General features: G+C 44.8%; 2 protein-coding genes and 3 non-coding genes across 5 annotated transcripts; 3 read left to right on the top strand and 2 right to left on the bottom strand.

Annotated features, from left to right (window-relative positions):
- Positions 1-20,650: 20,650 nt before the first annotated feature.
- GXYLT2 (glucoside xylosyltransferase 2) lies at positions 20,651-94,641 on the bottom strand. The gene is made up of 7 exons (XM_038740340.1): positions 94,433-94,641; positions 68,484-68,673; positions 63,347-63,478; positions 36,608-36,859; positions 30,621-30,744; positions 23,157-23,329; positions 20,651-20,833 (listed from the first exon to the last, which is right to left on the bottom strand). Exons 1-7 carry the CDS (start codon positions 94,639-94,641, stop codon positions 20,651-20,653), a joined length of 1,263 nt encoding a protein of 420 aa, XP_038596268.1.
- LOC119920253 lies at positions 33,148-33,309 on the top strand. The gene has a single exon (XR_005448011.1). It is a non-coding gene; the product is annotated as a U1 spliceosomal RNA (small nuclear RNA).
- A 12,971-nt stretch (positions 94,642-107,612) lies between the features above and the next one.
- SHQ1 (SHQ1, H/ACA ribonucleoprotein assembly factor) lies at positions 107,613-270,256 on the top strand. Its single transcript, XM_038772974.1, is given in 13 exon segments — positions 107,613-107,635; positions 110,011-110,195; positions 112,720-112,784; positions 117,445-117,567; positions 118,203-118,357; positions 119,436-119,548; positions 125,161-125,288; positions 150,485-150,639; positions 154,897-154,950; positions 158,535-158,658; positions 210,349-210,469; positions 269,855-270,000; positions 270,003-270,256. Coding segments are annotated over 12 exon segments (1,383 nt in total). The 5' UTR covers positions 107,613-107,635; positions 110,011-110,052; the 3' UTR covers positions 270,059-270,256.
- Positions 135,754-135,891, bottom strand: LOC119920246. Its single transcript, XR_005448004.1, has one exon. It is a non-coding gene; the product is annotated as a small nucleolar RNA SNORA7 (small nucleolar RNA).
- Positions 270,257-272,017: 1,761 nt separating the features above from the next.
- LOC119920528 lies at positions 272,018-272,155 on the top strand. The gene has a single exon (XR_005448268.1). It is a non-coding gene; the product is annotated as a small nucleolar RNA SNORA7 (small nucleolar RNA).
- The last annotated feature ends 16,203 nt before the right edge of the window (positions 272,156-288,358 follow it).

Genomic DNA, 288,358 nt, shown 5'->3' with positions numbered 1-288,358 from the left:
TTGAGAAAATTGAAACCACCAGGCACATTCCTCTCCAATTTCTCCCTCCTCCTGCCCCTTCTTTGATTCTCCCATCTTTCCCAGCAGTATCTCAAGAGGAAAGCTCCCTCCTCCTCTCAAAATCGACCCCCTCCGCCTACACCTCTGACACCATCCATTCGAACCTTATCAAAATACTTGCCCCTCCCTTCCTGCCTCCCTGACTGCCACTTTCAACTGCTTACTTTCTATGGATTCTTCCCCACTGCTTTTCAAACCCTCCCTTGACCCCATGACTCCCTCCAGTTATTGCCCCATATTCCTCTTTATAACAAATGGTATTTGTTAAACTCTTACTATGTGCCAGGAACTGGTCTAAGCACTGAGGTCGATACAAACCAATCAGGTTCGACACAGTCCACATCTCGCATGGGACTCAGTCTTAATCCCAGAGAAGCACAGAGAAGTGAAGTGACTTGCCCAAGGTCACACAGCAGGCAAGTGGCAGAGCCGGGATTAGAATCCAGGTCCTCTGACTCCCAAGCCCAGGCTCTTTTCCACTAGGCCACAATGCATCCCTGATTGAGGGAAGAAGGGGTGCTCTGTGCTTCAGTTTATCTCCTGTCGTTGCTGCTATTAATGGAAAGATCGTCTGGGTGAGCCTGTGTATCAATCAATCAATCGTATCTATTGACTATGTACTATGTGCAGAGCACTGTACTAAGCACTTGTGAGAGTACAATATAACAGAGTTGGTAGACACATTCCCTGCCCACAACGAGCTTACAGGCTAGAAGTTGAGACAGACGTAATAATAATAACAATAATAACTATGTTATTTGTCAAGCACTTACTATGTGCCAGGCACGGTACTAAGTGCTGGGGTGGATACAAGCAAATCGGGTTGGACACAGTCCCTGTCCCACGTGGGGCTCACAGTCTCAATCCCGATTTTACAGATGAGGAAGTGAAGCCCAGAGAAGTAAAGTGACTTGCCCAAGGTCACACAGCAGACAAGTGGCAGAGCTGGGATTAGAACACTTGACTGTTAATATGCATAATATAGATAAATAAATTACAGATATGTACATAAGTGCTGTGGGGCTAAGGGATGAATAGAGGGTGCAAATCCAAGTACAAGGGCAAATGTCTGTGTGTGAATGATACGCGAGTCTATCTCTCTTTTTTGTGTCCCTGTTTCATTCTTTCTCTGACCATCTCACTCCACTTCCTGTTTTTTTTTCCTCTGCCTTAACCATAGACTATCATTCCCCACCCACTAACGATGCAGTCAGTTCTGCCACAATGCATGTTTTCACTACAAGTTTTTGCACAGAACGCAATGACAGAATTAGGGAACATTCTTCCAACAATATGCATCTGTCTAGATAGAACGTGAGGTTCCGTCAGAACGCAGGGCATCAAACTCAGGGTGAGTGAGCAATAAAACGCAAAAGTGACTCTGCCACATTATAGAACTGATTGTGTCTGCTGGAAAAAGAGATTGTCTCTTCTCCGATTTCATTTCCTTTTGTTGTCTTTAACAATAGTATAGTAGGTTGGTAATAATGGATTAGTGCTTTACAGCACTTTGAAAGGCCAGTCCACCCACAAATGTATACCTGTCTAAGTAGTCTATCCCCAGTTCTGAGTTTGACATGTTTGTCCTAGGGTCAGCTGCTGAAAGGAGTGGACATGCTTCCATTTCAAAGTGGAACTAGCCCTGATCCAAATCCAAATCCAGCAGGTCTAGGTGGAACCAGAAAGACTTTAAGACTGTGGGGAATCCAGAAGCCAGCCCACAGCCCGTTGGCTTCCCTGCTTCCAGTTCCCAATTATGCAGCCACAGGGGATAAGGTTCTGAGAAAACCATCTCTTTTCTCTAACTCTGAAAGAGCTTTTCTAGTAAAAAAATGGAAAAAAACAGTGATTATGGTTCTTTTCATAGAAAAATGATACATTACAGTCATTTTGTTACAAATGTCAGGGAAACCTTTTCTCTTTCTATTTGGAAATGGGCTAACATCATAATTCTCAGTGTGACACTCAAACAACATTTTTTTGAAAGTGGAGTGGTTAGCTGTTGTAATTGCATGAAGATGTCACGACTGGCTTGGTAGGTGGATAGAGAGAGCTTTTCTAAAAAAAAGACAGTGGAAACAGGATAGTCTAGTGCTAATAACTGATATTTGTTAGGAGTTTCCTATGTATCAAGCACTGCACTAAGCGCTTGGGTGTATACAAGATTATCAGGTACCACAGTCTATGGGAGAACAGACATTCAATCCCCACTTTGCAGTTGAGGCAACTGAGGCATGGAGAAATTATTATTATTACCAATAATAATTGTGGTATTTGTTAAGCACTTACTATGTGTCAGGTGCTGTACTAAGCACTGGGATGGATACTAACAAATCGGTTTGGACACAGTCCCTGTCTCACGGGGCTCAGAGTCTCAATCCCCATTTTACAGTTGAGGTAACTGAGGCACAGAGAAGGGAAATGACGTGCCCAAGGGCATACAGCAGACAAGTGGCAGAGCTGGGATTAGAACCCATGACCTTCTGACTCCCGGGCCCCTGCTCTATCAACTATGCCATGCTGCTTCTGACTTGTCCAAAGTCACCTAACAAGTAAGGGGCAGAGCTGGAATTAGCACCCAGGTCCTTCTGACTCCTAGGCCCGTGCTCTATCCACTAGGCCATGTCGCTTCTCTGTGGAGAGTATGCAGATCTGGAAGTGAGGGACCATGTCGCTTCTCTGTGGAGAGTATGCAGATCTGGAAGTGAGGGACCCTGCTCTGCCTGGCTGAGGAGAGCTGTAAAATCAGAAGAATAAAACCTGCTGTCCTCCTACCTCACAGGGATGTTACAGGACAAAATGAAATGGATGCCGTGCAAGTGGTTGGGAAATTTGTAAACGTGTTCTACAAATTCAAGGCATCATTCGAGGTATTATAAGCCCAGAGGGCCCAAATCCCTGGGGGAAGAACTATCACTGGAGCAGCCAGGAGCTCTGACTCTATCAGACTCTGCCTCGGGTCTAATTGGCCCCATTCTGGCCCCACTAAAGCCACCCCTGGCTTCCCTTCATCCCCTGCCAAAAATGCCCAGGAGTGCAGGGCCAAGAGAAGAGGGGTCCATAGACTGTAAACTCATTACGGGCAGGGAACGTGGCTGCTAATTCTGTTGTATTGTACTCTCCCAACTGCTTAGTACAGTGCTCTGAACATAGTAAGTGCTCAATAAATAAGAGAAGCGGTGTGGCCTAGTGGATAGAGCATAGGCCTGGGAGTCAGAAGGATCTGGATTCTGATCCCGGCTCTGCCACTTGACTGCTGTGTGACCTTGGGCCAGTCATTTCCTTTCCTCTGTGCCTCAGTTAACTCATCTGTAAAATGGGGGATTAAAACTGTGAACCCCATGTGGGGCATGGATTGTGTCCAACCTGATTAGCTTGCATCTAGCCCAGTGCTTAGAACAGTGCCTGGCACATAGTAAGCACTTAATAAGTACCATTAAAATAAATAAATGCCACTGATTGACTGATAAAGGAGCGGGAGCTGGGGGAAAATCTACAGTCCAGCTTATGCTGTGGGTTCCTTGCTGTACTTGCCTGGAAGGATTTAAATTAGCACTTATGGTTTGAAGAAGGAAGCTCAACCATTATGTCACTGGAGTCCAACAACATTATGACAATTTTTAACAAGGCTCCTTTCAGCAAGAAAAATTCCAAAATCTAGCAAGTGCTTTTGAAGCCTTAAAGACTAGAATTTACCAAAGAGGATACACTGAAGTCTACTCCTGAGGCTTCCATTTCTTCTGAATGGAATGACAGGACATGAGTTCAAATATTTCACTCCCCTAGGAAGACAGGAAGGTCTGGTTGTTCATTTTTATAAAAGATCCAAAAGGTGAATAGTAGAAGTAGCAATAAGCACCAACTTGGTGTGGTGCACTGTATTAGGTGCTTGGGAAGTACAGAATAATGAAATAATAATAATAATAATGATGGTATTTCTTAAATGCTTACTATGTGCCAGGCACTGTACTAAGCACTGGGGTGGATACAAGCAAATCGGGTTGGACATAGTCCCTGCCTGCATAGGGCTCACAGTCTTAATCCTTGGTGTCATCCTCTACTTCGCTCTCGTTCACCCCTCACATCCAATCTGTCACCAAAACCTGCTGGTCTCACCTCCACAACATCGCCAAGATCCACCCTTTCCTCTCCATCCAAACCGCTACCTTGCTGGTTCAATCTCTCATCCTATCCTGACTGGATGACTGCATCAGCCTCCTCTCTGACCTTCCATCCTCCTGTCTGTCTGCACTTCAGTCTATACTTCACTCTGCTGCCCGGATCATCTTTGTGCAGAAACGCTCGGGGCATGTTACTCCCCCCTCCTCAAAAATCTCCAGTGGCTGCATGTCAACCTACACATCAAGTAAAAACTCCTCATTTTCGGCTTCAAGGCTCTCCATCCCCTTGCCCCCTCCTACCTCATCTCCCTTCTCTCCTTCTACAGCCCAGCCCACACCTTCCGCTCCTCTGCCGCTCACCTCCCCACTGTACCTCACTCTCACCCGCCTGCCATCGACCCCCGGCCCACGTCCTCCCCCTGGCCTGGAATGCCCTCCCTCTACACATCCGCCAAGCTAGCTCTCTTCCTCCCTTCAAAGCCCTACTGAGAGCTCACCTCCTCCAAGAGGCCTTCCCAGACTGAGCCCCCTTCTTCTTCTCCTCCTCCCCACCCCCCCACCCTACCTCCTTCCCCTCCCCACAGCATTTGTATATATATTTGTACAGATTTATTACTCTATTTTACTTGTACATATTTACTATTCTATTTATTTTGTTAATAATGTGCATATAGCTTTGATTCTATTTGTTCTGACTATTTTGACACCTGTCTACATGTTTTGTTTTGTTGTCTGTCTCCCCCTTCTAGACTGTGAGCCCGTTGTTGGGTAGGGACTGTTTCTATATGTTGCCGACTTGTACTTCCCAAGTGTTTAGTACAGTGCTCTACAGACAGTAAGCGCTCAATAAATATGATTGAATGAATGAATTATTAATCCCCATTTTACAGATGAGGGAACTGAGGTACAGAGAAGTAAAGTGACTTGCCCAAGGCCACACAGCAGACACGTGGCAGAGCCGGTATTAGAACCCATGACTTTCTGACTCCCAGGCCCATGCTCCATCCACTACACCATGGACATATTTCCTGCCCACAGGATCTTACACATTAAGCGGGGGAGATAAACAGAAACCTCTGCAACTGGAGGAGTCAAAATATATGAGTACACCTATACATAAGTGCTAAGGATAGTGTAAATAGCTTCATAAATGCAGTAGTTGGCCAAAGAGATGGTATGATTCAGAGTGTTGGGAAATCAATTCAGGAAAGCTTGTTGGAGGATGTGGAATTCTCGGGAAAACTTTGAATGTGAGGAGAGCTGGGGTCTGTCTGATGTGGGAAGGAGAGAGTTTCTTTCAAGCGGGAGTGAGAGGATGGAGGTGGGAGAGTAATAATGATTAACCATTATTAATCATTATTAATTATACTATCACATGATTATATATTGTAATTTATAATATAATATAAATAATAATATAATAAATAATTCTATTTATTCTGACGGTTTTGACACCTGTCTACTTGTTTTGTTTTGTTGTCTGTCTCCCCCTTCCAGACTGTGAGCCCGTTTTTGGGTAGGGACCATCTCTATATGTTGCCGACTTGTACTTCCCAAGCGCTTAGTGTACACACAGTAAGCTCTCAATAAATACGATTGAATGAATGAATGAATGAATGAATAATAATAATAATAATAACTGTGTCATTTGTTAAGCGCTTACTGTGTGCCAAGCACTGTACTAAGCACTGGGGTGGATACAAGTAAATTGGGTTGGACAGAGTCCCCCATCGGGCTCACAGACTCAATCCCCATTTTACAGATGAGGTAACTGAGATGCAGATAAGTGAAGTGACTTGCCCAAGGTCACGCAGCAGACAAGTGGCAGGGCTGGGAGTGGAACCCATGACCTTCTGACACCCAGGCCCATACTCTACCCACTACACCATGCTGCTTGAGGTACATTCAGAAGGTTGGCATGGGAGTAGTGAAAACAGTGAGTTGGGAATAGCAGGTAAAGACAGCAGATAGGTAAGGAGGGGTTAAGATGGTGGAGACTGTAAACTTGTTATGGGCAGGAAATATGTCTGCTAATTCTGTTGTACTCTCCCAAGCACACAGCACAGTGCTCTGCACGCAGTAAGCTCTCAGTAAATACCACTGATTGATTGAGAGCCTAGAGGTTAATTGTGAGGAAGAGTCCTGGGACTTTGAGTTTGATTTATGGAGTAGTTTGGTGCCAGTCTCATACTTTACCTACTTTCCACTTTAACCGACCACTAGAAAACACTTAATAGCAGAAAAATTTTAGGTTGAAAAAATGCAGCTTTTAGAATATTTTCACTTTAGACCTTTTTTTAGAACGCCAAGCACAAGGTTCTAAAAGATTAAGAATTTACAAGACCGATATGGGGCAGTTCAGCGATAGAACTGTCTTCACCGTTGCCACCATGTGAGCCGGTTTGAAATGCAGCCCAGCTATTCTTTACCTAAAACCCTAAAGGTCTCCCTCGCATTGTGCCAAGGCTTGTTACTGCCTGCCGCGGCCAGGAATTTTCTCAATACAAACTGTCAGTCTGTAGTAATTTCTACATTCCCAGCTTTCCACACTACTGCAGGAATGTGCCTGTGCTCAATCACCTCGCCTGGTCCTACCTAGCTGCTCTCCTCCTACAACCCAGCCCGCACACTGAGCTCCACTAATGCCAACCTACTCACTGTACCTCGCTCTTGTCTATCTCGCTGCCCAACTCTCGCCCACGGCCTGCCTCTGGCCTGAAACGCCCTCCCTTTTCATATGTGACAATTAGTTCAAAGCCGTGTTGAAGGTACATCTCCTTCAAGAGGCCTTCCCTGACTAATCCCTCATATCCTCCTCTCCCACTCCCTTCTGTGTCACCCTGATTTGCTCCTTTTTATTCACCCCTCCATCAGTCCCACAGCACTTATATACATACCTGTAACTTATCTATTTATATTAATGCCTGTCTCCCCATCTAGGCTGTGAGCCCATTGTAGGCAGGGAATGTGTCTACCAACTGTGCTATATTGTAATCTCCCAAGTGGTTAGTACAGAGCTCTGCATGCAGTAAACGCTCAATAAATACGATTCCTCTGTTCTCATCTCTTTCTTCTTGTGTAACCTCTTGCTCACACCCTCCTTTCTACCCAGAGCACCCTCCTCCTTCACATCTGGCAAGCCACTGCTCTCTTCATGGCCGAAGCATGGTCGAAGATACAATCATATCTTCTCCAGGATGGCTTCCTTGATCACTCAGCTTCCCACCCAATTAATACACATAAATAAATAAATACATTCATAAATAAATAAATAAATAAATAAATAAATAAATAAATGATGATGGCGTCACCCATCAGGAATGAGGGTCCTGAAACTTCCAGACTGAGAATCTGTGTTTAGGGCACTGGGAATCGCAATAGTGGTTTGCATTGCATGGCTAGCACTTTCTCATCTCTGTCAGCCATGTTCCTGCCAGGGGACAGAATTCAACAGCGAGCGGGCTGAGAGGGTTGCAGCACAATAATAATAGCGATAATGGTCTTCATTAAGTGCTTACTAGGTGCCATGCACTGTAGTAAGCACTGGGGTGGATACAAACAAATCAGTTTGTACACAGTCCCTGTCCCACGTGGGGCTCACAGTCTCGAGCCCCATTTTACAAATGAGGTAATTGAGGCACAGAGAAGTGAAGTGACTTGCCCAAGGTCACAGCAGATAAGTGTCAGAGATGGGATTAGAACCCATGATCTTCTGACTCCCAGGCCCGTGCTCTATCCACTACACCACGCTGCTTCTCAATATTATTAATAATAATATTACTAACCATGATAATGATAACGATTGTGGTATTTGTTAAGCATTTACTATTTGCCAAGCACTGTACTAAGGGCTGGGGATCATACAAAATAATTAGGTCCCACCTGGGGCTCAAAGTCTAAGTAGGAGGGAGAACAGGTATTGAATCCCCATTTTGCCGATAAGGGAACTGAGGCACAAGAGAAGTGAAATGACTGGCCCAAGGTCACACAGCAGGTAAATGGCGGAGCCAGAATTAGAACCCAGGTCCTCTGACTCCCAGGCCCGGGCTCTTTCCACTAGGCCACGCCGCTTCCCCGTAGGCAAGGTCTTAGCCGTGCAGGCCCTATTTCTGGCCGAAGCTAGCATGGCTTTGGGGAATGGCAGCAGTGCATCGATGGGGGACGAAGAGCAGGTGTTCAGGGAGGGACAGGGGTGGGTGGTGGTTGCAGTGGTAAGTGAGACGGCTGGGGGGCCAGAATTCCACTGCCACTTCCGATAGGGCCGGAGCTGCCCATCACTGTAGAAATGAAAAATAAACCACGAGCGGCAAAACGTGAGAAGAAGAACCACAGCTTCCCCACTCCCCCCCCCAGCCCCACCCCCGCCCACTTCGTAAATCATTGTGCCACAGTTGCCTTGGTAACCTCTGTCACCCACGTTAGCTATTTTCAGGATTCCTGCTGGGCCTGTCCACAGAGTGTCCCGGCTGGTTCTTTGACCAGGGACCTCTACTATGGAGAGTATAGTGCTTAATACAGTGCTCTGCCCACACTAAGTGCTCAATAAGTATAATTAATTGACTGGCTGATTGATAGATCTCATCATCTCTGGTCACTCTCCAATTTCTACCCTCGCCAACTCTGAAATCCCTCTAAAAAAGTAATAATAATCATCATCATGTTATTTGTCAAGCGCTTATTCTGTGCCAGGCACTGTACTAAGCACTGGGGTGGATACCAGAAAATTCGGTTGGACGCAGTCTCTTGTCCCACGTGTGGCTCACAATCTCAATCCCCATTTTACAGATGAGATAACTGAGGCACAGAGAAGTTAAGTGACTTACCCAAGGTCACATAGCAAACTCTATCTGCCTAAAACCTCCTCACCTGCTTTCTCTCCCACACATCTCCTCCCCACTAATCTGTCCTGTTCCCCTCTCAGAGGCCTCCAACCTTTGACCCCTTCCAATTTTCTAAAGTCATCACGCCCCATTCGGTCTCCACAACCCAAACTACCTTAATTTGGCGCACAAATTGACGCCCTCAACATCGTCCTCTCATCTGAACTCAACTCCCTCGCTCACCTGTTCCAATGATAGTAATAATAACAATAAAAATGATGATGATGATGGTGGAACTTATTAAGTGCTTGCTATGTGTCAAGCACTGTTCTAAGGCTGGAGTGGATACAAGTTAATCAGGTTGATCAGGTTGACAAGGACACAGTCCTTGTCCTACACGGGGGCTCGCAGCCAAAGTAGGCGGCAGAACAGGTATTTATTGAACCCCCATTTTACAGATGAGGAAATTGAAGCACAGAGAAATCGAATGGCTTGCTCAAGCACACGCAGCAAGCAATCGGCAGAGCTGGGATTAGCCTCATCCCTCCGCTAACCTCCTGTGATTGACCTGCGGCCCGTTGCTGGTAGAAATCCAGACACCGGGCCAACCTCGTCTATCTCTAATTCATCCTTTCCTCTTTAATTCATTCAATCGTATTTATTGAACACTCGCTGGGTGCAGAGCACTGTACTAAGCCCTTGGGAGAGTACAGTGTGACAATAAACAGACACGTTCCCTGCCCACAACGAGCTTAGTCTCGATCTGCCTCTCCTCCACCCAACAACACTTCTCCATCTTACTGACTCCCATATCCGTTGTCCGCGATTGCTGTTCCAGACATTTAAGTCCCCCTTCAAATTCCTTGCCCCCCTCCCATTCCTTGCCCCTGACCTGACTGCATACTTTATTGATAAAATTGAAACCATTAAGCATGATCTTCCAAAAATCTCCCTTGCTTGTCTTCACTCCATCCCCCCTTCAAAGCCCTATTGAAAGCTCACCTCCTCCAGGAGGCCTTCCCAGGCTGAGCCCCCCTTTTCTTCTGCTCCTCCTCCCCTCCCCACTGCTCCGACTCCCTCCCTCTGCCCTACCCTTTTCCCTGCCCCACAGCACTTGTGTATATATGTACATATTTATTATTCTATTAATTTTATTAATGATGTGTATATATCTATAATTATATTTACTTTGATGCTACTGATGCCTGTCTACTTGTTTTGTTTTGTTGTCTGTCTTCCCCTTTCTAGACTGTGAGCCCATTGTTGGGTAGGGATTGTCTCTGTTGCCGAATTGTACTTTTCAAGCGCTTAGTACAGTGCTCTGCACCCGATAAGAGCTCAGTAAATATGATTGAATGAATGAATCCCTCCTCCTGCCCCTTTTTTGACTCTCCCATCTTTCCCAGCAGTATCTTGAGAAGATCTGCCACCTCCTTTCAAAATCCACCCCCTCCACCTGTGCCTCCAACCCCACCCCTTCACACCTTATCAAAACACTTGTCCACGACCTTCTTCCCTCCCAAACCACCATTTTCAACCATTCACTTTCCAGCGGCTTCTTCCTTACTGCTTTCAAACATACTCGGGTGTCTCCTATCCTAAAAAAAAAAAAACCCTCTCTTGACCCCACAGCTTCCTCCAGGTATCACCCTCACCTCCCTCTTACCATTCCTCTCCAAACTACTATGCCCCGGGTTAGAATACAATAAGGCTACAGGATCGAGTCCCTGGTCTAGTGTGGCCTATTGGATAGAGCCCAGGTCTGGAGTCAGAAGGAAGTGGGTTCTAATCCTGCCTCCACCACTTGTCTGCTGTGTGACCTCAGGCAAGTCACTTCACTTCTCTGTGCCTCAGCTCATCTGTAAAATGGGGATTAAGACTGTGAGCCCCATGTGGGACAGGGACTCTGCTTAACAAACATCACAATTGTTATTGTTATCTTTCTACCCTGGATACAATGGGTGGCCCCATTTTCCTCTTTCTCCCCTCAGTATTACAGACATAGTGAATCACCACATAGATAAAGCAACTTGTTTTCCTCCATGCGAGAGGAAAATTGAGCTTATTATATACATTTTCATCGAGGAGGAAGATTAATGGTAAATTATATGATTAGCCCAAATTGATCTGGCCTAACATCCTGAGCACATAATTTGACCAAGTCATAATTCAGACAGAAACTGAAACAGATAGTCTTCGTTTTGTCGAAAGTCACACAGGAGCTTCGTAAAATCAGAAAGTCGTGTAATAAATCAATCAATAGTATTTATTGGGTGCTTACTAATGATGATGGTATTTTGTAAGTGTTTACTGTGTGCAGAGCACTGTACTAAGCGCTTGGGAGAAAGTACAGTATAAGAGTTGGCAGACACATTTCCTGCCCACAACAAGTTTACAGTCTAGAGTGTACTATATTACCTGTATTCCAGGATCGGTTAACGATTCCTTACGTCATAACCAATGTGTTCTAGGAAAATACAAAACATCACAATGAAAGGTATGTTTCTTCCTCCCATTTTCAGTTGAGAGGCACTGTGATTGGCCACAGGGCAACATCACACCATGCTTTCAAAACAGTAGTCTTATTTGATGTACATATTGAAACAAGAAACAATTTATTCAATCTTTTACTAGAGAAAATTTCCTCCAGTGGAAATCTTGTGAGATAACAGCAATTTTTGCCTCATTTGATATTTGGCATAAATTCTAGTGACACAGAATCCATTTTTTAGAACTACTAGCCTGGCTTTTTTTCCCCAATAAGTTCCCTGGGAAAAACCAGTATCGCTTAATGGCTATAAAACAGACTTAGAAACAAAGTGGCCATATATTCTAATTTTGGGTGTCCTATCCACATTTCCTCTGTTGCTGGATGAATCACAACCTCCCTAGGACTCAACTTCCACCTAGACAAAATGAGAATAATACATTTGCAATGGGTTATTTTGGATTGTTTATAAAAAAATATTTTGCATTACAGACATGGCTAGCTGACTGCCTCAACTCTGCTGACAAAGCATATAGTTCCCTCAAATTCATTTTTTTCAAGACTTTCTTTACTCATTTTGTTTCTCGTATCACTCTGAGTTTAAATTCTGCAAGATCCGATGCTAGAGAGTTTACAGAGTGTTTTTTCAATCCTCGAAGATATTTCTTTTATTCACATTTGCAAGTACAGTTTTCTTTTTTAGCTCTCAAAGGGATTCCCTTTTATCCAGTAAATGTTTATTCATTTCATTTTCTATCATCAATAGTCTCTGCTTACATTCTTAATGACTAACTTAATCCCTCCTCTTCCGGTTAAAATTATTTTAATATTCATGATCTTGCCAATGGAAAGAAACCAGCTTCCTCCCTTTCTTCATGGCACCATAGGGGGAAAAAAAAAGCAGATATGAGATCACCCTGAACAGTTTTGATAACAAATCTGGTATCTGAGGCTTTAGTTTAAATACCCTGCTGTTTCTGTCTCCTTCATTGCCTTCTCGTTATTTTAGTCATTTGAAGCCCGGGTTGAAAGGAAAATTCCTGAGTATCGATATTTTTAGAAGGCCACAGGTCTCACCCCAACAGGCAGGTACTGTAGACTAATATCCAGTGGTCATTGCCTGGAGCAAGCAAAACTAATTTTCATTGCATTTTAGTTAGGATTGGATACCTTGCCTGGAATTAAACAGATGACTTGACCTCAGCTCTTTCAAAACAGCTAGACTTATTAGCGAGCACTGGCTCAAAGCCACCAAAGGGGTTTCTAGAACTCTGGAGTCCCTGCTTTTTGGAAGCTGGGATCCTCCTAGACTGAATTCTGTCTGTGCACAGCTGGCCTTAAATGATTTAAAATGGATTCCTGCAGGAAACGGCTAGCTCCCTTCCAGCTCCTTCATAAAGGTTCTGTGTCTTTCTTGCCAAGCAGGGGAACTGAAATGTTAAACTCTACTCTATTGTCCTCTCCCAAGCACTTAGTACAGTGCTGTGCACGCAGTAAACACCCAATAAACACGGTTGATCGATTGATTATGCTACAGAGAGGAGGGGAGAAAACTCCTTTACCTTTCTCCTATCCACCGCCACCCAATCAATACATTAAAGGTAGGGAAAACAACAGTTTAAAGATATGTGCATAAGGGCTAAGAGGCGGGGAAGGGAGAGAGTGAAAATGAGCACCCAAGTGCTTAGAGGATGTGGAAGTGCGGAAGGGGCGGTGGAGCGGAAACGTGGTTGGGAGATGAGAGATTAATCAGGGAAGGCCTCCTGGGGAAGAGGTGATTTCAGAAGGGCTTTGAACATGGGAAGAGCAGTGGTCTGCCAATGTCAAGGGGGAAAGAGTTTCAGGCAGGAGGAAGGGTGTAAACAAGAGGTCAATGGCAAGAGGGAGGAGAGTGAGACACAGAAAGCAGTTTGACATTAATCAATCAATTGGTATTTATTGAGCTCTTACTGCATGTGGAGCACTGTACTGAGTGCTTGGGAGAGTGCAGTACCACAAGGGGCAGAGGAGTGAAGGGCACGGGCTGGGTCGTAGTGGGAGGAGAGCTGGGATAAGTGAGGCGGGAGGAGCTGATTCATTCATTCATTCCAGCGTATTTATTGAGTGCTATGTACTCAGCTCTCAGGAAAGTACAAAACAACAATAAACAGTGACATTCCCTGCCCACAACGAGCTCACAATCTACAGACCAGACATCTATGCAAATAAATAAAATTACAGATATGATTGAGTGCCTTAAACAGGCATGATAATTACAAAAGGGTTACAGGTTTGGATTTTGTGGGTGCTATTATGAAAATTGATCACTGCAGAGGGTGGGTGGCACCTATGTATTCCTAGCTCAAATTGCACCGTGGAAATGGCGCTGATTGTTTTCCCAAGGCAGGAATTTCAACCATCACTGTGTCGAGACTACTGCTATTTTAAAATGGGAACATTAAATAAAATCAGTGATGGTAGCAAACACTAGAAATGAGCGAACACAGAAAGAGGACAGTAAAAGATACTTAGAGCAATGTTATGAAAAAGCCAGGGAGAAGTCCTGAATACATGCACAAAGCTTGCTGGTGATAGATAAATGAGTAATTTTAAAAAGGAGCAAATCTAACACAGTCTGTCATGCTGAAGTGGATAATTTATATTTGTTCCGTGAAAGAGAAATTTTACTTAATAAGACACTCTTAGGCTTGGCCCAAATTTTACTTCTTTAATTCAATTAGGTAATGTGAGGAACACAAGCCAAACCCCGGCCCAGATGATCTGCTCAAAAACTGGCATTAAAACTAAAAGTATAATCAATCAGTCAATCATATTTATTGAGCGCTTACTGTGTGCAGAGCACTGTACTAAGCGCTTGGGAAGTACAAGTTGGCAACATATAAAGACAGTCCCTACCCAACAGTGGGCTCACAGTCTAGAAGGGGGAGACAGAGAACAAAACCAAACATATTAACAAAATAAAATAAATAGAATAGATATGTACAAGTAAAATAAATAAATAAATAAATAAATAGAGTAATAAATATGTACAAACATATATACATATACACAGGTGCTGTGGGGAAGGGAAGGAGGTAAGACAGGGGGGATGAAGAGGGAGACGAGGGGGAGAGGAAGGAGGGGGCTCAGTCTGGGAAGGCCTCCTGGAGGAGGTGAGTTCTCAGTAGGGCCTTGAAGGGTATTTTGGTATAACCAAAATATATTGTGTCTATCAAACAGAGCATCCTGTCATGGTGTAGGTTATCCCAATTTTCAACTTGATGACAGCTACTGAATAAAAAGACAGAATTATTACATAACTTGCTTTCTTTAAAAAAAATGGTATTTGTTAAACACTTACTATGTTACAAGCAATGTACTAAGTGCTGGGGTAGATACAAGATAATCAGGTTGGACACAGTCCAGACAATTAGGACTCACTGTCTTAATTGCAATTATACAGATGAGGTAACTGAAGCACAGAGAAATTAAGTGATTTGCTCAAAGTCACACAGCAGACAAGTGGCAGAGCTGGGATAAGAACCCGAGTCTTCTGACTCCCAGGCCTGGGCTCTTTCCACTAGGCCTCACTGCTTTTATTGCTTTTGCTGTAAAGTAATGCATCCACCTCTGAATCTTAAGAGGTTATGATGGGAAACGCATCCTTATTTCTCATAATAATGCCCCCCAAATTCATAGCTTATAAAATATTTTATCTAAAGGCAAATGAGAGAATCACAAAATAACTATTTTATATTATTTCATAATAACTCTATTCCTTACATTTTGCTGTGACAACAAAACCCCAAGAACTTGAGTGCTTTTTTTTAAAAGTACATTTATTCAAAGAGAAGCCAAAAGGAAATTCTTAAACAAAAAATGCACAGTTATGGTCTCCTTAGGAGCTATAAACAATTGGTGCATTTGCCAAATGAAAATATTCAAAACATTTAAAAATAATGATCCCAAAATTGCTCAGAATTTCTTAACACGCATATGCTCATGCAGACACCACTCCCACACACACTTGCTGACATAAAAAGCAATTTCCAGTTTCCTCCTGTGAAGACCAGAATCTTAGCAAAGTTCTCAATCTTTATGCTAAATTTAACCCAACTTCAAAGAATTGTTATACTATGAAATAATGAAATCAAATGCATCGCTCTATTCAACACTTTGGCTTTACATGGGGTCTTCAGCTGCTAATGCTCCCTTAAATGGTATGATTTTAACCTCAAGCCAAGTTAAATTATAGACAGAGTACTACTCTTATATAAGAAATACCAGTCTTCACCTCATACGACACAGTGAAGTTCTGAATGTGAAAAAAGTATTATATTTCCAGTTGATTTAATCAAAAATTCACAATGTTGCACATAATTGTTAATACAAGGCAGTACGTAAGGTATTCAGGCTTTTGTGGGGGTGGGGATTATTCCATTGCCATACCACTGTTTAGTGAGCATGTGAATGATAATGTTCCAATTACAGTATTTAATTTTGTTGAAATTCAAAGGGGGTGAAAAAAGAAAACCCAATCCAGGATGGAGAAAGGCTGGCTAGGAGAAGTTCAACAGACATAGAAATGGGAATCATAGTCGACTCCAGCTAAATGTGGTGCTGTTATTTTAAAAAGCCAACATAACACTGTATCATCCTAATGGGAATTGGATGCCTGTGAGTCAGAAAGTAAACCTCTACCATATTCTGCCCTAGTTGGGCTCCGCTACTACTGTGTCCCATTTTGATCACTGTACTGTAAAAAGTATGTAGAGAAACTGGAGACGGGTCCAGAGAACTAAACTAAAATATATAACTGAATATAACTAAGAGGATGGAAAACAGATCTGGGGAAAATGTAAAGGAATTGGCATTGTTTAAAAAATGGTATTTAAATGCTTACTACATGTCAGGCATTGTATGAAGCGCTGGGGCTTACAGTCTCAATCCCCAAATCCCCATTTTACTGATGAGGCACAGAGAAGTTAAGCAGACAAATAATAATAATGATGGTATTTGTTAAATGCTTACTATGCACCAAGCACTGTTCTAAACACTGGGGTAGATACAAGGTAATCTGGTTGTGCCATGTGGGGCTCACAAACTTAATCCCCATTTTACAGATGAGGGAACTGAGGCACAGAGAAGTTAAGTGACTTGCCCAGAGTCACACAGCTAAGTGGCGGAGCCGGGTTTAGAACCCAGGTCCTCTGACTCCCAGGCCTGGGCTCTTTCTGCTAGACCACACTGCTTCTCCCTTGGCTAGATAGAAAGCTCCTTGTGGGCAGGGATCATGTCCACCTCAAGACTGTAAGCTCATTGTGGGCAGGGAATGTGTTTACCAGTTCTGTTATATTGTAGTCTCCCAAGCGCTTAGTACAGTGCTCTGCATACAGTAAGCACTCAATAAATACAATTGATTGATTACCAGGCCTATTGTACTCTCCCAAGCACTTAGTACACCAAAAGAGCTCAATGAATACCTTTGATTGACTGTGCTCTTTCCACTAAGCCACGCTGCTTCTCTAATTTTGTTGCTCTCTGATTTTGCTGGGGACAGCCACCTTTTAAGTAAGGAGAAAAGACACTATCTTTTTAAACCCACCCCCAGCTATACAGTTTCACTCAAGCTTGGGTACTTTGAAAATTGCCACTTTCAGCCTCCAGATCAGAAGTACTGAGACCGACAAGGTACTTGGGCATGGCATAATGGATAGAGCCTGGGCCTGGGAGTCAGAAGGTCATGGGTTCTAATCCTGGCTCCTCCACTTGTCTGCTGTGTGACCTTGGACAAGTCACGTCACTTCTCTGGGCCTCAGTTACGTCATCTGTAAAATGAGGATTGTGAGCCCCATGTGGGACAGGGACTGTGTCCGACCTGATTAGCTACCACAGCACTTAGAACCGTGCCTGGCACATAGTAAGCGCTTAACAAATACCATCATCATCATTATTATTATTACAAAACATACACTGGATCAAGAAATATATATATGTTGGGCAGTTTTCTTCTTGATTCTGTGGAATATAAAATAGGGTGAAGCTTTGTCCCTTGATTACTGTAACTCCCTTTTGGGTCACTGTATAATGACAATTATTAACACTGTGCTAAGGTCAGTAGAACATTCTGATATCTTCATTTTTTCTTTCAGACTATCTGATGACTATCAACCCTACTCTGTTAGTACATTCGTTCACAGAAGGCCCTGATATTTTACATGCTTTCACACTTCATGAAATCTCAGTGAGTTTTCCCCAGGCACTTTACTAATGTGTTCAGCAGCCTCTCCTGGCAACAAACTGTAGATTTCTTTTCCTTGTGATTCAGGTTTCTATTGAGTTTTGAAATATATGTGGAAAGTTCTTTTCCAAAAACACTGTACTCCTAACATATGAAACTCATTGGCAGGGTTATCTAAATACCCTTGAAAACCACTCTCTCACTTAGAGAATGATTAATCCTATCACTAGATTATAAACTTGAGGGCAAGAATCATGTATCTCGCTTTCAAATCCACATTTTATGCTCAGTAAGCACTTAATAAGTTCCACTTATTGACAGAGTGATAGAGAAGGTCTCTAGTATGGACGCTGAGGTAGAAGCAGCATGACCTAGTGGATAGAGCATGGGCCAAGGAATCAGAAGGACCCGAGTTCTAATCCCAACTTTGTCGCTTTTCTGCTGTGTGACTCTGGGCAAGTCACCCAGAGAAGCAGCGTGGCTCAGTGGAAAGAATGCAGGCTTGGGAGTCTGAGGTCATGGGTTCTAAACCCAGCTCCGCCACTTATCAGCTGTGTGACTTTGGGCAAGTCACTTAACTTCTCTGTGCCTCAGTTTCCTCATCTGTAAAATGGGGATGAAGACTGTGAGCCCTACATGGGACAACCTGATTACCTTGTATCTACCCCGGTGCTTAGAAGAGTGCTTCGCACATAGTAAGCACTTTACAAATACCAAAATTATTATTATTATTACCTAACTTCTCTGTGCCTCAGTAACATCATCAGTAAAATGAGGATTAAGGCTTTGAGCCCCACGTGGGACAACCTGATTACCTTGTATCTACCTCAGCGCTTAGAACAGTGCTTGGCACATTGTAAGCGCTTAACAAATACCATCAATATTATTATGAACTGTGTCCACCCTGATTAGCTGGTCTCTACTCCAGTACTTAGTACAGTGCCTAGCACATAGTAAGTGCTTAAAAAATGCCATCTAAAAAAACAACAACAAAAAACTGAGGTGAATGCTTAGAATGCCCTCTATTGTGTTAGGGGATAAGATGTTGAAGTTCTTTTAGCTAACAGATAGATTTAAAAATTGTAAATGAGAAACCTATATAGCCAACAGAAAGTTCATAACTGAATAAAATGAACTTTTTGAAACACACTGAGATGGAGTTTCCCTTCAGTTTTCCTTCCAGGCATAAAGTATATTTCTACTATAAAATAAGCATGCTTTTCCCCAGCTTAGCCTCTGGGTAATTTAATGATTCCTCATGGTCTATATTTAGGGTATGGATTTTTAGGGTGTTACCCAACTTTATAACCTGATTTCTTCCCTCCCAAGTCACTTTTCAAAATTCAAAGTTAAATCTCGTTGTGGAGGTGGAGGGGGAGGAGAAGGGGGAAGAATTCAACTAAAACCTTTTTTATTAAGTTCTTAATGTTTCCAGTGCCAAAATGAATTCAAATCAATTTGCAAATTCACCCAAATTCTGTCACAGTTGACTTAAATCGATTTAGCAAATTTTTGGGATGGATTATCAACATTTCCACTGTCAAGACAATAGACATATACTATGGAATGTGATTTCTGGAACGTTTGGTCATTTTAAAATGACTTATAAATTTTTTTTCAAGAGATTTCCTCTATCTCCACTCTGTAAAAAGATCTGGGTTTCCTAAAAATCACTGGCACCAATTTACTTACATTATTAGGTGTCTTGGGTACTACAATCCACTAAATCGTATGCTCCTTGACAGATCACGTCTACTTATTCTAGTGTATTGTATTCTCCCAAGTGCTTAGTAGAGTGCAAAAAGTGCTTAATAAATACCACTGAATGACTGATTGGTTGATTGATTCTTTGTCATCATCATTCTTCTTGCTCTAATAGCGATCCTTCATTTTGCTGAACTTGGAATTTGGAATCAGTGTTGCCATCCCATATTCTAAATTAAAGAAGATTAACTTAAAATTGCTCTGTAGGACCACACAGTTACCTCCAATGTCGAGTGTCCAATTAGCCTTTTACATCATTTGCATAATGATGGCATTTGCATATTCCTGAAAGGAGTAGTTTCAGAAAGAAACATAGCACATATACGTTGTCTACAAATGATAAAAATACAGGCTAAAATAAAACCCATTTTTTTGACATTTTGGAAATTACTGCCAATTTCTATAAAAAATAATAAAACCCAAGAATTACCACCAAATTATATATGCATTTGAACCCCAAAGATCCATACCCTATTTACAGCCTTCAACAATATGAAATCTCTCTTGATCACTTGCTAAAGAAAACCTCATTTTTTCCGGGCTGCCTAAAATCCTTACAAGCACAGCTGAGTGAATCATATGGATACTTCTGAATTCTGTTTAGATAATTAAATAAGGTGTTGTAAACATAAAATCCATCATGAATCTTATTTTTCTAGGCCTTACCTAAAATCCTGGTATACATACCAGCTTTTACCCAGACGGATGGATACACATACTAATGGAAAATGCGACTAGAAATAATAAGCCTCCAAGGAATTCTGAGGAACAGTAACATTCCAAATAGCATTATGAAAGTCTTGTGCAATTAGTCGGGGTTAAGCAGGCTCATAAATTAATCCTTTTCATAGCTTGCTTCTACCGCTGTAATGATGTTTAAGTTTACTGGTATCGTCATCTGCACCACCCTTAATTGAGCACCCCAAATGATAATGAAGCATAAATATTTCTTCCAAAAAAATACAAAAAAGCTTATTTTCTTGAGGAAGATGAACGGTGGTGGCGAATTTCAACACTATTTGGTAACTGACCAATGCATACAATACTGACATTCAGAGAGCATCAGAAATATGTAGCATGAAAGAATTTCCAGCCTGCTTCAAATTTTATATTTCCTTACTGAGATAAAGCATAGCTGAGAACGTAAATCAATGCAAGATTAAAAGAGACAATATATTCAATTAATGTTATTGGACCTGACATGTACAATTACATGTTTTTCATAAACTCTTTTCATTGTTTTTTCAATCTGCTGCAGAAAAACTTGTGGAATTCTTCCACATAACGTGTGCACATTTTCCAAAAACTTCTCCTGGAGAGGGTAATACATGGATTGAAAGAGATTGTCTCCAAAGGGAAACTGAAAGATACAAAAACCAAAATAGGTTAATTTCATAGATGGAAAAGGCTATTTTTTTTTAAAAAAAAGCAAGCTACTTTACTGGACTCAAACAGTCGGGAGTCACAGCAGAAGAGGAATCACCGTTCTTAGCTTTGTTCTTAATGCACCAGAGAATCCAAATCGTATCTCCATAGGTGCAGCCAGACGAGATGAGATAAACCTTGTTTCTTTTGCAAGGTGAAAGCAAGACTCAATTTCTGTCTGTTTTGGTTCACGTTTGTTATGAATCTCACAAGATTTAGGGGGTGACGTTCTTCGGTTCATTTTCCACTTCCCCACCCTGTCCCTATTTGCAACCAACACCTTCCGCTACTGAACCCCTTTTGATTGCCAATTTTTCGTACATCGGTAGTCAACCACAGAGTACGGATGGATCCAGGCAATAGGAGGGAAGTATGTAGAGTGTGTGATTTCTTTTTTTTTTAATTTTTTAATGGGTCCTTCCAATGGCCCAGCCTAAAAAGGGGGGAACTCTGGAAAATCATGATTTCCCCCACTCAGATCTTCCTGACTGTAAAATCAGGGTGGGGATTTTCAACCTTTTCCATCCTCCTCCACAAGCATCCCTTCTGGGCTGTACCCCTTCTGACCGGGGCGCTTCAGGATGGCAAGGTGTTATCGCTCAGAAAGTAGGACCCCACTTATAGCACACGAACCAGCTGGGTGAAGAGTCGCTATCACAGCAATAGGTGAGGCAGGACCCGTCTGACGATGGATGGCTCATGGAGACAGAATTCAGATGCACCTCGTTTTCTGAGAGGTCTTTTCTCACTGAAGTAGGAGCTGAAGGGGTGGGGTGGTGACTGGGCGGAATAATAGAATGCAAAGCATTTTTGCGAAAATGAATTCCTCCGTGCAAGTTCTTGGTCCTAAAGTCTCTATGACTGGACCAATGCTCATCTTAGTACAGTGCTTAAGTGCTTAGTGCAGTGCTTAAGTGCTTAGTGCAGTGCTTTGCACACAATAAGCGCTCAACTAATATGTTTGAATGGATCTGTCGTTTACGATGGGAGACTATGACCTTCGCCAAATGGGTGAGGATACAGTGGAGTCTGCTGCTCTTGCAGTGTGTGCCACGAGGTAGGTGGGGGCCTTGGCAAGAGAGTGTGGATGGCTCTGTGGAAACCATCACCGCAATTGCAAAAACAACTCGAGCACATGATCTACTGGCGGTAGGGCGTACCTTTAACTCAGTCACTGGAGCCTGAGCAATGCTCACCCAAATGGCAAAGGGCCAGAGAAGGCACATTCCTGTGTTTCCACAGGCCCAGTGGGTGAGTGAGCAAGAGATTCTCTTTCAAAGACCCACTCAGGGATGCAGTCTCACCTTCGGCAGTGCCATCTTCAAACCAAACGATGACTCCTCTCACTTGAAAGAAATTCTAAGATGGTTTTCCCATGGACAATGACAAAGGGAGGATTAAAGATTGGAACTTGTACACCAGAGGTTTGCAATCTGGGGATGGATGATGAGGGCTCAGGGGTTGCTCTCTCGTCACTTGCTCTGGCAGCTTCTGTTCTCTCTTCCAGAAGGACTCCTATTTCTTTGGGAGTGAGTACAGGAGTACAGTGGGCTGGGTGTGAACGCAGGAGATACATGACAGGGAGGTATGGGATAGGGAGGGCTTCTGGTGAAAGCTTGAGACTGCAGGATTAGTTTCGAAAACAGACTGAAAACAATGCTCTCTCCTCCTTGATAGTACGGTATTGGGGGTTTTAGCCACCTCCACTCTCCGCATCTCTTTTGAGGACAGCCCATTAAGTGTCATGAGTATTCTGTCCTGGTCCGGTTCAGGGGCGTAAGGGTACAGAAGTAAACTCTTTAGCATCCAGAATGGAAATAAAATACTGGACTTTGCTCAGTTTCAAACCAAGACACTTGGGAAAAGAAACTGAAAAATCGCATGTACAACTACTCACAGAAAGCCCTTACACTTAAGTACCTCTTTCATTCGCACTATGATGCCTTCCGGCTGGGGCATTATCTGGCCTAAATATCTGTGCGGCTAGTACAAGCTGGAGCGATTTCTCCCCCATTCACACCTTTGACAACTAAAGATATAAAAATGAGGAGGAAGGATGGGGGAAAGAGGTGTCCACATTCAAATTTGGTTAAGATCAAACTAACTTAGCATTCTGAATTTTCACCTGCAAATTTGTCTCGTTGGTTTTCAAAAGGGCTGTGCTAATGACACAATGTAGGTGCTAACTGATGGTCTACAAATAGTCCATTGAGCCACGCTGAGAAATGAGGGAATTTATATCTACATCAAGTACTTACATCACGCATCACTTCATAGAGTGCTTTGAACGTAGGCTGTTTAGAATCATGATAGACACCTCGGTTGCCGTGAAGAACAGATATCCCTTCTTCTTCTGCTCCTTTACAGTTGCTTCCATACATGCAATGGTCAGGTCTGTAGTTCCACTGGCAGGGAAACACATAGAGACACTCTGGTAACAAAAAAAATAAACACAGGCTTTTGAATTTTAAGTTCCTAATTGAGTTCCTAGGAATTTAAATGATTACTTTTAAGTACTTCTGGTGACTCACATAATTTCTTAGTCCTGCTATATTGATGCTCAGTTTACTTTGAACTAAGAATTAATTGAATGGAACATAAGAGGGGGGAAAAAGGGGATACTTCTAATTTTTTTAAAAAGATAAAGAAAATACATATGGGGGGGGCGGTGGGGAGTCTCATTTCCTGTGGTCATTCGTTGTCTAATTTCATTGTGTTATTCCCTCCCAGAATGCATAGCAATTTCCATAGCAGGTATTTAATAGTCTAGATTTTGTTCACGTCTCAAATATGGAGCTGCTTAATCAAATATATATACCTTCAGTGTAGGGTTCAACAAGGAAATACAATTATTCACATATCCATAATTGATTTATTTACATTAATGCCTGTCTCTCCCTCTAGACCGTCAACTCGTTAATTATTATTACTATTATAATGGCATTTGTTAAACACTTTCTATATGTGAAGCACTGTTCTAAGCACTGGGGTGGATACAAGATGATCAGGTTGTCCCACGTGGGGCTCACAGTCTTAATCCCCATTTTACAGATGAGGTAACTGAGGCACAGAGAAGTTAAGTGACTTGCCCAAAGTCACACAGCTGACAAGCGGCGGAGTCAGGATTAGAACCCATGAGTCCAAGCCCGTGCTCGTTGTGGGCAGGGAATGTGTCTCCAAACTCTGTTATACCGTACTCTCCCAAGCGCTTAGTACAGTGCTCTGCACACAGTAAGCACTCAATAAATATAATTGATTGGTTGATTGATTGAAGCAGGGAAGGATTAGGCTGCTGTTAGCATAACATGCATATGATTTGTTTATCCAGTGGTGGTGATAGGTTGTGCTGAACCATCCACATTTTTTTCACCCCTTCTCCACACGGCCAATTACACGCACGTTAAATAACTGGAAAGTATTCTCAGATGCTGACATGAAAAATGCTAGAGTATTACAAATCATCTGCCTTATTACTATAATTCTATTTTCTAGGGGAGACCTGGACAGATCCATTTAGGATTCAGAAAGAAAACCTCCATAAATCTGCAAAGAAATGGGCCTAGGATCCTTATTTCATTTCAAATGATCAATACCAGTCTGGGAAGCAATCTTATTTTACAAAAGATAGTACTAGGGCTTCCACTACTAGGGTGTCCAAACTTTTAATCCTAAAAATGATGGCAGAGTGAAATTTCAGACGATCTTTGCTGCTGCAGTTCAAACTCCTTGAGGATAATCGATCAAGCAATCAATTGATGGCACTTATTGACTGCTTACTGTATGCAGAGCAATCAATGGTATTTATTGAATGGCTACTAGGTGCAGAGCACTGAACCAGGCACTTAGGAGAGTCCGCTACTATGGAATTAGCAGACAGGTTCCTTGCTCATAACAAAAAACTGTAGTATGATTATGAATCTTTACAGGAGGTTGCAGAAGTAGAACTTTTCTATTCTGACTGGTAGAGGATTTTTAACTTTAGTGAAAAATTCCTTCAATTTAGAGTTAGCCACAGCCTCCTTCTTGTCTTCATAAAGTACCTTGCGGCAGGCCAACTTCTCCTGAACACCTTGGTGTACCTTCGAACTCCTCCCTCCATAAGGATCGTCAATCACTTTAATAAATTCAATTGTTTTCTTTAAAATTGATGCAAGACATCTGAATCCCCCAAATTTAGCTGGTGGTGGAGTGATCATAAATTCTTCAACTGCTCTGGCATCTTTCAATGATGCCTTGGGTTGTTGAGATGTCAGCTAATAATGGCTGTATTCCTGGGTTGTAATGATAATAATGATGGTATTTGTTAAGCACTTACTATGTGCCAAGCACTGTTCTAAGCACTGGGGGGGATACAAGGTAATCAGGTTGTCCCACATGGGGCTCACAGTCTTAATCCCCATTTTACAGATGAGGGAACTGAGGCACAGAGAAATTAAGTGACTTGCCCAGAGTCACACAGCTGACAAATGGCAGAGCCGGAAGTAGAACTCATGACCTCTGTCTCCCAAGCCCGTGCTGTTTCCATTGAGCCATGCTGCTTCTCTATAATCTCTCTCTTTCTCTCTCTCTCTCACTCTCTCTCTGTAATACAGAAGCAGCGTGGCCTAGTGGAAAGAGTACGGACCTGGGGGTTAGAAGGATCTGGGTTCTAATCCTGGCTCTTATCCACTGTGTGGCCTTGGGCAAGTCACTTAACTTATCTGGGCCTGTTACCTCATCTGTGAAATGGGAATTAAGACTGTGAGCCCCACGTGGGACAGGGACTGTGTCCAACCCAATTTACTGGTATCCACCCCAGCACTCAGTTCGGTGCCTGGCATATAAGTGCTTAACAAATGCCACAATTATTATTATTATTAATAGTATTTGGCTGGGACCTGGACTATGCCTATATATGTTTCTAACATTCCAGGCCATATCGGTGCAATTTGTCATTTAATGATTTCCAGTCTAAACTTTCAAAAGGGACATTTACCCCAATTGCTCCCGGAAGTATTTAAAGTTGACTTTAAAGTACATATCCTTGCTGTCTTACATAGCTAGAAAAGTTTTCTATTGGCTCAAAATCATTAGTAATCACTGTAAAATTTCCAAAGCACCCTGGTTATTAACATTTGCACTCTGAATTGATCCTTTCCCATATTTCCAATCAGTCATATTGTTTGAGTACTTACTGTGTGCAGAGGACTGTACTAATCACTTGAGTATAGTGTAATAGAGTTGGTAGACACATTCCCTGCCGTCAGAAAGTTTACAGTTTAATCCACTCATATTCTCAGGAACCTACCGGTTTTGTAATATACTTCAGACCACACCATTTCAAATCCTCAGCTATCACTTTCCTAATCCCAGAACAGTAAACGATAGCAAAAAATCATCCTACCACACTCTTGGTCATTTTTAAATCCTACTTGCTTGGAAATTACTCTTTTCTTGATTTCTCTCTTAAAAAGAGGCAAAACCCCAGCCTGGGGTTATTTTTCAAATTACAGCACCTTGTGATGCTCTAGATTAAAACAAATGTCACACTCAGAAGTGCTTCGCTCAGGCACTGTTCATACCCTGACTAGACTGTTACATTAACTTCCTCTCTGATCTCACTGCCTCCAGTTTTCTCCCCTTACTAGTCCATTACCTCACTCTGCAACAGGCAGATGGCCAATCAATAGCATTTATTGAGTGCTCACTCTAGGAAGAGCACTATATTAAGCAATTGGGAGGCGACAATAAAATTAGTAGACATGATCCTCACCCTCCAGGAGTTTACGAGTCTTGAGGTTCTTTTTTTTTTTCAAGGCAGCCTTAAGTATGTTTTCTCCCTCAGTCCCAGGCTTGAGGAGGGGGAAATAATCAGGCCATCTCTTTTTCCTCCTTCCCATCCACCATGTTAGTAGAAATGATCCCTGACCTTACAGATCTTACAGTGTAGCAGGGGAAGCAGACTCTAAGACCCCTGGCTGTAATGCACTCCGTCATCTTGCTCCCTCTTATCCATGCTCTCTGTACTTTTTATGTTCCCTCAAGGGAAACTACCCACTGCACCTCACTCTTGTTTCTCCTAAAGCCGATCTCTTGCTTAAGCCCCCTCCCCTTCCTGGGACTCCCTCCCACTTCAAACCCACCATACCACAGCCTTCCACATTTCAAAGACTTCCTGCAATCTCTTCTCTCCAGGAGATGTTTTCCAGTCGATTTTTCTTCTCCCCAGGTTATACATTCCCAACTACCACCTCCACCCTACGGTCTCACAACCACCTGTAGCACTTCTGTACTTATTGACTTACCCACCCTCCTATTTAAGCACTTACTAATCCATTTATCCATCTTTCCATTCTCTTTCTCTGACAGTCAATCGATCGATCGTATCTATCAAGCGCTTACTGTGGGAAGAACACTGGACTAAGCACCTGGGAGAGTTTGACCTAACAATCAATCAATCGTATTTATTGAGCACTTACTGTGTGCAGAGCACTGTACTAAGCACTTGGGAAGTACAAGTTGGCAACATATAGAGACAGTCCCTACCCAACAGTGGGCTCACAGTCTAGAAGGGGGAGACAGAGAACAAAACAAAACATATTAACAAAATAAAATATATAGAATAGATATGTACAAGTAAAATAAATAGAGTAATAAATACGTACAAACATATATACATATATACAGGTGCTGTGGGGAAGGGAAGGAGGTAAGGCGGGGGGATAGAAAAGGGCAGGAGGGGGAGAGGAAGGAGGGGGTTCAGTTTGGGAAGGCCTCCTGGAGGAGGTGAGCTCTCAGTAGGGCCTTGAAGGGAGGAAGAGAGCTAGCTTGGCGGACGTGGGGAGGGAGGGCATTCCAGGCCAGGGGGAGGACATGGGCTGGGGGTCGACGGCGGGACAGGCGAGAACGAGGCATGGTGAGGAGATAAGCGGCAGAGGAGCGGAGGGTGCGGGCTGGGCTATAGAAGGAGAGAAGGGAGGTGAGGTAGTGGGGGCGAGGTGATGGAGAGCCTTGAAGCCAAGAGTGAGGAGTTTCTGCCTGATGCGCAGATTGATTGGTAGCCACTGGAGATTTTTGAGGAGGGGAGTAACATGCCCAGAGCGTTTCTGGACAAAGACAATCCGGGCAGCGGCGTGAAGTATGGATTGAAGTGGGGAGAGACAAGCGGATGGGAGATCGGAGAGGAGGCTGATACAGTAGTCCAGACAGGATAGGATGAGAGCTTGAACGAGCAGGGTAGCGGTTTGGATGGAGAGGAAAGGGCAGATCTTGGCAATGTTGCGGAGCTGAGACTGGCAGGTTTTGGTGACGGCTTGGATGTGAGGGGTGAACGAGAGAGCGGAGTTGAGGATGACACCAAGGTTGCGGGCTTGTGAGATGGGAAGGATGGTAGTGCTGTCAACAGTGATGGGAAAGACAGGGAGAGGGCAGGGTTTGGGAGGGAAGACAAGGAGTTCAGTCTTGGACATGTTGAGTTTTAGGTGGCGGGCAGACATCCAGATGGAGATGTCCTGAAGGCAGGAGGAGATGCGAGCCTGGAGGGAGGGGGAGAAAGCAGGGGCAGAGATGTAGATTTGGGTGTCATCAGCGTAGAGATGATAGTTGAAGCTGTGGGAGCGAATGAGGTCACCAAGGGAGTGAGTGTAGGTCGAGAACAGAAGGGGGCCAAGAACTGAACCTTGAGGAACCCCCACAGTAAGGGGATGGGAGGGGGAGGAGGAGCCTGCAAAAGAGACTGAGAATGAACGACCGGAGGGATAAGAGGAAAACCAGGAGAGGACGGAGTCTGTGAAGCCAAGGTTGGATAGCGTGTTGAGGAGAAGGGGGTGGTCCACAGTGTCGAAGGCAGCTGAGAGGTCGAGGAGGATTAGGACTGAGTATGAGCCATTGGATTTGGCAAGCAGGAGGTCACTGGTGACCTTTGAGAGGGCAGTTTCCGTGGAATGTAGGGGACGGAAGCCAGACTGGAGGGGGTCGAGGAGAGAGTTGGTGTTGAGGAATTCGAGGCAGCGTGTGTAGACGACTCGTTCAAGGAGTTTATGTGAGTCAGTACACACATTCCCTGTAAATTATTTTGTTCCTGGCTCCTCCAGCTATACTGTGAACTCCTCGAAGGCAGGGATGTCATCAAGCTCCTGAATGCTTACAGTGCTCTGCAATGGTGTAGTGGCTAGAGCATGGGCCTGGGAGTCAGAAGGTCATAGATTCTAATCCCGGCTCTGCCACCTATCTGCTGTGTGACCTTGAGCAAGTCACTTCACTTCTCTGGACCTCAGTTCCCTCATCTGTCAAATGGGGATTGAGACTGTGAGCCCCACATGGGACAGGGACTGTGTCCAACCCAATTTGCTTATATCCATCCCAGCACTTAGTACAGTGCCTGGCACATAGAAAACGCTTAAATGCCATCATTACTATTATTATTACATTAGATACTCAGTACATACTATTGAATCAATCAATCAATCAATCGTATTTATTGAGCGCTTACTGTGTGCTGAGCACTGTACTAAGTGCTTGGGAAGTACAAATTGGCAACATATAGAGACAGTCCCTACCCAACAGTGGGCTCACAGTCTAAAAGGGGGAGACAGAGAACAAAACCAAACATACTAACAAAATAAAATAAATAGAATAGATATGTACAAGTAAAATAAATAAATACATAAATAGAGCAATAAATATGTACAAACATATATACATATATACAGGTGCTGTGGGGAAGGGAAGGAGGTAAGACGGGGGGATGGAGAGGGGGATGAGGGGGAGAGGAAGGAGGGAGCTCAGTCTGGGAAGGCCTCCTGGAGGAGGTGAGCTCTCAGTAGGGCCTTGAAGGGAGGAAGAGAGCTAGCTTGGCGGATGTGCGGAGGGAGGGCATTCCAGGCCAGGGGGATGATGTGGGCCAGGGGTCGACGGCGAGACAGGCGAGAACGAGGCACGGTGAGGAGATTAGCGGCAGAGGAGCGGAGGGTGCGGGCTGGGCTGTAGAAGGAGAAGCAGCGTGGCTCAGTGGAAAGAGCACGGGCTTTGGAGTCAGAGGTCATGGGTTCAAATGCCAGCTCAGCCACTTGTCAGCTGTGTGACTTTGGGCAAGTCACTTAACTTCTCTGGGCCTCAGTTCCCTCATCTGTAAAATGAGGATTAAGACTGTTAGCCCCCTGTGGAACAACCTGATCACCTTGTAATCTCCCCAGCGCTTAGAACAGTGCTTTGCATGTAGTAAGCGCTTAATAAATACCATTATAAAAAAAAAAGGAGAGAAGGGAGGTGAGGTAGGAGGGGGCGAGGTGATGGAGAGCCTTGAAGCCAAGGATGAGGAGTTTCTGCCTGATGCACAGATTGATTGGTAGCCACTGGAGATTTTTGAGGAGGGGAGTAACATGCCCAGAGGACTGAAGTGGGGAGAGACACGAGGATGGGAGATCAGAGAGGAGGCTGATGCAGTAGTCCAGACGGGATAGGATGAGAGCTTGAACGAGCAGGGTAGCGGTTTGGATGGAGGGAGAATCAGGCTAAGAGCACACCCAACACCCCCAAACTTAAATACCGTGACTGATCTTCTTTGATAAGGAAATCTTTAGTCTAGGAATGGAGTTTTCCAATATCTGGCCATTTTGGCCAATATCAGCTTTTACGGTAAGGCCATCAAAATGCATAACTGATGCTGTGGACAGTTAAAGCACTTTAATTCTAAATTAATGTAAGCAAGCAAATAACATTCTAAAAAGAAAAATCTACATAACCTGGGTTAAAGTAAAAAATAATATTTAATAAATCCTGGTCTCCCCATGTGATGAAATTCTTGTATTTCTGGTACAGAGGAAACAGCATATTCTCCCACGTCAAGCCCGTTGCTATCATGCTATTCTGTAAAAAAAGAAAAGTCAGAACACTACCTTAGATACATGCAGGTACATTAAAGAGAATCACGTCTATATCCAATACCCCTGAGGGCTGACCCAAGAGTAAGGCTATCCTTGACCTAAAGATCTAGGAAAAATAAGAACAGGACAGACATTAAAATAAATTACGGATACATACATAATAATAATAAATGTAGTATCTGTTAAGCACTTGCTACATGCCAGGCACTGAACTAAGCGCTGGGGTGGATATGAGCAAATTGGGTTGGACACGATCCCTGTCCCATAGGGGGCTCACAGTCTCAATCCCCATTTCGCAGATGAGGTAATGGAGGCCCAGAGAAGTGAAGTTACTTGCCCGAGGTCACACAGCAGACAAGTGGCAGAGCGAGGATTGAGACCCATGACTCTCTGACTCCCAGGCCTGGGCTCCATCCACTCTGCCAATGCTGCTTCCCTTAAGTGCTGTGCGCTGTGGGCCTGAGGGTGGGGTGAATAAAGGGTACAAAAAGTGTATGGAAGAGGGGGGAGAGGAAATGAGGGCTTAGTTGGGGAAACCCTCTAATGTCTCCCTCCCTCCCTAAACTGTAGGCTCGTTGTAGGCAGGGAATATATTCATTCATTTGATCCTACTTATTGAGCACTTACTGTTTGCAGAGCACTGTACAAGACCTGGGGAAGAGTACAATATGACAATAAGCAGACACATTCCCTGCCCACAACGAGCTGACAGTCTAGAGGGGGAGACAGGCATGAATACAAATAAATAAATTCCAGATGAGCAGCCGGAGCTAGAGAGACAGATTTCAGGGTCATCTGCATAAAGGTGGTAACTGAGATGCCCAGAAAGTGGGCGTGAAGCAGGAGGAGTAGAAGACCCAAAGCAAAACCTTGGGAATGTTCACAGTCAGAAGGTAAGAGACAGAGGAAGAACAGAGAAGCAGTGTGGCTTAGCGGATAGAGCCTGGGCCTGGGAGTCAGAAGGACCTGGGATCTAATCCCGGCTCTGCCATTTGTCGGGTGTGTGACCTTGGGCGAGTCACTTCACTTCTCTGGGCCTCAGTTACCTCATCTGTAAAATGGAGATTAAGACTGCGAGGCCTATGTCGGACATGCATGTACTGTGACCAACCTACCCCAGCACTTCCTTCATTCATTCAATCGTATTTCTTGAGCACTTACTGTGTGCAGAGCACTTTTACCATGTGCAGAGCACTGTACTAAGCACCTGGGAGAGTACAATACAACAATAGACAGAGACACATTCCCTGCCTACAACGAGCTCAGTACAGTGCCTGGCATATAATAAGTGCTTAACAAATACCATAAAAAAAGTAGCTCTAAGCAAAAGGACTTAAAAGGACCCCACTGTGACAGCCCCCTCTCAAAATAGCCACCAGGCCCAGAAAGAAACCAAGCACTCCACGAGCCTTAACACACAACATTTGCATTTATCCAGTATGGCCCTTTGTCATACAAAATCTGGCATTAGCACCTTGAATCTTTACCCAGCTTCCCTTCTGGAGCTGCGTCCTGATGAATCCCTGACATTCATACCTTGATGCTTCCTGTGAAAACCACAAGCTTCTACCTTTCACACCCTGAATTTCCAGTCAGGGTGGGGTTCTTTTCCTCTCTGCAGGATCTATCGGAGAAGACTGAGATCACCTTCTTGGCTCCCTAAATCCTTCTGTGAGCTCTGGGCTGGTCTCTGAGGGCCCAGGGGTTAACAGGGGTTTTTCTGGAGGTGTAACTCACCAACAGCCCATTTTCTCCTCCACTTGGATGACAGAGGGCACATTGTGTTCACACCCACATATCCCCACACACTCACAAGCCTACAAAGCACTATTCAGTCTGAAATCAGTGGGATTTCTAAACCCCGGGCTCTGGGGAGTCAGTGTGCCTAATGGAAAGCCTCCCACCCCACCCCCTGCCCCGAGTCTGGGAGTCAGAGATAATAATAATAATAATAATAATAATAATAATAATAATAGTATTTGTTAAGCGCTTACTATGTGCGAAGCACTGTTCTAAGCACTGGGGGGATACAAGGTGATCAGGTTGTCCCATGTGGGGCTCACAGTCTTAATCCCCATTTTACAGATGACGTAAATGAGGCACAGAGAAGTTAAGTGGCTTGCCCAAGGTCAAACAGCTGACAAGTGGCAGAGCTGGGATTCGAGCCCATGACCATGGGCTCTAGAAGATCTGGGTTCTAGTCCCAATTCTGCCACTGGCTGCTGTGTGACTTTGGGCAAGTCACAGATTCTAGACTGTAAGCTCATTGTGGGCAGGGAATGTGTCTGTTTATTATTGTACTGTACTCTCATTCATTCATTCATTCATTCAGTTGTATTTATTGAGTGCTTACTGTGTGCAGAGCACTGTACTAAGCGTTTGAAAAGCGCTCATCTGGCAGAGGCGATGCCATGATCACGTAGGTGGGTTTCCCAGGGGAAGGCTTATCCATTGTACTCCAGGTGTGCTGACCTCTGCCATTTCCCCAAATGCGGAAAACTCGACTGCATAATTTGTGGTAGTGGGGGACTGCGCTCATTATTTTCTAGACTGTGAGCCCGTTGTTGGGTAGGGACCATCTCTATATGTTGCCCATTTGTATTTCCCAAGTACTTAGTACAGTGCTCTGCACACAGAAAGTGCTCAATAAATATGATTGAATGAATGAATGGAAGCACAATTTAGCAACAAAGAGAGACAATCCCTGCCCACAGTGGGCTCACGGTCTAGAAGTGGGGAGACATACATCAAACAAGTAAACCGGAATCTTAGTACAGTATTCTGCACACAGTAAGTGCTCAACAGATACGATTGAATTGAATGAACAAAACTCTTCTGGACCTCAGTTTCCTCATCTGAAACACGGGGATAAGCACTTATGGGATGGGGCTGTGTCCTATTTAATAATAATGATGGTATTTGTTAAGCACTTACTATGTGCCAAGCACTGTTTCCAAGCACTGGGGGAGATACAAGGTAATCGGGTTGTCCCACGTGGTGCTCACAGTCTTAATCCCCATTTTCCAGATGAGGCAACTGAGGTTTAAAGAAGTTAAGTGACTCGTCCAAGGTCACACAGCTGACAAGTGGTGGAGCTGGGATTAGAACCCACATCCTCTGACTCCCAAGCCTGGGCTCTTTTCACTAAGCCACGCTGCCATTTGATAACCTTGTATCTATCCCAGCTGTAGTAAATGCTTAGTGGATGCCATTATTATCTGTGCCTTACAGCATACAGAGTACCAGGTAAAACCATGTTTCTCAATCTATGGTATCTACTGAGCGCTTACTGTGTGCAGAGCGCTGCATTATGCACTTGGAAGAGTACATTAAAACAGAGCTGTGGGGATGGGGTGAGCATCGAAGCACTTAGAGGGTAGGGGCCCAAATGCATAGGCAAGGCAAAAAAGAGGGAAAATAGGGTAGGGAGATAAGAGATTAGTCAGGGAAGGCTTGTGGAGGAGATATGATTTTAGTAGGACTTTGCTCTGCCATTTGTTTGCTGCGTGACCTCGGGCAAGTCACTTCACTTCTCTGGCCCTCAGTTATCTCATCTGTAAAATGAGGATTAAGACTGTCAGCCCCATGTGGGGCAGGGGCTATGTCTACTCATTCATTCATTCATTCATTCAATCATATTTATTGAGTGCTTACTGTGTGCAGAGCACTGTACTAAGTGCTTGGGAAGTACAAGTCGGCGACATATAGAGACAGTCCCCTCAATTTACTTGCATCTACCCCATGGTTTAGTGGATAGAGCATGGGTCTGGGAGTCAGAAGGATCTGGGTTTTAATGCCGGCTCTGCCACTTGTCTGCTGTGTGACCTTGGGTAAGTCACTTCACTTCTCTGTGCCTCAGTTACCTCATCTGTAAAATGGGGATTAAGAGTGTGAGCCCCATATGGGACTGGGACTGTGTCCAACCTGATTAACTTCATTCATTCATTCCTTCAATCGTATTCATTGAGTGCTTACTGTGTGCAGAGCACTGTACTAAGCACTTGGAGAAGTACAATTAAGCAATAAAGAGAGACAATCCCTGCCCACGCCGGGTTTACAGTCCAGAATTTGTATCTACACCAGCACTTAAAACAGTGCTTGGCACATAGTAAGCACTTAATAAGTTCCATAATTATGATTACAGCACCTGGCACACAGTAAGCACTTAACTAATACCACAGGTTTGGTTAAGATGGGGAGAGATGATCTGTCAGATTTGAAGGTGGAAGGACTTCTGGGCAGGCGGGAGGGCATGAGCAAGGGGTTGATGGCAAGAGAGATGAGATCTAGGCACAGTAAGTAGGTTGGCTTTAGAGGAGCCAAATGTGTGGGCTGAGTTGTATTGGGAGAGGAGCCAGGATAGGCAGGAGGAAGAGTTGATTGAGTGTCTCATAGCCGATAGTTTATGCAGAGATAGATGGGCAACCACTGGAGGTTTTCAAGGAGCGGGGAGCAATGCAGAAAATGATATTTTTGAAAAATGATACATGCAGCAGGGTAATAATTATGGTACTCGTTAAGCACTTATTATGTCGCATGCACTGCACTAAGCACTGGGGTGGATACAAGCAAATCCAGTTGGACACAGTCCCTGTCTCATGTGGGGCTCACAATCTCGATCTCCATTTTACAGACGAGGCCTAGAGAAGTGAAGTGACTTGCCCAAGGTCACAAAGCAGACGAGTGGCAGAGTTGGGACTAGAACCCGTGACCTTCCGTTGCCCAGGCCCGGGCTCTATCTAGTATGCCACATGAGGCTATAGGGGGAGAGGCCGGAGTCAGGGAAGTCAGCGAAGAGGCTGATGCGGTAGGTGAGATGGGATAGGACAAGTGCTTGGATCAACATGGAAGAAACTTGGACAGAGAGGAAGAGGCAGATTCTGGAGTTGTTGGGAAGGAAGAAATGATGGGATTTGATGACAGACTGAATGTGTGGCTGAAGGAGAAAGATGAGTCAAGGATAACGCCAAGATTGTAGACTTGTAAGGCAGGGAGGATGGTGGTGTTGTTAATAATCAGTCAGTCAATCATATTTATTGAGCGCTTACTGTGCGCAGAGTACAGAACACAGAGCGCTTGGGAGAGTACAATATAACAGACACATTCCCTGCCCACAATGAGCTTACAGTCTACAGAGATGGGAAAATCAATGGGGAAGAGAGGGTTTGAATGGAAAGATGAAAATTATTCTTATAATGGATGATTGAGATCCGATATTTTAACTCTTTATATTCCTAACGCCGAACAATAAATACAATATTTCCAGGGAACTATCCCTCAGTTGGACTTTTTTTACTGTATCTGTTAAGTACTTACTATGTACCAAGCATTGTTCTAAGCATTGGGGTAGATAGAAGTTAATCATGGCTCACATGGGCTCACAGTCTAAGTAGGATGGAGAACAGTTATTGAATCCCATTTTACAATTGAAGAAACTGAGGCACAGAAAAGTAAAGTGGCTTGCCCAAGGTGACACACTAGGCAAGTAGCAGAGCTGGGATTAGGTCCCAGGTCCACTAGGCCACATTGCTTCACTTTTTAATTAAGGTCCAGTCCCTGGAATTATCATCTTGGTTGTATTTGGATGTTTGAATGAATGTAAAAAAAAAGCAATTTGCTAGTCCTAGATAAAGGAAATCTATGAGTCAAAAATAAAAACTGACTACAAAATATGCTGACATCTTTGACAAGAAAAAGATAATCACATGTCTAATTAGAACAAGTATGCACTTCACAACCTTTAAAAGACAATCAGCTCACTCCACTGTTGGAAAGGGTTATTTTGTAAAAGTGAAATTTGGTAATCAATAACTTTTGGATTCTGGAGTAATTGTCTATTTTCTTACCTTAAACTGGGTATTCCTTATGCGTGTTAAATTCATTAACATGACACCTGAATTCACTCCAGTACTTCCATAGTAAGGGTGACGAGCAAAGCGGCTATACCAACCAATCTTCGGAATTTCATGCTCTGGTGCCATGGCAGCAAGTTGGGTGGAATTGAACTTCTTCAGGAATCTCCAGATATCATCTAAGGGCCTCAGAAAAAGAACATCGGTATCTACGTAGAGAAGAGAGTCCACATCCTTTAAAATCACCTTTAAGAAAAAAATGTTAAAAAGGTGAAATTGGAATTTGACACTGGACCGTAAAACTTCACTGTAAAAGTTGCCTTTTAAATAAAGCCATGAATCACAACGGTACGACAGACAAGGCTAGCTGACTCCAGGACCCTACGTGTGGTTCTTATTCCAGTGCGGCAGGGTGAAGAAGCAGCAACAGAATGAAGGCTGGCTGCCCCAATAGCTTCAGAATGCAAGGCCCATAGACCCCTCACTAACCAGAACTTACATCTTGCCTTGTTCCATAACTGCAGGAGAAAGAGGCAGCGGCAGCATGAGGCCCAGATGCTCCCTCGGCCTTGGAGTGGGCGCCCCAGTGTCTGGAAGGCAAGCTGCAGCCGTCCTCCCCTTCACCTGCCCTTCCTGCCTTGTGTTTTTTTTTTTTTTTAATTGTATTTGTTAAGCACTTACTATGTGCCAGGCACTGTAATGATGATGGTATTTAGTAAGCGCTTACAATGCACCAAGCACTGTTCTAAGCTCTGGGGTAGATACAGGGTTATCAGGTTGTCCCATGTGGGGCTCACAGTCTTACTCCCCATTTTACAGATGAGGTAACTGAGGCACAGAGAAGTGAAGTGACTTACCCAAAGTCACATAGTTGAAGAGTGGCGGAGCTGGATTCAAACCCACGACCTCTGACTCCCAAGCCCGGCCTCTTTCCACTATGCCATGCTGAAGTGCTACGGTAGATTCGATGTGGCCCAGTGGGTACAGCACGGGCCTGGGAGTCGAAAGGACCTGGGTTCTAATCCCGGCTGCCCAACTTGTCTGCTGTGTCACCTTGGGCAAGTCACTTCACTTCCTCTGTTATCCCATCTGTAAAACGGGGATTAAGATGGTGAGCCCTATCTGGGACGTGAACTGTGTCCAACCAGATTACCTTGTATCTGTCCAGCACTTAGTACCGTGCCTGGCACATAGTAAGTGCTTAACAAATAAAATTAAAGAAAAAAAAAAGCTAATCAGTCCATGTCCCACATGGGGCTCACAGTCTTAATCCCCATTTTACAGATGAAGGAACTGAGGCACAGAGAAGTGAAGTGACTTGTTCCAGCAACACGAGGCCTTCTCAACTTGTAGAATGTTAGACTGTAAGTCCCCCATGAGCTGCAGGGACTGTGTCTGATCTGATTACCTTGTATTTACTCCAACGCCTAGCAGTGTTTTTAAGATCCTCATGGGTGGGGATTGTGTCCATTAAGTCTATTGTTGTTAATGGTATCTGTTGTTAATGGTATTTGTTAAACGCTTACTATGTACCAGGAACTGTACTAAGCGCTGGGGTAGTTACAAGTTTAATCAGGTTGGACACAGTCCACATCCCGCGTGGGGCTCACATCCTAATCCCCATTTTATAGATGAGGTAACTGAGGCACAGAGAAGTGAAGTGGCTTGCCAAAGGTCACACAGCAGACAAGCGACGGAGCCAGGATTAGAACTCACATCTTTCTGACTTCCAGGCCCAGGCTCTATCCAGTAGACCATGCTGCTTCTTTATTGTATTGTACTTTCCTAAGCACTTTAGTACTGTGCTCTGCATACAGAAAGTGCTCAATAAACACCATTGATTGATTGGGTAGCATGTAGTTAGCACTTAACAAATGTTATTATTATTATCATTATTATTAATAAAGCTGTGAAGGGTATGGCTGTTGTGACTGTTGGATTGGGAAAAGCCCTGCATGAGTGGTGGTGAGCTTGAAACCCTGCTCCTTGAGTTCTGCAACAATCGATCGATGGCATTTATTGAGCACTTACAAGCACTGTACTAAGAGCTTGGGAGAATATAATACAACAGCAGACACATTCCCTGCCCATGGGAACACGGGCCTGGGAGTCAGAGGTCATGGGTTCTAATCCTGTCTCTGCCACTTGTCAGCTGTGTAACTTTGGACAAGTCACTTAACTTCTCTGGGCCTCAGTTACCTCATCTGTAAAATGGGCATTAAGACTGTGAGCCCCACATGGGACAACTTGATTACCTGGTATCTATCCCAGCGCTTAAAACAGTGCTTGCCACATAGTAAGTGCTTAACAAATACCATCATTATTATTATTTTAGATACAGTCTCTGTCCCTCAGGGGGTACTCTCTAAGGAGAAGCAGTGTGGCCTAGTGGAAAGAGCTCAGGCCTGGGAATCAGAAGACCTGGGTTCTAATCCCAGCTCCACCATGTGTCTGCTGTGTGACCTCAGGCAAGTTACTTCACTTCTCTCTGCTTCAGTTGCCTCATCTGGAAAATGGGGAGTAAGACTATCAGCCCCATGTGGGATTCATTCAGTCGTATTTATTGAGCACTTAGTGCAGAGCAATGTACTAAGCCCTTGGGAGAGTACAATATAACAATAAACAGACACATTCCCTGCCCGCAATGAGCTAACAGTCTAGAGGGGGAGACAGATATTAATAGAAATAAATAAATTACAGATATAGTAATAATAATAATTATGGTATTGGTTCGGCGCTTACTATGTGCCAAGCACTGTCCTAAGCACTGGGGTAGATACAAGGTAATCAGGTTGTCCCACGTGGGGCTCACAGATTTAATCCCGATTTTACAGAAGAGGTCACTGAGACATAGAGAAGTTAAGTGGCTTGCCCAAAGTCACACAGCAGACAAATGGTGGAGCCAGTATTAGAACCCACGTCCTCTGACTCCCATGCCCATGCTCTTTCCACTAAGCCAAGCTGCTTAGTGCTGTGGGGCTGAGAGGGGGGGATGAATAAAGGGAGTGGGAGAAGAGAAAAGGACAGGGACTGTGAATAACCTGATTGCCTCATAACTACCCCAGTGCTTAGTACAGTGCCTGGCACACGGTAAGGGCTTAACAAATACCATTAAAAACATTTTAAAAAATCAAGTGACCCATTATGGACCTCTTGTCTGTAAACTCATCCAAACCCGTTTGGAAGAGAGATAGAGCTTCAGCAGGTGGGAAATGCGAGAGGAATGAAATGAGGCATATACAGCAGGGAAGGCAACAAAGCCAGTTCCTACACAGCGCATACTTTCACAATGTGTTTTGTCCAGGATTCTGTTCAGGAATTAGGCAACATTCGTCTGACACTGCAAGTCTACTTGGATACAGCCAGCTGCGATGTCTTGTATGGTGAGTGCTACAGTGTGAGTTTTCCTTAATGTGGGGTTTGTCAAGAATGCTATCCCTACAATTATGGGAGAATTGGGTGTATAAACACTTCAAGACCCAAGAGTATAAAACAATGTGGTATTTGTTAAGCGCTTACTATATGTCAGGTATTGTACAAAGCGCTAGGGTAGATACAAGATAATCAGGCTGGCCACAGTCCCTGTCCCACATAGGGCTCAGAGTCTTCATCCCTATTTTACAGATGAGGTAACTGAGGCCCAGAGAAGTGATGTGCCCAAGGTCACACTGCAGACAACTGGTGGAGCCTGGATTAGAACCCAGGTCCTTCTTACTCCTAGGCCCGTGCTCTATCTAATAGGCCATGCTTCTTCTCTATACTAAAACAATGTAGTACAGCGGGAAGTAACAGCAGCAGACAGACCTCTGTGATAAGCACTTAGTACAGTGCTATGCACACAGTAAGCACTCAATAAATATGATTGAATGAATGAATCTGTGACAATCAGGAAAGGGATCACTCAAGGTAAAGCTTTTGGAAAGATTAGGATACCGAGAAAGAGTTTCAAAAATAGAAACAAACCCTGAGGCGTGCAAAAGTATCAGCACGGCATAGATGACACACAACGGGTTGTTTGGTAGGTGTAAGTCTTTTAAGCCACACGGGCATGTGTGGATAGGATCTCACTCACCCCCTTCCCCACCAAACCCTCCAGCATTCTCTTCAAAAACAAAGGAAAGTTGTGAAGTGTGCATGTGTGTGTTTTTGTTTTTAAAAGATTGCCTGGTGCCCACACACGAAATCAATTCTTCATTATGTTACTATCATCATCAATCGTATTTATTGAGCACTTACTATGTGCAGAGCACTGTACTAAGCACTTGGGAAGTACAAATTGGCAACATATAGAGACAGTCCCTACCCAACAGTGGGCTCACAGTCTAAAAGGGGGAGACAGAGAACAAAACCAAACATACTAACAAAATAAAATAAATAGAATAGATATGTACAAGTAAAATAAATAAATAAATAGAGTAATAAATATGTACAAACATATATACATATATACAGGTGCTGTGGGGAAGGGAAGGAGGTAAGATGGGGGGATGGAGAGGGGGACGAGGGGGAGAGGAAGGACGGGGCTCAGTCTGGGAAGGCCTCCTGGAGGAGGTGAGCTCTCAGTAGGGCCTTGAAGGGAGAAAGAGAGCTAGCTTGGGGGATGGGCAGAGGGAGGGCATTCCAGGTCCGGGGGATGACGTCGGCCGGGGGTCGATGGCGGGACAGGCGAGAACGAGGTACGGTGAGGAGATTAGTGGCGGAGGAGCGGAGGGTGCGGGGTGGGCTGTAGAAGGAGAGAAGGGGGGTGAGGTAGGAGGGGGCGAGGTGATGGAGAGCCTTGAAGCCCAGGGTGAGGAGTTTCTGCCTGATGCGCAGATTGATTGGTAGCCACTGGAGATTTTTGAGGAGGGGAGCAATATGCCCAGAGCGTTTCTGGACAAAGATAATCCGGGCAGCGCCATGAAGTATGGATTGAAGTGGGGAGAGACACGAGGATGGGAGATCAGAGAGAAGGCTGATGCAGTAGTCCAGACGGGATAGGATGAGAGCTTGAATGAGCAGGGTAGCGGTGATGGAGAAGAAAGGGCGGATCTTGGCAATGTTGCGGAGCTGAGACCGGCAGGTTTTGGTGACGGCTTGGATGTGAGGGGTGAATGACAGAACGGAGTCGAGGATGACACCAAGGTTGCGGGCTTGTGAAGGGAAGGATGGTAGTGCCGTCAACAGAGATGGGAAAGTCAGGGAGAGGCAGGGTTTGGGAGGGAAGACAAGGAGTTCAGTCTTCGACATGTTGAGCTTTAGGTGGCGGGCAGACATCCAGATGGAGATGTCCTGAAGGCAGGAGGAGATGCGAGCCTGGAGATAGGGGGAGAGAGCAGGGGCAGAGATGTAGATTTGGGTGTCATCAGCGTAGAGATGATAGTTGAAGCCGTGGGAGCGAATGAGGTCACCAAGGGAGTGCGTGTAGATCGAGAACAGAGGGGACCAAGCACTGAACCTTGGGGAACCCCCACAGTAAGAGGATGGGAGGGGGAGGAGGAGCCTGAAAAAGAGACTGAGAATGAACGACCGGAGAGGTAAGAGGAGAACCAGGAGAGGACGGAGTCTGTGAAGCCAAGGTCAGACAGCGTGTTGAGGAGAAGGGGGTGGTCCACAGTGTCGAAGGCAGCTGAGAGGTCGAGGAGGATTAGGACAGAGTATGTGCCGCAACCAGGGATGAAAATGATGCTACAGAAAACATGAAATCATATTTGAACTCCATCTTTTATTCTGGTTACCCCAGAAAGCTTGAATATAGTGATCTGAAAATAAATGTTTGAGCATTCGCAGACTGAAATTACATGCTGCAGTTTAAAAAGATTGACCTGTGGCTCACTGGCTGTAGCCTTTTCTTAATCTCTGGCGTAAATGTTATTTTCTTTCCCTACTTACTAGTTCCACTTTTCTCTGATTTGTATCTCTAACCCATTGAAGCCCGAATCTTGCCTCAGTTGCTTGCACAATCACTTAGCAATCTGGCACCTGGGTTTAGGTGCAATGCATAAGGTTCAGGAGTGAGGCAAATAGCCAAGGAAGAGAATAGAAAGCCAGAACCCCCACGTATTAACTCTTTCCAGGCAGCTGAAAAATGGCTTCTCAAAAACAGAGCCACAAAAAAGGAGGTTCCCTGAATCTCCAAAACTGCACCAAAAACACGGTTCTAGAGCTGGACTCTCCAGTTGGTAGGAAGATGTTCCTGGGAAGTTGGCAACTACTAACTCCATGGGTGTTAGAGATCACAATAATATTAATAATTGTGGTATTTGGTAGGCATTTACTATTGCACCCACACACTTTGCTCCTTCAATGTCAATCTATTCACTGAACCTTAATCTCAAATATCTCATGGCCTACCACTTGTCTATGTCCTTCCTCTGGCCCAGAACTCCCTCCCCCTTCATATAGGACAAACCATCACTCTCGCCACCTTAAAGCCTTATTAAAATCACACCTCCTCCAAGAGGCCTTCCCCGACTAAGCCCTCATTTCTCCTCCTCCCTCTCCCTCAGCAGCACATGGGCAGGGATTGTCTCTATTGCTGAATTGTACTTTCCAAGTGCTTAGTACAATGCTCAGCACACAGTAAGCGCTCAATAAATACGATTGAATGAATGAATCCATAATTTATTTTAATGGCTATCTCCTCCTCTAGACTAATCTTGTGGGCAGGGAACGTGTCAACCAACTGTGTTGCAGTGTAGTTTCCCGAGCACTTAGAACAGTGCTGTGCACACAGTAAGCGCTCAATAAATACCCATGATTGATCAATTGCCAAGCACTGTGCTATGCACCGGGTGTAGCTATGATAACAATAATAAGCATAATTATATTTGTTAAGTACTTACTAGGTGCAGGCACCGTACTAAGCACTGGGGTGGATACAAAACAGAAGACACAGTCCCTGTTTCACACAGGATTCTTGGTCTTAATCCTCATTTTCCAAAAGAGGTAACTGAGGCCCAGAGAAGTTGAATGAGTTGCCTAAGGTCTCACAGCAGACAAGCGGCCGAGCCGGGATGAGAACCCAGGTTTTCTGACTTCCAGGCCTGTGCTCTTTCCATTAGAGAAGCAGCATGGCGTAGTGGCTAGAACACAGGCCTGCGAGTCAGAAAACCTGGGTTCTCATCCCGGTTTGGCTGCTTGTCTGCTGTGAGACCTTAGGCAACTCATTCAACTTCTCTGGGCCTCAGTTACCTCATCTGGAAAATGGGGATTAAAAGTGTGAGTCCAATGTGGGACAACCTAACTTGTATCTACCCCAGTGCTTAGAACAGTGCCTGGCACATAGTAAGTGCTTAACAAATGCCCTAATTATTATTATTATTAGACCATGCCACTTCTCAGATTAGACACAATCACTGTCCCACATGAAGCTCACAGGGAGAACAGGCATTTCATCATCCATTTTACAGAGGAGGAAACTGAGATCCAGAGAAGTGAAGTGACTTGCCCAAAGTCAAACAGATGGCAAGTGGCAGAGCTGGGATCAGAACCCAGGTTTCCTGTCTCTCAATCCCGTGCTCTTTCTACCAGGCTACACTGTTTCTCAAAATGATCACTAGAACAGAAAAGGTGCTAGGAGCTCAACCTGATCTGTGGCACTCACATTTCCAAGTAGGACCCTGTGCTTTTCATAGTGGATCTATGCCTTTCTAAGTATTTACATTGCTGATAGGCAAAAATAACTTCCCATAATTAGAAACTCATTGGAAATATTGCAAATGTGGTATTTCAACACATGTTAAAACCCCTCACAGGGGAAATAAAGAGTTTAGTGGGCAAACCAATATGCTTTATTCTTCCCGCACCTGTAATCTGCTGAACTGTTTTATTCTGAAATCTACCTCTTAAAGCCTTTTTTGTACTCGTTTTCATAACAAAACTCCTTCATACTGCAGTAGGTTAACATTGATGTGTCTTTGGGACTAATAAATTGTAAAAAAAAATGGTGAACTTGCTGTTTCGGATTATATCATTACCAATAGTACCTCATGTCATAACACCACCAGTAATTGTAAACTACTGAAAATCCTTAGGAAGAAATTACCAAAAGCATGTAAAATTAGCCGTTCAATGAACTCATATTTAGTGATGTTAAGACTGAAGGAAAATCTTTGTTCTCTTAAAATGGAAAATGTTTGGGGGAAAGACCAGCTCACAAATGTGGCAGTGAGGACTGAACTACTTATTTTCTGAAGGGCAGTAAACAAAATTTCTGCAGTAGTAGTAGTACTAATAATAATAATGGCATTTGTTAAGTGTTTACTATGTGCGAAGCACTGTTCTAAGCGGGGGGGGGGGGGCGGGGGGATACAAGGTGCTCAGGTTGTCCCACGTGGGGCTCACAGTCTTAATCCCAAATTTACAGATGAGGGAACTGAGGCTCAGAGAAGTTAAGTGACTTGTCCCAGGTCACACAGAAGACATGTGGTGGAGTCAGGATTAGAGCCCATGACCTCTGACTCCCAAGCCCGGGCTCTTTCCACTGAGCCACGCTGCTTCTAGTAGTAGTAGTAGCAGCAGCAATAACATTTGTTGAGGGACCTCCGACCTCTCCCCCCGGATGCAATCCACTATACCTCTGCTTGTGAAATACCAAACAAACAAGTGACACATTCCCTACCCATAAGGACCTTACACTCTGAAAAAGCAAAAACCCAAAAAACTTAGGTTCCTGAAAGGAAAAGTACAAGGCATCATTTCCTAAAGCTGCTTTGCATGAGGAGGTGCTGAAAGATCTTGAGAAGGAAATAATGACACGTATCCAATGCTGGACTGATTTCTTTGTCATGTAGCCCAAACTGGGGAGATAATGTTAGTTTCCAACTTTTTTTTTTTCATTGATTAAGGCCTATACAGTATCAACTCCAGAATTTAAGGTTAGAAAGAAAAAATGATTCTTGATTTTTAAAGTTAAAATCTTCAATTAGTCCCCATTAATCACAAATTTTTAGGGGTTTAACTGCCACCATTCTTGCCACAGAGAACCAGGGGAAGGCAGTTAGCATGATCTCGGATTCACAAGAGACACGTTATCCGAAGAACGTTTCCTCATCCCCAGCGTGCCCCGCGTGGATATAAGCCTCCGCAGGTCGTGACCCGGCCCTTTCTACCCGCCACATGGGGAACGTAATTCATCGTGGCTCAGTGGAAAGAGCACAGGCTTTGGAGTCAGAGGTCATGGGTTCAAGTCCCGACTCTGCCACTTAGCTGTGTGACTTTGGGCAGGTCGCTTCACTTCTCTGGGCCTCAGTTCCCTCATCTGTAAAATGGGGATTAAGACTGTGAGCCTCCCTTGGGGCAACCTGATCTCCGTGTAACCTCCCCAGCGCTTAGAACAGTGCTCTGCACATAGTAAGCGCTTAATAAATGCCATCATTATTATTATTATTATTTTAATTTGCTCTACTAATACCTAGCATCAGTTTCTACGTATCTCTTAATCTGATTATTTTTGAGACTCGTGATTTGCTTTCTTTACCTTCATTGTCTTAAAATGTCGCATTTATCCCAGTCCTTACCCAGAGGAGCCTATTTATTCTAGATGCACTTTATCTGATAGGCATTTTGATGTGCTTTGAATAGTGGATCTGGTTATAGGCAACCTAATTCTCAGAATTACGTGGCTTTCTGTTTCATTGGGTAGCATTACCCAATTGATTGTTTGTATTGTATGGTTTGTATTTTTGTTTATAATGATTGTTTATATTTTCTTTTTATTGTGATTGTATGTTTTCTTCTCTCTAGTATTGGGAGAGTTATCCTGTAACTTTCAGACCCTGATTTTGATTAAATGTAATCTTCTGGGATGGCTCATTTCGAATATTGGTAATTTTAGGGGGTCTATTGCAGACAGCTTCTCCTATTGTGGGCTGAGGAAGGCTTTGTAAGGCGCATTCCACTCTAATGGGTGTTTTGTGTTTGGAATTGTTTAATTATCTACCTGGCCTTATCTATGTGTGGAAAGCTTCTACATTGGTAACTTCCCTGGTATGATTTTTTTGGCTAGTAGGGAAAACTGAATTGGATGCAGTGTTAACAAATAGGCATCCACTATACAGCCTCTTGTTTTTCAGGCCTAATGTAGGAATACAGGCTTTAGCAAACTTAAAATAATTTCATTAGCAACCGCTGAAAATAGTTTTTCCTTGTTTAATCATCACAGTGTATGGGGAAAAAAAACCATTTAAGTTGGTGGATGTTCAAAAAGGTTGAAACTAGTACACTAAAATAGTTCTACTCAGAAATGTATTTTCAGAATTGGATTTTATGCTCTTAAACGTGACATTCATTACAAATACGCTTCAATATCACTGTCACTGGATTTATTTTTTCTTCTGTAATTCAACATGTCATTTGATAACGGAAGGAAACAAAACACCTAGTTACCTGTTAAACAGTTTAGCTTAAAATGAACTAAGAAGGAGTGTTTACTCCAATACTTCATTTTAAATTACCATGTTCTTGGCTTCGGTCCATAACATGAATGTATTCAGAGGAAGTTTTTAATGATTCAGTAGGCAGAATTAATCTCTAATGCACGTGCATGAAAAAGATGAGACTGCAGCAACTGAATGTAAATATGGTAAAAAAAAAAACCCAGCAGTTGGTTCAAATCATGCCACTGAATTGTCAAATTTACCTTCAAGTTACCAAATGACCATTTATACAAGCTTATTTATCTGCCACTTATTTTTAGCCCTGATGTGGCAGTCAGGTAAGTTCACTACATGTGATATGTATTTGAATCATCTGAAACATTTGCATGTCTAAAACAGGAAAATGCTTCTATCTTGAGGTAGGACAGAAATGTAGGGTGTTTTTTTTCGTGTGAATTTTTTTTAACCAGGACCATTGTCCTCTATAACCTCTTGAATTCTGAGAAGGGTGCTGGATTCTGAGGACCCTTGCCACCCAGCAGGTTTTAGACTTCATCGGGTCATTTTAAATGCTACTAAGTGTTGAGAAGTGTCGAGCAAAAACTTCCTACTTTTAAACCAAAAGATTCCTACCTAAGATGTCCGATGTAATTTTAGGGTTTTTTTAACCAAATATTTACATGTTTGATGTTAGCCTAGAGTTAAAAGTAGAAAATTGCAGGTTTAAAAAAAGCTAACTTTTTACTTTGGAATTTGGATTACTACATAACCAAGAAATGGTTCTCTATTCAGCTTGATTTATTTTGGGTACTTTAATTTTTGGTAATTGGCGGCGGTGAGGGGAGTAAATTCTCCAGTCAAGTCATAACTGCTAAATCTTGCTTTGTTCAGTGAATAATTCTGAAGTGTAAGCTAAAAGAGTAAAAATCCAAAGAATCTTAAATCTTTTGTATTATTGTTGTTTAAGGGTTATTTGACATAAAAGTTTCATAGTGGCCTTCCCTGTTAAATAGCACTAGGGCTTCAGGTAAACAAGACCTGAAAATACTTTTTGTTTGAAAAAAATTCAAATTTACATTATGCCTCTTGCCTTGGCTGTTTAATTCATTTGATCAGAGTAAACAAAAAAAGTAAAACCTCCTCTAGTAGCTGTGTGCTTAGCTAACTGCCCTGTCTTGTCAATGGGAAGTTGTGGTTAAGTTCTGTTCTCAGACTTGAAATAAACCTCTTTTTTTAACTCAAACTTAACAATAGTGTATAGAGTATTGTATGAATCTCCCTAGCCTTATTTTACAGATCTTGTCTCCCTGCATATATGTAAGGACAGGATGGGCAGGTGTCTCTCTGGGTATGTGAGGTTAAAGTGTTCCTTGCGGGGAATGAGTTGACTTTCCTTACATGTCTGTTTGTCTTTGACCTCTTGAATTCTGAGAAGGGTGCTGGATTCTGAGGACCCTTGCCACCCAGCAGGTTTGTAGACTTCATTGGGTCATTTTAAATGCTACTAAGTGTTGAGAAGTGTAGAGCAAAAACTTCCTACCTTTAAACCAAAACCTGCCTTCCTTTGGCTGCAGTTGAATAGTGGAAGGGGAAAACACTCTGGAGAAGTCTGCCTGAGCCAGGCCCTTTCCTTTTTCAGGGTATCTCGTGGGGTGTTACTGGTTCCTCAGAGGCAACCCGTGGGTTTGTTCATGGGGGCCCAGAGCTCGGGGACTTTGGCCAGACCGTTGTACTCCTAAACTATGCAGTCTGAGTCAACCGCAGCAAAGCCATGCAGAATGCTTCCAGCTGCCTGTGGCCTCTCTGATGGAAGGCAGCATTCATGCCTAACTGCTTACCCCAAATCTCTACTAAGGAAATCCATTTGACAACGAGTCAAAGAGCAACATTTAATGAATATTCCATTATTAATCAGACAGCCACAGCCTTCCTCAGAAGAATGCAGCTCAGCATTTGAATACATCGAAAAGGTACAAGCCAATCAATCGTGCCAGATAAAGAATTCACCCATAACGAAAGGTTTGCCTCACATAATCAATCAACCAATCATAATCAATCAGTCGTATTTATTTACTGTGGTAGACACGTTCCCTGCCCCAGCAAGCTTACAGTCCTGAAGGAGACAGTACTTGCCAATTTGTACTTCCCAAGCGCTTAGTACAGTGCTCTGCACATAGTAAGCGCTCAATAAATACGATTGATGATGATGAGAGGTGGACCTTAATCTAAATGAATAAATTCATTTACGGATATCTACGTGAGTGCTAGGGGTGGAGGGAGAGGTGAAAAAAGGGTGCAGGTCCAAATGCAAGGGCGAAACAGAAGAGAATGGGAGAAGAGAAAATGAGGGCTCAGTCCAGAAAGGCCTCTTGGAGGAAATGTGTTTTTAATAAAGCTTTGGATGTGAGGAGGTAAGGTGTTCCAGGCCAGAGGCAGGATGTGGACGAGGGATCGGCAGCGAGAGAGATGAGATCGAGGTACAGTAAGTGGGTTGGCGTTAGAGGAGCAAAGTGTGCAGGCTGGGTTGGAGTAAGAAATCACGGAGGTGAGGTAAGAGGGGGTAAGGTGATTGATGGCTTTAATGCCTAAGGTAAGGAATTTCTGTTTGGTGTGGAGGTGGATGGGCAACCACTAGAGGTTCTTGAGGAATGGGGAAACATGGACTGAATGATTTCATAGAAAAATGATTCAGGCAGCAGAGTGAAGTCTGGATTCAAGTAAGGAAGAGGCTCCTGCAGGGAGGTCAGCAAGGAGGCTGATGAAGTAATCAAGGTGGGATAGGATTAGTGCTTGGATTAACATTATAGCTGTTTTGATGGAGAGGAAAGGGTGGATTTTAGCCATGTCGGGAAGGTGCAACCAACAGGATTTGGGGACAGACTGAAGATGTGGGTCGAATGAGAGAAATGAGTCAAGGATAACGCCAAGGTTATGGACTTGTGACACAGGGAGGATGGTGATGCTGTTTACAGTGGTAGGAATATGAGGAGTTCTGTTTTGGACATTCATTCATTCAATCATATTTATTGAGCACTTACTGTATGCAGAGCACTGTACTAAACGCTTGGGAAGTACAAGTTGGCAACATATAGAGATGGTCCCTACCCAACAGCGGGCTCACAGTCTAGAAGGGGGAGACAGACAACAAAACAAAACATATTAACAAAATAAAATAAATAGAATAAATATGTACAAGTAAAATAGAGTAATAAATATGTACAAACATATATACAGATATACAGGTGCTGTGGGGAGGGGAAGGAGGTAAGGCGGGGAAGATGGAGAGGGAGAGGAGGGGGAGAGGAAGGAGGGGGCTCAGTCTGGGAAGGCCTCCTGGAGGAGGTGAGCTCTCAGTAGGACTTTGAAGGGAGGAAGAGAGCTAGCCTGGAGGATGTGCAGAGGGAAGGCATTCCAGGCCAGGGGGAGGATGTGGACCGGGGCCGACAGTGGGACAGGCGAGAACGAGGCACAGTGAGGAGGTTAGCGGCACAGGAGCGGAGGGTGTGGGCTGGGCTGGAGAAGGAGAGAAGGGAGGTGAGGTAGGAGGGGGCGAGGGGATGGAGAGCCTTGAAGCCCAGGGTGAGGAGTTTCTGCCTGATGCGCAGATTGATTGCAAATCTCGGGGATATGATATCTCAGTTTTCCTGCAAGATTTTTTCCACTAAAATCAGAAAATCAGTGTTGACGCACATTAAAGTTCTTTTCAAACCCTTTCCTTAATCCCCATTGGTCTTTACATTTTCTTTCCTAATCTTCATCCAAGCAATTTGGCTCATGGATTTTTAAATCACCATGCATCTAGTTTTCCTATTTGCTGTTGTCAGAAAATTGGAATTGTTAAAGGAAAACTCTCTACCCTCAATTCCTTTTATACAATGTCCCCATGAATGGGCTATATGATTTTCCACTGGAGAATTTAATTGGATTTGCAGTCACCTTGGAATGTGGCCGCTTCAAAAGATACCCAATAGAAATAGATTTACAGGGCTTCACTTTCTCCACCTACTTACGTGCATAAATGGCTGAATAAGTCTTTCCTTTTTACCCAATACCCTTTGAACTATTTCAGCATCACAAGTCAAGTTTAACCTACTAGACATAAATTGTGCTAACCATTTAGTTAAGATTCGTTGAGCTCTGTAAAGGTCTAAATTAATTTGGAGAATTTCCTTTTCATTCTAGCTTTGAACTTCCAGTACCAAACTGAAAAAGAAAGAGAGAAAACCTGGAAAACATCAGTTATAGAATCCCCTTTTTCAAGAGAAAACTGTTTTTTTTTTCAAGAAAAAGAAAGTTTAGATCTTTCGTAAGAATTAACTATTGATTTGGGAAATTAAATCGTTTTACTTTTTAACCAAAAAGAAACCTTTGCCAATAGAAATGCCTAGAAGACTATGTACATTTTCATTCATGCTTAGAGTCTGCCCCCATGTGGAAATGAATTTCCCTCACACAAAAATTGCAGTACTTGATTGATAGAATCCTTTTGAAGGAAAGCACATCCTTTCCCTTCAGCGATATGTGCAGAATGCAAATCCCCCTATCCCAGCTCCCCATGGTGCAAGGCTGAGGTGCGTTCAATGGGCCCTTATGAAAATGTAACCTATTTTACAAATTAGCTAGACCTGCCCAGATCTCCATGTCATAAGCGCTTAACAAAATACCAACATTATTATAACAAATGCATCATTATCCTAACATGATAATGCCAACCCCAATTCAATGATTAATTAACATGAAATGATGTATTAAGTGCACAAAGAAGCAGCGTGGCCTAGTGGATAGGGCACGGGCCTGTGAGTCAGAAGGACCTGGGTTGTAATCCTAGCTCCGCCACTTCTCTGCTGTGTGACCTTGGCCAAGTCACTTCACTTCTCTAGTCCCTGTCCCACATGGGGCTCACAGTCTTAATCCCCACTGTACAGATGAGGTAACTGATAAGTGAAGTGACTTGCCCAAGTCACTTGCTTTGTCACACAGCAGACAAAGGGCAGAGCTGGGATTAGAACCCAGGTCCTCTGACTCCCAGGCCCGGGCTCTATCCACGAGGCCATGCTGCTCTCTAGCCCTGTGAGGATGATGGGGACCCCTCTGGTGCCCGAGCTCTATCCTGAGGCAGCAGGCAAGGAGTGGTGATGCCCCCTTGGGTGGAGCAACAGGAGCAGCGGGCTCCCTTACAGGAGCAGAGGATGCTGCAACCCGGCCCCTCCGCACTGGCCTCGGATGGTGGGGGGGTGGTCGACGCCCCATGAGGGGCGAATCCACTCCTCTGCATGCTCACCTGCGAGAGTCCCATAACCAGTGAGAAGCAGCCCAACCCCTGCACTGCCGCAGAATCTCTGGGACTCCTGGGTCTGATGTGCTAGCCCCGCTCCTGAACCATGGTAAAGAGGGACTCAGAACCCAAGGCCAAAAATAAAACCCAACAGTGACCTGCTTTGAAATCAGTCAGAGCAGAACCACCACACCGTCCCTTACAATTTGACTGGGGCGGTGTTCCAGTTCACTTTCACCTCTGCTCCTTTTCCTCAGGGAACTGGATTTCAGGCCTCAACTTCCATGGCCCGGGAGCTCAGATGCTGGAGAGATCTTGGACAACATGGCTGGCTCCTCTACTGCTCTCCAGTTGGTTGCTGATAATGGTGATGGTATTTGTTAAGTGCTTACTATGTGCCAGGCACTGTACAAAGCGCTGGGGTGGATACTAGCAAATCTAGCTGGACATAGTCCTTGTCCCAAGTGGGACTCACAGTCTCAATCCCCATACCCCAGATGAGGTAACTGAGGCCCAGAGAAGTGACACGACTTGCCCAACGTCACACAGCAGGCAAGAGGAGGACCCAGGATCAGAACCCATGACCTTCTGACTCCCAGGCTCTATCCACTTCGCCATGCTATGTCTCATGAGCACTCTGTACTCTACATTTGTTGAGCACTCTACACTGTACTAGCTGCTCAGGAGAGTACAGTAGAGTAAGTAGACATGATCCCTGCCCTCAGGGAATCTTATAATTTAGTGAGGGAGACCCATTTAAATCAATTACAGATAGGGGAAACAGCACAGTATAAGGCTATGTACATGCATGCGGTGAGGGTGGGTAGAGTAACAGAGCATTTAAGAGGCACAGACCCAAGTGCATAGGTGACACAGAAGGGAAGGTGAATAAAGTGGGGAAGCTTGCTGTGGGCAAGGAAATGTGTCTACCAACTCTGTTATCTTGTACTCTCCCAAGCACTTAGTACAGTTCCCTGCACACAGTAAGTGCTCAATAAATATGATCGATTGATTCAGGGTGATTATCGGTCAAGTACAGTAAAACGAACAACATTATCAATCAATCAATCAATCAATCGTATTTATTGAGCGCTTACTATGTGCAGAGCACTGTACTAAGCGCTTGGGAAGTACAAATTGGCATCACATAGAGACAGTCCCTGCCCAACAGTGGGCTCACAGTCTAAAAGGGGAGACAGAGAACAGAACCAAACATACCAACAAAATAAAATAAGTAGGATAGAAATGTACAAGTAAAATAAATAAATAAATAAATAAATAAATAAATAGAGTAATAAATATGTACAACCATATATACATATATACAGGTGCTGTGGGGAAGGGAAGGAGGTAAGATGGGGGGATGGAGAGGGGGACGAGGGGGAGAGGAAAGAAGGGGCTCAGTCTGGGAAGGCCTCCTGGAGGAGGTGAGCTCTCAGCAGGGCCTTGAAGGGAGGAAGAGAGCTAGCTTGGCGGATGGGCAGAGGGAGGGCATTCCAGGCCCGGGGGATGACGTGGGCCGGGGGCCGATGGCGGGACAGGCGAGAGCGAGGTACAGTGAGGAGATTAGTGGTGGAGGAGCGGAGGGTGCGGGCTGGGCAGTAGAAGGAGAGAAGGGAGGTGAGGTAGGAGGGGGCGAGGTGATGGAGAGCCTTGAAGCCCAGGGTGAGGAGTTTCTGCCTGATGCGCAGATTGATCGGTAGCCATTGGAGGTTTTTGAGGAGGGGAGTAATATGTCCAGAGCGTTTCTGGACAAAGATAATCCGGGCAGCAGCATGAAGTATGGATTGAAGTGGAGAGAGACACGAGGATGGGAGATCAGAGAGAAGGCTAGTGCAGTAGTCCAGACGGGATAGGATGAGAGCTTGAATTAGCAGGGTAGCGGTTTGGATGGAGAGGAAAGGGCGGATCTTGGCAATGTTGCGGAGCTGAGACCGGCAGGTTTTGGTGACGGCTTGGATGTGAGGGGTGAATGAGAGAGCGGAGTCGAGGATGACACCAAGGTTGCGGGCTTGTGAGACGGGAAGGATGGTAGTGCCATCAACAGAGATGGGAAAGTCAGGGAGAGGACAAGGTTACTGTTTCAAGGTTACACAACATTACTGTTGTGTCCTTGAAAAAACACGTTAGGTGAATCACTGAATCAGTGGGAATTAAGGGGTTAGGTTCTCGAGCGCTCACATTTTGCAAAATTAAAATATACAGATTGTCAAGCATTTAAGGACCATACACGCAAAGTCCAAAAGACCGGTAAGTGTTCAATAAATTCTATTGTTTGACTGATGGAATACAGTGAGGGTCCATTCTTCGAGTAGTTCTGCAGAAGTAAAAGCCTGTTCTGCCCTTTCAACTTTTGTGGAAAACTGGTCCATGTTCAGCTGTTTCTGAATACTTCAGTGCACTTTTGAACCCCTCTCTCCATCAGTCTTCTTCAATCATTTTTAAAAAATTTCATTTGCTCTCTTGAAAATTGATGCAAGACTTCTTAGTGGGGGAGAGTTCATAACTACTGTTTCGGTATCTTGCAATCATGCATCGGGTAGTCGAAATTTGATTAGGACCTCATTGGAAAACAATTTCTCTGAATGAGATACAATTAACTCATTGACATGTGCATCATCCATTTCTAAATTAGGTTGCCTCCCCAGTTCAACAACTTCTTTGGTTATCTGCTCAAGAGTCTCTTCTATGCCTGGAAAATCTGACATCTATTTATTGTTGATTGCTTAATCTCAGCCCAAGAGGGAAGAAGGCCGGGGAGGGGTGGGGGTGGGAGGATGTATTCATGTGCAGTGATTGGCTGGAACCTCATGGAGGTTGGGGTTTTATGAGGAGTAAGACACCAAACAATATAGGGGCGTAAGTAACTTGGCATAAGGTATCATTCAATACCGGCAGTATCCCCAGATGGTATGTATTGTGGGGGTGGGCTGTAATCTGGGATATGTCTGTACATGCTAAACATGACTGAAATGATCTTCGCTACCAATGTTCCAACAACAAGCACAGATTTCAAACCCAAATTGAAAACAGTATAAAAATGAGAAACTTCATTATTTACTTTAAGGAAGTTCATGTTCAATTATTCGCATGTGAACCCTACTTAAGGATTATTATTACACAGTACTGCACGCAATACAGAAAAGGGCATTTGGAGCAGGGCAGCTTTGAAATCCTGCACTGTACTGTATGACTTGGTTTAATTTTAGTTAATATGGTATAGTACTGTAATTTGCTGAAAAGGCACCTTTATTCACAGGCAGCAGTCTGGCTCTCCAGTACCTTCTAATTTGCTGCTCCTGAGCCAGGATTCTACTATATTTTTGGCATCAAAAGAAGGCAGTATGTGATGGTCACAGGCTGGTACGGTTCTACAGAAGGAAAGCCAGTTTTACTGGAACTTGCCTGTAATTCTGGTTTTCCAGGACTACTTTTATAATCAGAGCTAGTGCTAAGAAAGGAACCCCATACTCTTCAACACCCCCACCCCAAAAATAGGTCTCATGGTCCAACCTGCCCTCCTCTACCATGTCGATTCTTTATTTAAAGCCTGCATCTTCTCCGCTTCCGGCTTTTCAGGGAGTATCTGGTCTTATAGCGATGGATTACAGAATGCCTATCATCCAGAGACGTATGTGCCCACAAGCCTGCCCCTAAATTTCACCTCTCCGGGATGAGTGAGGAGTGGAGCTTTCCATTGTAGCCATAAACATAGCTAGAATAGAAAGCAAAAAACCCCTTGGTGATAGGGGTGATTTCCAGAACCTGTATATCTGTCTCCCGCTGCAAAACCAGGCAGAAGGGAAAATACATTTGAGACCTTTTTCAAATAAAGGGGCTCTGGGATTTCTCTCCTAATAAGAACCATAGGGCAAAGGCAAAGGACATCTCTGGAGAGCTCAGGGGTAGAGACAATGGATAGTATCAGAGCCTTGTCATACTTTGCTGAATCTCATTTCTCTTCCCTCAATTACTGAGAAAAGAGGATGGTAATAACATCCAGAGATCTGGAGCTAGCTGGAAAGCCTAGCCCAGAGAAGAAAGAGCAGGTTATGGGGTCTTCTTTGGTGAAAGACAGGGCTACTCCTACTGGCCACCCCTCTTCCCACAAAACTGTTCTCTCCCAGGAAAGCGGCCACCAGTCTTTAGACCCCTCCTCCACTTATCCCATGCCACCATGCCCCACTTAGACTCCCTGCTCCATCTCCCCGCTTGATGGGCAAATCCACACCCTCAACTCTACCCTCTCTGCCAAATTCAACTCCCCCTGCCATAATTGTAATAATAATAATGATAATAGTATTTGTTAAGCCCTTACTATGGGCCAAGCATTGTACTAAAAGTTGGGGTAGATACAAAATGATCAGGTCCCATATGGGGCTCACAGTCCACAAATAGGAGGAAGAGCACGTATTAATAATGATGGTATTTGTTAAGCACTTACTATGTGCCAAGCACTGTCCTAAGTACTGAATTGATTTGTACTGAATCCCCATTTTGGCAGGTGAGAGAACTGAGGCCCAGAGAAGTGAAGTACCCAAGGTCACGCAGCAGACAAGCGGAAGAGCTGGGATTAGAATACAGGTCCCCTGACGCCCAGGCCCGGGCTCTTTCCACTAGGCCACATTACTTCTCGGTCGGTTTCTCACCACCAATCCCCAGTCCTGGATCACCTTCCCAGTCTGCTCTTTCCACTCCTTGTGCTGGTGCTGCAGAAGTCCAACTACTTCAAATTTACCCATATTTGTTACGGTTCTATCTTCTCATTAGCTCAATATCCTTAATTCTAGTCAGTCTTAACGTGGTTTGACTTACTTTTCCTCTCAATAAAGAGTTCTTAGTCCTCCTTTTCCAACCATTGCCTTGAGAGTAAAGAGCCCACTTTTCCTCATCTCCCACTCCCTTCTACATCACTCTAACTTGCTGCCTTTGCTCTCCCTGCCCTTCAGTGCTGATGTATGTATCTGTAATTTTATTTATTTGTATTGATGTCTGTCTCCCCTCTCTAGACTGTGAGCTTGTTGTGGGCAAGGAATGTCAATGTTTACCGTTGTATTGTTCTTTCCCAAGTGCTTAGTACAGTGCTCTGCACACAGTAAGCATTTAATAAATACAATTGAATGAATGAATACATCGCCTTGTCTAGCACCTCAGTGAAGTTTGGAGAGGAATGGGAGGAGGGAGAAGGGGAGATAACTGGAGGGAGGCCCTGACTTGCTCCCTTTGTTCTTCCCCGCTTCCAGCCCCACAGCACTTATGTACAGATCTGTAATTTATTTATTTATATTAATGTCTGTCTCTATGCAGATGGAGGTGGGGTGTTCTGGGAGAGATGTATCCATGGCGACGCTATGGGTCAGAGAAGACACGACGGCATAAGACAAGACCCACTCAAGACTATAAACTCCTTGTGGGCAGGGAACATGTCTACCAACTTTATTACATTGCACTTTCCCAAGAACTTAGCACAGTGCTCTGCACACAGGAAGCACACAATAAATACCACTGATTGCTATCCATAGCAAAAGGGTAGAAAGCAAATTAATGGGTGTGCCTGAGAGCCAGGTCTATATGCAATCCAGGTGAGGCCTGGAGTCTGCCAAAAAAACCTAAAACCAAAAAAAACCCCATACACATTCTCCTGTGTATTCAAACAGTCAATCAATAGTATTTATTGAGCGCTTACTATGTGCAGAGCACTGCACCATTCATTCGTTCATTCAGTCGTATTTATTGAGTACTTACTGTGTGCAGAGCACAGTACTAAGTGCTTGGGAGAGTACAATACAACAATCAGCAGACACATTCCCTGCCCACAACGAGTTTACCATCTAGAGGATGGGTTTTACAGTCCAGAGGGCACTTAGGAGAATACAATAGAATTAGTGGACACGTTCCCTGTCCGTAACAAGCTTACAGTTTATAGGGAGCTTGCAATCTAGTGAGATTATTATTATTATTATATTTGTCAAGCACCATTCTAAGCACTGGGATAGATAGAGTTAATCATGTCAGACATGGTCGCTGTCCCACATGGGGCTTGCAGTCTAAGTAGGAAGAACAAGTATTGAATTCCCACAGACTAACCCCCCGCCAACCCCGTTTTCCCAGACTAAGGCCCCCTTTTCCTCAGCTCCCCTTCCCCACTGCCCCAACTTGCTCCCTTTGCTCTACCCCCTTTGCCCGCCCCATAGCACTTGTATATATATATGTACATAGCTATAATTTTATTTATTTATATTAATGCCTGTTTACTTGTTTTGAGAAACGGCATGGCTCAGTGGAAAGAGCGTGGGCTTGGGCTTGGGAGTCAGATGTCATGGGTTCTAATCCTGGCTCTGCCACTTGTCTGCTGTGTGACTTTGGGTAAGTCACTTCACTTCTCTGGGCCTCAGTTACCTCATCTGTAAAATGGGGATGAAGACTGTGAGCCCCACGTGGGACAACCTGATTACCTTGTACCCCCCCCAGTGCTTAGAACAGTGCTTGGCACATAGTAAGCACTTATCAAATGCCATTATTATTATTATTATTTTGATGTGTATATATCTATAATTCTATATATTTATATTGATGCTATTGATGCCTGTTTACTTGTTTTGATGTCTGTCTCCCCCCTTTTAGACTGTAAGCCCATTGTGGGAAGGTATTGTCTCTCTTTATTGATGAATTGTACTTTCCAAGCTCTTAGTACAGTGCTCTGCACACAGTAAGCGCTCAATAAATATGATTGAATGAATGAATGAATTTTACAATTGAGGAAACCGAGGCACAGCAAACAATTGGCAGTCAGTATTAGAACTCAGGTCCTTATGGCATTATCATCTTATATCGCCCCTGAGTGCAGTTTGGCAGAAGGGGAGGCATTACTTTCACAAAATTGCTAAAATCCACCCTTTCCTCTCCCTCTGAACTGTTTCCTCATTAATCCAAACACTTATCCTATCCCGCCTTGAACACTGCATCGGCCTCTTTCCTGACCTCCCTGCATCCTGTCTCCATTCCAGTCCATACTTTACACTGCTGCCCAGATCATTTTTCTACAAAAACATTCAGTCTGTGTTTCCCCACTCCTCAAAAACCTCCTTACCTGCCACGCTTATTTACCTAAAAAAATTAGCTTATACTTGAACTCTAACAACATGCTTCAAACCTCAGAGATTGCTCAGAATTGCAACAGGAAGTGTGATATTAAAAGGAGCAGAATTTTCCTTATCACTTCTTTTGACTGTATACAGGATTGTGGAGAGATTAGGTCTGGATCGTTGAGTGGAAATTGGGGAACAGTTCCATGGCCTTTTTTTATGGTATTTGTTTAGCACTTACTATGTACCTGGCACTGTACTAATTGCTAGGGCAGATACATGCTAATCAAGTTGGACAAAATCTATGTCCCACATGGGACTCACAGTCTTAATCCCCATTTCACTGACGAGGCCCAGAGAATTGAAGTGATTTACCCAAGGTCACAAAGCAGACAAGTTGCGGAGCTGGCATTTAAAATCAATCAATCAATCAATCGTATTTATTGAGCGCTTACTGTGTGCAGAGCACTGTACTAAACGCTTGGGAAGTACAAGTTGGCAACATATAGAGACAGTCCCTACCCAACAGTGGGCTCACAGTCTAGAAGGGGGAGACAGAGAATAAAACCAAACATACTAACAAAATAAAATAAATAGAATAGATATGTACAAGTAAAATAAATAAATACATAAATAGAGTAATAAATATGTACAAACATATATACATCTATACAGGTGCTGTGGGGAAGGGAAGGAGGTAAGACAGGGGGATGGAGAGGGGGAGGAGGGGGAGAGGAAGGAGGGGGCTCAGTCTGGGAAGGCCTCCTGGAGGAGGTGAGCTCTCAGTAGGGCCTTGAAGGGAGGAAGAGAGCTAGCTTGGCGGACGTGGGGAGGGAGGGCATTCCAGGCCAGGGGGAGGACATGGGCTGGGGGTCGACGGCGGGACAGGCGAGAACGAGGCACAGTGAGGAGATTAGCGGCAGAGGAGCGGAGGGTGCGGGCTGGGCTGGAGAAGGGGAGAAGGGAGGTGAGGGAGGAGGGGGCGAAGCGATGGAGAGCCTTGAAGCCAAGAGTGAGGAGTTTCTGCCTGATGCGCAGATTGATTGGTAGCCACTGGAGATTTTTGAGGAGGGGAGTAACATGCCCAGAGCGTTTCTGGACAAAGACAATCCGGACAGTGGCATGAAGTATGGATTGAAGTGGGGAGAGACACGAGGATGGGAGATCAGAGAGAAGGCTGATGCAGTAGTCCAGACAGGATAGGATGAGAGCTTGAACGAGCAGGGTAGCAGTTTGGATGGAGAGGAAAGGGCGGATCTTGGCAATGTTGCGGAGCTGAGACCGGCAGGTTTTGGTGACGGCTTGGATGTGAGGGGTGAACGAGAGAGCGGAGTTGAGGATGACACCAAGGTTGCGGGCTTGTGAGACGGGAAGGATGGTAGTGCCGTCAACAGTGATGGGAAAGTCAGGGACAGGGCAGGGTTTGGGAGGGAAGACAAGGAGTTCAGTCTTGGACATGTTGAGTTTTAGGTGGCGGGAAGGCATCCAGATGGAGATGTCCTGAAGGCAGGAGGAGATGCGAGCCTGGAGGAAGGGGGAGAGAGCAGGGGCAGAGATGTAGATTTGGGTGTCATCAGCATAGAGATGATAGTTGAAGCCGTGGCTCCCAGGCCCACGCTCTATCCACTGGGTCATGCTGCTTCTCCATACTTCATATTTCATATTCCATATTTCAATACTTCAGAAAGACTGAAAAGTTAATGTGGAATAAACTAGAGCTATGGGAAAAAAATCGATAGTCTGCTTCGTAAAAAAGTTACTTTGGAACCCAATTGGGTAAGCAGTTTCTTTTGCTGAAGTTAAGCTTTCAGGTCATGGGCTCTATAAAATGGCAGCCACATGAACTACCTCAAGACATAGTTGTATTTCAAAATATTCAGTAGCTGGATTTATTATGGTTCAGGGATTTTATAGACCATATCTGTATATTTGCTTATGGAAATTCTCAAATATTTGTCGATTGAAAAACATTACTTCAGTATAATATTAAAATTCTGTTTCCAAAGGTAATGTTTATGTTGGCAGAGTCTAGTCAAGGAAAAATGTTCACACTCGTATTGGAAGCAGGATTGAAGTCAAAGGGGATTGAAAGAAGACTAGAAAACTTGTTCAGAAGCTCTGTCACAGAATCTTCATTTTCCAGGGTCTAGATGGGCTACATTTCCCAGAATCCTCTGGGAGATACAAGTGTTTTAGGAAGGTTCCATTAGGTTGTGGGCTCCTCAAGGGCAGGATCCATGTTTTTTACTTGTACAGTGGCTTCCCTGACAAAAACTTATTCGCCTAAGGTGCTACTGGAATGCACTGGCACTCCACTGCGGTCACTTTGGTTATTAATAATTGTGGTATTTGTTAAGCATTTACTATGTGCCAGGCACTGTACTAAGCACTGGGGTGGATACAAGCAAATTGGGTTGGACACAGGGTTCTAATTCCACCTCTGCCGCTTATCTGCCATGTGACCTTGGGTAAGGCACTTCACTTCTCTGACTCACCGCTCTCATTTGCAAAATGGGGCTTCAATACCCATTCTCCTCCTATTTGAACTGTGGCCCCATGTGGGACCTGATTATCTTGTATGAACCTCAGCCCTTAGTACAGTGCTTAGCACATAGTACCTGCGTAATAAACACCACAGTTATGATGATCAGAGACACCATTATCATTTCATTGTATCACCTCTCTATTGTACTCTAGTGCTGTACCTGGGGAAGCAGCATGGTGTAGTGGATAGAGCTTGGGCTTGGGAGTCAGAAGGTCATGGGTTCTAATCCCGGCTCTGCCACATCTGCTTTGTGGCCTTGGACAAGTCACTTCACTTCTCTGTGCCTCAGTTATCTCATCTGTAAAATGGGGATTAAGACTGTGAGCCCCGTATGGGACAGAGACTGTGTCCAACCCAATTTGCTTGTATCTACCCCAAAGCTTAGTATAGTGTCTGGCACAAAGTAAGCGCTTAACAAATACCACAATTATTATTATTACCTAGCAAGGGCAGAGACAGGTTTACTGCGCGGAAGGAGGCAATGGTAAACCACTTCCGTAGTTTTACCAAGAAAACTCTATGGATACACTACCAGAATGACTGCAGATGGAGGTGGGTCGTTCTGGGAGAGATGTGTCCATGGCGTCGCTATGGGTCAGACACGACTCGACAGCATAAGACAACAACAACAACAAGCATCTAGTACAGTGCTCTACACACAATAGTTCGGTAATAAAATACTAATGAATGAAGAGGATGACATCCGTCAACAAGCTAGGCTGAGCTTTGAAATTCAGACAAGAAGAGGGATATACATTTGCTGCTGCATTTTTTTCATCTCACTCCACTTACTGATCTTTCTGAAGTTATTAAGCGAAAAGCCAATTTTTAAATCTTAAGGAAGGAGCAAAAGAGTAATAACTTCAGACACACTGGCACTGGCATGTAAAGAGCAAAGGAACTGGGATTTTCCATTTAAAATCTGGAGAGGAATTACACTGTTCTCTAAGTTTGAGATTTCTAATTTTGGTGGAAGAGTTACACTGTCACTTTTCAGATGCTGTACTGACCTTATATTTCCGCTATTTAAGTTGGTGCGGCAATGATGATAAGTATTTTAGGAAATGGTAGCCTTCTGAAGCTGAACTTTTTGAAAGATGGGTTAATGATATTTTCTGATCTCGATTCTTGGGAGGAAAGGGCGCTTAAAAGAATTAAGGAAAATTCCTGGCCCAGAAATTAACTACATTTGATTAGAAATGTCCAACACCTAGTGAAGTTAATTGAAGGCGTAACATGGAGCAAAACTAGGTCCTTTACTGTGATATTAAGAAAACACGATATCTAAAAGGCCATTGCCTTTCTAAAAGGGCAAAGCACCAAACATTCTTTTCCAGTAATGTACGAAAAATCAAAGCACATCAAAGAACAGAAGACTAGCATTTTCAGCCCTGAATAAATGTTGACAAACTTTGCCATAGAATACGATTCTTTCCAAAACTACATTTTATGAAAATTGAGTATCCTTACCGGTAGAAAGAGTCGTTGTGCAGCACAGGGTTTGAATAATTTCTTCCATTCCTGAGCATTTCCCACTGAAAAAGTGATGGGATAGATATTGTGTTCAAACTTTTTTGTGTATGAAGAAGGCCACTGCCGTAACTGAAAAATATGGGGAGGAATGAGAGGAAATTAAGAAATACTGAACATTCCAGTGATACCCCCCTTCTAGACTGTGAGCCCGTTGTTGAGTAGGGATTGTCTCTGTTGCCGAATTGTACTTTCCAAGCGCTTAGCACAGTGCTCTGCACACAGTAAGGGCTCAATAAATACGACTGAATGAATGAATGAAATGAACTCAATGATCTCTGTCTATGGTCAACCTTCATCATCATCAACTACTGTACTGCTCTGAAACCGAGACAACTATAGATTAAAATGACAAAACTTTGATGCTTGCAAAGGGAAAACAGACATTTGCATAGCAAAAAAATGCTCAAAATTTGTCAATCCTGACATTCTGTAGACTCCAAGCTCATTTTTTAATGGTGTTTGTTACGCGCTGGCTATGTGCCAGGCACTGTACTAAGTGCTCGGGTAGATACAAGGTGATCAGGTTAGACACAGTCCATGTCCCACATGGGGTTCACAGTCTTAATTCCCATTTTACAGATGAGATAACTGAGGCACGGAGAAGTCAAGTGACTTGCCCAAGGTCACAACTGTTAAGTGGCAGAACCCGGATCAGAACCCAGGTCCTTTTGACTCCCAGGCCTGTTTTCTTTCCACTAGACCACTCTGCTTCTTACTGTTAGACAGGCAACTTGTCTACCAACTCTGTTGTATTGTACTACCCCACGTACATGTTTCTGTACACTGTAAGTGCTCAACAGATACCAATGATTGATCATTTTATTCATTCATTCAATCGTATTTATTGAGTGCTTACTGTGTGCAAAGTACTGTACTAAGCGCTTCGCAGAGTACAGTGCAACAACAGGCAGACACATCCCCTGCACACAACGAGCTCACAGGCTAGAGGGGGAGGCAGAAATTAATATAAATAAATAAATAACCAATATATACATATATGCCGTGGGGATGGGAGGAAGGATGAATGAAGAGAGTGAGTCAGGGCAATGCAGAAGGGAGTGGGAGAATATTTTATGAATGCTATAAATCATTATGAATACAATATGCTAAATCGAATCCAGTCAATCACTTGCAGAGCCTTCTCACTTTCACCAAACCCTACACTAGTTCTTAAATGTTGCCATCATACTGAGGGTGGGAAAGATGGGAGGTAAAGGGACACATACGTCCTCAAATGCTACCACACCCAAAGTTGCTCTCTGATTTAAACATCAGGTAAGCTTGTCTCCTAGAAATAAAAAATTGTGAAATCATCCCAGAGTTAAACTTAAACTTAGAGTCACTTGGACACCACCAACAACAAAAAAAACTGATCCTGGAAATCTACACTACTCTTCGCAGATGAATCAGGAATCCTAAAAAAATCAGCAAAGGACACAGCTCCACATTTAAAGAACCAGTTTTCCTCGGAGAGAGATGGGTGCCACCTTATATTTTCAATTATCTGCACAATAGCATCAATCCATCAATCAATGTTTCTTCTTAATAATAATAACAATAATGTTGGTATTTATTAAGCACTTACTATGTGCCAAGCACTGTTCTAAGCTCTCGGGTAGATACAAGGTAATCAGGTTGTCCCACATGGGGCTCATAGTCTACACCCCCATTTTATAGATGAGGTAACAGGCACAGAGAAGTTAATTGACTTACCCAAGGTCACACAGCTGACAAGTGGGGGAGCCGGGATTAGAGCCCATAACCTCTGACTCCCAAGCCTGTGCTCTTTCCACTAATCCGCCCTGTTTCTTGAGCACTTACTGTGTGCAGAGCACTGTACTAAGGGCTTGGGAGAGTACAGTGCAACAGAGTTGGTAAACACGTTCCCTGCCCACAACAAAGAGCTTACAGTTTAGAGGGGGAGATAGGCATTAATATAGATAAATTGGGGTTATGTGCATAAGTCACTCCTATGAATCAACACCTTATCATGACAGGAGAGTCTGCATATGCCAATGAAGTTTAGAACTGTGCCACTGAGAGATATTCTCTTGCCAGGTTTACCCATAATGGAAAGGTCTAAGCCGAAGCGGTAGACAAAGTCGACGCACCTGTGCTGGGCAGCAGTGGCATGGGAAAGAGTCAAAGTGATGATCAAGCGATCGAAATGTTGATCAAAGACAACAGCAGAGACTTAAGTTTTTACTGAGTGGAAGAAGGTAATGGTAAACCACTTCTGTATTCTTTTCCAAGAAAACTTTATGGATACACATACCAGAACGACTGTAGAAGAGCAAAGATAGGACGTTCTGGAAAAAAATGCACCCATTGAGTCGCTATGGATCGGAAATGACTTGATGGCATTTGATGATGATGATGATAATGATTTGCTTAAGTGTTCTGGGGCTGAAGGTGGGGTGAATATCAAGTGCTTAAAGGGTTACACAACCAAGTGCATAGGTGACGCAGAAGGGAGAGGGAGTAGGGGAAATGAGGGCTTAATTAGGGAAGGCCTCTTGGAGGAGGAGGGATTTTAGTAAGGCTCTGAACTCATTCATTCATTCAATCGTATTTATTCAGCACTTACTGTGTGCAAAGCACTGCACTAAGCGCTTGGGAGAGCACAATACAATAATAAACAGAAACATTCCCTGAAGGTGGCAAGAGTGGTGGACTGTCAGATATGAAGGGGAAGGGAATCCCTGAAAGTGTGCTGAAATTTCTTCAGGTGATGATTTTAAGGTGACTGTGAGCTCATCCTCTAGTCAGTAGATGGCAAAACTAGTAAGGGATCTGAAACTCAGTTTTGAGGTACCTCTAGACTTTAAGCTTGTTGTGGACAGGGACTGTGTCTACTGACTCCATTGTGTTGTATTCTCCCGAGGGCTTAGTACAGTGCTCTGAACATGGTATGCACTCAATAAATACCAGTGATTGACTACAGAGTTGAAAGTGGCTGGGGTCGGGGGGAGGGGATGATAAATTTCATCTTGCTTACAGAGCAATACAATATTCATGCTTTCTTGGTGCCTTCTGGATCTATACTTCTATTTATTTATATTGATGCCTGTTTACTTGTTTTGATGTGTGTATATATATATATGTAAATATATATATATATACATCTATAATTCTATTTATTTATATTGATGCCTGTTGACTCGTTTTGATGTCTGTCTCCTCCCTTCTAGACTGTAAGCCCATTGTGGGCAGGGATTGTCTCTTTATTGCTCCACTGTACTTTCCAAGTGCTTAGTACAGTGCTCTGCACACAGTAAGCACTCAATAAATATGATTGGATGAATGAATATGCATTGTTCTATGCATCTTTCAGAACTTTACATAGCATAGAGACAACTTAAAACTCACAATCTAAAAGGGTAATGCTACCTGGTGTTGAGCTCTCTAGCAGTTACCAAGATAGAGAATTTACAATCTAATGGAGAGGTAATTAACACATCTATTAACCCACACATTCGATCTGCACTAAATCCTGTCAGATGAATCTTCACAACGTTGCTAAAATCTGCCTTTTCCTCTCCATCCAAACAGCTACCACGTTAATTCAAGCACTTTTCCTACTGCGCCTTGATTACTGTATCAGCCTCCTTGCTGACCTCCTTTGCCTCCTGTCTCTCCCCACTCCAGCCCATACTTCACTCTGCTGCCTGGATCATTCTTCTACAGAAACATTCAGTCCATGTTTTCCCACTCCTCAAGAACCTCCAGTGGTTGCCCACTGGCTTTAAGCACTCAATCACTTTGCCCCCTCCTACCTTACCTTGCTGCTCTCCTCTTACAATCCAGACCACACACTTCGCTTCTCTAATGCCACCCTATTCAGTGTACCACAATCTCGTCTATCTCGCAGCTGACCCCTCGCCCATGTCTCGCCTCTGGCCTGGAACGCTCACCCCCTTCAAATATGACAGAACACCCTCTCCCCACCTTTGGTGCTTAGAACAGTGCTTTGCATGTAGTAAGTGCTTAATAAATGTCATCATTATTATTATTATTAAAATTCCATCTCCTCCAAGAGGCCTTCCCGAACTAAGCCCTCATTTCCTCTACTCCCTCTCCCTTCTGTGTCACTTTGGATTATGTTGTCAGCCCCACAGCACTCATGTACATCTCAAAAATTTATTTATTTACATTAATATCCATCTCCCCCTCCAGATTGTAAGCTCATTATGGGCAAGGAACGTTCTACCAACTGTTATATTGTATTCTCCCAAATGCTTAGTACAGTGCTCTGCACAGTTAAGCACTCAATAAATACGATTGATTGATTGATCTACCCAAAAAGATATAACTCCCATTTCATGTCTGTATGTGGGTGGAGGTTTATATGTGTGCCTCTGTGTATAGGTGGTTGTGCTTCAGTGTGGGTGTGTGTAAAGTCAGTATGTGAATCGGTAGGTGTCTGCACCTGAATGTTAGTAGTTGTGTCTTTGTGTGGATAGGTGAGTGTGTTGTCTGTTTGTCGGTGCAGTTGCTCTTCTCCACATCTTCCTAACTCTGGTGCGGCAGGTCAATTCTGCTAACACACACATAGTTTACGGAGATATTCACAAATGAAGGTAGGCACTGATAAGAATAATAATAATTGTGGTATTCGTTAAGCGCCTATGTGCCAAGTACTGTACTAAGCTCTGGTGCAGATACAAGGGAATCAGGTCAGGTTTCTACAGGAGCAACATTGCCTAGTGAATGGAGTATGGGTCTGGGAGTAAGAGGACTTGGGTTCTAACCCTGGCTCTGCCACTTGCCTTCTATGTGACTTTGGACAAGTCACTTCACTTCTCTGTCTCAGTTTTCTCAACTGCAAAATGGGGATGAGCCCCAGGTGGAACAGGGACAGTGTCTGACCAATTACCTTGCATCTACCCCAGCGTTTTGAACAGTGCTTGACACATAGTAAGCACTAACCAATACAACACTACTATTACTACTCATAAGAAAAATAATAAATAACCAGACACATTTTTTCCTTAGTAAATTCTAATTCCTCCCAGACTGCTTTTTTTTCCCCAAATCTGAGCTTTTCAGATAGATACTATTTTCAGAAATTCACCTTGTTATCAAACTCGGGCATTAGAGAATCCTCGGCAAAGATGTGAAATCGAACCTTCCCATAGCTGAAAAGCACAACGGATTTTAGCATATTAAGTGTCTCCTCCAGGCGACCTCCACATGCCACAACAGCCAGATGCATCCACTGCTCAGCTGGCGCTGCTCTGAAATGTTGTTGCTTCCCGGGTTTCCTGCAAATAAAATACAACCAGCAGAGACCCATGAAACAGTCACATGATTTTTGCATCCACTGTTTCTCCCACTTTTGCCTTGGAGTTTTCCCCCTCCTCCTTCCTTCCCGCTTTCCTGTTTATGAGTCTCATTTCCCCCAAATCTCCTAATCTTGTTCCCTTCCCTTGCTGCTTCCATCTCTCATCGTCCCCTCTCGCTTCCTGTCTCCCATTTTCTCCAGTACTGTTTTCTTCTCCTATTATCTCCCCGCACCATCCTTTCCCTTCCCTTTGCTCTCCTCCCCGTCCTTCCCTTTTCCCTTTATCTTCCTGTTTCCCTTCTTTCCCTTGATCTTTCCCTCTTAGTCCCATTTGAGCTTTCTTCCTTCCTTCTCTGCCTGGATTCCTGTCTTCTCTCAGTCCCTCTAGACTGTCAGCTCGTTGTGGGCAGGGAATGTGTCAGTTTACTGTTCTATTGTACTCTCCCAAGCGTTTAATACCATGCTTTTCACACGAGCGCTCAATAAATACGACTGATTGAATTAATTCCCCTTTTTCTCTCTCCTCTTTCCCTCACCTTTCAAACTCACTCATCTCTGCCCGCCTACTTCTTTTTCTTTCCGATTCTACAATGGCAACCCAAAAACGAAACATAAGGAAGAAGCAAGAGAATAAAAATCTTCTCTGTGTTGCTCAGAGCGTGAGCAAATTTTAGTAGGTTTTTCCCTTTCTAGGGCTCATGGCCCTGATCCCAGATGGGGAACTAATGCCCCTCACATACCAAGATCACGCAGGGACTGCTGTCACCGTGGTACATAGTGGATTTTAAAGTTAATCGTGCCACAAGGGGTCACATCATACCCCTTGGAAAACAAATACCTACTAAGGACTTTTCCGGCTTCCTTATAGCACCCATTAGTAGCGCATGACCAAACAAAAGTCAACAAAATGTACTTATCTAAAGATGAGTGCTTTTCCAATTTTTGTTCCTTACAAATCTTCCCTGTTGCCTCTGCCTCTTCTTCTCTCTTCTCAGCCTTCCCCGATTAATTCCCAACACCCAAGTCACGTCAAACCAATATTCACTCTCAGCACTTGTGTATTTATGCTCATCCTCAGTCCTTATGCAAAACTGCTGAGTCATTTGTGCAATTAACTATTTATTCAGCTACTTCATCCTGATATAGTCCGACTACTATCTGCTGTTATAGCCGTGTTCCCCCTCCTGCTTCCTCTTTTAGCAAATTATTTATGTCTGCTTGTCTTCCCCAATTACATTATAGGTCCCCTGATGGACTGGAGCCATGCTGCCTCACTGACCTCGCAGCCTCCTGTCTCTCCCCACTCTAATCCACACTTCACTCTGCTGCAAGAATCATTTATCGGCAAAGTCATTCAGTTCAGGTCTCCTTACTCCTCGAGAACCTCCAGTGGCTGCCCATCCACCTCCGTGTCAAATAAACTCCTTAACCTTGGCTTTAAAGCGCTCAATTCAGCTCGCCTCATCCTACCTCCTCTCATGAATCTCCTTCCTAGCCTAGGCCGCACACTCCGCTCCTCTAGCGCCAGCTTACTCGCTGTGCCCACAATCTTGTCTATCTCGCTGCCGACCCCTTTTCTGCATCCTCCTCCTAGCCTGGAACTCACCTACCCTTCCATATATGCCAGACCACCACTCTCTCCACCTTCAAAGCATTACTATGGTCCCACCACCTCCAAGAGGCCTTCCCCGATTAAGCCCTCTTTTCCCTGGCTCATTCTTTCTTCTTCGTTGCCTATGCACTTCAATCTGTGACCTTTCGACAGTTGATATCTGCCCACCCTCATTCCCAAAGCACGTATGTGCGTATCTTTAAATTATATAGTAGAAATTATCTATTTATTCACATTAATGTCTCTCTCTCCATCTAGACTGTTATGAACAAGCAACATGTCTGCTAATTCTGTTGTATTGCACTCTCCCAAGCGCTTAGTACAGTGCTCTGCACATGGTAAGCGCTCAATAAATACCATTGATTGATCGATTGATGTCTTTTTGCTTCTTAGGTACTCTCCCAAGCGCTTAGTACAGCACTTTTCATGCTACAGACGTTCAATAAATACCATCGAATTGGTTGCTATTTTCCTGCTCTGCATCACCCTTGGTGGCCACATTTAGCCATTTACAACTATCCAGAGCTGAAGACCTAGATCACTATGGGTATTAATTCATTCATTCATTCAATCGTATTTATTGAGTGCTTACTGTGTGCACAGCACTGTACTAAGCGCTTGGGAAGTACAAGTTGGCAACATATAGAGATGGTCCCTACCCAACACGGGCTCACAGTCTAGAAGGGGGATCTGAATTAATGATACAGATGGTGATATTGCTAAGCTCGTGAAAGTCAACAAAAATATTAAGCCATTTAAAACATAACAGATCTTCCTGTTTACATCAAAGTACAATTTTAGACTCACAGTTAAACTCTGGTAATAGCAGGATGAGTCACTGTTTGGATCACTAATGGTGATCCAGACTTGTGTGTCTGCAGTAAGGGAGGGGTACCTAATGACTCCTGGCTGTAAATTCAATATATTTGGAAACCTAACAGCTAATCTTGAACAAATGGTTGTTATCTGCACTACATTTTTATGAGTTCCATATCTATCATTGCCAAGAAAATTAGATTTATGCATAGCTAGACAAGAAGACAATGGATCACAATTCTTCCTTTCAATACACTTCCACTTAAAATAGGTGAAATTCATGTTAACCCATTCAGATTAAAAAAAAAATAGAGAGGACTGCATGACCACTATGCAAACAAGAAATACTTAAGACAGAGAGAACATGGAGGAGGAATAATAATGTTATGAGCTGGCTTCTAAAGATGGCAAAATTCTTAGTGAACACAAATTCTATAACAATCAAATCTCACTGCATCTCTGTGAGGAGCCATCACATTCATTTCAGAGGGGAACACAGGAAGCACGGAGAGGTGAGATGATGATAATAATAATAATGGTATTTGTTAAGCACTTACTATGTACAAGGCACTGTACTGAACACTGGGGTAGATGTAAGATAATTGCATTGGAGACTGTCTCTGTCCCACACAGGGCTCACAGTCTTAATCCCCATTTTACAGTTGAGGGAACTGAGGCACAGAGAAGTGAAGTGACTTTCCCAAGGTCACACAGCAGAAAAGTGGCAGTATTAGAACCCAGGTCCTCTGACTCCCAGGCCTGGGCTTTTATATGCAGAAATTAGCAACACAATCCAAGAGTCCTGCTTCCTAAAACCCTGGATTCATCATCCTCTCCTTTTAAAACAACATATATTCCAATCAAAGAACTAGAGCCTTGCCACAAATGCACACATAATCATATTTTCCAGAGACTCGGACAACTGTAACTGAAACTATCACAAAAAATTGGAAGAAGAAGAATACTTTATCTGGACTCTAGCGTCTTTCTAAAAAATGTTTTAGTATAGTGTCAGCACACTGGTGCTATATACTTATCTCCCCTTAGAAGGAGTTGAAACAACCTGCACAGATTGGAAAATTTTGCAATCTGTTCATCTCCCACCAAATTTTGGTATATGGGTGATAGGTATGCATACCTTGCTGGAAAACTCAGGCAACTTGTTGAGCTCAGAAGAAGAAATTTACCTTAATCCTGTTTCCTTTGTAACTCCATGAAAATTGTGTTTAGAGTGTAGCAGAGCATCACATGCATAGAAGTAGCGAATACATAATATTGGCAACGGCCATTTGTCACGTTTCTCAGGATTCAGTCACAGTCCTCTCCATTTTTCACTGTCACTCCTACTTTCAGTTCCTTTTCCTACTAAATCGATCTATCGATCAATGGTACTTATTGAGTGCTTACCATGGGCAGAGCCCTGTACTAAGCATTTGGGAGAGTACAACACAACACAGGTAGCAGACCCAATCCCTGTCCACATGAGATTACAGTCTAAAAGCTTATTAAAGACTCCCCCTAGCCACAACCAAAAATCAAAACAAATTTGTGTGTGTGTGTGTGGAGAGAGAGAGATAGAGAGAGACCAGAATTTAGCCTTGATGGGTTTCTGCTTCCTTGCTATGATTTGGGTTGCTTCAGCAGCATGAGAAGCAGCATGGCCTAGCGGCAAGAGCCCAGGCTCAGGAGTCAGAGGTCGTGGATTCTAATCCCTGTTCCTCCACTTATCAGCTGTGTGACTTTGGGCAAGTCACTTAACTTCTCTGTGCCTCAGTTACCTCATCTGTAAAATCTGTAAAGTCTGTGATCCCCACGTGGGACAACCTGATTACCTTGTATCTACCCCATGCTTAGAACAGTGCTTGGCACATAGTAAGTGCTTAACAAATACCATTATTATTATTATTATTATTCAGCTAATAGGATAATACCTAGATCCACTCCCCCAAGGCCAATCAATCAATTAATCCAATCATATTTATTGAGTCCTTACCTTACCATACTAAGCGCTTGGGAGAATACACTACATAAAAGAGTTGGTAGACAAGTTCCCTGCCCACAGTAAGCTTATGAGTCTAGAGGGGGAGACAGGCATTAATATAAATAAATAAAGCATTTAGAAATACCATAAAAAAATACCTGACATCAGTACTTTCCTGGCTGCCTGAAATGTTAATGGCTTAAAATTCTTGGGCTTTAGACTTAATTAAACCTCAATTTCCAGAGTGTATAAATAATGAAATACAGCATTTATGTGAAGTGGTATTTACTTTCAGGCCTATTAGTGCAAAAACACTGAATTATTAAAGTGAATAAATTGGCTGCTCACAGGCAAACCCTCTTTCCTCTGTCTTCTGCTACCTCTCTGTACAATGCTTCTTCTTGAGTCACTAAATCAATTCAAAAGAATCCCATTGTTGTGATCCTGGCTTAGGGCTGACAGATAAGCTTTAGGAAGTCCCATTGCTCCACCACGATGCTGGAGATATTGCCTTCTCCTACCGGGGGAAAACCAAGACAGCAACCTTGAACTGGAAGATGTAAGCCAGAGAAATTATTTTCTGGTGAAATGAACCTCGAGAACTCACTTCTCGAGAAACACCCGATCACACTCACCACTCAGAGAGAGAAACACCCAATCAACAGCCGGGTTGACTCTGGCACACAAATCACAGTTATGATAACATCCAGGACATGTATTCAATTAAGCCTACAATTGGATGAAACGGCCTAGCTAACTGATCCAGCTAAAACTGTCCCCCTCATCATCATGAATGGCCTTTCGGAGTTCCTATTGTGAGCAAAATGCTGTATCAGGTGATTGGAAAAACCATCCTGCTTAATGGGGGAGACGAGTGGACACAGATTGCCATATATAATAATAATAATTGATAATAATAATTACTATTATGGTATTTAAGCGCTTACTGCGTGCCAGGCACAATAGGTAAAGATGGAGGGGATACAATTATAAACACCTGTGAACTAGCAAATGCCCAATAAGTAGCTATGGACATGGGATGCTAATGGTGGCATAACCAGGAAGGAGCAGGGGAGAGGAGGAGTGGTTAGGGCGTGCCCCTGTGAGGTGGCTCATTCATTCATTCGCTCATATTTATTGAGCGCTTACCGTGTGCAGAGCACTGTACTAAGTGAAGTACCTCCAATGATAACAATAATAATAATTGTGATATTTGTTAAGGGCTTAATATGTGCCAAGCACCGTACTAAGTGCCGGGGTGGAGACAAGCAAATCAGGTTAGACACAGTCCCTGTCCCATGTGGGGCTCACAGTCTCAATCCCCATTTTACAGATGAGGTAACTGAGGCCAGGAGAAGTGATGAAGCAACTTGCCCAAGGTCACACAGCAGTCAACTGGCTGAGCCGAGATTAGAACCCAGGACCTTCTGATGCCTAGGCCCATGCTCTATCCACTGTGTCATGCTGCTTCCCAATGGTTTGAGAGCCACCAGTTGAAAAGCACTGCTTTAGCGATCCTCAATCGAGAGTGAGGCTATAAAACAGGTTATGCCATTACTAAGTTAGATCAACAGTCCAGCCCAGCACTGCTTCCAAAATGGCCAGGATGTTTAGAAGAACCAGGTAATGGCTACCCTCTTTTCCATCCTTCCTAATGATTGGGAATTTCCTCTCCAACATCCCAAACATCCCATCTACATCCCTACCTTTCCCCCTACTCAGCCATCACAGACATCTTGCCGACAAATTTAACTTAGCCCTTCTCGAATCTCCTGATGCTTTCTGCCCATACGACTTCCTGTGATTACAAACTATATTTACCACTGGCTGGGTAGAGATGTACTTCCTCTTCCTTATTTTGAACCTTGATGAAGGTAACTAGGTCTACGTTTAGGATAAGGACCAGGGCTTCCAACCATCTGTAAATTCGCGGCTGGTCCGTAAAAATGAGCTTAATTGACAGTGTCCGTGAACCCCATAAAAATATTTCAAACATCCATTAAATACTGATGCAGACTTGAGCGTGCTATTGCTCCAGTTCTTACGGCAGCAGCTGTGATGGGCACAGATGTATGAATTTAAGGATGGTTGGCAACCATGATAAGGACACCCCAGTTAGAGCTCTTAATTAGTTCCATGAAAATAGAGTGTTCAGCAAAAGAGTGCTAAGCGAAGTACAGTTTCCCATAGGAAATAATGTAAAGTGTGTTGATACATTCCCAAGACGCAAAAAATTGGCTCAAAATAATAAATATATTTAAAAAGAGATAAACACATTATGAAGTTACATGATCAAATAGCAATGTACCAAAGGAGGCAGTGCGGCCTAGTGAGTAGAGCACGGGCCTGGGAAACAGAAGGACCTGGGTTCTGATCCCAGTTCTGCCACTTGTCGGCTGTGTGATCTTGGGCAACTCATTTCAATTCTCTGGGCCTCAGCTACCTCATCTGTAAAATGGGGACTGTTTCTGTGAGCCCTACGTGGGACAGGGACTGCGTCTGGCCCAATTAGCTTGTACCTAATTAGCTTGTACCAGTGCTTAGTACAGTGCCTGGTACATAGTAAATGCTTAAATACCACAATTATAATTATTATTATTGGAAAGAGCATGTGGACTGGGAGTCAGGAGAACTGGGTTCTAGTTCCAGGGTGACCTTGGGTAAGTCATTTCACCTTTCGGGGCTTCAGTTTCCTCGTCTGCAAAGTGGGGATGAAATAGACTGGTGGGGCCTGTGTGGTACATAGATTGTGTCCATTATGACTGTGTCACATCAACCTCAACATTTAGCACGTGGTAAGTGCTTCATTCCATAGCGATTAAATGTGTACCCATAAGATTTTGAATTATGCACACGTATGTAAATATTTAATTTAATCTTCACATCCTATTCAGCAAGGACACCATGTGTTAATGTACTAAAGAGCTATCATTAATCTAATGCCAGACAACAAACAGCTGTTGGCATGGGTTTATAATCGCTCTACTCGAGTTGGTTAAAGTACCTTTGTGGTTGAGGAGGTAGAAAAGAAGACAAAAGGTTGGAAGGAGACAGGTGTTTGAGCTGAGCTAAACTTTGCACTAAGTCACAAAAGCGGGACCTTATGGTGAAGTAAGGGAAAACTCCAAGAAAAACCAGCACTGAAATTCAATACGGTCATTGCAAAAGAGCACAAAGGAAGAAATTTTAATCGAGAAATAGCTATACCTGTCGGCTAAGACCAGATATGACTTGGTTAGGAAGGAATTCTTTAGATTTTCCTGACAGAGCCTTTGTTTTTAGATCTTGAAGATTATGGTTGGAGCTGCATACTGAACTATGCAGGACATCCCGATTCTAGACACCTAATAAAGTACTTTGCTAACTGGTTAAGTCTGTTTTAGAGACAAGCCACAATTTAAATCTTTTCAGTTGCATAAGGCTTAAGTGGTCAGATGAGGCACATGAAAAAGTCCTGACATTTGGATTTTGCTCTATAGATCAATAGGAGTGCTGAGAGGAATTATACAGACAAAAAATCAATCAAGGAGAAATGTTTTAATCGAAGTGCATATTTCATGAATATGATAGCAGTCAGTGAACTCTGAAGCAATAATAATAATTATAATGGTATTTATTAAGCACTTACTATGTGCCAGGGACTATATTAAGCGCTGGGGTGAATACAAGCAAAGTATCTGTGAAGCTCTCCTCCCTCCCAAATTCACACTTTTATATGTGAATTCAAGTCCATAAAACATTTTTGTAATCCATCTGTTTTTTTTCTTGGATTTTTGCCAACATGTTTATTCATTTGAAATATGATTTACTTGCCCCTGGAGTAATGGCCATTTCTTTTTGCCACATGATTGGCTACTGCTATACAGGGAGTTATACCTTCCCTCTTGTTTTTGAATTTACCAAATTTTAAAATATGACCATGGTGTAAAGTCTAAGAATGAGACGATAAGACAATTCCATGTCCTCTGATAATAATAATAATAATAAGTGGCATTTGTTAAGCGCTTACTGTATGCCAGGCACTATATTAAGCGCTGGGGTGGATACGAGCAAATCAGGTTGGATGTAGTCCCTGTCCCACAAGGGTCTCATAGTCTCAATCCCCATTTGACAGAGGAGGGAACTGAGGCACAGAGATGTGAAGTGACTTGTCCAAGGTCAAGGTCACTCAGCAGATAAGTGGCGGAGCCAGGATTAGAACCCACATCCTTCCGATTCCCAGGCCCATGCTCTATCCACTACACCATGCTGTTCTGACCCCTCATGGGGACCTCCGATTCTTTTTGCAAAGGGAGCAATCCCTTTTTTTTTTGAGAAGAGTGGAGGGAGCTGGAGAAATCCACACATTAGCCAAATGATAGAGATTGCATCTAGTTGAGGATTACAGGCAGGAGGCTCTTTTAAAGAAATTCCAATAGAGGATCAACCGCACGGATTACGTTACATAAGAGTCCAACTATACACTGATTTAATCATAAAACCCGAGAACTTGAATCAAGTGTTACATAAAGCCTTTAGCGTAACCACCAGTATGCCTCTACTTGACTATGCAGACAACCTAGTATAGGCCACCTAAAGCTGAGAGACTCAAGTCCAGAGACCTTAATAAAGGTTTCAACACCATTTCCCAAGAGTATAACATCAGCTTCTTTTTCATCGAGGACAAAAACATTACAAACTTAATACTTGTGTGTAAATGGCCAGAAGACTGGAGTTACATTTAGCTCTCTCATACTGCTACATAATGGGAACAGAAAACCATACTGCCTAGCAAATGCCAAGCTTCTTTGCATGACATAACCAGGAATTCAGGCCAAAAAAGTGAACAGAGCCCCTGAAAAAAATTCTGCATTTGATTTCTCAGAAACGCTCTAAGATTACCCTGGGCATTTCCACGCCAAGTGAAAAGACACATAATCCTAGCACTCTGCTGATGGGCAGAAAAAAAAGCTACAGATTAGTTCAAGGCAGGGCTATCTTACAGACCCATGGGCACAGAGTTAATGGATTTCACCGGGGCCCCCAATGACGCATGCCATCATTATGTCAACACAGCATAGGATGACATTGGAGCCGCTTCCCTGGCTTCACTGATGAACACCTGGTGAGGACTCTCTCCCATCCCCACACTGGCTACTCAACTTCCAACCCAGAGGGGACTAATAGGCTCCAACAGCCACGGTCTGGGACTTGTGGCGTCCACCATTAATATTCTTTAATCTGTCCTCACTCCACTGCCCAAGTTATGAACTAATTCACGTTAATAGCTGAGACTCTTATCTACCTCACGGATGGGGCTATTATGCCCTCATCTTCTAGACCAGGCTTTCTTAGTGTCACAGATAGTGTGGCTCAGCCCAGGCGAGTTATCTTGCAGTCCAGGGTTTTGGGGGTGAACTGGCAGGAGGGGGAGCGGGGGAGGAGAAGGTAAGTGAGGGGGTTGATTCTCTCTGTCCCAGATTCTCTCCCTGCAGATCTGGGGGCTCTCTCTTCACTTTCCAACTGACTGAAATGATAATTCAAGAAGAAGCAGCAGCATGGTGTAGTGGAAACAGGACGGGCCCAGGAGTCAGGAGGTCATGGTTTCTAATCCCGGCTTGGCCACTTGTCTGCTGTGTGACCTTGGGCAAGTCATTTTGGGAGAAGCAGAGTGGCTCAGCGGAAAGAGCACAGGCTTTGGAGCCAGAACTTATGGGTTCAAATCCCAGCTCTGCCAATTGTCAGCTGTGTGGCTTTGGGCAAGTCACTTAACTTCTCTGGGCCTCAGTTTCCTCATCTGTAAAATGGGGATTAATGTGAGCCCCCCGTGGGACAACCTGATCACCTGGTAACCTCCCCAGCACTTAGAACAGTGCCTGGCACATAGTTAGCGCTTAATAAATGCCATTATTATTATTATTATTATTATTATTATTTTCACTTCTCTGGGCCTCAGTTACCTTGTCTGTAAAATGAGGATTGAGACTGTGAGCCCCACGTGGAACAGGAACTGTGTCCAACCCGATTTGCTCGTATCAACCCCAGCACTTAGTACAGTGCCGGGCACATAGTTAAGCGCTTAACAAACACCATTATTATTATTATTATTATTATTATTATTATTATTGTTGTTGTTGTATTTGTTAGGTGTTTACTATGTGCCAGGCACCATACTAAGTGCTGGGGTAATCGGGTTGGACACAGTCCCTGTCCCACACAGGGCTTACAGTCTTAATCTCCACTTCACAGATGAGGGAACTGAGGCATAGAGGAGTTAGGCGACTTGCCCAAGGTCACACAGCCGACAAGTGGCACAGCCAAGATTAGAACCCAGCCGGGGCTATCTAAGCCAAGTTGGCTAGTGCCTCGGGGCTGCTGGACAGATAGAGGGGGGCGCAATTGTGAGGGAAAAGCACACTGCACCAAACAGCGCTTGAGGAAGGTGGCAATAGCTTAAATGGCTGGTGGCCTCATTCTGGGGAGCTTGGGGGGGGGGGTCAATCAATCAATCATGCAATCAACCGATCGTATTTATTGAGTGCTTACTGTGTGCAGAGCACTGTATTAAGCACTTGGGAGAGCACAATACAACAATGTAACAGAGCTGGTAGACACATTCCCTGCCCGTGATGAGCTTACAGTCTAAAGGGGAAGGTGGACATTAATAGAAATAAATAAATTATGGCTATGTACATAAGTGCTCTGGGGCTGAGCAGGGTGGTGAATAAAGGGAGCAAATCAGGGCGACACAGAAGGGAATGGGAAAAGAGGATATGAGGGAAGGTCTCGGAGAAGATGTACCTTCGATAAGGCTCTGAAGGTGGGGAGAGCAATTCTCTGTCAGGTACGAAAAGGGAGGGCATTCCAGGCCAGAGGCAGGATGTAGGCAAGGGGTCAGCAGTGAGACGGACGAGATAGAGATACGGTGAGTAGGTTGGCATTAGAAGAGTGAAGTGTGTGGGCTGGGTTGCAATAGGAGAGTAATGAGGTGAGGTAGGAGGGGGCAAGGTGATCAAGTGCTTTTAAAACCTATGGTAAGGAATTTCTGTTTGATGCAAAGGTGGATGGACAATTGCTGGAGGTTCCTGAGGAGTGGGGAAACACGGAGTGAGCATTTTTATAGAAGAATGATCCGGGCAGCAGAGTGAAGTATGGACTGGAGAGGGGAGAGATGGGATGCTGGGAGGTCAGCGAGGAGGCTGATGCAGTAATCAAGGTGGGATAGGATATATACTTGGATTAACGCAGTGACCATTTGGATGGAGAGGAAATGACGGATTTTAGCAATGTCGTGAAGGTGGAACCCACAGGGCTGAATAATAAGTTGAATATGTGGGTTGAATGAGATAATGCCCAAATTACGGGCTTGTGAGACAGGAAGGATGGAGGTGCTGTCTAGAGTGATGGAAAAGTCGGGGGAGGACAGGGTTTGGGTGGGAAGATAAGGAGTTCTGTTTTGGACATGTTAAGTCTGAGGTGACGAAGGACATTCAAGTAGAGATGTCTTGAAGGCAGGAGGAAATGCGAGACTGCAGAGGGGGAGAGAGACCAGGGTGAAGATATAGATTTGGGAATCATCTGCAGAGAGGTGGTAGTTGAAGCCACGGGATCGAATGAGTTCTCCAAGAGAATGGGTGCAGATGGAGACTAGAAGGGGACCCAGAACTGAACCTTGAGAGACAACCCCAGTTAGGGGGGGGGGAGGAAGAGGAGGAGCCCATGAAAGAGAATGAGCAGCCAAAGAGATAGGAGGAGAACCAGGAGAGGATAGTGTCAGTAAAGCCATGCTTGGATAATGTTTCCAGGAGAAGGGAATGGTCAACAGTGTCAAAGGCAGCCGAGAGGTCGAGTGGGGTCAGGATGGAGTACAGGCTGTTGGATTTGGCAAGAAGGAGATCATCTGTCACCTTTGAGAAGGTGGTTTCTGTGGAGTATTCATTCATTCAATCATATTTATTGAGTGCTTACTGTGTGCAGAGCACTGTACTAAGCGCTTGGGAAGTACAAGTTGGCAACATATAGAGACGGACAGCACCACCATCCTTCCTGTCCCACGAGCCCGTACCCTTGGCGTTATCCCCAGCTCATCTTTCTCATTCACCTCACGTAGTCAATCTGTCACCAAATCCAGTCGGTTCAACCTTCACAACATCGCTAAAATCCGTCCTCTCCTCTCCAAACTGCTACCACATGGATCCAAGCATTTATCCTACCCTGCCTTGATTTCTTCATCCGCCCTCTCTGACCTCCATGCCTCCTGTCTCCTCCAACTCCAATCCATACTTCACTCTGCTGTCTGGATCATTTTTCTTAAAAACCACTCAGTCCATGTTTCCCCACTCCTCAAGAACCTCCAGTGGTTGTCCATCCACCGCCACATCAAAGAGAAACTCCTTACCATAAGCTCTAAAGCACTCAATCGCCTTGTCCCCTTCTACCTTACCTCATAGCTTTCCTCCTACAACCCAGACCGCATCACTCCTCTACTGCCAACCTACTCGCTGTACCTCGATCTCGTCTACCCCGCCACTGACCTCTCACCCACATCCTGCCTGTGGTCTTGAATGTCCTCCCTCTTCACATCAGATGGACAATCACTCTCCCCAGCTTCCACATCTCCTCCAAGGTGCTTTCCCCTACGAAGCCCTCATTTCCTCTTACCCCACTCCCTTCTGCAGCTCCCTTGCATTTGGATTTGCACCTTTTTTCACCTCTTCCTCAACCCCACAGCACTTATGTACAATATCCATCATTTATTTATTTATTTATATTAATTTCTGTCTCTCTCTCAAGACTGTAAACTAACTGTGGGCAGGGAACGTGCCTACCAACTCTATTATATTGTACTCTCCCAAGCATTTAGTACAGTGCTCTGCACACAGTAGGCACTCAATAAATCTGATTGATAGTAAGGCCTTAACAAATACCACAATTATTATTAGCAGGATTAACACAGCCTTGTGGAAAGAGCATGTACCTGGGAGTCAGAGGACTTAATCGTAATCTAAACCTGGCTCTGCCGCTTGCTTGTCGTGTGACTTCGGAAGTGGCGTTTAACATCTCTGTTCCTCAGTTTCCTCATCAGTAAAATTCTTAGATGGTGTTTCATTTGATTATTCTATATTTACCCTGGTGCTTGGCACATCGTAAGAGCTTAACGAATACCACAACTATCATTACCAGTATTAATATAAGACAAATGTTTTGGGAAGGAATTAACCACTGCATTCAAATTTGGGGCTTTCATTTCTCAAAGCTAGCTTAATCTTCTTTTTCTTTCTAAATGCAGTGTTCTGTCAATATCAAGGATAATTTTTCCTACAAAAGCCTCAGGACTGGTGCCGATATGCCACAAACACTTAGGTACCCACCCAACTTTTCTTTTCATTAACTCCCTCCCTAACTCCATGCAAACAACACAGAGGAAGAAGATATCTGGGACTCCCAAATACTTTGAAACCGAACTTTTAGCACCTTCTCACCCCAATTGATGGATTAGTTTTTCTGAAGAAATACCAGTGTATATCTGATCTTTATTGTCTGCCAACAAGTTGGAAGTGCTCAGTAGATTCCCTAAATCCATAGAATTCACCATTTGCTGGCCCAGGCGGAAAGTCTCTTTGCCAAGAAATACCAACCACCAAGGGAGTTAGAATTCTCTTCTCTGTGCAATGTGAATCACAAGTCAAATGCACTAACTTCGAGGAAGGAGATAAACGAATTCTCTTTTTACCTGAAGTTTACCAATTAGAATTTATAAATTTTGGAAGGCCCAAACTCCTGTTTCCCGTGACTCTCCTAAGGCTACTGCTATCTGTTTTAGGAGCGTTAGTCTAATAACTATCACAGAACGAGTTTGAAACAGTATGCGGGTAAGTGCTGCATGGAAATAGTTGAAGAATATACTTTCTCTGCTTAACCTCAGTTTATATACTAAAATACACTGACAAATAAACAAGAGCATACAACATTCAGCTGCAGAGCCAAGTTGTCTGAGGTTGTACTTTCTTATGTTAAGCTGAAACGAATTATATTCCCCTCCCTGAATCCCCTGAAATATGAGAAAAATATTCCACCAAGTTTTACATTGCCAGTATTATACAAACAATCTGTTGGCTGGCTAGTCTAGGGGAAAACACATGAAGCTGAGAGTCCAGGAGACCTGAGATCTATTCTGGGTTCTACCCCAGGCCATCTGGATAATCTCGGGCAAGTCATTTAACTTGCTCATTTGGGACTCATCTGTAAAATGGGAATACTAATATTTGTCTCTCCCTACCTGGAAGGGATGGGAAGATAAAGTGAGATAACTGATGCAAAAGCACTTTGGAAATATGAAAGCACAATATAAAAAACAAGGTATTCGTCTGCTGCTTTTTATTACTGTCACTTTGCCTTGTGGGCTAACTGATGGCTTTGCACACAGTTAAGCCATCCCATCTCTCTTTGCTACACACCATTTTGATTTGTCTGCTAGCTCATTGTGGACGGGGAATGTGTCTGTTTATACTGGACTCTCCCAAGCGCTGGATACAGTGCTTTGCACACGGTAAGCTCTCAATACAGTTGAATGAACGAATGAATGAATAAACTTTTCCTCCAACATCAATACTGCTCTCCTTGAAGTTCTTGAGCATTTCCTCTGCTCTCCCTGCCTGTGGCAACCCTAATGTAATTCATTATCCAAGACCTATTGGGCTATCTACTACCACACATCCTCCACACAAGTCTGGTCCAGAGAGATGTTATGCTATAGTCTTCATATTGTCAATGTGGGTGAACTAGCTACCTTTGGGAACTTTCCTGTGGCTATCTGGTTTGGTCAGTTGATGTTCAGGATTTAAGCCCTGCCACATGGCAAAAGCAGAGTGACCAAGAATGCCTCACTTTGCATGCTTGCATGGTAGAGGCATGGCGTGGCCTAGTGGAAAGAGCATGGGCCTGGGAGGATCTGGGTTCTAATCCCGGCTCCGCCACTTGTCTGCTGTGTGACCTTGGACAAGTCACTGCACTTCCTCTGCGCTTCAGTTTCCTCATCTATAAAATGAGGATTCACTGCCTGTTCTCCCTCCTACTTGGACTGTGTGCCCCATGTGGGTCAGGGGCTGTGTCTGACCTGATTGGCTTGAATCTACCCTAGCGTTTAGAACCATGCTCAACCCATAATGAGTGCTTAACACAGTAAGAGTAATAATAATGCCGATAACAATAATGTTTGGAAAAGGACTGCTGCAATCGATGAGCCATCTGATTTAGTCTAGGTCAACAGATTGATATCAGGGACAACATGACAACCCCCACACACCCAAATGCTGCGACTTGACAGGCAAAAACAAAAAAAAAGTAATCAGAACCAGGTCAATTACAAGATGAAGGACAAGAAAAACACTCATTTGGTGCCTCGACAATAAGCAAAAGCAACATTCGCCCTGGCTCATCTACCAGATCCTGAGATCCAAGTTAAAAATAATCACTGCTTAAGAACCCTCAATTAAAAGAACTCAAAATTCAACACTAAAGTATCGGTTAAGTGAAGAAGTGTTTGTTGATGAATTGAATGCATCTAGAACCTGGGAAACAGGTAATGAATGGTTTATGATGTACTCCTTCCATATATAACTTCATCGGCAAATAAAGCAAAAGGAAATGGCAAAGGGCCAGGGAGATGCTAAAAAGGATGGTAAGAGGGTCATGCATAAAAACCTAAGAGGAATACAGGATGTTTTATGACATCTGAAAGATAATTTTAAAAGGCTGAAGGATTCAGAAAAAAAGAATTTGAGAGCAGCAACACAAATAAGGAGGAGTTGGAAGAGAATCGTAAGACAGGCTGAAACAAAATAACCTGATGGTACTGAAAGATGGAAATGGAGGGACCAATAAAGAGGAATAAATTGAACAAAATTGGTATAAAACATTATTCATCTAAATCTCAATTAGTTGCATCTAGCCAAGAATCAACCAAGGAAAAAGGCCCGAACTTCATCTTGGAAGAAGTTGACTATTCTGTTTGGAATAAGAAACTTGGGAAATCCCCAGGTAGGGATTACACGTAATAATGATGGCAGTATTTGTTCAATCATGTACCACACACTGTACAAAGTACCAGGGCAGATACAAGACAACCAGGTTTAACACTGTACCAGTCCCACGTGGGGCTCACAATCTAAGGGGCAGGAGAACAGGCTATTTTAAAGCAGAAGGTCAATTTCTACTTAAAACCCCAGAACAATGAAATAACATTCATATAGTAAACACTCCACCTGGTGGAAAAGAAGAAAAGATGATACAGTAGCGTTGATGAATTAAAAGAAATGCTGAAGACTCTTTCAAACTATCAAATAGTTGGTAAGTGCCTTTCATTCACTTATTCATTCATTCATTCGATTGTGTTTACTGAGTGCTTGTGGGGAGGGATCGCATCATGTAAATAGTGCAACTTTATGGTATTGTACTCTCCCAAGTGCTGTTCGGTGCTCAGTAAGCACTCAGTAAGTACTACTGATCGATCCAATCGCTAATAGCAGCATGGCTTAGTGGAAAGAGCATGGGTTTGGGAGTCAGAGGTTGTGGGTTCTAATCCCAGCTCTGCCACTTGTCTGCTGTGTGACCTTGAATAAGTCACTTAACTTCTCTATGCCTAAGTTACCTCACCTGTAAAATGGGGATTAAGTCTGTGAGCCCCATATGGGACAACCTGATTACCTTGTATCTACTCTAGTGCTTAGAACAGTGCTTGGCCCATAGTAAGCACTTAACAAATGCCATCATTATTAATAAATACCTTTACGTAAGTCATATTAGAATGTTTGTTAATAATGACCTTAAATTGCATTCCAACAGAAAACAAGTTGAATTCTATTTGGAATACTCAACGATTGACTGCAATCACTCCCTCCCACTAACAGGAAAATGTCAAATATATAAAATCCCAGCTTGCTTCACTTTGGATTGCAAGAAAGTGAGGGATTCAATGGTGTTAGACATTGTTTCGCTGCATTTATTGAAACTGGGTTCAACTCAATATGCACGTCAATTAGGCACCACAGAAATGATAATGTTCAACAACCCGTGTGGTATAGGGGTTTCAAACAGGGTCACACGAGCTTGCCAGAACAGTTTCAAGCCATTCTAGAATGGCTTTTCAACAAACTCACCTCAGGAACTATTATCGCTGGCGACAGACTGACGACCGGATTATATTTCTCCATGATGCGGCAGAGTTGCAAAGGAAATCCAAGATTTTCAGATATTCGTCACATGACTAGGCTAGAGATGAATATCCTGAAGCCAAATGATGCACAATAAATATAGCCTGGAAGTAGTGGTGGTCTCTGGGGTAATAATTCAAATTCCTCAACACCAACTTTCTCCTTGACCCCCTCCAATCTGGCTTCCATCCCCTACACTCCACCGAAACTACCCTCTCAAAGGTCACCAATGACCTCCTGCTTGCCAAATCCAATGGCGTCTACTCTATCCTAATCCTCCTCGACCGCTCAGCTGCCTTTGACACTGTGGATCACCCCCTTCTGCTCAATATTCATTCAATTATTCAATCGTATTTATTGAGTGCTTACGGTGTGCAGAGCACTGTACTAAGCACTTGGGAAGTACAAGTTGGCAACATATAGAGACGGTCCCTACTGAACAACGGGCTCACAGTCTAGAAGGGGGAGACACGCTATCCAACCTTGGCTTCACAGACTCTGTCCTCTCCTGGTTCTCCTCTTATCTTTCTGGCCGTTCATTCTCAGTCTCCTTTGCAGGCTCCTCCTCCCCTCCCATGCCCTTACTGTAGGGGTTCCTCAAGGGTCAGTTCTTTGTCCCCTTCTGTTTTCTATCTACACTCACTCCCTTGGTGAACTCATTCGCTCCCACGGCTTCAACTATCATCTCTATGCTGATGCTGAGGCCCGCCATCACACCGCGTGGCCCCTGCTGCTCCTGGAAGGATCCTCTCCTCAGAGCGCCAGAGAGGCCCGCCATAGACGCCCGGGACTCCGTTCCCAAGAGGCCCGCCCGCCATCACACCTCGTGGCCCCCGCTGCTCCTGGAAGGATCCTCTTCTCAGAGCGCCGCCACAGACGCCCGGGACTCCGTTCCCTAGAGGCCCGGCCGCCCGCCATCACACTGCGCGGCCTTACTGCTCCTGGAGTGATCCTCTCCTCAGAGCGCCCCCATAGACGCCCGGGACTCCATTCCCGATAGGCCCGCCCGCCATCACACCGCATGGACCCCGCTGCTCCCAGAAGGATCCTCTCCTCAGAGCGCCAGAGAGGCCCGCCATAGACGCCGGGGACTCCGTTCCCAAAAGGCCCGCCTGCCATCACACCGCATGGACCCCACTGCTCCCGGAAGGATCCTCTCTTCAGAGCGCCAGAGAGGCCCGCCATAGACGCCGGGGACTCCGTTCCCGAAAGGCCCGCCTGCCATCACACCGCGCGGCCTTGCTGCTCCCAGAAGGATCCTCTCCTCAGAGCGCCGCCATAGACGCCCGGGACTCCGTTCCCGAGAAGCCCGCCCGGCATCACACTGCGCGGCCTTGCTGCTCCCGGAAGGATCCTCTCCTCAGAGCTCCGCCACAGACGCCCGGGACTCCGTTCCCGAGAGGCCCGCCCGCTCGCCCGCCATCACACCGCGCGGCCTTGCTGCTCCCGGAACGATCCTCTCCTCAGAGCGCGCAGCCATGGACGCCCAGGACTCCGTTCCCGAGAGGCTCGCCCGTCCGCCATCACACCGCATGGCCTTGCTGCTCCGGGAAGGATCCTCTCCTCAGAGCGTGCTGCCATAGACGCCCGGGACTCCATTCCCGAGAGGCCCGCCCGCCATCACACCACGTGGCCCCCGCTGCTCCCGGAAGGCTCCTCTCCTCCGAGCGCCGCCATAGACGCTCCCTGCTTCCACCCCCGCCCCCCCCCAACTTAAGCGACCTTCCTTCTAGTGCCCCCCAACCCCCCTTCCCAGTCCGGTCCTGACTGACTCCCCCCCCCCGCCCCCCCCCCCCACCCCGGGAAAAAGGCCCTTGTTATCACCAAGTTACATTAATGACAACCTCATTCGCACCTACTCAGCCTTCCTGTCCCGCCATCGACCTCCGGCCCACGTCCTCCCCGGGGCCTGGAATACCCTCCCTCTGCCCATCCGCCAAGCTACCTCTCTTCCTCCCTTCAAGGCCCTACTGAGAGCTCATCTCCTCTAGGAGGCCTTCCCAGACTGAGCCCCTTCCTTCCTCTCCCCCTCGTCCCCCTCTCCATCCCCCGCATCTTACCTCCTTCCCTTCCCCGCAGCACCTGTATATATGTATATGTTTGTACATATTTATTACTTTATTTATTTATTTATTTTACTTGTACCTATCTATTCTATTTATTTTATTTTGTTAGTATGTTTGGTTTTGTTCTCTGTCTCCCCCTTCTAGACTGTGAGCCCACTGTTGGGTAGGGACTGTCTCTGTATGTTGCCAACTTGTACTTCCCAAGCGCTTAGTACAGTGCTCTGCACACAGTAAGCGCTCAATAAATACGATTGATTGATTGATTGATTGACACCCAAATCTGCATCTCCGCCCCTGCTCTCTCTCCCTCCCTCCAGACTCATATCTCCTCCTGCCTTCAGGTCATCTCCATCTGGATGTCTGCCCACTATCTAAAACTCAATATGTCCAAAACTGAGCTTGTTATCTTCCCTCCCAAACCCTGCCCTCTCCCTGACTTTCCCATCACTGTAGGTGGCACTACCATCCTTCCTGTCTCACAAGCCAGCAACCTTGTTGTCATCCTCGACTCTGCTCTCTCGTTCATCCCACACATCCAATCCATCACCAAAACCTGCCAGTCTCACCTCCACAACATCACCAAGATCCACCCTTTCCTCTCCATCCAAACTGCTATCTTGCTGGTTCAATCCCTCAACCTATCACAACTGGATTACTGCATCAGCCTCCTCTCTGATCTCCCATCCTCCTGTCTCTCCCCACTTCAGTCTATACTTCACTCTGCTGCCCAGATTATCTTTGTGCAGAAACACTCTAGGCATGTCACTCCCCTGCTCAAAAAGCAAAAACTCCTCACTCTCGGCTTCAAGGCTGTCCATCCCCTCGCCCCCTCCTACCTCACCTCCCTTCTCTCCTTCTACAGCCCAGCCTGCATCCTCCGCTCCTCTGCCGCTCACCTCCTCACTGTACCTTGTTCTCGCCTGTCCCGCCATTGACCCCTGGCCCATGTCCTTCCCCTGGCCTGGAATGCCCTCCCTCCACACATCCGCCAAACTACCTCTCTTCCTCCCTTCAAAGCCCTAATAAGAGTTCATCTCCTCCAGGAGGCCTTCCCAGACTGAGCCCCCTTTTCCTCTCCTCCTCTCCATCCTCTCCCACCCTACCTCTTTCCCCGCCCCACAGCACTTGTATATATTTGTACTGATTTATTACTCTATGTATTTTACTTGTACATATGTACTATTCTATTCATTTTGTTAATGATGTGCATATAGCCTTAATTCTATTTGTTCTGACCATTCTGACACCTGTCTACATGTTGTGTTTTGTTGTCTGTCTCCCCTTCTAGACTGTGAGCCCGTTGTTGGGTAGGGACTGTATATGTTTCCTACTTGTACTTCCCAAGTGCTTAGTACAGTGCTCTGCACACAGTAAGTGCTCAGTAAATATGATTGATTGAATGAATGAATGAATAATAATTGTGGTATTTATTAAGCACTTACTGTGTGCCAGGCACTGTACTAAGCACTGGGGTGGATACAAGCAAAACCGGTTGGGCACAGTCCCTGTCCCACATGGGGCTCACAGTTTCAATCCCTATTTTACAGATGAGGGAACTGAGGCACAGAGACGTGAAGTGACTTGCCCAAGGTCACACAGGATGTTAGCAGCCCGGGCAAAAGAGTTGTTTGGGGCTCCGTGTAAGCTTACTTTTGCTTGGATATTTTTTATCTCAAGTTCACTGTGCCCTCCATCCTTTTTAAATCAATCGTATTTATTGAGCATTTACTGCATGCAGGGCACTGTACCAAGCGCTTGGAAGAGTATTCATTCATTCATTCAATCTCATTTACTGAGCGCTTACTGTGTGCAGAGCACTGTACTAAGCGCTTGGGTGAGTTCAACAACAAGCAGAAACATTCCCTGTCCACAATGAGCTCACAGTCTAGAGGACGAGCTTACAGTCTGAGGACGAGGAAAAAGGGAACCCCTTTTTATGGTAACTCGGTGATAGAGGTTTTACAGTGGAGCTGTACTCTAGGCTTGTTGCCATTGTGTCAATGGTGAAGAAACAGAAGAAGCAGAAAGCTGCATCTACAGCCGAAGAACACAGCATAGTGGATAGAGGACAGGCCAGGGAGTCAGAAGGTCATGGGTTCTAATCCTAGCTTCACCATTTGTCTTCTGTGTGACCTAGGGAGAGTCATTTTACTTCTCTGTGCCTCAGTTTTCTCATCTGTAAAATGGGGGTTGAGACTGCGAGCCCCACAAGGGATGGGGAATGTGTTTAACTTGATTTGCTTGTATCCACCCCAGCGCTTAGTACAGTGCCTGGCACATAATACACACTTAACAGATACCATCATTATCATTAACAAAGGCAGCATGGATTGGTTTCCATAAAATCAGAATGTCGCTCAATCAGTCAATCAGTGGTATTTATTGAGCACCTAGGAGAGTATGACACAACAGAATTGGCAGACATGCTACCTGAGTTTGAAGAAGAAGGAATTTTTTGACTTCACTGTTTTGCCATCAATGACACATGGATCAAAATAAGTGCTTCCACTTGCCCACTGAGGTGTTGGGGGCTTTCATTTCTGCGGCTAACCTCCCTAGCATGTGCCAAGCCTCACCTGCTCCGGGAATCAGGCCAAGTAGGATGTTTGACTGGAGCCATGAAGAACCCAGAGAAAAAGTATTGGTTGGTTGAGACAGACTACAGAACAATAATAATAACAGTGGTATTTGTTAAGCGTTTACTATGCACCAAGCACTGTTCTAAGCACTGAGGTAGATACAAGGTAATCAGGGTGGACACAGTGCAACCCCACACAACCCCCTAAGGAGTGTGCAGCAAGTCTCCTGAAAGCGGATGATGATGCCGGGCCACTGGGCCCGTACTCTGCCGTCACCAGCAGTGGAGAGCTGAGGTGATGAGGGGGAGGGAAAGGAGGCACCGAGGTGTGCTTTAGAGCCCGGGGGATGTCAATCAATGGCACCTGTGGAGGAAGCAAAAATGACAAACCCAAAAGATCCACGGAGAGACCTGGGTACAGAAATCTCACTTCGGGAAACGTACAGGAGTCGGAGGAATGGCGTAAGACCTGTATGGAGCACAATGGAAATGGGAAAGCCATGTAGCTCACAGACGTTACAACTGCAGGGCTTCCCGCTTAATTGGCTGGACCCCAATAAGCAGAAAAGGCCCACGAGGAAGACTGAGAATGCGCTGGGTTGGTCCGATGGCAAAATTACTAAGCAGAGATGGCCGTGATGTGCTCAAGAGTGAATGAAATGGTGGGCCATCGATTCGTGTTCACAGAGGAATGAACAAGGTCGGATCAGAGGCAAGAGTAGAGTAAAAGATGAGATGGAGAAAACTGAGCAGAAAGAGGTAAGTTAGGATGATTAAACTAATCAATTCATCTTCTACTAATGAGAACTTGGGTAGTAAAAAAATCAGGATCAGGGAACTTCAGAAGATGCGGAACTTTGGATGAACTACTGTAGAGGTAGGCTGCAAGCTGAAACACTAGAACCTGGGTCTTCAAAAATCATCTGTGAGGCTTCTGTCTCACTGACCTTGTATTACATTCCCATTTTATCATCAGCGGGAGGTGGAATGAATCCTTTCATCAATTCGTAAGTAACACTGGGACTCTGTAACGCCATCTCATTAAAAAGGCCCCACTGGTACCAGTGAGGCTCAAATTTACCTTTCCTTTCCATACAGCGGGACAAGTTCCAGTGAAAACAGGATGCATTGAAAGCAACATTGCATTAAAATAAATAGCTGCAAATTGCAGAATCTGTATCCTAAATGAGTCCCTGGAAACTTTGCTGAAATTAAAACAAGATGTTGGAATAAGAGCTTTGTTTTTTATGGTGACGTGGCAGCACTCCACCTTCTGCACTATCCTCAAGGGCCAGAACAGCATTACTCGGTGGATGGTCAGCAGGTGGGGATTTGTGGTGGATCCAGTTTGCCTGCTGCTTTCCTGAGAAGGCTGAGCAGTTTGCCACAGCTAACGCACCTGACCTCTGAGGAGCCAGAAAAGGATGTGGGGTTCCAACCATTAGGGAGTTTGAAGAAAACGCTTTCAAAAAATGATTCGGCTTCTGACCTCGACAAATGCAATTCTCTTTTAAAATTTCACCAGAAGGTCAGTGAGAACCCCCCCCCCCGCCAACAAAATGAATGTTTTCCAGCGCAGTGGTCCCTTATTATGCTCTGTTTGGACTGCAGTGTCTCCTGATACCACCCCTGTCATGGTATCTGAAGAGTCATAAATTAAAAATAAAAAAAACCTCCAGAAAATGTCAACTCTTCCCAAGAATATTAGATGGCTTTCAACTTTATTCATTGAAGTGTAAGATTTCCTGGGGCTTACCAAATTGTCAAAGCTTTCTAATTTTGTTCTTTATTCTTCCAGTGTTGCCCGAGATTTCCACAATAATCTAAGAGATACGTTCAAAAAGAAAAATGACTTCAGAAGGTACTGTTGCTCACGGAAATAGTCCTGCTTTAAACGCCTATTTGAATTCTGCTCATGACTCCCTCACCAGCACGGCCAACTTGTTCTGGTGGACAATAAGATATTACCCAGCTGTTTTAATACATTTAGGAGTAAAACATTACAAAACCTGGCACATCTCTGTGAAATCATGAATCACTGCTTTCAAAACACAGAGTTGGATGGAGGTCATATGGAGCAGAGCACAACTGAAACTTTTCAACCCCCAAAAATGCAATCCGCTTTTTAAACTTTCTAAATCGAATTAGTGGAATGCTTGAACAGAAAGTTTCGGTAATGAATCTGCATTAGAGTTAATAAGAAATGTTAATTAAGGTTTAGAATGGCTAGGAGCTGCATCTAGGAGGAAAACTCCCGGAGTGCTGTTCTTCAAAGAACTAATACGATTTCTTCAAACGTATCTTCTAACTGGAATTTAAACAGTTCGGTATCACAGGGAGATGAATCTCTGAAGTCAAAAATATAGCATTCACAATTGAAAGGAAGTTCTTCAATTAGCGACTACAAGAAACATGATGGTTTAAGACTGGCTGGTCAAACACACCTCAAGGTTAACCAGAGGTTTCCCGAGTGACCTGCGGCTGTAAAACAAACACCTTTCACAACTAATGGGGTGAGCAGAAATAGCTAACTTGCAGGAGGACTGAGGTCGACAACGAGAATTCACATTTTTAGGTTTTTCTGCAGTCAGTCAATCATTTCGATTGTGCACAGATTACTGTACTAGGTGCTTGGGAGATTACAATAAAACAATAAACAGGCACATGGCTACCCACAAAAAGTGTATCTCTCAAAAAGGGAAACAGATTCACATATTCGGACCTCCTGGCTTATGATGTTCATAAAAGGGCAGCAGCCTGGCGTAGTGGACAGAGCACGGGACTGGAAGTCAGAAGTCATGGGTTCTAATCCCGGCTCCACCACTTGTCTGCTGTGTGACCTTAGGCAAGTCACTTCCCTTCTCTGTGCTGCTTACCCTCATCTGTAAAATGGGGAATAAGACCGTGAGCCCTGTGTGGGACAAGGACTGTGTCCAGCCCGATTTGCTTGTATCCACCCCAGCACTTAGTACAGCGCCTGGCCCATAGTAAGCGCTTAACAAATACCATAATTATTATTATTATAAAATAAAACATGCATACGCCTGCTCCAAACGCAAAAGAAAGCCTCCAAAATCGGAGACTGTGAGCCCTTTGTGGGACAAGGACTGTGTCCAACCCGCTGTGCTCGTATCCGCCCCAGCGCTTAGTACAGTGCCTGGCACACAGTAAGCACTTACCAAATATTAGAATTCTTATTATTATAATAAAAGAAAACACGCATACACCCGCTCCCACCGCAGATGAAAGCCTCCAAAATCAGAGATGGGGCAACGCATTCCTATTTGTTGCTGAAGTGGAGTTCTCCAGCGCTTAGGGGAGCGCTGTGCACACAGCAAGCGCTCAATGAATACGAATGAATGGATGCATCCCTCGTGAGCTAAGGGTTGGGATCTGCTGGGGATTGAAATCTGGAACGCCCCCCCGCCCCCTCCAGAGGTCAGGGGTCCGAAGGGGGTTCGGTGTCTCCCCCAACACACACTCACGCCCGATTTACCGAAGGTTTGCAAACTTCCCCGCTCTGGCCGGGCTCCGCTGGCCGCTTTTTTTCGGGAGACGTGGCTCCTGCTGCGTCTTGGAAACCTGACCGGAGGGGGAATGGGCCAGATGAGCCGGCCCGCTTTCTTTGGCAACTTGCAACAGATAGAGGAGCAAGAGGCTGCCCAGGCAGAGCAGGCCGGCCCCGACTTTATGGTAGAGTTTCATGGTGCTCAGCACAGTGCTCGGCACATAGTGAACGCTGCATAAATACCATAATTCTTAGGGTGCGCAATGGGGAGCCTGAGCTGACTTTCCCGAGCTGCCTCCGGCTCCTTTGGCTTCTCGGCGGCAGGACGAGGGGGCGGGGGGAGGGAAGGAAGGGAGGGAGGCGGGAATGCTACTCCAGGGAGGGAAGGAAGGGAGGGAGGCGGGAATGCTACTCCGGGAGGAATACCGTACAGTATGGAATACCGGCTCTCCGCTCCGATCGCCCACCGACGGAGATAGGGGCAACGGCTGGGAGCTCCTTGGGGGCAGGGAACCCGTCCTCTTGCTACCATGCTGGGCTTTCCCAAGCGCTTAGCACAGGGCTTGGCACACAGTAACTGCTCAGTAAAGACGATTCGACTCCCGCTCGCCCCTTCCCGCCATCGGCTTGATAAGGCAACAGAGGGGGACGGTCCAGTGATCCGTACTCGTCTGCAGCCTTTCATGCATTCAATCGTGTTGAGTGTACTAAGCGCTTGGAAAGTACAATTCAGCAACAAAGACAATCCCTGCCCAAGACGGGCTCACAGTCTAGAAGTGGGGAGACGGGCATCAAAACAAGTAAACAGGCATCAATATCAATAGAATTACAGATATATGCATTTCATTAATATCAATAAATAGAATTATAGATATGTACATATATACACAAGTGCTGGGGGTGGGGGGGTAGAGCAAAGGGAGCGAGTCGGGGAGATGGGGAGGGGAAAGGGGGGCTCAGTCTGGGCTTAGCCTTTCTGGCCCAATCTCAAAATTAGCCCTGCCATCTGGAAGGCCCTAAAGAGACAGGGGTGAGACCATTCATGTATATAATCTGAAGGTTTGTTTATTTTTATTGATATCTGCTTTCCCTCCTCTAGACTGTGAGCTCCTTGTGGGGCAGGGAATGGCACTGTTTATTGTCATATTGTTCTTTCCCAAGGGCTTAGTACAGTGCTCTGCACACAGTAATTGCTTAATACATACAATTGAACAAATGAACGAATTCATTCGACGTGGCCTGGGAGTCAGAAGGTCAGGGGTTCGAATCCTGGCTCCGCTGCTTGTCTGCTGGGTGACCTTAGGCGAGTCACTTTGCTTCTCTGGGCCTCGGTTCCCACATCTGTAAAATGGGGATTGAGACTGTGTGGGACAGGGACTGTGTCCAACCCTATTATCTCGTATCTACCTCAGCATTTAGAACAGAGCCTGGCACATAGTAAGCACTTAGTAAATACCATAATTATTACCCCAGAGGCCACCACTTCACAAACTGAGCTCTTCGCGGACACCATAATTATTATTATTCATTCAGTCATCTTTATTGAGCCCTTACTATGTGCCAAGCACCGTAATAAGCGCTTGGGGGAGTACGCTATAACAACAAATAGACACATTCCCTGCCCACAACGAGCTCACCGTTTAGATACCCATGCCCAAATCCCACTTGGTTTCGAGAGAGTCCAGCTCCTGAGAAGGAAAAATTTAAAAAAAGCTTTAGTCTGTTGGTGTTTATAAATTTACCCCTGCTGGAGTCACCAAAGTGATTGATTTCTGGACTGGGAACAGATAGGCAGGACTCCTGGATAATAATTATGGCATTTGTTAAGCACTTACTATGTGCCAGGCACTGTACTAAGCACCTGGGTGGATCTCACCTGCCCAGTGTTTCTGATGCTGACTTGGGTTAAAATTTCCCTGGTCCCAAGGCAGCCTCCCTTCCAGCCCATCTGAGGGTCAGAAACTGGCACCTCCCAGCTGCCGAGGTGCCTGGGATCAATCAATCAATCAATCAATCGTATTTATTGAGCGCTTACTGTGTGCAGAGCACTGTACTAAGCACTTGGGAAGTACAAGTTGGCAACATATAGAGACAGTCCCTAGCCAACAGTGGGCTCATAGTCTAAAAGGGGGAGACAGAGAACAAAACCAAACATACTAACAAAATAAAATAAATAGAATAGATATGTACAAGTAAAATAAATAAATAAATAGAGTAATAAATATGTACAAATATATATACATATATACAGGTGCTGTGGGGAAGGGAAGGAGGTAAGATGAGGGGGATGGAGAGGGAGACGAGGGGGAGAGGAAGGAAGGGGCTTAGTCTGGGAAGGCCTCCTGGAGGAGGTGAGCTCTCAGTAGGGCCTTGAAGGGAGGAAGAGAGCTAGCTTGGGGGATGGGCAGAGGGAGGGCATTCCAGGCCCGGGGGATGACGTGGGCCGGGGGTTGATGGTGGGACAGGCGAGAACGAGGCACGGTGAGGAGATTAGCGGCAGAGGATACGGGGTGGGCTGTAGAAGGAGACAAGGGAGGTGAAGTAGGAGGGGGCAAGGTGATGGAGAGCCTTGAAGCCCAGGGTGAGGAGTTTCTGGCTGATGTGCAGGTTGATTGGTAGCCACTGGAGATTTTTGAGGAGTGGAGTAACATGCCCAGAGCGTTTCTGGACAAAGACAATCCGGGCAGCCACATGAAGTATGGATTGAAGTGGGGAGAGACACGAGGATGGGAGATCAGAGAGAAGGCTGGTGCAGTAGTCCAGACAGGATAGGATGAGTGCTTGAATGAGCAGGGTAGCGGTTTGGATGGAGAGGAAAGGGCGGATCTTGGCAATGTTGCGGAGCTGAGACCGGCAGATTTTGGTGACGGCTTGGATGGGAGGGGTGAATGAGAGAGCGGAGTCGAGGATGACATCAAGGTTGCGGGCTTGTGAGACGGGAAGGATGGTAGTGCCGTCAACAGAGATGGCAGGGAGAGGGCAGGGTTTGGGAGGGAAGACAAGGAGTTCAGTCTTGGACATGTCTCCTGGAGTCCACCTCCAGGTCAGTTATGGAACCCAGGAGTCCCTTGCCTTCCCTGCAGCCTCCCACTCCCTACAGGAATTTAGTTATTTCTAGACTGTGGCAGCAAGCGTCAATCAATGGTATTTATTGAGCACCTACTACTATGTGCAGAGCCCCTGGGAGAGTCCAAAAGAACAGAATTAGTGGGCGTGTTCCCAGTTCATAACAATCTTACAGTTTAGTGGAAAGATCACGGGGCTGGGAGTCTGGGAACCTGGGTTCTAATCCCAGCTCCACCGCTTGCCCGTGGGACCTTAGGCAGGTCACTTAACTCCTCTGGGCCACCGTTTCCTCATCTGTAAAATGGGGATGAAATGTCAGTTCTCCCTCCCCCTTAGACTATGAGCCCCATGTGGGACAGAGACTGACACCCTTGATCTACCTCAGGGCTTAGTACACACTGCTTGGCATATAGTAAATATCCAATGGATCCCACAGTGATTACTGTTGTTATTATCAACTGGAGTTTAAGGTTGTGGAGAAAGCTGGACACCTCTGAATTCTGTTTCCAATCCTGAGAAGGGCTTTGGGGAGGTTCTCCTCAAGCCCTTTCCTATCCTGACCTTTGGAAAGTGGACACAGAAATCCCCTGACTTCCTTGCAGGCAAGTTAAACCCCGGGATGAGTTCCTGGCAGCATGGGAGACGAGAGCTCTTTGGGGTCCTATTACTAATCAATCCTGGGTGGCTTCCAGCGTTCAGAACAGTACTTAGCGCATAGTAAGCGTCTTAACAAGTACCGTAATTATTATTCAAAGTGGAGGAGCCCTTGGAACCCAAGTCAGGGTAGGCAGTGGAACCCAGGAGTTACCTAACTCTCCTGTAGTTACGAATGACCTGATTCTAGTTCTTCAAGAAACCAGCCAGGACACTGGAGCAGCCCCCAGATTTGAGATTCTCCACATGTGTGGTGCCCGACATCAATCAATCAATCAATCAATCGTATTTATTGAGCACTTACTGTGTGCAGAGCACTGTACTAAGCGCTTGGGAAGTACAATCAATCAATCGTATTTATTGAGCGCTTACTGTGTGCAGAGCACTGTACTAAGCGCTTGGGAAGTACGAGTTGGCAACATATAGAGACAGTCCCTACCCAACAGTGGGCTCACAGTCTAGCAGGGGGAGACAGAGAACAAAACCAAACATATTAACAAAATAAAATAAATAGAATAGATATGTACAAGTAAAATAAATAAATAAATAGAGTAATAAATATGTACAAACATATATACATATCTGGGTCCGATTGCACCTTCACTTGGCATCTCCCCCAGTTTTTAATTCTTAAACACACAAGATGTTCCCATCATTTGGCAGAGGTTTTTGGATACAGTGCTGAATTCTAGGTCAGATGATATGGACTACATTCCGTATTTCACCTGTCACAGCCCTAAAATATTGGGGAACTTCTTGAAGAATTTCCAAAAAGTGACTTGAGTTCCTTACACACAGGCATTTTACATGCATGACAACTATAGATAAATCTGTCATGCATGATGACTAGGAATAAATCTGTAGTTGATGATGATGAAGATGGTGAATTCAGCTTTCCCAAAGTTCCTTTTCTCCCTACTCCGACCCTAAGAGTTAGGAATCATTTTCTTACATCGGAGTCACAGACATTTAAAAATAACTTGACCAAAGTGAGATTGACAGTATGGAATTAATGAGCCTTCCCAATCAAGAGTGGCCCGCTTTAATGTTCTTATTTGATTGCGTTGTGGCACTTTCTAATCTTTTCAAAACTCAGCTATCTCTTTAATGGCATTAAGGAGTAATTGGTGGATCTAGGACATTTTCTCGGGAACATGTGAGAATCAGTTTAAGAAGTGATAAAACATGTCTGCTATCAGAGAATTCTTTGGGGAACTCCGCAAGTTATGTAAGTGATTGTGACCACTGTTTTCTTGGTCACGTATGTCATAACTGAACTCTCTTGCATACTCTAATAATTCCATTTATTTTTCTCCTCTGGCACATGCATCCTAATGTTTCCCCAAAAAGGGATTTAAAAACATACTTAGGAACTGATTTTCCTGGTACAAATAAGAAGTGTAATTTTCAAAAGTAAAAATGAAATGCTTAAAGATCAGAGAGTGATCATTTAAAGGGATTCATTAGGTTTTCTTTGCCTTTTTTTTAAAAAAAAATGGCCTTTGTGAAGTGCTTACTATATGCCATGCACAGTCCTAAGCCCTGGGATAGATACAAGCAAATCAGGTTGGAGACACTCCCTGTCCCACATGGGGCTCACAGTCTTAATCTCCATTTTACAGATGAGGTCATTGAGGCCCAGAGAAGTGCAGTGACTTGTCCGAGGTCACACAGCAGACAAGCGGCGGAGCTGGGATTAGGTTCTCTGACTCCCAGGCCCGTGCTTTTACTGGATGTGATTTGATTAGCTCAACTTCAAAGACATTTTCAACATCCATACTAAGTGAAATACCCCACGTTATGTGGGATTCTAGCATTACCTGGACCTCCCTCAGTGATGTCTCAAAGACTCCTTATTTCTGTTCCCAGACATCAGCACTAATCAGATGGGTAGGATTTGTTATGTATATATGAGAACAGTGCCGTTCCTGAGTCACATCTACTACATCCTTAGCACTCTTGGGTCTCTAAGCAAAGTGGATTTAGCAAACTGAGGAGGTTAAGCTGCTGGTGGAACGGCCACAAGTTACAGGTGTTCAGGGAAGGTGGTGCTGCTTGCTCTCTGTTATCCATTCAGGGTGGCTGAATGGATTAGTCAGGGTTTAGAAATATACAATGTTTTCTTAATTTGGGTAAAGTAAGTTTTACATTTTTTTAAATGTGCAATTTTTAGCCTCAAGTTTCATAATTCACATGTAACAAGAAATACGTGGCAAGACTTTGGTAATGTTATTCCTCTGCGGTGGTTGCAAATGAGGTAGACAGTTAAATGAACACTCAACCTTACAGTTATACTTAGCCTTTACCTCAAGTTCAGGCAACATTGCATAATTTAGGCCCTTGGACTCCAGTATTTAATTCCCAAATCAACAATACCTAAATTTTGGTTTTGAGGTGAGAGCTCTCTGTTGGTGCCCAAAGAATGATGACATACAAAAGATCAGCAAAAACTGACCATGGGTATCAATTATCCAGTGGAAAAAAAAATTGAAAATGATTAAGCCTTCCAGATAGCGCATTCCAAAATACAGATTCATTTTTATTGGCATCAGTGGAGATGCTGACAACTCATAAAATAATGATGGTATTTGTTAAGTGCTTACTATGTGCTAAGCACTGTTCTAAGCACTGAGGTAGGTACAAGGTAATCAGGTTGTCCCATGTGAGGCTCAGTCTTAATCCCTATTTTACAGATGAGGTAACTGAGGCACAGAGAAATGAAGTGATTTGCCCAAAGTCACACAGCTTTTAAGCAGCGGAGCTGGGATTAGAACCCACAACCTCTGACTCCCAAGTCCATGCTCTTTCCACTAAGCTTCTCAGCCGCAGATAACATTGACATAACCTGACAAAAGTAGATTTAGAATGGTTTCATCATATCTATTTTAGCAGTGAAAAACAGATTTTAAGAAGTACAATTTTTAAAAGATGGGATAGGTTTTGAGTGAAATTGGGGAAAATGAGTAGCAGTTCCCACCTCAATGTTTATTCATTCATTCATTCAATCGTATTAATTGAGCACTTACTGTGTGCAGAGCACTGTACTAAGCGCTTGGGAAGTACAAGTTGGCAAAATATAGAGCCGGTCCCTACCCAACAGTGGGCTCACAGTCTAGAAGGGGGAGACAGAGAACAAAACAAAACATATTAACAAAATAAAATAAATAGAATAAATATGCACAAAATAAATAGAGTAATAAATGCATACAAACATATATACAGGTGCTGTGGGGAGGGGAAGGAGGTAAGGCGGGGGGGATGGGGAGGAGGGGGAGAGGAAGGAGGGGGCTCAGTCTGGGAAGGCCTCCTGGAGGAGATGAGCTCTCAGTAGGGCCTTGAAGGGAGGAAGAGAGCTAGCTTGGCGGATGTGCGGAGGGAGGGCATTCCAGGCCAGGGGGATGACGTGGGCCGGGGGTCAACTGCGGGACAGGCGAGAACGAGGCACGGTGAGGAGATTAGCAGCAGAGGAGCGGAGGGTACGGGCTGGGCTGCAGAAGGAGAGAAGGGAGGTGAGGTAGGAGGGGGCGAGGTGATGGAGAGCCTTGAAGCCGAGGGTGAGGAGTTTCTGCCTGATGCGTAGGTTGATTGGTAGCCACTGGGTTTAGTAATGGGGCTTCAAAAACATACCTCCTCCTCTTCCTTTCCTGTAAACTGTGTTAGCTCCTTTGGGCAATGATCACCTCTCCCAACTCTATTGTACTTTCCCAAGCACTTAAGTATAATAATAATGATGGCATTTGTTAAGTGCTTACTATGTGCAAAGCACTTTTCTAAGTGCTGGGGAGGATACAAGGTGATCAAGCTGTCCCACATGGGGCTCACAGTCTTAATCCCCATTTTACAACTCTCTCCTCGACCCCCTCCAGTCTGGCTTCTGTCTGTCCCCTACATTCCACGGAAACTGCCCTCTCAAAGGTCACCAATGACCTCCTGCTTGCCAAATCCAACGGCTCATACTCTGTCCTAATCCTGCTCGACCTCTCAGCTGCCTTCGACACTGTGGACCACCCCCTTCTCCTCAACACGCTATCTGACCTTGGCTTCACAGACTCTGTCCTCTCCTGGTTCTCCTCTTACCTCTCCGGTCGTTCATTCTCAGTCTCTTTTGCAGTCTCCTCCTTCCCCTCCCATCCTCTTACTGTGGGGGTTCCCCAAGGTTCAGTTCTTGGTCCCCTTCTGTTCTCGATCTACACTCTTGGTGTACACCCTTGGTGACCTTCATTCCACGGAAACTGCCCTCTCAAAGGTCACCAATGACCTCCTGCTTGCCAAATCCAACGGCTCATACTCTGTCCTAATCCTGCTCGACCTCTCAGCTGCCTTCGACACTGTGGACCACCCCCTTCTCCTCAACACGCTATCTGACCTTGGCTTCACAGACTCCGTCCTCTCCTGGTTCTCCTCTTATCTCTCCAGTCATTCTTTCTCAGTCTCTTTTGCAGGCTCCTCCTCCCCCTCCCATCCTCTTACTGTGGGGGTTCCCCAAGGTTCAGTGCTTGGTCCCCTTCTGTTCTTAATCTACACGCACTCCCTTGGTGACCTCATTCACTCCCACGGCTTCAACTATCATCTCTACGCTGATGACACCCAGATCTACATCTCTGCCCCTGCTCTCTCCCCCTCTCTCCAGGCTCGCATCTCCTCCTGCCTTCAGGACATCTCCATCTGGATGTCTGCCCGCCACCTAAGGCTCAACATGTCGAAGACTGAACTCCTTGTCTTCCCTCCCAAACCTTGTCCTCTCCCTGACTTTCCCATCTCTGTTGACGGCACTACCATCCTTCCCGTCTCACAAGCCCGCAACCTTGGTGTCATCCTCGACTCCGCTCTCTCATTCACCCCTCACATCCAAGCCGTCACCAAAACCTGCCGGTCTCAGCTCCGCAACATTGCCAAGATCCGCCCTTTCCTCTCCATCCAAACTGCTACCCTGCTCATTCAAGCTCTCATCCTATCCCATCTGGACTACTGCACCAGCCTTCTCTCTGATCTCCCATCCTCGTGTCTCTCTCCACTTCAATCCATACTTCATGCTGCTGCCCGGATTATCTTTGTCCAGAAACGCTCTGGGCATATTACTCCCCTCCTCAAAAATCTCCAGTGGCTACCAATCAATCTGCGCATCAGGCAGAAACTCCTCACCCTGGGCTTCAAGGCTCTCCATCACCTCGCCCCCTCCTACCTCACCTCCCTTCTCTCCTTCTACAGCCCAGCCCGCACCCTCTGCTCCTCCACCGCTAATCTCCTCACCGTACCTCGTTCTCGCCTGTCCCGCCATTGACCCCCGGCCCACGTCATCCCCCTGGCCTGGAATGCCCTCCCTCTGCCCATCCGCCAAGCTAGCTCTCTTCCTCCCTTCAAGGCCCTACTGAGAGCTCACCTCCTCCAGGAGGCCTTCCCAGACTGAGCCCCTTCCTTCCTCTCCCCCTCGTCCCCCTCTCCATCCCCCCATCTTACCTCCTTCCCTTCCCCACAGCACCTGTATATATGTATATATGTTTGTACATATTTATTACTCTATTTATTTATTTATTTTACTTGTACATATCTATCCTATTTATTTTATTTTGTTAGTATGTTTGGTTTTATTCTCTGTCTCCCCCTTTTCAACTGTGAGCCCACTGTTGGGTAGGGACTGTCTCTATATGTTGCCAATTTGTACTTCCCAAGCGCTTAGTACAGTGCTCTGCACATAGTAAGCGCTCAATAAATACGATTGATGATGATGATGATGACCTCATTCGCTCCCATGGCTTCAACTATCATCTCTACGCTGATGACACCCAGATCTACATCTCTGCCCCTGCTCTCTCCCCCTCTCTCCAGGCTCGCATCTCCTCCTGCCTTCAGGACATCTCCATCTGGATGTCTGCCCGCCACCTAAAGCTCAACATGTCGAAGACTGAACTCCTTGTGTTCCCTCCCAAACCTTGCCCTCTCCCTGACTTTCCCATCTCTGTTGACGGCACTACCATCCTTCCCGTCTCACAAGCCCGCAACCTTGGTGTCATCCTCGACTCCGCTCTCTCATTCACCCCTCACATCCAAGCCGTCACCAAAACCTGCTGGTGTCAGCTCCGCAACATTGCCAAGATCCGCCCTTTCCTCTCCATCCATACCACTACCCTGCTCATTCAAGCTCTCATCCTATCCCGTCTGGACTACTGCATCAGCCTTCTCTCTGATCTCCCATCCTCGTGTCTCTCTCCACTTCAATCCATACTTCATGCTGCTGCCCGGATTATCTTTGTCCAGAACTCCCCTCCTCAAAAATCTCCAGTGGCTACCAATCAATCTGCGCATCAGGCAGAAACTCCTCACCCTGGGCTTCAAGGCTGTCCATCACCTTGCCCCCTCCTACCTCACCCCACTTCTCTCCTTCTACAGCCCACCCCGCACCCTCCGCTCCTCCGCCGCTAATCTCCTCACCATACCTCGTTCTCGCCTGTCCCGCCATCGACCCCTGGCCCACGTCATCCCCCGGGCCTGGAATGCCCTCCCTCTGCCCATCCGCCAAGCTAGCTCTCTTCCTCCCTTCAAGGCCCTACTGAGAGCTCACCTCCTCCAGGAGGCCTTCCCAGACTGAGCCCCTTCCTTCCTCTCCCCCTCGTCCCCCTCTCCATCCCCCCATCTTACCTCCTTCCCTTCCCCACAGCACCTGTATATATGTGTATATGTTTGTACATATTTATTACTCTATTTATTTATTTATTTATTTTACTTGTACATATCTATTCTATTTATTTTATTTTGTTAGTATGTTTGGTTTGTTCTCTGTCTCCCCCTTTTAGACTGTGAGCCCACCGTTGGGTAGGGACTGTCTCTATATGTTGCCAATTTGTACTTCCCAAGCGCTTAGTACAGTGCTCTGCACATAGTAAGCGCTCAATAAATAGGATTGATGATGATGATGAGGGAACTGAGGCACAGAGAAGTAACTTGCCGAAAGTCACACAGCTAAGTGGCAGAGTTGGGATTTGAACTCATGACCCCTGACTCCCAAGCCCATGCTCTTTCCACTGAGCCACGCTGCTTCTCTATTGTGCTGCATGCAATAATTGCTAAAGAAATACTGTTAATTGATTAATTGATTTCCCAGCTGCTCTAGCACATAAGTGGCAGTATGGATCTGTTAGTCCCTCAATAACAGGGCAGGAGAGATGAGGTGGGTTAGAGACCTCCCCACTTTCTAACCAGTGTAAGCAGATTCCCTAGACCACTTCACAACATTAAACTGCTAAACTTGGAGATGCTACCACATGAGTTAGGGAGAGGAGCTGGGGCTTGTGCAGTCACCTGGGATTTTACAGGGCCAATGTGTAGACCCCCCACAAAACTGGGAAGGAGATTGGCCTAGTGGATAAAGAAGGACCTGGGAACCAGAGAACGTGGATTCTATTCCTGGCTCTACCACTAACCTGCTGTGTGACCTCAGGCAAGCCACTTAACTTCTCTGAGCCTCGGCTTCCTCAAGTAAGCAATGGGGATGCAATGCCCATTCTCCCTCCTGCTTAGACTGTGAGCCCCATGGAGGACAGGGACCGTGTCTGACCTGATTAATTTGTATCTACCCCAGCACTTAGAATGGTGTTGACCCAAAAACATGTGCCAAGCTGAAAGCATGTGCTGCTTGTTGTCAAATAAAGTCAATTTAATCAAGGAATCTGTCAGTAGCATTTGAGAGGCTAGTGTGTGCAGAGCACTGTAATACGTTTGGGAGACAACAATAGAGTTAGGAGACATGGATCTTCCGATCTAGTCAGGGAGACAGCTGAATTACTAAAATAGAGTATAAAGATGTGAATAAATGGTTTTGATGTGTGTGGCCAAGTGCTTAGATGGTCTGGAAGTTCTTAGTGGTAATAAGAGAAATATAAAGTGGGTTAATTAGAAGTTAATCAGGGAAGGCCTCCTGGAGGAGTTTATGGTTTCAGAAAGGTTTTGAAAATAGAGGCGTTTCATTCAATTGTATTTAACACTTACTGTGTGCAGAGCACTGTACTAAGCGCTTGGGAAGTACAATTCAGCAACAATCCCTGCCCACAATGGGCTTACAAGAGTCTTTGGGTGTACAGGGAACCTGTGCTGTAGATGTTTAGGAATGTTTTTATTAAAGCATTTGTTTTTAAGAGAAAGTGTAGGTATTGGGGTTTTAGATATCTTGTCTAAAAACTCAGAAATCATTATGTAAAACCATAAGACCTTTAGGCTACTAGGGAGAAAGTTAAGGATGTAGAGTCGGGGAAGACCAGGGATGTTAGTAATACCGTGTACCCATAACTATTAGGAGGATGGATGGGTGTAAGTGAGCAACAATCAAGCATCCTGTTGTCACTGTCAGAGGCAGATAACTCAGCTGAATGAACCCTGGGTTTTAGTAATATAAAGTTTCTTTTATGGTATTTGGGAGAAGCTTACTACATGTTGGGCACAATACTTCTAATACGTGATTCCCTACCTTGAGTTGGATGGGCTGGGAGTCAGAGGACCTGGGTTCTAATTCTGACCCCACCACCTGTCCCCGCGAGGGACTCACAGTCTTCATCCCCATTTTACAGATGAGTTCACTGAGACCCAGAAAAATGAAATGACTTGCCCAAGGTCACACAGCAGACAGGTGGTGGGGTCAGAATTAGAACCCAGGTCCTCTAACTCCCAGCCCATCCAACTCGAGGTAGGGAATCACATATTAGAAGCAGCGTGGCACAGTGGAAAGAGCCTGGGCTTGGGAGTCAGAGGTCGTGGGTTCTAATCCCGACTCTGCCACTTTCATTCAATCGTATTTATTGAGCGCTTACTGTGTGCAGAGCACTGTACTAATCACCTAAGCACTTGTCTGCTGTATGACCTTGGGCAAGCCACTTAACTTCTCTGTGCCTCACATACCTCAGCTGTAAAATGGGGATGAAGACTGTGAGCCCCACGCGGCCCAACCTGATCACCTTGTATCGCCCCCAGCGCTTAGAACAGTGCTTGGCACATAGTAAGCGCTTAACAAATACCAACATTATCATTATGTAAAGAAGGGAGGAGGGAGAGGAAAAGGTGACCACATCTGCAAGTTCCGGGTCCGCGGCAACAAGTGAATGCTTCATCGAGCCCCCCAACATCTTCCCCTCTTGTCCACCCCCCCGCCCCCTTTTTAACCTTATCCCCTTCTTTTCTGCCCCTCTCTGGGCTCACTCCCCTTCTAAGGTAACTTGGTGCCCGATCACTTGACAATAACGCCCTGTTCGCACTGTCTTCCAGTCGGTTCTAGTTTCCCTGATTCGTTTTTGCTTTCTTTCGGGGGGTCAAGGGCGCACCTAGGCCAGTCACCTTAACCTCTTTGGGGGGAGAGGGCAGCCCTTCCTGCTCAGTACTACGAGAGGAAAAGAGGCGCAAGCCAGGGCGCATGCGCAGTTGTATTTTCCCAGCTCCCTTGGCGGCCCCGGAAGTCTGCTCGCCGCTCCATACGGACAGCACAGCAAGGTAGGAGCTGCTGAGCGGAGCGTTGTGTTAATACAGCGGTGGGCTTAGTGGGGAGGGGCAGGAGAACCTCTTGTGCCGTAGCTCTGACAACGGCGATCCCCACGTGGGCCAGGGACTGTGCCCAACCTGACCGTTTTCTAATAACGCCAATAATTGTGGCATATATTAAGTCCTTGCTCTGTGCCAGGCACTGTACCAAGCGCTGGGGAGGATCCAAGCAAATCGAGTTGGACACAGTCTCTGTCCCTATTTTAGCACTTAGTGCAGTGCCCTGTATATAGTAAGCGTTCCATAAATGCGATGGATTGAATTTTACAGATGGGGTAACAGGTGAGTCCCAGTGAAGTGACTTGCCTAAGGTCACAGCAGACAAGTGGCGGAGCTGGGATTAGAACCGGGCCCGGGCTCTGTCTTTTCTCTCTTCTATCCACCCTAGAGTTTAGAACAATGCCTGGCACATAGTAAGCGTTTAATAAATATCACTGTTGCTGGTAACTCGGATCGCCGTCTGTCTCAACGCTTCTTCCCACTATCACCGGTTTCTAATAATAATGATTTGTTAAGCGCTTATTATGTGCCAAGCATTGTTCTAAGAGCTGGAGTGAGGGGGTCGGGGGTGCGGGCGAATCTGCAGAGCAAGGAGGAAGTAGAAGGTAGTGAATTGATCTGCCACGTTTGTTCACTTATTCAATCGTATTGAGCGCTTATTGTGCGCAGAACACTGTATTAAGCGATGGGGAAAGTTTTGGACCCCTACTGGGTGCAGAGCAATGTGCTAAGCGCCGGGGCAGGTGATGGACGCGTCCCGTGCCCTCCAAGAGCTTCCAGTTGAAAGGGATAGGCAGACATAAGTTACAGGTGGGAGGAAGTAATAGGTCTAGAAGATATTCATTCAGTCGTATTTGTGGAGCACTTACTGTGTGCAGAGCACTGTACTAAGCACTTGGAAAGTACAATTCAACAACAGACAATCCCTGCCCACAACGGGCTCACAGTCTAGAAGGAGACAGACATCAAAACAAGTAAACAAGCATCAATAGTATCAAGATAAATAGAATTATAGATATATACACATCTTTAGTAAAATAAACAGAATTATAAATACGTACATATAAACACACAAGTGCTGTGGCGGGGGTAGAGCAAGAGGGAGTGAGTGGCAGTGATGGGGAAGGGAGCGATGGGGAAGGGAGCGGGAGCAGAGGAAGATACATACCTAAGTGCTGCATTGGCGCTGTGAGTGATGCAGAAGGTGTGAAATGGCATTTGGGAAGTAAAAGGGGGAGATGAGCAATCATCCTGAAGGAGATGTGATTTCAGAAAGTTAAGGAGAGCAGGGGTCTTGCATTTGCAAAGGGGAAAGCAGTGGGACAAAGGACAGGGTGTTTGAGCAAGGGATGAACAGGTGGGGAGGGAGAAAATTAAACACAGTGATTGACCTAGAGAGGAAGAAGCTGGGATTTAGTGGGAGGGGAGAGTGCTGATGTTTAGGAGTTTGATGTGGAGAGGAATGGGTAGCATTTTAATATTATTGGTTGCCTATGTCGGTCTTGTTTTTCCTGCTAAATTGAGTACAAGGATTCTCATATCCTCACTATTCCCCCCCTCCCCCATAGCCCCCAGGAGTTATCTTCCCCAGTGCATGCTCAAAAAAATGTTGCTGATCTTAAATTTCATCCCCTAATTAAACTTTGTGGGTTTTTTTCAAATATATCACAAGGCTTCAGCCTCCTTGCTGAGCTCCCTCCTTCCAATCTTAATAATAATAATAATAATAATAATAATGTATTTGGTAAGCATGTGCCAGACACTGTTCTAAGTTCTGGAGTAGATAGAAGATAATTGGGTTGGACACGGTCCCAGTCCCACATAGGGCTCACAGTCTTAATCCCCATTTTACAGATGAGGGAACTGAGGTCCAGAGAAATGACTTGCCCAAAGTCACACAGCAGACAAGTGGTGGAGCTGGGATTAATACCCAGATCCTTCTGTCTCCCAGGCTCATGCTTTATCCACTAGGCTATGCTGCTTCTTTACTAAGTACTGACTCATGCACATACCTTTTTTTTTTCTTTGTCAGAAAACTTATTTTAGTGTCAACCTCCCCTGGTAGAATGTCAATTTTTTGAGGGCCTATTATAGTTTACTGAGCGCTTAGTACAGTGCCCTGCAAATGGACACTCAGCAAATGCTATTAGTTGATAAATTGAATTAAGGTATTGGTGGAAAGTTACTCATATTTTAAAATTTGGTAAATGTGGCTACACCTAAAACTAAATATTCTTAATAAAATATTGTTCTATAAATTAAGAACACTGATTAACTTTGTAGAAAAATGCTAGTCTTTATGTTGTAATCAACTATTTTTCTTTCAGAATTTAATAATCCCTCTGATTAAGTCCGTGGTGTGGTTCATCATGATAACTCCAGCATTTGAATTGAGCCAAGATCCAGATTTCCTCACTATAACCATCAGTGTGCCTTATGCAAGAGTTTCTGAATTTGATGTGTACTTTGAAGGGTCAGATTTCAAATTTTATGCTAAACCTTATTTTCTCAGGTAAGTTATTACCGGATGATTTCTCATACAGGGTGTAGATTGTTCTGGTTTAAAAATGTAATTTGGGGGATAATCTGGTTTTTTTAAGAAATTCACATACAAATCAAGGTTAAATGTCATAAGTCTGAAAAATTTACCAATTTCAAGATCTGCATGGTAAGTATTTATATGGTAAAACTGTTACCATCCTGTGCTTAGCAAGTGAACCACTTGGCTAGAACCCCTTGGACAGTTACAGCTATCTATTGGCCTGTATAACAATGTTAAGGCAGTTTTGCTATACTTAGGTTATGATATGTATCCAACTCCAGCATCAGTAAAACTTAGCAAAATCTAAATCTTGGTTTGTGAGGTGAAGATACTATATTTGGGAGAGAAGAATGCTGTCTCAAGGCATGAGCAAGGACTCACAACGTATTCCAGTTAACCAAATTAACTCCAGATTCTACGAGTGGCAAGAGAAATCCCCTGGGGGAAAGGGATGGCCATACTCCATATGCGTGGCTTCTATTGACCACTGTGGACATACCCTCTAGACTTCAAGCTCATTGTGGGCAGGGAATATGTCTGTTACATTGTTATATTGTACTCTCCCAACTGCTTACCACAGTGCTCTGCACACAGTAAGTGGTCCGTGAATGGTTGGTACATTAAATCAACTGAAATCAGCCAGGGCATAATTAAGATGGATTCCTAGATTGATTTAAGTCCATTTTGGGAGGGATGGGGAAAAAAAGATGTGGGGAATGGGTGTAGAAATTAAAGAAGCATGGCCCTGGGAGTGGACCTGGATTTTAATCCCGGCTCTGCTACTCGTCTGCTGTGTGACCGTGGGCAAGTCGCTTAAATTCTGTGCCTGTTACCTTATCGGTAAAATGAGAATTGACTGAGCCCTATGTGGGACAGGGATTGTGTCCAACCTGATTAGCTTGTATCTACCCCAGTGCTTCGTATAGTGCCCGGCCCATAACAGATACCATAACAAATTGGATTAAATGATGATGATCTGAATAATCCAAAAATTTTATCAGAGTACAGATGTTTATGGTTTCACCTCATTTAAGCAGCTCGTCAAGAGAAGCAGCATGGCTCAGTGGAAAGAGCCCGGGCTTTGGAGTCAGAGGTCATGGGTTCGAATTCCAGCTCCACCACATGTCTGCTGTGTGATCTTGGGCAAGTCACTTAACTTCTCTGACCCTCAGTTACCTCATCTGTAAAATGGGAATGATTACTGTGAGCCCCACGTGGGTCAACCTGATCATCTTGTATCCCCCAGGCGCTTAAACAGTGCTTTACACATAGTAAGCGCTTAACAAATGCCATCATTATTATTATGATGATGATGGCATTTATTAAGCGCTTACTATGTGCAAAGCACTGTTCTGAGCGCTGCAGAGGTTTCAAGGTGATCAGGTTGTCCCACGGGGGACTCACAGTCTTAATCCCCATTTTACAGATGAGGGAACTGAGGCACAGAGAAGTTGTGACTTGCCCAAAGTCACACAGCTGACAATTGGCGGAGCTGGGATTTGAACTCATGACCTCTGACTCCAAAGCCTGGGCTCTTTCCACTGAGCCACGCTGCTTCTCTTGATGAACTGCTTAAATGAGGTGAAACCATAAACATCTGTACTCTGCTACAATTTTTGGATTATTCAGATCTACTCTCGTTTCTCCTTTTCCTTATTGCTCACTAGCAATACCAGAGAGGGGAGAGGAAACTCAAATCAATGTTTATAATTGGTACGATTCGATGGGGGAAAAAGTTTGAAACTGCAGTGAGGTTTTTGGATTATTCATTTGTCTTGTGTGTTCTTGCTGGGCAGTCAAGGTTTAGCTGTGTGTGTGTGTGTGTGTGTGTGTGTGTGTGTGTGTGTGTGCGCGCTGCCAAATCTTTTGACCTATGATGAGGTTAAAAATAAAATGCCAGGATGTATATTAGTCCTTTGAAATTAGCCTGTATTGTGCTCCTCCTTCCTGTTGCTCAACTGGCCTGAGTTACTTTTTAAGTTTTCCACTGTGCACCCATGTGTGCCCCATTCACACTCCATTCCATCCCCGCCCTCATAGTTGTATGGTGGTATTGAGCAGGGGGATCAGTAAATCATAAATCAAGCATTTATTGAATGTTTCCTGTGTGCAGAGCACTGTACTAAGCACTTGGGAGAGTACAATACAACAATAAACGGTGACATTTCCTGCCCACAATGACCTTATAGTCTAGAGAGAGACAGACGTGTTTATAAATAACGTACAGTTACGGTCATAAGTGTGGTTGGCAGGGGGAAGGGATGAATTAAAAGAACAAGTCAAGGGGACAGAAGGGAGGGGGAGAAGAGGAAAGGAGGGCTTATTCAGGGAAGACCGCTTGAAGGAGATGTGCCTTCAACAAGGCTTTGAAGGTGGGGAGAGCAATTGTAAGCTGTTCTTCGGCTCCCCCGTATAGTCATGATTTTACTCATTTTCAAATGTGTTTCCATGCTAGTAATGTAGGCACCTGACAGTTTTTTTTTTCAATCCACAGGCTAACTCTTCCTGGAAGGATTGTGGAAAATGGAAGAGAAGCAGCATCCTATGATGCAGATAAAGGTACTGCTGTTGAATTTTTCATGTTAATTGCATGAATATTCTTGTAGAAGTAGCTCTCCTACAACACAGTGGTTTCACCTCGGCAAATCAGTGCTGAAAGTAATCGAGAATGGACTGAACCTCGGCTCCAGTTAAGGAAGATGGCCTGGAACGGTCATTGCCGTGTGAATATTCATCACAGTAGCAGCGGCTGTTGGTCAGCAGAGAACCATGGCCTGGTGGAGAGAACATGGACTTTGGAGTCAGAGGACCTGGGTTCTAATTCTGGCTCTGCCTGCTGTGACTTCAGGCAAATCACTTCTCTATGCTTCAGTTAACTGTAAAATGGGGTTTCAAAACCAGTTCTTCCTCCTACTTAAACTGCGAGCTCCCGTGTGGGTCAAGGGACTGCATCCAATCTCATTAACTTGTATCTTCCCAAGCGCTTAAATCAGTGCTTGACACAAAGTAGGCACTTAAATACTATTAAAAAAAACCCCCATCTCTCCCATCTCTGTCCCACCAGAAGCTAGAAGGGGCAGGAGTAGGAGCTAAGGGGGTGTTTCCTCTCGATGCCTTGCTGTTAGGACATGATGCTGAACCCTGGCCTGGGAATTTGCCAGGGAATGATCCTGTCTCTTTGCTTGGTGGCAGACTGTCTCTGTACTCTTTTACTTCCCTTCCTTCCTCTCCTCATACAGTGCCCTTTTCCCTCCAAAGCGGGTACGTCTGGTGAGAAGTTTTTGCTTTCAGCACACCCCTGTAGGTATCTAAATATTGTGCCACCAACAATGGCGTCATTGGGAATTAAGGGAGGGAGATGGTCCAAAAGCAATCAAAATAGTATGGGGCTTCTGTCGCATTGGGTGAAACTCAAGGTTGTTGAGGATGAAAAAGCCATGTAAATCCAAGATTAAGGCTAAAGTGTACTGTTGTACTTCATTTGTTTTTCAGACACTTATTGGTAGTCATTAACACTTCAGAGGAACCAATTTGCACTGCTTTAAAAGTAGTTTCTGGTAAACAATTTTCAATAGGTGCAATGCTAATGAACTACTGATTGCGGTCACCTTGTTTAAAAAAAACTCTCCTGGCAAAGCCACATCTTGTTATAACCAACCATTTTACAGCCATGCTGTGGTAACTGTTTCCTTGTTCCATCGTGCTCTATCCAAACTGTGCTTTAAAAAAAAAAGTTACAGTGCAGGGCCATTTTCTATTTATGTTGCAATATCTCAGTTGTATTTGAGTGCTTACTATGTGAAGAGCACTTCAAAGCACTTGAGAGAGTACAATATAACAGCATTGGTGGACACATTCCCTGCCCATGATTTTACAGTCTAGAGGGGGAGACAGATGTTAATATGAAAAGAACCCCAATATTTACACAAGTGCTGTGGGGCTGAGGGAGTTTTGACTAAAGGGTGCAAATCCAAGTACGAGGGCCACGCAGTAGGGAATGGGAGAAGAAGAAATGAGAGGGCTTAGTCAGGGAAGGCCTCTTGGTTATTGTGCCTTCAATAAGGTGGGTCGAGTGATTGCCAAATATGAAGAGGGAGGGCGTTCCAGGTCAGAGGCAGGACACGGGCAAGAGGTTGGCAGTGAATACTTCACTCTGCTGCCTGGATTATCTTTCTACAGAAATGTTCTGGGCATGTCGCCCCGCTCCTCAAAAATCTCCAGTGGTTGCCTGTCAACCTCTGTATCAAGCAAAAACTCCTCACTATTGGCTTCAAAGCTCTCCATCACTTTGCCCCCTCCTACTTCACCTCCCTTCTCTCCTTCTACAGCCCAGCCTGCATACTCTGCTCCTCTGGTGCTGACCACTTCCCTGTGCCTCGTTCTTGCCTGTCCCGCTGTCGACCCCGGCCCATGTCCTACCCCTGGCCTGGAATGCCCTCCCTCCTCAAATCTGCCAAACAATCACAGTTCCTCCCTTCAAAGTCCTACTGAAGGCTCACCTCCTCCAGGAGGCCTTCCCAGACTAAGCCCCCCCTTTCCTCAGCTCCCCCTCTCCATTGCCCCTACTCGCTCCCTTTGCTCTATCCCTTCCCTGCCCCACAGCACTTCTGTGTATATGTATGTACGTATTTATAATTCTATTTACATTAATGCCTGTTTACTTGTTTTGATGTGTATATATATATATCTGTAATTCTATTTATATTGATACTATTGATGCCTATTTGCTTGTTTTGATGTCTCTCCCCCCTTCTAGACTGTGAGCCCATTGAGGGCAGGGATTGCCTCTCTGTTACTGAATTGTACTTTCTGCTTACAGTGCTCAATTAATACAGTTGAATGAATGAATGTATGAAATTGCGGTACAGTGAGTAGGTTGGCATCAGAGGAGTGAAGTATGTGGGCTGGATTGTAGTAGGAAATCAGGGGGTGGTTGCTACAGATTTTGATCTATTGGAAAAAGCAACAGGCTTGGAATTGGGAGATCAGGATTCTGATCTTGGTTCTGCCAGTAACCATGGGCCATAGGGAAGTCAGTTAACACTTCTGGGCATCTGCTTCTCCATCTATAATACAGGAGTGTAATGCCCATCCCTCAGCCTTCAGTGTTATGAGGAAATCTAAAATTCTCCCCTCTAGCCATTATTGCTCCAGTCATCAATATAAATAAATAGAATTATAGATATGTACATATATACACAAGTGCTGTGGGTTGGGGAGAGTGGGGTAGAACAAAGGGAGTGAGTTGGGGCAACGTGGAGGGGAGGGGGAGCTGAGGAAAAGGGGGGCATAGTCTGGGAAGGCCTCTTGGAGGAGGTGAGCCTTCAGTAGGGCTTTGAAGGGGGGAAGTGTGATTGGTGGATTTGAGGAGGGAGGGCGTTCCAGGCTAGAGGTAGGATGTGGGCCAGGGGCCTATGGTGGGGCAGATGAGAATGTTAGCACCAGAGGAGCGGAGTGTGCAGGCTGGGCTGTAGAAGGAGAGAAAGGGAGGGTAGGTAAGAAGGGGCAAGGTGATGGAGAGCTTTTAAGCCAATAGTGAGGAGTTTTTGCTTCATGCAAAGGTTGATAGGCAACCACTGGAGATTTTTGAGGAGGGGGATGACATGCCCAGAACATTTCTGTGGAAAGATAAATTTGGGCAGCAGAGTGAAGTATGGGCTGAAGTGGGGAGAGACAGGAAGTTGGGAGGTAAGAAAGGAGGCTGATGCAGTAATCCAGTCGGGATAGGATGAGTGATTGTACCAATGTGGTAGCAGTTTGGATGGAGAGGAAAGGGTGGATCTTGGCGATGTAAAGGTGAGACCAGCAGGCTTTGGAGATGGATTGGATATGTGGGGTGAATGAGAGAGCAGAGTCGAGGATGACACCAAGGTTGTGGGCTTGTAAGACGGGAAGGCTGGTAGTGCCATCCACAGTGATGGGAAAGTCAGGGAGAGGACAGGGTTTGGGAGGGAAGATAAGGAGCTCAGTCTTGAACATGTTGAGTTTTAGGTGGTGGGTGGACATCCAGGTGGAGATGTCCTGAAGGCAGGAGGAGATGGGAGCTGGGAGGGAGAGAACAGTTGTAGCAACCCAACCCAATAAATTTATCTGTTTATTTATACCCATCCTCAGCACTTGTGTATATCGGTATTTTCAACTGTAGAGGCAACTATTCAAATTTCTCTGTTTACAAACATCTATCTTCCCTGATTGAGTGGGCAGGGGAGTATTTTGTGTTCCTGATACATATTAAAGCAGGAACATCACACACACTCACATCTATTAAGCACTTACTATATGTCAAACACTGTTTAAGCACTGGGGTAGATACAAGTTAATCAGGTTGGACACAGTCTCTGTCCCACATGGGACTCACAGTCTTTAGGAGGAAGGGCAGATATAGAATCCCCATTTACAGTTGAGGAAATTGAGGTACAGAGAAGTTGCAGTGACCTGTGACAGGCAGGTGGCAGAGCCAGCATCAGAAACCAGGTCCTCTGCCTCCCAGACATGTGCTCTTTCCATTTGGCTGTTCTGGTTCTGTTCTTTTCTAAGCGCTAGTATGATGTACTGCATCTGGTGGGTGCTCAGATAGCAGTACCACCCCCTCAAAAAGAACCTATGAACTAGAGACTAAACCTAAGAAACAAGAAAGATGAGACTGTCCAACAGGAACATTTTTCTGCCTTAAAGATTTGGGGATTTTTCTCTTACAGTAGAAACTTGTTAAGCTTATATGGGCTTATTCAAATTACTTTGTATTTTGATGCAACCACTGTTTTCTGCCCGATTAGATGCCACCTTGTTCTGTAATAAAAATATTGGCATGAACCAATCCTGGTTAATACTGTCTATTCACTCCTTTGTGATATGAATGAATCTTTGTTGTAGCCCTGATTTAAAAAAAGAAGTTTTTAGACCCTATCAATCCATAGGAAAATATTCTTTAAATTCGGTAAGGTTTTCCTTTGTAGGCTTTTTCTGAAGGTGTGCAGCATATAAAGTGGGTTGTCTAATTATGAGTGAAAAATAGTTGGAAAATCCTGAAGCTTTTTTCCTTCATTTTCTGACACCAAATATAGTCCTATGTCAGTGCCAGGCATCTTCAGGAAGATGTTACTTGAGCTCTACAAACTGGGCAGATAATGCGGAAGAACACATGATTCTTAAAAAATGACCTAATTAGGGAATAGTTGAACTCAGTATATTAAGTGCAAACTTATAACTTATTTTCAAGGAGTTTTTACAGTTCGAATGCCCAAAGAGACTCCTGCCCAGCATTTTGAAGGACTCAATATGCTGACAGCACTTCTGGCACCAAAGAAATCAAGGTCTGCAAAACCTCTTGTGGAGGAGATAGGTATGTTCACTGTGGTTAGAAATCAATAATGAAAAATAAAAGCTTCTCAGTATATGTACAGATCGTTTAATATGTGTAATTTTGTCCGTGATGCCTGGCAAACTCCAGCCCTGAATACATTATAAGAAAATCATGGTCAAATTATCTTGTTTTCCGGAATCTGTCTATGAACTATGTATTCCGTGTTCTTAACCAGAATGAGGGGTTTTTGCAACTGTTTTGACATATTCTTTAAAATACACCATAAATTAGACTATGGTCTGTGTAATTTAAAAGTCCAGTATTGAACAAATGGTTTAACAGAAATATTTGAAGGGGCTGTATTAACTTTCTGGGCACAGTGATGATCAAGTCATAAGAATCTCCATACTGGACCATTCAGCCCCAAATTCTCTCTCCAGCAGCAGTGCCAAAGTTTGCTATGTTCATGGTTAGAGCTTCTCTCAAACATCCCCAACTTTTCTCTCTAAGAAAGAACAGTGTTCAGGGCTCAATATTGAACATTCTGAACTTCTGAAGGTGCAGTCTTCTCCCCCTCCATTGCTTTGTGAATTGAGGGGTCGCAAAAAGTTACTTCAGAAATAAAATAATAACAATGGTAATCCTGTTTGCTTCATGGTATCCAACATATTTAGGCACTTCTGAGCTTTCTGAGCAAGAGCAGGAAGAAGAAGAATTTGATTGGGAAATTGAGCAGGTTCCCTATGAAGCACCTACAGAAAACGCTTTAAATATACAGTGTCAGTATGGATTTGGAAATTTACGATCAGGAGTGTTTCAACGACTTCAGGTACTAATAACTACAAATATATTGGGGCTTCTCTGGCCAGTATTTGTATTTCAGGGATGCCAAAATGTAGAATCCTTCTTTACACTGTAGAACTACTTTCTTTCCTTTTAACTCTTATGTATTCATGAGCAGTACATTAACAACCTGCTATTCATACAGCCAGGTTCCAGATTCCACCTCTACAAAAGCCCTGGTAACTATAGCTGAAATGGACAGAATAATGGCCAGATTCAATGGTGAATATTATAGTTTGTGGGGACAAATATGAACAGGGTCAAACGGAGATTCAGAGACTGAGATTTGCAGCTATAGATTCAGGGATGACAGAGGTGCTTAAGTTAAGGCAAAAAGAGCACATATGCACAGGCCTTTATTTGGAAAAGGCATGGGATCATAAATCCTTATGTTCCTCGTGTGTGTTTAGTTGTCAAGAAGAAGGAGGAAAAACTTCACCACATGGAAATTCATCTGGCAGTGTTCAGAGCTGGTAGGAACAGATCAGAAAGCTTGTTTTGTTGTCCGTCTCCCCCTTCTAGACTGCGAGCCCATTGTTGGGTAGGGATTGTCTCTGTTGCCGAATTGTACTTTCCCAGCGCTTAGTACAGTGCTCTGCACACAGTAAGCGCTCAATAAATATAATTGAATGAATAAAAGCAAGAGGGACAGCGAGCCATAACACTAACTTTAATGGTTTAGGTTTTTAAACACTGACTTGGGTTAAGCATTGAATATTTGTTTTTATGGATTAGTCATTTTCTTTTATTAAGAGATGAGCACAAACAAAATAGCTATTTGGGCATATGAATATTTTATTAAGGCACTATTTGTAAACAGTTTTTTTTAAATGTTGGGATAGGGAACCACAAGTGATTACTAGCTCTCAGAGTTGGTGTCTTGAAAATATTAATGTTCCATCGAAAAGGGATCAGTTTGTAGTTCATTCATCGATAATTCAGGTAGTCTGTCTTCTAAAAGTAAATCCTGCTCTTTTGGGTATATTGCTCAAGTGTAATTTCTCTGCTAAAATGAGTGATTTTTTTCAGATGGTGTAACACATTATTTCTGATTATTTCCATAGGATGAATTGAATGATGTTGTTGACGTTAAAAACCCTGACTTAACTCCTGTCATTGAACGCAGACAGAAACGCTTGGCTGCTGAAGAGGCCAAATTTGATCCCGATCATTACTTGTAAGTATAACATTTAATTTTCTGACTTATTGAAGCTGTAGGAGGTGAAAAGTTCATTTTACTAAATGAATGTATTTTAAAATGCTTTGAGAAAATTTGCTCTTATTGGCTAATATTGTGCTCTAATTGTAAAACCTAAGTAAGTTTATTTAGCTTCCAGTGGCTGGAATCATTTTAAAATACTTTGAGAAAATGTGCTCTTATTGGCTAATACTATCCTGTAATTGTAAAGCATAACTAAGTTTATTTAGCTACCAGTGGCTGGAATCACTGATGATCCATTACAAGCTTACTTGATTGCCGAATTACTTTTTTAGAGCCACCCTGGCATTGCCCCTTTTAACAGTGAGACCGTTACTCTCCCCACCTTCAAAGCCTTATTTAAATCCCATCTCCTCCAGGAGGCCTTCCCCAACTAAGCCCTTATTTCCTCTACTCCCTCTCCATTCAGTGTCACCCTTGCACTTGGATTTTATTCGCCCTCCCCCCATATGCATATCTGTAACTTATTTATTAATGTCTGTCTCCCCCTCTAGACTGTAAGCTCCTTGTGGGCAGGAAGTATGTCTACCAGCTCTGTTGTAATAATAATAATGATGGTATTTGTTAAGTGCTTACTATGTGCCAAGCACTGTTCTAAGCAATGGGGTAGATACAAGATGATCAGGTTGTTCCACGTGGGGCTCACACTTTTAATCCCCATTTTACAGATGAGGTAACTGAGGCACAGAGAAGTTAAGTGACTTGCCCAAGGTCACACAGCAGTCAAGTGTCGGAACAGGGATAAGAACCCACATCCTCTGACTTCCAAGCCCAGGCTCTTTCCACTAACCCACACTGCTTGTACTCTCCCAGGTGCTTAGCACAGTGCTCCATACACATTTAGCGCTCAAATAGGATTGATTAATTGAGTGCCTTTTTATAGCCTTGAGTTATAATTATTCCAGTCCCTTTTCTTTCTTTCTATTTTTTTTTGTTAGCAATTGATGGATATCCAGGTAAATATTCCCTTAGTGCAGGATTGGGTATTTCCGCCCTCATCAGACATGAGTTTTTAGGATCCAGCCCTTATCCATACCAACAGATGTGTGTGCATTTCTCCACTATACAGTATTATTTGGTGCCACAGCTTACCCTTTGGAATGTTCTACACAAATGTAACTGGAATTTGTGATATGCTTAATACAGTTGTTTAATAAAGAACTCCTTTGGGGAAAATCTGTGCATTTACTTGGAGTTTGCAAAAGAGGTTTGGCTTTTTAATTAAATCTGAAAATCAAGAAAGCACCGGTTCTTTCCTCGAAAATTTATAATGCCGTAATTTCAGTTTTAAGTTTTAATAGACAAATTTAAATGTATAACTTTAGTGTTTCTGATTAACTCTATCCTGAGTATGTTTGAACTGCTTCTCAAGAAAAACATTTGCCCCTTTGAAAAATATAATTTTTGAGTGGCGAGACCCTGGAAATGGATAAAGGAAATATATTTTTTTTCTTTTTCATCTTCCTGTTTATGAGTGTGACTGCTGTTCATTCTTGGGTTGTTGCTTCTCTTTCCTTGTAGGATATCAGCAATGGTAAATACAGAAGTTTAGTATGGAAATTAAAGTTAATTTTAACATGACTCCCCCACCCCCCCAAAAAAATAGGGAGGGTGTCAGTAAGTAGGACAGAATGGCCAAGTACATTCCAAGTCGTCTACACCCGCTGCCTCAAATTCCTCAGTGCTAGCTCTCTCCTCGACCCCCTCCAATCTGGCTTCCGTCCCCTACATTCCACCGAAACTGCCCTCACAAAGGTAACCAATGACCTCCTGCTTGCCAAATGCAATGGCTCCTACTCTATCCTAATCCTCCTCGACCTCTCAGCTGCCTTCGACACTGTGGACCACCCGCTTCTCCTCAACACGTTATCCAACCTTGGCTTCACAGACTCCGTCCTCTCCTGGTTCTCCTCATCTCTCCGGCCGTTCATTCTCAGTCTCTTTTGCGGGCTCCTCCTCCCCCTCCCGTCCCCTTAACGTAGGGGTTCCTCAAGTGTCAGTTCTTGGTCCCCTTCTGTTCTCTATCTACACTCACTCCCTTGGTGAACTCATTCGCTCCCACGGCTCCAACTATCATCTCTACGCTGATGACACCCAAGTCTACATCTCTGCCCCTGCTCTCTCTCCCTCCCTTCAGGCTTGTGTCTCCTCCTGCCTTCAAGACATCTCCATCTGGATGTCTGCCCGCCATCTAAAACTCAGTATGTCCAAGACTGAACTCCTTATCTTCCCTCCCGAACCCTGCCCTCTTCCTGACTTTCCCATCACTGTTGATGGCACTACCATCCTTCCCGTCTCACAAGCCTGCAACCTTGGTGTCATCCTCGACTCTGCTCTCTCGTTCACCCCTCACATCCATTCCATCACCAAAAACTGCCGGTCTCACCTTCGCAACGTAGCCAAGTTCCACCCTTTCCTCTCCATCCAAACCGCTACCCTGCTGGTTCAGTCTCTCATCCTGTCCCGACTGGATGACTGTATCAGCCTCCTCTCTGATCTCCCATCCTCCTGTCTCTCCCCACTTCAATCTATACTTCACTGTGCTGCCAGGATCATCTTTGTGCAGAAACGCTCTGGGCATGTTACTCCCCTCCTCAAAAATCTCCAGTGGCTACCAGTCAACCTACGCATCAGGCAAAAACTCCTCACTCTCAGCTTCAAGGCTGTCCATCCCCTCGCCCCCTCCTACCTCACTTCCCTTCTTTCCTTCTACAGCCCAGCCCGCACCCTCCGCTCCTCTGCCACTAACCTCCTCACTGTGTCTCATTCTCGCCTGTCCCGCCGTTGACCCCTGGCCCACGTCCTCCTCATGGCCCGGAATGCCCTTCCTCTGCACATCCGCCTCTCTTCCTCCCTTCAAAGCCCTACTAAGAGCTCGCCTCCTCCAGGAGGCCTTCCCAGACTGAGCCCCCTCCTTCCTCTCCCCCTCCCCATCCCCCCGCCCTACCTCCTTCCCCTCCCCACAGCACCTGTATATATGTTTGTACAGATTTATTACTCTATTTTACTTGTACATATTTACTATTCTATTTTATTTTGTTAATATATTTTGTTTTGTTGTCTGTCTCCCCTTTTTAGACTGTGAGCCGGTTGTTGGGTAGGGACCGTATCTATATGTTGCTAACTTGTACTTCCCAAGTGCTTAGTACAGTGCTCTGCACACAGTAAGTGCTCAATAAATACGATTGATTGAATGAATGAATTCATGAATTCAGTCGTATTTATTGAGTGCTTACTGTGTGCAAAGCACTGTACTAAGCACTTGGAAAGTACAATTCAGCAATCGAGAGACAATCCCTGCCCACACTGGGCTTACAGTCTAAGCGGGGTGGCGGGGAGATAGACATCTAAACAACTAAACAGGCATCAATATAAATAAATAGAATTATAGATATTTACATACATAAGTGCTGTGGGGCGGGGAGCGGGGGAAGAGCAAAGGGAGCGAGTTGAGGTGATGTGGAAGGGAGGGGTAGCTGAGGAAGGGGGGGGCTTAGTCTGGGAGGCCTCTTGGAGGAGGTGGACCTTCAGTACGGGAAGAGTGATTGGCGTATTTGAGGAGGTAGGGCATTCCAGGCCAGACGTAGGACAGGGGCCAGGGGTCCGCGGCGAGACAGGTGAGATTGAGGCAGGTCATTGTGGCCTCAGAAAGAGATCAGAGTGCTTTACCAAAGCCAACAAGTACCTGTGGAAGCCGAACCTGGATATGTGGTCAGATGCAGTTGAACCAGTCTCAGAGCATGCCCCGCGGCTGGCTCGACCTCAGAATCTGCCTGGAGAGTTGCCTCCCAGTGTCACCCCTGGCAAATGTCCACCCTCCTGGAGGTTAACATTGTTGAAATGATGCTTGACTAGGGAAGAAAGTGTGGGAAAGGGACTCTGGGGTTTTTTGGTTTGGTGGAACATGAGTAGCAAGCTTAGGGCATTCACCACTGAACATTAAGGAACTAATTGGAAGGAAAGAACCCTAAAAAGATATTAAATACCTGTGATTTAAGGTTATGATAAGCAGGTGATTCAGACATCACAGGGGAAGCATACTGGAAACAAGATGTCTTTCATTTTCTAAAGATCTGAGAGGTTATGCCCCATTTGTATTGCAGTTTCTAATTACATTTATCTTAGCAATTGGCGTCTTTAAAGGACTATTGAAGAACAATTTGAAGATACTAATATAAATTTCATGTTAAGTATTTGAAGCAGAAATTTAATCATCTTCAGTGTCTTTAGGCAAGCACAAAAGCCAAAGACATTTCGAGGCTGACATTTGAAGGGGAAGGGAGCTTAATTGGGAGAACCACCTGGCTCTCCTGCTTGGATTAAAAGTGGAGGAGGAGCTGCTTGGGTTCTTGGAGATGTACTTTTGTTACAAGAAACTTCAGAGACAGGCTTATTTTTCTCCTTGCATCCATTTTCTTTCCAGGAAGAAGCCCATTGTCTTGTAGGGAAGAAACTTGTATTTTCTATTCAGTTCCATCATTTCCCCCCAAAAAGTATTTCTAAGATGCTATTTCTAATATTTCTAATTAAGACCACTGCCATTGTGGGAATGGGAGCTAGGAAGTTTCCAAACCTAAGCTACCCAGAATGAGTCTGAGCTGGGTTTATTTTAGCTATTTTAACCATTTGGCACTATCGCAGAATTTAAATGAATTAACAATGAAATCTTTTGTAAACTTTTCTCCATTAGATAGTAAGTTCCTTGAGGGTAGGAATCCTGTTGTTTACTCATGTTTCCTAGGTATCCAGGGCTGGGTACACAGGCTCTTAAATACTGCCTTTAAAAAAAATCACAAGTATGATTTTTTTGGACCAAATGTTCATTTTTGGCAACATTAATAAGTTCACGGATGAGATGTAGGGGGGAAAAGGTGTTTGTCCCTCTTAGATCTAATCTGCTTTGTAAAATGTTTCAATACTCATTGTTTTGAAATGTATTTTGATTTCTTTTTTTTTTTTGAGCAGGAGCTCTTCCAGATACTCTTGCTAGAAACTTGTGCTAAAGTTGTTTTCAGTCAATATTCTCTCCCTCAAAACCAGTTGCCAAACCCACTATTTTAAAAGCAAAGAAAAACCCTTTCAAAAACACACACCCTTTTTCTGAAAGATGACTGTGACCCACCGTCGCCTCTCAACAACAGGAAAAGGTTTTAAATAGCTATGTCAGTCTTTTCTCTCTGCTGTTAATTTTGAAAAGGAGTGACCGTCTGCAGAAATGGATAGATCACCTCTTTGAAGATCCTTAGAGTTTTTTGGGTGATGCCCAAGACAGAGAGGGAGGAGGGTTTATATCCGTCTATACCCACCAGATGTCACTAAACTATAGAGTTCACTGCACTTATCGAGTGAACGGCAAGAACCAAAGCCTGGAAAAGCTGCCTGGGGATACCATGGCCAAGCAGCGAAGAGCACCGCCTAAAGAACCACCCTGAAGATATCAGCTGAAACCTGAATAAAAGCATGGACCGAAGCAGCGTATCGAAAAGCAACTCAGTTGCAGCACAGGCTAAAAAATATGCATAAAGAGAATGAAAAATGTGTTTTAATCAAAATACCCCTTTAACTTTCAGAGCTGATTTTTTTGAAGATGAGGCAATTCAGGGTTTGTTGAAGTATAACGCCTGGTGGACCAATCTTTACACAAAAAGGATGGCTTCCGTGGAAGAGAGTCAGGAGCCCGGTAATCAAACTGAATTAGGTGAGAAATTGGAAATTAAATTCATTTGTAATTGGTTTTAGTCCCATTTACCATGTTAGCTCTCTTTGCCTTTGGTTTCTGTTCCATTGAATATGAAGTCATGTCCCTGTGATTCAGAGGAATGACTTTAATATTTATGGGGTTGGAATATTTTCCTCCATTCTGGTTAGTCCCTACTCAGTCTTTATTCTTGTCAATCAATCGTGTATTTATTGAGCGCTTAGTGTGTGCAGAGCACTGTACTAAGCACTTGGGAGAGCACACTATAGCAGGGTTGGTAGACCTGTTCCCTGTCCACGCTGAGCTTACTCACTAGAAACTAGATTTCTAAAGATACTTTTCTCTTTGGGGTCACTGAAGTGCAGGTTTGGTTAAGAATAGAGACACTTGTACCCTACAGTAACTCAAGTTATTTTCTGATGCGGTCTGGGTGTTTGCCACAAATGGCAGTGCAGTGCTAATAGCAGTGGAAACAAATTGGTTCTTATTCTTAGGCATTTTGAATGGATCGTCCAAAGCAGTTCACAGGTGGATTCAAAGGGATATGTCTTGACTGCAGAGGTCATGGGTGCAGCTTCTGTCACAGAAACAGGCTAGTAGGACGTCTTTATTTCAATCAAAGTAAGCCCGGATATATCTGCTCTTGGATTTTAGGATACCAGCTCACCCATGTAGAGGAAAATTTCAACTCTGAAATTCTAATTGCTCCCTTCCCCTACCTCATTTTGCTCTTGCATCAATATGAACTGGTCCAGTATTGGCATTAAATTTAATAATTATGGCACCTGAAGTGTTTACTGTGTGTCAAGTGCTGGGGTAAAGTTAATCAAGTGGGACATAGTTGCTGTCTTTCATTAGACTCAAGGTCTAGGTAGTGGGGAGAACAGATATTGAATTCCTACTTTTGCAAATGAGGAAACTGAGGCACGGAGAAGTTAAGTTACTTGTTCAAGATAACACAGCAGGCAAATAGCAGAGCCCATGCCTTTTCCTCTAGACCATGCTGGTTCTCAAGCTTGTGTTGTGCCAGTGTTTCAAACTAGCACATATTTTTAGGGCAAGTCCATATGACAAGCCACTCAGTTATATAATTCAGTAAGGGCATTTTCTTCTTGCTCGTTTGAAATTGGTCAGTAGATTTTGTCTTGTCTTATGCCATTGAGTCGTCTCCGACCCATAGTGACACCACGGACACATCTCTCCCAGAACGCCCCGTGCTCCATCTGCAGTCATTCTGGTAGTGTATCCATAGAGTTTTCTTGGTTAGGAGACAGAAGTGGATGGCCATTGCCTCCTTCTGCTCAGTAAACTTGAGTCTTCGCCCTTGACTCTCTCCCACGCTGCTGCTGCCCAACAGAGATGAGTTTTGACTTGTACCAGATGGCCTTCCACTTGCTAGCCACTGCCCAAGCCAGGAATGGAATGGGTATGCCTCTTTTTGCCTCTCCCTCCCGTAGCTGAGACCGGTAGAATACTGGAAACTCTCCAGGTGTGACCCCGAGAGGGGGTTCAATGGATTGGAAGCTTTGAAAAAGTTATACTTTTCCCAGTCTTGTTCCTGTTGGGATCTGACAGTGCTCTGCACACAGTAAGCACTCAATAAATACGATTGAATGAGTGAATTAATTACCGTGAGATGGCGGCAGGGATTGCGGGCAGTGCAAGCAAGGACAGGGGCCAGTAGAGCAGGAGAAGCTGTGGTCAGGGTGGCTCCGAAGGGCTATCACCAGCCTTTCTTTTGTCCCCCTGTGCTTTCAATTGCTATCCTGTCCCTATTCCTTCCCTCTCCTACTCCTTCCCCTGCTATGGCTTGGGTTTTGCTCCTCTGCCTGTTGCACTCCCTGTTGGTGAGGTCACATTGTAGAAGCAGCACGGCATAGAGGAAAGAGCACAGGCCCGAGAGTCAGAAGGTCATGGGTTCTAATCACGGCTCTGCCACTTGTCTGCTATGTGACCTTGGGCAAGTTACTTCACTTCTCTGGGCCTCAGTTCCCTCATCTGTAGAATGGGGATTGAGACTGAGCCCCATGTGGGACAGGGACTGTGTCCAACCCAATCTGCTTGTATCCACCCCAGTGCTTAGTTCAGTGGCTGGCATATAGTTAAGCACTTAACAAATACCTTAATTATTAATTATAATAATAATTATTAAGGTCCCATTGCCAAGAGGCCTTCCTAATTTTAATAATGATTGTGGTATCTAAGTGCTTAATATGTGCTGAGCACTGTTCTAAGCACTGGGGTAGATACAAGGTAATCAGATGGGACACAGTCCCTGTGGAGGATGGGACAGAAGCAAAATGACTTGTCCAAGGTCACACAGCAGACAAGTGGCAGAGCTAGGATTAGAACCCAAGACTTTCTGGATCCCAGGCCCACTCTCTGTCCACTACACCATGCTGCTTCCCTAACACCAGAAAACCCGAGTGCTTCTCTGGTGTCCTGTTTCATACAGGTGCCCACTTGGCTTAATCATTTGTCCTCCCCGACACAATTGAAGGTAATGTGAGTTCCTGCTAAAAAATGTCATGTTTTATTGTTAGGAAGGGAGGTGATTGCAGTTCAGGTTCAATGGTAATTTTGGAAAAACCAACCTGCAGCTTGTTCAGACCCGTTTCAGGTGAGCTGTTCACCGGGCACCTTTCACATGATCTGAGAATTGAAGGACAGCACAGGTGGAAGGGAGAAGGTAGGATTTCATGAAAACTTTTGGGGAGTGGATAAATGCCAGGAACCAGAAGAATGACCTTTTGATAAAGAGGAGTAGTAGCAAGAGCTATTCACGGTAACCAAGCAATAATATTTACTAAGTGCCTACTGTGTGCAGAACACAGCACATGAGAGAGCAAGCTCATTGTGGACAGGGAACGTGTCTACCAACTCTGTTGTATTGTACTTTCCCAAGTGCTTAGTACAGTTTATTTATTTATTTATTTATTTAATGGCATTTATTAAGTGCTTACTATGTGCAAAGCACTGTTCTAAGCGCTGGGAAGGTTACAAGGTGATCAGGTTGTCCCACGAGGGGCTCACAGTCAATCCCCATTTTACAGATGTGGGAACTGAGGCACAGAGAAGTTAAGTGACTTGCCCAAAGTCACACAGCTGACAAGCGATGGAGCCGGGATTTGAACCCATGACCTCTGACTCCAAAGCCCAGGCTCTTTCCATTGAGCCACGCCAAACTGCTGCCACGTTAATCCAACCACTCATCCTATCTTACCTTGATGACTGTATCAGCCTCCTTGCTGAATTCCCTGCCTCCTGTGTCTACCCACTCCAGTCCATACTTCACTCCATTGCCTGGATCATTTTCCTATGGAAACATTCAGGCCATGTTTCCCCACTTCTCAAGGAACTCCAGTGGTTGCCCATCCACCTCTGCATCAAACAAAAACTCCTCACCATTGGCTTTAAAGCACTCAATCACCTTTCCCCCTTCTACCTCACCTTGCTACTCTCCTTCTATAAGCCAGCCTCCCCTTTGCTCCTCTAATGCTAACCTTCTTACTGTACCTCCATCTCATCCATCTTGCCACTGACCCCTCACCCACGTCCTGCCTGGTCTGGAATGCCTTCCCTCCTCAAATCTGACAGACAATTCCTCTTTCCCCATCTTCAAAGCTTTATTGAAGGCATATCTCCTCTGAGAGGCCTTCTCTGACTAATCCCTCCTTTCTTCTTCCCCCCCACTCCCTTCTGTGGTGTCCTGACTTGCGCCCTTTATTCATCCCCCCTCCCAGCCCCACAGCACGGACTTACATGTGTGTAATTTATTTGTATTAATGTCTGTCTCCAGTTCTAGCTGTAAGCTCATTGTGAGCAGGGAATGTCTCTTCATTGTTATATTGTACTTTCTCAAGTGCTTAGTACAGTGCTCTGCACACAGTAAGCGCTCCAGTATGATTAAACGACTTCTCTGCATACAGTAAGTGCTCAGTAAATTACATTTGTTGAGCAGGTACATTAGGTAGATACGATCCCTTGCCCATGACTTTATAATCTGTGGGAGGAGACAGACACTGAAAGAATTTCCTGGTAGGAGGACAAAAGAAAGTGGATATGTGAGTAAGTGCTTTAGAAAGAGGGTATGTACCAAAGTGCAACGGGTGCTGTAAGTATGCTTTCTGATTACAGTGGACTGAAATGACCTACAGCCTAGATTTTTATAAAGCAGATAATAATAATAATGATGGTCAAGCATTGTTCTAAGCACTGCGGCGGTTACAAGGTGATCAGGTTGTCCCATGGGGGCCTCACAGTCTTAATCCTTATTTTACAGATGAGGTAACTGAGGCACAGAGAAGTTAAGTGACTTGCCCAAAGTCACGTAGCTGACAAGTGGCGGAGCCGGGATTTGAACTCATGACCTCTGACTCCAAAGCCCAGCCTCTTTCCACTTAACCACGCTGCTTCTCTAAGTTAAGACTTAGTTAAGTCTTAGTTAACTTAGTTAAGCCTTCTCTTAGTTAAGACTAAGCTTTTGTACTTACAAGAATGCCACCGGGGCCCATCATATTGTATTCTCCCAAGTGCTTAGTAGAGTGCTTTGCACACAGTAAGCGCATAATACATACGAATGAATGAATGAATATCCCAGGAAAGGGACCCTTCTAGACTGTAAGCTCGTTGTGGGCAGGGAAAGTGTCTACCAACTCTGTTGTACTGGCCTCTCCCAAGCGCTTAGTACAGTGCTCTGCACAGAGTGAGTGCTCAAATACCATTGATGATGATGAATAATAATAATTGTGTTATTTGTTAAGCTCTTGCTGTGTGCCAAGCACTGCACTGAAAAGTGGGGTAGATACAGGATAATCAGGTCCCACACAGAGCTCTCAGTCTAAGAGGAAGGAAGAATGGATATTGAATCCCCATTTTGCAGGTGAGGGAACTGAGCCCCAATGAAGTGACTTGTCCAAGGTCTCAGCAGATAGTGGCGGAGCCGAGATTAGAACCCAGGTCCTCTGACTCGCAGGCCTGTGCTGTTTCGACTAAGCCACCCTGGTATCTTATTTAACTCATTCAAATGTAAATTTCTCATCAACAGGGATCTCTCAGGCATATCTGGTATTTGACCAATACTTAATACGGTGCATTGTTTGCCAGTGGGCCCTCAGAAAATACTTTTTACTACTAGTTGACATTTTCTGACCCCTTGGCCATTTGAAAAAATTGAGAGGGGAAAACCTTGCCCCTCTGCTAGCAGGGTTTACGTGCTTATTATTATGATAGTATTTGTTAAGCTTTCAATATGTGCCAAGCACTGTTCTAAGCGCTGGGATAGATACAAGGTTATCAGGTTGTCCCACGTGGGGCTCACAGTCTCATTCCCCATTTTACAGATGAGGTAACTGAGGCCCAGAGAAGTGAAGCAACTTGCCCAAAGTCACACAGCTGACAAGTGGTGGAGCCAGGATTAGGACTCACGACCTCTGACTCCCAAACCCATGCTTTTGCCATAGGCAGGCTGCATGTGCTTGAATCCCTGTCCCACTTGGGACTCACAGCTCTGTAGGAGGGAATAGGATCTAATCTCCATTTTACAGATGAGGTAGCAAACAGAAGAGCGACATGACTTGTCCAAGGTCACAAGGCAGATGATCGGCAGAGTCACGATTAGAACCCGAGTCTTCTGACTCCCAGGCCCGTGCTGTTTCCACTGGGCCATCCTACTAATTTAAGGGATGCCGCCTTTTTTTTTATCTTCAAGAAGAAAGGGGAGAGGGTTAAATGTGGACCAGAGCGTGAGTTCTCACTGCTCTCTATTCAAGAGCATGAGTGCTCACTGCTGTCCATTGTTGGCAAGATCTTAAGTCATAGTCCTCTTGGACAATATCAGTAACCACGCCTTCCTAAAATCGTAATATAGAGTCCTCCCATCACAGCATGGCAGAGCAGGTGCGATCTCTGCTGACAGTTCATTCATTCATTCAATCGTATTTGAGCGCTTACTGTGTGCAGAGCACTGTACCAAGCACTTGGAAAGTACAATTCAGCAACAAATAGAGACAATCCCTGCCCACAACGGGCTCACAGTCTACAAGGGGGGAGGAAACATTTTAAGACAGTGAAGGTAAAGGGGCAAATCATGGGCTTCGGAAATGATCAGGTTGAGACGCATAGAAACTGGTGCCAGGTGTTGGTAGAGCAAATCCAGATTTGTAATTAATCGATGATTTTGCCTTTCCAAATGAAGAGTCATTTTTTCTAACCTTAAATTCTGGAGTTAGTACTGTATAGGCCTTAATGAAAAGAAAAAAAAAAACGGCAACTTGCGAGCCCGTTGTTGATTGTCTCTATCCGTTGCCGAATTGTACTTTCCGAGCGCTTAGTGTAGTGCTCTGCACACAGTAAGCGCTCAATAAATACGATTGAATGAATGAATTGTCTCCCCAGTTTTGGCTATGTGATGAAGAAATTGATCCAGCACTGGACACATGTCCTTTTTTCCTTCTCAAAATCTTTGAGTTGAGGGAGCATCAAGACCTAGATAGTGTTCATTGATAACATCTTAAAAAAACATTTGATGCCAGTAGTAGACTTAGGCTACTACTAAATGTTTGGCTTCTCTGAGAAGAACCTAGATTGCTCCTCAACAGAATTGGCTGCGTGCGCACGGTATGTGCCTAATAAATACCAACATTATTAAATACAACTGATCGATCAGAAGTGGAGGGCATTCATTCAGTTGTGTTTATTGAGCGCTTACTGTGTGCAAAAGCTCTGTACTAAGTGCTTGGGAGAGTACAGTATTACAGCAGACATGTTCCTGCCCACAATGAGTCACAGTCTAGAGGGGAAAACAGACATTAATATAAATAAATAGATAAATTACAACTACACAGATATATGTATGTGCTGTGGGGATGGGAGGGAGGATGAATGAAGGAGCAAATAAGAGCAGAGCTGAAGGGAGTGGGAGAAGAGGAAAGGAGGGCTTACGGAAGGCTTCGTGGAGGAGATGTGACTTCAATAAGGTTTTGAAGTGGGGGAGGGCAATTATCTATCTCATGAAGAGGGAGGGCATTCTGGACGAGAGGTAGGATGTGGACAAGAGGTTGGCGGCGAGATTGACGAGATGGAGGTACAGTGAGAAGGGTAGCATTAGAGGAGCTAAGTGTGAGAGCTGGGTTATAGTAAGAGAGTAGCGAGGTGAGGTAGGAAGGGACAAGGTGATGAAGTACTTTAAAGCCAATGGTGAGGAGTTTTTGCTGGATGTGGAGGTGGATGGGCAACCACTGGAGTTTCTTGAGGAGTGGGGAAACGTGGTCTGAACGTTTTTGAAGGAAAATGACCTGGGCAGCTGGATGGAGTATGGATTGGAGTGGGGAGAGACAGGAGGCAGTGAGGTCAGCAAGGAGGCTGATTCACTAATCAAGGCGGGATAGGATATGTGCTTGCAAGAATGTGGTAGCAGTTTGGATGGAGAGGAAGGGGTGGATTTTGGTGATGTTGTGAAGGTAGAACTCGTCTGATCCTTTCCCCTTCACCAATTGAGCAAAGCAGGGCTCTGGTTTCATTCAACCTCTTCTGCTCACCCACGTTTGAGGATGCAAAAGGGAATCTAAGAAGCTTGTGCCACAGTATCAATCAGTGGTATTTATTGAGTGCTTACTGTAGGCAGAGCACTGTACGAGACATTTGGCAAAGCACAACAGAGTTGGTAGCTGCGGGTCTAATAATAATAGTAATATTGGTAATAATGGCATTTGCTAGGCATTTCCTTTGAGCCAGGCACTGTACTAAGCGATGGGCTAGATACATAATAATCGGGTCAGACACAGCCCCTATCCCACATAGGGCTCAAAGTTTTACAAATGAGGGAACTGAGGCACAGAGAAATTAAGTGACTTGCCCAAGGTCACTCAGCAGACAAGTGGCGGAGCCGGAATTAGAACCCAGGTCTTCTGGCTCCCAGGCCAGTCCTCTTCCCATTAGACCATACTGCTTCTCTAGAGAGGGAGAGATGGACATTAAAATAGATTATGGATAGGTGAAATAGTAGAATATAACACAATCCTCTGGGAAACAACAAACTGGGAACATCATCAAAAATTCCTGAATCACTCAGAAAGGAGCTCCTATATACTGCTGATAAAGAAGACACATTCCCTGCCCCCAAAGCTTACACTCTAAAGGGGAGGCAGACATAAAAATATTTACAAATAGGGCAGTCAGAATAAATAGACCATGGATTTGATTATACATATATTCACAAGTGCCAGAGGAGGGTATAAACAAACAGGTAGGTGCTAGAGGTGACATGATTGGGTTTATGTGACTTGAGCTTTGGGAGTTAATTAACAGAAGCTTGTTGGTGGAGGTGGAATTTTAAGGGGGCTTTGAAAATGGGGCGAGCAAGGAGTCTGAGGCAGGCAAGGTGGGAGTAGGATTCAGCCTGAACACTTCTTGTGTGCAGAGCAATGTACTAAGCACTTGGGAGAGTCCCTTATAACAAGCAGACATATTCTTGCTTACAGTCTAGGGGGGAGGCAGACATTAATATAAATAAATACAGCTATAGACATATGTGCTGTAGGGAGGAGCATGGAGTGCAGGCAGGGTGAGTAGAAGGTTTGAGTTGTTAAGGGGCAGGGTAGTGGTGGAAAGCCTTAGAGCCAATGGAAAGGAGTCTGCTTGATATGGAGGGAGTTGGAGAATCATTGAACTTGGCTACTAGGTCATAGGTGACCTTAGGGAATGCAGTTTTGGTGATGATGAGAGAGGACAGGTTTAAAACCTGATGCTGGTCAGTCAAGAGAGCTGGTGGAAAAGAAGCTAAGGAATTAAGGAATTAGAACAGTGCTTCACACGTAGTAAGCACTTAACAAATACCATCATTATTATTATTATTAAAGAACACAGGCCTGGGAGTCAGAGGACCTGGGTTTAATCTTGACTCTGATACTTGCCTGCTGAGTGACCTTGGGTAAGTCACTTCACTTCTCTGTGCATCGGTTTCCTCAACTGTAAAATGGGGATTCAGTACCAGTTCTCCCTCCTACTTAGACTGGTCTCATGTGAGACAAGGACTGTGACCAACTTAATTAACTTGTATCTACCCCAGTGCTTAGAACAGTATTTAACAAGTAACATTTTTTTTTTTTAAAGATAGAGGGCCTATCTAGTCCATTCCAGGAATTGGGATAGGGATTGGAGCAGGGAGATGGAGTCATAGCCAGAGCAAGCTGTGGGATCGAGAGAGGGTTTTTTTCAGAACGGGAAGACTTCAGCCTGTTTGAAGGCAGGAGGGAAGGAAACAGCAAAACTCTTCATCTCTCTCCTCCACCTCACTTTCCTTTCACATTTCATCATCATCATCTGCTGTTCTCAAGTCTGTAACCTTGGCATTATTTTTGACTCTTCCATCACTTATAATGCCCATATTCTATCAGTAAATCCTATCCATTTTTCCTTCCTTCCTTCCACGCTGAGAAGCAGCGTGGCTTAGTGGATAATACACGGGCCTGGGAGTCAGAAGGACCTGAGTTCTAATCCCAGCTCCTCCACATAATAATAACTAATAATAATTATGGTATTTGTTAAGCACTTACTATGTGCCTAGCACTGTTATACGTGCTGGGGTAGATACAAAGTAATCAGGTTGCCCACGTGAAGCTCACAGTCTTAATCCCCATTGTACAGATGAGGTAATTTAGGCACAGAGAAGTGAAGTGACTTGCCCAAGGTCACACAGCAGACAAGTGGAGGAGCTAGGATTAGAAACCATGTCCTTGGACTCCCAAGCACATGCTCTTTCCACTAAACCGTGATGTCAGTTGTGTGACCTTGGGCAAGTCACTTCATTTCTCTGTGCTTTAGTTCCCTCATCTGTAAAATGGGGATTAAGAGTGTGAGCCCCCATGTGGGACAGGGACTGTATCCAACCTGATTAACTCATATGTACCCCACCACTTAGAACAGTGCTTGGCAAATAGTAAGCACGTAACAAGTGCCATAATTATTATTATGATTGTTTCCAGAATCCACCCCTTCTTCCTAAGCCACAAGGCCACCACACTGGTCCAGGCACTTGTCATGCATATTCCAGCTTGTCTACTTGTCGGCCTCCTTGTTGATTATCCTCCATTATCTCCCCTCTCCAGTCCAGACTCTGCTCTGCTGCCGGGATCATCTTTCTAAAACCTTGATCTGCACATCTCTCTTGATGCCTTATAACCCCATTCCTCTCAGAACTTCCTGAATGTTGACTTTAAGGCATTCGGTCAGCTCTGTCTTGTCTTGTATTATGCTGTCAAGTCGTCTCCAATGCATAGTGAGTCCATGGACACATCTTCCCCAGAATGCTCCACCTCCATCTGCAGTTGTTCTGGGAGTGTTTCCATAGAGTTTCCTTGGTAAAGACACGGAAATGGTTTACCAGTGCCTCCTTCCGTCCAGTCAACTTGAGTCTCTACCCTCGACAATCTCCCATGCCGCTGCTGCCCAGCACAGGTGACTTTTGACTTGTAGCAGATTGCCTTCCACTCGCTAGCCACTGGCCAAGCTAGGAATGGAATGGGTATGCCTCTGCTTGACTCTCCCTCCCATAGCAGAGACCAGTAGAGTACTGTTAACTCTCCAGCTGCAACCCTGGGAGGGGAAATCAGCTCTGTACCTCCTACTTATCCACTCTCTTCTCCCACTTCACCATAGTTCACACTCTTGATTCTGCTCCAGATTAACCTATTCACTCTGCCTACCTCTTGCCCTTCCTTCCCTCTTCAAATCTAACCAACCACACACATCTCTCCATGTTCAAAAGCTTTCTGAAAGCCTGTCTCTTTCAGGACATCTTTCCTAACTGTCACTTGGGCTCTTTGGGGAGTTTACGCCCAAGGGTTTCAGTTTTAATGTGGAGTAGTTGGCAAGAACATCAGGAATTAGGGAAAGAGGTGGTGGGAGCGCTGGAGGTTGCAGGGGAGAGTTGTGGGGTTGCGGGCATAGGACTCCATCAGTGGTATTTATTGAGCGCGTACTATTCATTCAGTCGTATTTGAGTGCTTACTATGTGCAGAGCACTGTACTAAGTGCTTGGGAAGTACAAGTCGGCAGCATATAGAGATGGGATGGGGACTGTGTCCAGCCTGATTAATTAATGTCTATCCCAGTGCTTAGAACAGTGCTTAACACATAGTAAATGCTTCAAAAATGCCATCATTACTGTTCTTTTGCATGCCAAATAGTAAAGACTAAGCACACATCTGGTCATGAGTCCAAGATGTACTTATTCTGAACACAATGTCAAGTTCAGCCCTTTTTTTATCATTCTGCAAATGATAAATGAAGTCCAGTATAAATGATAGTCCAGTATTTAGCTCAATTTGTTTGTAGGTGATTTTCTTCCAGTAATTTTACTCTTAAATGACATTTTGGCATGCTTATTCAAGGCTAGCTCTGTTGAGCCAGAGTTGATGAACCACTTGATGGGCTATGTCCTATTTTATGCAGATTCATGTGGGTCACTTGTTCCTTCATTTATGATGTCTGCCTTCTTGGGGTCTTGAGAAAGCAGCATGGCATAGTGGATAGAGCACGGGCCTGAGAGTCTGAAGGTCATGGGTTCTAATCCTGGCTCCACCACTCAGTTACCGTATGACCTTGAGCAAGTAACTTAACTTCTCCAGGCCTCGGTTACCTCATCTAGAAAATGGGGATTGAGGCTGTGAGCCCCACAGGGCAGGGACTGGATTAGCTTGTATCTGCCTCAGCGCTTAGTACAGTGCCTGGCACATGGTAAGTGCTTAACAAATGCCATTATTATTATTGCTGGTTAGTCCAATATTCCGGAATATTATGTTGTTATGTTATAATATATGTTGCGTAATATTTCGTAGTAATAGTGTTAAGCGCTTACCATGTGCAGAGCACTGTACTAAGTCTGGGGAAAGAATACACAAATGGGAATTAGATGCAGTCCCTCTAATAATAGTAATAATGTTGAATGAGTACTTACTGCGTGAAGAGCGCTGGGATGGAATACACAGGTGGGATTAGAGATGCTTAGAACGGTGCTTGACACATGGTAAGCGCTTAGCAAATACCTTAAAAGAAACTTAGACATGGTCCTTGCCACCTGGAGTGTTCACGATCTAAAAGTAAGGAACCCTTCTACACTGTGAGCCCGTTGTTGGGTAGGGATCATCTCTATGTGTTGCCCATTTGTACTTCCCAAGCACTTAGTACAGTGCTCTGCACACAGTAAGCGCTCCAGTGGCTCCTACTCTATCCTAATCCTCCTCAACCTCTCAGCTGCCTTCGACACTGTGGACCACCCCCTTCTCCTCAACATGCTATCCAACGTTGGCTTCACAGACTCCGTCGTCTCCTGGTTCTCCTCTTATTTCTCTAGCTGTTCGTTCTCAGTCTCCTTTGTGGGCTCCCCCCCCCCCCATCCCCTTAATGTAGGGGTTCCCCAAGGTTCAGTTCTTGGTCCCCTTCTGTTCTCTATCTACACTGACTCCCTTGGTGAACTCATTCGCTTCCACGACTTCAACTATCATCTCTACGCTCATGACACCCAAATCTACATCTCCGCCCCTCCTCTCTCTCTCTCTCCCTTCCTTCAGGCTCGCATCTCCTCCTGCCTTCAGAGCATCTCCATCTGGATGTCTGCCTGCCATCTAAAACTCAGTATGTCCAAGACTGTGAGCTCCTTATCTTCCCTCCCAAACCCTGTCCTCTCCCTGACATTCCTGTCACTGTAGATGGCACTACCATCCTTCCCATCTCACAAGCCCGCAACCTTGGCGTCATCCTCGACCCCGCTCTCTCATTAACCCCACATATCCAATCCATCCCCCAATCCTGCCAGTCTCACCTCCACAACATTGCCAAGATCTGCCCTTTCCTCTCCATCCAAACCGCTACCTTGCTGGTTCAATCTCTTATCCTATCCCGACTGGATGACTGCATCAGCCTCCTCTCTTATCTCCCATCCTCCTGTCTCTCCCCGCTTCTGTCTATAGTTCATTCTGCTGCCCGGATTATCTTTGTACAGAAACACTTTGGGCATGTCACTCTCCTCCTCAAAAATCTCCAGTGATTGCCCGTCAGCTTACGAATCAAGCGAAAACTCCTCACTTTCGGCTTCAAGGCTCTCCATCCCCACTCCCCCTCCTCTTCACCTCCCTTCTCTCCTTCTACAGCCCAGCCCGCACCCTCTGCTCCTCTGCTGCTCACCTCCTCACTGTGCCTCGTTCTCACCTGTCCCACCATCGACCCCCGGCCCACGTCCTTCCCCTGGCTGGAATTCCCTCTCTCCACACATCCACCAAACTAGCTCTCTTCCTCCCTTCAAAGCCCTACTGAGAGCTCACCTACTCCAGGAGGCTTTCTCAGACTGAGCCCCCTTTTCCTCTCCTCCTCCCCATTGCCCCCCCCCCCCACCCTACTTCCTTCCTCTCCCCACAGCACTTGTATATATTTGTACATATTTATTACTCTATTTATTTTACTTGTACATATTTACTACTCTATTAATGATGTGCATATAGGTATAATTCTATTTTTCTAATGGTTTTGACACCTATCTACATGTTTTGTTTTGTTGTCTGTCTCCCCCTTCTAGACTGTGAGCCTGTTGTTGGGTAGGGACTGTCTCTACATATTGCCGACTTGTACTTCCCTAGCGCTTAGTACAGTGCTCTGCACACAGTAAGTGCTCAATAATACGATCGAATGAATGAAAGGGAAGGAAGGAGTGGGAGAAGAAATGAGGGCTTAGTCAGGGAAGACTTCTTGGAGGAGATGTGATTTTAATCAGGTTATGAGGGTGGGGAGGGTGGCTGTGTGTCTGATGTGAAAAGGGAGGGCGTTCCAAGCCAGAGAAACGATGTGGGTGAGGGGCTGGTGGCGAGATAGATGAGAAATTGGTACCGTGAGTAGGTTGGCATTAGAGGAGCCAAGTGTGTGGGCTGGGCTGTGGTAGGAGAGTAGCGAGGTGAGGTAGGAGGTGGCAAAGTGATTGAGTGCTTTTAAAGCCTATGGTGAGGAATTTCTGTTTGAGGGGGTAGATGGGCAACTACTGGAGGTTCTTGAGGAGTGGGGAAATATGAACTGAATGTTTCTGTAGGAAAATGATCCAGGCATCAGAGTGAAGTTTAGACTGGAGTGGGGAGAGGCAGAGGGAGGGAGATCTGCAAGGAGGCTGATGCAGTAATCAAGGTGGGATAGGATGAGTGATTGGATTATTGTGGTAGCGGTTTGGAAAGGAAAGGGCAGATTTTAGCAATGTCGTGAAGGTTGAACTGACAGGATTTGGTGACGTTGAATGATAGCACTTACATATCTGTAATTATTCATTTATAATAATGTTTGTCACCCCCTTTAGACTATGAGCTCGTTGTGGGCAGAAAATGTATCTGTTATATTGTACTCTCCCAAGTACAGTGCTTTGCAAACAGTAAGCCCTCAATAAATGCGAATGAATGAATGAAAGAAACAAATCAATCAATCAATCAATCAATCGTATTTATTGAGCGCTTACTATGTGCAGAGCACTGTACTAAGCGCTTGGGAAGTACAAATTGGCATCACATAGAGACAGTCCCTACCCGATAGTGGGCTCACAGTCTAAAAGGGGGAGACAGAGAACAGAACCAAACATACCAACAAAATAAAATAAGTAGGATAGAAATGTACAAGTAAAATAAATAAATAAATAAATAAACAGAGTAATAAATATGTACAACCATATATACATATATACAGGTGCTGTGGGGAGGGGAAGGCGGTAAGGCGGGGGGATGGAGAGGGGGACGAGGGGGAGAGGAAAGAAGGGGCTCAGTCTGGGAAGGCCTCCTGGAGGAGGTGAGCTCTCAGCAGGGCCTTGAAGGAAGGAAGAGAGCTAGCTTGGCGGATGGGCAGAGGGAGGGCATTCCAGGCCCGGGGGATGACGTGGGCCGGGGGTCGATGGCGGGACAGGCGAGAGCGAGGTACAGTGAGGAGATTAGTGGTGGAGGAGCGGAGGGTGCGGGCTGGGCAGTAGAAGGAGAGAAGGGAGGTGAGGTAGGAGGGGGCGAGGTGATGGAGAGCCTTGAAGCCCAGGGTGAGGAGTTTCTGCCTGATGCGCAGATTGATTGGTAGCCATTGGAGGTTTTTGAGGAGGGGAGTGATATGTCCAGAGCGTTTCTGGACAAAGATAATCCGGGCAGCAGCATGAAGTATGGATTGAAGTGGAGAGAGACACGAGGATGGGAGATCAGAGAGAAGGCTAGTGCAGTAGTCCAGACGGGATAGGATGAGAGCTTGAATTAGCAGGGTAGCGGTTTGGATGGAGAGGAAAGGGCGGATCTTGGCAATGTTGCGGAGCTGAGACCGGCAGGTTTTGGTGATGGCTTGGATGTGAGGGGTGAATGAGAGAGCGGAGTCGAGGATGACACCAAGGTTGCGGGCTTGTGAGACGGGAAGGATGGTAGTGCCGTCAACAGAGATGGGAAAGTCAGGGAGAGGACAAGGTTTGGGAGGGAAGACAAGGAGCAAATCAAAGATATCAAGGCAATTGGCTTGTGAGACATGAAGGATGGTGGTGCTGTCTTCAGTTATGGGAAATTCATGAGGAGGGCAGAGTTTGGGTGGGAAGGTGAGGGGTCCTGTTTTGGGCATGTTAAGTTTGAGGTGTCAGCAGGACATCCAAGAAGAGATGTCCTGAAGGCAAGAGGAAATGGGAGACTACAAAGGAGAGAGGTCAGGGCTGGAGAGGTAGATTTGGGGATCATCTGTGTAAAGATGGTAGTTGAAGCCATGGGAGCGAATGAGTTCTCCAAGGGAGTGGGTGTAGATGGAGAATAGAAGGGGACCCAGAACTGAGCTTTGAGAGGCTCCTGCAGTTACGAGGTGGAAGGCAGAGGAGCCCACAGAAGGAATGCTTTAGAGAAGCAGCATGGTTTAGTGGAAAAGAGCCTGGGCTTTGGAGTCAGAGGTCATGGGTTCAAATCCCGGCTCCGCCACTTGTCAGCTGTGTGACTTGGGCAAGTCACTTAACTTCTCTGGGCCTCAGTTTCCTCATCTGTAAAATGGGGATTAAGACTGTGAGCCCACCGTGGGACAACCTGATCACCTTGTAACCTCCCCAGTGCTTAGAACAGTGCTTTGCACATAGTAAGTGCTTAATAAATGCCATTAAAAAAAAAAGGAATTGAGAAGGTAAGAGACGAGACAGTGAAACAGCATAAAAACAAAAGCCCAGATCAGTAGGGTGCAGAGGCTAGAGGAGCAGACTTTCAGGCTCCTCGGAGATCAAAGGCCACAGTGACCGCTGTGGCGGCAGACATCTCATTCTTTCCGAGATCTCCTGGAGATGGCATTGTGCTGCGACTGCTTTTCCCGCCGAGGTTGAGGAAGGCAGGTGGGGATGGAGGACCCTGGCATCATCAACAGCAGTCCAAGTTGATTCATTCATTCAGTCATATTCATTGAGCGCATACTGTATGCAAAGTACTGTACCGAGCGCTTGGTAGAGTACAGTATAACAATAGACACATTCCCTGCCCACCACAAGCTCACAGTCCACACAGTCAATCAATCAATCAATCGTATTTATTGAGCACTTACTGTGTGCAGAGCACTGTACTAAGCACTTGGGAAGTACAAGTTGGCAACATATAGAGATAGTCCCTACCCAACAGTGGGCTCACAGTCTAAAAGTCACACAGTCACACAGCCCTAAAGAAGCCTCTTTTGGAATATCGGTTGAGATTTTTGGTGTGTTCTGTTTAACAGCATAGTGTAGGAGTAAATCCTGACACATTCATTTCAGCCATCTTTGTGGAGGAATTCCATAGGAGTCCTGAAGATAGTGCGCCATTATTTTATTATAGATCTAACCACTTTGCTTATGAAGGTCTGTAGCGAACCCTCTCCAGTTCGCCTTGCTCAAAATTGAAGCTTCTTCACACTGCTACTAAATTGAGGTGGTAATTGCTGGCACGGGAATTGCCCCTTACGCAGGAAAGAGAAGGGGACTAGATTCTTATGTCAGCTTTACTAATAGCATCTATTTACTGTCAGCACAGGCTAGAAGGATTATAGCCTCTTCTCCATTCTGAACTGTTAATTCCGAGGTGGATTTAAGAAGTAGCCCAGGCTATGACCAAATTTTCAATCTGATTATTTTTGTTATACTTCAGGTGACATTGTTGGTATTAATGTAGTCCATGGAGCCAGCATGCGCTCTTGATCTAGATTCTCTGAATGTATAAAAGCAAAATTTCCTCCCGGAGTGCTTGTATGCTTTTGGATTTTTTTTTGTTGTCATTTTTCATTTTTGGGGGCGGTTTTGGTGGTTTTCCTCTCCCCTGTTTTTTGCAAGGAAATGGAAAAGACATTCCCAACCCTGAATAAGTCAGTCTAAGCATCATACTCAATTATGGTTTACTATAAGCGTTGAGATCTCAGAGATATCCCATTCTTTAATCACAGATACTTCCTTCCAGCCAAGTTGCAATGTGTGCTGTTGGGTACCGTTGAAAGGCAGAAGTGAAGTATATTTGGTTCAGTGGAAACCTCACTGCCACTCCAAAGACAACCCAAATACATATCCTCACCTGCTGGGACCCAACTTTCCCATCAGCCATTGGTGTCTGAGCAGTGCCCACCCCAAATGGTGAAGGGCCAAAAAAGGTGGATGAATTGTCCAAGAGGTCCTCAGTGTGATACCCGTGGGTACAATCTTCCTGTCAGAGGTGTCTTCTTTGCAGTGCTGTAGCGTACAGTTCTTAGGGTTTTGGCAAGTTGATGGTACTGAATACAGCACAATAACAATGACTGGCAAGTGTTGAAAGTGTTTTGCTGGTCCCCATATAAATGCCATCTTAGGGCTGTGCTCCTGGCTTGCCTCACCTTATCATGGCAGGTAAGGACTTAAGAAATAGCAGCAGCAGCACTTGGGCTGTTGGCGTAGTAGCCATTGAACTCTGGACAGCCCTCACTGTATGATAAGGGGGCTGTAAGTGGCTCCTTCAACCAAATGTTCTTGAAGTTTTATTGTGTTCATCAGTATTCTTATGGGGGGAAGTAGCATGGCCTAGTGGATAGAGCATGGGCCTGGAAGTCAGAAGGACCTGGGTTCTAATCTCGGCTCCTCCACTTGTTCATTCATTCGATTGAATTTATTTTATTGAGTGCTTTTTTTTGTGCAGAACACTGTACTAAGCGCTCGGGAGAGTACAGTACAACAATAAACGGACACATTCCCTGCCCACAACGCGCTTACAGTCTAGAGGTGTGAAGACAGACATTAAAATAAACTACACGTATGTACATAAGTGCTGTGGGGCCAAAAGGAGGGGAGATGAACAAAGGGAGCAAGTCAGGGCGACGCAGAAGGGAGTGGGAGAAGAGGAAAGGAGGGCTGAGTCAGGGAAGGCCTCTTGGAGGAGATGTGCCTTCAGTGAGGCTCTGAAGGTGGGGGAGAGTAATTGTCAGATTTGAGGAGCGAGGGTGAGGGGTCGGCGGCAAGATAAATGAGATCCAGGCACAGTGAGAAGGTTAGCATTAGAGGACTTAAGTGTTCATTCATTCATTCATTCAATCGTATTTATTGAGTGCTTACTGTGTGCAGAGCACTGTACTAAGCGCTTGGAAAGTACAAGTTGGCAACATATAGAGATGGTCCCTACCCAACAGCGGGCTCACAGTCTAGAAGAGGGAGACAGACAACGAAACGAGACATAATAACAAAATAAAATAAATAGAATAAATATGTTGCTTGATCCAGTTCTGAAGCTCTGATCCTTTCAGCACAGTGATCCTTGGCATTATCATGTTTTCACCTAGATCATGCCATTAAATAATAATAACAATAATAATAATGGTATTTGTTAAGGACTTACTATGTGCCAAGCACTGTTCTAAGCGCTGGTGTAGATATGAGGTTAGCAGGTTGCCCCACGTGGGGCTCACAGTCTTAATCCCCATCAGGCAAAAACTCCTCACCCTCGGCTTCAAGGCTCTCCATCACCTCGTCCCCTCCTACCACACCTCCCTTCTCTCCTTCTACAGCCCAGCCCGCACCCTCCGCTCCTCTGCCGCTAATCTCCTCACCGTGCCTCGTTCTCGCCTGTCCCGCCATTGACCCCCGGCCCACGTCATCCCCCTGGCCTGGAATGCCCTCCCTCCCAACATCCGCCAAGCTAGCTCTCTTCCTCCCTTCAAGGCCCTACTGAGAGCTCACCTCCTCCAGGAGGCCTTCCCAGACTGAGCCCCCTCCTTCCTCTCCCCCTTGCCCCCCTCTCCATCCCCCTGCCTTACCTCCTTCCCCTCCCCACAGCACCTGTATATATGTATATATGTTTGTATGTATTTATTACTCTACTTATTTATTTTATTTGTACATGTTTATTCTATTTTATTTTGTAGAGACCGTCTCTATATGTTGCCAACTTGTACTTCCCAAGCTCTTAGTAGTGCTCTGCACACAGTAAGCGCTCAATAAATACGATTGAATGAATGAATGTACAAATAAAATAAATAAATAAATAGAGTAATAAATACGTACAAACATATATACATATATACAGGTGCTGTGGGGAGGGGAAGGAGGTAAGGTGGGGTGGATGGGGAAGGGGGGAGAAAGGAGGGGGCTCAGTCTGGGAAGGCCTCTTGGAGGAGGTGAGCTCTCAGTAGGGCCTGGAAGGGTGGAAGAGAGCTAGCTTGGCGGATGTGGGGAGGGAGGGCATTCCAGGCCAGGGGGATGACGTGGGCCGGGGGTCGATGGCGGGACAGGCGAGAACGAGGCACGGTGAGGAGATTAGCGGCAGAGGAGCAGAGGGTGCAGGCTGGGCTGTAGAAGGAGAGAAGGGAGGTGAGGTAGGAGGGGGCGAGGTGATGGAGAGCCTTGAAGCCGAGGGTGAGGAGTTTTTGCCTGATGCATAGGTTGATTGGTAGCCACTGGAGATTTTTGAGGAGGGGAGTAACATGCCCAAAGCGTTTCTGCACAGGGACGATCCGGGCAGCGGCGTGAAGTATGGATTGAAGTGGGGAGAGACAGGAGGATGGGAGATTGGAGAGGAGGCTGATGCAGTAATCCTGTTGGGATAGGATGAGAGATTGAACGAGCAGGGTGGCAGTTTGGATGGAGAGGAAAGCACAGATCTTGGCAATGTTGCGGAGGTGAGACCGGCAGGTTTTGGTGACGGATCGGATGTGAGGGGTGAATGAGAGAGCAGAGTCGAGGATGACACCAAGGTTGCGGGCTTGTGAGACAGGAAGAATGGTAGTTGCCGTCAACAGTGATGGGAAAGTCAGCGAGAGGGCAGGGTTTGGGAGGGAAGATAAGGAGTTCAGTCTTGGACATGTTGAGTTTTAGATGGCGGGCAGACATCCAGATGGAGATGTCCTGAAGGCAGGAGGAGATGCGAGCCTGGAGGGAGGGAGAGAGAGCAGGAGCAGAGATGTAGATTTGGGTGTCATCAGCGTAGAGATGATAGTAGAAGCTGTGGGAGCGAATGAGTTCACCGAGGGAGTGAGTGTAGATAGAGAACAGAAGGGGACCAAGAACTGACCCTTGAGGAACCCCTACAGTAAGGGGATGGGAGGGGGAGGAGGAACCCAAAATTGACTGAGAATGAACGGCCGGAGAGATGAGAATCAGGAGATGACGGAGTCTGTGAAGCCAAGGTTGGATAACGTGTTGAGGAGAAGGGGGTGGTCCAGTGTCGAAGGCAGCCGAGAGGTCGAGGAGGATCAGGATAGAATATGAGCCGTTGGATTTGGCAAGCAGGAGGTCATGAGTGACCTTTGAGAGGGCAGTTTCCGTGGAATGTAAGGGACGGATGCCAGATCGGAGGGGGTCGAAGAGAGAGCTGGCGTTGAGGAATTTGAAGCAGCGCGTGTAGACGACGCGTTCAAGGAGCTTGGAAAGGAATGATAGGAGGGAGATAGGGCGATAACTAGAAGGGGAGGTGGAGTGGAGAGGGTTCTTTTTAGGATGGGGGAGACATGGGCATGTTTTAGGCAGAGGGGAAGGAACCAGTAGAGAGTGATCCGTTGAAGATGGAAGTTAAGGAAGGGAGGAGGGATGGAGTGAGAGATTTCATAAGATGAGAGGGAATGGGGTCAGAAGCACAGGTGGCCGGAGTAGCACTCGAGAGATGGGAGGAGATCTCATCTGAGGATACTGCTGGGAAGGATGGGAGAGTAGCGGAGAGGGTTGAGAGCCGGGGGGTTGGAGAATGGGGAGGAGTGACTTTGGAGAGGTCAGACCTGATGGATTTAATTTTATTAATGAAGTAGGAGGCCAGATGGGAGTGAGGGAAGGAGGAGGGGGAGGAACAGGGGGCCTGAGAAGGGAGTTAAATGTACAGAAGAGCTGACGGGGATGATGGGCATGGGTGTCAATAAGGGAGGAGAAATAGTTTTGTCTGGCAGAGGAGAGGGTAGAGTTAAGGCAGGAAAGGATAAACTTGAAGTGAACGAGGTTGGCATGGTGTTAGACTTTCACCAGCAGTGTTCATCAGCTCGAGCATAAGAGCGAAGGAGGTGGACAGTGGCAGTGATCTGGGGCTGTGGGTTAGTGGTACGAGAGCGGCGAAGGGAAAGGGGAGCGAGGGAGTCGAGCTGAATAGAGAGGGTAGTGTTGAGAGCAGTAATCTGATCATCAAGATTGGGTAGAGAGGAAAGGGAGGCGAGGTGGGGTATGAGGCGCTCAGAAAGGTGAATGGGGTCGAGAGAGTGGAGGTCTCTGTGAGGTAGTAGTATAGATTTACAGGGGAGAGGAGTGTGAGTGAGGAGGCAGGTGAGAAGGTTATGATCAGAGAGGGATTTCAGAGTTGGTGAGGGTGGAGATAGTGCAGCGGTAGGAGATGATGAGGTTGAGGGTGTGACCAAGTTGGTGAGTGGGCGAGGTGGGGTGGAGCAAGAAGTTGGCAGCGTCAAGGAAAGATAGAAGGCGGGTGGCAGAGGAGTCACCAGGGATATCCATGTGGATGTTGAAGTCTCCGAGGATCAGAGTGGGCATGGAAAAGGAGAGAAGGAAGGTGAGGAAGGGGTCAAAATCGTTAAAGAAGTTGGAGGTGGGGCCGGGGTGGGTTGGGGGGGGGGGGGCGGTAGATGATGGCTACAAGAATCTGGAGGGGGTGGTAGAGGCGAATAATGTGGGCTTCAAAGGAAGGGAAGGAAAGGGAAGGGGGAGGAGGGATAGTGCGAAAGCGACATTGTGGGGCGAGAAGGAAACTGACACCTCCTCCTTTTCCGGTGAGTCTGGGGGAATGGGAGAAGAAGAGGCCTCCACTGGAGAGAGCAGCAGAAGAGACCGTGCCGTCCGGAAACAGCCATGTTAGGGCGAGGAGGAGTAGAGAGCTGGAAAGGAATAGGTCCAGGGTGTAAGGGAGCTTATAACGGAGTGGGGGTTCCAGCTGTGGAGGGAGGGGAGGGAGGGGGAAGGGTGCGAGGAGTGGGGAGGGTTTGGATTGGGATGAGTTGGCAGGGGCCTTAGGCGGGGAGAGTGGGAAGAGGGGTGGCGATGAGAATGGAGAACTGGGATGGGATGGGGGTAGGGAGGGGGGAAGGGAGGGGGCTGGGAGGGAGGAATTGAGAGTTGGCGCTGGTACAGAGGGATCCTGGGTAGGGGGTGGGGGGGAGGGGAGGTGAGGGGGAGGGGTGGTGGTGGGGGAAAGGATGGGAAAAAGCTGGGTGGGAGAGGGGAAGGGGAAGGTGAGGAATGGGAATGGCAGTTGGGAGCAAGGGAATTGATAGTTCCTGGTGAGGTCAGCAAGGTAAATGACAGCACAGCAGGAGGTTAACAATTGAAATGCAGAAGCAATAACAGAGTAGCAATGATATAAGTAGGTGGTGGCATCACAGAGGGTAGTTAACAATTAACATGCTATGGCAATAATAAAATAGGCAGATGATGCTGTCACAGAGCAGATAACTGCTATGTGATGGCAAAAAATAAGCAGATGATGACATCGCAGACAGCAGTTAACAATTAACATACAATGGCAGCAAAATAAGCAGGTGATGACATCATCGAGAGACATTAGCAATTAACATTCGAGGGGAATAATAAAATAAGCAGACGATGACATCGCAGAGAGCAGTTAATAATTAACATGCAGAAGTGACCATGAATTGTCCATAGGTCAGCCAAATCAGGTCAAAGAGGTTAATGGCAAGCAGAATCCTGGGGCTCACGTCCTGAATTCTTTAGTAGAAAAATGATCCAGGCATTCTTCCCCTGCTTTTAAATACAGTGCTTTATACACAGTATGCGCTCCATAAATACCAGGGAATGAATGAATGAATGATGGTCATTAATTCAGTCGTATTTATTGAGTGCTTACTGTGTGCAGAGCACTGTACTAAGCGCTTGGGAAGTACAAGTTGGCAACATATAGAGACGGTCCCTACCCAACAGTGGGCTCACAGTCTATCAGGGGGAGACAGAGAACAAAACAAAACATATTAACAAAATAAAATAAGTAGAATAAATATGTACAAGTAAAATAGAGTAATAAATATGTACAAACATATATACAGGTGCTGTGGGGAAGGGAAGGAGGTAAGGCTGGGGGGATGGAGGGGGGAGGAGGGGAAGAGGAAGGAGGGGGCTTAGTCTGGGAAGGCCTCCTGGAGAAGGTGAGCTCTCAGTAGGGCCTTGAAGGGGGGAAGAGAGCTAGCTTGGCGGCTGTGGGGAGGGAGGGCATTCCAGGCCAGGGGGATGATGTGAGCTGGGGTTCGAGAACGAGGCACGGTGAGGAGATTAGCAGCAGAGGAGCGGAGGGTGCGGGCTGGGCTGTAGAAGGAGAGAAGGGAGTTGAGGTAGGAGGGGGCGAGGTGATGGAGAGCCTTGAATCCGAGGGTGAGGAGTTTCTGCCTGATGCATCATATGTGGGACAGGGATTGTGTCCAACCTGATTACCTTGTATCTACCCCAGCACTTAGAACAGTGCTGACACATAGTAAGCGCTTAACTAATCAATTGTATTTATTGATCACTTACTGTGTGCAGAGCACTGTACTAAGCACTTGGGAGAGTACAGTATAACAGTAACGCATTCCCTGCCCACACCAAGCTTACAGTCTAAAGGGGGAGACAGACATTAATATGAATAAATTATGGATATATACAGAAGTGCTAGGGGGCTGAGGGAGGGGTGAATAAACGTTGCAAGTGCAAGGGCAAATACCATGATTTATTAATTATTATAGGTATTTGTATCAGAAAATAGCAGTCATGGTGTCTTTGAATCATCCACCCCCTAACCAGGCATTCACTTTCATCAAGTCAGTGGTTACTCTAACATGTTCTTCCCTTAATACGATGTTCTTCAAGAACACCACTTCCACAATTCAAGAAAATTTCCTGTAATTAATACGTGCAAATCAAATATATTCAGCATACACTGTACTCAGAAAGGTGTTTAAAATCCCCCCATTGAAATGTTTCATAAATGAAATACCATGTAAAAGTGTATGAGCTTTTCTAAAAAAAGATGCTATGACTCATTAATATTATGCAGTGCTCAGTTTGCACAGGGCACCGGGGGTGTTGAAAATGGAAAAAGTTATGCATATTGATTCAGGAAACATTTGAGAACTCCAAGCTGTTTGAATGAAATTGAGAGAAATTCAAGATATTGTCCATCATAAATGTTTCCAAAGTGTCTCATATTTAAATTACAGAAGCAGCTTCATTGTAGAAATGCAGTGCAACTTTATTGTCTAGGGTATGTCATATCACAAATCACATTAGTGATCAGGAAGGCTGTAGCTATGGACAAATGAGGGGGTGTCTTCGTTGCATCCCAAAAGCTTATACTCAATCCTTAGCTTTCATAATGCTTCCCAGTTTTAAGATTTTATATCCTCAGAACCTGAATGGAATGGGGATATATTTTAACACTGGGTTTCGGAGATTTTAAGTATTGCGGCAACAAAATATTTTCATTCTTTCTTTTGGTCTTGATGAGACTGGAAATAGTCCCTTTCTACAGGTTAACTTTCTCCTTTATTATGACTTTAGCAATCTTTTACATTTGCCTAAGTATGTAGAATTAATAGAGTAAAGCATGGAGTATAAATTGAGAAAATTATTGAGATCCCCAGGGAAATCATAGTTTGGGTTTCCTTATTAGAGTGTTAATCTTTGTGAAATTACTAATTAAGTCATTCACCAATTTGAATGTTCTAATGAGATGAGTATTCTCTTTTGAGGTAAATCCTTGAATTTTTAATGTTTTTTTATTTTTTAGTTTCTTTTTCTGAAGAGGAGAAATATCAGCTGAGAAATTTCACAAATAAATCTCATCTGTTGGATAAGGGAGCACATCATCAAGTATACCTTAGTTTGGTTGACATTCTTTTGGCATATTCCTATGAAATGTGTATAACTGAAGGAGAGAAGAATGTAAGTATATACAGATTCTAAATGAAGTTTTAGTAAGACGTATAGTCATGTGGGTAGTTCATAAAAGTGCAAACAGAAAGGCCCCAACTAAGAAAGTAGCCTAGTGATCTTATGACTCCTCTTAGCTTCCAGTATTGAGTAGACATCTGGTGGGTAATCTGAGGTAACGGAGGATGATGGCAGACCACAACAAAAACTGGTATGACTATGCTCCTTTCATTCATGCACTTAGTACAGTGTTCTGCGCACAGTAAGTGCTCAATAAATACGATTGAATTCATTCAGTTGTATTAAGTGCTTAATAATAATAATGATAATAATTATGGTATTAAGCGCTTGCTATGTGCTGTTGTAAGCTTACTGTTGTAAGCGCTGGGGTAGATATAGGGTAATCAGATTGTCCCACCTGGGGCTCACAGTCTTAATCCCCATTTTACAGATGAGGTAACTGAGGCACAGAGAAGCTAAGTAACTTGCCCAAAGTCATACAGCTGACAAGTGCTGGAGCTGGCATTAGAACCCATGACCTCTGACTCCCAAGCCCGTGCTTTTTCCGCAAAGCTATGCTGCTTCTCATAATGCTTCTCATAATCTTTTAATGTGTGCAGAGCACTGTACTAAGAGTTTGGGAAAGACAGCACAGCAATAAACAGTGACAATTCTTGCCCACAACAAGCTAACTCTTCCAGAGGTATAGATCATCTAATGCATCCTGCTAGGAGACACATAACCAACCCTCCACTGTAGGCATTCCACCCATACCGCAGAGAATCTGCCTACTTGGGTAGAACCCATATTTTTGCTGTGGATACTCAGACCTTGTGTCAAGTACCTTTTGGCTATGCAGGTCTCTACGGAACTTTCCAGTGGCAAACTAACATTCTCTCGCTTTGTGACTCTTCTAAATATTGTCCAGTAGGTTCAGATAACTTTTATGTCTCCAGGCAGTTACATGATAAAAGATGAACAGTGACAAACCTGTGGTATAATTTTTTTCAGTGGGCGACAGAAACTTAAAGGAAATGTTTTCAGCCTTTCATAAGGTTTTTCCCTTTCAGGATACACAGCCTATCTCAGCTCTTCTGGTGTTGGAAGTGGCTATCATGGCTCAAAAAGGGACCTCTGTGACTTAATAATAATTCTGGTGCTTGTTACGTACTTACTATGTGCCAAGCACTGTTCTAAGGTCTGGGGTAGATACAAGTTAATTACAAGTCCCTGTCCCACATGGAGCGAACACTCTTAACCCCTATTTGTCAGATGAAGTAACTGAGGCCCAGAGAAGTTAAGTGACTTGTCCAAAGTCACACAGCAGACATGGGTTGGAGCCAGGATTAGAACTCAAGTCCTTCTGACTACCGGGCCCGGGCTCTAACCATTTAGCCACGCTGCTTCTGCTGACTTTGGCAACCACCCTAATCCGGCACCTGTAGGCATTGAGAGGATGAGGCTGTCCCACCAGTGTAGGGGAGAGAGGGGAAGTTGACCCCACCACTGCCAAGGTCATTGTGGCCAGAGCTTTTCCCTCCCAAGAGACAGAGCTGTGGGCGATGGGAGTGAGGTGGCATCCTGGGTAGCGGAAGCCGCTGCCTCGCGGCTAATCTGGTTTTGTCAGAGCAACCAGATGGTGACCCTGTCTTCTGTCCACTTCACCACCTGGAGATCCACCCTCCTCCTCCCATTCCTTCCCTTAAAGGAGCTGAGACTGCAGTAGTTATGAGCTGAACTACCCAAGGGAAGGAGGAACTTGTGCTAGTGGTCTGCCCTCTCTTCTCTGCCTCCTCCGCTGCCCCATCTCGCTCCTATTTCCTCTGATCTTCCTCCTAGATCTTCCATTCCCCCCAAAACACTATTTGGCATCTCACAGCTATCCTTTATGTCTTCATTCCTGTCTCTTCTCTCCCTCATCTCCCACAACTCTGTTCTTCTGTGGTCTGTGGAATCCTCCCTCCCTCATGGGCGAACATCCTCATGGGTGATAATCTTTGATCGCCTCCTCACCAGCTCACTCTGTCTCCTCACCATCAATCACCAAGATCAAGCTCTTGCCTGACCACTTTCTCCCCACTAAACTCTCTCAAGCGGGACCTCATCTTCTCTCGTTCTTCTCAGCTCACTGGGAAATGGGGAGGAGTTGGCCTGTTCCTCAAGGCCCCATTCCTTTTTTCTCTTTCTCCTCTTTTGAATCCCATGTCATTGATTTTTACCAGCCTCTACAACTACTCATAGCCATAATCCACCATCCTCCTCATCCCGCCTCTGCATTTCCATCTGATTTGGATGGTGCCTTTCTTTCCTTCCTTCTCTTACTGTGATCCCTCGAGAGAGCGGTTTCAGAGCGAAAGGGGAAGAAATGGGATTGTAGAGGATCAAGAAGGGAGTTGGAGGAGAGAAAGTGCAGACAGCAGGCACATACAGCTCATGCAAGGAGTTCGGATAGGAAGAGGTGATAGTTGGAGCATGCAGTGGGATCCGTTGCAGTTTTTTGTTTTGTGTAAGGATTGGGGAGACCTGGGGGTGTTTTTGGGCAGAGGGGAAAGTGCACTCAGTGATGAGTGGTTAAAAATTGAAGTTGCAGGGTAGGGGAAGAAGAGTGGGTGCAGTTGTCTTTAGAAGGTGAGAAGTGGTGGAAATAGATGCTGAAGGCAGGTGGGAGATCTTTTGAGAGAAAACTGAGAGGGATGAGCGTTATATTGGGGATTGAAGTGAGTTGGGAAGCTCATGCCTTATGGTTTCGACTTTGTCAAAATATTTGGCAGGGTAATCGGGCCAAGAAGGACACTGGGCACCTCAGAAGAGAGTTAAAGGTCCAGGGGTCATGGATGCGGGAGTCCGAGGGAGGAGATGTAACATGGCTGTCCCGGAAGAGAGGGCAGAGATATAGTTAGGATGAATTTGAAGAGGCTGAATTTGAATTTTTGGATTTGGATTTCCACCAACAGTGCTTGGCAGCAAAAGCCCGTGAATGAAGGAAGGGTGCTGTACTAAGTGCTTAGTACAGTGCTCTGCACACAGTAAGCGCTCAATAAATACAATTGAATGAATGAATGAATGCTGTCAAAGTGACCCAGGCCTGGGCATTATCCACAACTGGGGTTGGAGGTGGGAGATCAACGGAGGAAGAAGTGGGCAAAGGAATGGGGTTCAGAGGAGATGGGGGTGTTGACTAAGTGCATTTGTCCATCGTTGGAGGGGAGGTTGAGAAGGGAGTCAGCCGTATTGAGCACTTGCTGTGCACAGAGCACTGTACGAGCGCTCAAGAGAGTACACTGTAGCAGTAAACGGACATAATTCCCTGTTCGCAAGGAGCTTAGTCTTGGGTCATGATGGCCTGGGAGAGGTAGGGGGTCTAGAGATTGGGGTTCTGTCTGGGAAAGAGATCAGTTTTGCAGGCTTTGTGTGCAGTGGGGAGAGAAGCCAGATTAGGAGGTTGTGGTTGTAGTATTCAAGGGTTGATGAGGTTAGAAATGGCCCAGTGACGAGTGATGATGAAATCTGGCATGCATCCAAGTTGGTTAGTGACTGAGGTGAGGTGGAACAGGAGGTCTGCAGAGTTGAGAAGTTAGAGGAAGCAAGTGACTAAAGGGGTCATGGGGAACATCTATTTGGATGTCGAAATGCCCCGAGGACCAGTATAAGGAAACAGGAAAGCGTGAAAGCTGTGAGAGTTCCACCCATAAATGCCAAGGTGGAGCAGGGAAGCCGTAGATGACCATAACTGGTAATTGGAATGGGTTGTAGGGATGGATGACACGGATTTCAAAAAAAAAAAAAAATGAAGGTTAGGGATGGAGGGATTTGGGGATGATAACCTTGGACTCCAATTCTCTTTTGCCATGACTTTCAGGCCCCCACATTCTTCTTCTGTCTGGAAACTAAGCCATGCCCCAGAACTTGGCCTAGCTTTGTGCTCTGTCCCACACTCCAAATGTCCCCAGGTCCCTCCCCCCGTGGGCCCACGCACTTCTTTCCAATCTCTCGACCTCACACACTTCCCCAACCTTTAAGGTCAGAGGTCCAGCCTCTCAACCCTGTCTCATCCAGGCCTTGGTGTTTTCACTGTCAATGAAGCCTAGGTGCTGGGGGCCTATTTTTTTAGACAGATGTGGAAGGATATTGCCCAAGGAATAAGCCGTTCATGCTGGACTGTTGTGTTCTTGTAATTGTTCGCTCTTATATATTAAAACTTAAATTTGCTTTGGGTTTAAAAGATTACATACAAGACCAAAACTATTTATCTTCCCCAACTTCATAAAGGTTGAATCCTCATGGAACATCAGAAAACTGAGTTCAACATTGAGTTGGCTTGAGGTAAGATCTTTAGGTCTTTCAACACATTCCTTAAACTTTTTTGTAGTAGTCTTATTTTATAAACTCCATGTTTTTACCATGGAAATTTGCCAGACAGAAAGTGTTTGTTTGAAATGCTCATTTTCAGAACACTGTGTGCATGAAATGGAATGGAGAGTTAAAGAAATATAGAAGATGGGGTCTCTGTCTTCAAGCCGCCAACAATTATGTGAGACGGGGCAGGCACAAATAGACTTGACATACATACAGGCAAGAGCTGTAGAGCAAGTGTTAAGAATTCTAGGTAATGGGAAAAATGAAGGATGATGAACGATTACTGGAGTCCTTGGGGCATCTGGAACTAGATTGGATTGGGCTCAAAAGTTTTGCTGGGGGAGGCACAACTTGAGCGAGGTTTTAAGCGGGTCCAAGGGGTGGGGAGTGGGAGATGATCATAGGTTTTTTGGAAAGGATTGGGAAGATATTGCAGTGTGAAAGAATGTGTTGTTGGAGGTAGGGGAGAGTTAATCCTGGGTGGGTAATGGTCATTAGTCCAGAATTTGAGTGCTCACTGAGAGAGCACTGCACCAGCTGTGATGGAGAACACAAAGATGACACAGCCCCTACTTTCCAGGGATTTACAGTTGAAATAGTGAAACAAGACCATCACAATCGCCACACAATGCTGAGTAAGTGGGGAAAGCTGAATGGCCAGGCATTACATGGGACAGGTTGGTTGACTTGGAGTGGAATATCTAAACAAAGGTGCAGCAGGGGATCAGGGCAATTTAGGTAACGAAGGAGCTGATTGTCAGAAGACCTCAGAGCCCGTGATCAGAAATTTTAGGATGATTTGATAGACAGTTGGGAACCTTTCAACAGTTATAGAAGCAGAGTGACCTGATTGATTGATCAATCAATTAGTGGTATTGATAAGTGCTTATTGTGTGCAGAGCACTGTACTAAGCCCTTGGGAGAGTACAGTCCACCAGTGTGGCAATCCACCTTCTAAAAGGTGGAAGAGATAAGCGGTCGGGAAACTGGAAAAAAATTTTTTTAATCAATATCAGCGGGATTGAGTGCTTACTGTGTGCAGAACTTTGCATTAGGCCCTTGGGGAATGTACCAGCACCCCCGACCCCTCCAAAAAAAGAAAAAATGATTCTAGCCCTTGAAAAAATTCTAATCTGGTTATGGTATTTGTAACCCAATATTAAATTGTTAGGTCCTGTGATTGGGAGAGAATAGGGGACAGATGTGAAAAATCCCTTAACAGTATGAATTGTGTGACTTTGTAAGTATTACTCAGCATACGTAGATCGTATAATTTGTTCTGTGGAAAATTACAGAAAATATTTGTGTAGGATACTTCAGCAGAAATCCTGAGACTATTTTTACACTGGCCAACTGAATGAAGAAATGGGCATTGAGATGACTTGCTCATCAAAAGCGTTTGAAAGCACTTTTGTGAATTGCTTGGAAAATGACCAAGAAACCTCTAGTTTTGGGGCTGCTGTTTAAGAAAAATTAAAATCTTCAACAGACCTCATCTGCAGTTTATTTTCCTGTTCAAAGCATGCTTAGATGATCATCATACAGTAGGTTTAAAATCACCTGTGTGTTTGTGATCTTTTTGGGCCCCAAAAGTAAAAAAAACAAAACTAAAACTTTTACCAAAGGAAATTCAGGTTGCTAAATTCACCCACTAAATTTTGTAGTAGCCATTGGGACTTTTTATTGCTCTTTGTAAGCATCGAGTCATAAGTAATTAAAAACAACTATTTCACAACTTAGAGGGTTATAAAGTCCAAAAGCCTTTTATGGCAGTGGGTGAAAATTCAACAGCCACTTTTTCATGACTGCATTCTGCCGAGTTTAGTCATTGTCACTGAAATTACTTTGCAATATCAAACTTCTCATTAAGTTGATCTAGCCTTTTAAAGGTATTTAATATTGTCATTACCATTTGCACAACTTTTAATTCTCTACACAAATTTTCAGTAGGTTTAAAATATATATGTCTTTGTCCATTATACTCACATGATGCTACTAACTGTGAGGTTCTATCTATATGTGCAAATGAGTGTCTTTATGAGAATGTAAAGATTTAAATAATTTGTAAGACATTTTTCTCAAATGCATTTCTTTCCATGGTTATAGAAATGCAGACATGCTTTGCAAATATAGCTTAGTACTATTGTTTCTAAAATGAGATGATTTTTTGTGTTTTGCTCATCATATTGTATCACTAGCAAATCACTGCAACCAAAGGGAATTCATAGTTCATAAAATTGTGTTCTATTCATGTCTAGGTCAGTATTTTATTAGATTTTTTTTTAAAGCCGTATACCAGTGTACAAGCCAGTTTAAAATGAAACACGTTTCCTAAAAGACAGTAATGTAGTTTCTTTTAAAAAGTAAATCACTTTTAAGAATGCCTTAAATGACCCACGCCTGCATCATTAAACAAATGATGGGTTTTCTTTTCTCATAAAGGGGGACAATGAACATTCTTCGCTAGAGAGATCTTTATCCTCATCCATAATATTCAATATCCTGAAAGCCAAAAAAAGTCATTTTTGTTCTCATATATACACATGCAATCTATTAATACCATGTGCTTTTACTTTGTATTATTCTTTAAAGGCTTTTTAAGGCTCTTATATACATATAGTATTAAGGGATGGGTGTAATATATTGCTCTTGTATGGGGAACAATAGAGGCTGAAATTATTTCACTGTAATATGCATGCAAATGTTTCACCTCAAAACTTCTAATAAAATTTCTCATGAACTTAGATTTCTAAAAAGATATATGGTTCTGCACACAACTATGTATTGCATATATTCTCTATACATACGTGTGTGTGTGTGTGTGTGTGTGTGTGTGTGTGTGTGTGAGATAATATCTGCGAGTCAGGATGTCCCATTTCTGATCCAGGTGGACACTTCGGACCAGAAACAAGACTGTCTGAATCGGAGTAGAGCCAGGCTAAATAATAATAATAATTATGATGGTATTTAAGTGCTTATTATGTGCCAAGCAATGTAGTAAGCGCTGGGGAGCAAATCATGATGGACACAGTCCCTGTCCCATGTGGGGCTCAGATTCTCGTTTCCCATTTTACAGATGAGGTAACTGAGGCACAGAGAAGTTGAGTGATCTGCCCAAGGTCAAGCAGCAGACAAGTGGCAGAGCCGGGATTAGAACCCATGACCTTCTGACTCCCAGGCCTGTGCTTTATCCAATTCACCATCCATCACTGTGGTCCCAGCACAGAGTACCTCGTGAACCCACCTCATAGTAATAAAGGGAACTCTGGCATTCTTTTCCCACCTCCCACCCACTCCTTGCCTTCCTCCACAGCCCTGGACTCAAGGCAGAAGGTGGATTATTTTTAACCTTGACCACACCTGTCTGGTGTAGAGCTGAAAAGATGTTGAATTGCTGATCTTTGGATCTCTGAGTTTTCTGTATTTTTGAGGCACGTTCCACAATTCTGGAGAAGCTCTCCTTTAAAACTACCCTTTATTTTATTCGAGGGCTCATTGTAGTTATGTTATCAAGTGTTTTATCTGGTAATAATTTTAATCACCTTTTACAGAGTTGGACTAGTGTTCACGATGTCCTCGTTGCCTTTGGAAGAAGAGTTTTATGTTATCCACTTTACCGACACTTCAAGCTAGTGACCAAGGCCCAAAGGGATACGATCCAGATATTGCAGCTAGGTAAGGCACTTCCAGGGTATGTTAATTTGGGTGCTGGAGAATTCCAAGTCCGTACTGTGAGAAATGGAGAAGCCTGATAAGATCTTTGTGCTTGTGAACAGTGAAAATATTTGTAGTATTCTTGATCCTTTGGCAAAATGTTAGTTTATTTTCTTAAATGGTATTTTAAAGCAAGGTACCCCTTGAACTAGCATTGTTAGACATTAGAAACACAGTGCATTAAACTGAAATTCCATTGTCACATACTGTCCTATTTTACCCCAATGGCACTCACTCCATGACCTTCTTAGAGCAGGGATTTTCAACATTTTGTGGAAACTGGGCGCAGCTAGGTTGAGCTCCTTGTGGGCTGGGAATGTTTGACAAGTCTGTTGTACTCTCCCAAGCGCTTGGTTCAGTGCTCTGCACACAGGAAGTGCTCAGTAAATACAATTGATTGATTTGACTAAGCTAAGGGCTCATGGTTTCACCTAAAATATCCCTTTTGCCCTCCACCACCCTTCTGGGGGAGCTGAGAGCCTAGGGGCAATCAATCAATCAATCAGTAATGATGGTATTTGTTAAGCACTTACTATATGCCAGGCACTGTACTAAGCGCTGGGGTGGATACAGTCTGTATCCCACATGGGACAGTCTCGGTTCCCATTTTCTAGATGTGGTGACTGAGGCACAGAGAAGTTGTGACTTGCCCAAGGTCACACAGCAGACAAGTGGCAGAGCTGGGATTAGAACTCATGACCTTTTGACTCAAGGGTGTTGACTGAGCGCTTACTCTCCCAAGTACATTTGTACATTGCTGTACAAAGCACTTAAGAGAGTACAGTAAATTTAGAGTTGGTAGATGCATGCCTGCTCTCACGGAGCATACAATTATTAGAAAGCCTTTGAAAATGGGGAGAGCTGGGTCTGATGGAATTGAAGGAGTTCCAAGGGGACAGTAATCTAATCCCCTGGCATTGCTGAATTCCCACTATCTGCTGCCATTGTTTGCCATCCTGGTCCTACACTCTGCAGTACTTGGAGGTTTCCAGGGTTCGAGGTGATAGGATGCCAATAATAATAATAATTATGGTATTTGTTAAGCGCTTACTACGTGCCAAGCACTGTTCTAAGTACTGGGGTAGATACAAGGTAAAGTCAGGTTGTCCCACGTGGGGCTCACAGTCTTAATCCCCAGATAATTGAGGCACAGAGAAGTTGTTACTTGCCCCAGGTCACATAGCAGACAAGTGGCAGACAAATGCCAAGCACTCCCTCTCTTTTGTGCTCTGGTATTTATTAGCAAATCCGGGTTTTCGCTTCCGGAGAATCGCTTTCTGAACCCGGTAGTCACCTGAGCAGCTGGAGAACTCATTTGCTCACATGGCTTCAACTTCCATCATATTGAAATCTACATCTTCTCCCTTGATCTCTTTCCCTGTCTCTAGGCTCACATCTCCTCCTGCCCTCAAGACATCTCTACTTGGGTGTCCTCCCATCACCCTAAACTTAACATGTCCAAAACAGAGCTTCCTCATCTTCCCACCCAAACCCTGTCCTCTCTCTGACTTTCCCATCACTGAGGATGGCACCATCATCCTTCCTGTCTCACAAGCCCTTAACCTTGGAGTTATCCTTGACTCCTGTCTCTCATTCAACCCACATATTCAATCCGTCACCAATCCTATCTGTCCCACCTTCACAACATTGCTGAAATCCACCCTTTCCTCTCAGTTCATTCATTCATTCATTCAATCGTATTTATTGAGCGCTTACTGTGTGCAGAGCACTGTACTAAGCGCTTGGGAAGTACAAGTTGGCAACATATAGAGACGGTCCCTACCCAACAACGGGCTCACACTACCACGTTAATACAATCACTCATCCTATCCCTCCTAGATTACTACATCAGTCTCCTTGCTGACCTCCCAACCTCCTGTCTCTCCCGACTCCAGTCCATACTTCACTTCCTGGATTAGAGAATCAGCATGGCTTAGTGGACAGAGCACGGGCTTGGGAATCAGAGGTTCCAGCTCCGCCACTTAACAGCTGTGTGACTTTGGGCAAGTTATTTAACTTCTCTCTGCCTCAGTTACCTCATCTGTAAAATGAGGATTAAAATTGTGAGCTCCACATGGGACAACCTGATTACCCTGTATCTACCCCAGCGCCTAGAACAATGCTTGGCACATAGTAAGTGCTTAACAGATACCATCATTATTCAGCGCTTAGAACAGTACTTGGCACATAGTAAGCACTTAACAAATACTATTATTACTATTATCTTTCTACAGAAACTTTCAGGACATGTCACCCTCCTCAAAAATCTTCAGTGGTTGCCCATCCACCTGCATAGCAAACATAAACTCCTCACCATTGTGCTTAAAGCACTCAGTCACCTTGCCCCCTCCTACCTCACCTTGCTTCTCTCCTTCTACAACCCAGCCCCCATACTTCGCTCCTCTGGTGCTAACCTTCTCACTGTGCCTCCATCTCGCCTGTCTCGCCACCAATCCCTGGCGCACATCAATCAATCAATCAATCGTATTTATTGAGCGCTTACTGTATGCAGAGCACTGTACTCAGCGCTTGGGAAGTACAAGTTGGCAACATATAGAGACGGTCCCTACCCAACAGTGGGTTCACAGTCTAGAAGGGGGAGACAGATAACAAAACCAAACATATTAATAAAATAAATAGAATAGATATGTGCAAGTAAAATAGAGTAATAAATATGTACAAACATATATACATATATACAGGTGCTGTGGGGAAGGGAAGGAGGTAAGGCAGGGGGGATGGGGGGGAGGGGGGAGAGGAAGGAGGGGGCTCAGTCTGGGAAGGCCTCCTGGAGGAGGTGAGCTCTCAGTAGGGCCTTGAAGGGAGGAAGAGAGCAAGCTTGGCGGATGTTGGGAGGGAGGGCATTCCAGTCCAGGGGGATGACGTGGGCCGGGGATCGGCGACAGGGCAGGCGAGAACGAGGCACGGTGAGGAGATTAGCGGCAGAGGAACGGAGGGTGTGGGCTGGGCTGTAGAAGGAGAGAAGGGAGGTGAGGTAGGAGGGGGCAAGGTGATGGAGAGCCTTGAAGCCGAGGGTGAGGAGTTTCTCCCTGATGCGTAGGTTGATTGATAGCCACTGGAGATTTTTGAGGAGGGGAGTAATATGTCCAGAGCGTTTCTGGACAAAGACAATCCGGGCAGTGGCGTGAAGTATGGATTGAAGTGGGGAGAGACAAGAGGAGAGAGGCACAGACAAGACAAGAGAGGCACATCTTGCCTCTGGCCTGGAATGGCCTCCCTCCTCAAATCTGACAGACAATTAGTCTCCCCCCTTTCAAAGGCCTATTGAAGGCACATCTCCAAGAGGCCTTTCCACACTAAGCCCCACCTTTCCTCATCACCCACTCCATTTGCTCTTCCCACCTGACTCCCTGCACCACGGTACTTGTGTATATATCAATAATTTTATTTGTATTGATGTCTGTCTCCCCCCCCACCCCCACTCCCCAAGACTGTGAGCTCATTGTGGGCAGGGAATGTATCTGTTGATTGTTGTATTGTACTTTCCCAAGCACTTAGTACAGTGCTCTGCACACAGAAAACGCTTAATCAGGCAGAAACTCCTCACCCTCGGCTTCAAGGCTCTCCATCACCTCGCCCCCTCCTACCTCACCTCCCTTCTCTCCTTCTACAGTCCAGCCCGCACCCCCCACTCCTCTGCCGCTAATCTCCTCACTGTGCCTCATTCTCGCCTGTCCCGCCGTCGACTCCCGGCCCACGTCATCCCCCTGGCCTGGAATGCCCTCCCTCTGCCCATCCGCCAAGTTAGCTCTCTTCCTCCCTTCAAGGCTCTACTGAGAGCTCACCTCCTCCAGGAGGCCTTCCCAGACTGAGCACCCTCCTTCCTCTCCCCCTCGTCCCCCCTCCACCCTCCCCGTCTTACCTCCTTCCCTTCCCCACAGCACTGTATATATGTATATATGTTTGTACATATTTATTACTCTGTTTATTTTACTTGTACATATCTATTCTATTTATTTTATTTTGTTAATATGTTTGGTTTTGTTCTCTGTCTCCCCCTTCTAGACTGTGAGCCCACTGTTGGGTAGGGACTGTCTCTATATGTTGCCAACTTGTACTTCCCAAGCGCTTAGTACAGTGCTCTGCACACAGCGCTCAATAAATACGATTGATTGATTGATTGATTAATAAATACGATTGAATGAATGAATTCTGCGGGATCCTTTTGGTAACTGTTGGCAGTGGAAAACAGGTTGCACCTATGCTTATGACGGAATTGGTGGGAATATGTGACCAGTGCAGAAGATGCCCAGAGGTGGGGGGACTGATGGAGGAAGGCGTAATAACACACATTATCTCCCCCTCTCCCCCCACCATCCTCATTGATTCACAGAGATCAATCGCTTTTGTGCTGCCTTTGCTTCCTTGCTTTTTTCATCCCCGTTCCCAGCCCCAAGACACTTATGTATATGTAATTTCATTTATTTATATTAATGTCTGTCTCCCTTTCTAGACAGCAAGCTCATTCTGGGCAGGCAATTTGTCTGTTATATCCACGGAGATAGTTTCATGCAGGTTTAGGACAGTGCATGCTTACACTGATGCTCAAAATGTTTACTAAAGATGTCCTTGAGGAATTTTTAAATTTTGTATTTGAATCAGGTGAAAGGTTATGTTGACTTTGTAGGTTTAAGAAGAAATGTCAAGGTGACTATGAGCAGAGACGAAGAAATAGGTATTTTTTAAAGTTCTGGTAAGAAAAAAGAGATGTATTCAGTGAACATGCATATGATATAAGCATACTTCTTTAAGATGTGAGGAAATAAATTCCACAAAATAAATCTTCCGATTTTAAGATTTGGGTGGGTTCACAGTGCTTTTTTGATGCTGAAAAGTAGCTCATAGTCATCTGCATTATCTTTGTGTTGGGGGGGTATTTCTGGAGTAGCTCCCATGTATGAGTAATTCAAGGACTTTCAATGACACTCTTAGCCTTTTGAGTTGGAAGAATGTCTCAAGATCAGACTTGTTTTCTGATTTTAGATTCTTTGTTGCATCTTCAAGCATGGCTGAGTAGAATAGATTGAACAAGACTACATCCTGTATCCTGCTTTCCTGCATTTGTGATAGGCGGAGGGGAGAATCAGGATTAGGTGTTGAATCCCCACTTTACAGATGAGGAAACTTGAGGAACAGAGAAGTGACTTGCCCAAGATCACACAGCAGACAAGTGGCCTAGCTGGGATAAGAACCCAGGTCCTCCAAATCCCAGACCAGTGCTCCTTCCACTAGGCCATGCTGTGACTCATGGTTAATAATCAATCAGTCGATGGTATTTATTGAGCACGTACTGTTTAGAACACTGTACTAAGCACTTAGGAGGGTTGAGTACAATAGAGTCTAGAGACGTGATCCCTGCCCATAGTGAGTTTACAGTCTGCAATGGGAGACAGACATTAAAATAAATTACCATAAGGAAAGTAGTAGAGTCTAAGAATATGTATGTAACTTCTGGAGGGAATATCAGGTGCTGAAGGGTTACACAGCCAAGTGCATAGGTGCCTCAGAGGGGAATCACCTTGACCCCTCTTACCTCACCTTGCTACTCTCCTGCAAAAACCCAACCCATACATTTAGCTTCTCTAATGCCAACCTTCTCATTGTACCTAAATCTTGCCTATGTCACCGCCGACATCTCACCCACGCCCTACCTCTGGCCTGGAATGTCTTCCCTCTTAACATCTGACAGACACTCTCCTCTGCTTCAAAATCTTATTGAAGGTACATCTCCTCCAGGAGACCTTCCTTGACTAAGCCCCCTCTTTCCGCTTCTCCTACTCATTTCTGTGCTGCCTTTTCTTCCTTGCTTTTTTAATCCTCCTTCCCAGCCCCATTACACTTATGTACATATATATAATTTTATTTATATTGTCTGTCTCCCTCTCTAGACAGCAAGCTCATTCTTGGCAGGCAATATGTCTGTAATACCGTTATACTGTAATAATAAATAATAATAATGGTATTTAAGTGCTTACAATGTGCCAAGCACTGTTCTAAGCACTGGGGTAGATAGAGGGTAATCAGGTTGTCCCACATGAGGCTCACACTTCCATTTTACAGATGAAGTAACTGAGGCACAGAGAAGTTGTAACTTGCCCAAGGTCACACAGCAGACAAGTGGCAGAGCCGGGATCAGAACCCACGTCATCCGACTCCCAAGCCCTTGCTCTTTCCACTAAGCCATGCTGTTTCTCTAAACAACTACTCAGTACAGTACTCTGCACACAGCGCCAAATAAATTCAATTGGCTGACTGAGCTTACATTCTAGAGGGGGATCCAAGACATTACTCTGCCTGTTAGAAAGTGGCAAAAGTGGGCACAAGGCAATCCTTCTACCCAATACTTGGAGCTCATTACTCCTTTAGGGAAGGAATAAGCTTGGCTGGAGAGAATACAGGAAAGCTGGTGTGTGTGGGGGCGGGTGGGGGGCTGCGGGGCAGGCAGGTTTCTTAACTGGAAGCTCAGCTGTGGGCTATGTCAACTCATTCCTGTGAGTGCTGTGAGTTCCATGTGTTGGGGCTAAATGTGACTTCTCGAGATTCCTTGAGCTCAATAAGTCTGTGAACCATTCATATGTTCTTAGAATTCAAGAATTAGAAGTTGGCTACTTATTTAATCTGTTTTGTTTTAAGTGATTCCGGATTTGTGCTGTTAATTGGCTGATCTCAGTGCTGCACTCCTTCCTCTAATAAGCCATTATGAGCCAATCTCCCTCAAATTCATCTAGACCCTTCTTGAACATATTAAGATTTTTCAGCCTGCACAATTTACTGTGATTATCATTTCCCCGCTTGACCACTGCATCAGCCTGCCTGCATCCAATCTCTCCCCTCCCCAGTCGTATTTCACTCTGCTGTCTGGATCATTCTTCTGAAAAATCATTCGGTCCATACCTCCCCACTCCTCAGAAAGCTTCAACGGTTGCCTATCCATTTCTGCATTAAGCAGAAACTCCTCACCATCGGCTTTAAGGTGGTCAGTCAGCTCTCTCCTACCTAACCTTGCTGATTTCCTGCTTCAACCCAGCCTGCACATTTTGCTTCTCTAATGCCAAACTACTCACTCTACCTCGATCTCATATATCCTATCACCGACCCCCACCCTCACATTCTTCCTCAGGCCTGGAACACCCTTTCCGTTTATATCTGCCATTCCTCCGCTCTTCCCATCTTCAAAACCCTCCTAAAATCACATCTCCAAGAGGCTTTCTCAGATTAAACCATTGTTTTCCTCCTCTGTGCACCCTCACTTCTGCATCCACTATGAACTTGGCTGTGTTCTTCTTATGCACCTTGATACCCCAGCCTCACAACAGTTATGTAAATATTGTTATACTGTACTATTTCCCCTTTCCCAAATCTCTTTTAATGACTGTCTCCCCCTTTACTTTTGTAAGCTCCTTCTGGATAGGGATTGTACTTTCCCAAGCACTTAGTACAGTACTGTGCACACAGTAAGCACTCAATAAATGCCATTGATTGATTGAGAGATTTCTGTACCTGTTGCATCTTTGACATAGTGGGAAATTTCTCCACATTGTGTTTCCATGCTTTTCTCTCCCTTCTGTGCTAGTATTTTTTTTATGGTATTTGTTAAGCAGTTAATGTGTCCCAGGCACTGTACCAAGCGCTGGGGTAGATACAAGCTAATAAGGTTGGACAGTCCGTGTCCCACATGGGGCTCACAGTATTAATCCCCATTTTACAGATGAGGACACTGGGGCACAGAGAATTAAAGTGTCTTGCCCAAGGTCACACAGCAGCCAAGTGGTGAAGCCGGGATTAGGACCCAGGTCCTAAAGTGCTAAAGGTGTCAAAAAAAAAAAGCCTCATATAAATGTCAGTATAAATTACTGAAGTCGAGTCCTCAGTTCCCTAATACAGTTTATTCCTAAATAATAATAATAATGAGCTATTTTAGATTATTTTTAGGTTGTTCATAGTTGAACAGTGAGATTCTACCTTTCCCAAGACACTATGGCCCCCAACTAGAAAAAGATGGCCATTTTGCATTCAAAAGAAATGATTAGTTTCTTGGATTTTTTTCTGAAAAATAATTAACAGTGATTGTATAACTAAAAGGAAATTGGAGTCAATCACTTCAACCATTTGAGCTTTCAGGATTGAAATTCAGTATTACATTTCTTCAATACAGATTTGAATGTAATTGCCATCCTTCAAGAGTGAAATTGGATTTATTCCCATGAGAGAAAATAGGTATCAGAAACCCTAAATTAACAAATTTTTATATAGCATTTGGAATGATGAAAAATATGTTGCAGTTCTTGTTACTCTTTCTTTAGACTTCTAGTGATTTATAGGCCCTGGGTCCACTGCTTGGTATATTAAGAAAGAATTTTGATAACGAAGCGGCCGGACCTTTTGTAGAATGCATAATCATTTTTAACTGATAGGAAAATTATCTTGCTTGATCCAGTTCTGAAGCTCTGATCCTTTCAGCACAGCGATCCTTGGCATGATCATGTTTTCACCTAGATAATGCCATTTAATAATAATAACAATAATAATAATTATGGTATTTGTTAAGCGCTTACTATGTGCCAAGCACTGTTCTAAGCGCTGGTGTAGATATGAGGTTAGCAGGTTGTCCCACGCGGGGTTCACAGTCTTAATCCCCATTAGGCAAAAACTCCTCACCCTCGGCTTCAAGGCTCTCCATCACCTCGCCCCCTCCTACCTCACCTCCCTTCTCTCCTTCTACAGCCCAACCCGCACCCTCCGCTCCTCTGCCGCTAATCTCCTCACCATGCCTCGTTCTCGCCTGTCCCGCCGTCGACCCCCCGGCCCACATCATCCCCCTGGCCTGGAATGCCCTCCCTCTGCACATCCGTCAAGCTAGCTCTCTTCCTCCCTTCAAGGCCCTACTGAGAGCTCACCTCCTCCAGGAGGCCTTCCCAGACTGAGCCCCTTCCTTCCTCTCCCCCTTGCCCCCCTCTCCATCCCCCTGCCTTACCTCCTTCCCCTCCCCACAGCACCTGTATATATGTATATATGTTTGTACGTATTTATTGCTCTATTTACTTATTTATTTTATTTGTACATGTTTATTCTATTTATTTTATTTTGTAGGGACCGTCTCTATATGTTGCTAACTTGTACTTCCCAAGCGCTTAGTACAGTACTCTGCACACAGTAAGTGCTCAATAAATACAATTGAATGAGGCACAGAGAAGTTAAGTGACTTGCCCAAAGTCACATAGCTGACAAGTGGCAGAGTTGGGATTCAAACCCACAACCTCTGACTTCCAAACCCGTGCTCTTTCCACTAAGCCACACTGCTTGTCTAATTTATCCTCCCATAGGCACTGTCTTCTTTGCTCTGCATATAGGCACTTAATAACTACTACTTGACTACTGCATTAGCCTCCTTGCTGACCTCCCCGCCTCCTATCTCTCCCCACTCCAGCCCATACTTCTGTCACTGGGCAGAATCAGCTGCTGGGTACCTCGCGAGCTTGCGGATTGGAGGGCTGGAAATGGATTCACAGACTCGAGGCAGGTTTAGCAAGATGATAGCACAAAGAACCCGCGACATGTAACCCTCAGGAGCAAAGTTATTCCTAGGCTAATAAGCAGTAAGTGCACTGGTCAGCATGGTACCCCACTTCTAGCACTTGGTAAAACTGGGAAGGAGACACCTCACAAACGCCCCAAATGGGCTTAGCCACCCCAAACTGGCTTCTTTTCAAGTAATACCAAACGGGCTACCTCATCCATTCATTAAATTGTATTTATTGAGTGCTTACTGTGTGCAGAGCATTGTACTAAGTGCTTGGAAAGTACAATTCAGCAACAAGTAGAGAAAATCCCTGCCCACAATGGGCTCACAGTCTAGAAAGGGGGAGACAGGCATCAAAACAAATAAACAGGCATCAATAGCATCAATATGAATAAATAGAATTATAGATATGTACACATCATTAATATAAATAAATATAATTATAAATACGTACATGCATGCACAAGTGCTGTGAGGGCGGGTAGAGCAAATGGAGCAAGTCAGAGTGATGGAGAGGGGAGGAGGAGCAGAGGAAAAGGGGGGGCTTAGTCTGGGAAGGCCTCCTGGAGGAGGTGAGCCTTCAGTAGGGCTTTGAAGGGGGGGAAGTGGTTAAACCAAAGGGGTTAAACCATCCCAAATGGGTTTCCTTTCAAGCAATCCCAAATGGGCTACCTCTCAAACAAGTAACCCCAAGCAGGCTGTCTCTCAAACAAGTAACTCCAAATGAACTTGAACCTTTTCAAGTTTCTGGGTCAAGTTCCTAGAATACTCACTCCTCCTAGCTCTAATGAGATGGCTCGATCGGTCTCTCGGTGCCACACAATCTCTGACAGAGTGGGCGTCCCCACCTCTTGGTAGAGGCGACAGCCCACCTCGGTGTGACGTTCCAACGTACTACAAAGAGTTCATGGAGATCCCCTCCCCAGATAGGCCTTGCTACTTCCCGATCCCCTTCCCTTCCGCTGGCCATATTTGGGGTGAAAAAGGATCGTGAGACATGACCCATAGCAATTTTCTCATTCCCGGTCTTATTGTTCAACCTTATTGCTCAGCCAGCCTCTCCAGGGTTGGTAGCGCCAGGAGCTATGGGAAGCATTAAGCCCATCAGCCTGGCCAGGGTGTGACTGGTCCCGACTTCACTCTGCTACCCGGATCACTGTGGTAAAAAAAAAAAAGTTCAGTCCAAGTTTCCCCACTCCTCAAGAAGCTCCAGTGGTTGCCCATCCACCTCAGCATTAAACTCCTTACCATCGGCATTAAAACACTCAATCACCTTGCCCACTGCTACCTTACCTCGCTTCTTTCCAATTCCAACCCAGTCCACAAACTTGGTTCCTCTATCACCAACCTACCCCCTGTTCCTTGATCTCGTCTATCTCGCCACCAACCCCTAACCCACATGGAACTTACTTACCCTTCCCCTTCATATCTGACAGACCATCACTCTCCCCACCTTTAAAGCCTTATTAAAATCCCATCTCCTCCAAGAGGCCTTCAACTAAACCCTCATTTCCCCTACTTCCTTTCCCTTCTGCATCACCCTTGCACTTGGATTTGTACCCTATATTCACCCCACTCACAGCCCCATACCACTTATGTACATATCTGCACTTGATTTTAATGTCTATCTCCCCTTCTAGGCTATAAACTTGTTGTGGGCGGGGAATGTGCCTACCAACTCTGTTATATAGTACTCTCCCAAGCACTTAGGAAGCACTCAGTAAATATCACTGATTAATTAGTAGATAATTATTTCCATATTTCATATGGAATTTCAATCAAAAGTGCAGCCAGGTCTAGAGAGGTTTTTTTTTTAACCCAGAGAAAGTACTTGTAGACTTCCATAGCGCAGAAGACCTTCATTTTTGATTCCCTGTATTTGCAGTGAACTAATAATATCTTTAATAATAATTGTGGCATTCATTAAGTGTATGTGCCAAGCACTGTATTGAGGGCTAAGGTGTGTAAAATACAATCAGATCAGATACAGACTGAGAGCCCTATATGGGACAAGGAGGAGCAAAGAGAACAGGTATTCAGTCCTTATTTTGCAGATGAGGAACTGGGCCCCCAAGAAGGTTGTGACTGGCCCAAGGTCACACAGCAGACAAGGAGAAACAGCGTGGCTCAGTGGAAAGAGCCTGGGCTTGGGAGTCAGAGGCCATGGGTTCAAATCCCGGCTCCACTGATTGTCAGCTGTGAGACTTTGGGCAAGTCACTTAACTTCTCTGTGCCTGTTACCTCATCTGGGGGATTAAGACTGTGAGCCCCCCGTGGGACAACCTGATCACCTTGTTACTTCCCCAGTGCTTAGAACAGTGCTTTGCACATTGTAAGCGCTTAATAAATGCCATTTTTATTATTATTATTTTTATTAAGTGGTGGAACTACTTGGTATTAAAATCCAGGTTTCCAGATTCCCAGACCAGTGCTCTTTCCAATAGGCCACATTGCAAATTCCTTCATTCAGTCGTATTTATCGAGCGCTTACTGTGCCCAGAGCACTGTACTAAGAGCTTGGAAAGTACAATTCAGCAATAAAGGGAGACAGTCCCTACCCACAGGGTAGAAACAGTTGAGTGATATGCAGTTACAGTCATTTCTCTTTCATTTTAGCTTATCTAATTGAAGGGAACAAACCTCACTTGCTGACTCATAACAAGGGTTATAGGTGGGGAATAGATCACCTACTGTGTCCCCTCTGTTCTGATGGCCATATTTTAGCCCTGAAAGCCAGTTATGCAACTTCATGCATAATCTTTAATCACCACTTTATTTCCAAGAAGGCACTTTATCTCTGTGCCAGCCATCAGCTTAGGGTAGGTTAGTCAGCAGCAGCGTGGCCTGGTGGAAAGAATATGGGCCCAGGAGTCAGAGGACTTGGGTTCTAATGCCAGGTCCACCACTTGTCTGTTGGGTGAATTTGAATGTCACTTTGCCTCAGTTTCCTCATCTATAAAATGGGGATTCAATCCTACTCCTACTTAAACTGGGATCCCCATGTGGGGCATGGACTTTGTCTAATCTAGATATCCTGTATCTACCTCAATGCTTAGTACAGTGCTTGGCACATGGTAAGCACTTAGCAACTGCCATTATTATTATAAGCTTTTTGCTCTTAGCCTTCAAAGCTGATTTATAGAACCAGTAAACTCTAAATTACTCATGGACAGCCTATCTTCAAAGCCCTTCTGAAATCCTACCTCCTCCAGGAAGCTTTATCTGATTTAATTTTCCTTTTCCACTGGCCATTAAGCACCAACTCATGGACAAATCCACTTTTCCTTCTCTTTTATCTGTATTTTACTTTAGCGTCCGTCTCCTCCCCTCGATTGTTCATTTCTCAAGGGCAGGGATCATGTCTCTTAATTCTGTTGTACTCTCCCAAATGTCTATTGCAATGCTCTGCTAAGAGAAGGCACTCAGTAAACACTCAGTAAGTATTTGCACAATAAATATGATTATAATTGGGAGAGTTTGATAGAAAACATAATCCCTGCCCTCAGGAACTTACAGTCTAACAATCAATCAATCAATCATATTTATTGAGCGCTTACTGTGTGCAGAGCACTGTACTAAGCGCTTGGGAAGTACAAGTTGGCAACATATAGAGACAGTCCCTACCCAACAGTGGGCTCACAGTCTAGAAGGGGGAGACAGAGAACAAAACAAAACATATTAACAAAATAAAATAGAATAGATATGTACAAGTAAAATAGAGTAATAAATATATACATATATATAGGTGCTGTGGGGAAGGGAAGGAGGAAAGACTGGGGGGATGGAGAGGGGGACGAGGGGGAGAGGAAGGAGGGGGCTCAGTCTGGGAAGGCCTCCTGGAGGAGGTGAGCTCTCAGTAGGACCTTGAAGGGGGGAAGAGAGCTAGCTTGGTGGATGTTGGGAGGGAGGGTATTCCAGGCCATGGGGATGATGTGGGCCGGGGGTCGACGGCGGGACAGGCGAGAACGAGGCACGGTGAGGAGATTAGCAGCAGAGGAACGGAGGGTGTGGGCTGGGCTGTAGAAGGAGAGAAGGGAGGTGAGGAAGGAGGGGGCGAGGTGATGGAGAGCCTTGAAGCCGAGGGTGAGGAGTTTCTGCCTGATGTGCAGATTGATTGGTAGCCACTGGAGATTTTTGAGGAGGGGAGTAACATGCCCAGAGCGTTTCTGGACAAAGACAATCCGGGCAGCGGCATGAAGTATGGATTGAAGTGGGGAGAGACACGAGGATGGGAGATCAGAGAGGAGGCTGATGCAGTAGTCCAGACGGGATAGGATGAGAGCTTGAACGAGCAGGGTAGCGGTTTGGATGGAGAGGAGAGGGTGGATCTTGGCAATGTTGCGGAGCTGAGACCGGCAGGTTTTGGTGATGGCTTGGATGTGAGGGGTGAATGAGAGAGTGGAGTCGAGGATGACACCAAGGTTGCGGGCTTGTGAGACGGGAAGGATGGTAGTGCCGTCAACAGTGATGGGAAAGTCAGGGAGAGGGCAGGGTTTGGGAGGGAAGACAAGGAGTTCAGTCTTGGACAGGTTGAGTTTTAGGTGGTGGGCAGACATCCAAATGGAGATGTCCTGAAGGCAGGAGGAGATGCGAGCCTGGAGGGAGGGGGAGAGAGCAGGGGCAGAGATGTAGATTTGGGTGTCATCAGCGTAGAGATGATAGTTGAAGCCATGGGAGCGAATGAGGTCACTAAGGGAGTGAGTGTAGATCGAGAACAGAAGGGGACCGAGAACTGAACCTTGGGGAACCCCCACAGTAAGGGGATGGGAGATGAAGACCCAAAATATTTGCAAATGAGGAAAAATGGATAGTTGGATAGGTAAGTGTTTAACGCAATGATTGTATGTACAGAAGTACTATGAGTGTGCATTAGTGATAATTACAAGAAGAAAAAATAACTGGGGAAGGCCTAAAGGAGATAAGATTTCAGAAGGGCTGTAAAGATAGGGAGAACTATGGTCTGGTGGGTTTGAAGGAGAAGGGATTTCCAAGCGTGAGGTGGGGTGTGAGCAGGAGATTGGTTGTGGGGGTTAATGAGAGTGAGGCACAGCCAGGTGCTGAACTTTGGAGAAGAGCGTGAGCTGAGGTGCAGTGGAAGAAGTGGATAAATAAGGGAAAGAGCTGATTGAGAGTCTTAAAGGCAAATGCTTGGAGTTTTTGCTTGAAGCAGAGAGATAAGTGGCCAGTAGAGGTTTTTGAGGCATGGGGAGATGTATGCATGATTCATCAGTTGGTGGTATTTGAGTGGTTACTGTGTCCAGAGCGCTATACTGCTTTGGAGAGTACTGTACAACACTTGGTAGTTGGTAGTTGCACTCCCTACCCACAAGGAGTTTATAGATAATATTTTAGAAAAATGTTTGGGCTAGGGTTGGAGATCAGGAGCCGGGAACGGAACTGATGTTAGGGGAAACGGGGAAGGACTGATCACTGCTTACCTGTTCTTTTTTCCTCTTCTTACTCCTTGTCTTCCCTTTCTCTCTTCCTATTTTCTGTCTTCTTTAATTATCCTCTTTTCTCCCCATCACCCCCTCCCCCTTCTCTCGCTCACTCATCAATTGGGCTCTCTCGTCAGTTATTCAGTCATATTTATTGAGCACTTACTGGGTGCAGAGCACTGTACTAAGTGCTTGGGAGAGTACAATATAATAATAAACAGATACCTTCCCTGCCCACAATGAGCTTACAGTCTAGAGGGGGGAGACAGACATTAATATACATAAATAAATGACAGATATGTTTATAGGTACTGTGGGGCTGGGAGGGGGATGAATAAAGGGAGCAAGTCAGGGTGATGCAGAAGGGAGTGGGAAAAGAGGAAAGGAGGGCTTAGGCAGGGAAGGCCTCTTGGAGGAGATGGGCCTTTAATAAGGCTTTGAAGTGGGGGAAGAGTCATTGTCTGTCTGGGAGGGCATCCCAGGCCAGAGGTAGGACATGGGCGAGAGGTCTGCCACAAGATAGACAAGCTTGATGTACAGTGAGAAGATTGGCATTAGAGGGGCAAAGTGTGCGGGCTGTGTTGTAGTAGGAGAGTAGCAAGATGAGGTAGGAGGGGGCAAGGTGATTGAGTGCTTTAAAGCCAGTGGTGAGGAACTTCTCTTGTTACTGTCTTTCTTGGTAGGGTGAGTAGGCTATATCCAGTGTATGTCTCATACGGGAGTTTATGGGATCAAACAGTGAGGTGTATTATGGCTAGGCTTTCATCTTAAGCTTGTTTAACCCAGATTCTACTCTATGATGATGTATATTAAGTTGTACCTTTTTGGGGGGAAACTTATAGTCATGCTTGCAATATATGTTAGGTCTCCAGTATCCTTTTTGTATTTAAAGGTTATTTGGATATTTTGCTGTATTCTTCTTTTAATTGGATAGCAAATCTATGTAGAAGAACTTCACTTTTGCAATGATCATGGTGTTTGTAGTTTTTTCTTTGAGATAAGGCTATTTGAAACTGTTTTGACTAGATGTTTCATGAAGGTTGATGAGTAATAGCTGGGCAGCAGCTTGATATGGTGAAAGTTATTTGGTGACAATGACTGGTTTCCTGAAGGCTGTTTTCGCAATTAAAAAATGGGTTTGTCACTCTTACCTCTGACAATTAGTAGTCCTATAGATCAGTCATTAACTGGGTTAATAGCCAATTTTTCACAGCCTATTGCTTTTCTAAATTATTCTGTAGATAGAATAGCATAATTAACACAAAAGAAAGGAGCTATGCCAGGATATTAAGTGGTGACTTGTGAATTTTTATTAAAAACATGGAGTCCATGTTCAAGAAATTGTAAGATTGAAAGTGCTTGTCAAAGAGTTTGTGAGTGCAATGTGGGGTTTTTTTGTGCATTTGTCTTTCCATAGACCTCTGCAAATGTTCTTTGGTCCCCAACATTCCATCTTCCTTGAGAAACACTTTTCTCAGCCAAACCAGATCGAGATTAGTTTGGATGAGTTTTAGGGCGAGAGGACAAGACCAAATTGAAAACTTCATTGTAGCAAAGCCACCAGAGATGAAAAGCCAGGTGTGCCAATTCCTAACTATAAATCCACTCCGCCTCCTAATTTCTTTCCTTCTCAGTCAGTAATATCACCGTCCTCCCTGTTGCAGAAACCCACCATTTTGGAGGTCCTCATTGACTCCTCACTGTCCTTCAGCTCTCACATTTGATCAACTGCTAAATAATAATAATAATAATAATAATGGTATTTTTAAGTGCTTACTAAGTGCCAAGCACTGTTCTAAGCATTGGGTGGGGTAGATACAAGGTAATCAAGTTGTCCCATGTGGGGCTCACAGTCTTAATCCCCATTTTACAGATGAGGTAACTGAGGCCCAGAGAAGTTAAGTGACTGGCCCAAAGTCACACAGTTGACAATCCCTCCCTGGATCCACTTCCTTCTCTCCAGCTCACAGCCACCTTAATTCATGCCTCCCCACCGGCAGTCTTTCCCCATTTCAGTCTTTGCTTAATGCTGCTGGCTGGATCACCTTCCTAAAATGAGGAATTTATGTGTTAATCTGTCACATTATCCTCTGAAAGAGTGCTCTTATTTCCTTGTTTCCTAGCTCCTCCCACAGGTGTGCTTTTTCACTTTCCAGTTGACTTCTCTCACCGATCCGTAAAGAGTCCGTGAAAATTGAGGTGGGAATATTGCTTGCTAAAAAAAGCCGAGGTAAACCTAGTAGAATTTCAGTTCAGTTCAGCTTGTCCTCTTTGATGTCTCCTTTGCTGATCACTTGGCTGAACAGCATGAAGTTTCTGAACATCTCTTCAGAGCATGTCAGAGTACTCAGAACTACTGTGTGACTGTAAAGGAGAAAACTGTCCTGCTATACACAGGGTAGCCGACTGAGCTAATGGAGTAATTAACTCACTACCACCACAAATGCTGCTACCTACTGGCCCCCCCTGCCAGGGCACAGAGCAACTTCCCTCTAGTCCTTAGTTCTACCAAAGCCTAAATCTTTGTTCTCCAAACAGTCTAGCTTTTCCTATCTTATGCCACTTAAGCATGTGAGAACAATAATCCATAATCCTGTAAGGCTTCTATAAGTCCTCCTTGAATAATATTCTGTGCAAATGTTCTGTAGACACACACCAGTCCAGAGATGGTTGATGAATTCAACACCGCTGAATATTAAGAGGAAAAGTCTAGGCCTCTTCAACTTAGCCCTGCATTAGGAAAACTTTTTCAGCATTTCACACGATGAAACTGAGCATGACATGTAGAAGGGCTAGTATTTGAAACGGTTCCTCTTTTTCCCTCGACCCCTAAAAAAGCCACTTCCTAGTATAGTAAAAACCCACTTAACACTGTGATGTTAATGGAAATTTGAATCAATGGAAATTTGGAAGGTTTCAAGAGCTTCCATAATTTAAAGGCGAGAAAGGGTGTATGTGTTGGTGTGCCTTTATCTGCTTGTTTTTTCTGCCCTTTTTTGTGTCTGAGATTGTATGTCACCCTCTGTGGGGGATTGTGGGTTTGTGTCTGTGTGCTCGCCTTCTCTCTGCTTGTTTGTTCCTTTAAGTCTGAATGGAGAAACAGGAGATGTACCCTATTCATGCCTGTGCCTCTCCCCCTCAGTCTCCCCCTCACACACACAATCACACACCCCGTGCCTCTGTCCTCCTTCACAGCGGGAGTGATTTATTATTAATTCAGGCTTTTGTTAACCGCAATGAAAAGTAAAACCTACTGTCATTTGGAGGATCTTGGGCAAAAGGAGTGAGCATCAGAGGGGGAGTAATCGTTACTGAATAGTTGGATCATGGCCAAGTTTAAATTTAGAGATTGGTGGGAATGCAATCTCTGGAAATCCTGCCATCCAGCAGCACAGAAACTGTTTGCCTATCAGAACTCCTCAATGCTTGCCCATCTTCCTGCCCAAGATGGCCCTAGTAAGACTCCTGAGAAAAGTTTCATGGGAACGCTGCAGGTGAGATCATTAATATACCATCCAGATGCACTTAGTTCCTCCTGGGGGAGAATTTAGGCATATACCTATCTTTGTAAACTTCTCCTGGGTGGGGGCTTTCCCATAAAATATTACTCCTCTTGTGAGGAGGGTATCTATTAGTGAATTTATTTATTGAGTGCTTACTGTGCTCAGAGCACTGTACTAAGCACCCGGGAGAGTACAGTACAGTAGAGTTGGTAGACATGTTCCCTGTCCACAAGGAGCTTACAGACTAGAAGTATCAAAAATGTCAGAACATTCTGGGTAGTAAGGTGCCAGTTGGCCCAACATTTTCCCTAGAGCAGCAGCGTGGCCTTGTGGAAAGACTATGGGCCTGGGAGTCAGAGGACCTGGGTTCTAATGGTGCCGCTTATCTACTGTGTGACCATGGGCAAGTCACTTCTCTGTGCCTCAGCTTCCTCATCTGCAAAATGGGCATTCAGTACCTGTTCTTTCTCCTACTAAAACGGTGAGCCTGAGCCCATGTGGGACCAGATTATCTTGTATCTACCCCAGCGCTTAGTACAGTGCGTGGCACATAATACTTAACAGATACCGCTATTGTTATTTTTTCTTGTGTGGGGTGTGTGTGTGTGTAAGCACTTTGCCTGACAGAAATAAAACTGAACTATTGCAGATTAAAATCTACTGCTAGGTAGAGGGGGTGAGCAGTTTTTCATTATAGTGGTAGTAATTATAACAATAATAAATATGGTATTTTTAAAACATTTACTATGTGCCAGGCACTGTTCTAAGCCCTGGGGTACATACTTGCAAATGGGGTTGACCACAGTCCCCGTCCCACATGGGACTCACAGTCTTAATCCCCATTTTACAGATGAAGGCCCAGAGAAGTTAAGTGACTTGCCCAAGGGCACACACAGCAGACAAGTGGCAGAACTGAGATTAGGTTCGCAGGACTCCCAGGCCCATGCTCTATTCATTAGTCCACGCTGTTTCTCAAATGTTTGATAAACCAAACATTACCTGAGAAGGATCCCTTTGGATTATATTAAACTTCTAGTAGTAGTAATCACTTCTCTACTGGAGAATCAGTTAAATTTCAGGGGCATCACTGCCCCTTAAAGAGTGCCAGGAAATATAAATGGAATGAAATGAGAAGCATCGTGGCATAGTGGATAGAGCACAGACTTGGGAGTCAGAAGGTCATGGATTCTAATCCCGGCTTTGCCACTTGTCTGCTGTGTGACCTTGGTCAAGTCACTTCACTTCTACTTCACTTCTCTGTTCCCCAGTTACCTCACTGTGGACTATGGGTTGGACTGTGTCCAACCAGATTTGCTTGTATCCACCCCAGTGTTCAGTACAGTGCCTGGCTTACAGTAAGGGCTTAACAAACGCCACAATTATTATTATTATTATTATTATGAAACCTTGGAGGCATGTCCTCTCCGCTACTTTCTCCTACTCGTGCCACATAGTGCCCCCTCCGGCTTTGTGACCCCACTTATTTCCCAGAGACCAGCATCGTAGAAAATAGGCAGAGGAGAAGGCTCGATGTCTCCTGTTTGCCATCCACTGAGGTGGCATACATACCTGTTTCTCCCCTATGGCATAGCTCCCTGGGCAACCTCATGGTGCCTCAGTCCTGGATATAATCCAGAATTGGTGCTGTGTGGAGAACTGGAGATTTCTCTGTGTCACCAACTGGGGCATGATTCCAAGCACCATACTAAGCGCTGAAATAGATACAAGGTAATCAGGTTAGACACAGTTCTGTTCCTCTTGGGGTTCACAGTCTATGTATCATCAATCGTATTTATTGAGCACTTACTATGTGCAGAGTACTGTATTAAGCGCTTGGGAGAGTACAGTATAATAATGGTATTTGTTAAGCGCTTACTATGCGCCTAGCACTCTTTTAAGCACTGGGGTAGATACAAGGTAATAGGTTGTCCCACATGAGGCTCACAGATTTAATCCCCATTTTACAGATGAGGTAACTGAGGCACAGAGAAGTTAGGCGACTCACCCAAAGCCACACAGCTGGTAAGTGGCATAGCCAGGATAAGAACCCACCACCCCTGACTCCGAGGCCCGTGCTCCTGCCATTGAGCCATGCTGCTTCTTATAAACAGAGATGGCAGACACGTTCCACGCCCACACGAGCTGACAGTCTAGAGGAACAGAACTTTTAGGCCAATGACTTGCAGTACGTATTAAGCGCTTACTTTGTACCAAGGCACTGTGCTAACCACGGGAGTAGTGACAAGATATTCAGATTGGACACAGCCCCTGTTAAATAAGGTTTTTCTGATCTAAAAGGTAGTGAGACCAAGTGTCTTATTTCCAGGAAAGTGAGTGACAGAGAGATTAAGCAACTTTGCCCTTGCTCACCTAGTGGCAGAGCCGGGATTCAAACCCTGATCTCTCACGTTCTCCCCCCAGACCTTGCAGCCTCCACATGTTCTCTATTTTGTCCGCATGTTACCAATGAGAAAACTGAGGCCCAGAGAGGTTAAGGGACTTATCCAAGGTAGATATAAGGTTGTAAAATCAGATATGGTCCGTGCCCCACGTGTGGCTCAAAATCTACCTTAGCCCCATTTTACAGATAAGGAATTGAGGTTCAGAGAAGTTAAGTGATTTGCCCTAAGTCATACAGTAGGCTTGTGGTGGAGCAGGAACTCAAATTTGTCTTTTTAAATGTTTTTAAATATTTATGGTGCCAGGTGCTTACTGTATGCCAGGCATCATCATCATCATCATCAATCGTATTTATTGAGCGCTTACTATGTGCAGAGCACTGTACTAAGCGCTTGGGAAGTACAAATTGGCAACAAATAGAGACAGTCCTTACCCAACAGTGGGCTCACAGTCTAAAAGGGGGAGACAGAGAACAAAACCAAACATACTAACAAAATAAAATAAATAGAATAGATATGTACAAATAAAATAAATAAATAGAGTAATAAATATGTACAAACATATATACATATATACAGGTGCTGTGGGGAAGGGAAGGAGGTAAGATGGGGGGGATGGAGAGGGGGACGAGGGGGAGAGGAAGGAAGGGGCTCAGTCTGGGAAGGCCTCCTGGAGGAGGTGAGCTCTCAGCAGGGCCTTGAAGGGAGGAAGAGAGCTAGCTTGGCGGATGGGCAGAGGGAGGGCATTCCAGGCCCAGGGGAGGACGTGGGCCGGGGGTCGATGGCGGGACAGGCGAGAACGAGGTACGGTGAGGAGATCAGCGGTGGAGGAGCGGAGGGTGCGGGCTGGGCTGTAGAAGGAGAGAAGGGAGGTGAGGTAGGAGGGGGCGAGGTGATGGAGAGCCTTGAAGCCCAGGGTGAGGAGTTTCTGCCTGATGCGCAGATTGATTGGTAGCCACTGGAGATTTTTGAGGAGGGGAGTAATATGCCCAGAGCGTTTCTGGACAAAGATAATCCGGGCAGCAGCATGAAGTATGGATTGAAGTGGAGAGAGACACGAGGATGGGAGATCAGAGAGAAGGCTGATGCAGTAGTCCAGACGGGATAGGATGAGAGCTTGAATGAACAGGGTAGCGGTTTGGATGGAGAGGAAAGGGCGGATCTTGGTGATGTTGCGGAGGTGAGACCGGCAGTTTTTGGTGACGGATTGGATGTGAGGGGTGAATGAGAGATCGGAGTCGAGGATGACACCAAGGTTGCGGGCTTGTGAGACGGGAAGGATGGTAGTGCCGTCAACAGAGATGGGAAAGTCAGGGAGAGGGCAAGGTTTGGGAGGGAAGACAAGGAGTTCAGTCTTCGACATGTTGAGCTTTAGGTGGCGGGCAGACATCCAAATGGAGATGTCCTGAAGGCAGGAGGAGATGCGAGCCTGGAGAGAGGGGGAGAGAGCAGGGGCAGAGATGTAGATCTGGGTGTAAGCAGCGTAGAGATGATAGTTGAAGGTACTGGCAGGCACTGTACTAAGTGCTGCAGTAGATACAGGATAATCAGGTTGGACACTGTCCGTGTCACACATGGGGCTCCGAATCTTAATCCCCGTAACTGAGGCACAGAAAAGGGAAGTGACTTATCCAAGGTCACACAGCAGACAAGTGGCAGAGCTGGGATTAGAATCCAGGTCCTTCTGACTCCCAGGCCCGTGCGGTATCCACTGCGCCAAGCTGCTTCCTGTGTTGGTGCTTTCTGCTTGGTTAACTTTTGATATTTTTCTATTAAATGAAGAATAGGATGGGTAATGGAAAAACACCTTTCCCACTATGTCATCTGAAATATACTGGTCCTTTTCACCCAAGAGGGCTTAATCTTTAGAGGCTCGTAGTTCCAACTCTCAGTTCTGTGTTCTTTAGCGTGAGGATCCTCTAGACTGTAAGTTTGCTGTGGGCAGGGAATGTGTCTGTTATTATATTGTACTCTTCCTAGCGCTTAGTACAGTGCTCTGCAAATAACAAGCACTCAGTAAATACAAGAGAAGCAGCATGGCTTAGTGGAAAGAGCACGAGCTTGGGAGTCAGAAGAAATGGATTCTGATTTTGGCTCCACCACTTGTCTGTTGTGTGACCTTGGGCAAGTCACTTAACTTCTCCATGCCTGTTACCTCATCTGTAAAATGGGGATTAAAAGTGTGAGCCCCATGTGGGACAACCTGATTACCCTGTATCTACCCCAGCACTTAGAACAGTGCTTGGCACATAGTGAGTGCTCAACAAATACTGTAATAATAATAACAATTATTACAAGTGATTGAAAGAAAAGATGAATTTACATCATTAGACTGTGAACCCAATGTTGGGTAGGGCCTGTCTCTATATGTTGCCAATTTGTACTTCCCAAGCGCTTAGTACAGTGCTCTGCACATAGTAAGCACTCAATAAATATGATTGATTGATTGACTGATTGATTGATTGATCTAGATTTGGGACTGAATGTTAATAGTCAGCCATCAATATTCCTCCAGTCCTCCCTTAATTTTGATGCAGCTGAAAGCTGTATATATGTAAGGTGTTCATTCATTCAGTCATATTTATTGAGCACTAACTGTGTGCAGTGCAGAGCTTCTAGACTGTGAGCCCGCTATTGGGTAGGGACCATCTCTATATGTTACCAACTTGTACTTCCCAAGCGCTTAGTACAGTGCTCTGCACAGAGTAAGCACTCAATAAATACAATTGAATGAATGAATACAGTACAACAATAAACAATCACATTCCCTGCCCACAACAAGCTTACAGCCTATGGCTGGGGAGACAGACATCAATACAAATAAATAAAATTACAGATATGTACAAAAGTGCTGTGGGGCTGGGAGGGGGGAAGAGCAAAGGAAGCAAGTCAGGGCGATGCAGAAGGGAGTGGGAGATGAGGAAAAGTGGGGCTTAGTCTGGGAAGGCCTCTCAGAGGACGTACCTTTAATAAGACTTTGTAAGAGGGGAGAGTAATTGTCGGATTTGAGGAAGGAGTGCGTTCCCGGCCAGAGGCAGGACATGGGCTAGGGTTCAGCGGTGAGACAGGTGAGGTGGACAGACAGTGAAAAGGTTAGCACTAGAGGAGCGAAGTGTGTGGACTGGGTCATAGAAGGAAAGAAGCGAGGTGAGGTAGTAGGGGGCAAGGTGGTGGAGTGTTTTAAAGCCAGTGGCAAGGAGCTTTTGTTTGACGTGGAGGTGGATGGGCAACCACTGAAGTCTTTTGAGGAGCAGGGTGACATGTCCTGAACGTTTCTTTAGAAAAATGATCTGGGCAGCAGAGTGAAGTATGACTGGAGTGGGGAGAGACAGGAGATTGGGACGTCAGGAAGGAGGCTGATGCAGTAATCCATATGGGATAGGATGTGTGATTGTATTAGCATGGTAGCAGTTTGGATGGAGAGGAAAGGGTGTTGAAGTATAAACACACAGAGTATACCCCCTTTATCTGGACACAGATCATCCATTTTGCCAACTATCTGTCCATTCTTAGCTCCCTTTCCTCTTCTTTCCCTTGGTGGACTACCAAGATCTCTTGAATGTCTTGCTGCCTAGCTGCTCTGAGGTCTTTTCTTCCTTCCCTGCTACCCTGCACGCCCTGGTATCTTCCCAGTTATTTTCAGAGCTCCTGTCCCCTTCCCTATTTACTGTGCTTCCAGGCCACTTAGCCCACAGTAAGCAGAGGGTGGAAATGGGTCCAGAGTAAATGGAGGGGCTGTGAAAGCTGTCAGAGATCTTGGTGAGCAGCTGTGGAATGCTTTCTGGGGCCTCTAGAAGAGGGGAGACTTACATTGATTGGGGCAGAAGTCTCTTGGGGCCATGGTGGGTGAGGTAGTGGGCAGATAATTTAATGGTACTAGAGTTTTTCCAAGTAAATACTTTCCATTTCTGTCACTGATTTGATAAGCAAGTCAATACTTAAGCCGGTAGTTCACTAGAAATGAGTCACCGGGCCTCTCAATTGTATTTATTGAATGTTTATGGCATGCAGAGTGCTGTACTAAGTTCTCTTTTCAGACTGTGGTAAATGAAATACAAATAAAAAGTGGACTTCGTCATTATTTCAAATGAATGTCGTTCAAGCGTGTGTTCTAATTTTCAAGTCCTGCAAAAGCATTTTTGTAGTGGTTCTCTAGCTTCACTTAGAAGGCTAAGTGACAGACAAGCCTCGGACCATTCCCGAAGACTTTGGGATCAAGAGCCTGTGTGAAAGGATTGATTAAAGTGCCAGTGATATGGGCAGCACCCACTTACACTCTGGACGCCACCCTCTGGGCATGTTACTCCCCTCCTCAAAAATCTCCAGTGGCTACCAATCAATCTGTGCATCAGGCAGAAACTCCTCACCCTCGGCTTCAAGGCTCTCCATCACCTCGCCCCCTCCTACCTCACCTCCCTTCTCTCCTTCTACAGCCCAGCCCGCACCCTCCGCTCCTCTGCCGCTAATCTCACCGTGCCTCATTCTCGCCTGTCCTGCCGTCGACCCCCGGCCCACGTCATCCCCCTGGCCTGGAATGCCCTCCCTCCGCACATCCGCCAAGCTAGCTCTCTTCCTCCCTTCAAGGCCCTGCTGAGAGCTCACCTCCTCCAGGAGGCCTTCCCAGACTGAGCCCCCTCCTTCCTCTCCCCCTTGCCCCCCTCTCAATCCCCCGTTTTACCTCCTTCCCTTCCCCACAGCACCTGTATATATGTTTGTACATATTTATTACTCTATTTATTTTACTTCTACATATCTATTCTATTTTATTTTGTTAATATATTTGGTTTTGTTCTCTATCTCCCCCTTCTAGACTGTGAGCCCACTGTTGGGTAGGGACTGTCTCTATATGTTGCCAACTTGTACTTCCCAAGCGCTTAGTACAGTGCTTTGCACACAGTAAGCGCTCAATAAATACGATTGATTACACTCTTTCTCCCTGGCCAGCCATGTTCCTGCAAAGTGGGAAACAGCAAACGAGAATTTTACTGACCAACTCTAGTTCTTCTAGTCTGTAAGCTCGTTACGGGCAGGGGATGTGTCTGCTATATTATGTCATACTCTCCCAAGCACTCAGTACAGTGCTGTGCACACAGAGCTCAATGAATACAGTTGACTGACCTGCAGTTCTGACTGCATTATGGTGCCAATGCTCTGTCATCAATCTGTTGTATTTATTGAGCGCTTACTGTATGCGAAGTACTATACTTAGGGGGACTACAAATTAACAGAGTTGGTAGACATGTTCACTGTCCACAGGAGCGTATGGTCTAGAGGGGGAAACAGACAGTAATATAAATAAATTATGGATATGTACATAAGTGCTGTGGGGCTGAAGGTGGGGTGAATAAAGAGTGCAAATCCAAGGGCAAGATGTAATTTTAATAAGACTTTGAAGGTGGGGGGAGTGATCTTCTGTCGGATATGAAGGGGGAAGGAGTTTGAGGCCAGAGGCAGGACATGGGCAAGGGGTTGGCGGTGAAATAGACGAGATGGGGGGACAGTGAATATGGTGGCATTAGAGTAGTGAAATGGCAAGCTGGATTGTAATAGGAACTCAGCAAAGTAAGGTAAGAGGCGGCAAGATGATTGATACTTTAAAGCCAGTGGTAAAGAGTTTGATGCCAAAGTGGATGGGCAATGAGTAGAGGTTCTTGAGGAGTGGGGAAAAATGGACTGAATGTTTGTTTTGTTTTTTGTTTTTTTGTTGTTGTTTGTTTTTACCAAAATGATCTGGGCAACAGAGTGAAGTAAGGACTGGAGTGGGGAGAGACAGCAGGAGGCAGGGAGGTCAATGAGGAGGCTGATGCAGAAATCAAGGTGGTTTAGGATGTGCTTGGACTAACATGGTATGTTTCGATCGAGAGGATAGGGTGAATTCTAGTGATGCTGTGAACATTGAACCAACGGATTTGGTGACAGATGGAATATGTGGGTTGAATGAGAAAGATGAATCTAGGATAATGCCATGGTTATAGGCTTGTGAGACAGGGAGAATAGTAGTGTTGTCTAGCATGATGGGAAAGTCATGGGGAGCACAGGGTTTGGGTGGGAAGAAGATGGGTTCTGTTTTGGACATGTTTCATTTGAGGTGTTGGAGGGGCATCCAGGTAGAGATATCCTGAAGACAGGAGGAAATGCGAGACTGCAGAGAAGGAGAGAGCTCAGGGTCGGAAAAGTAAATTTGGGAATCATCTGTGTGGAGATGGTAGTAGAGACCATGGGAGTGAATGGGTTCTCCAAGGAAGTGGGTGTAGATGGAGAATAGAAGGGGACCTAGCACTGAGCCATGAGGGACATCCACAGATAGGTGGTGGGAGGCAGAGTAAGAGCCTGCAAAAGAGACTGAGATGAGTGGCCAGAGAGGTAGTGGCATAGACAGCTGGCGACTGCCAGGATAACTTCTATAGTCTTTGCTGTGCATGTTAGCCAGGGATTTTCAGGATTCCTACTGAGCCTCTTCCCTTCACAGGGTGCTCTAGGTGGTTCTTTGGTCAGAAATCCTCACTGCTGAATGCATAATCCCAGCAGACAACTCTCACTCTCTCTAACTTCTGCCCATCCCTGACCATGGTGATGTGTGGGTCAGATAATAATAATGGTGTTTGTTAAGCACTTGCTATGTGTCAAACCCTATTCTAAGTGCTGGGGTAGATACAAGATCATAAGGTTGGACACAGTCCCTGTCCCACATGGAGTTCACAATCTAAATTCCCATTTTACAGATGAGGTAAGTGAGGTTTGGAGAAATTGTGACTTTCCCAGGGTCACACAGCAGATAACTAGCAGAGCCAGGATTAGAACTCACGTCCTTCTGACTCCCAGGCCCGTGCTGTCATCCACTAGGCCATGGGGGAGTCAAAATTACCCACATAGCCCTTTATACGCACCTGTCCTTAAAAATCACTTTAGATCATCTCTCTTCATGTTGTATGGTTCTCTAGCTGCTGTTGCAATGAAGTGTTATTTATTCATTGCTGTTGCAATGAATTTTTGTTATTTTAGTAAATTGACTGGGACATATAAAAAAACAAAAGTAACCTTTGAGTGAAGATTTATTACCCCAGAGCTCTCTGGTTTCTTAATCTTTCCTTATTTTGAACTGGCTATGAGATACATGAGTTCTTTGTTCTACTTGGAATTTAAGAATTTTACTTCTTTGAGCAATGCACAGAACTCGCAGTTGGCCTTGTCAGAATTTTGTAATGCAGTCATCCAGTCATGTGTTTCTAAATTGTAAGATAATGTCAAGTGACAAGTGACTAAGTCATGGCTGTTCTCTTCATGGGTCAGCAATTTGCACACTTGATAAAATGAGTGTCAGGAAAGGTCCTTGGTCAGAATTAATTATTTGACTTTCTCAGAGTTAACGGGACTACATAATTCTCCACAGGTAGTTAAGCATCCCTTCCCAAAGAGATGGTGTTTGGATGGTCAGAGGATTCAGAGCTAGTATACTTCAGTGTTGCCTGCCCAGATCTGCTTTTTTTTTTTTTAAATGGTATTTGTTAAGCACTTACTATGTGCTAGGCACTGTACTAAGTACTGGGGTAGATACAAGCTAATCAGGTTGGACACAGCCCTGGGGGCTCATAATCTTAATCCCCATTTTACAGCTGAGGTAACTGAGGCACAAGGAAGTGAAGTGACTTGCCCAAAGTCACACAGCAGGCAAGTGGTGGAGCCCAGCTCCTTCTGTGCTGTATCCACTAGGCCATGCTGCTTCTCAGCTTCTCCCTTCTGTTAGACTGTTTGCTTTCATCTCCCAGAGGGGACGGTTGGTCTTCTAACAGTGGATCTCCTTGTTTCCTTTGTCTTTTTTTTTTTAATGGCATTTGTTAAGCGCTTACCATGTGTCAAACAGTGTACAAAGTACTAGGAAAGATACAAGTTGAGTAGGTTGGACAGTCCCTGTCTTTCATTCATTCATTTATTCAATCACATTTATTGAGCGCTTACTGTGTGCAGAGCACTGTACTAAGCTCTTGGAAAGTAAAGTTCAGCAGCAGAGACAATCCCTACTCACAGTCTGTTGCCAAGAGACACAGTTTATCAAACAAAGCAGCGTGGCTCAGTGGAAAGAGCATGGACTTGGGAGTCAGAGGTCATGGATTCTAATCCCAGCTCTGTCACATGTCTGCTGTGTGACCTTGGGCAAGTCACTTAACTTCTCTGAGCCTCAGTTCCCTCATCTGTAAAATGGGGATTAAGACTGTGAGCCCCACGTGGGACAACCTGATCACCTTATATCCCCCCCAGCACTTAGAACAGTGTTGATGGCACTACCATTCTTCCCGTCTCACAGGCCCGCAACCTTGGTGTCATCCTCGACTCCGCTCTCTCGTTCACCCCTCACATCCAAGCCGTCACCAAAACCTGCCGGTCTCAGCTTCGCAACATTGCCAAGATCCGCCCTTTCCCCTCCATCCAAACCACTACCCTGCTCGTTCAAGCTCTCATCCTATCCCGTCTGGACTACTGTATCAGCCTCCTCTCCTATCTCCCCTCCTCTTGTCTCTCCCCACTTCAATCCATACTTCATGGCGCTGCCCGGATTGTCTTTGTCCAGAAACGCTCTGGGCATGTTACTCCCCTCCTCAAAAATCTCCAGTGGCTACCAATCAACCTACGCATCAGGCAGAAACTCCTCACCCTCGGCTTCAAGGCTCTCCATCACCTCGCCCCCTCCTACCTCACCTCCCTTCTCTCCTTCTACAGCCCAGCCCGCACCCTCCACTCCTCTGCCGCTAATCTCCTCACTGTGCCTCGTTCTCGCCTGTCCTGCCGTCGACCCCTGGCCCACATCATCCCCCCGGCCTGGAATGCCCTCCCTCCCCACATTCGCCAAGTTAGCTCTCTTCCTCCCTTCAAGGTCCTACTGAGAGCTCACCTCCTCCAGGAAGCCTTCCCAGACTGAGCCCTCTCCTTCCTCTCCCTCTCTTCATCCTCTGCACCCTCCCCGCCTTACCTCTTTCCCTTCCCCACAGCTCCTGTATATATGTATATATGTTTGTACGTATTTATTACTCTATTTTACTTGTACATATCTATTCTATTTATTTTATTTTGTTAATATGTTTTGTTTTGTTCTCTGTCTCCCCCTTCTAGACTGTGAGCCCACTGTTGGGTAGGGACTGTCTCTATGTGTTGCCAACTTGTACTTCCCAAGTGCTTAGTACAGTGCTCTGCACACAGTAAGCACTCAATAAATGTGATTGATTGATTGCTTTGCACATAGTAAGTGCTTAAATGCCATTATTATTATTATTTTTTGAGTGCTTATTCAGTGCAGAGCACTGTACTATGCTCTTGGAAGCATTCAGTAGAATTAGTAGACATGATCCCTGCCCTCAAGGAGTTTACTGGTCTTAAGATTCCTTTTTTCAAGATAGATTTGTTTTTCTACCTCTTCCATGGCCTCTCTCTCCTCCTCCTCTCCATCTACCACTCCTTGGGGAAATTCAGCTCCTATCATTCATTCTCCTTGAGCCAAACCAAATCTGTGCTATTAAAGGGACAACTGCTGGGGAACCAGATTTGCTACCCCTGCCAGATCAAGTCCCAAAGCGGGAATCCATGTCAGGGCAAGGAGACAGCCCTTAACGACCTCAAATCTCTCCTTGAATCTATTCTGAAGGAAACAGCTGGTATTGGAAGAATTAGTATTATCTTTGGAAGATTTGGAGCTCATGGCTCTCCTTTTCCCCTTCGTTGGCCCTGCTGCATTCCTGAGTGCACTTTTTACTTCTCTTGTGAGATCCCGAGATCGGTGTCACTCCGGGCAGGGAGGATGATGGTGTTACGTCGGAAAAGTTTCCAGAAGAGGTTTTAGGGGAAGGGTGAGGAGTTCTGTTTCGACATGTTATTGCGTTTTGACATGGTAAGGGAACATCCAAGAGATGTTCCGGAGGCAAGAGAGCATGCAGCATTGCAGAACAGATTCATTCACTCATATTTATTGAACGCTTACTGTGTGCAGAGCACTGTACTAAGCACTTGGGAAGTACAAGTTGAAGGTCAGGGCTAGAGAGGCAAATTTGGAAGTCCTTCACGTAGAAGGGGTAGCTGAAATCTGTGAGCAAATGAGCTCCTCAAGAGAGCAAGTGTAGAATGAGAAGAGTTCTATTAATCAATGAAGTGAATCAATCAATGGCAGTTATTGAGCACTTACTGTGTGCAGAGCACTGCACTAGGCACTTGAAAGAATACAGTGCAAGAGAGATGGTAGACGTTCTCTGCATTAAATGGGCAGTTTGGTCCTCTGCACACTGTAATAATAAAAATAATTATCATACTTGTTAAGCATTTACTGTGCACCAACACTGTTCTAAGCACTGGGGTAGATCCAAGTTAATCAGGTTGGACACTGTCCCTGTCCTATTTGGGGCTCACAGTCTAAGTAGGAGGGAGTAAGACTCAATCCCCATTATTCAGATGATGTAACTGAGATACAGAGAAGTGAAGTAGCTTGCCCAGGGTCGGGCGGCGGGCATGTGGCAGATCCGGGATTGGAGTCCAGGTCATTCTGAATCCCAGGCCCGTGCTCTTTCCACTAAGCCAGGCTGTTTCTTAGTCCAGCTCTGGGTAGATGGCCAGTGCTCTCTCTCAGTTCTTCTATAATGTGAGAATTATATTCCTGAAGAGCTCTAGGAAATTGGCATTCTAGGAGGCTTACTTTTGCACAACCGTTTCTTCTGGCATCACCTCATTTTTTCTCCAGAGGGACATTCATTGTTGGAAGAAGGTTTCATAATTCATATCCAAAGTGCATAGTAAAAACACATATTTTGAATGAGTCAGTTGATCATATTTATTGAGCCCTTACCACATTCAGAGCACTGAGCTAAGATCTTGGAAGAGTACAAGGTAGCAGTTTAACAGATACATGAGTGTAGAGTGCTCCACTCAGAGCAGGTGCTCAGAACAGTGCTCTGCATTCAGTCGGGACTCAGAACTATCGAATGAGAGTGCTGTCAACTGTCTCTTCCTTAAGGCATGAACATTTTCATTTTTCTTTATAATAAGAATGATAATTGTGGTATTTTGTTTAAGCTCTTACTCTGTGCCAAACACTTTACTAAGCAGTGGGATGAAGACAACACATCAGATCTGTGCCACATGAGACTTCCAGTCTAACAGGGATGGAGAACAGGAATTTAATTCCCATTTTGCAAATGAGAAAACTGAGGTACAGAGAAGTGAAGTGGTGTGCCTAAGTTCACAGAGCAGGAAAGCAGCAGAGCCGGGATGAGAATCCAGGTCCCGTGACTGCCAGGCTCAGGCTAGCTCTCTCTGGGCAGGGAATGCGTCTGTGATACTGTTATATTGTTACATTGTACTCTCTCTAGCTCAGTTAGCAAAGTGCTTTACCCGCAGTAAGTTCTCAGTAAATACAATTGGCTGACTGACTGACTCTTTCCATTCTACCACACTGCTTCTCTGTTGTTTCTTTTTAATCACTCATCCCAGGCAGAGGGAGGAAGGTGAAAAGCAGTGTGGCCTAGTGGATAGAGCGTAGGCCTGGAATCACTTCTCTGCTGTGTGACCTTGGGAAACTCAGTTCACTGCTCTGTGCCCCAATTGGCTGATCTGTAAAATGGGGATTGATTCAGTGAGTCTCATATGGGACATGGACTGTGTCCAACATGAACAGGCTAGACTAAGGGATGAGCCAAACAAAATCTTCCTTTCACAAAGGGCAGCTCGGCACACACAAAGGCCCAGCCGTTTTTAATCAGTCAATCGATGGTATTTATCGAACACTTACTATGTGCAGAGCACTGTACTAAGCACTTGGGAGAGTACAGTCCAACAGAATTAGCAGACACGTTCCCTGCCCATACTGAGCTTACAGTCCAAACCTCTACTGTAGGGCAGGCCTGGGATCAGAATTTCCCAAGGGAGGTAGCCCCTGACTTTGGCTGTCCGGTCCTCCAGAGTTGAAGAAATCTTTCCGCATGTTGGAGCAGCTCTTCCCATGCCATGGCAATCGCCAGATTGTGAAGGATCTCCAGGAGCCTCGGGCGGGGGTTGGCGGCAGGGGCAGTGCCCAGAATGAACAAAGGTAGTTCCTGGACAGATAATAATAATGGTTTTTGTTCAGTGCTTGCTATGTGTTAGGTTACTGTTCTAAGTGCTGGGGTAGTGCCTGTCCCTGTCCCTGTCCCACATGGAGCTCACAGTCTTAATCAGGACAGGATTTTATTTGGAGATCTGTCTTAATTCTCTCTCTCCATTTTTAGCTGAAACCTCCAGGGACATAGTCCATGGGGCTGGGAGGAATCAGAGCCTTGCCCAGAAGGGAGGGTGTCGCCTCTTTTTGCCCTCCGCAGGGGAATGAACAGGCGCCTCAGCAGTAATGTCTCCAGCTCCACTGCCTTGAATCAGCCTTAGCAACACTTTCCTTCACCCTCGTTCTCATCTTCCCGATGACGGTCATCCGAGGGCTGAAGGAAATCATGAGGGGTCATCTAGTCCATCCTCCAGCTTCCAGGCACGAATTTTCTCAAGTGGTCATGTCATTAGCTCTGTCTCTGCTACTTATCTTCAGTCCTCTCCCTATCTCAAATGCTTGGCTTCCCTCAAGCCAATCTACTCTCTTTGCCTCATTCTCTTCTCTCCCGGCAGTGACTCTCTGGGCCTCAGTTCCCTCATCTGTAAAATGGGGATTAAGACTGTGAGCCCCACGTGGGACAACCTGTTAACCTTGTATCTACCCCAGTGCTTAGAACGGTGCTCGGCACATAGCGCTTAACAAAAACCATCGTTATTATTATTATTATTATCCTCCTTTCTGCCTGGAATTGCCTTCCTATCTGGCAGACCACAGCTCTCCCCACTTTTAAGGCCCAAGTCACATCTCCTGCAAGAGACCTTCCCTGATGAATCGCTCATATCCCCACCCTATTTCTACCCCTGACTGCCATTTGAGCACACTTGGGTACTCACTACCCTCCCATTGCATTTATGTCCAAATCTTTATTCTCTACTGTTTCCTCAACCCTGAAATATATGTCAGTGTCTGCTACCCTATAAGCTCCTTGTAGGCAGGGATCATGTCTACTAACTATTGTACTCTTCCAAGTGCATAGTAATAGTAACTATTATTATTATTAACACTACTGTTAATGATAATTATACTTGTTAAGTGTTTACTGTGTGCCGGGAACTATTCATTCATTAATTCAATCGTATTTATTGAGCGCTTACTGTGTGCAGAGCACTGTACTAAGTGCTTGGGAAATACAAGTTGGCAACTGTTCTAGGTGCTGGGGTAGATGCAGGTTAATCAGGTTGTACACAGTCCCTGTCCCATGTGGGGTTCACATTCGTATCCCCAATTTGCAGATGAGGTAACTGAGGCACAGAGAAGTGAAGTGATTTGCCCAAGATCACACAGCAGACATATAGTAGTACAGTGCTCCTGCAATAATAATAATAACAATAATAATGGTATTTGTTAAGTGCTTACTATGTGCAAAGCACTGTTCTAAGTGCTGGGGGGAATGCAAGGTGATCAGGTTGTCCCACGTGGGTCTCACAGTCCTAATACCCATTTTACAGATAGGTAACTGAGGCACAGAGAAGTTAAGTGACTTCCCCAAAGTCACACAGCTGATAAGTGGTGGAGCTGGGATTAGAACCCATGACCTCTGACTCCCAAGCCCGTGCTCTTTCCACTGAGCCATGCTGCTTCTCTACAGAGTAAGTGCTCAGTGAATACGATCGCTCGATTGATTAGATACCAATTGCTCCTATTTTCAAATAACAGAGAGAGTCTGAAGACTGAGGTCTCTAAGGTAGCTTAACAGTTCCTCCACCCTTAGAACATCAAAAGAGAGAATAAAATGGTGTCCAGCACTCATTCATTCTGCTGGTATTGTAAGCCATAAAAAAATTGGATTTATTGTAGGTAGCGCTTTTCTTGGCCTAGTGGATAGAGCACGGGCATAGGAGTCAGAAGGACCTAGGTTCTAATCCTGGCTCCACCACTTGTCTGCTGGGTGACCCTGGGAAAACTCACTTCACTTCTCTGTGCCTCAGTTACCTCATCTGTAAAATGGAAATTAAGACTGTGAGCCCCAAGTGGGACAGGGACTGTGTCCAACCTGATTTGCTTGTACCTACCCCAGTGCTCAGTACAATCCCTGGCACATAGTAAGCGCTTAATAAATACCACAATTATCATTATTAGGAATCCATGCTTCTACCACAATTTCTCCATCCCGGTTCCTCCTCTGACTTGTTGGAAGGTCTAAAAAGAGGCTGTCTCATTACCCATCAGTTCTTAATGGCAGTAACACTTGGTCTCTGTTCCCCTACTCTCATGGGTAGCTTTTTTGTGGCTTCTGGAAATGGGAGAGTTAATCATCAAAGTGGTATAGCATACTTGGCAGTGAGCAACTCTGCTTATGTGTTTCTGGACTGCAGAAATGCTCTAAAGAACATGGTCTCACCAGCAAACCAGAGCTTTCGGAAGTTGGTTAGTGATGAAGGGAATTGTACAACTTTCCCACAATCCTCGTCGATGTTCTCAGCGAACTTATCCAGATTCAGCCAGACAAGTGACTGGCAGTGTTTTGTGTTAGCCAGCCGAGAGGTACTCGTTCAAGGTCACTGTGCCTAAAAAAGATGATTAACTGTGGATACTGGATGCTTCTGGGCAGCATTGGTTTTTTTTATGTGAATGAATCCAGTCTGTCACTTGTTGGTGAGGGCTGGAATTGAGGTGGTGACCATAAGGGTGGCGAGGAAGGTGCAGATGCAGGAAACACTGTGGAGAAAGAACCAGTGGGATTTAGAGACCGACTGAATATGGGAAGTGAGAGAAGAGGTTGCCAGGTTCTGGGACAGGGATAGGAAAGGTGCGTAGATTTTGGAGAGAAGACGCATTCAGTTTCGAACACAGTGAGTTTAAAGCATTGACCGCTTTAGCCTCAAGCTTAACGTGTCCAAAATAGAACTCCTCATCTTCTCACCCAAACCTTGGCCTGCCCCTGACTTTCCCATCACTGTAGATGGCACCACCATCCTTTCTGTAACCTTGGCGTTAACCTTGACTCCTCTCATTCAACCCACATATTCAATCCATCACTAAATCCTGTTGGTCTCACCTTCACAACATCGCTAAAAATTCACCCTTTTCTCTCCATCAAATTGCTAACACGTTAATACAGTCACTCATCCTGACCCTCCTGGATTACTGCATCAATTTCCTTGCTGACCTCCCATTCTCCTGTCTCTCCCCACTCCAGTCTATACTTACCTCTGCCGCCCAGATCATTTTTCTACAAAAATGTTCAGGACATGTTTCCCCAATCCTCAAGAAACTCCGGCGGTTGCCCAACCACCTCTGCATCAAACAAAAACTCCTCACCCTTGACTTTAAACACTCAATCACCTTGTCCCCTCCTACCTCAGCTGACTACTCTCCTTCTATAACCAGCCTGCACACTTTGCTCCTCTAATGCTAACCTTCTCACTCTGCCTCAATCTCCTCTATCTCACCACCGACCCCTTGCCCACATCCTGCCCCTGGCCTGGAATGCCCTACCCCTTCAAATCTGCCATACAATTACTCTCCCCCCTTTCAAAGCCTTATTGAAGGCACATCTCCTCCAAGAGGCCTTCTCTGACTAAACCCTCCTTTCCTCTTCCACTCCCTTCTGCGTCACCCTGACTTGCCCCCTCTGTTCTTCCCCCGTTCCCAGTTCCACATCACTTATGTACATATCTGCAATTTATTTCTAGACTGTAAGCTCTTGTGGGCAGGGAATGTGCTTGTTGTTTTGCTCTCCAAAGTGCTTAGTACAATGCTCCGCACACAATAAGTGCTCAATAAATATGATTGAATGAATGAATGACCAGTTATCCATGTGAAGATACCAGGAAGGTAGGAATAAGTAGGAGATTGTAAAGCCGATGAAAAGTTGGGGCTGGAGAAGTCGATTTGGGAGTCACCTGCATAGAAGTGGTTGCTGAAACCATGTGTGTGGGTCATCTTCCCAGTGAATAAATGTAGAGTAAGAAGAGTAGGGGACCCAAAACAGAGCTTTGAGAGACAACCAGTGTTAAAGGGTGAGGGGAGGACAAAATTCCAGCAGAGGAGCCAGGGGAGGAATGATCAGAAGGAAAACTGTGTGTCAGTAAAACTTGGGAATGGTCAGGAGTTGCCAAGGCAGTCAGCAGCAGCAGCAGTGGTATTTATTGAGTGCTTACTATGTGCAGAGCACTGTACTAAGCACTTGGGAGAGTAAAGTACAACAGAGTTAGTAGACAAGTTCCCTGCCCACAATGAGCTTACAATCCAGAGGGGGAGACAGTCATTAGTATAATTTACAATATATGTTATAGATATGTACATGAGTGCTGTGGGGTTGAGGGTGGGGTAAATATCCAGTGCCCAAAGGTCACAGATCTAAGTGCCTAGGTGATGTACAAGGGAGAGGGAATTGGGGCTGGGGGAGGTCCTAATCAGGGAAGGTGTTTTCACAGAGATGTGATTTTCATAAGGCTTTGAAGTTAGGAGAGTGGTGGTCTGGTGTATGTGGAGGGATAGGGAGTTCCAAGCCAAAGGGAGTATGTGGGAATGGGGTTGGTGGCAAGATAGATGAAATTGAAGTACAGTGAGTACGTTGGCATCAGAGAAATGCAGTATGCAGACTGGGTTGTAGTAGGAGACTGTGGAGATGAAGTAGGAGACGGCAAGGTGATTGAGTGCTTTAAAGCTAATGGTAAGGCGTTTCTGTGTGTGATGGTGGATGGGCAACCACTTGAGGTTCTTGAGGAGTGGGGAGATGAGGACCAAAGGGTTTTTTTTTTTTGATGTTCTTTTTTTAAAAGAAAATTGATCCAGGCAGCAGAGTGATATATGGACCATAGTGGGGAAAGACAGAAGGCGGGGGTCAGTGAGAAGGCAGATGCAGTAATCCAGGGATAGGATAAGTGCTTGGATCAGTGTAGTAGCAGTTTGGATGGAGAGGAAAGGACAGATTTTAGAGATGTTGTGAAGGTAGAACTGACAGGATTTGGTGACTGAATAATGTCAATCTGTAGCGAGGATGAAAATGATTAAGGCAGAGCAGCACCCATTAGACCTGGCTACAGGAGGTCACTGGAGACGTTGGGGAGTGTGTTCTCTGTAGAGGAGAGTGAAAACTTGATTGCAAGAGATCAAGAGAGTTGATGGAAATGATGTGCAAGTAACAAGTCATTCAGAGAGTTCAGGCAAGGAAAGGGGAGCAAAGAGCTATGGGTAAGGAAGCCAGTGAGGGAGGTATAGTATCGTGGTGGAGGAGATAAAAGGGTGGATGAAAGCAGAAGAAAGAGTAGCATGAAAAGAAAAATTTTTAGTGGCAGAGGTGGACTAGGTTTTTGGATTTCTACTGGGAATGCTTAGCTGCATAAGTTCAGGAGCAGACTGCGGGAGTTGACTGAGAGACGCAGAGACACGTGGGAGTTGGGTTTTGTACATAACGGGGGGCCCTTGTGCTAGGGATGTGGGAGTTGTTGAGAAGTCTGGGAGAGGCACTTTAAATTGGGGCAGGTACTGGATATTTTGACGAGAGAGGAGGATAGTTTTGGAGGCTGAGTGCATGGGAGTGAGATGGCAGAATAAAAGGTTATGATTAGAAATGGGTCATTCAGGTTTGTCAAGGTAGGGAACAGAGTTGGAGAAGTGGCTGAAGTGGGTAGGAAGTGCTGAGAGTAGCAAGGCATTGTGTTAAGAGGTAGGAGAAGCAGCATGGTGTAGTGGATAGAGCACAGGCCTGGGAGTCAGAAGGTTATGAGTTCTAATGTCGGCTCTGCCACTTGTCTGCTGCGTGACCTTGGGCAAGTCACTCCAGTGCTTAGAACAGTGCTTGGCACATCATAAGCGCTTAACAAATCCCATTATTGTTATTACTTGCTGTGCCTCAGTTACCTCATCTGTCAAATGGGGATTGAAACTGTGAGCCCCAAGTGGAACAGGAACTGCATCCAACCTGAATTGCTATATCCACCCCGGCGCTTAGTACAGTGCGTGGAACATAGCGCTTAACAAATACCATAATGATGATGATTATTATTTTGGTAGACTGTTTTGTGGTGAGAGGTTTGGGACAAGGGCGGTGAGAGGTTTGGGACAAGGGTGGTGAGAGAGGAACAGGGATATGCTGAAGCGTGTGCCAGGTGATAAAGTGGCGGCAGGGTGGAGTAAGCTGGATCTACCACCAGGTGGCAGACCTGCAGAATAGTCGGCTTTGTGGCGGGAGAATAATGTATTCCCAATGAGCTTGGTGATCATTAAGGACTGGATAGACATCCCGGTTGAGAGTTAATGGGAAAGCAGGGAAGAATTTGTTAGGGTCAGGGATAGCTGGGGAGGGGGGCCGCCGTGGGAAGAGGAGCAGGCAACCCCAGAGGGAAGAAGAGGAACACACAGCGACTAGACAGGCTTGCGGGGAATTGGCAGCACCCAGACATTTATTCACATTAGTTTCCCCGGGCATTCAAATATTCCTTCACAGTCAAACTGAGAGACACAGGTAGAAGCCAAGGGCATCAGTGGAGGTAGCCAGGAGACATGTGTGCTCTGAAACTTAACTGTTGGCTAGTTCCTCTCTCGCACCTCATACTGAATTTCAGCTGGGCCCCAGAGCCGTGCTTCCTCCACATCTTGTAATTCCCCCCTAGTCTTTTCCATTGCCACCGTGCCACAGATGAATCTAGGTGGCCCCCTGCCCCTCAATAAACACAGAGGCATTTTGTCATTTCTTCTCCATCACTGTGCCTCTTTCCTTCTCACATTCTCCAGAAGAATCCAATCCGAATGGTTATTGGCTTGAATTTCTTTTTGTAATACAAAAGGAGGCATTTAGTACCTGGAAAAGTAATGACACATTCTTTTAGAGTTTGCTTAACTACCAAAGCCAATATTTGCTCTGTCTGCCTAGGTAGAAATCTGCAGGAAAGATCCTGTATCTTTGTTTAACATTATTGCCTAGTTCCGGGCTGAGCCTAGAGGTGTACTTCGCAGTATTACATTCAAAGCATCTTTTTCAATAGAACACCTGAATCCTCCTTCCTTTTTGAAGCCAGTTATGCAGTTTACTTAATTGCGCAGTTTACTTAATTAGTCTCCATTGCAGGGGTAAAAAAAAAATCCCTCTTTTGCCAAAGGGAGTCTCTGAAGGTGATTAGCCACCCCGGGTCACACCCCAACTGGGTATTTAATAGTAACCTGTGATGGAGTGAAAAGTCATCCCTCTTTTAAATATCATGGAACAATTAAGTTAAAGTTGATTGTAGAATTCAGTCGCATGCTGAAATATTTCTGGGTATAAAATACAGCTGCCCAGAAATGTTATGAGGATTGATCAGTTTCTATAAATTGGAAAATTTGGCCATCTACTGGGTAATTCTGAATATTGGTTCTGAATCTTTGTGAAATTGCTCGAAGCTGGTGGTATGAATGGGTGTTACGTTCCAAAAGCAAGAGAAAAATTAATAATAAGTACTCAAAGGAGCAAGTTCTAAGCTTCAAGGACCTGCTTTCCTTAATACAGTGCAGAAATATAAGAGCATAGAAGGTATTTTGGGAATTTTGAAAGTTGTAAATATGTGACTACAGAAGCTTTTCAAATGCCTTAACATCCACTTGTTTTTAATTGCGTTTTGAATCGTGTAATTTCCGATCAAGGCAAACAACTCCCTTTGGCTAATCTGACTCTGACTTCCCCCGGTTTTCATTTTGTGTACTTAAATGATAAAACTTGATGCTTCTCTGACTCCTTTCATAAGGATCGCCGAAGAATTGGGAAGCATTCTGCCGAGCAAAGTGTGGCAAAGATAATGAAGCTAGCTCAGGACCTCTGAAGAGATCCTTTATTTCAGTGATCATTTCCCAGATTTCAGTGATCATTTCCCAGAAGTGAGAATATTATTAAGAGTAAAGTTAAAATAATTCCTAGTGCCTCCAACTGGCAATATCATCTAAGCTTGTTTCCATCTAGGCTAAAAGCCATATTTTCAGCATCCACAGTAGGAGACCTGTCATCCAGGCCATTGCGGTCTTTATGTAGATATGGAAATTATTTCACAAGGAGAGGCCAAATTTGTCTGTCAAATCAATTCTAGTAATCCTCGTTGGTCCATCGTATTTACTGAGCTCTCACCCTGTGCAGAGGACTGTACTAAACGCTTGGGATAGTACTGAAGAACAATATAACAGACACATTCCCTGCTGACAGTGAGCTTACAGTCTAGCATTGAGCACTTACTGTGTTCAGTGCATTGTACCAAGTGCTTGAGAGAGTACTATTCAAGAAAGTTGGTAGATGTGACCCCTGCCCACAGGGAGCTTACTGTTTAGTAGGGTAGACAGATGTTAGAATAAATTACAGGTGGGGGAAGCAGCAGATATAAGGATATGGGCATCTTACCTCCTTCCCTTCCCCACAGCACCTGTATATATGTATATATGGTTGTACATATTTATTACTCTATTTATTTATTTATTTATTTATTTTGCTCGTACATATCTATCCTATTTATTTTATTTTGTTGGTATGTTTGGTTTTGTTCTCTGTCTCCCCCTTTTAGACTGTGAGCCCACTGTTGGGTAGGGACTGTCTCTATGTGTTGCCAATTTGTACTTCCCAAGCGCTTAGTACAGTGCTCTGCACATAGTAAGCGCTCAATAAATGCGATTGATGATGATGATGAAGTGCTGACGGGAGATGAAGTGGCCATCAAAGTGTTTAGGTTGCATAGGTGACAAGGATAGTCAGGGAAAGCCTCTTGAAGGAGATGCGATTTCAGTAGGTCTTTGAAGATGGGGAGACTGGTGGTCTGTCAGGATATGAAGGGGGAGGAAGTTCCAGACAGGAGGCAGAGTGTGAGCAAAGTGTCAACGGCGAGAGAGATAAGATTGAAGCACAGTAAGTAGATTGGTGTTAGAGAAGTATAATGTGCCAACTGAGCTATAGTGAGAGATGAATGAGGATGATCAGATTACTGCTCTCAACTCTACCCTTTCTACTCAGCTAGACTCGCTTGCTCCCCTTCTCAACACACTATCCAACCTTGGCTTCACAGACTCTGTCCTCTCCTGGTTCTCCTCTTATCTCTCCGGCCATTCATTCTCAGTCTCTTTTGCTGGCTCCTCCTCCCCCTCCCATTCCCTTACTGTAGGGGTTCCTCAAGGTTCAGTTCTTGGTCCCCTTCTGTTCCCGATCTACACTCACTCCCTTGATGACCTCATTCGCTCCCACGGCTTCAACTATCATCTCAACGCTGATGACACCCAAATCTACATCTCTACCCCTGCTCTCTCTCCCTCCCTCCAGGCTCGCATCTCCTCCTGCCTTCAGGACATCTCCATCTGGATGTCTGCCCGCCACCTAAAACTCAACATGTCCAAGACTGAACTCCTTGTCTTCCCTCCCAAACCCTGCCCTGTCCCTGACTTTCCCATCACTGTTGACAGCACTACCATCCTTCCTGTCTCACAAGCCCGCAACCTTGGTGTCATCCTCGACTCCGCTCTCTCGTTCACCCCTGACATCCAATCCGTCACCAAAACCTGCCGGTCTCACCACCGCAACATTGCCAAGATCCGCCCTTTCCTCTCCATCCAAACCGCTACCCTGCTCGTTCAAGCTCTCATCCTATCCCGTCTGGATTACTGTATCAGCTTCCTCTCTGATCTCCCATCGTCTTGTCTCTCCCCACTTCAATCCATACTTCACGCCGCTGCCCGGATTGTCTTTGTCCAGAAACGCTTTGGGCATGTTACTCCCCTCCTCAAAAATCTCCAGTGGCTACCAATCAACCTATGCATCAGGCAAAAACTCCTCACCCTCGGCTTCAAGGCTCTCCATCACCTCACCCCCTCCTACCTCACCTCCCTTCTCTCCTTCTACAGCCCAGCCTGCACCCTCCGCTCCTCTACCGCTAATCTCCTCACTGTGCCTCGTTCTCGCCTGTCCTGCCATCAACCCCCGGCCCAAGTCATCCCCCTGGCCTGGAATGCCCTCCCTCCCCACATCTGCCAAGCTAGCTCTCTTCCTCCCTTCAAGGCCCTACTGAGAGCTCACCTCCTCCAGGAGGTCTTCCCAGAGTGTGCCCCCTCCTTCCCCCCTCCTCGCCCCCCTCTCCATTCCCCCGTCTTACCTCCTTCCCCTCCCCACAGCACCTGTATATATGTATATATGTTTGTACGTATTTATTACTCTATTTATTTTATTTGTACATATTCTATTTTATTTTGTTAATATGTTTTGTTTTGTTCTGTGTCTCCCCCTTCTAGACTGTGAGCCCACTATTGGGTAGGGATCGTCTCTATGTGTTGCCAACTTGTACTTCCCAAGCTCTTAGTACAGTGCTCTGCACACAGTAAGCACTCAATAAATATGATTGAATGAGTAAGTAGGAGGGAGAGCACTGTTCGAGTGCTTTAAAGCCTATGGTGAGGAGTGTTTCATTGCAGTCAGTTGATTGTACTTATTGGGTGCTTACTGTGTGCAGAGCACTGTACTAAGTGCTTGGGAGAGTACACTAAAACAGAGTTGGTTGACATGTTCTGTGCCCACAGTGAGCTTACAGTCTAGGGGTATTCATTCATTCAGTTGTATTGATCACTTACTGTGTGCAGAGCACTCTACTAAGCACTTGGAAAGTACAATTCAGCAACAAATAGAGACAATCCCTACCCAACAACGGGCTCACAGTCTAGAAGGGGGCGGGGAGGGAGACAGACATCGAAACAACATGCGGAGAGGCTTTTGAGGTGTGGGAAGATGTGTGCAGAATGATTATTCAGAAAAATGGTTTGGACATCAGAGTGAAGTATGGACTGGGGTGGGGAGAGACAGGAGGCAGGAAGGTCAGCGAGGAGGCTGATGCACTAATGAAGGTGGGATAGGATAAGTACTCGGATCAATGTGGTAGTGTTTTGGATGGAGAGAAGGTGGTGGATTAGGGTGGATTTTAGTGATGTGAAGGTAGAACTGACAGGATTTCGTGACTGACTAAATATGTAGGTTGAATGAGAGAGATGAGTTGAGGATAATGCCAGGTTACAGGCCTATGAGACTGGGAGGATGGTAGTGGTGTCTAGAGTGATGGGAAAGTCAGTGGGAAGGCAATATGTGTGTTGAATGAGAGCGATGAGACAAGGATAATGCTAAGGTTACAGGTTTGTGAGACAAGGAAGTTGGTAGTGCCATCTACAGTGACAGGAAAGTCATTGAGAGGACAAGGTTTCTATGGGAAGATAAGGAGTTCTGTTTTGGACCTGTTAAGTTTGAGATGTTGGTGGGACATCCAAGTAGAGTTGTCCTGAAGTCAGGAGGAAATGTGAGACTGCAGAAGATGAGAGAAGTTGGGGCTAGAGATGTACATTTAGGGAGTCCTAATAATAATTTTGGTATTTAAGCATTTACTATGTGCAAAGCAGTGTACTAAGCACTGGGGTTGATACACTATAAGGAGATGGGATCAATTCACTGTCCAATATGGGGCTCACAGTATAAGAGGGAGGAAGAACAGACACAAGCGGGTGTGAATAGCTTGCTTGAGGAGTTTGGAAAGGAATGGTGGTAGGGAGATGGGGAGATAAGTGGAGGTGCCATGGGGTCAAGGTAGGGTTTTTTTTTTAAGGATAGGGGATTCGTGGACATGTTGGAAAGCAGTGGGGCAAGGAGCCATTGAAGAGTGAAGCAGCTTGACCTAGTGGATAAAGCACAGGCCTGGGAGTAGGAGGACCTGGATCCTAATCCCAGCCCCGCCACTTGTCTGCTCTGAGACCATGGGCAGGTCACTTACCTTCTCTGTGCCTCAGTTACCTCCTCTTGTCAAATGGGGATTGAGACTGAGCCCCATGGGACATGGACTGTCCAACTGGATTAGCTTGCATTCATTTATCCATTCATTCAATCCCTAGTGCTCAGTACAATGGCTGGAAGACTGAGCTCCTTATCTTCCCTCCCAAACTCTGTCCTCTCCCTGACTTTCCCATCACTGTGGACGGCACTACCATCCTTCCCGTCCCACAAGCCCGCAACCTTGGTGTCATCCTTGACTCCGCTCTCTCATTCACCCTGCATATCCAATCCATCACTAAACCTGCTGGTGTCACCTCTACAACATCGCCAAGGTCCTCCCTTTCCTCTCCAACCAAACCGCTACCTTGTTGGTACAGTCTCTCATCCTATCCTGACTGGATTACTGCATCGGCCTCCTTTCTGATCTTCCATCCTCCTGTCTCTCCCCGCTTCAGTCCATACTTCACTCTATTGCCCGGATTATCTTTCTACAGCCTATCAACCTTCGCTTGAAGCAAAACCTCCTCACTATTGACTTCAAAGCTCTCCATCCCCTCAGCCCCTCCTACCTCATCTCCCTTCTCTCCTTCTACAGCCCAACGTGCACACTCCACTCCTGTGCCGCTAACCTCCTCACTGGGCCTCATTTTCGCCTGTCCTTCCATCGACCCCTGGCCCACATCCTACCTCTGGCCTGGAATGCTCTCCCTCCACACATCCGCCAAACTAGCTCTTATCCTCCCTTCAAAGCCCTACCGAGAACTCCCCTTCTCCAGGAGGCCTTCCCAGACTGAGCCCCCCTTTTCCTCTGCTCCTCCTCCCCTCCCCATCGCCCCCACTCCCTCCCTCTGCACTACCTCCTTCCCCTTCCCACAGCACTTGTGTATATTTGTACATATTTATTACTCTATTCATTTTCTTAGATGTGTATATATCTATAATTCTATTTGTTTTGATGGTATTGACACCTGTCTACTTGTTTTGTTTTGTTGTCTGTCTCCCCCTTCTAGACTGTGAGCCTGTTGCTGGGTAGGGATTGTCTCTATCTGTTGCCAAATTGTACTTTCCAAGCGCATAGTACAGTGATCTGCACACAGTAAGGGCTCAATAAGTATGATTGATTGAATGAATGAATAGTAAGTACTTAACATATACCATAAATATAAAAAATGGAACAGTTGAAGGTGGCAGTCAGGGAGGGGAGAAGGAAGGAGGCAAGTACAACAGCATTTATTAAGAGCCTGCTACCTAGGGTTCTGTACTAGGTATTTGGGAACATCGGTGAACCTAAGTTTCCAACAACTCCAAATGATTATTCTTGACTTGTTTGATGGAATCTCAGGCGAGCAGTGAGCGAGAGAGAGAGAGAGAGAGAAGCAGAAATTCAGAAAAAAAGTTGTCAATATATGAAGTTAATCTCAAAGGTATAATGCTAAATCATTTTGCTTCTCCTGCCTCTGGCCAGAATTATCTAAGGCAGGCGTTGGGAGATAATATTAGCCAAGTTATATTCTTCCATTCAACTTAATACACTGGCAACTTGCTCCAGGGATTGGGAACAAGGAGAGTGACAGACCAGCTTATGCATCCCCCATTGGTCGGGTATCTCTCCCTACCCTCTCCCTACCTGCTTGAGAAGCAGTGTGGCTCAGTGGAAAGAGCCCGGGCTTGGGAGTCAGAGGTTGTGGGTTCTAATCCCGGCTCCACCACTTCTCTGCTGTGTGACTTTGGGCAAGTCACTTAACTTCTCTTTGCCTGAGTTACCTCATCTGTAAAATGGGGATTAAGACTGTGAGCCACATATGGGACAACCTGATTACCTTGTATCTCCCCCAGAGCTTAACAAATACCATCATTATTATTATTATTACCCTCTATTCCCCTGTTCAAACTGGGTGCTTAGTTTTGCCCTCTTCAGGCAGTAGGCAGTAGGAGGCATCACCTCCTTATCCAACTGAAATTGGTGCTTGAACAGCTGAAGTTGAGATCCATCTCTCACCTGTTTCTGATTACTGTTGAGCTGCCTCCAAGATGAACTATGTGGTCTCAACCCCCCCCCCCCCCCCCCGCCGGTTAACGCTAACCCCCCATTGGTTAACGCGAACCCCACCAAAGAGCCTCCTGATCGTAATCTAGAACAGACTGAAGATCATTCCGAACTTGGCTACAACTCCGAAACATAACCACAGGTCAGACTGAAATTAGTGAATGATGTCTTGGCTCTTTTGGAAAGTTGAAAGAAAAAAAAACCTCCTTGATCACAGTCACATTCATGAATATTTATAGAGCATCTCCCATGTATGTAAAATTACAAGTAAAAGACGTGGCCTCTGCTCGCAAGGAGTTGATGACCTAATGGTGGAGACAAGCAGATGGAATTAGGTACAGTGGGAACAGGAGGAAAATATATATGTAACTGATAAAAGTCGAAGTCTGGAAAAATGGAAAGAATGGATAAATGGAGTGTATAAATTGATGTATAAAAGGGCGCTAAGGGTGGACATTGATAATAATAATAATAATGGTGGTATTTAAGTGCTTACTATGTGCCAAGCACTGTTCTAAGCGCTGGGGGAGATACAAAGTAATCAGGTTGTCCCACTTGGGGCTCACAGTCTTAATCCCCATTTTACAGATGTGGGAACTGAGGCACAGAGAAGTGAAGTGACTTGCCCAATGTCACACAGCAGACAAGTGGCCGAGCCAGGATTAGAACCCACAACCTCTGACTCCCAAGCCCGTACTCTTTCCACTGAGCAACGCTGCTTTTCTCAGGAGTTTCTAGAAACTCCCTCCCTTCTTGAGCTGCTACATTCCGGTTTCTGCTCTCTTCCCTCCATTGAGGCAGCTGTCTCCAAGGTCACCAGTGACCTCTTCCTTGCTACATCTGACAGACTCCAGTCCAACTGCATCCTCCTTAACCTCTCAGTTGCCTTGGACACGAGGGACCACTCCTTCCCCCTGTATTTTTACTGATACAGTTCTCCTTATCCTCTGGCTACCCTTCTCAGTCTCTTTTTCCAATTCTTCCCCTACCACTCCCCCGTCAGTTTGAACGCCCCCCACCAGAGCACCTTTCTATGTTCTCTTTTCTTCTTGCCTTCTCCTCTCTTAAGCCTCACTCTCTCAGAGGAGCTCATCTGCTCCTGTGGTTTCAACTACCGCTTCTGTGAAGGTGACTCCGAAATCGGTCACACTAACCTGGCCATTTGTGTCCTCTTGCCGCCAGTGTATTTCTACTTGCATGGGAAGCATCATGGCCTAGTGGAAAACGCATGGGCCTCGAAGTCAGGGGTCCTAGGTTCTATCCCACTTCTGCCACTTGCCTGCTCTGTGACTTGGGGCAAGTCACTTAACTTCTTGGTGCTTCCTCTGGAAAATGGGGATTAAGACTGTGAGCCCCATGTGGGACAGGGACTTTGTCCAACCTGATTATCTTGTTTCTACTCCAGTGCTTAATACAGTGTCTGGCAAATGGTAAACACTTAAAAAAAAAAAAAAGTACCACGTTGAAAATGGAACTTTTCACTTTTCTCCACCTAACTTTCCCATTAGAGTTGATAACACTCCCAACCTGTCTCTGAAGCCTGTAATTCAAGATTATCTTTGACTCCTCTTTGTCCTTTTATAATCTCCTATCTGTAAACTACTTTTGTGTCTCTCCCCTGACAGATTGTTGACTCCCTTTTGGCAGGGATTGAGTTTACTAAGTCTATTGTACTTTGCCAAACACTTAGTGCAATGCTCTGCACACAGTAGAACAAGCCATTGATTGTCACAGACTATGCAGTGATGTGTATAAATTATTTCTTCATGGACCAAATGAGAGTCACTTAGGTCCAGGAAATTCATTGAAATTATGTAGCCTTCTTAATCCTTCAGTTATTGTCTGATTTTTCCCATCCTTTAGCTGCAATAAGATCCCCCGGCGTTCCATTAGAAGATTGTCAGTTGTTTACAGTGCCTCTATTACAGAGCAGTAGTTCCCTTGTCCTATTTATTGCTTGTATGTGTAAAATCTGTAAGGAGTTCATGGCCAAATTTGGGGGAGGACCTGGAAGTCACTTAAATTCTGGATGGCCACACTTCAATAGCAGTGATTTCTGAGTGTATGAAATAAAAGCTCGGGAGACAAGCCTTTCTCAGAATTGCTGATAATAGTAACGGCTTCTCCAAGAGGCCTTCCCCAATTAAGCCGTCATTTCCCCTACTCCCTCTCCCTTCTGCATTTGCACTTGGATTTTTTTTTAATGGTATTTGTTAAGTGTTTACTCTGTGCCAGGCACTGTACTAAGCACTGGGATAGGTACAGGCTAATCAGGATGGACACAGTCCATGTCCCACATGGGGCTCCAGTCTTAATTCCCATTTTACAGATGAGGTAACTGAGGCACAGAGAAGCGAAGCAACTTGCCCAAGGTCACACAGCAGACAAGTGGCGGAGCTGGGTTTAGAACCCAGATCATTTTTTTATATTTTTTATGGTAGTTGTTAAATGCTTACTCTGTGCCAGGCACTGTACTAAGTGTTGGGTAGGTACAAGGTTATCAGGTTGGACACAGTCCTTGTCCCGCATAGGGCTCACAGTCTTAATCCCCATCTTACAGATGAGGGAACTGAATCACAGAGAAGTGGTGACTTGCCCAAGGTCACACAGCAGACCAGTGGTGAAGCTGAGATTAGAACCCAGGTCCGTCTGACTCCCAGGCCCGTGTTCTGTCCTTGAGTCAAGCTGCTTCTCTTGCATCCTACAGTCACCCGACCCTGAGCACCACGGAACTTATGGTACATGTCCATGATTTATTTGTATTTATGTCTGTATTCGCTTTTACACTGTAAACTCTTTGTGGGCAGGGAATGTTTCTACCAATTCTGTTGCATTGTACTCTCTCAAGCACTTAGCACAGTGCTGTGCACACACTAAGTGCTCAGTCAATACAATTGATTGATTGACAGCCTGCCTGAAAGAGGACATCATTAATAACCTCTCCAGGGCAGACATCAAGCTTCCTCATTCTGTGATTCTATTGTACGTAGGATGGTGATCTGCAGATAGTAGGTGCTCAGTAATATTAATAAGCGTTTATGGGCCAAGCACTGTACTGAGCACTGGAGTAGATACAAGCTAATCAGGTCCCACATGGGGCTCACAGTCTAAGTAGATGGGGGAACAGGTGTTGAATCCCCATTTTGCGGATGAGGGACTACGAGAGATTGAAAGGGAGCAGCCAGGTTGAGGGAAGGGGAGATGGGATTTTTTTATTTCTTCTTCTTAGGAAGATGCCTGATGGCTGGCTTGTGCTTCAAGCAGGCTGGGTGATGTTGGGGAGATGACTCTTGCCCTGTTGGCTCAGTCGGTCACTGCAGCCTTCAAGGCATAGTGGATGGAGCGTGGGCCCAGGGGTCAGAAGATCATGGGTTCTAATCCTGGCTCTGCCACGTGTCTGCTGTGTGACCTTGAGCAAGTCACTTGACTTCTCTGGGCTCAGTTACCTCATCTGTAAAATGGGGCTTGAGACTGTGAGCCCCACATGAGACAGAGACTCTTTCCAACCCGATTTGCTTGTATCCATCCCAGCTCGTAGTACAGTGCTTGGCACATAGTAAGCGCTTAACAAATACCACAATTTGCCCATTAGAAAATTTGGGTTTAGCACCCTTGCTTGGTTTAGCCAGTTCCGGCTTCCAAGGACAATAATAATGTTAATTATGTGATCTTGGGCAAATCACTTCTCTGTACCTCAGTTACCTCAGCTGTAAAATGGGGATTCAGTGCCTGCCCTTCAATTTAGACTGTGAGCCCCATGTTGGACAGGAACTGTGTCTGACCTGATTAACTTGTATCTACCCCAGAGCTTGACACAATAGTAAGTGCTTAACAAATACTGTCATTATTATAATAATGATACCACTGGGTTCTGCTGAATTGGGTAGTTCCAATTCTCAAGTACTCCATTTCTTTCCCATCTTGTTTTTCAACTTCCCACAAGTGACAATAGCTCAGGTTAATTCACCAGGATGATCTGCTTAATAAAAGCACCTGGCTTTTCAGAATTGTTTAATCAGCTTCCCTCCCTTGGTACCAGAGACAACATTTTCTGTGGTCCTTCATCCAGTTTAATTGCAGAATGCTTTTTGTTGTCTGTGTCTTTTGCTGTTTTGCATCCCTTTTTGTTGGTTTAGCTAATAAAATTTCTCACTACAAGTCTATTAATTCTTTAGTGATCTGGTGAAATTTCTACTTTTTGTAATGTTTTCCATTTTCCCTTGCGGTCTCTGATGAATTTATTCTGGGTTTCGTCAACTTGGCATTTTGTGACCCATCTTGCCTTCTACCTTTTTATGAATTAAGCCAAAGCTTTCATTGAAATGAATTTCTCTAGTACATTACATGAAGAGTAAAATGATTCTAAATTGAACCATTAAAGGTCCGATTTTACAGCTTTCAGTTTCTTCTAAAATAAGTTAATTTGAAATCTTAGAAGGATCTCTTCACTTACAGGAGGGTATTTATTGCTTACTGATAAAATGACTCTGTTTTCAAGTTTATTTGCAGAGTTAGAGATTCGACATTTAAAGTGTGTGTCTTACCTGTCTAGAAAATGAAACAAGAAATCTCCACTGTTAAAAGTATACTAATTGATGTAGATTTTATGGAATAGGTCAGGACATTAACTCAAGTTAAATCTGAACACCTTTAAATGTTCACTTTAATTTGAAATTGATTCACCATTTCTCAATTTACCTGCTGAATTTCTTATCTGGCAATCAATATCAGAATTAAATGGGTATGTAGTGTTAGGCAAGGCGTGGTTATGGGGAAAAAAGGGAAAGATTTATTTTTGAAGATTCAGCACTGGAACTTCAGGGGTTTAATAAAGACCATAGTAGTGTGCAATGAGTCAACCCTGGTGGATTATTTGTATTCATAACACTAATCTACAATTGTATTTTCTAATATTTTAGGTAAAAGTGCCATCTTAAAGTGTCTCTTGGACATTCACAAAATTTTTCAAGAAAATGATCCTGCATATATTCTCAATGACCTCTATATCTCAGACTACTGTATTTGGATTCAGAGAGCCAAGTAAGTTTGAAGTTACATTTCTTAATGCACATACACAGATGAAATGCCATTGTATTTGAGGTGTCATTTCAAGCTTCCCAGAGGAAGGGTAAGTGCAGTGACTCTATAAATGAGGGGGTGACTATTCTTTAAAAAAAAAAAAAAACCCAAATCCCCACAAAACTTGCCCTGCCCCAGGGCACATTTGATGTCTCATTATGAAGTCCTGACATCAAATGCAGCTCCAGTTTCTTGCAGAAGAATGAGAGTTGAGGAGTTTGGGGGAAGTCTTATACCTTACGTATGTTTCTGGAAACTTTAGTAGGCCTAGTTTATAGCAAGCTCAGAGGCCATCTTGTGGAAATAAGACCTGAGGGTGACCATTCCAAGAAGCACTTGGGAGTTAGAGTTTTGAGACATTCCATAAACCCCAGATAGGATGCTTGAAGAGCCGGAGTTTACAGGACTGTCCTCTTACGTAATGTAATAGGGAATAATGAAATTTAGAAGCCTGTGTCTGTTTACTAAAGGAATGAGATTCACAGGACAGGAAGGGGTTTTTCATGGCTAATAGCATTGCTATTGGGTACATATCAGCCCAATTAGTGCCTGAAACATCTTCAAATAACCAAGACAAATATGGTTCAGTTGGTCATTTCTACCTTAAACGAAGCAGTGAATTGCATGTGACCAGCCTTCATTGTTACTTCTCAGTGTCAACTCCCTCAAGGTGATAATCTGAAAATAGTTCATCCAAACAGTATTTATTTGGACATAGCAGTGGGATGTACCTTGTGCAGGTCTGTGGATGCAATAAATCATTGGAACTTTAAACCCGCAAACTTATGATTAATCGGACCCAAAAAGAAAAATATAAGCATTTCTGTCAGGGGTGCCAGCTTCCCATTTTGCATCTGGGGGTGAACTGTAGGGTTGGATTTGGAGGGTCTTGGGGCTTTGAGGGGGCATCACTTCCCAAAATGGAAGACCGTCTGCGACAAGAGAAGGCCCAAGAGACCCTACCTAGCAGACTCTGGAGTTCAAAGGGGGCTAAAGGGCCTCCAGCTCACACTCAGAGGTTCCACCTGGCTGTCTGGCCAGGACCCCAAAGCCCAGGAGAGGCAGAGCCAGTACTTGGGTAGCCGTCTGCTGACAGGCAGGCCTATAAAATGTGCAGCTCACATCTCTTGCTCTAAGTAGCATGGCCTAGTGACAAGAGCACGGAATTGGGAGTCAGAGGATGTGGGTTCTAATTCCGGCTCCACCACTTGTCTGCTGTGGGACCTTGGGCAAGTCACTTCACTTCTCCAGAGCTCCGTTACCTCATCTGTAAAATGGGAATTAAGACTGTGAACCCCATGTGGCACAACCTGATTACCTTGTACCTACCCCAGCGCTTGGTATGTAGTAAGTGCTTAACAAATACCTTAATAATAATAATAATAATAATAATTATTATTATTATTATTATTATTATTATTATTAAGGGGCAAGGAGAACTGTCTACCCTACCCAGTAAAGCTGTGAGGACCATGATAGCTTTGCCCCCACTCTCTCAATTTTGTGGGACCAGTGACACCATCCGTGTCCCTCCCCTCCCCCCCCCCCATCCCTTCATGAAGCTGGCACTGTTGAACGGTGTACATCATTTAGGGTAAGAAGAAAGCCCTATGGATTTCCAGTCAGTCGATATTTAATGAGCCCTTACCATGTGCAGAGCACTGTACTAAGTACTTGGGAGAGTATAATACCACAGAATTAACAGACATGTTCCCTGTCCCAAATGACCTTATAGTCTAGAGGGGGAAACGGACATTAATGTATCAGTATATTTGTAGTAACATTTGTTGTGGGCATGGAGCAGGTCTACCAACTCTAATGCATTGTACTTTCCCGAGCACTTAGTATAGTGCCCTGCGCACAGTAAGTGCCAGATAAATGCTGTTGTTTGAACGTATTTTAATGTTAAATCATAAAAATCACTTGCTACTGAGAATAGTATAAGGAAGGATCATGGTTAAGTACCAAGTATTTTATATTCAGCGTTTTTATGTTTTTTGGCACATTTTCTACAGAGCATATATTTCTGAAATGGGTGATTGGGGTAATAATAACAATGACAATAATAATGATACCAATAATTGGAATATTAAGTGCTTACTATGTGATAAGCACTGGGATAAATACAAGATAGGTCAGACCCAGTCCCTGTCCCACATGTTACTGATAGTATAAGGGGGAAAGAGAATGGGTGTTTAATCCCAAGAAACTGAGGTGCAGATGTTAAATCACTTGTCCAAGGTCACACAGCAGGCAAATTGGGGATCCAGGATTAGAACCCAGGCGTCCTATGCTCTTTCCACTAGGCCACGGAAGGGAAAGGCCAAATGTATTGTGGCAAATTTTGCAGCCAAGTAACCAGTGGGAGAAAAGATTTTTATTGTATGTCTACGATGTACCAGAAGCATCACAGTCAATGGCATTTATTGAGCGCTTACTATGTGCAGAGCACTGTAATAAGCGCTTGGGAGAGTTCAATACAGCAGAATTAGTGGACACGTCCCCTGCCCATAACGAGCTTACATGTACCAAGTCTCCCTGGCTTCAGTAATGTATTCCCATAAAAGAAATTGTGGAGCATATATTTGTTAGAATAGGTCATTGCTGCTACATATGTAGAAAATGCTGTGGCACTACTGATTATACTTAATGGCGAGGCTGGTTATAGTCATGCAAAAATTGAAGGTCTTTGGAGTAAAGAGAAAAGTGTGTCTTGAATAGCTTTAAGTAACTTTCAATTTTTAATTGGAGGGAGACATTATCTTACAAAATATCCCAATAAAGTGGGTTACGCTATACTGCAGAAAATGCTCAGGGAATGCCGAAGACGACTTATAGTAATGTACAGCAGGTGGTGTCAACATTTATGTTGATGAGCCAGATTCAGCCAGATGGAAAATTGTTTCTTTAACCCCTGAGGTCATAATGGCATGTCATCACTTCATTTGATCCTTCTGCTAATTGAGCTTATCAAACACCGTGCTGCCAATTCCTGTTACTGCTTTTTTATAATGAAATTAAATTTTAATTTGTCTGTTCATGCTTTCTGTTTTTAGGTCAAGGATTTTATAAATTGTCTTAATCCAGATGCGAGATAACATGCTTGTACCCTATTTAGTTTAGCCCTTGGTTCATTTGTTCGTGACTTCCCTAGTTATCTGTAGACAGGAGATCATATTTCATTAAAACAGATTGATATGTACTTTCAAATTGATGTGCAGATAATCAAGACCTACCTTTTCCATTTTTCAAAATTTCCCTTAGTTTACAAAGTGTAAGAGGGAATTAAATTCCAGGTGTCTTAAGTGTTAACAGTTGTTTCGATTAAAGGGGAGATACCTATTCCAAAAAAAAAAACCAACCCTATCAATCTGAGCGACACCCCCCCACACCCCACCAACGTTCATTTAATTGCTCGGAGCCTGGAGCATATAAATAAGGGCCCTTCCTCTCTGACAGAGAATTATTATAATTAGAGAGCAGAGTTACCGTAATCATTTTAAATCTGAATAAGGGTCTTTGACATTTCATTCTGCTTGTGCTACCATTCGTTATCAGGTATCTTCCATTCACCAACAGTTTTCAAACATGGAAACAATAGACTCTGTCCTTGTCCTTTTTTTTTCTTTCATAGTGATAGAGAGGTATGGTTGGTATTTTTTGATGAACAGGACCTGGACCCCTGAGGTCTTAAAGTTTCACCTGAAGTGCTCTCTCGCACAACATGAGCACCCTCCCGAGTCCCCGCCCCGAAATCCTCTCGGATACAAATGAGCAGAACAGTAGCAGCCAGAGCAGATGAGGGCAGAAATTGCTGCCAGTATTTGCTAACTCTTCAAAGCGTTCCTTCGGGGCCTATTTCTTACTGTACTTGGAATAATTCAGTACAACAGAATTAGCAGACACTGCCCATTTCAAGCTTACATAATAATGATGATGATGATGGTATTTGTTAAGCACTTCGTGCCAGGCACTGTACTAAGCACTGCGGGGGGATACGAGCTCGTCGGGTTGGATACAGTCTCTTGTCCCATGAGGGGCTCACAGTCTCAATCCCCATGTTAGAGATGGGGTAACTGACTTACCAAAGGTGACACAGCAGACTAGTGGCAGAGCCGGGATTAGAACCCATGACCCTCTGACTCCCAGGCCCGTGCTCTATCCACAGTACCATGCTGCTTCTCATGAACTAAGTCTCCCTGGTTTCAGTAACATGTTGCCATAAAAGAGTTTGTGAAGCAGTGGCCTGAACTCCAAGGAGCTTGGCAGCGCTAGCAGCAGCAAGATCAGTGATATTTATTGAGCTATTGCTGTGTGCAGAGCACTGTACTAAGCACTTGGGAGAGTACAATATAACAGAGTTGGTAGACACGTTCCCTGCTCACAACTTCTCTTGTACTCAGCTTTTCGGTTCTCGCCCAGTGACATTTTAAAGTGAATGCAGAGTTGTCCTCCTTTCCTTGGCTGACGATCTCGGCAGTGAAGAATCTAAGAGCTGCAGTGCTGGGGGATTTTGGCCAAGAACAGGTTGGCCTAGTGGAAAGAGCCCGGGCTTGGATGTCAGAAGGACCTGGGTTCCAATTCCGGCTCTGCCACATGTCTGCTGCATGACCTTGGGCAAGTCACTTAACTTCTCTGTACCTCAGTTACCTCATCTGTAAAATAGGGATTAAGACTCTGAGCCCCATGTGAGACAGGGACTGTGTCTGACCTGATTAACTTGTAGCTATCCCAGGGCTTAGGACACTGCTTGGCACATAGTAAGCCCTGAACAAATGCCATAATAATAAGAAGATCAATAATAATAACAAGCTAGGTCATGGGGCAGGAGCTTCTATGGCCGTAAATCCATAACTTCTCAAAGAAGAGCCATGTGGTTCTAACCTTTTTCACTGGTTTTGTTGGTAAGTCCTTTGCTTTGTAGCTGAGCAGCGTGAGCACAGTTGATTGGGAGATTAGCAACCAATCAGCCAATCGTATTCATTGAGTGCTTTCTGGGTGCAGAGCACTGTACTAAACGCTTGGGAGAGTACAGTACAACAGTGTAACAGACACGTTCCCTTCTACAATGAGCTTACAGTTTAGGGATGGAGACAGACATTAGTATAAATCAATAAATTACACATATGTATGCAAGTGCTGTGGGATGAATAAAGGAAGTATAGTGAGGATGACACATAAGAGAGTGGAAGAAAAGGGAAAAAGGGGTTAGGAAAGGCCTCTTGGAGGAGATGTGTCCTCAATAAGGCTTTGAAGGAGGGGAGAGCAATTGTCTGTTGGATAGAATCATAATAACTGTAAGTATTTAAGTGCTACTATGTGCCAGGCACTGTACTAAGTGCTGGAGTGGATACAAACAAATCAAGTTGGACACGGTTCCTGTCCCACATGGGGCTCACAGTCTCTCAATCCCCATTTTCCAGATGAGGTAACTGAGGCCCAGAGAAGTGAAGTGACTTGCCTAAGGTCACACAGCAGACAAGTGGATCAGAACCCACAACCTTCTGACTCCCAGCCCCGTGCTCTATCCAGTACGCCATGATACGTAGGGGAAGGCGCTCCCGGCCAGCAGCAGGATGTGGGTGAGAGGTTGGCGGCGAGATAGACGAGATCGAGGCACAGTGAGGAAGTGAGCACTAGAGGAGCACAGTGTGCTGGCTGGGTTGCAGTAGGACAGTAGCGAGGTGAGGTATGAGGGGCCAAGGATATAAGCTACTGCCTCGCCAACCCCTAGCTTGGGGAACCAAGCTACCTCTGCTCAGCCAGCAGCCAAATTCCCTCTAGTAAGTAAAAAAAAAAAACCCTGGTGGGGACTGTCCAGGAAGATAGCAGTCCAGATGAGTGGAAAGAACGGGACTTTTCCGAGCCTTAAACCCCTTCCTCCAATCCCTCCGAGATACCGTTTTGCTCGGGAGCCAGGGAAAGGATTCCAAGGTGGAAGTTAGATGGATATTGATGGACACGGAGAGAAGGAAGGAGACTGGGAAAAATCTTCTTTGAAAGTGACAGAGTATAAGGGAAGGAGCCAGCCTGGATCATGCTAGTGAAACAGCTGAGAGTGGCTTTTTTTTTTAATGGCATTTGTTAAGCACTTACTATATGCCAGGCACTGTACTAAGCACTGGGCAGATACAAGCTAATTAGGTTGGACACAGTCCATGTCCTACGTGGGGCTCAGAGTCTTAGTCCCCATTTTACAGATTGTTCTACAGTAGGTAACAGGCACAGAAACTAAGTGACTTGCCCAAGGTTATGAAGCGGGAAAGTGGTGGAGCTGGGATTAGAACCCAGATCCTTTTGACCCCCAAGCTTGTGCTCTATCTACTAGGTTATGATGCTTCTCCTTTACTACTTCACCCTGCACCTCTGCCGGGTGATGAGGGGAATGTGGAATTGATTCTGACTTGGAACTCCCTTCCCCTTCGTATCCAACGGACAATCTCTCTCCCCACCTTCAAAGCCTTATTAGAAGTACATCTGCAAGAGGTGTTCCCTGGCTAAGGTCTCATCTTCTACTTCTTTTCGCACTGCCCTTGTACTTACAATACACCCTTTATTCACCCCACCCTCAACCCCACAGTACTTATGTACAGATCTGTAATTCATTTATATTAATGTCTGCCTCCCCCTCTAAACTGTAAGGCTGTTGTGGGCAGGGAACGTGTCTACCAACCCTGTTCTTTTGTACTCTCGCAAGCACTTAGGACAGCGCCCTGCACACAGTAAGTGCTTAATACTGATCATTGATCGATCAGTATTGGATTTTTTAGAGATAAATAGTTCAACTCTCCTACTCTAAATTGCTGTAAATAATTTGTATGATTTCACAGTCGTGACTTTCTAGATTTTTTCACACTTTTTTCTGCTTGGAATCATTTTTGTATTAGTTGTATTGGTCACTGTTGCACAGGATTTGATAAGTAGATTTAGAAAATACCATGTTTTCTTCCTTGCTATTCTCGAATATCTTGAAGTTTATTCGTCGCTCCTCTTTGCCACAGCTCAGGGGATGTGACAGTGCCCCTCAAATTGTTAAAGGAACCAAAGAAAACCTAAAACTCCAGGTTGAAAAATAACTTGTTCCAGGCTTTAGTGAGGCTCCCAAGAGAAGGTAATGCTACCTATTCTGAGTCTAGAGCACTCCCCGGAAGTTGGAGATCAAGGGGCTTCCAGCTCTGGAAAGGGTGTTTTTGACAATGACAAAGCTGTTTTAGAAATACTTGAATCTAGAGCTGATTAGTGCTTATGTGCATTAGCAATATTGGAAAACTACCTGGAGCTGGGTTTTAATCAGGATTTTTTCTTTAATTCATCCTCATTATATGCCTGAAATGATATTGTCCATCTTTTATAGGCGTGGAAGCTGGGAATAAGCAACTTGTCCGGTTCTATAGCAGTTCATGAAAGAGCCAAAGAACTAGAACTCATTCCCTTTTGTAGTTTGTATTGTTTGCTGATTCTTTTCATTACTGCCATCGTAGTCCCCGTTTTTTTCTAGAATAATTCAGCGGTATTAAATATCAATCTGTTTTAAACGAATGGAGAGTTAACTTTAAAGGAAATTGTCAAGCATTCTGTATATGTAAAACATCAAAGACATCCCAAGTAACAGGTGTGTGTTTCAAAGTAAATGAAATTATATTTGGTAAGCCATTTATGCTGGCCTGATAGTTGGCTTTATATTTTTATTATTTTTGATGAAATCTATCAATATTAATAATAATAGTAACTGTGGAATTTGTCAAGTGCTTATTATGTGCCAGGCACTGTTCTAAGCACTGGGGTAGATACAAGATAATCGGGTAGGACTCAGTCCCTGTCGCACATGGGGCTCACAGTCTTAATCCCCATTGAGGAAACTGAGGCACAAAGAAGTTAAGCATTCATTCATTCATTAATTCAATCATATTTATTGAGCACTTACTGTGTGCAGAGCACTGTACTAAGCGCTTGGGAAGTACAAGTTGGCAACACATAGAGACGGTCCCTACCCAACTGTGGGCTCACAGTCTAGAAGGGGGAGACAGAGAACAAAACAAAACATATTAACAAAATGAAATAAATAGAATAGATATGTACAAGTAAAATAAATAAATAGAGTAATAAATACGTACAAACATATATACATATATACAGGTGCTGTGGGGAAGGGAAGGAGGTAAGGCGGGGGGAGGTGTGGAGGGGGAGAGGAAGGAGGGGGCTCAGTCTGGGAAGGCCTCCTGGAGGAGGTGAGCTCTCAGTAGGGCCTTGAAGGGAGGAAGAGAGCTAGCTTGGCAGATGTGGGGAGGGAGGGCATTCCAGGCCAGGGGGATGACGTGGGCCGGGGGTCGACGGCGGGACAGGCGAGAATGAGGCACGGTGAGGAGATTAGCGGTAGAGGAGAGGAGGGTGCGGGTTGGGATGTAGGAGGAGAGAACGGAGGTGAGGTAGGAGGGGGCGAGGTGATGGAGAGCCTTGAAGCCGAGGGTGAGGAGTTATTGCCTGATGCGTAGGTTGATTGCTAGCCATTGGAGATTTTTAAGGAGGGGAGTAACATGCCCAGAGCGTTTCTGGACAAAGACAATCCGGGCAGCGGCGTGAAGTATGGATTGCAGTGGGGAGAGACAGAAGGATGGGAGATCGGAGAGGAGGCTGATACAGTAATCCAGACGGGATAGGATGAGAGCTTGAACGTGCAGGGTAGCGGTTTGGATGGAGAGGAAAGGGCGGATCTTGGCAATGTTGCAGTGGTGAGACCGGCAGATTTTGGTGACGGATTGGATGTGAGGGGCGAACGAGAGAGCGGAGTCGAGGATGACACCAAGGTTGCGGGCTTGTGAGATGGGAAGGATGGTAGTGCCGTCAACAGTGATGGGAAAGTCAGGGAGAGGGCAGGGTTTGGGAGGGAAGACAAGGAGTTCAGTCTTGGACAGGTTGAGTTTTAGGTGGTGGGCAGACATCCAAATGGAGATGTCCTGAAGGCAGGAGGAGATGCGAGCCTGGAGGGAGGGGGAGAGAGCAGGGGCAGAGATGTAGATTTGGGTGTCATCAGCGTAGAGATGATAGTTGAAGCCATGGGAGCGAATGAGGTCACCAAGGGAGTGAATGTAGATCGAGAACAGAAGGGGACCAAGAACTGAACCTTGAGGAACCCCTACAGTAAGGGGATGGGAGGGGGAGGAGGAGCCTGCAAAGCAGGCTTGCCCAAGGTGACACAGCAGGCAAGTGGCCCCCTGTGGACCAACCTGATCACCTTATCACCTCCCCAGCACTTAGAACAGTGCTTTGCACATAGTAAGCGCTTAATAAATACCATCAAAAAAAAAAGTGGTGGAGCCAGAATTAGAACCCAGGTCCTTCTGACTTCCAGACCCGTGCTCATATCCACTAGGCCACAGGTCATTCTGGATGATGATAAGATTTTGGGAAAAGGACTCTTGGGTTATGTAAAACGTGTTATGTACATGCCAATTTGGATCTATTTGTTTGGTTGCATATACAATATAAGGGAATTACTTAGCTGTGTGCCATATCACCCATAGTTCATCAGTGCCCACCAAATATTGTACTTCATTATATTTCAATTAAGTTGTTGATTGATCTTATTAAAGGTGCTTCTGAACATTTAGAGCATATAGGCATGCTGTATATCTATCTCTCTATATATGCACACACATATATAAACTCTCTAGAGAGAGATTGGGATAGTTATGTGTATCTTTATACTTAGATGGATATAACATGCCTATCGAGATTTCTTTTGCTCAAAATACTCAGAAACACCTTTACTAAGTTAAATCAACATAGATATATATTTTGGGATACTTAGAATTCTACTGTAACCCAAAGATTTTTTTAACTTCTAAATGCCACAGTCCTTGAGACTTTTTGAATATGCAACTACTAATTACAGACCTTAGTTTTAGAATGTTATCTAAAAGCATAAATGCACCTTATACAAATGTGGTGTAATACTATTAATTGATGATGTTTTGTTGTTGTTGTCTTCTGCTGTCTAATCGTGTCCAACCCATATTGACGCCACAGACGCAACATATCTCCCCCAGAACACCCCACTTCCACCTGCAATTGTTCTGGTAGTGTATCATGATGATGATGATGGTATTTGTTAAGTGCTTACTATGTGCCAAGCACTGTTCTAAGCACTGGAGTAGATACAAGGTAATCAGGTTGTCCCACGTGGGGCTCACAGTCTTAATCCCCATTTTATTGTGCACTCTGAGCCGCAAGGAGCCAGAGATTCTCCTCCTGGCATTTGGATTGGCTCCCTTTTTCACCCTTCGCTCAGTTAAAACAGCACATATGTACGTATCCATAATTGATTTATTTCTATTAATTGCTGTCCTCAACTCTAGACTGTAAGCTCCTTGTGAGCAGGGAATGCACCTACCAACTCTGTTGTGTTGAACTCTCCCAAGTGCTTAGTATAGGGCTCTGTATACAGTAAGCACTCAGTAAATACCACAGAATGATTGATTGCTCCTCTAGCCACAGCAACCTACTGAGCTTTGGTTTTCTCCTCATGTTTCATTTCCTCTTATGTATCATGACTTAAATTCATGTGGAATCTTCTGAGAAACTTGAATCAATCAATCAATCATATTTATTGAGCGCTTACTGTATGCAGAGCACTGTACTAAGCGCTTGGGAAGTACAAGCTGGCAACATATAGAGACAGTCCCTACCCAACAGTGGGCTCACAGTCTAGAAGGGGGAGACAGAGAACAAAACCAAACATATTAGCAAAATAAAATAAATAGAATAGATATGTACAAGTAAAATAAATACATAGAGTAATAAATATGTACAAACATATATACATATATACAGGTGCTGTGGGGAAGGGAAGGAGGTAAGACGGGGGGATGGAGAGGGGAACAAGGGGGAGAGGAAGGAGGGGGCTCAGTCTGGGAAGGCCTCCTGGAGGAGGTGAGCTCTCAGTAGGGCCTTGAAGGGAGGAAGAGAGCTAACTTGGCGGATGGGCAGAGGGAGGGCGTTCCAGGCCAGGGGGATGCCGGGGGTCGACAGCGGGACAGGCGAGAATGAGGCACGGTGAGGAGATTAGCGGCAGAGGAGCGGAGGGTGCGGGCTGGGCTGTAGAAGGAGAGAAGGAAGGTGAGGTAGGAGGGGGCGAGGTGATGGAGAGCCTTGAAGCCAAGGGTGAGGAGTTTCTGCCTGAAGTATACAGAAGGCTTCTATTTGACCTTGGGCAGGTCACTTCCTTGGGCAGGTCACTTCACTTCTGTGCCTCAGTTCCCTCATCTGTAAAGTGGGGATGAAGATTGGGATGGTGCCCAACCTGATGAGTTTGTATCAACCCCAGCACTTAGTACAGTGCCTGGCACATAGTAAGCGCTTAAGAAAAATGTTTTTTTTTGTGTGTTTTTTTTGTAAAAAAAAGTTTGAAAGTTGGAGAGGGGTTTGCTTCGCTGGATCCCGTAGGTTTGGATTTGACCTGGCTGTGAGACTCTCTTGGAGGGTTAGAATCAGTCCAGTTTGGTGTGGAATCATCATGGAATAGAGATGAGATTCAGGCAGCAGCAGGGTAAGGCCTAGGCCTGCAAGGTCTTAGGGGGCCCATGTGCACATCTTTTACCACTCTCACACCTTTCCCTCGAAGCATTCATCAAAAAAAAAATTGCAGGCACGGTCTGTTGAATTGGGATGAGCTGGCAGTATTTGGGCAGTGAATAGCAGGAAGCAGGGTGACAGCAGGGTTGGGCGATGATGGACCAAGATCTAGCTGGAAATACTGCCCTGAGGTGCGACTAAGGCAACCAGGAAATAGAGGGTCCCTGCCGCTTCCCTACAGCAACCGTAATAGTGATAATAGCTGCAACCAGGACTTCCTTTCCCAGGGTGACAGTAGGTTGGATAAGGAAGGTAGCAATGAGGCCTGGGAAAAACTGTGGCCTAGTGGATAGAGCCCGGGCCCGAGAGTCAGAAGGACCTGCGTTCTAATCCTGGCTCTGCCACTTGTCTGCTCTGTGACCTTGGGCAAGTCACTTCCCTTCTCTGTGCCTCAGTTCCCTCATCTGTAAAATGGGGATGAAGAATGGGGGCTCCATGTGGGCCAGGGATGGTGCCCAACCTGATGAGTCTGTATCTGTCCCAGCGCTTAGTGCAGTGCCTGGCACTGAATTCTGTGCCTCAGTTTCCTCATTTGTAAAATGGGGGTGAAGACTGGGATCCCCCTGAGGGACATGGACTCTGTTCAACCTGATTGCCTTCTATCTACCCCAGCACTTAGAACAGTGCCTAGCATAGAGTGAGTATTTAACAAATACCATTAAAAAAAAACACCCCAAAATCTGAGCTATGATGTTATCCCAGCATGGCTCAGTGGAAAGAGCACAGGCTTTGGAGTCAGAGGTCATGGGTTCAAATCCCGGCTCCACCAATTGTCAGCTGTGTGACCTTGGGCAAGTCCCTTGGCTTCTCTGGGCCTCAGTTACCTCATCTGTAAAATGGGGATTAAGACTGTGAGCCCCCCGTGGGACAACCTGATTACCTTGTAACCTCCCCAGCACTTAGAACAGTGCTTTGCACATAGTAAGTGCTTAATAAATGCCATCATTATTATTATTATTATTATTATTATTATTATTGTCCCAGGCTTACAGGTTGTGGGAGGAGGAGGAGGAGGCAAATAGAGAGGAAAGAAGACCAGTTTACTACCCCCTCTAGACATGGGCAGGGACCATGTCCACTGACTCTCTTGTATTGTACTCTCCCAAGCGCTTAGTACAGTGCTCTGCCCACAGTAATCACTCAATAAATACTATTGATTGTTTGATGAATCCAAGGAATGGAGTAGGAAAAGTGGCTAAAACAAAGGATTTGAGTTCTGTTCAGTAACCCTGTCGTCCTAATCCTCAATGGCATTTATTGAGTGTCAACTGTGTGCAGAGCACTGTACAGGCACAGAGCAGGCACTCAGCAACCAGCAAGAGAAGTAAAGGACCTGGTCCCCACCCTTGAGGAGTTTACCATCGAAGGGGAGCCTGCTAATCTTATAAGATGTTAATGAACAAGAACTCGCCAAAGGACTGCCTCAGAAATGCCTAAGTCTTCAACAAAATTGCAATTCTGGGCCGGTCTTTATTCAGGGGGTCTTTTGAGCTTGTCCAGGCCATTCTGAGACAGTCAGGTGGAATCTGATTGGCCTCAAACTGTGAGAGGAAAATGGTGAACCATTTAGATACCATTTCCCATTGATTTTTCCCAAGCACAGCCTATTACCGGTGTGCGTTATCTTCAGGTATGTTTTTGCTAAATGGTAGAGACAGGAAAGGCAAATATTTTTTGTTGCTTAGTTTAATGAAAGTAGAAATTTGGATTTATATTTTCATATTCATTTTCTTAAAGTTAGGGAAGCTGAGTCCAGAAGGCATGATTAACTACATAGTATTTGAATTTCATGCTTCTTCTAAAAGCAGTCTTCTTGTGGTCATGAATCATGATGCAGTTCACTGCCGCTATTTGCGTCAGGTTGAGCTTTGGAGGCTATTTCCTGAGATCGGTGTTTTCCCTTGCTTCACCTGCTCTAGGCAGTATTTGATTGCTACCCACCCAAATTGGTTCGCTTTAATCCTCCTCCTAATATTTTGATACCCAGTAGTGTAGACTGTCTCAGGAGGCTTCTTTGTTTCAGTGAGTTCGGGTGTTGACTGTCCTATTTTATTGATACCAGGCCATGAGCTTGGGGTAAAATGTTCTCTTTAGGATGTAATGTTAAAGCCTTCTAATAAAGACCTGTTCAGGGACAAAGCAAAGTTTTCATGGTTTGTGTTTTGAGTATTTTAGATAACTATTTGAATTATTGCATCCTATCCTCTCTGTGTTGAAGACTGAGAAGCCCGTGTGAACTAAATGTGAGAGTCACCTGGGCCAAATGATGTCATGTTTTTTTTTTTGCCAGACATTGTACTAAGTGCTGGTGTACAAGCAAGTTAATCGGGTTGGACACAGTCCCTGTCCCACGTGACGCTCACAGTCTTAATTCCCATTTTATAGATGAGCTAAGTGAGACACAGAGAAGTGAAGTGACTTGCCCAGGGTCAAGCAGCAGACAAGTGGCAGAGCCAGGATTAGAATCCAGGTCCTTCTTAACTCCCAAGCCCATGCTCTATTCTCTACGCCACACTTTCTTCTCATTCCGTGTTTTTTAAGTACTGTGCTTGGGATGATTGCACTTAGAACAGTGCTTTACACATAGTAAGCGCTTAATAAATGCCATTATTATTATTATTATTGGACTTCTTCAAGAGTGGATGGTTTTTCTCAATTCACAAGCTTCTAGTAGAATTTTCCCTCCTTTCTCCTCACTAGAATTGAAATAAAATCCTTGTTCTAGCATAATGACCATTTTGGAAGTTAGAGTGCTTCTGCCTTAATGCGAAGGGCTTGAAGCTCCCTAAATATTTGGCAGATGAATTACATTCTCAGCAAATTTTGGGGTGATGAGGTTGATTGTGATCACTCACCTCTTCCCCTTTCATGCCCCTCCCTGGGTTTTGTGAATTAGAGGTGCCATCACCAAATATAGGCTGAAAAAAAACTGAAGGGGGACAGAGGGGAAAGAAAGATCTTGACTTATAATATGTGAAGTAGTCTGTCCAAAGTTAATAAAAAAGTAACTGTGGTCCTGGTTAGTTACTTGAAAGACACTAAATGCTGTTAACTCCAGAAACAACCTGTCCAGAAATCAGGCCTTGAAGTAAAAAATGCAAATACCAAGTTTTAACCAAAAGAACTTTCTTAAACATATATGATCTAACCCTTTAAATGTGTCATTAGTAAACGGTAAAGTTTAGGTTAGAATAAGGGCTAAATTAGCTTATTTTGCATCACCAAAGCTCTTTTTAATTAAAAAAATAAAGTGCCCTTCCAACCTTAACACAAAGGATGGTAAATATTTTCTGAAGCTGGATGATTTTGTTTTAATTACAACCAGAGAGGGGGAAAAAACTATTCCGGGAAAATTTGTGAGATGCGAGTGTTTCCAAGATCCTATCCTAGTTCTCTATAGCGTGTTTTAATTTTAAAGTCTGATTTTTAAGATGCATACACTTAATCTTAATTTTAATTTATAGTTACTTTTATGTAAAAACTGATGTCACCTTGTGGAAACAATTTAGTTTGGAAGCCTACTGATGCATTTTTTTAATACAGTTGATACTTGATACTAAGAGGTTGAACTGATTTGTTGCGGGATAAAGAATTTCCTATTTAATACCAGAAAAGTACCCTTTAGTATGAATCAAGTGTGACAAGTTGTATTTTATTATGGTGCTATTAAAGTATTTGTTTTTAGAAAAGCAGCGTGGCTCAGTGGCAAGAGCCCAGGCTTGGGAGTCAGAGGTCACAGGTTCTTATCCCAGCTCCGCCACTTGTCAGCTGTGTGACTTTGGGCAAGTCACTTCACTTCTCTGGGCCTCATCTGTAAAATGGGGATGAAGACTGTGAGCCCCACGTGGGACAACCTGATCTCCTTGTTTCTACCCCAGTGCTTAGAACTGTGCTTTGCACATAGTAAGTACTTAACAAATACCATCATTATTATTATTATCACCTTTATGCAAATGATGTGGCCTAGCAGAGACCTCCTAAAAAACCTATCTCTTCCAGATAGCTTGACTAACCTCACATCTCCCCTCCTGTCTGCACTGAATTCCATACCTCCTTTAATATTCCAGCCACGCCCACCCCAACCCTCTGTTGTTTGCAGCCTGGCCTAGTAGATAGAGCATGGGCCTGGGAGTCAGAAGGATATGGGTGTTAATCCCAGCTCTGCCTCCTGTCTGCTGCGTGACCTTGGGCAAGTCACTTCACTTCTGTGCCTCAGCTACCTCATCTGTCAAATGGGGATTGAGACTGTGAGCCTCATTTGGGACAAGGACAGGGACTGTGTCCAACCCGATCTGCTTGTATCCATTCCAGCGCTTAGTACAGTGCCTGGCACATAGTAAGTGCTTAACAAATACCATTATTATTATTACTATTATCTGTAAGCTGCTGTGTCTCCCAACTCTGTAATAATGTACTCTTCCAAACTCTTAGTATGGTGCTGTGCACACAGCACTCAATAAATATGATTGATTCAATTTATTTAAATGTATGTCTCACCACTAGATTGTAACCTCCTTGAAGGCAGCGGTCATGTCTACCAACTCTATTGTACTCTCCCAAGCTCTTAGCATAGTGCTTTGCAGACAGTAAGCACTCAGTATATGCCATTGAATATTCAGTATGCATATTCTTGTTAGGAAAAAAAACAAAAGAAAATCAGAGCACATACTTAAATATAGTAAACTGTCATACAAATATCAGCTATCAAATTTTCATCTAGCAGGGAGCCAGAGTACCTGAAATATGCAGGTATGGAGTCATTGCAGAGGTCAGAGAGGAAGGAAGGAGGGGAGATCTCTGTTCTAGTCCAAGCTCCAATTTCTATGAAATACATTACTGTATAAATGAAAGCTTTAAATAAGAATGTCCCACCTTGGAATTTGAGCAGCTTGTGTTCCAGAGAGAGACAGATTGAAAGCACCTGAGATCCCAATTCTCCAGAGAGGTGAACATGCAGTGGGATCATTTGGGTAGGAGATCACCACACAGTCAGGTTTGGGAGGTGAGGGGCAAAACAAAAAACTGTATTGTTAGAATAAAAATAAAAACCCAAGGAAGTCAGTGGCAGTCTCAGCAAACTGACCAGGATGCAGATGTCTAAGGCAGGTAAAGGAAAGAAACTAAGCAGGAACCGGAAGGACACAGAGGGGCAGGCAGGGAAGGGAGAGAAGCCAAACTGAGTCATCACTGGTGTTACATGCTGCAATTATGTCTTCAAATGAAAGTGGTAAATCTCTCTCTTCTTCAACCAGTCTCTTAAGTGTAAGTTTAATGTACTGACCTTTCCCCCAGAAGATTGCATAGTGAAAATGTATCAAACCAGGTACTAGGAAAAGTATTTTGATGCAAGGGGATAGTATTTGTGCTTCCATCATTCTTGACATTTAGATGTCAAAAGATCAGCTATTCAACTTTTTTTTATTCACCAAGTGACTCGGGGCAAATCCATTATTAATTGAAAGATGGCTATTCAGATCCAGATTTGAAATGCTTGACTTGGTGTTTTGGGAGTGGCATTCAAAGAGTCAGTCAATTCAATTTATTGAGCGTTTTGCTTTCTTTTCTTTTAATTAATGGAATTAGTGCCACTGTACACCAGTCCCTGTACTAAGCCTTGGGGTAGACACAAAATTGGTGGGACACGGTACAGTCCCTGTCCCACATAGGACTCCCTGTCTTAATCCCCATTTTGCAGTTGAGGTAACTGAGGCCCAGAGAAGTTGTGACATACCCAAGGTCACACAGCAGGCAAGCGGCAGTCCTCTGACTCTTGGGCCTGTGCTCTTTCCAGTAGACCACTCTGTTTACTGTGTACAGATCACTGTGCTAAGTGCTTGGCAGAGTTCAACATAACAGAATTGGTAGACACATTCCCTGCCCACAGTGTGCTTACAGTCTAGAGGGGATCAGTTGGTTCATCAAGCAATGGTATTTGAGTGTTCAGTGTAGTCGGGGTTTGGGAAGAGTACACCAGAAGCAAAATACACCTTCTATGCCACCAAGTAGTTTACAATCCAATAGGGGAGATGGACAGGTGGTAGTAGTGTCAGGATAAAATAACTTAATAAATATACAAATACACCTAAGTACAGAAGTGCTTGAGGATATGGTTACAGTACATAAGTGCTAAGGGTTGCTGTTGGCTTGACATGACTAAGGTGTTGTGAATTAAAGGAAGGGTTCCTAACAGAGGTAGGGTTGTTTAGGGGCTTGGAAGATCCCCTACAGGTCCTACTGTAATCCAGCCTGGGTGGGAAGGCAGAGAGAAGCATCTCTTTCCCCTAGACCACCCCTCACCCCCCTTCTCTCCCATGCCCTTCCCTTTCTTTCTGGCAGGATCTGGTTCTAGCCCTGATATCCTGGGCAAACCCTCTAGGATTCAGTTTCCCTGGCTGTACATCTCCCAGTCGCTTAGTAGAGTGTTTAACCCCAACAGTGGGTCCGAGGTGGATCCCAACCTTCCTTTCTGACTCCAAGTAGACTTCACCCTGGATCTCTGCCTCTCTCAGCCCTGAGACGTGGGTAGAGCCTGGGCCTGGAAGTCACAAGGACCTGGGTTCTAATCCCAGCTCCACCACTTGTCTAGACTTGTCCACCACTTCTAGACTGTGAGCCCACTGTTGGGTAGGGACCGTCTCTATATGTTGCCAACTTGTACTTCCCAAGTGCTTAGTACAGTGCTCTGCACACAGTAAGTGCTCAATAAATACGATTGATTGATTGATTGTCTGCTCTGTGACCTTGAGCAAGCCACTTCACTTCTGTGCACCTCAGTTCCCTCATCTGGAAAATGGGTGTTAAGATTGTGAACCTTATGTGGGACGTGGACTGTGTCCAACCTGATTTAGCTTCTTTCTACCCCAGCACTCAGTACGCTGCCTCCTGGCATGCAGCACTGAAAAAATACCATTAAAAAAAAAAACAGTCCAAGGCCACCAATCTGAATGGTACTCCTCTATCTGGGTTTTGGGCTTGGGTTTCCTGCTCCATCCCTTCTCGTCCCTCCTCTCCTCCTCTGACCACTGCCCACATTCTGCAGCTTGGCCTGTTGGGTAGAGTATGGGCCTGTGAGTCAGAGGGACCTGGGTTCTGATCCCAGCGCCGCCACTTGTCTGCTGTGTGACTTTGGGCAAGTTCATTCAGTCGTGTTTATTTAGCGCTTACTGTGTGCAGAGCACTGTACTAAGCACTTGGGAAAGTACAATACTTCAATAAACAGTGACATTTCCTTAACTTCTCTTTTCCTCAGTTACCTCATCTGCAAAATCGGGATAAATGCTGTGAGTCCCATGGGGGACATGGACTGTGTCCAACTCGATTAGCTTGTATCTCCCACAGCACTTAGAACAGTGCTTGGCACATAGCAAGTGCTTAACAAATACTGTCATTATTATTATCATCATTATTATTACCTCAGGAGACAGAAAACTTCAGGCAGGGAATGTTGTATTCTCCCAAGCACTTAGAACAATGCCCTGCATGCAGTAAGTGCTCAATAAACACAATTGATTACGGGAGGGCTGCTGAAAGGTAACACATATATTCTCCTCCCTGTCTCGCTCGCCCTTCTGTGCTTGGATCTGTGACCTCTGGACATTTGGCATTTGCCCCAACCCCACAGCACTTAACGTAGATACCTTTAAATTGTATATTATAAATTATTGATTCATTTTGATTCTGTGTCTCCTTCTAGACTGTAAGCTCATTATGGGTAGGGGATGTGCCCCTTCATTCTTTTGTATTGTACTCTCCCAATTGCTTAGTAGAGTGCTCTGCACATAGTAAGCACTCAATCAATACCATTGATTGATTGACTGATCAAGAGGCTGCCATGCAAACATGCCTATGGCCCAGGGTCAAATCTCAGTGGAGAGCTATAGTCCAGACCATTTCCTCTGGAGCCTGGCACCCCAGGAACCCCTTCTTCTCTGCCCCATGTAGACGGGGACAGTGGGAAACCCATATTTTGGTGGTTTGGGTCTCACGCCCTTGATTTTTCCAGTCCCCATGACCTCCAGTTCTTTCAGAGTCACACCTGGAGAGCTTCCAGTACTCTACCAGTCTCGACTGTGGGAGGGAGGGTCAAGCCAGAGGCATATGCATTCCATTCCTAGCTTGGGCAGTGGCTAGTGAGTGGAAGGCAGTCTGCTGCTGCTACCTCTCTTCCTCCCTTCAAGGCCCTACTGAGAGCTCACCTCCTCCAGGAGGCTTTCCCAGACTGAGCCCCTTCCTTCCTCTCCCCCTCATCCCCCTCTCCATCCCCCCCATCTTACCTCCTTCCCTTCCCCACAGCACCTGTATATATGTATATATGTTTGTACATATTTATTACTCTGTTTATTTATTTTACTTGTACATATCTATTCTATTTATTTTATTTTGTTAGTATGTTTGGTTTTGTTCTCTGTCTCCCCCTTTTAGACTGTGAGCCCACTGTTGGGTAGGGACTGTATATGTTGCCAACTTGTACTTCGCAAGTGCTTAGTACAATGCTCTGCACACAGTAAGCGCTCAATAAATACGATTGATTGATTGATTGCTGCAAGTCAAAACTCCCCTGTGCTGGGAAGCAGCGGCACAGGAGAGAGTCGAGGGCAGACGCTCAGGTTTACTGTGTGGAAGGAGGCAGTGGTAAGCCACTTCTGGATTTTTACCAAGAAAACTCTGGACACACTACCAGAATGATTGCAGATGGAGGAGGGGCACTCTGGGAGAGATGCATCCATGGTGTTGCTATGGGTCGGAGACAACTTGACGACAAAGGACAAGACATGGCCTCCATCAATAGCCTATGCTCATGTCCCATAAGCATTTGGATATTTACCTATCCCTCAGTGGCCCACAGGACTTATGTTCACATCCATCTGCGTTGTATTTAAGCGTCTGTCTCCCCTTTTAGTCTGTAAGCTCCTTGTGGGCCGGGAATCATTTGTACGTACTCTTTTGTATCGTACTCTCCCCAGTCCTTAGGACAGTGCTCTGCAGTGCTCAGCAAATACCATTGATGGACAGTGGTCTGCAGATTAGGAAGGGAGGAGGTGTTTCTGAGCCTCGGCTCATTGAAAAATCTTTTACCTTTCATTCTCAAGGTATAATCATTGGTATTTATTGAGTGCTTACTGCATCCTGAGCACTGTACTAAGTGCTTGGGAGGGTACAATACAACCGAGTTGGTAGACACGTTCCTTGCCCACAGGAGGGTGGTTCAGTGGTTGAAGGAACATCTTGGGTTCAGGCTGTTGGCTTTAGCAAGTAGGCCAAGATTATCTGATGATGTGGCTGCTGAAACACTTTCCTCCTTGATTTTTAAGCAGGGTTTGGGGAAGCAAATTTATAATCCAGATAAGACTGGTATTCATTTTTGGAATGAATTCCCCTCATCGATGGGGGCAAGCTACAGCTAAGCGTTTCAAGAATGTGGAGCAGGTGGTTGTGCTGAAATGTGCAGCAGTGATACAAAATTTCAGATTTCTTCAGCCATCATCGCTAATTTCCCCTGTCTACTGAGCCTATAAATATACCTGGCTGGACATGGACATTTTTAAAGACAGGTTCCACAGGTATTTCTGTCCTGGAGTTCGAGGGAGCCTCAGTACCACTGTCCTTTTCAAAGGCAAAATAGCACTACTCCACTTTGGTTGTCCATCCCCCTATCAGAGCTCTCTTCATGAAGCATTTTTGTGCAGTGTTTTCCTGCAAATGTTACATTCCTGATGTAATCAAAGGCTTGGGATGTCTCTAGAATATGAAGTGCCACTAAGCGTGAGGTTTTGAGGAAGGTGAGAAAACTATAAAAGGGTCTGTGCTTGTGTAGCCTGAGTAACCTGATGGTGATGGTATTGTTAAGCGCTTACTTTGTTCCAAGCACTGTTCTCCAAGCATTTAGTACAGTGTTCTGCTCACAGTAAGAGCTCTGTAAATACGATTGACTGTACTCTCCCAAGTGCTCAGGATAGTATTCTGCCCAGAGTAAGCACTCAAAAAATACTATGGATTGATTCTTGACTTAGATATCAATAAAAGATTAAGCCTTCCAAGTTATCTACAGAGATCTCAGATGTGCCACCTTTTTAGACTTAGGTATGATATTAGCCTCCAGGAAATTAAAAGAATAAGCAGATTCCCTCATTAGCAATACTTACCAGCGGATTAACCAGCCTGTAGCCATCTGCACATTTTGAAATGTCACATTGCTTTGTAGAAGTTCTCATCAAGTACTCAGCTTGACTTGGAAATGGATCCCAGGTGACGATTGGTGGGGGTGGGCACAGGATGGGTAGGCACAAGGGAGGGGGAAATGAGCAGTGGGAAACCAGAAGAATATAAGCAATGCCATTATACGTGGCTCAGTGGAAAGAGCATGGGCTTGGGAGTCAAAGGATGTGGATTCTAATCCTGGCTCTGCCATTTGTCTGCTGTGTGACCTTGAGCAGGCCACTTAACTTCTCTGTGCCTCAGTTACCTCATCTGTAAAGTGGGGATTAAGACTTTGAGCCCCATGTGGGACAACCTGATTACCTTGCATCAACCCCAATGCTTAGAACAGTGCTCGGAGTATAATAAGCTCTTAACAAATATCATTATTATTATTATTACCAGGGATTCATCCAACCTAGTATTCCAACTCTGACAGTGGCAACCGAGTCTGCTTAAGAGGAAGAGTTGATGGTTACTCTCCTTGACATCTGTCCAAATAAGTACGCGTGCACCATCTAACCTCTTTAACGTTTCCTCTTGCATCCTTACCTTTGCCTCTGCTGATCCATTATAGGCCTTTAATCCATGAATTTGTTCAAATCCCCCTCTCCAACCTGTTGATTTTTTTTTTTTTTGGCTGCACATCTTGTGTGGAAACAAATTACCTCTGTTGTCGCTCCAGTGGATGAATGGTACTAATAATGGTAATGACATTTATTAAGCACTTATTGCTTCCCCAATCCTTCTGTTTGTTTTTGAATCACCCCCCTTTCAGCACTGCCAAGTGTCCATTATTGTCATTGTTGTGGGACTTTGTAAGCAGCAATTATATGTTTGCCCTGTCATGTTTGCCCTGTCCGCGTTCTTCATGTTTTTTTTAGACTTCCATCATTTCATCTCTCAGACTAAGGTCTTTCAAGACTCGAAGTCCTATGAGAAATGCCAAGGAGATGATGTCATAGAGGCAAATAGGACTGTGGCATAGAACCCCCAGAACTACTCGAAGAGAGTTTGCGTCCTGTGAGGGCTGAGCGGGAATGGGGGACAATGTGGGTTTCTACTACTTCAGTATGAAAGTGTTTACTGGTATATTAGTAATTACAGTTAACTGTTTTTTTCAACATTCAGGAGAAAACTACAGGTTTTATTTCTTAACATTAGTTTAGTGCTATCTCTAGTTCCTAATTTGCATAGATGCATTTTTCCCTCTGAATACTATTTCATAAAAACCCTCCATAGGTATTTACTCATGGGATTATGAAGTGAAAATGAAATTAAGCATTGGGTGATTTTATAAATTGTCACTGATTTCAGTTCCCTTATCTGCAATCTCTGACTTGACAGTTTGTCTTGAAGTACAAGCGTTTCCTGTTGTTTTGGAGTTATCGCTGCATCTCCTTCTTGAAATAGCATGTTCAAATGTAAGGGGATCTCTAAAAATGGGCACTGAATGTTTTTGTTTTTGAAAGTTTGAAACCCTACAAAGTAGGACCCTCTTGATAATGCAGTTCCTAAGCTTTTACGGTCTCTTGCTTCTTTTTTTTTTAATTCTATGCCTTGTCACATTGCTTTGTAGAAGTTCTCATCAAGTACTCAGCTTGACTTGGAAATGGATCCCAGGTGACGATTGGTTGGTGGGGGTGGGCACAGGATGGGTAGGCACAAGGGAGGGGGAAATGAGCAGTGGGAAACCAGAAGAATATAAGCAATGCCATTATACGTGGCTCAGTGGAAAGAGCATGGGCTTGGGAGTCAAAGGATGTGGATTCTAATCCTGGCTCTGCCATTTGTCTGCTGTGTGACAAATTGAGTATATAACTACTTGGCGTGCTTGAAATGAAAATCAAAGTTGAGTTGTGGTGGCTGTTATAATGGTGGTCTCATTTTTAATCCTCCCACCAAAAAAAGTCCTCTGGGGCTGAAATTTGGATATTGAAGCCCAAAAAGACTCTCTTTTTTTCTCTTTCTTCAAGAACACCTTCTGTGACATAAGGTGGGATGTGTTTGTCCCACCATAAAGAAAACATGTCAAGGCTTATGATTTTGTTTTCATCCTTAAATAAGAGTACTACAAAATGACAAGAATTGAGTGCAGAGTCAAGGAAAAAAAATCCCTTCAGTATTTTCAGCACTAGGCTTAGAAATTTAAGTCTATGTATTATATGTTCCACTTTAACGAATACCTATATTAAGGACACCCCCGTTAAGGCTGCATTAGTTAAAGGCATGGAATAAAACTAATTGCAAGGAACTATATTAAATGCAACATTAAGCTTCAAAAACCAAGCACTCAGAAATAAGTATATTCTAAAATTTAAGCTCCAACAATAAAATTAACTCAGCTGCAGTGTACGTGTAATATGATCTTTGCTGTTTCAGCAGATTTTTATTACCAAGGATTTGAGGCCATGCCTGCAAAGTTGAAGTGAATTATCTAGCAGATTTAAGGCCGCTTTTGGACAAAGATTTGCATTTCTAAAATGGTGGATTCTGACTTTATCGAATCATAGTATCTGACATCTATTTGAAGCTTGCTGGTAAAACCCAAACCATTGGTATATTACACGTACAAATAGCTGCCTGAAATCATTATTGTGGGGAATAAAAAATGGGATAGCAGTGGGGCCAGAGTGGCCATATGTCCTAGTGTAGCCAGGACAGGTTTAGCATTGTCATTATCACTATTTATTTTATTGTTCATCGATCAATAGCATTGTTTGGCTGCTTACTCTGTAGAAGACATTATAGGAAGTGTTTGGGAGAGGACACTTAGTGATAGTAAACATGAACCCTGTCCTTTCAAAACACTCTTTGATGTTCCAAGCCCTGAACTAGACCCTTGAGGGAAAAAAATACAATGTGAGGAAAAAATGCAATATCAGGAAAACAGATGGGGGCCTCTACATGTGAGTGGGGGAAGACAACATACATACAGGGGGGAAGAAATCCAACTCTCTAAAACTTTTTCCATCATAATTGTGGTATTTAAGCACTTACTAGGGGCCAAGCACTGGAGTAGATACAAGATGAGAAGTTCAGACACAGTCCCTGTCCCACATGGGGCTCATAGTTTGAGGAGGAGGGAGACGAGGCATTGAATCCCCATTTTACAGATCATGCAACTGAGGCACAAAGAAGTCAAGTGACTTGCCCAAGGTCACCAAGCAGACAAGTGGCGGAGCTGATATTAGAACCCATGTCCTCTGGCTCTTTCCACCAGATCATGCTACTTCTTACGGTAACAGAGTAGTAACCAACAAAAAACCAGACTCTTGCTCCCTTCAAATGCTTTGGTTCCCACATAAACCTGTAGCATGCTCATTTCAAGTTCCTTTATGTCCTCCAGACTTTTACTATGGAGATCCTGGAGCGAGTGGGGATTTTTACACTTCACATTCCCCCAATCGCAGGCTGAAAGCAAATGGGAAAACTTGCAAGCTTGATTATTTCCTTAGGTCCCAGTTTTCACCAAAAATAATATGGCCCACTTAAGCTGAGCCCAGGTCAGCAGTGAGCAGACAGGAGCAAGGCTGAAAGAACTCGAGAGCAGCCAATCAATCAATCAGTCATGTTTATTGAGCGCCTACTGTGTGAAGAGCACTAAGCACTTGGGAGAGAAGAGCACGGGCCTGGGAGTCAGAAGGACCTGGGTTCTAATGAGGGCTCCACTGTGTGACCTTGGATAAGTCATTTCACTTGTAGTGGATAGAGATCAGACCTGGGAGTCTGCTGAGTGGCCTTGGGCAAGTCACTTCACTTCTTTGTGCCTCAGTTACCTTACCTGTAAAATGGGGATTGAGACTGTGATCCCCACTTGGGACAGGGTCTGTTGTCCAACCCAATTTCCTTGTATCCACCCCAGCACTTAGTTCAGTGCCTGGAACATAGTAAGCATTTAACAAATAAAACCATAACTATTATTATTATTATTATTATTCTCTGTGCCTCAGTTACCTCATTTGTAAAATGGGGATTAAGACTGAGCCTCATCCTGGACAGGGACTCTCTCCAACCTGATTTGCTTGTGTCCACCCCAGTTCTTCATCATCATCATCATCATCATCAATCGTATTTATTGAGCGCTTACTATGTGCAGAGCACTGTACTAAGCGCTTGGGAAGTACAAATTGGCAACATATAGAGACAGTCCGTTCTTAGTACATTGCCTGGCACATCATAAGCATTTAGCAAATAGCACAATTACCATTAGTATTATTATTACAACATAACAGGATGACACGCAAATTCGTGAAGCGTTCCATATTTTTTTCACTGCCTCAGCCTCCTCTCTGATCTCCCATCCTCCTGTCTCTCCCCGCTTCAGTCTATACTTCACTCTGCTGCCCAGATTATCTTTGTACAGAAACACTCTGAGCATGTTACTCCCCTCCTCTAAAATCTCCAGTGGCTGCCTGTCAACCTACGAATCAAGCAAAAACTCCTCACTCTCGGCTTCAAGGCTCTCCATCACCTCGCCCCCTCCTACCTCACCTGCCTTCTCTCCTTCTACAGCCCAGCCTGCACGCTCCACTCCTCTGCCGCTAACGTCCTCACTGTGCCTCATTCTTGCCTGTCCCACCGTCGACCCCCGGCCCACATCCTTCCCCTGGCCTGGAATGCCCTCCCTCCACACATCTGCCAAGCTAGCTCTCTTCCTCCCTTCAAAGCCCTATTGAGAGCTTACCTCCTCCAGGAGGCCTTCCCAGACTGAGCCCCCTTTTTCCTCTCCTCCTCCCCAATCAATCAATCGTATTTACCCCATCCTCCCCGCCCTACCTCTTCCCTTCCCCACAGCACTTGTATATATTTGTATAGATTTATTACTCTATTTATTTTACTTGTACATATTTACTATTCTATTTATTTTGTTAATGATGTGCATATTGCTATAATTCTGTTTGTTCTGACCATTTTGACACCTGTCTACATGTTTTGTTTTGTTGTCTGTCTCCCCCTTCTAGACTGTGAGCCCGTTGTTGGGTAGGAACCGTCTCTATATGTTGCCGACTTGTACTTCCCAAGCGCTTAGTACAGTGCTCAATGAATGCGATTGAATGAATGAATGAACGGAGTTGGTAGTTGCATTCCCGCCCATAGTGAGCTTACAGTCAGCAGAACAGACCTCAGAGGACAGTCTATTTGCTATGTGCTCATTCTTCATTACTGTCTCCAGCTTCAATTTCTCCTCTAGCTTTTGTGGGCTAAAGCCTACAAGGAGAGCTGCACAAAAGTGGGAAAAAGGCCTACATTCAGTTCCCACCCTCACCAACCCTCCTTTTTGGACACTAAAATATCTGTGTTCTCATTTTTAAAAAAGGTTTCTCTTCAATTTAATCCCATATTTAACAGGCTTCATTGGCCATTTAGCAAAGTACTTCCATTAAGTAGAATCTCCGTAATTTATTGAATACAACATTGTCCCTAGATTGTAGGACTATTGTAAAATGAAGCTATGTCAAGAATGTCATCCTCCCTCCAACTGCCACTTCAGCATTTTTATGCCACCTAAGCACTTAAGTACCCTCACCTTCCATAGCACTTTTGTACATATCTTATATACCATATTATTTAAGCACTGACTCGTGTACATGTCCCCTTTTTCTTCCTCCTCCTATGAGTAGTTGATTGTAGTTTCCATCTTCTCCCTCTCCACTAATTCCACTCCCCAACCCCCAGATTGTAAACTCCTTGAAGGCTGGGGCTATGTCTACTATTGTACTTTATCAAGTGCTTAAGTTCAATCAGTCAGTATTTAGTGTGCTCTTACTGCATGCAGAGTACTGTGGTAAGCATTTGAGAGTAAAACAGATTTGGCAGACACAGGTAGCTTACAGTGCTCCGCGCACAAAAGGCGTGCAAATACAGCTGTTTGAAGAAGTGTCCTTTTGAGTTGCTGAGCCCGGTAAATCTGTCTCCAACTGGCCACAAAGGATGCTGGGAGGAATGGTGTAATGATTGTCCTCCTTGACAGCTCTCCTTGTGGTTAGGTAATACCTATTCATGTGTGCCATATAATGACCCTAACTTTTTCTCCTAGTAACCAGACATTGTGAAGCAGCATGGCTTAGTGGAAAGAGCACGAGCTTGGGATTCAGAGGTCCTGAGTTCTAATCCCAGCTCCACCACTTGTCAGCTGTGTGACTTTGGGCAAGTCACTTAACTTCTCTGTGCCTCAGTTACCTCATCTGTAAAATGGGGATTAAGACTGCGAGCCCCTTGTGGGACAACCTGATAACCTTGTATCTACCCTAGCACTTTGAACAGTGCTTGACACATAGTAAGCACTTAACAAATACCATCATCATCATTCCTCTAGGCTTGTTGGTGTCATGTTTCAGCATTAGAGCTGCCCCTCCAGAGTCCAACATTGCCATTCTGGGCCTCCCCCAAGCTCTCCCGTGAGATGTGAGCCCATTTTTGGGTAGGGACCGTCTTTATATGTTGCCAATTTGTACTTCCCGAGCGCTTAGTACAGTGCTGTGCACACAGTAAGCACTCAATAACTATGATTGAATGAATGAATGAATGAACAGTAGAGCAAGACCCTGTAGAGTTGTAGTGGTCATTGATTTATTCGGAGTCAGAGACCGTCGTGGCACTCTCTCTCTTGTGGTCGGGTTTACCAACCTTTGGATTTCAATCTTATTTAGCAAGTGCCTATTCTGTGCACCACACTGTACTAAGCGCTTGGGAAAGTATAATACAACAATATAACAGAGTTGGTAGGCACATTCCCTGCCCACAGCGAGCTTACAGTCTAGAGGATTTGAGTGCTACTCTTCAGCTACCCTTAAAATATCTTAGAATTTCTGCTGGTACAAGGATTGTCTGGTTTTCCGTCTAATGAGCAGGGACTACTTGGAACAAATGATACCTTTTGAATAAATTCACATGTTATCTTTTTTCAAAACTATGATTGGTGGTTTAAAAATGGATGTATTAGGGGAATGACTGCCTTCTCACCTTAACCTGCTTCACAAGATTTTATATGCCTGGCAGAGGCTTCTTTTCTCTTCTTCTGAAGGTCATCTGAGAGTGATGAATTTCTGTGAGAGAGGGGAGCTCAGCCCTTTCTTGGTAATTCACTGAAGCCTCAATTTGCTAGTCTTCGCTTCTATTCTTCATTCCTGTGATCAAAACTATGTTTTGATAGTGATGGGCTAATTGTTTACTTGATTTATGCCTATTCGGTTCCCTGTTTGACTTAAATAAATTAGGTTTTTGTGGCAGGAAGAACATTATTTCATGTTATTCTATGTATTACTGCAGTAATTCGGGAGTAATTTTTATAAGCACCATCTGGCTGCTATGATGAAAGGATTACACAAATTAAATCTTTAATATTATTTCTGTTAAGTCTGAGCTATGAAATGTTATGATATGTATACATGAATATGTGATGCACAGTCTGGCACAGTTTGTTACAGTGGGAGCCAACCATATCATTGGAATTTCAATTTTTAAGAGTCCCACGGAAATCTTGACGTTTTATGGCATACACCATTTTTGATTTCTTGTTATGCCAATTCTACATTATCAGCAGTTATCTGATCCCATGCTATGTGTATTTATCACCCGCCAGATTAGGTGTGTGCCTGTTTTGAGAGTGCTAGCATTTGATGATTTGAATTCTACTCATTCCCCAGTTAGTTTGGAGAAATCAAAGTAGTGGATGGTAAGCACATAGAATTTATTGCTACAGGAAGTTGGACATCTTGAAAATTTCAGAGATGTGGGTAATGGGTTAGTAGAGGGAAGGTTAGAGATGTTAGCTCTTTGTAATTTTTTTTTTTACTTTGGTGCAGATTTCCAGCTTTGCCACTTCTGCTATGTGACCTTGGGCAAGTCACTTTGCTTCTCTATGGCTGAGTTATCTCATCTGTAAAATGGGCATTAAGACTGTGAGCCCCACATGGGACAAGGAATGTGTCCCAACAAGATTTGTTGGAACCACCCCAGTGCTTAGTACCGTGCCTGGCTCACAGTGAGTGCTTAACAAATGCAATTATTAGTCTAGAGTGAGGGGAAATTGAAGTTGGAGTCAGTCAGTAAAGGAGAATGAGAACATAGCAAATAGATTGTCCCCTGAGGTTTGCCTTCTCTTATGCCATCGAATCATTTCCAACCCATAGCGACACCAAGGTCACATCTCTCCCAGAGCACCCCGTTCTCCATCTGCAATAGTTCTGGTAGTGGATCCACAGAGTTTTCTTGGTAAAAATACAAAAGTGGTTTACCATTGCCGCCTTACATGCAATAAACTCGAGTCTCCTCCTTTGGCTCTCTCCCATACCGCTGCTGCCCAGCATGGGTGAGTTTTGACTTGGAGCAGATTGCCTTCCACTCGCTATCCACTGCCCAAGCTAGGAATGGAATGGGTAGGCCTCTGCTTGACTCTCCTTCCCATAGCTGAGACTGGTAGGGTACTGGAAACTCTTCAGGTGTGAGCCTGAGAGGGGGAGGTTTGCCCATGCTGCATATTATTCAATTAGCAAAAAATTGGAGATTTGACCTGCCAGATATCTAGATTATTGAGTAATTTTATCAGTCAACTTCAAGTCACACAAATAATATATGATAAAACAGCAGTACTGTTATCAGTTAGGTGTCACTGACTAACATCAGCTTCCCCATCCTTTTCAGATTCGGAAAGCAGCATGGCATAGTGGATGGAGCGCTGGCCTGGGAGTCAAAAGGTCATGGGTTCTAATGCTGGCTCCGCCACTTGTCTGCTGTGTGGCCTTGGGCAAGTCGCTTCAATTCTCTGTACCTCAGGTACCTCATCTGTAAAAGGGGCATTGAGTCTGTGAGCTCCTTGTAGTATAGGGGCTGTGTCCAACCCCAGTTCCTTGTATCCAGCCCTGTGCTTAGTACAGTGCCTGGCATAGAGGAAGTGCTTAACAAATACCACAGTTATTATTATTATCATTATTATTATTATTATTCAGCCTCCCTTCTGTGGCACCTAAACCCACCCCCACAGCACTTAGGTACATTGCCTTCCACTCTGTTACTTCCCCCTACCTGTCTGTCTTTTTATGCTTTTTATGTCCGTCTCCCCTACTAGACAGTAAGCTCCTTGAAAGCAGGGATCATGTCTACCAACTCTATTGTACTCCCCCAGTGTTTTGCACAGTGCTGTGCACACAGTAAGCACTCAGGTAAATACCACTGATTGATCAGCATTGTCAGTACTATTTATTGAGCATCTACTGTGTGCCCAGTACTGTACTAAGCTTACAATCTAGCTGGGGAGGCTGACATTAAAATCGCAGCTAAGAAGAAGAAAATGGAATGAGTTAAGCATGAGTTGATCCATTAGTAATGGGGCATATAAGATGGCTACATAAGTGCTACGAAAGGTTGTGAGTACTTAAGGGCTTAGATGACCCAGGAGTGGTGAACTGGCAGTTGCGGGGCCGGGGGGACCTAAACCAGAGTCAGGGGCAGGAGTGGGGGATTAGAAATTAATTGGGGAAGACCTCCTGAAGGAGATGTCATTTCAGAAGGACTTTAAGAAATAGGGAGAGCTGTGGTCTAGATTGTCTCCATTTGTTGCCAAATTGTACTTTCCAAGCTCTTAGTACAGTGCTCAGCACACAGTAAGCGTTCAATAAATACGACTGAATGAAGGAATGAATAATTTGTAGGGGGAGGGAGTGATGGGTAGTGGGAAGGACTTGAAAAAGAGATCAGTGGTGGAAGGGACAAGAACAAGGCACGGTGAGTAGGTTAGCTGGAGGGGAAAAATGCCAGCTTGGGTGTAGTGGGAGAAGAGAGTGAATAAATAATATTGGTGGTATTCATTAAGCGGTTCCTGTGTGCCAACCACTGTCCTAATCACTGGGGTAGATACAAGACGGTCAGGTCGGACACAGTCTCTGTCCCACATGGGGCTTATAGTCTAAGGGGGAGGGAGGAAGGGTAATTTAATCCCCATTTTACAGATGAAGAAACTGAGGCAAGGAGAAGTCACTCGCCTATCACAGAGCAAGCTATTGGCGGGGCTGAGATTCGAACCTAGGTCTCGACTCTGAGGCCTGGCATGAATAAGAGGGAGGGAGCTGGTGGAGTGTCTTATAGCCATTGATCAGGAATTTCTGCTTGGTGCAGAAAGGAATAACTAACTATTTGAGGTTTCTGAGTTGTGGGAAGGTATGTACAGATCATTTCTGAAAAGTGATCCATGTAGCAGATTGAAGTCTGTGGCCACAGAACAGAATAGCTCAAAGATTTTTCTAAGCGGCAGGCACCATCAGGCCCTTCACCTTTTTTGTGAGCCATCGTTGAGAATGACCCTCGGGCTCATTTAGTAAAGGTTGGGGGTGGTCTTTTCCACTTTCATTCCAAAACCACAGGAAGAGCCAGAGAACAAGGAATGAAACACGAAGAAACAGCAATGAAAAAATATAAAACCATCCTCCCTAAAACTAGACAGCCTGAAGTTGGAAATTGGCAGGAGTATCAGAGCCAGGACTATTCAGGCAAGGACAGTTGTTTCATGGGGCAGTGGATGGGTGTGGAAGACCTGATCCTAGTAATTATCTAAGTGTAAGGGGCTTCCAGCACCTTTCTCTGAGAGCTTTCCTTCATCAGGCCATTCAGTCAATTTGCTGCAGGCTGCCCTTTTTTCCCCGAGTGATGAGTGTTTCCGTCGTGTCACAGTGCTCTGATAAAGAGGAGAACAGTATGGAAGTGAAATTGGAAGAGAGCAAAGGAGTGGGATAGAAAAAACATAAAATTTAGCCAGGAAGCCAGGACCAGGTTTCCCCAGATGCCCTCTTTCTGGGTCAGGCCTGTGGAAGAAGACAGAGATAAATAAGCCTCCTGTCCTCATGTTGCTTGTATCTGCTTTGCACACGGTTGTGGAGTGAGGCACTCATTACCAGAACAATAATAATAATAATAATAATAGTGATATCTGTTAAGCGCTTAATGTGTGCCAGGCACTGCACTAAGCGGTGGGGTAGATACAATCAAATCAGGTGGTCACAGTCCCTGTCCCATGTGAGGGTCACAGTTTCAATCCCCATTTTACAGATGAGGTAATTGAGACACCGAGAAGTAAAGTGACTTAATAATAATGATGGTATTAAGCGCTTATTATGTGCCAGGCACTGTACTAAGCACTGGGGTGGATAAAAGCAAATCGAGTTGGACACAGTCCCTGTCCCATGTGGGGCTCCCAGTCTCAATCCCCATTTTACAGATGAGGGAACTGAGACCCAGAGGAGTGAAGTGACTTGCCCAAGGTCACACAGCAGGCTGGTGGCGGAGCTGGGATCAGAACCCACGACCTTCTGACCCCCAGGCCTGAGCTCTATCCACTATACCAGTCTGCTTCTCCGAACAAGATACTGACATGTTGGAGGGCTTCTCTATGGAAATATCAGTTGTAGGTGGTCAACGAATGGACAAGAAAAAAGCAAAATAGTTGGGGTTAGTATGCGGAACCTTGTGTTTCATTTTAGGAGGCATGAGGCAAGGGGATCAGACTTCCTGGAAGCCCACCTTTCCTGGGCTAAGCCAATACAAGGAAATGAAGATAGAAAAAAAAAACCCGAAAAACTGAGGTGGCTCAGCCTGCTTGATGCTTCCCTGTTGCCTGGATCTGCCGAACAAGTACGGAGAAGCGATAACAGGAGGAAACCCCAGAAGTCATATGGCAAGCCAGAGAAAGGCATCTTGGAGCAGATCCAGCTCATTGTGGGCAGGGAATGTGTCTGTTTAATGTTATATTGTAATCTTCCAAGTGCTTAGTGCAGTGCTGCAGACACAGTAAGTGCCAAATAAATACAAATGAATGAATGAATCCAGCAGAAGGAAGAAAGGAACCAGAATGTTTCAGAAACAGGTGAAAATGGCACACAAGTCCACCCAACTCTGGCCCAAATGAATGAGCAGAGGAGCAGCTCCTTCAGAGCAGCCAGACTATGAGGCTAAGGGAGAAATACAAAAAGCTCTGAGGCTTTGCGAATCACTGTGGGCAGGGAACTGGTCTACTGACTGTGTTGTACTCTCCCAAGCACTTAGTACAGTGCTCTGCACACAGTAAGTGCTCAATAAATACCTCTGATTAAGCGGTATTTAATCAGGCACCTCTATGCATTCCCTGGAGAAAAAATTAGTGAAGCAACAGGTCTTTCAGCCCCATATTAGAGAAGCAGCATGGCTTGGTGGATAGAGCACGGACCTGGGAGTCAGAAAGACCTGGGTTCTAATCCTGGCTCTGCCACATGTCTGCTGTGTGACCTTGGGTGAGTCACTTAACTTCTCTGGGCCTCAGTTATCTGTAAAATGGGGATTAAGACTGGGAGCCCCATGTGGGACAGCCATTGTGTCCAAACTTGTATCTACTCCAGTTATCATTAGCACTGTGCCAGAAGAGTAATACCATCAGGAGAGGGCACAGTAATTTGTAGAAAGTGAATTACTCTGGCGTAATATCAATCTATCAATGGTATTTAACACTAACTGTGTGCAGAGCATTGTACCAAAGTACCTGGAAGAGTTGGTAGGCACATTACAGGCCTGCTGTGCAGGTACGATTGGCTCAGCAAGGAAAACAGTGACCTGATATTCCGAGGTTTATTGTCAACGTGTTAACAAAACTTGAAAAAGACCCACATGACTAGGGCTGCAAACTTCTCTCCCCCAGCTGTTGGCAGCTGTTCCCTTTCGTGGTTTTGTCTTCCATCTCCCTCGAGTCCTGGTTTTGGTTATCATCCTCACAGTTTCTGTCCTTCAGGCTGTGTCTGACCCGCACCTTGCCATGGGGAGAGTTCAGGAAGAAGAAAGCCACCATGTCTCCCCTCAGGCTCAGACTATGGAAAAATCAAACTTATGTAGAGGCAGTTCTTATCTGCCTGCAGCAGGGTCACTGGTTTTTGTGATTTTTTTTTTTTTTTTCTGTCAGTGCATAACTGCGATTTCTTCAATTTTGAGTAAGGGAATGAAGAACTGTGTAGCTGCTACCTTTTTAAACAGGTGGAGCTTGCAGCTGTGATGAAAGGCAAATGTATTGCTCTCTGCAGACGACATTTTCCTGTATGCTTTTTTTAGTCTCCCTCTTTGTGGTGAAGTAATTCCACTCAAATCCACCAGTATCCATTGAAATGGAACAAAGGAAAAAGTGCTGCCTGCCAGAGATTTTTCAGTCCCTTATGAAAAGCATTTTGTTGACATTTTGCATCTTTTCACAGGTCTTTGTGTTAGGCCAGTTGTTAGTGCGGTGGTTATGTGAAATGCCATTCAGCTTTTTTTATGTTTTTACTCAACTGTTTGTACAGGTGTTTGCTGATTTTTTTTTAATTTACCAAACGTCATTAACTAGTAATGTCATTTTTATCAATCATGTGTCACGAAATAGTAATCTTGGATCAAGTATAGTTTGGGTCCAATTCTCATTTTGAAGAGCAAAGCCCAAATAAAATCTAATGAAAGGAATGTTTTTAAATAGCTACTTTGTTACATACATTATTATTATTATATTTAAGTGCTTACTGTGTGTCCAGCACTGTTCTAAGCACTGGGATAAATACAAGATAATTAAGTTGGTTACAGTCCCTATTCATTTCATTGTCGTATTTATTGAGCGCTTACTGTGTGCAGAGCATACTGTGCTAAGTGCTTGGGAAAGTAGAGTACAACAATAAACAGTGACATTTCCTGCCCACAACAAGCTCCCAGCCTTGACTCCCCATCTAAGCAGGAGGGCGACCAGGTATTATTTCTCCTATAATGTGAGGATTCTGGTCTCGTGAATGTAGGGTTCAGTATTAAGGAAAACTCATGTCATACGTGTATTCATCTGTAATGATGAACCTGGGCATGATGTGCACATTTCTATGATACGTGGCATGCCGAGAATAAGGGGGTTCACCTTTTCGGACAAACGTTACCTAAATGCATATCGAAAGTATGAGCTATGGCAGAACCTAGTGTTATTTGTTCTCTCTTCAATTTTGTCTGCTCAACTTTTATTGTTTTTTTTTTCCTTCTCCACCTACTTGAGTGAGCTATACTTAACATCTTTTGAAAACCCATTGGTACATTTCACCTTCTCTGTCCAGAAAAGGCAGGCATTAGAAATGAGATGTTGCATTTTAAACCTTTGACCTCATTCAATATTTTGAAATGTGCCTTGGCCCAAACGTAGCATGATGGGGTTTCAACAAAACTAGTTCTAGGACTCGAGAATCAACATCGAAGGTGACACTCATTTAAACTGTCACAATGTATGTAAACTTCATTCTCGGGTAAATCAGTTCAGATTATGGGCCACCAATGTCCAGATTTTCACGTGTGTGAGAAATAGCCAAAGTCAAATTTACTCTTCCACGTATCTCCCTCCCCTTTAATGGATTATGCCCACTAAAGTACACTGCAGCACTTTAATTTTTGCAGCAGTTGCAATATAGGAATACAGTAGATTGTCCTCATGATATAATTTCATATTATGTTCATTGATTCATTCATTCAATCGTACTTATTGAGCGCTTACTGTGTGCAGAGCACTGTACTAAGCGCTTGGGAAGTACAAGTTGGCAACATATAGAGACGGTCCTTACCCAACAGTGGGCTCACAGTCTAGAAGGGGGAGACAAAGAACAAAACAAAACATATTAACAAAATAAAATAAATAGAATAAATATGTACGAGTAAAATAAATAAATTTTATTATGTGTAATTCAATTGCCATTTTAGTTGGGGTGAGGGGATTTAATGTACAGTGCAACTTTTATCCTCCATTAAAATCATTATAAAGAGAAACTGGGTTTCGGGAGGATAACCATTAATGAATGTGCTAGTAGGTGGTGTGATATAATGCACAAGGTTGCTTTACAGCTTTTATGTTGTTAGCCAGATGAATAGTAACAGGCTTCCAAATGTTAATGGAAGTAAAACATAATTGATATGGTATCATCTCACCTTAAATGAAAACTAAATCCAGTAAGTGTGTAATTATGTTGAGGTACCTAATGGTCTCTATCATTCATATGAATCTTGAATTTGGTCTCCTTAAAGCTTCTGCATGGGATTTGTGTAGACCATGTTTTAACATATAAATTATTTTGAGTATCCTTTAAAATCTACCAGTGTAGCATTGAGTTGAAGGAATTTTGAATAAACAATATACATCTACAGGTGTAATTAGCAGGCTTTTCAAGCAAGTATTGAGGTTAATTTTCTGTTTGCCTAGTACATTTGCTGGCTGGACCTGCCCTGGCCAAAATCAGCCTTATGGCTTCAAATACCACCTCTATGCAGTTGGACTCCCAAATTGACCTCACTAGCTCTTACTTCTCTCCTCCTCTGCAATCTCATTTCTCTTCCAGCCTTCGGGACGTTGCTACGTGGATTTCCCACTGGCACCTCAATCACAGTATGCCCCAAACCGATCTCTCCGTCTTCCTTCCCAAATCTTCTCCCTTGACTCACTTTCCCATCCCATCCCAGTTGACCACAACTGTGGCATTATCCTCGACTCCTTTCTCTCAATCCTCAGATTCAAATTTTTCCAGCCTCTTTCCCTTCCTCTCTATCCAAACACCCATCACGCTTGTCCGGGCACTTAAAATATCTGTTTGACTAGCCTACACTGTTGGGTAGGGACCGTCTCTATATGTTGCAAACTTGTACTTCCCAAGCACTTAGTATAGTGCTCTGCACACAGTAAGCACTCAATAAATATGATTGAATGAATGAATGACTACCGCATCCTCTTCCTTGCCGATCTCTCTGCCTCTAATCTCTCCCACCTTTAGACCATATGCTGCCCAGATCATTTTTCTGCATACGTTCTTCCACTCCCTCAAATGATTGCCCATTCTTCTCCCATCAAGCAGAAACTTAACACCATCGGCTTTAAGGCACTCAATATGCACTCTTCCGCTTTTTCCACTCTCTTCTCCTAATACTCCCTAGCTCTCACCCTTCGTTCCTCTCTGTCTAATCTACCCACCGTGTCTCATTCTCGTCTCTCTCGCCACCAAACTCTTGCTTGTATCCTCCCTTCCATTTGAAACTCCCTCCCCCCTTCTTATCCGCCCATCAGTAACTCTGCCTGTGGTCCAGTGGCAAGATCATGGGCCTGGGGGTCAGAGGACCCAAGTTCTAATCTCGACTCTACCACTTGCCTGCTATGTGACCTTGGACGAGTCACTTAACTCCTCGGTGCCTCAATTTCCTCCTCTGTAAAATGAGGATTTGGTGCCTGTTCTCCCTCCTACTTAGACAGTAAGCCACGTATGGGATAGGGACTGTGTCCAAGCTGATTATCTTGTATTTATCCCCACTCCTAGTACAGTGCTTGGCACATAATATGCACTTAACAAATACCACAGTATCATTATCAGAGAAGCAGCATGGCCTAGTGGCAACAGCAAGGGCTTGGAAGTCAGAGGATGTGGGTTCTAATCCCAGGTCCACCACTTGTCTGCTGTGTGACCTTGGGCAAGTCACTTAACTTCTTTAAGCCTCAGTTACCTCATCTGTGAAATGGGGATTAAGACTGTGAGCCCCAAGTGGGACAACCTGATTACCTTGTATCTACCCCAGTACTGAGAACAGTGCTTGGCACATAGTAAGTGCTTAACAAATGCCATTATTATTAGTAGTAGTAGTGGTGGTATCATTATTATTATCATTACAGCATCCCTGTGAGTTAGGTATTATTATCCCCATTTTGCAGCTGGGATAACCGAGGCATGACGATTCTAAGTGACATACCCCAGATCACACAACAGGCAGGTGGTAGAACCAGGACTAGAACCTGGACCCTCCAACCTTATATCTATACTCGTTCCACTGCTCCAAGATGCCATCAGCCAACTGTAGCTCTGACAAACTTATTTGTCCAACCCTTAGCACTCAAAAATATGTTTGCTGATTTATTTTGACCACTCTAGTTGCTCTAGCTTTATTTCTGTTTGTTCTGACGACTTGACACCTGTCTACATGTTTTGTTTTGTTGTCTGTCTCCCCCTTCTAGACTGTGAGCCTGTTGTTGGGTAGGGACTGTCTCTATATGTTGCCAACTTGTACTTCCCAAGCGCTTAGTACAGTGCTCTGCACACAGTAAGTGCTCAGTAAATATGATTGAATGAATGAATTAATCTTTCTATGTTTGCCTCTCCGTTAGTGCATTGGCCCTTGTAGGCAGGGAACGTGCCCTGCATTAATTGGACACTCAGTAAATATTACCACTACTACTACTGCTCAGCAGTTCTCTTCGTAGCGATATCCCAAACCTGAATGCTGGTGAATTGCCCAAATGGAAGCTGCTTTATTTTCAGTCAAACGAGAGACATTTGCAACCAATTCTTTCTATTGTAGTTTTTGCAGATTAGCCGAGCCTCTTTTGCATCCTTACAACCAGGTATTTCCTAGTCTCCTGTGAGCATCTGTTCTTAGCATGGCCCCAGATGGGCCTGATTGACAGCGTTCCCATTGTCAGCTCACTGAGGTCTGTCTTGCTCTCGTTATGCGCTCCCAAGTACATAGAAGCCCAGTACTTATGCTCAGTGTAGGTTCGGTAAATACCCTTAATCAGTAGGTGACTGTTGCAAGTCTGTGTCTGTCAATTAGAAAGAATCTGCAGTGTCCTTTCATTAACTGTATTTCTTGTCTGTTAACTTTCTGAGGAAGGGAATTCTCCATCCCTTTATTTCTGCCTCTCGAGCTTCCAGTGTCTGCTCTTAGCAAGGGAATATTGTTATTTTGCTACCACTGTGAATTTTCCTTTTACTGCTCAATGAAATGCTTTTCTAATATGAAGACTTTGTGCGTGTTCCTTTTTTTTTCTCAATGACTCAACCACTGCCCATTCTTCTGTGTCCTATTTCTCCTATTCTTCGCTAAGCACCATCATGAAAAGTTTTCTCATTGCAGATGAGATAAGAACGTTGAGTCCTGAGAAGGGGATGATTTCACCGCAAAGTCTAGGGAGAAATGGGGAGCCGCCCATTCAGGTTGGATTCTGCACAAACTTAAGATGGCTGCACTTTGGTGTTACCTTTTCCTCAGGCTTACTTAGTTTGGTGACTGCTGTCTGCCCAAACTCTTCTTTCCCCCCTCCCTTTCCAACTGTACAAAGCCAAGATAGCTAGAAGTAACTTGCCAATCGAGATCCAGAAAAGCCTTTTTACAATATCATAGCTATCTCCCTCCTAGAGAGACTCTCCTGGGTCCAGATCCCTTGCTGAGTGGAGATAAGTTAAATAGCTGTCCTTGTTCAATCTGTCAGCAATACTGATTGGCACAGCATGCTGTTATTTGATACATGGAGGTCTATGGGGGCAAAGCAAGCCAATTTAAGGAGGTGGCTACTCAGCCAAGAAGATCTTTTAAAAGGTAGATGTGCTTGATTTTCTATTTTTAAAGGCTTGTTCTCCCCCCTTAAAAGCATTTATTCCTTGAGCAGAGGGGAGGAAGGGAGGCAGGAGCTTGGTGAGCATAAGAGTGCCTTGGGTCCTCTAATCACTCCTGGGTGTTCATCCATTCACGACCCTTTCCTGTGTCCAACCATTCCTCTTATACAAATCTGTGGAAATGCTTACATTTTGCAGCAGAATTTGAGGGCCAACTCTGTGGTACAACTCTAATTCTTTTTCCCATAGTCTGGTAATTTGGCATCAGTGAAGGAGGGGGGATAGGGGACTCATAAAGGATTGAAAGTGGCCCAACTTCCGTGACACTGGATGAGATTCAAGAAGGTTTGTGGGAAGGATGAAAAAAGTCAAAACCCTTTTCAAGCCAAAGCACTCTCACCTTCTCCCTCCAGCATACTCAGTTGACATTTTACTTTGCTATAACCAAATCATCCAGTAAACTTTTCAGCAGAATTAAATTCCCTATGGAATGCTAGTAAACTACTCCTACAGTAACAGAGAAACACAGTGTGATCCCAGTGCTGAAGGGAGCAAGTGAGAATGGAACTGACTTGAAGCAACAGGTAATGTTCTCTATGTTTCTGGAAATACTGTAGATCATGGAAATATTAGACTCAGGACCTCATGCTTCGTAAGATTGGTGTGGCCCCCTGGCTGATGTACATAGGACAAGGTAATCAAAGTAATTAATCATTATCAGAATAGTAATAATCAAAATCATTATCAAAATAATAATGGTACAGACTGTCATATTCAGTGCACTCCACAGGAAAAAAAATGGCAAGGAGGTTAATAAGATAATAATAAAATAATGATGGTATTTGTTAAGTGCTTACTATGTGCCAAGCACTGTTTTAAACACTGGGGTAGATACAGGGTTATCAGGTTGTCCCACTTGGGGCTCACAGTCTTAATCCCCATTTTAAAGATGAGGTAACTGAGGCACAGAGAAGTTAAGTGACTTGCCCAAAGTCACACAGCTGACAAGTGGCGGATCTGGGAGTAGAACTCATGACTTCTGATTCCCAAGCCTGTGCTCTTTCCACTAAGCCACGCTGGGTTTTCCAGCTCAACAGAAGCCCAAGTAAACATGGCTAAAATATATTTCCAAATAGAATGATAGTTAAAATCAAGTGTTAACCAATATTCTAACTTGGCGAGAATAAAACGGAACAGACGGATTCAAGGATAGAGATTTATAACTGTGAGCATTAATGTTCTTGGAGCCTTATTCATGGCTAGCCTGATGCCAAGATTTTTACCTAGGGGTGGGGGTGAAAAGGCTTAAAGCTGAAATAACCTAAAATTTGGCCCCTCTAGCCTCCTTTCCCCCAGCTCATGATTAAGCAGAAAGAAAACTGTCTCCTGTCATGGAAGTCTTCTTCTAGCAGAGTCCCAGGCAGGAACAGATTAGCGGTCATATAGGCAGTTGCCAGCAGAGAAAAAAGGAGCAACAGAAAAGAAGCCTTCCTCAGAGACAATTCCTTAAGAAAACTAAGTTCCACTCAGTTGTGGGTATAGCTTTCCATTATTAGCAGAGAAACCAACCTCCTCTTAGAAAGCCCCAGTGGCTTCTGGGAAATGCAGGCAAGCCAGCCCCTCTGTGCTCTAGGTCCTGTAGTTCTTTTTTCATTCTTTCTTGCCCTGCCATTCCCTTGCCATCTTTCCACTAGGCCTGCTTGAAGGGTTCTTAAAACATACAACTTTAGCTGGGATTTAGGGATTTTCAGGAAATCAAAATGATATAATGTTGGTACGGGTTCTTTTAAACACGAATGTACAGGCAGGCAGTCATCTTTTCTTGGCGCAACCCTAATTAGGTGGGGTGATGAGAGCTCCACCTGCTCTTCTGTCTCTTGGACCATTGCTGCCAAAGCCCTAAAGTAACTCAGGGTGTTCTCCGGAGAAGACCAAGCAGTACCACATCGTCCCTTTCTCCATAATGTTTTTGATCCTAGTGTCTGGGAAACAGCAGAGTTCACTAATTAAATAATTAGAGTATCTGTTCTGTGCATCAAGCATTTTTCTAAGCACTGGGATAAGAACAAATTAATCAGGTCAAACAACAGTCCCTGTGCTACATGGGGCTCGCAGTCTAAGTAGGAGGGAACAGGTATGTACTCTTCATTTTACAGATGAGGAAACTGAGGCACAAAGAAGTTAAGTGACTTGCCCAAAGCCATACAGCGGGCAGTTGGCGGAGCAGGGATTAGAACCCAGGCCCATCCTCTTTCTACTAAGCCATGCTGCTTCACCTGGCAAATAAGCTCATGTGGGTTAGTGTTCATTCATTCATTCATTCAATCGTATTTATTGAGCACTTACTGTGTGCAGAGCACTGTTCTAAGTGCTTGGGAAGTACAAGTTGGCAACATAGAGACGGTCCCTACCAAAAAACGGGCTCACAGTCTAGAAGGGGGAGACAGACAACAAAACAAAACATGTAGACAGGTGTCAAAGTCATCAGAACAAATAGAATTAAAGTTATATGCACATCATTAACAAAATAAATAGAATAGTAAATATGTACAAGTAAAATAAATAGAGTAATAAATCTGTACAAATATATATACAAGTGCTGTGGGGAGGAGAAGGAGGTAGGGCCAGGGGGACGGGAGGAGGAGAGGAAAAAGGGGGCTCAGTCTGGGAAGGCCTCTTGGAGGAGGTGAGCTCTCAGTAGGGCTTTGAAGGGAGGAAGAGAGCTAGCTTGGCGGATGTGTGCAGGGAGAGCATTCCAGGCCAGGGGAAGGACGTGGGCCAGGGGTCGATGGCGGGACAGGCGAGAACGAGGTACAGTGAGGAGGTTAGCGGCAGAGAAGCGGAGGGTGCGGGCTGGGCTGTAGAAGGAGAGAAGGGAGATGAGGTAGGAGGGGGCGAGGTGATGGAGAGCCTTGAAGCCGAGTGAGAAGTTTGTTAAGCGCTTACTATGTGCTAGGCGCTGTTCTAAGTGTTGGAGTAGATACAAGAAAATGGGGTTGGACACAGTCCCTGTCCTGCATAGGGCTCACAGTCTTAATCCCCATTTTAAAGATGAAGGAACTGAGGCACAGAGAAGTGAAATGACTTGCCCAAGGTCAAATAGCAGACAAATGCTGGAGCCTGGATTAGAATCCAGGTCCTTCTGACTCCCAGGCAGTGCTCTATCCACTGTCCGTGATGAGATGCATCCAATTTTTAATGTTACATTTCTTCCCCGCTCTAAAAAAAAAAAAGCCCCCTAAAACTATGTAAGACACAAAAATCAGTCAGTAATAATTGTAGTATTTATTGAGGACCATTGTTCATTCAGTCAGTCATATTTATTGAGCTCTTACTGTGTGCACAGCACTGTACTAAGCACTTGGCAGAGTACAGTGCAACAATAAACAGGAACATTCCCTGCCACAACGAGCTTACAGTCTAGAGGGGGGAGACAGACATTAATATAAATAAATTACAGATGTGTATGTAAGTGCTGTGGGGCTGGAAGGGGGAATGAATAAAGGAAGCAAGTCAAGGCAACACAGAAGAGAGAGGGAAAAGAGGAAAGGAGGGCTTTTTCAGGGAAGGCCTCTTGGAGGAGATGTGTCTTCATTAAAGCTTCGAAGCAGGAGAGAGTAATTGTCTGTCAGGTATGAGGAGGGAGGACATTCCAGGCCAGAGGTAGGACGTGACTGAGGGGTCAGTGGAGAAATAGACAAGATCGGGATACAGTGAGAAGGTTAGCATTAGAGGAGGGAAGTATGTGGGCTGAGTTGTAGTAGGAGAGTAGCAAGGTGATTGAGTGCTTTAAAGACAGTGGTGGGAAGTTTTTGTTTGATGCAGAGGTGGATGGGCAACCACTAGAGTTTCTTGAGGAGTGGGGAAACCCGGCCTGAACGTTTTTGTAGAAAAATGGTCCAGGCAACGAAGTGAAATATGGTCTGAGTTGGGGAGAGACAGGAGGCAAGGAGGTCTGCAGGGAGGCTGGTAGAGTAATCAAGTCAAGGTAGGCTGATTGGATTAATGTGGTAGCAATTTGAGTGTTGTGAAAAGGGTGGATTTTAGCAGTGTTGTGAAGATGGAATAGACAGGATTTAGTGATGTATTGAATATGTGGGTTGAATGAGAGAAAGAGGAGTCAAGGATAAAGCCAAGGTGGTTATGTTACGGGCTTGAGAGACAGGAAGGATGGTGTACTGTCTACACTGATGAGAAAGGGGGAGGACAGGGTTTGGGTGGGAAGATAAGACGTTGTCTTAGTTATCACTGTGTGCAGAGCACTTTGCTAAACCCTTGGAAGAGTATATTGGAAGTAAAAGATGTAGTTCCAGCTGTTGACAAGCATACAGTCTAGTGGAGGAGACAGACAGGCAGAAATTCTTTGAAAATAATGGGAGCAGGAGTAAAGCAAAGATACAACTGATAATGGCAAGAAAATGAATAGCATGAAAAAAATGAATGTATGTAAATCTATACATAAGTATTAAATACTTAAATACATATCCTTAATTCATTTTAATGCCTGTCTCCTCTAGACTGTAAGCTCCTTGTGGGCAGGAATCTTGTCTACCAATTCTTTTATATTGTACTCGGCCAAGGGCTTAGTACAGTGTTCTACACACAGTAAACACTCAATAAATATGATTGATTAAGGGAAGCTGGGAGGGAAAATAACCTGGGGTTGTGGAAATTGACTGGGGAGTGCCTAGTGGAGAAGATGAGTTTTCAGGAAGGTTTGAAAGATATGTGTATGGGGGGTGGTGAGGGGGATGGGGAGGTGGTCTGGCAGATTTGAATGCAGGGAATGTTATGGAGAGAGGAAAGGGCATAAGCAAGGGTTTGGAGGTAGGAGAGTCAGGAACTAGGCACAGTTAGAAAATTCACCTGGGACAAATGAAGAGAATGAGCTGGGGAGAAATGAGTCAAGAGAGCAGTTATGCAAGAGGGAAGGAACCAGTGAAGTTAGAGGTATGTTGAGGGTGGGGTGAAATGACACCTTGCCCCCTCCTACTTCACCTCGCTACTCTCCTACTACAACCCGGCCCTCACACTTCGCTCCTCTAATGCTAACTTTCTCACCATTCCTCGATCTCATCTGTCTCACCACCGACCTCTCGCCTACGTCCTGCCTCTGGCCCTCCCTCCTCATATCCGACAGACAATGACTCTCCTCCTACTTCAAAGCCTTATTGAAGGCATATCTCCTTCAAGAGGCCTTCCCTAAATCCTCCTTTCCTTTTCTCCCACTCCCTTCTGTGTCGCTCTGACTTGCTCCCTTTATTCATCACCCCCCCGCCAAGCCCTGCAACACTTTTGTTCATATCTGTAATTGATTTGTTCATATTAATGTCCATCTCCCCTTCTAGACTGTAAGCTCGTTGTGGGCAGGGAAGATATCTATTACATTGTCATATTGTACTCTCCCGAGCACCTAGTACAGTGCTGTGCATACAGTAAGCACTCAAAAAATAAGATTGACTGTTCTTGGCAGGGCAGGGGGGAGCTTTGAGAAGTGCAGTGCAATGTTTTAGAAAGGTAATGTGGTAAGCAGAGTGTCGTGCAGGCTGGAGAGTAGTCGGGTTGGATGAGTTGGAGACAACTGGATGTAATGAGTAGGCTGATGCAGTAGTCGGGAGAAAACAAAAGAATCTGAGCCAGGATGGTGGCCAATATGGGCAGAGAGGAAAGGGCAGGTCCAGGAAATTTTACAGAGGGGGAAACAACGGGATTTAGTGACACACTGGAGATGGGAGGTGAAAGACAGAGGAGTTACAGATGACACCAAGTTTGAGCTTTGGGGTTATAGAGTAGGTTGGGGGTGGTGAGGCAGATCTGGGAGTCATCCACTTAAGAGGTGGTCGCTGCGGGCCGTGTTAGCCAGTGAGCTACAAAGAGAGTGAGTGGGCCATCAGTCGCGCTAGAACGTGTGTTTTCATTGTACGGTTTGTCGAGGATTTAGAGAATGGTCTTCTGTGTGGGTTGAACAGTATCCACAAGTCAGTATGAATAGATTCTGGGTAGGAAGAAACAGGCATCAATCAAACATGAATCCTCTTAGATTTGCAGTAACATTGGGTTTGGCAAGAATATAATTACCACACTTTAGCAGAACTGACTATCCTGAGAAGGGCAGAAGACCCAAAAAAGAGACTCGAGGGACACCACAGTTTAAGGAACACCAGATGTAGACAACACACTATCTTCCCTGTCTCAGAAGCCTGTAACCTTGGCATTATTCATGACTCTCCTCTCTCATTCAATCCACATATTCAGTCTGTCATCAAATCCTATTGGTTTGACCTTCACAACATTGCTAAAATCCACCCTTTCCTCTCCATCCAAACTGCTACTTTACGTTAATCCAAGCACTTATTCTCTCCTGCTTTGATTGCTGCTTCAGCCTCCATGTTGACCTCCCTGCCTCCTGTCTCTCCCCACTCCAGTTGATACTTCGCTCTGCTGCCCAGATCATTTTTCTAAAAAAAACACTGTCAAGATCTCCCTACTCCTCAAGAACCTCTGGTGGTTGCCCATCCACCTACCCACCAGATAAACCCCTTACCATTGGCTTTAAAGCACTCAATCAGCTCACCCCCTCCTATCTTACCTTGCTTATTTCCTACTACAACCAGTCAGCACGCTTTGCTCCTCCAACACCCACCTGCTCCCTGTACCTCAGTCTTATCTATCTCGCCGCCAACCTCTGGCCTGGAACCCTCTCCGCCATCATATCTGACAGATCACCACTCTCTCCACTTTCGAAGCTTTATTAAAATCACATCCTCCAAGAAGCTTTCCCCAACTAAGCTCTCATCTCCCCTATTCCCTCTCCCTTTTGCATCACCTTTGCATTTGTATCTGTACCCTATAAGCACCTGATATTCACCCCACCCTCAGCCCCACAGTACTTACGCACACATCCATAAATGTTATGCACACATCCATAATTGTTATGCACACATCCATAATTAATTACTGTAAACTCCTGGTGGGCAGGGAACATGTCTACCAACTGTGCTGTATTACATTCTCCCAAGCACTTAGTACAGTGAGAAGCAGCATGGTGCAGTGGCTAGAGCACAGGCCTGGGAGTCAGAAGGTCATGGGTTCTTTTCCCAACTCTGCCACGTGTCTGCTGTGTGACCTTGAGCAAGTCACTTTACTTCTCTGGGCCTCAGTTCCCTCATCTGTAAAGTGGGGATTGAGACTGTGAGCCCCACGTGAGACAGGGACTGTGTCCAACCTGATTTGCTTGTATCCATCCCAGTGCTTAGTACAGGGCCTTGCACATAGTAAGCGCTTAACAAATACCATCATTATTATTATTATTATTACCGTGCTCTGCACACAGTAGTAAGCGCTCAATAAATACCATTGACTGATCAATTGAAAGGAACCCTGATAATATTTTGCAGTGAAACCAAGGCTAGAGAGAGTGACTAGGAGATGGACATGGTTAGCATCTGAGTTGAAGGAGGATTAGGACAGAGCAGAGTTTAATAGACTTATCTAGGAGGAGGTTGTTGGAGACCTTGGAGAATACAGTCTTGATAGAATGAAGGAGAAATTTATGAAGAGCATTAATGGTGAGCTAGACTGTAAGCTCATTTTGGACAGGGAATGTGTCTGTTATATTGTTATATTGTAGTCTCCCAAGTGCTTATTACAGTGCTCTGCAAACAGTAAGTCCTCAATAAATACGATTGACTGCCTGACTGATTATGATTTCAGGGATTACTGTTTGCCAGAGAAATCCATGAACAAGGGAAGGGTGATTAAATAGAAGATTGAATGGGGATCCGGGGGACCAAATAAGCTGGATGTAAGTTGGACTTCCAGATCTGGTCTTCAGAGATTTGAAATCATGAAATGTTTTCGTCTCTCATCCAAATGTATATAATAATAATAATAATAATAATGATGGCATTTATTAAGCGCTTACTCTGTATATAAGCAAATCAGTTCCCCTTTGAGTTTCTCCTGCCTCATTTCAATTTTTTCAAGCTTTTCCTGTAAGTCATTAATTGTAACAATGCTATTTGCTATTGTAATGGCTAAAGGAACAGGTGCTAGATGTGCCGGTGAGAAATAGCTCTGGCCATCTTCCTTTTAGGGGCTGAATTCAAAATGGCACATTAACACTTTTTTTTCTGGTTATTCTCACCTCTAATCCGCTAACTCTACTCGTCCCAGACGATAGAGTGCATTTAGAGACATTTCCGTCAGTAGTCAAGGGCTATACCCTTCACTCCCACCATCTGTATGGTGAATGAGGCAGCAGGCAAAATCGAAATGATGCTGAAATTTAACTCTAGGCATAATCCAGTTCCTAGCATGAAATCCTTAAGCATATATGGGAATAATTCCTCTTTCAAAGGGATAGGGAGAAAATGCTCCTTAGGAAATGGCAGAGCAGTTGATGTCTTGAGGGACCCCAGAAGAATAGAAGGCCCAGTCCAGGCAAGGAATTCTTTCGTTTGGTCTTGTCAGGCAGTAAGTAGCAGCAGTAGCAGCATCCTGGCCAAAAAGACAACTCTGTTAATTTTTGCCATCAATTAGAACTCAGCTTTCTTTCCAGTCTCTAGGAGGGAAAATACTTCCAAATGCATAGGTTTCAGGAGCAAGGTAAGTACGATTCTTTTACCCATACATAGTATGCAAAGGAGTCTCAGTTGTATGATGGTCTCTTTAGGCAAGCCTAAACACATGGCCAAAATTTCAGCCTCCTCGAACCCAAAGGGCAGATGTATACATTCGTAGTTAGCATGTGGCCAAGAACGTTATTTTGTGATAATAGGATTTGGACTGTATTAGTAAACCATGCTCTCGTCTTGTAATTTTTTCATAGTAATTATAATAATGGTATTTGTTAAGCGCTTCTTATGTCAAGCACTCTTCCAAGCACTGAGGTAATAATGATAATAATTATGGTACTTGTTAAGCGCTTACTATTTGCCAAGCACTGTTCCAGGTGCTGGGATAAATAAATGCAAGGTAATCAGTTTGGGCACAGTCCCTGCCCCACATGGGGCTCATGCTTTTAATCCCCATTTTACAGATGAGGTAACTGAGGCTCAGAGAAGTGAAGTGACTTGGTCACATGGCAGACATGTGGCAGAGCTGGGATTAGAACCCAGGTCCTTCTGGCTCCCAGGCCTGGGCTCTGTCCAGTAAGCCACACAGCTTAATTCGTTAACCAGGTAGATTCAAGTTAATAATAATAACAATGCTGGTATTTGTTAAGCGCTTACTATGTGCCAAGCACTGTTCTAAGCACTAGGGTAGATTCAAGATAGGTTGTCCCACGTGGGGCTCACAGTCTTACTCCCCATTTTACAGATGAGGTAACTGAGGCACAGAGAAGTTAAGTGGCTTGCCCAAGGTCACACAGCAGACAAGTGGCAGAGCCAGGATTAATAAAACCCAGGTCCTCCGACTCCCAAGCCCAGGCTCTTTCCACTAAGCCATGCTGCTTCTCATCAGGTAGGACACAGTCCCTGTCCCACATGGGGCTCACAGTCCAAATAGGAGGAAGAACTGGTATTGAATCCCCATTTTACAGTTGAAGAAACTGAAGCCCAGAGAAGTTCATTTTCAGTTGTATTTATTGAGCGATTACTGTGTTCAGAGCACTGTACTAAGCGCTTGGAAAGTACAGTTCAGCCATAAAGAGAGACGATCCCTGCCCACACCAGGCTCACACTCTAGAAGGGGGGAGACACACCTCAAAACAAGTGAACAGGCATCAATATAAATAAATAAAATTATAGATATGTACAGTACTGTGGGGCGGGAAGAGGGGGATAGAGCAAAGGGAGTGATTTGGGGTGATGCAGAGGGGAGGAGGAGCTGAGGAAAAGGGGGCTTAGTCTGGGAAGGGCTCTTGGAGGAGGAGAGCCTTCATTAGGGCTTTGAAGGGAGCAAGTGTGATTGGTGGATTTGAGGAGGAAGGGCATTCCAGGCCAGAGGTAGGATGTGGGACAGGGGTCAATGGTGGGATAGGCGAGAACAAGGCACAGTGAGAAGGATAGCACCAGAGGAGTGGAGTGTGCGGGCTGGGTTGTAGGAGAGAAGGGGGGTGAGGTAAGAGGGGGCAAGGTGATGGGGAGCTTTGAAGCCAATAGTGAGGAGTTTTTGTTTGATATGGAGGTTGATAGGCAACCCCTGGAGATTTTTGAGTGGGATGACATGCCCAGACAGAACGTTTCTGTAGAAAGATAATCCAAGTAGCAGAGTGAAGTATGGACTGAAGTGTCGAGAGATAGGAGGTTGGGAGGTCAGAAAGGAGGCTGATGCAGTAATCCAGTCGGGATAGGATGAGTGATTGTACTAAGGTGGTAGTGGTCTGGATGGGGAGGAAAGGGCGGATCTTGGCGATGTTGTGAAGGTGAGACCGGCAGGCTTTTGTGACGGATTGGATATGTAGGGTGAATGAGAGAGCGGAGTCAAGGATGACACCAAGCTTGCAGGATTGTGAGATGGAAAGGGTGGTTGTGCCGTCCACAGTGATGGGAAAGTCAGGGAGAGGACAGGGTATGGGAGGGAAGATAAGGAGCTCTGTTTTGGACATGTTGAGTTTTAGGCGGCAAGAGGACATCCAAGTAGAATGTCCTAAAGACAGGAGGAGATGCGAACCTGGAGGGAGGGAGAGAGAATAGGGGAGGAGATATAGATTTGGGCGTCATCCGCGTAGAGATGATAATTGAAGCTGTGGGAGCAAATGAGTTCTCCAAGGGAGTGCGTGTAGCTGGAGAATAAGTTAAGGGACTTGCCCGTGGTCACGCAGCAGAGAAATGGCAGAGCTGGGATTAGATCCCAGGTTCTCTGACTCCCAGGCCTGTGCTTTTCCCACTAGGCCACATTGCTTCTTAATTGAATTTCAAATAATATTTTTCGGTAGAAAATTAGCAGGATCATCATTTATATGTGCTTATTTTCACTGTTTTGTTTCATGGTATTTGTTGTGCTATGTGTAAAACATTGTTCTAAATGCAGGGGTAGATACAAGTTTATCAGGTTGGACACAGTCCATACACTGCTACTTACATTGCATCGAATCACTCTTTGAAGATCCTAAGCTTTTCACCCGCATCTCCACCAAATTTTCCATTTCATTCATTCATTCATTCATTCCATCGTATTTATTGCACCCTTACTGTATGCAGAGTACTGTACTAAGCTCTTAGGAAAGTACAATACAGCAATAGAGACAGTCCGTGCCCACAATGAGCTCACAGCCTGTTGGGGGCAGAGACAGGCATCCATACAAGTAAACAGACATCAATATAAATAAATAAAATTACAGATATATACATAAGTGCTGCGGGGCAGAGAGAGGGGGAAGAGCAAAGGGAATAAGTCAGGGTGACCTGCAAGGGAGTGGGAAATGAGGAAAAGTGGGGTTTAGTCTGGGAAGACCTCCTTGCAGAGATATGCCTTCAATAAAGCTTTGAAGGCAGGGAGAGTAATTGCCTGGCAGATTTGAGGAGGGAGGGTGTTCCAAGCCAGAGGTAGGACGTGGGCCAGGGGTCGGCAGTGAGGCGAGATGGAGACATAGTGAGAAGGTTAGCACCAGAGGAGTGAAGTGTGCGGGCTGGGTTGTAGAAGGAGAGAAGCGAGGTGAGGTAGGAGAGGGCAAGGTGATGAAGAGGTTTAAAGCCAATGATGAGGAGTGACACTACCGTCTTCTCTGTCTCTGAGGACCACGACCTTGGCATTATCCTGAAATCCCTTCTCTTTCAAGCCCCATATTCATTCTGTCACCAGATCATGTGGGTTATTCCTCCACAACATTTCCTGCTTTTACTCCTTCCTGTCCATCCAAGAGGCCATCGTGCTGATGTGGGCACTTGCGTAACCCATTTTGACTATTGGATCAGCCTCCTCACTACTGTCCTTTCCTTCAGTCTCCCCCTTTTCCGAGGCCGTTCTTCATTCTGCCACTGGATCGTTTCTCTAAAACATAGTGCTGTAAACATCTCACCATTCCTCAGTAGCCCCTTCTGGACTGTGAGCCCATTGTTGGGTAGGGATTCTCTCACGCTGCTGAGAGAAGCAGCTTGGCTCAGTGGGAAGAGCCCGGGCTTGGGACTCAGAGGTCATGGGTTCTAATCCCGGCTCTGCCATTTGCCAGCTGTGTGACTTTGGGCAAGTCACTTAACTTCTCTGTGCCTCAGTTCCCTCATCTGTAAAATGGGGATTGACTGTGAGCCCCACATGGGACAACGTTGATTACCTTGTACACCCCCTCCACAGTGCTTAGAACAGTGCTTGGCACATAGTAAGCACTTTAACAAATACCAACATTATTATTATTATTGTCTATTGGTTGCAGAATTCTACTTTCCAAGTGCTTAGTACAGTGCTCTGCACACAGTAAGCGCTCAATAAATATGATTGAATGAATGAATGAATGAAAGCCGCAAATGGTTACTCATTCCTCTTCACATCAAACATAAACTCCTGCTTCAAGGTACGCCATCAGCTCTCTCCTACTCAACCACTCGCTTCTCCCACTACGCTCCAGCTTGTACTTTTCTTTCCTCTCAAGCTAACCTACACACTGGGCCCCTTTATTTTCTCTCCCGCTGCTGACCTCTTGCTCACTCCCACCTCTTGCCTGGAACTTCCTCCCGCTTCTTCAAATTCAGCAGACCATAACTGTGCCCATTTTCAAAGCCCTTCTGAAATCACGTGAGTTAGACCCTCATTTCCTCTTCCTCCCACCTGCGTTGCTCTTGCCCTTGGACCTGACCCTTTATTCACCACTCCCTAAGTCCCACAGCACTTATATGTTCATTAATGTCTGTCTCCCCCTCTAGACTGCAAGCTTGTTGTGGGCACGGAATGTGCCTACCAATTCTGTTGTACCATACTCTCCCAAGCGCTAAGTACAGTGCTCTGCACATAGTGAGCACCCAATAAATATAATTGATTGATGATTGATTGATCAATAGGATTGATTAATGCCTTACCCGATTAAGGTCTAATTTCCTGGGCTTATATCCTCCTGCCTATTCAGCGTCTCTGTACCATCTTAAGCACTAGAATATTCGCCACCTCCCACAGCTCTTTTGTACTTATTTTTCATGCCATACTGCTTAAGCACCAAACTCATTTTCAACTCCCCTTTTTCTTTTTCCTCCCATCTGTAATTTATTGTGGTGTCTGTGTCTCCCACTAGATTGTAAGCTCCTGGAAGATAGGAATCAATTCTGCTGACTCTGTTGTACTCTCCCACACATTTGGCACAGTGCCCTGAACTCAGCAGGTGATCAATAAATACGATTGATGGGTTGATTTAAGGCAAATGGAGAAAGTTTGTCAGACCCCCAGTTTACATAGTTTTGCTCCAGTTCCTTTTTGCCAGCCCATTCTTGTAAATAAGATCCTCTTGGAGAAAAATGTTCTAGTTCCGTTTCCGTTTTTTTCCCCTGAGATAAAGAATATAAAGATCTTTCAAATCATCCAAGTGAGATAACACACACTTTAACTTTTGCCTTACAGGAATCGTGTATTACATTATCTGGTGTCAGCGTGTCATGCCTTGCAGGTTAGCAGGTTTTGGCAGAGGAAATGAAACCTAGTCAGTTACTGCAGGATTTATAGTAGATCTGCTGATGCAGGAAGTGGTGAAAAGTTGATTGATAGTCTGAGGCTAAACTCTACAACAAGAAACAGGATGTATGTTTTCTATTTATACCCAGTTTTCTTTTTTCCTACATTTCAAGACCCCCACTGTGCAATTGTTCTGACAGAATTTTCTGAACAGTTTACAAAGTGTCATGGGAGCTTATTGTTATTGAAGACATCCTATCAAAGTTAGATCTATTGATTGTTCACAATTGTCTCCTTTTTAACCGTTTACAATGTATTCTGGCTTTCCTAAGTGCTGTAAAATACTTGAAATACAAAAAAAGCTTAATACTTGTACTAATACTTAATACAGATAAAGAAATGAACAGAAAGAAAATTTTCTGTATCATCCAAGGTACAAATAGCACCTCCAACTTTAGAAGAGTCCTTATCAAAGGAATTTTTAAAAACTAGGATTTGACAATAATAGACAACCATTATTTCTTGTGCTAAATCCAAAATATCTCAATTGCCCAACCCAGAACGAATAGGCTGATGTAGTTTTCTCCTCCTTATATTCACGTACCATATGTTCTTGTTTTTCTAACTTGAATTTTTTCCCCTTCATTTTTCAGAGGTATAGCCAAGGGGATCCACTGCTTATTCTGAAAATGTTCATTTCTGACTTATCCATCTATTTAGCCTTTTGAGGGTCATTCAGCAACAGAAGTGGGACGAAACTCCTTGTCTAGGCCATTCCACTGTAGAAATAATGTAGAAAATAAGACACAGAACAGTTTGTAGTTTTGCATCAGTGTTCAAACTGAATTGTGTGTGATTGTGAATTTTCATTTCCTGTAAATTGGGCAACAGAGTGTCCCCAAGCAACTGTGACTTTTTCCTCTTACTAATCTGCGAATGAATATGAAACTTGTTCTCACACAGTGGGCTTAAAGTTCGTAAATTGAAGACACTAGAGCCCTCTCTCCCAGAGGAATAATGATGAAAATCAGGGTTGTGTTTCCTAAATTGCCTTTTGGGCTTTTTGTTGTTCCCAGAAAGGACTTATTTCCATAGAAGTGCTTAGAAATGGTAGTACAATAAGCGCCCGGCTCAGTGTCACTTGAAATGTTTTAAAATAAACATGGAGTGAATCCTCCTCCTTAGTGATATCTAGAATAGTTTTAGAACACTGCAACGGTCTTAGGTGCAGATGCAAATTTTGCTACAAGCATTTCATTCAGTAATTGTGTTTTTAAATTTGATCAAATGGTTGTGAGCTATATTGTGGCAATGAGTTTTTCACTCCTTTGAGAGTCAGTAATTCATTCCAGCTAATCCCACATTTTTCTCTCTTCTCACCCTGCCTCCCTTTCCCCCTTCTCCCACCCCACGACCCTCACTTGCTTGAGCTTCTGAGAGTTCTTGCACTGAAGCAAGGTTTTCTTAGACCAAAGGAAAATGAACCCCTTTCAGTTGCAGCGATTTGCTTCTAGGCAACATATCCCATCATACACTTGACCCACATTCAGTTGCTGCTTATAATAATCAGCATTTGAAGGTGACGGGGGTCTCTTAAGGAAGTCAAAATGTTTTAAATACTTTTTGGAAAGCAAAATGGAATGTGTCTGCCAACTCTGTTAGAGTGTAGTCTCCCTAGTTCTTAGCACAGTGCTCTACCCAGTCTCTACCCTCACCGAATCTGAAATCCCTCCATCTCATCACTACCTCCTCATTTGCCTCCTCTCCCGCATATCTCCTCCCTGTAAATCTGTACCATTCCCCCACAGAGACCTCTGATCTTTTGATCCCATCCAGTTTTCTCAACTCATCAAGTCCCACTTAGCCTCCACACCCGAACTACCCTCCCTGGATGACCAAATAGACGCTCTCAACACCACCCTCTCTGTGGAAGTCAACTCACTCACCCCCATATCCCTTCGTTGATCTCGTACCATTCATTCATTCATTCATTCAATCGTATTTATTGAGTGCTTACTGTGTGCAGAGCACTGTACTAAGCACTTGGGGTACAAGTTGGCAACATATAGAGATGGTCCCTACCCAACAACGGGCTCACAGTCTAGAAGGGGGAGACAGACAACAAAACAAAACATGTACACAGGTGTCAAAATCATCAGAACAAATATAATTATAGCTATATGCACACCATTAACAAAATAAATAGAATAGTAAGTATGTACAAGTAAAATAGAGTAATAAATCTGTACAAATATATACAAGTGCTGTGGGGAGGGGAAGGAGGTAGGGCGGGGGGATGGGGAGGAGGAGAGGAAAAAGGGGGCTAAGTCTGGGAAGGCCTCCTGGAGGAGGTGAGCTCTCAGTAAGGCTTTGAAGGAAGGAAGAGAGCTAGCTTGGCGGATGTATGGAGGGAGGGCATTCCAGGCCAGGGGAAGGACGTGGGCTGGGGCTCGACAGCGGGACAGGCGAGAACGAGGCACAGTGAGGAGGTGAGTGGCAGAAGAGCAGAGGCTGCGAGCTAGGCTGTAGAAGGATAGAAGGGAGGTGAGGTAGGAGAGGGCGAGGGGATGGAGAGCCTTGAAGCCGAGAGTGAGGAGTTTTTGCTTGATTCGTAGGTTGACAGGCAGCCACTGGAGATTTTTGAGGAGGGGAGTGACATGCCCAGAGTGTTTCTATACAAAGAGGAATCCGGGCAGCAGAGTGAAGTATAGACTGAAGTGGGGAGAGACAGGAGGATGGGAGAACAGAGAGGAGGCTGATGCAGTAATCCAGTCGGGATAGGATGAGAGATTGAACCAGACCACTAACCCACAGCCCTGGATCACCTTCACAGTCCGCCTTCTTCGCTCTTCTGCTCGAGCCGCAGAGCACTGCTAGTGAAAATCTAAATGTCAGGCCGACTTCATCCACTTAAAGTTTATCCTTACATGCTTTAACTCTGCCCTCTCCTCTGCCTGGCAAAATGATTACTCCACCCTTATGGACACCCATGCCCATCGCCCTCGCCAGTTGTTCCAGACATTTAACTCCCTCCTCAAGCCCCCTTGTCCCGTTGTCTCCCGCTTCCCTTGCCCCCAATGACCTGGCCGCCTACTTTATTAAGAAAATTGATGCTATCGGGCGTTAGCTCCCTAAAATCGCCCCTGCTCAGTCCCTCTCCCTTCCGGCCCCTTCTTCGACTCTCCCATCCTTCCCAGCGGCATCTCTCAAGGAGATCTCCTTCTTTCTCTCAAAAGCCACCCCCTCCACCTGTGCATTAGACTCCATCCCTTCACACCTTATCAAAACTCTCACTCCTTCCCTTCTTCCCTCCCTAACAGCCATCTTCAAACGTTCGCTCTGCAATGGCTTCTTCCCCACTGCTTTCAAACATACACATGTGTCCCCTGCCCTAAAAAAAAAACCCTCCCTTGACTCCATGGCTCCCTCCAGTTCTTGCCCCATCTCCCTCCTACCCTTCCTCTCCAAACTCCATGAGCATGTTGTCTATACCCGCTGTCTCAAATTCCTCTTCTCCAATTCTCTCCCTGACCCCCTCCTATCTGACTTCCGTCCCCTTCACTCCACAGAAACCACCCTCTGAAAGGTCACCGATGATCTCCTTCTTGCCAAATCCAACGGCCTCTACTCCATCCTGATCCTTCTCAACCTCTCAGCTGCTTTCGACACTGTGGACTACTTCCTTCTTCTTGGAAAAATTATCCAACCTTGGCTTCACTAACTCTGTCCTTTCTGGGTTCTCCTCTTATCTCTCTGGCCATTCATTCTCAATCTCCTTTGCGGGCACCTCCTCTGCCTCCCACCCCGTAACGGTGGGGGTCCCTCAAGGGTCAGTTCTGGGTCCCCTTCTATTCTCCATCTACGCCCACTCCCTTGGAGAACTCATTCACTCCCATGGCTTCAATTACCACCTCTATATGGATGATCCCCAAATCTACATCTCCAGACCGGATCTCTCTCCTTTGTAGTCTCACATTTCCTCTTGCCTTCAAGGCACCTCTACTTGGATGTCCTTCCCATCACCTCAAGCTTAACATGTCCAAAACTGAACTCCTTATCTTCCCAAACCCTGTCCTCCTCCTGACTTTCCCATCACCGTAGACGGCACCACCATCCTTCCTGTCTCACAAGCCTGTAACCTTGGTGTTGTCCTTAACTCCTCTCATTCAACCCATATAGTCTATCCATCACTAAATCTTGTCGGTCCCACCTTCACAACATTGTTAAATCTGCCCTTTCCTCTCCATCCAAACTGCTACCACATTAATACAGTCACTCATCCTATCGCGCCTGGAATACTGAATCAGCCTCCTTGCTGACCTCCCAGCCTCCTATCTCTCCCCACTCCAGTCCATACTTCACTTTGCTACCCGGATCATTTTTCTACAGTAACATTTGGGACATGTCACCCGCTTCTCAAAAAACTCCAGTGGTTGTCCATTCACTTCTGCAAACAAAAACTCCTCAACATTGGCTTTAAAGTATTCCACCACCTTGCCCCCTCCTCCCTGACCTCGCTACTGTCCTTCTACAACCTAGCCAGCACACTTCGCTCCTGTAAATGTCAGCTTTCTGAATGTGTTTCGATCACACGTATTTCGCTGCTGACCCCTAGCCCACATCCTACCTCTGACTTGGAACACCCTCCGTCCTCAAATTTGACAGGCAATTACTCTCCCCCTCTTCAAAGCCTTATTGAGAGTGCATCTTCTCCAAGAGGCCTTCCCAGGCTAAGCACTCCCCCCATCCCCCTTCCTCTTCTCCCACTCCCTTCTGCATCACCCTGACTTGCTCCCTTGGTTCTTCCCCCCTCCCAGCCCCACAGCATTATGTACATATCTGTAATTCATTTATTTGTATTGCTGTCTGTCTCCCCCCTCCTCTAGACTGTAAGCTCATTATAGGCAGGGAATGTGTCCATTAATTGTCGTATTGTACCCTCCCAGGCACTTAGTACAGTGCTCTGCACACAGTAAGTGCACAATAAATATGATTGAATGAATGCTCTGCACCAGTAAGCGCTCAGTAAATAGGATTGATTGATTGATAAGCACTTTGAGAAAATCGGAAGCAGAGTATCTTTCCTCTTTGTTACATCTCAATTCACGAGAACTCCATGAACAAATGATACTGATTTTCATTATATGATGAGACAAGTGTGTTTCTAGTTTCCAAAACAAATTGGAAGGCAGCCCACCCTTCACCCAATTTGTCTCAAACCTATTAAAGGTTATTGGGTCCTTTTTAAAAGGCTTTTCCAGGCTCATAGATGGTAAAAGACAAAGACCCATGTTAGCCTTGCAATTTTTACTTACAAGCACAATGTTCCATTTGTTCCAACTTCAAATAGAGGACACTCCTGACCATAAAATAGTTATTTTTTTTCCCAGCAACCCTACTTTCATTTATGCTGTCTTGGTTTAAATAAATCCAAATCAGTAATGAGCGTTTGCTCAATTGTACAATTTATGTTTGCAGATCAGATCAGTAATTCCCAAGAGAACAAACAGCCTTTGAAAAATATGTAAACTGTATTGCCTTTCAAATGGAAAATCTCCCTTTATGGAGTTTAACTGCCTTTTTAATTATTTTGTCCTTAATTCCTAAGGCAAAAAAAATTGGCAGCTCTTGCTGAATCTTTGCAGAAAGTCCAGATTGCCAAGGCCCATCTGAAGTTTGAACTAGAAGAACTGGAAACAGCAGCGCTCCTGGTGCAAGAGGAAGAAACTGCACTGAAAGTAGCGAGCTCAGTTTCCAGCCAACCTATCTCAGACTCGGATTTGGAGAAATCAAGTCGGACTTCATTCTCTGAGACGGAAGAATCCAGTTCAGATGAAGAGGAGGCCTCGGATTTTGAAGAAATAAACGATTTGCCAAGTGAACTGTTTAAAGAGAGGATGGTCCAGGACAATGACAATTTGACTTTAGATGCTATTCAAGAGAAAGCATTCACTTCACAATCCAGGAGTGTTCCTAGCGCTGTGATAGAGGAGTTGAAAAATCGAATACAGACTGGAATTAAACTCTCTGAGTCACCTGAGTGTTTGACAGGAAACAACAGTGCTACAGAGAATGAGTAAGCAGTTGTAACATCTAAAAACATAGTATAATCAAAAAGGAATTTGTCCTGACATGTTGAAAGTGAGAATTTTTTTTCTCTTAGCAAATAAAAATAGCTTTAATTTGTAGCATGCCTTTTATTTTTCCAGAGCTCTTCTATTTTTCCAGCTTTCATGTCACACATTGCGTTTTGCCCTCACAACGTCCCTATGAGGTAGGAAGAGGTAGGTATTATCATTCCCATTGTGCAAGTGAGGAAACTGAGGCGCAGAATAGTTGAGTTGCCCAGAGTCACACAGCAGGCCTGTGGCAGAGCCGAGGTTAGAACCCAGGTCTTGTGACTTCCAGTTCCCTGCCCTTTCTACTAGACCATGTGGCTAATTCCACCGTATTCTTTCTCTGCAAAGAGGACCTGGGTTCAAATCTCAGCCTTGGCACTGGCCTGCTGTGTGACTTTGGATAATTCACTGAAATTCTCTGTGCCTCAAGTCCCTCATCTGCAAAATGGGAATTCAATACCTGTTCTCCCTCCTACTTAGACTATAAGCTCCATGAGTGACCTGTTGTTCCTACCCCAGTGCTTATTACAGCACTTGACACTGTAAGCACTTAACAGTTACCACAATTTTTATTATATTAATAAAATTCACTTATGCAAAACATTTGATTCCTTGTGGAATCTGGTATCTTCCCCAAAGAATTTTACCATTGCTTCAAAAAAACTTGAAAAATTCTACTTTGAATCTTCATTTTGGGTTTGCAAAAAGTCTGAATGAAATCACCTATTTAGGGGTTTGCAAGAGAGAATTGGAGAAGCAGAACTGGAGACAGTAGGTGTAGACAACTTGCTCAAGGAGTTTAGAGAGGAATGGTTGGAGGGAGATGGAGCCATAACTGGAGGGAGCCTTGCGGTCAAGGGAGGGTTTTTTAAGGATAGGGGAGACATGACATATTTGAAAGCAGTGGGGGAAATGCCTTTGGAGATCGAACATCAAAGATGGCAGTCAGGGAGGAAAGAAGGGAAGGGACAAGTGGTTTGATAAGGTGTGAAGGGATGGGGTCGGAGGCGCGGGTGGAGGGGGTGGATTTTGAAAGAAGGCAGGAGATCTCCTTTGGAGATACTGCTGGGAAAGATGGGAGAGTTGAAGAAGGGGCAGGAGAAGGGAGGGACTGGGGAGGAGCAGGGGAAATTTTAGGGAGATCGCATCTGATGGCTTCAATTTTCTCAAAGTACATGGCCAGATCGATAGGGGCAAGAGATTGGGGAGGCAGGGGGACAGGGGGTTTGTGAAGGGAGTTAAAGGTCCGGAACTGACGGGGGCAATGGGCATGAGAGTCAATAAGGATGGAGAGATAATTTTGTCGGGCAGGGTTAAAGCACGCAAGGATGAACTTGAGGTGGATGAGTTCGGGCTGATATCTGGATTTCCCCCAGCGGCGCTCTGCAGCTCATCCACAGGAGCGAAGGAAACTGTGGTGATGATCCAGGGTTGTGGGTTAGTGGTTCAAGATAGACGAAGGGATAGGCAGCATCCGAATCTCTCGTTTCATTCATGAAAGGACGTGCTTAAGGCAAAGAAACTCATTAAACAATGCCCAGGAGTAGTAAAAGACAAAGTGATAATTAGGGGATGAAATGTCTGCAGTGTTTCCCTTACCCTGTTTTCGATCAGGATATCCTCAACATTTACTGACTGCCAACTCACTGCAGCCCCTCTCAGGACTGCACCTGGAGAGTTTCCTGTATTCTACCAGTCTCGGCTACAGGAGTGAGAGTCAAGCAGAAGCATACCCATTCCATTCCTAGCTTGGCCAGTGGCTAGCGAGTGGACGGTGATCTGCTACAAGTCAACACTCACCTGTGCTGAGCAGCAGTGGCTTGGGAGAGAGCTGAGGGCAGAAACTCAAGTTGACTGCGCGGAAGAAGACAATGGTAAAACACTTCCGTATTTTTATTAGCTAAACTCTGTGGATACACTACCAGGATGATTGTAGATGGAGGTGGGGTGTTCTGGGAGAGATGCGTCCATGGAGTCATTATGGGTTGAAAACGTCTCGCCAGCATAAGACAAGACTCACTGCGAAGCAGCCTTCTAAATTGGTGTTGGGGATATTAAAAGCATCATTTTGTCATGAATGTTGGAGACAGGTTATCAGGGTGTGCTTGGTGGACCTGTAGATCTCCCTAAGATAGGTTATCTTATATGTTACCCATGAGGGCATGGGATAGTGGATAGAGCATGGCCCTGGAAGCCAGAAGGTCCTGGGTTCTAATCCTGGCTCTGCCACGTGTCTGCTGTGTAATCTTGGGCAAGTCACTTCACTTCTTTGGGCCTCAGTTACCTCATCTGGAAAGTGGGGATTAAGAGTACGAGTCCCATGTGAGACAAGGGATAGGACACAGTCCTTGAACAACCTGATTAACTTATAATGATGGAAGGCCCTACTGAGGGCTCACCTCCTCCAGGAGGCCTTCCCAGACTGAGCCCCCTCCTTCCTCTCCCCTCCTCCCTCTCTCCATCCCCCCGCCTTACCTCCTTCCCTTCCCCACAGCACCTGTATATATGTATATATGTTTTACAGATGAGGTAACTGAGGCCTAGAGAAGTTAGGTGACTTGCCCAAAGTCACACAGCTGACAATTGGTAGAGCTGGGATTTGAACCCATGACCTCTGACTCCAAAAAGACAGTCTATAGTGAGCAGTCTATAGTGAGTTTTATTGCAGCAATGCTCTACATACATATAGAGCTGCCTGTGCAATAAGGTTCTGTTTTATTTGAACTTTGTTATCCTTTTTTTTTAACGGAATTTAAGCACTACATATGTGCCATGTATTGTACTATGCACTGGGGTAGATAGGTTGGACACAGTCCATGTTCCATATAGGGTTTTACAGTCTTAATCCCAATTTTACAGATAAGGTAACCGAGGCACGGAGAAGTGAAGCGACTTTCCCAAGGTCATACAGCAGACAAGTGGCAGAGCAGGGATTAAAACTCAAGTCCTTCCAAGAGGCAAGAGGTTGAAACTCCTCACCCTCGGCTTCAAGGCTGTCCATCACCTCACCCCCTCCTACCTCACCTCCCTTCTCTCCTTCTACCGCCCAGCCCACACCCTCCGCTCCTCTGCCGCTAATCTCCTCACTGTGCCTCATTCTCGCCTGTCCTGCCGTCGACCCCCAGCCCACGTCATCCCCCTGGCCTGGAATGCCCTCCCTCCCAACATCCGCCAAGCTAGCTCTCTTCCTCCCTTCAAGGCCCTACTGAGAGCTCACCTCCTCCAGGAGGCCTTCCCAGACTGAGCCCCCTCCTTCCTCTCCATCCCCCCATCTTACCTCCTTCCCTTCCCCACAGCACCTGTATATATGTATATATGTTTGTACATATTTATTACTCTATTTATTTTACTTGTACATATCTATTCTATTTATTTTATTTTGTTAATATGTTTGGTTTTGTTCTCTGTCTCCCCCTTCTAGACTGTGAGCCCACTGTTGGGTAGGGACTGTCTCTATATGTTGCCAACTTGTACTTCCCAAGCACTTAGTACAGTGCTCTGCACACAGTAAGTGCTCAATAAATACGATTGATTGATTGATCGTACGTATTTATTACTCTATTTATTTTACTTGTACATATCTATTCTATTTATTTTATTTTGTTAATATGTTTTGTTTTGTTCTCTGTCTCCCCCTTCTAGACTGTGAGCCCACTGTTGGGTAGGGACCATCTCTATATGTTGCCCACTTGTACTTCCCAAGCACTTAGTACAGTGCTCTGCACACAGTAAGCGCTCAATAAATACAATTGATTGATTGTTAAGCAATTACTATGTGCAAAGCACTGTTCTAAGTGCTGGGGAGGTTACAAGGTGAATAGGTTGTCCCACAGGGGGCTCACAGTTTTAATTTCCGTTTTATAGATGAGGTAACTGAGGCACAGATAAGTGAAGTGACTTGCCCAAAGTCACACAGCTGACAGTTGGCGGAGTCGGGATTTGAACGCATGACCGCTGACTCCAAAGCCTGTGCTCTTTCCACTGAGCCACACTGCTTCTGTACCCCAGAATTTAGAACAGTGCTTGGCAACCTTGTAAGCAGTTTATAAGTACCATCATTATTATTATTTGCACCCCCACTCCACATGCAATGAGGAAATCCCAAGGAAATCCCAGAATACAGGAAGCCCTACAAATATTCATCATCTCCCTACCAACTCTGTTAGATTGTATTCTCCCAAGCACTTTGTTTAGTGCTTTGCATACAGTAAGGGTTCAATAACCGCTTGCCAAAGGCCCCTGGTTTAGGCAGCTAACACAAGTTCAAATAAAAATGCAAAGTCTTCATTTGCATGGGCTGATAATGATCTGGGCCCCCAGCTTTCTCCCATTAGCCAATAAAATGGAAAACAGAAGGTATCCCCTCTCTTGCTACCTCTGTTATTTGCGGGCCTGGGATTCAGAAGGACCTGGGTTCTAATCCCAGTTCTGCCGCATGTCTGCTGTGTGACTTCGGGCAGGTCACTTATCTTCTCTGGGCCTCAGTAACCCCATCTGTAAAATGGGGATTAAGACTGTGAGCCCCATGTGGGACAGCGAAGGTGTCCAGCCTGATTAGCTTGTACCTATGGTGCTTAGACCAGTACTTGACACATAATAAGCGCTTAACACATACCATCATCATTATCTGTTCAACAGCACTAATACACTTTCTCTGTTGGTTCCTTGGAATGGGCCTGGTCTCCTCAGTCTTCCCCCACCCTCTCCCAGCTAGCTGAAATAGATTTCCAAGGCCCAGGTACCTGGTAATGAGGGCAGAATCCTAAAGCTTTCTGATTCTTCCCTTCCAATCAATAACTAATCAATCAGTGGTATTATTGAGTGCTTATTGTGTGCAGAGCACTGTATTAAGTGCTTGGTGCAGTACAACAGTTGGTATTGCCCACAGTCTCGACAGGGGGACAGTCATTAAAAATGGCAGGTGTATACGTAAGTGCTGTGGGGTCCTGAGAGTGGGCAAGTGCTTAAAGGGTACAGATCCAGGTACAAGGGCGATGCAGAAAGGAGAGGGAGTGGGGAAAAAGAGGGCTTAATCTGGCAAGGTCTCTCGGAGGAGATGGTATTTTAATAAGACTGTGAAAGTGGGGAGAGTGGCTGTCTGGTGTGGAGGGGTGGGGGCCTCGCCAAGTGATTCCCTAATTCCTCCATGCCTTAAACCACCTCTTGGCCCTTAAACAAGCACCCCCAAACAGCAAGGGCAGCATTTGAGATGTTCCCGAGATTGGCTTCGGGGAATATGGAGGGGTCTTGTCTCCCTACCCCGCCATCAATTTTCCCAGGAGCTATCCGAGCCCCTTCCAGTTGCAGGCCCAGAAGTTAGAACTCAGCTGAGTTTTTAATAAGACAAATTGAAAGGATTTTTAATGAGTTAATTAGGCAACAAATAGAAACGATTCCCCATTCAAAAATACCTTTTCCTTTCCTCTCTCACATTTCCAGTCCCTAGGACCCTTTCTACTTTCCTACTAGCATCCCTGGTGCTCTACTTCTTCTGGTCCATTCACCTCATCCTCTGTTGGGGAATATCAGCTTTCAGGTTCACCTCCTCCAAATCCTTCCCTTGGGATTTTCGGATGATGGAGTGAAACCACTGCCCATCCGCGCGATCACTTCCCTGCTCGGGTGGGTAAGAACTTGGCTCCTCGGGGATCCTAACCTCTGGAATCCAACCCAGAGAACCTTTTCTCCAGTGTTTCCTCCCTCCTCCCCCTCGCCATCCCCTCTGCCACCGCCGCTGCCCCCTCCGTGAGATCACTCAAGTACCACTAACTTAAAATGACTGAGGAGCTACTTCTCCCCAGTTAATGATAATAATAATATTAATAATAATGGTATTTGTTAAGTGCTTACTATATGCCAAGCACTGTTCTAACCCCCTCTTCTTTGCCCAATCCAACCTCTGTGATTGGCTGTGTTCCAGGTAGAATTATCAGCTAAAAGACTGGGACTTAATTCAGTTAATTCTTCCTCAGTGAGAGAAACCCTTTTTTATGGCATTTGTTAAGCACTCTCTATATGCCAGGAAAAGCACTAGGGGGTAGATACAAAGTAGGACGCAGTCCGTGTCCCATGTGGGGCTCACAGTCTTAATCCCCATTTTACAGATGAGGGGACTGAGGACCAGAGAAGTGAAGTGACTTGCCTAGAGTCACCCAGCAGACACATGGCAGAGTTGGGATTAGAATCCAGGTGCTTCTGACACCCAGGCCCGTGCTCTATCCACTGGTCTATGCTGCTTCTTAGAAGGAAGTTTCCTTTTCTTCTAGGAGGTGGAGAGCTACTCAGGCTTCCTGAGCTGGGAGGAGTGGAGGGAAGTATGGAGGGATGTCTGGGAGTTGGGGAGAGGAACATGGAGCGGAAGGAGGCCACCAGTGAGGAGTTGTGAAAGTTGGTGAAGTGTTTAGCACCTCTGCAGAAAGAAGACTGCAGCAGCTGAGGCCAGTTCATGGAAATGGTCTGTAAGCTCATTGTGGACAGGAAATGTGTCTGTTCATTGTTGTATTGTACTCTCCCAAGTGCTTAGTACAGTGCTCTGCACACAGTAAGTGTTCAATAAATACGATTGAATGAGTGAATGGACTTGTGACCAGAACAGAGGAGCAGTGACCCTAGGCCATTGGAGAGCGAGCCAATGCTGTTATCCCTGGAAAGAGCCAGTGACCCAAAGTGGTTACTGAGATAAAGGAGCAGGAGGCCACGGAGGGGGCAGCAGTATAAGAGAAAGAGAGGGAAGGAGGTTGGCCCAGATGCTTTCGATGCATGGGGCGGCCAACCAGAGGCAACGGAAGGCTAAAAGAGGCAATGTGGAGAAGCAGCTGGCCTAAGGGACAGAGCATGGGCCTAGGGAATCAGAAGGACCTGGATTTGAATCCCAGCTCCACCATTTGTCTGCTGCGTGACGTTGAGCAAGTCACGTCACTTCTGTGGGCCTCAGTTACCTCATCTGTGAAATGGGGGTTAAGACTGTGAACCCTACATGGGACATGGACTGCGTCCAAGCCGATTAGCTCATATCTACCCCAGCTGTTAGTACAGTGCTTGGCACATAGTAAATGCTTACCAAATACCATTAAAAAAAGGAAAGATGAAGTAAGGATGGTTGACTAGGGAAGAGAAGTATGACAGAGAAGGGGTACTTTTTAAATCCCACAATGTCAAGATGGCAGAGGCTGGTAGAAGTATGGCCTGGAGAGGCGAGCTTCTAAGGATTTAGAGGGGAGAAGGAAAGAACTGAGAATTACTAATGTCTGTACACCACAGATTGATAGGGAGAAATGCGAGATTTTAAAAACTATCTCCTTTTTTATAGACACCTAAGAGGGTCATTTTGGGTGGAGGTTTTAACCATGTTTCCAACTAAGATAATTGGATTACTGGAGATATATGCAAAATAATCTTGGCTCCTCCACTTGTCTGCTGCGTGACCTTGGGCAAGTCACTTGAAATCATTTCACTTCCCTGTGCCTCATTTACCTCAACTATAAAATGGGGATTAAGACTGTGAGCCCCATGTGGAACATGGACTATGCCCACCCTGATCACCTGGTGTCTACCCCAGTGCTTAGTACAGTGGCTGTCACAGAGTAAATGCTTAACAAATATCATTATATATATATGTAAAAAAATTATCCGGAGATATTTTGTCAACAAATGGGCCTAAAGAATAGACACATAAGGAGAGACACGTAAGAAGGAAATGGTATTGTAATTTTGAAGGCTTTAAATGTAAATATTGTATTATGAGTTGGGTTTAAATGACTTTTATAACCTAAAGAAACACTTGTACCCAATCTAGTGAGTTCTGAGGCTCCCCTCACACCTCTATGTAGGGGTCTAGTTTGAGTGACAATTATTATGCTCACATCTCCAGTGCTTTGCACACAGTAAGTGCTCAATAAATACAGTTGAATGAATCCCCAAATAACTAATCCTTGAGCTTTAACTCCCTCCTGAAGCCCATAGTGCCCTGTCCTCCTACCTTTTTAGTTTTTTTTAATAGTGTTAGTTAAGCACTTACTACATGTAAAGCACTTTCCTAAGCACTGGGAAAGATACAAACTAATCAGGTAGGACACATTAGTTGTTCCACATGGGGCTCACAGTCAAGTAGGAGGGGGAACAGGTATTGAATCCCCATTCTACAGATGAGCAATCTAAGGCACAGAGAAGTTAAGTGACTTGCCCTAGGTCACACAGCAGAAAATGGAACCAACACTAGAACCCAGGTGCTCTGGCTCCCAGGTCCGGGCTCTTTCCACTAGGCGTGCTGCCTCCCACCTCTCTAATCCCTGCCAACTTCATCAACCATTTTATTGGCAAGTTGGAGTAATTCCCTTCTGATTACCTTTATGGGACACCCTCCCCTCCTCTATGATCTCCTGTTGCCTCTTCCACTTTCTCCTTCCCAGCTTCTCAAGAGAAGGTCTCCTACTTGCCTTTAGAATCTAACCCTCCTACCAGCATCTTGACTTCTTGTCTCTCAAAACTCTTCCTCCCACCCTCCTCTTCCTCTGGCTCTCTTCTGTCTACTTCTCTTCTGTCTTCATACATATTCAAATCTTCCCACTACCTCCTCCAGCTATCATCCTATCTGCCTCCATCACACTCATCCAAGTGCCTTGAATGGGCTGTACGCGCCCATGCTGATTTCCCCTCTTCTCAACCTGCTACAATCCGTTTTGCCCTCTTCACTCTGTTGAGATCACACCTACCGGGGTCAAAGACTTCCTTTTGGTTTAGCCTAATGGGCTCTAATTAATGTGTCCTAATCCTTCTTGATCTCTCTGCTCCTTTGACACTATTAACCATTCCCTCCTCCTAGAAATTCCATTCTTGGTTTCACCAACACAATACTCCCTGATTCTTTTCCTACCTCTGTGATTGCTCCTTTTCAGCCTCCTTCTCTGGCCATTTATCCACCCCTAACGTTTTAATTATGGGTGTTTGGTTTTTAATAGTGTTTGTTAAGCACTTACTATGTTTCAGGCATTGTACTAAACACTGGGGTAGATAGAAACTATTCAGGTTGCATACAGTCCATTTCACACATAGGGCTTACAGTCTCCTTCCCCATTTTACAAAAGAGGTAACAGGCACAGAGGAGTGAAGTGACTTGCCTGAGGTCAAGCAGCAGATCAGTGGTGAAGCTATGGTTCTGGTTCCTCTAGCTCCTCACTATGCTTATTTTCTCACTAGGAAACTCATCTGCTTGAGGTTTCTGCCCTGCCAGTCCTGACTGACTGACCTGCCTCACAATCTTGCATTTCGCTCCTGCCTCCGGAGCATCTCAACTGACCCACCAGTTCCTCGTTTGGCAATGTCCAAATGGAAATCCTCATCTTATCTCCTAAATTTCTTCCTAAACTTGCCCCCTAAATCTTTTCCTCCTTTCCTAGGATCTTGCAATCTTGGTATGATCTTTACTTTTCCTTTCCCCCCAATCCAAGCCCTCATGACTCATTCATTCAATCGTATTTACTGTGCACTTACTGTGTGCAGGGCACTGTACTAAGTGTTTGGGAGAGTACAGTATGACAATAAACACATTCCCTGACTCCTGGCAGTACTATCAACTATCATCTCTATGCAGATGACACCCAAATCTGTATCTCCTCCCCTGTTCTCTCTCCCTCCCTCTAGGCCCTCATCTCCTCCTCTAGGCCCGCATCTCCTCCTTGGATCTCTACTTGGATGTCCTCCCACCACCTAAAACTCAACGTGGCTGAGACAGAGCTCCTCATCTTCCCTCCCAAACCCTGTCCTCTCCAGAACTTTCCCATCATCATAGATGGCACAGCCATTCTTCCTGTCTCACAAGCCCACAAGCTTGGTGTCATCCTTGACTCCGCTCTCTCTTTCACCCCACATATCCAGTCCGTTGCCAAATCCTGCTGCTTTCCCCTTCACAACATCACCAAGATCCGCCCAAATCCAAATCGCTACCATGTTAGTACGTTCACTCATCCTATCCCGACTGGATTACTGCATCAGCCTCCTTTCTGATCTCCCAACCTCCTGCCTCTCCCCACTTCAGTCCATACTTCACTCCGCTGCCTGGATTATCTTTCTACAGAAACATTCAGGGCATGTCACCCCCCCCCCCCCTCCTCAAAAACCTCCAGTGGTTGCCTATCAACCTCTGTATCAAACAAAAACTCCTCACTGTTGGCTTTAAAGCTCTCCATCACCTTGCCCCTTCTTACCTCACCTCCCTTCTCTCCTCCTACATCGCAGCCCACACACTCTACTCCTCTGATGCTAACCTTCTAATTGTGTCACAATCTCACCTGTCTCACCACCGACCCCTGGCCCGGGTCCTACCGCTGGCCTGGAACACCCTTCCTCCTCAAATCCACCAATCACTCTTTCCCCCTTCAAAGCCCTACTGAAGGTGCATCTCCTCCAAGAGGCTTTCCCAAACTAAGCCCCACTTTTCCTCAGCTCCTCCTCCCTTCTGCATTACTTTGACTCACTCCCTTTGCTCAACCCCTGCCCCACAGCACTTATATATATATATATATATATATATATATAAATATATATATATAATTCTATTGATTTATATTGATGCTTGTTTACCTGTTTTGATATCTGTCTCCCCCCTCTAGACTATGAGCCCATTGTGGGCAGGGATTGTCTCCCTTTATTGTCGAATGAATGAATTATACTTTCCAAGTACAGTGCTCTGCACACAGTATGTGCTCAGTACATATAATTGAATGAATGAATACTACTGTGTCAGCCACTTTACTGGTATACCTGATGCCAGCCTTTCTCGCCTTCAACCAATCTTATAATCTTACTAAAATTTCATTCAGAATACTTCACTTCTCTGTAAAGCCTTAGCATTGATTTCAACTCATCTCTCTCATTCAATTCTCATATTCAATATGTCGCCAAATCCAGTCGGTTCAACCTTCACAGCATGAATAAAATCTGCTCTTTCCTCTCCACCCAAACCGCTACCACACTGTTCCAAGTACTTTTCCCATCCCACCTTGATTACTGCTTGATTATTGCTAAGCAGTGTGGCTTAGTGGAAAGAGCCCGGGCTTGGGAGTCAGAAGTCATGGGTTCTAATCCCAGCTCCGCCACTTGTCAGCTGTGTGACTTTGGGCAACTTCTCTGTGCCTCAGTTACCTCTTCTGTAAAATGGGGATTAAGACTGAGTCCCATGTGGGACAACCTGATTACCTTGTATCCCCCCCAGTGCTTAGAACTGACCCCTTTCCCATGCCGTCCCCCTAGCCTGGAACTCCCTCCCTCTCCATATATGCTAGACCACCACTCTCTCCTCCTTCGAAGCATTATTAAGCTCGCATCTCCTCCAAGTGGCCTTTTTCCCCAGCTCCCTCTCCCTTCTACATCACCTATCCACTTGGATCTCTGACCTTTGAGTGTTTGATATTCACCCCACCCTCAACCCCACAGCACTTACATACCTATCTTTATATATCATAAAGGATTTATTTATATTAGTATCATCATCAATCGTATTTATTGAGCACTTACTATGTGCAGAGCACTGTACTAAGCGCTTGGGAAGTACAAATTGGCAATACATAGAGACAGTCCCTACCCAACAGTGGGCTCACAGTCTAAAAGGGGGAGACAGAGAACAAAACCAAACATACTAACAAAATAAAATAAATAGAATAGTTATGTACAAGTAAAATAAATAAATAAATAGAGTAATAAATATGTACAAACATATATACATATATACAGGTGTTGTGGGGAAGAGAAGGAGGTAAGATGGGGGGGATGGAGAGGGGGACAAGGGGGAGAGGAAGGAAGGGGCTCAGTCTGGGAAGGCCTCCTGGAGGAGGTGAGCGCTCAGCAGGGCCTTGAAGGGAGGAAGAGAGCTAGCTTGGTGGATGGGCAGAGGGAGGGGATTCCAGGCCCGGGAGATGACGTGGGCCGGGGGTCGATGGCGGGACAGGCGAGAACGAGGTACGGTGAGGTGATTAGCGGCGGAGGAGCAGAGGGTGCGGGCTGGGCTGTAGAAGGAGAGAAGGGAGGTGAGGTAGGAGGGGGCGAGGTGATGGAGAGCCTTGAAGCCCAGGGTGAGGAGTTTCTGCCTGATGCGCAGATTGATTGGTAGCCACTGGAGATTTTTGAGGAGGGGAGTAATATGCCCAGAGCATTTCTGGACAAAGATAATCCGGGCAGCAGCATGAAGTATGGATTGAAGTGGAGAGAGACACGAGGATGGGAGATCAGAGAGAAGGCTGATGCAGTAGTCCAGACGGGATAGGATGAGAGCTTGAATGAGCAGGGTAGTGGTATTGATGGAGAGGAAAGGGCGGATCTTGGCAATGTTGCAGAACTGAGACCGGCAGGTTTTGGTGACGGCTTGGATGTGAGGGGTGAATGAGAGAGCAGAGTTGAGGATGACACCAAGGTTGCGGGCTTGTGAGACGGGAAGGATAGTAGTGCCGTCAACAGAGATGGGAAAGTCAGGGAGAGGACAAGGTTTGGGAGGGAAGACAAGGAGTTCAGTCTTCGACATGTTGAGCCTTAGGTGGCGGGCAGACATCCAGATGGAGATGTCCTGAAGGCAGGAGGAGATGCGAGCCTGGAGAGAGGGGGAGAGAGCAGGGGCAGAGATGTAGATCTGGGTGTCATCAGCATAGAGATGATAGTTGAAGCCATGGGAGCGAATGAGGTACCAAGGGAGTGCGTGTAGATTGAGAACAGAAGGGGACCAAGCACTGAACCTTGGGGAACCCCCACAGTAAGAGGATGGGAGGGGGAGGAGGAGCCTGCAAAAGAGACTGAGAAAGAACGACCGGAGAGATAAGAGGAGAACCAGGAGAGGACGGAGTCTGTGAAGCCAAGGTCAGATAGCGTGTTGAGGAGAAGGGGGTGGTCCACAGTGTCAAAGGCAGCTGAGAGGTCGAGGAGGATTAGGACAGAGTATGAGCCGTTGGATTTGGCAAGCAGGAGGTCATTGGTGACCTTTGAGAGGGCAGTTTCCGTGGAATGTAGGGGACGGAAGCCAGACTGGAGGGGGTCGAGGAGAGAGTTGGTGTTGAGGAATTCTAGGCAGCCCGTGTAGACAACCCGTTCAAGGAGTTTGGAAAGGAATGGTAGGAGGGATGTGGGGCGATAACTAGAAGGTGAGGTGGGGTCAAGAGAGGGTTTTTTTAGGATGGGAGAGACATGGGCGTGTTTGAAGGCAGAGGGGAAGGAACCAGTGGAGAGTGAGCGGTTGAAGATGGAAGTTAAGGAGGGGAGAAGGGATGGAGCGAGAGATTTCATGAGATGAGAGGGAATGGGGTCAGAAGCACAGGTGGCCGGAGTAGCACTTGAGAGGAGGGAGGAGAGCTCCTCTGAGGATACTGCTGGGAAGGATGGGAGAGTAGCAGAGAGTGTTGAGAGCCGGGGGGTTGGAGAAGGGGGGGGAAAAGACTTTAGGGAGGTCGGACCTGATGGATTTAATTTTGTTAATGAAGTAGGAGGCCAGATCGTTGGGGGTGAGGGAAGGAGGAGGGGGAGGAACTGGGGGCCTGAGAAGGGAGTTGAATGTACGGAAGAGCTGACGGGGATGATGGGCATGGGTGTCAATAAGGGAGGAGAAATAGTTTTGTCTGGCAGAAGAGAGGGCTGAGTTAAGGCAGGAAAGGATAAACTTGAAGTGAACGAGGTTGGCATGGTGTTTAGCCTTTCGCCAGCAGCATTCAGCAGCTCGAGCATAAGAGTGAAGGAGGCGGACAGTGGCAGTGATCCAGGGCTGTGGGTTAGTGGTATGAGAGCGGCGAAGGGAAAGGGGAGTGAGTGAGTCTAGCTGAGTAGAAAGGGTAGAGTTGAGAGCAGTAATCTGATCATCAAGACTGGGTATTAATTTATATTAATAGCTGTCTCCCTCTCTAGACTGTAAGCTCCTTGGGGGCAGGGAATATGTCTGCCAACTCTATTGTATTGCACTCTCTCAAGTGCTTAGTTTAGTGCTCTGCACCTCGATAAGTACCACTGATGATGACAATGATGAAACTCTTCTCTGTGCATCAAACAGAAGCCCCTGATCTTTGGATGCAAGGCTGTCTCTTTATGTCCCTGCCTTCTTCTCCCACTACACCTAACTCTTCAGTCCTCCCAAACTAACCTCTCCAGCTGTACCTCATTCTTGACTCTCCCATCTCTGATCCGTAGCACACGACTCCTGCTGAAATACACAAAATCAAGCCCCCCCCTAAAAAACTACCTTTTCCAGGAGACGCTCACCAGTGAATTCTCACTTTTCTGATCAGGCCATTCCCATAAGCCACCATTCCTCTAGCAGTCAGCTTATTTATAAATGTATTTCATTTTTTGCTTACTTCTGTTATCTACAGAGTTGGTAGACATGCTCAGACCGTTTAGTCATGCAGTCGTTATCTCTTGTGGGCAGGGAACGTATCTGCTAATTCTGTTGTATGGTCCTCTCCCAGGTTCTTAGTACAGTGTACCTATTAAGTGCTCAATAAATACCATTGATGGAACTTCGTGTTAAGGAGAACTTAATAATGGTGGCATTTGTTAAGTGCTTACTATGTGCAAAACACTGTTCTAAGCGCTGGGGGGATACAAGGTGATCACGTTGTCCCACGTAGGGTTCACAGTCTTAATCCCTATTTTACAGATGAGGTAACTGAGGCTCAGAGAAGTTAAGTGACTTGCCCAAGGTTACACAGCAGATATGTTGGGGAGCTGGGATTAGAACCCATGACCTCTGACTCCCAAGCCGGTGCTCTTTCCACTGAGCCATGCTACAGCATAGTAGTCAGTTCCTCCAGAATGCATTGTTTCTTCTGCGTGAGGATGAATGGGTGCTACTGATTTTGAACCAGGATCTGCCTGGAGCTGGGGGAACCATGTGGTGCCAGACTCGATGGCGGGAACAGGGTCTGGCATCATGCCTGGCATAGGGCTGGAGAAGGGTGCTCGACCTGCCAGGTTTGCGATCGATCGGTTTTCAGCGGGGCTACTCGAGTGGCTAGGGGTTACTGAGGCTGGAGTAGCAGGGGATCACTAGGGGCAGATTAGAAAGCTGGGGAAGCTGAAGGGGGGAACATCTGAGTGGGGTTTCTCCTCTTCCACAGGAGGACAGCAGAGAATTGGGGTGGGATAGAAAGGGTAGGGGGTTCTCTGCCTGCTCTGACTGACTCACCTCCCACTTCTCTTCTCTGCCTCTTCCCTTTAGATTGGGAGCCTTTGGAGGACCAGAACCTTGTCTAATAATAATAATTAGTAATTATGTTTCTCGTTAAGCACTTACTGTGTTCCAAGCACCATTCTAAGCACTGGGGTAGATAGAAGCTAATCAGGTTGGACACAGTCCCTAACCCACATGGGGGCTTGCAGTCTTCATCCCCATTTTACAGATGAGGGAACTGAGGCACAGAGATGTGAAGTGACTTCCCCAAGGTCACACAGCAGACATATGGAGAAGCCAGAATTAGAACCCAGGTCTTTCTGACTCCCAGGCTCGTGCTCTATCCGCTAAGCCATGGTGCTTCTCACCTGAATATTCTTTCCCAGTGTTTAGTACAGTGCTTTGCACATAATAAGTGTTATCAACCAATCAATGGTATTTATTGAGTACTTCCTGGGTGCAGAGCACTCTGCTAAGTGTTTGGGAGAGAACAATGTGATAGAATTGTTAGACATGAGCCCCTCCTTCAAGGAGCTTTGATTACTATGATTACTAGCATATCTATATGATATGTATATATCTATAAATTTTCTGTATATTAATGTCAGTAAGTACTCAATAAATATCACTGATTGATTGATAACACCATGACCATGACCTAGCAGAGAGAGCACAGGCCTGGGAATCAGAGGCCCTGGGTTCTAATCCCAGCTCCACCACTTACCTGCTGTGTGATCTTGGACAAGTCATTTAATGTATGTAATGTAATTTAATGCCTCAATTCCCTCATCTGCAAAATGGGGATTTAATGCCTGTTCTCCCTCTTCCTTACCTTGTGAGCTTCATGTGGCACCGGGTTATCCTGTATAATAATAATAATTACGGTATTTGTTAAGCACTTACTATGTGCCAAGCACTGTACTAAGTGCTGTACCTGTCCCAGCACTTGGTACCAGTGCTTGGCATATAGTAAGTGCTTAATAAGTACTTCAGTTATTCCTCCCTGAGTGTGCCTTCATCCCTCTTTTATTTGCCAGGAAACAGAGCCCTGCTGCTTCTGGTAATAATAATAATAATAATTCATTCATTCATTCATTAAATCGTATTTATTGAGCACTTACTGTGTGCAGAACACTGTACTAGGTGCTTGGGAAGTACAAATCAGCAACTTATAGAGATGGTCCCTACCCAACAACGGGCTCACAGTCTAGAAGGGGGAGACAGATAACAAAACAAGTAGACAGGTGTCAGTACCATCAGAATAAATAGAATTATAGCTATATACACATCATTAATAAAATAAATAGAGTAATAAATATGTACAAATATACACGAGTGTTGTGGGGAGGGGAAAGAGGTAGGGCGGGGGGGGCGATGGGAAGGGGAGGAGGAGGAGAGGAAAAGAGGGGGCTCAGTCTGGGAAAGCCTCCTGGAAGAGGTGAGCTCTCAGTAGGGCTTTGAAGGGAGGAAGAAATCTAGTTTGGTGAATGTGTGGAGGGAGGGTATTCCAGGCCAGAGGTAGGATGTGGGCCCGGGGTCGACGGCAGGACAGGTGAGAACGAGGCACAGTGGGAAGGTTAGCAGTGGAATGTGCGGGCTGGGCTGTAGAAGGAGAGAAGGGAGGTGAGATAGGAAGGGGTGAGGTGATGGAGAGCTTTGAAGCCAAGAGTGAGGAGTTTTGCTTCATTCGAAGGTTGTTAGGCAACCACTGGAGATTATTGAGGTAATCATCATCATCATCATCATGGTATTTGTTAAGCTCTTACTATGTGCCAAGCACTGTTCTAAGCACTGGAGTAGATACAAGGTAATCAGGTTTTCCCACGTGGGGCTCATAATCTTAATCCCCATTTTACAGATGAGGTAACTGAGGCCCAGAGAAGTTAAGTGACTTGCCCAAAGTCACAGAGCTGATAAGTGGCGATGCCTGCTTAAGGGGTGGGCAGGGGGTAGATGGACAGAAGGCTAGTGTGTCCAGTCACTGACTGGAAAGCAGCAGAGCAAGGGGAGGAAAAGGCAGGGAGGGAAACTGTTGGATTTAATGTCATATGGGGTTTATGGATCCTGAGGGTCATCATCAATTAATGCATACAAAAGCAAAATGGCCTAGTGGCAAGATCACATGCTTGGGAGTCAGATTTACAGTTTTAATCCCCATTTTACAGATGAGGTAACTGAGGCCCAGAGAAGTTAAGTGACTTGCCCGAAGTCACACAGCTGACAAGTGTTGGAGCCGGGATTAGGCCCCACGACCTAACTGGAGGCACACTTGCATTATGGAAAAACTGACAATTCAGACATTTTCTTTCATGTATTCATTCATTCATTCAATATAATCTTACCCCAGATTACACATGCCCTATGATGCAACCACCCCAGGGGTGCAACTTAGATTATTTGATGCCTAACTATATGCAAAAACCCAACTTTCCTGAAGTCGTACCTGAGAGCTAATAATATAAAGATAAAAAAAATTCTTCCCCACCTGGGCTAAGATTAAGCAATGAATGGATCTTGGAAAGAGCACTGCCCACAGTTTGCTTCAGAATTTCAAGGCATTTTTTTACGGTATTTATTAAGCATTACTGTGTGCCAGGCACTATACTAAGCACTAGATACAAACTTGTCAGTTTGGACAGGGTCCATGTCCTACTTGAGGTTCACAATCTAAATCCCCATTTTACAGCTGAGGTAACTGAGGCCCAGAGACATGAAGTGATTTGCCCAGGGTCATACAGCAGAAAAGTGGTGGAGCCAGGATTAGAACCCAGGTCCTTCTAACCCCCAGGCCCGTGCTCTTTCCACTAAGCCATGCTTCTTCTAGAAGAGACTCCTGAGTAGGTAATCGAAGAAGAGG

Source organism: Tachyglossus aculeatus, chromosome X1, assembly GCF_015852505.1.
Source record: "Tachyglossus aculeatus isolate mTacAcu1 chromosome X1, mTacAcu1.pri, whole genome shotgun sequence".
In the NCBI taxonomy this organism is placed as follows: Eukaryota; Metazoa; Chordata; class Mammalia; order Monotremata; family Tachyglossidae; genus Tachyglossus; species Tachyglossus aculeatus.
Note: the sequence above shows the minus strand (reverse complement) of the source record. Positions and strands in the feature narration are given on the sequence as shown.

Coding starts and splice junctions, on each gene's coding strand:
- GXYLT2 (XM_038740340.1), bottom strand. CDS start 94,641: ATGAAACTCTACCATAAAGTCGGGGCCGGCCTGCTCTGCCTGGGCAGC. Junction 30,745..36,607: donor TAAGGAATACCCAGTTTAAG/GTAAGAAAATAG, acceptor CTTTTTTTACAG/AATAGCATGATAGCAACGGG. Junction 23,330..30,620: donor TATTTTTTACTTTAACCCAG/GTTATGTAGATT, acceptor TTTTGTTACCAG/AGTGTCTCTATGTGTTTCCC.